This window comes from Cyrtonyx montezumae, unplaced genomic scaffold, assembly GCF_038088225.1.
Source record: "Cyrtonyx montezumae isolate F1298 unplaced genomic scaffold, pur_monq_1.0 scaffold_8, whole genome shotgun sequence".
Lineage (NCBI taxonomy): Eukaryota > Metazoa > Chordata > Aves > Galliformes > Odontophoridae > Cyrtonyx > Cyrtonyx montezumae.
This window is the reverse complement of record NW_027072089.1, coordinates 85,187,558-85,475,915: the sequence shown is the minus strand read 5'-3', so window position 1 is coordinate 85,475,915 and position 288,358 is coordinate 85,187,558. Positions and strand designations below refer to the sequence as shown.

The 288,358-nt window shown below is 41.3% G+C and overlaps 5 protein-coding genes and 1 long non-coding RNA gene across 9 annotated transcripts; 3 read left to right on the top strand and 3 right to left on the bottom strand.

Moving 5' to 3' along the window:
• Positions 1 to 5,435: 5,435 nt before the first annotated feature.
• LOC136059284 (uncharacterized) lies at positions 5,436 to 13,605 on the bottom strand. The gene is made up of 3 exons (XR_010623207.1): positions 13,431 to 13,605; positions 8,668 to 8,734; positions 5,436 to 5,497 (listed from the first exon to the last, which is right to left on the bottom strand). It is a non-coding gene; the product is annotated as an uncharacterized LOC136059284 (long non-coding RNA).
• Positions 13,606 to 148,943: 135,338 nt separating this feature from the next.
• On the bottom strand, positions 148,944 to 233,051 carry RNF144B (ring finger protein 144B). 2 transcript variants are annotated; one of them, XM_065752440.1, is made up of 8 exons: positions 232,988 to 233,051; positions 183,457 to 183,645; positions 170,629 to 170,733; positions 158,392 to 158,452; positions 152,112 to 152,313; positions 151,558 to 151,702; positions 149,768 to 149,857; positions 148,944 to 149,581 (listed from the first exon to the last, which is right to left on the bottom strand). In XM_065752440.1, exons 2-8 carry the CDS (start codon positions 183,619 to 183,621, stop codon positions 149,441 to 149,443), a joined length of 909 nt encoding a protein of 302 aa, XP_065608512.1. In that variant the 5' UTR covers positions 183,622 to 183,645; positions 232,988 to 233,051; the 3' UTR covers positions 148,944 to 149,440. The 2 variants fall into 2 exon arrangements, with proteins under 2 accessions (XP_065608512.1, XP_065608511.1); XM_065752439.1 differs by lacking the exon at positions 232,988 to 233,051 and adding an exon at positions 197,634 to 197,920.
• An 875-nt stretch (positions 233,052 to 233,926) lies between these two features.
• On the top strand, positions 233,927 to 247,382 carry DEK (DEK proto-oncogene). The gene is made up of 11 exons (XM_065752438.1): positions 233,927 to 234,113; positions 234,786 to 234,932; positions 236,660 to 236,761; positions 237,290 to 237,399; positions 240,818 to 240,912; positions 241,387 to 241,507; positions 242,224 to 242,406; positions 244,523 to 244,655; positions 245,675 to 245,823; positions 246,454 to 246,522; positions 247,171 to 247,382. Exons 2-11 carry the CDS (start codon positions 234,797 to 234,799, stop codon positions 247,180 to 247,182), a joined length of 1,110 nt encoding a protein of 369 aa, XP_065608510.1. The 5' UTR covers positions 233,927 to 234,113; positions 234,786 to 234,796; the 3' UTR covers positions 247,183 to 247,382.
• Positions 247,383 to 253,346: 5,964 nt separating this feature from the next.
• On the bottom strand, positions 253,347 to 277,467 carry KDM1B (lysine demethylase 1B). 3 transcript variants are annotated; one of them, XM_065753681.1, is made up of 22 exons: positions 277,372 to 277,467; positions 277,076 to 277,253; positions 274,427 to 274,529; positions 273,462 to 273,586; positions 271,593 to 271,682; positions 270,760 to 270,871; positions 269,872 to 269,988; positions 268,903 to 268,941; positions 267,618 to 267,822; positions 266,297 to 266,481; positions 265,213 to 265,389; positions 264,603 to 264,677; positions 263,833 to 263,970; positions 262,238 to 262,409; positions 261,081 to 261,208; positions 259,835 to 259,966; positions 258,935 to 259,009; positions 257,925 to 258,041; positions 257,065 to 257,190; positions 255,513 to 255,635; positions 254,170 to 254,322; positions 253,347 to 253,585 (listed from the first exon to the last, which is right to left on the bottom strand). In XM_065753681.1, exons 3-22 carry the CDS (start codon positions 274,514 to 274,516, stop codon positions 253,502 to 253,504), a joined length of 2,463 nt encoding a protein of 820 aa, XP_065609753.1. In that variant the 5' UTR covers positions 274,517 to 274,529; positions 277,076 to 277,253; positions 277,372 to 277,467; the 3' UTR covers positions 253,347 to 253,501. The 3 variants fall into 3 exon arrangements, with proteins under 3 accessions (XP_065609753.1, XP_065609752.1, XP_065609754.1); XM_065753680.1 differs by having other exon boundaries at positions 277,187 to 277,253; XM_065753682.1 differs by lacking the exon at positions 277,076 to 277,253 and having other exon boundaries at positions 277,372 to 277,429.
• Positions 277,468 to 277,573: 106 nt separating this feature from the next.
• Positions 277,574 to 285,509, top strand: TPMT (thiopurine S-methyltransferase). Its single transcript, XM_065752441.1, has 8 exons — positions 277,574 to 277,692; positions 278,260 to 278,352; positions 278,558 to 278,690; positions 279,108 to 279,160; positions 283,086 to 283,160; positions 283,624 to 283,709; positions 284,638 to 284,682; positions 285,394 to 285,509. Exons 1-8 carry the CDS (start codon positions 277,574 to 277,576, stop codon positions 285,507 to 285,509), a joined length of 720 nt encoding a protein of 239 aa, XP_065608513.1.
• A 958-nt stretch (positions 285,510 to 286,467) lies between these two features.
• On the top strand, positions 286,468 to 288,036 carry NHLRC1 (NHL repeat containing E3 ubiquitin protein ligase 1). Its single transcript, XM_065751983.1, has one exon. The coding sequence runs from the start codon at positions 286,532 to 286,534 to the stop codon at positions 287,675 to 287,677; it is 1,146 nt and encodes a 381-aa protein (XP_065608055.1). The 5' UTR covers positions 286,468 to 286,531; the 3' UTR covers positions 287,678 to 288,036.
• Positions 288,037 to 288,358: the final 322 nt, after the last annotated feature.

The following is a 288,358-nucleotide window of genomic DNA, read 5'->3' as shown; positions in this document are numbered from 1 at the left end:
GAAGTTCACAATCACAAGTGTCAGTCTGAGTGGTTCAGGCCAAGACTTCGCAGGCATACAATTCCATACATTATACAGAGACAACCACCTAAACTCCCAGATTCAAAATCATAAGTATCACACCAAGACATTTATATTAAACATAAAAATTCTTTGAGCTAAGGTCTTTATAAAGCAAATGAAATTAAAGCCAAAAGAAAAGAACAGCGTCAGGAAAAAAAAAAACGTAAGAATCCCTTATGAAATATGTATCATCATCTAAAACACAGAGATTTTATTCTGATACGAACTTACGTTATTTTATTTCAGAAGGATTCTTGAAAATACAGTTTATGTAGGAAAATGAGGCTACATCTACTGCACATATAGGATATTTTTATTATAGAATAGATATTGGACTATAGAATACCGAGAAAGAAAAATCATAAGGCTACAGCAGTCTTACAGCTACTTCAAACCCGCATAAAATTGCTCACAGGATAAACACTGCTATTCATATTATTTAAATTTCTAGCTAGATAGCTAGAACAGCAGAGTACAGGAGAAAGTGAATGACCTCCGACCCTTCTTCCTCAGAAATGGTACCAAAAGACATGGGGCTTGATTCACTCTGTGGATAATGGAGTTAGTTCAATCTCTCATTCACTTACCCTCATCAACATGCAGGCTAGCTAGGTAAGCATCTTTAGGCAACAACTGATATTTTTATTCTCCTAGTTCTTTCTTCACTTTGTCGCATGGAGATACCTATGGGTTTCTCCTTGTCCAGCTCCCTAACTGGCCCAAAGATGCATATACTTCAGCATCCTTTGCTGGTATCAGCTGGCACCAACACACTAACATTGCACTTCCTTCCCCTAAGGATCAGTGCCTATACTATGGGACAGGAGTGACCCACCAGCTTATCCAAAGACCTGGCTTCTGTCCTCCTGGAGAATATTGCAGTCGTTGCCTGCTAATGCCATAGATTTTATCCCAAAGGAAGGGGCAGTGTCCCACAGCATGCCTGTAAACACTGCAATCACCCACCCCCAAGGAGAAATGCAGTTCCTTTTTACCACAAACACTATACATATAAGTTAATAATACCAAGTCAATTGGAAAGGTTTAGAACAACAACAAATTCAGAATGATTAAAAAAATACATATTCCTGTCTTTTTTTTTCATTGAAACCTAAAAACCCAGTCAGTGTAGTCAGTTTCAAACATCATTAATCTATATAAGCCATGGAAATGGAAGCAGAGTCTTAGTCTTGGCCAGAAGGTTATTAAAAGCTTTAAAAAAAACTGTTCTCTAATGTATATCCATTTTTTTCTCTTCCTTTTAGTTTATGAACTTGCATGGAAGTAGCCTCTTACTTATTTCACACTCAAATTCTAGTTGGAAAAGACTTTCCTTTTCCCACCGCATCCTTAATGCACAATTCAGTTTAGAGCAGAGCTCAGATGGTAATTTCTTTCATGTTTTTGTATATTTCCTCTACAAAATCTATTCAGTATTCATGGATAATTCATGCAGTAGAATGGTGTACTAAAACTGTCCATTACTGAAATCCAGTGGCCAAATATAGTCATAAAATAATAGAATCATGGAATGGTTTGGGTAGAAAGGGACCCTAAAGGTCATCTAGCCATGTAGTTTCCAACCCTCCTGCTATAGGCAGGGACTCCTTCCCCTAGATCAGGTTGCTCAATGCTCCATCCAGCCTGCCCTTCAATGCTTCCAGGGAGGGGGCATTCTCTGGGCAACCTGCACCAGTGTCTAACCAACAAAGAATTTCTTCCTGATATAGTCTAAATCTACCCTCTTCCAGTTTAAAACCAATTCTTTTATTCTGTTGCTACCTGTCCTCATAAAAAGTCCCTCCTCAGTCTTCCTGTAGGCTCCCTTCAGGTACTAGAAGGCTGTTTTTAAGGTCTCCTCAGAGCCTTCTCTTTCCCAGGCTGAAGAGCCCCATCTTTCTCAGCCTGTCCTTGTTGGGGGGGGGGATGCTCCAGCCCTCTGATCATCTTCATGGCTCTCCTCTGGACCCACTCCAACAATTCCATGTCCTTCTTGTGCTGGAATCTCAAGATCTGGATGCAGTATTCCAGGTGAGAGCAGAGAAGCAGAATCACCTCCCCCAACCTTCTGGTCACAGCCCTCTTGATGCAACCTAGGATTCAGTAGCGGACTGCAAGCGCATACTGATGGCTCATGTTGAATCTTTAATCAATGGATACTCCCAAATCCTTCTCTTCAGGGCTGCTCTCAAGCCATTCTCCAACCATTCTGTACCTGTACTTGAGATTGCCCTGACCCAGATGCAAGTCCTTGTACTTAGCCTTGTTGAACTTCATGAACTTGGCATGGGCCCACCTCTTAAGCCTGTCCAGGTCCCTCTGGAAGGCATCCCATCTCTCTAGCTTGTTACCTGTACCATTCAGCTTGGTGCCATCTGCAAACTTCCTTAAAGTGCACTCAATCCCACTGTCCATGTTGCCTACAAAGATGATAAATAGCACCAGTCCCAATACTGATCTCTGAGGAATGCCACTCATCATCAGCCTCCATTTGGACATTGAGCTGTTGACTGCAACTCTCTGAGTGCAACCATCCAGCCAGTTCCTTATCCAGAAAGTGATCAATCCATCAAATCCATTTTTCTCCAATTTGGATTCACGGATGTTGTGTGGGACAGTGTCAAATGCTTTGCACATGTCCAGGTAGATGATGAGAGTTGCTACGTCTATACACTGACACTGTACCTCCATCATGAAAGGCCATCAAGCTTGTCAGGCATGAATTGCCATTGGTGAATCACCTTGTCTTTGTTTTTCATGTGCCTTAGTAGGGCCTTCTGGAGGATCTGCTCCATGGTCTTGTCAGGCACTGTCCTTCAGTTTCCTGGATCTTCTTTATCCTTGAAAATGGGGTTTATGTTTTCCCTTTCCCATTCAGTGGTAACTTAACTTTGTGAATGTTCTATATCTATCAGACTGAAGAGCACAATTCCCCAAAAGCCTTCCTCTAGACATATTTCCAGTGGGAAATCAAATGTATAGACAGTTTACATTAGTCTCTTAACCAACCTACGTATGTTTGGCCATACTGTGTGGAGTGTTCACCATCACTGAGGACATACAGAAAGATCACAAATGAAAAGCTTCAAGGAATTGGCACATCTACGTTTCAGTTTGCCCAGCTGTCATAGAGCAAAGATCATATGGGAAGTTAATGATTGACCATTCTTTTTGATGCTGATAATTGAATAATAAAAAAAAAAAGGCAACAGTAAGGAATTATGAAAAATTGAAAAGTGGTGTGAACAGTTTAAAAACAAATAAATGGAGAAAATAAAAGAAGTGAAGTCAATGGAATCTTCTATGACATGACTAGTTGAATTCTATTTACAGATTGAAGACATGAGCAGCCCCAAAGGACATTCCCAAGTTTGGGCCAATCCCAACTCCTCATGGCCTTCATCCACTGCTGTCCCTGCAAATGCAGGTACTCGAGGTGTTGATACCTGGCATTTCTATTCAGCAGTTTTCCAACTCATCTTGTACATGGTGCCAAAGAACAAAATTGAGTGTGAAGTTTCCCCGAGACAGTGCAAAGGTCGTCTCTGCAGAAAGGCACCTAGGGCTTTTAAAGAATTTAATTAATCTTTTTTTACTCCATCTCCTCATTTTTGCCCAATATCTTCCATCCACTGGATAAGGTTTCCAAAGACGTCAGAAAGTATAACATGGCTGCAACGACACAGTTTACAGGATGAGTACCCATCTCCTAAAAAAGACTTATTCTTGACTAAGAATTGGTTGGCTCATGAGAAATAGTGCTGTACCTGCAGAGTGAGAAAAACAAGAGCAACGCTCCATCAGTAATACTACAGAACAAAACATTTTCAAGTGTGTGAGGCAGTTCAGAGCAGTAGGGGAGACAAAGCAAATGCTGGCCTGTGTCCCTCTAGTAACAATGGAGCACTAGGTCTTTTTTAAGGAGTAAAATCATTTCTGAAATTATTTTCCCACATAAGGTTGCAGTAACCATAAACAAAGAATCACCGCTTTTTCACCAAATTTGTTGAGCAGAAGAGGTGCTTTCCTTTCTCCTAGATGGGATGCACATATTCATACGCTGTGCTTTCTGGCTCTCAAAGCAGTAACACTAATGGTGGGATGTGCTATAAGCAGCCATGAGCAACATGCCATGAGTGCATGTCTCTGCACTCCCTCTTGTATCCCTCCAGATCCCACAGCGTCCTCTCCTTCCAGAAACTGTTTCTGCTCTACAACCCACCATTAGAGGGAGTGTTCAGTGAGAATGGGAAGGTGAAGGCAATACCAAGTAAACATCGATGGCATAGTCTGATAGATGAACCATCGTGTGTCCACAGTTATCACATTTTGTGTAGCTCTGTGTTTGATATTTCACAGATAACGAGCTGGAAAATACCTTGAAACTTCTAATCCCACGTCAAACATGGCTTAAAATCAGCAAAGTTATCAGAGACAGGGTTGCACAGACAGGTACACAAGAACACAGTGTTGCTCAAGATGGTCCTGTGCACTTACAGAAACATGAATAAAGCCAGCATAAATAGAGATCTATTGACAGGTCCTGGTCTAGGTCTTAAATTCAGCCAGGTGGCCCTAGCTCCAACTTTCTAGAAGCATTAGTGCAACAAACTGATCCATGCCAACATTTCCCATAGAGGCAGTTCAATATCCCACACAGCTCTTCCCAGCAAACTGAAAGCAAGCAGGAAACATCACAGCTTTTCCTTCAATAGACTACAGCCAAGGCAGCCTTCCCTGCCCTCCAGCTTCTTAAGGCTTTTGTGAGATGGGAGCAATCTGTAGAAGGGGGCAGAACTGAAGTCTGCAGTGCATACCTGCGTGACCGTCTGTGATAGAATCTAGCACAGAACTTTATTTAGTCTAAATAGTACACTCTGTTTTACAATCTGTGCAATGCCTGGGCTCTCTACACATACCTCCAAAGTCTTTTAAGCAAGTGTTCCTCTAAAGATACAGCTTTCTATAGGTTGTGCAATGCATGCTTCATGCAGGAGAATACATGGGAAAACAAAGATTATGTTCATGAGCACTAGAACTTGCAGGTTTTGTACAAACTACTGTCCTGAAGACATCCATGCAGCAGCTTGGTAACGTTTCTTTGGAGTGACTTTCACATTAAAGACACAATTTCCACAATGCTGGGGTGTTTTTTTTTGTGGTTTTTTTTTCCAGATTTTCTTCTTTTGAAAAAATTTTCTCACCCTATTTTATTTTTCTTTATGTAACAGATATCAGCATTAAAGACTGCTCGTTCTTGTGCCAAATGAGAATTCCTCAGATTGCTGGACTGACCTAAAGCATTCATGCTGAGGCAATTCCAGCTTAAAATGAATTGCTTTTTAGTGTCACATTACCTCCCCTGAGTCCGTGCTCTCGTGGTGCCTCTCAGCCCCCTCCTTCAGGGTGAGTATTTGCCATGGGCACTGTGTCCCTGCAGATGCATAATGAGAGATGTACTCTAGACAGGAATCAGGACCTAGTGATAAAAACAGAAGCCTGATGCTCCCATTCTTCAACGTCAGTGTACCAGGATGGGGAAAGAGGTCTGAAAGAGGTTTCAGTTTCCACAGTCACAAATACTGACATCAGATTTTTTCAGTTTATGAATTCCTTTTTTCCTGCAACTCTAATAACCTGTAATGCTTTCATGCTATCTTCCTCTACATTTTGCTTTCAGTAATTATTTATAACATTTTTTTCCCACGTAAATTATCACTAGAACATAATCCCAGCTCCTCAGATCCCACAGTAAAAGATCTGTTCTCTCCAAGCTGAGACAACAACAGGCAATTCATTGAGCACAGACAGACAGGCACACATTTTCCATGAATGTATTTAGCATCGTTACCAAAACTGGCTCACTAGGAATTTCAACTAATAAGAAAATAAAGTTAGTGCAAAGCTTCTGAAAATAAATTCTGCTGAAGACGTTTCTCTGCTTTAATAGAGATTGAATGCAGGCTGTTTCTCTTTCCCTGTGTCCCAAACAATGCATCAGAACAATGTTTAGCAAGTGAGCTACATTTCACAATGTTTTCACATCATAGATGGACGTAAAATAAGTTATTTGGCAGTGTGAATGCCCTGGAGAGAGAAAAGTTGGTGGTTTTTCTGTCCATCCTAGCTTCTCCCAGTCCTTTAGGATTGCCCAAGACTTTTCCATGACCTCACTGCATCTCTGGTGGCAGTTAACCCACTGAGCTACCAACACAGTGCAACCGTGGGAAGCGTCCCTTTGTCCCTCTGATTAATTAATACCTGGCATATCCCATGTGGTAAAACTCAGACAGAAGGAGATCACAAGCAGGAGAGAGGGAGAGAAATGCTTTAAGAGTCTCCATGTTCTCTTTAGCCAAGTGATGAGGAAGAAGCTGAGGATGTAACCCAGAACAGAATATCAATTCTGTGGTTTTCTCCAATTTTACAAGTTTGCTTAATGGTTCTTAAAACTCCTCCTTGGGTTTTCTGACTTCTCTTCCCAAGAATACTAGAAGCCTGGCACTTGAAGTCCACTTTCCCAAAATACTCAGACTGGTGCAGCTCCTTTACACAACGTATATAGCAAGCAGATGTAGCAGGGTCACAAACACTGCTGAAATGAATGCTCAGCGATACAGCAGAGGATGTGTTTGTTTTTTGTTGTTGCCTGCTAAACAACTTTGTACACTGACGGTAATTACTGTGTTTGTTGCTGTTGTTGGTTTTGGTGTTTTTTTTTGTTGTTGTTGTTTTGTTTTGTTTTGTTTTTTGCTTATGCCTTACCTGGTAGCTTTGTTTGTCACAGTAAAAATATTGAGAACAGCTTGGAAACTTTCCTTTGCTCTGACTTGAAAAAGATGTATTCAACTCCCAGGGTACACACTGAGAGCTGAATTAAGCTCTGTGGCAAAATCCTCTACCTTTACCATGCTGCCTTTGCAGCAGGTGCTAAATTTTCTTTTACCATATTACTGTTTTACCTTTCTGTGGTAGCGATTTACCAAAATCCCCTAAGCTTCTTGTATTACATGTAGAGTTTTTCTGGATTCACGTGGCAGAAGAGATCCAGAGCTTCTGTTTCTTTTTCAGTCTCTATCTCTAAAACATAGAAGAATTGTTCTACAATGCCAAGAACTGTTCTACACTATAATTGCCCTATGCCAGTCAAGATGTTCTGGAATATTTCTTACTCTTTTTCCACACGTTTTATCTCTGGACTAAGCTTATACTACTATTCTTCCTCCAGAGTATCTAACTGATTATAATTAATGTTCTGGGTAGGAACAGAAATGAGGATAGGCATGTCCTCTTACAACCCAAGTCCTCTTTCTTCAGTTTCCCATCCTTCTTTGGTACCTTTTAAACCCCTATGTCTAGTATCTAAGAAGGCCTAAAGAAGAACTGCATCTAGTTGAGAAGGAGGTAAAACTATGGGGCTTTACCCCCATTGCTTAAGCCCCACATGGGGCTTAACATCCTCATTAAATTTGCTTGTTGCCCTCAATCTTTTCAGGACATACGGATTCATTTAACTCTTGCTTGATAAATGCTGTAGTATTTACACTCAGGCATACAAACAATTCCTATCCTGTGATAGTAAGATGAGAAAAAATCATGATGTTAACACAGATTTTTAAATATATAGGTTCCTAATCATACCCAGCAGTTGTTACTGGACTGATTTTGATATATATACTCTTGATTTTCACCTATATGTTTTGGAAAAGAAAAACACAGTTTTCAGACAAACTTATCTAAAGTTTAAAGGGTTTTTTATTACCAAATCAGTTCAGTAGCAACTGCTGGGTATATTTATTAAAGTGTCAATTTTACTTTGGGCAGAGCAGTTAGAATCTGTGGTTTGTGGGGGGAGGAGGAGAGGTTATTGTTGCTCTTTAACAGTACCTTTAATAAATAGTATTTAACCACAGACAGATGTAGATTGAGTCCTGTAAATCACACTAGAAGAATTACAAGAAAAAAGGACATGTTTCCAAGTTTTTCCATTTTCCCACCACTGGAAATGGGATTTTTAAAATAAGTTTTCCATAATCTTGTGAATGCCAAAATACCACAGGGCTGGAACAGAAGCTTTAAGCAGTCACCATGCTTCACAATAAAGCAAAAATATTGCACCAAACTGGAAGGAAAAGCAAAGGCTCTTTCCTTCTGTGTTACTGTAAATTAATTTTAGAGATGGCCACAAACCATAAAATTTAGATTCAGCCATAAACCTGTGAGCATAAAGCTTGAAATAAATCTGGATCATTGTACCAGACCACCATGGCTGCTGGCAGACAAGTATTAGCTGATTAGTTGGAAAAGTCCACAACACATCTATTCCATATGCCCCATATCTCACAGTATGTCTCCCCATCCACTATGTCACTGTAAATCCTGTACTGTTACACCACGGACATTTCCAGTGTCTTAGGTCCCCATGATAGGCATTAGAAGCTTTTTAAAACAGCAGATGTTCTGAAAGAGCAGAGCTTGAATAAAAGTTTTCACCCAGATATATAAGCATAATTTGTGGAAACTCCTCCAAATCAATCTCATTTAGTGAAAAAAAATTCTTTTTTAAAATCCAGCAAGATAAGACATTAAAATAAAGCAGCGTGCCTAGAACATGACTCAAAGCTGAATCTTTACATTTATTAATTCCAGGTAATTCCTGTAGAGTCTGGGACTAGAAACAGAAACAGAAAAATACATAAAAATGCACATGTAGTGGACAGAAAGGGAGAAATGGATAAAATAAGCATGTTTTTCGTTTGAATAAGAAGTAGGTTACTACACTGTAATTGAAAAGATTATCCCTCAGCTAATCTACTGTGTTGCCAAAATTTGTTATTTGATACCGAGGAAATAAAAAAGACTTGCTAGAGCAAAGAAGATGAAGGCAAGTAATAGGTAGCTGGGTCCGAGAGACCCATATTGCTTCCTAAATCATGGAGGTTCCTACTTCGTTTAAAATATAAATTACACCAAGTGGTAAAAATCCAGCTTTAATTCTCATCTTAATGATTACATTGGTCCATTTCCAAGACTGCAGCTAAAGGCCATGAGAACTTTTAAGATATTTTCCCACCCATATACATATTGTCCCAAGCTTTCAAAAAAGAAATGGCAAAAAGGCAAGTGAGTAAGAAAAAAAATACAACCATCATACAGAAATTGCACTGGTGAAATAGAACATTCAGCATGGAGCTACTAATCTGCAAGGGAGCTTTGAAACTGCTAGGTGACAGGACAATTTTGATATAGTGGCTTGCTGAAGTCTCAGAACAGTGTTGGAAGGTGAACAGGTGAACGTATGGTGCCTTAGACCTCTTCTCACACCTCTACTACGAGTTTAAGGAGTTTGGGGTTTCCTTTTATATTTTTCCCTTTCTTTTTTTCATCTTTTTTTTTTTTTTTTTTTTTTTTTTTGCAGTAAGGTGTGTTTTTCATTTCAAGAGTTTTCCCTTCACTTTCCTGCACAGAGCTACAACAGAGTATTGTTAGCTCTGCACGCCTAGAACCCATTCATTTTGGGCCATTTTCAGAATCTGGACCTTGACTGGTAATAATTCACTAAAAATTCTGATATGTGTGTTTTATCACAGTGCTTTAAATTTCAAAATACCCCCAAATGTCTGCAAGCCTCCTCTCAGGAGAGTAGCTTTCTGGAGAAGCATGACATTCGCCATAGTGCTCTGATAAAGAAGCAGCATGACAAATACTTAGTCTGATGAAAAAGCTGAATAATATCAAAATAAAGTATGAATACAAATTTATGAGCTGTATCAGTCATAATTAACCAGTCAGGAGAAATGTCACTGTATATGGATCTGCTACATGAAGAGTACAAAAATACTGTACTGAATATCTTAGCAATTCTTTAGGAAGGTATTGAACTTTTCTTGCAATTAATTATTCATCCATAAAACTTTCCTTATTTCCTCCTCAAATTATTTCTGAACTTCCCTCCCCTTTGTGAGATCAGGAGTGCCATCACATGCTTGTATGCAGTACAAAAACACATACCCATGAAAAAACCCACAACGGATACCACCCCCAACTTTCCCCAGTTGTACATTTGATGCTTGCTGGTGCCATTAAGCAAACACAAAACAACAGCAAGTGCATTCTGTTGAAATGTTTAGCTAAATGGAACCAAAACAGTCACAGTTCACAATTTCATAAATACATTAATTAGAAGTGTCTCCAAATAGCATGTGATTTTGAATTATTAACATAAAACACTGCATTATAAATGACTGCAAATTGCATTCCTTAGTGCTCTCCATGCTTAATTTATTATGCCGTAGGAAAATTTGCAAATTACTTTACTGTTTTATATTTAATGGATAGTTTTATATGTATATTGTTTCATTAAGATAAAATTAAACCACAGTGTACGTATTATATGCCTTTCCAGTGACATAAATGTCACTAGAGACCCTCAGATTTTGTCAGGAGGGGTGTGTGCTTCTGACACTTCCTAGATTTAGTAAAGAAGCAAAGAACAGTTTCAAGTTTCTGCTCTTCTCATGTCTGGCCACAATTGCTCCTTTTGGCCAGCCTGTATGGGGAAGGGTATGCCAGGAAACTTTCTTGCTGCTTAGAAGTAGGGAGAGGGATGGCAGAGCCATGGCTGAAAGACAAAGGATCATTTCCAGCAGTGGCCACCGCTGCAAGGATAGTGCAGTTACTGTGCCACTGTGTTCTGGGGTAGAAAGAAGGAAACAAGAGGCAAGTCACCTGCCCTGAACCACACAAGCAAAGAGAGGTAAAAAAAAAACAAACCCTTCAGCCTCCTAGGAAGAGACAAAAAGGATGACATGGGCTGCTGGACTGCACTGCCAACTCTTTTGCAGCTGTGTATATTAGGATTTGGGACTGTTTACTCTGGAGGAGGCTCAGGGGAAACCTACCTGAAAGGAGATTTTAGTGAGATGGAGGTCGGCGTCTTTTCCCAGATAACTAGTGATTGGATGAGAGAGAATGGCCTTAAGCTGGGCCAGGGAAGGTTCAGGATGGATGTTAGGAAAAATGAGAGGTGAGGTATTGGAACAGGCTGCTCAGGGAGGTGGTGGAGTCACTGTTCCTGGACCTGGTAGTAAGGGACATGGTTTAGTGGGCAATATTAGAGGTAGATGGACAGTTGAGCTGGATGATATTTGAGGTCTTTTTCAACCTTAATGATTCTATGATATCCTGATGATCATAGGTCTGGAGATACATTCAGTGAGGAGGGAAAAGAATTTTGTATGCATAAGGAAAATCTATTAAAACTGTAATTGAAAAGACATTTGCCTTTGACAGCTTCTTTGTATGTTGTCTGTTCTTGGCCATTTGTCTTCACTATTTGTAAATTCCTCAGAAGAGGAATTGCCTCTAACCATGTGCTTGTAGAATGCATGTTACAGAGGAGACTGCTGAAAATCCAAAATGCAAATAGAGCATAAATAATAGATATTATTTATGATACATAAATAAATAACATTGGGCCATGAAATGGCATACTAGTTGTGTTTAAGCAAGCTGGCCAGTCCCCTAGATTTTAAGAACTAATAACGTCCCTTTGGCGAATGTGACAGATCAAATGTTTCTTCAAACTGACTTTCAGACTTTTGTATAAGATAGGAAAGGTACCAGTCACATTCAGAGCAGTTTCCACAAAGTTTTCAGATGTGGTTCTGTTTAATAAAAAAATAACAAAATAAAATGTGGCAGACAGGGGAGGAGGTGGAGAGACTGAATATTTGGGGAAAGTTTTAATTCTCCTTTAAGTTAAAATTCTGTTAATGAAAATGAAGTTACAAGAAAATGTATGCAAGAGAGAGAGATAGCCCTCTGAGCTATTCTTTTCAAGTAATAAAGATGAGACTCTGTCAGAAATTGAGGTGTCAAAACTGGAAGTGCTGGAACAAATTCACAAATTAAAGAGCAGCAAGTCACCATGACCAGATGGCATACATCTGAGAGCTCTGAAGGAACTTAAGAATTAAGTGGTTGAGCTGCTAACAGAAAAATATGCAGCCTTTCATTACAGTGCTACCATGCCAGAAGACAAGAGGTAACAAATACCTCATCTCAAAAAATCTGGAAGGTGTGTTTCTGCAAGCTTGATTAGGGCTGTAGATTGCTTTTCTCTTTTAATCATCCTGGCTTCAGAGAGAAGATCAGCATATCCAGCAAAAAGAGCCAGCCTCGCCTCATCAGGAGCCACTGGCAAAGGTAGGCGTGGGTCGTTTGCTGGCTCAGCATACTCTGATGACCACTGACCTGGAGATGAGTGGGGGTCCTTGCAAGGATTGACTTCAATGATAATTAAAAAACAACTTCCCTAATTAACCCCCGCCCTTCTTAAACCTGGTCAAGCTTTCATCGGTATCTATCCCTTGCAATACTGTTGGGGTAGGTTAACTTTTTCCTTGGCACATTTATGAGTGGGATGATAGGACAAAGCTGTTGTCCTAATAACCCAGGATTTCCTCTCAGTTTTATGCCCTATTTGCAATTCCTTATCATTCAGATAAGAAGCTGTGTGCAGTGGAGGAGAAGGAATGGAGGGGAAAACAACTAGCTGAACATCCACCCAGGCAGTACAAAACATGTACTTGCATCACTGCATAGATTTTAAGGTGCATGTTCAATCATTTAGTCCTGCGGTGCACAGCTGCTGTGCTGTTACTCAGTGTGAATGGAAACACACAGCCCAGATGACGCATGTGAAGCAGTGCAGACATCTCCCCACAGCCTCAGGTACATCCTGCATTCACAGATGCAGAGCATCAGTGGCAAGCCCCTGTACTTTCCCTACTGTTTATGAAGAAGTCCTCATAGGTAAGACTGAGGGATGAAGACATCTCTGATTCTATCTTCTGGCTATTAAAGAGCATAGGCTTGCATTATAATGTTCATAACAGGTTCACTAAAGTACCTTCTGCTGCTAGATAGTCATCCTGAGATACTTGATGCTCAGATTTAGGAAATCACGTGATTAAGGAAATCACTGGATTTACAAAGTCTAGCTCTGAAGATTTTTGCCAAACACCGGCACTATTATAGATGTCTCATTTCTAAACTGAGTACACTTGGCCTTCAAACTCAGTCACCAGTCCTTTTGACATTCCTATGGTTAATGAAAGCCCTAAGAAAACAAGTTCTTACTTGGAGAATTACAAATAGAGGTATCAAAGCAAGAGCAGTGGGAAAGCAGTTTAATCATCTCAACAAATACTTTGAAATGTTAGTAATATATACAGAAAAGAAAATAGGGTCCTTCTTCCACAGAAGAATCACCCCATGCCTTGTAAATACTCTTTTTTTTTTTGTTGACTAGAGACTCTCCTGTCACCTTGAAATTATTTACAAGTGTACTATAGAACTCTTACCTAGAATGCAAGAGGAGGGTGGGAGATGTGAACTTGAGAATAACCACTCATTTGGAGATTCAGACATGTTTGCAACATGAAAGACTGAGAATCAAGTCATTGCATGGAGCAACTAACTGCTCAAGTTCTCATTCAGGGGAAAATAAACTTCTCATTTTCTGAAGGAGAAGCTTTATTCACACTGAAAACAAAACATAAACACCTGTAAGAGGTTTGGGGTCTGAAAATATCTTTTTTTTTTCCCACAAATGAAACGATTTGTAACAGAAAAATTTTGGAAATAACACTCTTGCTTTCTTAGGGGCTTCATAGCACCCTGAAGTGATTTTCTTGAAGTAGAGCATAGCTTTAAAGCAGATGCTAAGAGCCCTTAATCTAGACACATGGTCTGGGACCAGCTCTTACTTTGCCAGCATTGATCATTATAGCATTCAGGCTGGAGATACAGATGCTCTCAGACGCCTTGCTGAGTGCAGGAGAACGCAGTATTTTGTTGTTGTTGTTGTTTTTTATTCAAAGTGCTTGGTCTAGAGAACAAACTCTTTTCTTCTGCAGCTACAACAGAGAAGTGATGATCATGTCAGTTAAACTCAGTAACAACTTTGGGACTGTGATGCTTTTCAACCCTGTGTTTTCTCTAGCGGTAGTTGACAGACTGGTGCGAAGGAGGAGGAAGACTGCTGCTATCTTCTGTGAACTGCTGATAAACCTGCATTCTCTTTCCCATGCCTACACAGTCACATTTTAAAGAAAAACATGATAGTTTCCTCAGGAAATTTAAAAAAATAAAAATAAAAAAATAAGTAATAAATTTTGCCTTCTTTTCTTGATGTTCTTAATACATATATCTGTGAGCAAGCAGCAGGGGCACAACTAGAAGTCATCACCTGAGCAGGCTTTCTGTACCAGTAACGTGCTCTTTGGGCTGGAGCAAACCACTTCTGTTTTCTCCCTTGAATGGATCTGTTGGAAAAGACACCCTACTTTTCCTGATGTCTCAAAAGTCCTCATATTAGCGAAGTGTCATTTCTATCTCATCCTCAGTTTCCACCTTTAGAATCATAAGTTCTTGTATATATATCCAGTTTCTCTGGATGGGCAAAGCTACCTGATCTTCTCCTTGAATGGGCAGTCTTAGGCTTTGGGCCATGATGGAAAATCCCATCGCTGAGTGACTTTTGTATTTTCAAAATCCACTGGAGGAACCGCAAACAGATGTTCTGGCAGAAATGTGAAAAACAGGATATGTGTGGGAGTCCTCAATGGGAAGAGTGGTGGCAGTCTTGCAGATTAAGTAATGGACGTACGATTCACACTCAGCAGAAACCAGTGGCTTAAAAATAGCTAACCCTCTCAACATATTCTCTGTGCATTCTTTTCATGGTGGTCACTTCCTTATCCTATATCAGGCAATAAATATGGACAAATTCACAACTTACTCTAATGACTTTTAACCTAGGAACACTAGTTGCTTTGATATTTTATCATAATGAATTCCACCCATAATTATGGAAACCCAAGTTTTCCCATGCTTGACTCAACTTAAGGTCCGTGCTGTTTAGGCAGCCAATATTTTTGCAGTCTCTAGGCTGAAGCTGTGCAGCCTGTTCCTCATGAAGCTATCAGCAGAAAAATCTAATAGCTGTGAAATTAGATGTCTATCTTTTAAAAGCCCTGCAGTGATCACAAGTTGCTTTTGCGCACAGCCGTGCTGCCAGAAATCTGCCTGCTTCCTCCATGGTCAAAGACCCACTTAGCAGACATACCTGTACTCCGTATGACCCATTGTAAACACTAAATTGTGCAGAGTTCTTGCAGGCTTTGAGGCTCTCTTGGTAAAGACTTCTATAGCAGAGGGACCAGCTTGCTTCTGCTTGTCATTCTGCAGCACTTATGGTAAGGTCATTTACTTTTTCTGAATGTAATTTTTTTCATTTTGATGAAGCCTCTAGTTCCAGAGCTCTGCTCAAGACCTGGAATGTTACGTCTTTGCCTGTTTTCTCCCTGACAAGTCTCTGAGATATTAAAAATCAAAAGAAGACTCTAAGGAGCAAGTAAAGCCTTGTTAAAGTACTGTTTCGGTTTTGTGATAACTCACAGAAGCTCTTTACTCTCTCTGCCTGGCCCCCGTCAGATCTTGCATGAAAGGGAAAAAATGCACTTAAAAGTGCTGTTTTCTTTCCACTTCCCCCTGTACTTCAAAATAATTAGTTTTTCTGCATTTCTTTTTTATTCCCAGCTTGGCTTGTGCCGAATCAGATTATAATACATTAAACCTTCAAGAAACACAAAGCTCTGCAAAGTGCTCTTTGGGGTCTCGGTACATGTGTTCTCCGGCTCTTTTCTGCAGTAATTACTGCCATCTCAGGGTCAGCTCCTGTGTGTAGGTCCTACTCAGACATGCTCACCCACCTCCAGATCAGTGCAAAAGGAATTCAGGGTGGGTTTGGCCTGTGCGTCACCACTGTTCCTGTGCGCAGGGGCTGGGGAACTTTTGCCAGCAAGGAGGTTGCACTGCTTTTCCAGGCCACTTCTGTAGCAAGGAGAAGCAGCTCCTTTGGAGACATGGGGACTGTGGCCTCCTTGCTAACTTCTCTGGACAAATCTTAGTACCTTGCACTAAATGTGGGACTGCTGGAGCACAACTGTAGCCACACAGAAATACACACCAAGGCTCTCCCAGTTCCAGTGAGACCAGGACACTTGTCATGTGCAGTGCTAAGTGATGACAGCTGTGCTGGGAACAGTTTACATGTATTTGTGCTTTCAGAAGGAAACTACCCTCAGCCTGGCCCTTGCCATAAGTGGGAAGATGGCTGTATAGGGCAATTAACACTGTAAAGAACACCTTCGTCCTATTGAAGACAAGGCTACTACTAAAAACATTGACTTCAGCTAGAAAGCTTACAGAAGTAATTCACAGAGAGGCACTTCCCCTAGTGTGGTTTGACTCGTTCCTCACAGGTTATAGGAGAACAGCAATGCTGATTTCCAACACTAGTCCTTCCAGCTCTCTGAATGAGGGTCTCCAGGAGGAGTCAAAGATAGCAAAGCCCTCGTTATTACCAGTATTGGCAGCGTGACTGCTAGTCAGGTCCGAATCCAGAGTGAATAATAAACAGAGAAAAATATCTGTCTTTAAGCTATGACCACAGTCCCTTCCTTTCCTCTGGAGAAGGTGAACACATTTCTTTTGATGTCAAAGAGATAGGAGTGAAGATCTAGGGGGCATATCCTTCTATTACAGCTTTATTAACAAACCTGAATTTCAGTCTGAAATGTTGGTGTTCTTCTCATCCTGGTCTCCTCATCTGTAATGAAGCCTGCTCTCACATTGTCATGATGCTTCGGTAACAGTAGAAAAATGGAATCCATGATGGAAAGAGGGAAGGCTAAAATCTATTCCTACTCTTGCCCAAAGCAGGAAATGAACAGACACCTTCCAAGCTGAAAGCCTGGTTATCTAGTCTGCTGCAATACCATGCCAATAAAGATGCCTTTTTTCTGTTTAAATAAGTAATATAATAAAATGTTGCTTCATTTCATTATAATAGCAAAGAAGGATTTGCTGGTTTCACAGCATAAATTTAGATTAATTTTTAAGATTTGACAACGTTATAAAAATTATATTGATTCTGAAATTATAATTTTAGATTGGTTCTGTCATTTTAGCCTATTAGCAGTCTTTAAATGAAGTGATCCAACGTTACAATCAATCTTATCTTCCATTATGCACTTCCTGGTGCTAAAAAGTGAGATCGATTCTAATTAACTACACTGGTTCAGTCATTTGGGTGGTTTGTTCAGGGGAAAAAAATAAGTTACTATCCTAATGTCACTAAACAATTTATTATACATTTATATACAGAATTTAAAAGCAAAATTGATGTCATTCCTATGGTAAAAACAACAGAGTAGTGGCTCTCTAAAATATTAGGATAGCAACATTAACACTATATCTTTATCCAGTGCAGCATGTGAAATCTTTTCAGGGTCTACTTGCACTATATAAGAAGCAAAGCGAGGTCAGCAAAAAATATTTCTTCTGCAGCACAGCTATAAATCTATGTGTACACTGAGAGTGGCTAGGAGCTGTTCTGAAAATGTCATTTCTGATGTGCAGCTGTGGGCTAAGAGAACAGGTTTAATACTGCTTAAGAAGCCATCATGATGAAAATAATGTTGTGAAGTGGGTGATGTGATTTAAATACGAATCAGCTCAAACTTATTTCTTTCCACACTCTCTAGCTTTAGCTTGGATTGATGTACCTAAAATCCAGGTGACTGCTGACAGAGACCTTCATACATACGTTGCCTTGCATCCATGTCACATTCTGTAGAACATTAGCCTTCAAATGAGCTAAAGACATTGGCATAGGTGCAAGGCAGTGGAGGACTAATGTGCTGTGCTCCAACCTGAAAAGTACTTGCAAGTCTGGAGAACACCAAGGGAGAGAAGAAGCTGGAAAAGTATGCACTCTATTTTATAACAAGGATAGTAAAGGATAATATAACTGATGAAAAACGTATGTTACTTATGATTTCATTCTTTAGCATCCTTAAATCAATCTTTTAAGACAGACAAATTGTATTACCTCAGTACCAGTCTTACTTTTCTCGTCAATGATTGTTATGCCTGGAATCTTTTCTAACTTATTCCTTGCTTTTCCCTGCTATGCCTTCAAAGAAATGGAGCATATATGCCCTCCATATTAATTCAATTCATATGTTAGTTATAGTCAGTGCAACACAGAAACAATCTGCAGTTTGAGCAATGCAACATTCACAGTTCCAAACAGCACCGCTGCATTTTTTCATGTAGAGTAATATGTAGGGGAATGATTCAAGAGTAAGAAATGCCAGCCTGGCATCCTGCTGCAGAGCCTTCCTTGACCTCCCTTTCTTCATACACCCTCACACATGCTTTGTCCCTATCAACCTAATGACATCACTTCATTAAGAATCCAAATTACTGAAAAAACTCTGAGAGAAGTAGCTTTAAAACCCTTTGCTTACCCTTCTTTGTTTCATGATCAAATCCTTGAACATTCAGTGGAATGAAAGAACAGAAAATTACTGTGAGCCCCTGTGCCTGTCCCTTTTGAGCTACTCCTGCTGCTCCATGAAGATGGCCTTCGTCTCTAGCCAGTCACCCAAAGCCCCTGAGGAACAAGGAGCTTGCCAAGTCCTGCACAGATAAGGAAAAATGGCAGTTAAACCAGAGCTGCACACCCTGTAATCCCTCAAATATTACTGCCTGTCCTCATGAAGCTCAATAATTCTTAGGAAAGAAAATCTTAGGAAATTTGAGAGCCACAATTGTTACATGGGTTACTTTTATTCCTCCCCTGAATGTGTCTTGGTACTGAAGATGTTCTGGCCCAAAAGAGTGACTTCCAGTTCTGAACAAAGCTGCTGCAGAAAACAACCTGGGAGCTGGTAGGAGCTGCTATGAAAATCTCCTTTTTAAACAGCTTGCCTCAAGTACTGTGTTCAGTTTGGAGCACCTCAATACAGAAAGGACACTGAGGTGCTTGAGCAGGTGCAAAGAAGGGAAACAAGGCTTGTGAAGGACCAGGAGAATGTGCCCTATGAGGAGCAACTGAAGGAACTGGGGCTGTTTAGTCTGGGGAAGAGGAGGCTGAGGGGAGACCTTATTGCTCTCTTCAAATACTTGAAAGGTGATTGCAGTGAAAGAGGGGTTGGTGTCTTCTCTCTGGTAATAGATGACAGAACAATTGGAAATGGCCTCAAGTTGCACCAGGGGAGATTCAGGTTGGATATAAGGAAAAACTTCTTTGCAGAAAGGGTTGTTAAGCACTGGAATAGGCTCCCCGTGGAGATGGTTGAGTCACCATCCCTGAATGTGTTTAAAAAACATTTTGATGTGGTGGTGCTCAGGGACATGATTTAGCAGTGGGTTGTTAAAGTTAGGGTAGCATGGTTTGGTTACAGTTGGACGATAATCTTGAAAGTCATTTCCAACCTGAGCAATTCTATGATTCTGTGATTCTATGACTGAACAACTGTTTTGCAAGGAGAACTCTTGATTTTTGACTGCTATTGCACTCACATTGCAGGTATTAATTATTTGCACCTTTCAAAAAGCCTTCAGAAGCCTGATTCTCCACTGCCTCACACCTCATGCAATCATTTACATTGGTGTAAAGTGAGTGTAAAACACTATTACAACACTGTAAGCAAAGAGGAGTTCTTATTTCACCACCTCCTGTCACCAGACTCAGCAGTGGAGAATTAGACTGAAAAGGTCCTGAGACGGGCTGAGAGCATGTATGCATTCTGCTTTTCTTTGCATGGGGACAATGTTGGGTCACTTTTCAGCTTTGATTCAAGAAGCCTGGATTCAAGGATTCATTGTTTAGCCTGGAGCAGGCTCAAGGGAGACCTCACTACTCACTACAGCTACCTGAAAGGAGGTTTGTAGCGTGGTGTGGAGTTGGCCTCTTCTGCCATGTAACTAGTGACGAAAGGTGGTGGCACAGAGTTGTGCCAGAGGAGGTTCAGATTGGATGTTAGAAAAAGTTTCTTCTCAGAAGAGTGGTGAGGTATGCACAGCTTCACAGGATGCCCGGAGTGATGGTGTGTCACCGGTTTGCGGGGCAGTTTGACCCGGTACCGTGACAATTGAGGCAGGGGACCCACGGGCCCACACCCCGGGGAAGAGGAAGGGAAAAAGGGAAAAAGGAGAAGGGAGATGGGCCTAGGAACAAACACCATCCCTAGATGTTTTCAAGGAAAGGATAGATGTGGCACTGAAGGACGTGGGTTTGTGGGGTAGTGTGATGGGTTGATAGTCAGACTAGATGATCCTAGTGATCATTCCAATTGTAATGATTCTATGATTCTATGCTTCCTGACTATCCAACTGGTATGGGAGCCATCAGGGTGTGCCAGATCCTCTCCATGCCCAAAAGGCCAGATCCTGGGGTACCTGAAGGAGCAGATGGCTATGGATGGTGAGGAAAGAGATTGTGATGCTTGGACACTGTGACCTGGAAGACAAAGGGTGTGGGAGCCGGGCAAGGCAAAATACTGCAAAAGAGAGATGACATTTGTGTGGAAAACTGCTTTTGTTTCTTTCCCATTTCACAGGCAGTATGTCTATTAAACGTGGCTTTTGCTGCCAAAGGACTTGTCATATTACATTAGGTTTAGCAACTTCTGCTGTGGCAAAGTGTGCAGTGTCTCCCTTCACATAAAGAAAATATTTTCACAAGTCTGTTCAACCTGCTAACTGTGATTACAGACAGTTGGCCCCTAACATGACATTTATTGTTCCAGCTCCAAGAAAGAGACTCACAGCACTGTCCAGCCAGCTACCTGAAGAGCACATATGTGTGTGGAGACCTTAAACAAGCTTCTGTTAATGACTTCATTTTGCACACTTTTAGTAGGTCTTTAGCAGTTTGATAGAAAAGATGTTAGAGGGAAGTGCTAAAAGCAAGAACTTAAAAAACATATACAAGCTAGACTTAATACTGTCAAACTTCTTCTTGTCATGCTTACCATAAAACATTTATTATAACATATCAGATCCCTTCTGCAGGTGTTTTTGCACACATATTTCTGCTCTGCTCAGCAATGTAAATGATAACTGAGAATTACTGAAGAAAAAAAAAATGGAGTAAAATACCATCATCTACCTTCACATAGGACACCATCACACCTGGAAGTTAAAGAGTGAGAAATCATTCCAAAATTAGGGATGTACGGTGGGGCAAATAATGCCAATGACAACCACAATGAACAGGTTGACCCAGTTCAGTCCCCACATCAAGAGGTCCATGATAAGTTTGCCCAGAGGAAATTTTGTCATGAAAAAAAAACTAAACAACACCAAAAAGCCCACAGTGTAAATAAGCAAAGCACATACTTCCCTCTTCCCTCCATGATATGCTGATTGTGGTCACATCAATTTCTTGAAACATCTGCCAAGAGACCAATCTCACTATCTATGTAACCAGTTGATGTTTAGACTACCTACTCAAGGCCTACCTACTCATTTTCCTGGCATTTGGGAAGAATGCAAAAATAATGAATGTTTTGTAAGGACAATAGCATTTGGTTATTAATGGCTTTATGTGAAAGGAGAGGTGAATAGTTTTAAACTGAATTTATTAAAAATACTTTGTGTGAGTTGCAATCATCTGAAAATTTGTTAAACAGCCTTCACTTTCCTCTCTTGCACAAGGCATTCATAGGGCCTGAATTCTTACATGACTTGGCCTATGCCGCCTTACTTTTTGGCAGGTCACTTTGCTCTATTCTTTTCCAAATAGAAATTAAGCTTTGGCCGAGGGAGAAGCAGAGCAGAATGCAGCCTGCTGCAACAGCTTGCAGTGAATTGGAAAGAACTCTGTGTTATAGATGAGAGCTGAGCAAATACCCTTTTTTTTGGTTTAATTTTACTGTCTTATTTTTAAACTTGCATGTGCATCGGCCAGCAGCACTGTGTCTCATTATAATATTCCTATTAGGCAGGTGGATGTACATCATGAGCAGAGAGAATTTAGCTCTATTTCCTTTAAAGGCATGCTCTTCAGTGATTAAGTTGCTTCTGTTAGTTTGGGAATTTAACTGATTCTGTAGTGTCACTCTGAACCATCTCTCTCACAGTTTTGTCCTCCATTGTGTCAGAAAACCAATTACAAGAAGGCCAAGCGATTTACAAAAGGGTCATAGAAGATTCAGTGGTGGACTTTCATAATTTCTTCTATTGTAGTTGTACTTCTGTCAGTAAAGAAACAACTCGCCCCCAGGAAAGATACATGAGGGCTTCTGCCTTCCTCATTTTTTCTGCTTATTTAAAAACAAACAAACACATTTGTTCTCTGCTTGTCTTGAGATCAGCTGAAGAGGGGCTGGATGAGGAAAAAGAGGTGGGCGTCAATATCCAGCAAAGAGGTACTTACACTTTTAAATGAAATTGTTTTCCTTCCTACATGTCTCCCTACAGTTCAGCCTAAAGAAATCAAAATCTCATTATGACAAGATCTTTTCCTAGAGATTTCTGATGTACTACAAAAAGCCTTTTTCCAAGACCCTCCAAAAATACCCAGGGCTTTTTCGTGGTCTAGTCCAAGTTAAATTAAAAAGCATATTCATGGGGAAACAAGTAGTCTCCTGCCTGAGTGTGGCATGGCTTTTTCAGAGTTTGTGACCTAGTACACTAACATTCTGATTTGTTTGGCCATGAGAAAATCTTTTAGGCTGGCTCGAGAAATTCACCGCTGAAGCCTCTTTTGGGGCTTATATTTTTTATTTTTCTCCCGCTTCCTCAGAACTTTCCCTTGTTTCTAAAGAGTGCCATAGTCCGTTCCTGAGCCCTCAAATCCAATTACCAAACAATGTACAAATATATGACTGAGCGTGGTCTATGGGAACAGCTGCAAAATTGCTAATATTAGGTCTAATTTAGCTACAATAAATTAGCAAGTGTGTGGAAGCAAAATGATGACAGCATAATTATAACAAAAGTCGATGTGTTGAAGTATATGGATGACAATACATACTAATTTTAGCGAAAAAACGCACCAAATGAAATGCATGCAATGAACAGACGGGACTAATAGCTCAGACACATATACTTAATGTGACCAGTCAGTGTAAAAACAAAAAGATAGATGAAGCTGTTCAGAATCTAGTGCTAACAAGCAGTGTAGTCTGAAACCATTAACTGTCAGGGGTAATAACACTCAAAGTACTGAAGTGCAGTAAAACAGCAGCACTTTTCTCGGGATGATGTGCTGATGTACAAGCACACACCTGTGAAGAGGGTACTAAATCTATCCTTGCGTTTATTACTATGGAGGGAGGAAAAACAACACTAATAATGTAAAGTATAAACGAAAATAGCAGACAGCAGAGAGTGACATTTGCATGGTCCCAGTCAGCTTGTTAGCTGAAGTGGGTTTTAATTAGCTATTTTCCAGCAAGCAAACGAGCAAATTAGTGGCAGCCATAAACAAGCAGAGACAATCAGGCCCGGAGAAAAAAAAAAGATCGGACCTTTTTCTGTGTGTTTTCCTTTTGGAAATACAATGCCTTCACGCTTCAGCTAAATATTTCTATTAACCAGAAGAATGCAGCAAACTGAAGACCTTGGCAATGGTGTGAGTTTTCAAAGTGGCTCCAGGCACAGTGTTAACAGCACAGCAAGAGCAGCAGGCACAAAAAGCCCTGCTCTGACCCAAACTCAAGGGCTAAAACTGGGGTCGCCTGCTCAAAGCCCCAGTGTATCTGCTACATGCCATACTCTGACGGACGCTTGACAATTCTCTGCTCATGGGATTGCATGAATCTAGCACCCTCCCTCGCCTGAATCAAGATCCAGGACAGCAGAAGTTTTGATTGTCAAATTACTACTGAATGAATAAAACCTACCCTGATGTTACCGTAGCGTGAACGGGGGGTAAGGAGAGTTTGGTCAAAAAAGGGCCAAAGTTAAGCACTGGATTTAATCTACCTGCAGGTAGGAAGACCTTAGAGAAAGATCAGGATAGGCTGGATCAGTGGGTTGAAACCATTTGTGTGAGCTTCAAAAAGTCCAAGAGCCAGGTCCTGAACTGTGATCCTAACAACCCCATACATGCCTACAGGCTTGGGACAGAATGGCTGGAAGACTGTGCAGAGAAAAAGTTTCTGGGGGTGTAAGTGGACAGTCAGCTGAACATGACCCAGCAGTGTGACCAGGTGGCTAAGAAGACCACTGGGGCATCCTGGCATGCATCAGAAATAGAGTAGTCAGCAGGACTAGGGAGGTGATTGTCCCTCTCTGCTCCATATTGGTGAGGCTACACCTCAAGTACTGGGTTCAATTTTGGGTCCCTCACTACAACAAAGTCACTGGGGCCCTGGAGTGTGACCAAAGAAGGACAATGAAGCTATTTAAGGGCCTGTAATGCAAGTCTTATGAGAAGTGTCTGAGGGAAGTGGGATTGTTTAGTTTGCAGAAGAGAAGGCTCAGCAGGAACCTCATCTCGCTCTACAACTACCTGAAAGAAGGTATTAGTGAGGTGGACACCGGATGAGTAGGAATGGCCTCAAGCTGTGACAGGAGAGGTTCCAGTTGGATGTTAGGAAATATTTCTTCTCAGAAGAGTGGTGAGGTATTGGAACAGGCTGCTCAGGGAGGTGGTGGAGTGGCCATCCCTGGACATTTTCAAGAAAAGGGTAGATGTAGCATTGAGGAATGTGGTGTTATGGGCATGGGTGATGGGTATGTGTTTGGACTAGGTGACCTTTGTGGTCTTTTCCAACATTAATGATTCTACAATTCTACCTCAGGCTTAAAAAACTGTAGTACTTCTGCTATTAAGCTGATTACATTAATAAGCATCCATAACGAAAAACATAGCAAGTTTATCCCTTAAGTCAGTCATGTTTCTCTTCTTTTTCCGATTGTAAGCAACGTGAATGTTACAACAGTAAGAAACTTAATACAGAAGAAAAAATGTTTCAACCATTAGATTTTATACCTGAAGGATTTAGGTAAGTTCAACATAAGATGCAGGCATGCAGACTGAGGGAGCAATAAACACACTGAAGTAGTTGCTAGGCAGGAGGGTTCTGTGGTTAGAGCGCTAATGTAGACCTTGAGAAACTTGAGTTCACGTTTCTTTCCATCAGAGACTTCTCCCATCACTATGGGCAACACACTGGTCTGTCTGGTAGTAATTCTGCTTCTGAAGTTTGCTGTAAAACATTCATTAAATACTGTGTATGGCTCAGATATTGTGGAGAAGGGACTAATTAGTGAGAAGGAAGACAAAACTCCTAATAAAAATTAATCTTATTTATGCATCACTATTGGTACACGTGACTCTACAGAAAGACATTGCAGCAGGCTTTCAGTTGGTATAAATTATCAGAGAGCTGCAGGAGAGACTCTTGCATCCCCGTCCTTGTCTTGTGCCAAGGGTATTACAATCTAATTAATACAGATAACATGAGTGCAGACGCCTACCTGTTGGGTGCAGTTGGAATACTAACACAGGCGAAGGGCTGGGGGAAGGCCCTTGAAGAAGGCTTACTTTTTACTTTGTTCATTTGTTTAGTGTTGTTCTGATGGTCACAGAAAACCCTGGCAATGAGCAGAGCCCAAGAGGCAATTAGTAATGGAGTTGAAAATGCAATGAGCCAAAAAATGAATTAGCTTGAGCAGACCAGGCACAGGCACAAGGGGATGATGCTTTTTCCTAGTTTCTAAACCCCTGTGCCTGTACTGAATTTGGAAGAGTAGAAGGAAGTGTAATTGAACACAGAAACCTTTCCTGCGGCACCCAGGGTAGCTTCTTGCCTTGTGAAGCACCAGCAGCAGGCAAGTAGCCTGGTCTTGCCAAAGATAGTGCTTGCCCCTAAAGTTTCCTGCCATTGCTACTACTATCACAGAAGGGACAGCCCTGGGACAGCCAGCAGGGAGCTAATCCCAGCTGTGGCCAGGCATGAGTTCTCAGGCCTGCCAGTGCCAGCAAAGATGGGCAGCAAAACAAGCCTGGTACAAGCAAGTCTCCTCTGCTGATTTTCTGCTCCCTTTGCCTCTTCTGAGATTTGGGCCACTGTTTTTTTTTTTGTTTTTTTTTTTTTCCTTTGATAGCTTTCAGTTTTTGCTATTAGCAAATATTCATGCTTTGAATCAGGATTGGGTCTTTTGTTCTGAGTCATGAGTTGGTATTGTTTTCAGCTCACACAAAACCATAAGCACTTTCACCACATTCAAACTGTTTACACATTTTTTTACAATGAAGTTGTTTCCCTGTCTCTGACAGCTGTACCCGAGCACCAGAGGGAAAAAATAGGTAATTGCTCTTGCAGGCAAGCATGTATGGTAACTATCTAGCATTCACATGAGGCAGCAAGAGGTAACTGTCACCCGAATTGTCACGTTAGCCATCATATTAGCCATTAGAATCAAAGATAATGATTCCTAGTTTAGAGAGCTGCTTGACTGAATTGCAGAAAAACACAACTGCCCCCAAGTGTGTGCTAGGATGATTTTCAATGCATGATGCAGTTCTGCAACATTCAGTTCTGTACGGCCCATAAGCTTGGTCCTGAGAGGGACAACTCCAGCAAAAAAAATGAAGTTGTTTTGTGGAGTTCAGGAAGGGAAACTTTGAGGAGAAAAAAAATAATTAAATTTAATGTGATCTAAATTCTCTTCTTGCATGGAGAGCTCAATGCCAGATGAGCTTTAGGGAAGGCCACAAAGCACACGTACATTTCAACACTTCTTCTTTCTTCCTGGGTCATGCCCAGTGACATTTCATCATGGCCAGGGGACTTGGGGAAAGTGGGAGCAGAATGGAAAGAAGAAAGATGATCTTTAAAAGAACAGGCTGTTGAAAATTCAGAGCAAAGAAATCAATTCAAAGCTTTATCAGCATAGAGCACGTGGAAAAGCAAGAGATTCCTCTTCAAAGAATAAAGTCCCCAAATGTATAAAGGTTAAGATAAAGGAGCAGAATTTCTGTCTGGCTCTATGCAGCTCACAGTTGCCCTGATACCGTCTGGATCTTTGGTGGGTTTTTTTTTTCAGTTGAATTATCTCTGAGCATAAGAAAGTCATGACCAGCTGCCTTAGCATCCCCATGGAAAAGAGGAAGGGGTCAAATCCAAACTCCTGACACATTATATCCACAACTGCAAACCTTTGCCTCAGTTTCTGCCAGCCTTGAAAGTTAAATGGACAGTGCTGTCCATTTCTTATGCCTGCACTGCACTGATGCTTTCAGTGAAGATGCACTGTTGTAATTGAGAGTCTGGTAAACATCCCTTTTTGCTGAGTGATGTTACTATCTTCCTTGCTAGAATTCTTTCCCTTATAATAGCTCTTTTTAAGGGATGGTCTGATCTATTTTCCAAAACCTTCTGCAGAAAACAAATTACATTCACAGCACAGGAGTAAAGTGGAAATTTGAGGCCAACTCCAGTAATATCTCACACTCCTCAGGACATGTACTGATGACTCCTCTGTACAGGAAAATGAGGAAAAGCTTTCAGCAAGGACTCCAGCTGGCCAGAGACAAGGACCTTCAGCAGCCCAGGAAAACAGAGCCACACACAAGTCCAACCTTCCTGAAGGCAGGAGCTTTGTTAGCCCAACCTGTGCACTGAAATAATTAATCCTAAAACTTGTCCTCTCTGGCTTTCCTGCCTAAACCATCCCATATAGAGAATAAATGGGAAGGGGTGCTTTGCTTAGAGTTAGACCCACTGCTGGCCTCTGGGGGCTTGTCTAAGCACAGCAAGAGAAACCCTTGAGTTTCTCTTGATAGAGAACCCTTGATAGAGTGGCTGCACCACAAATGCACCAATGACCACAGACCTCTCTTTCTTTCCTTGTCTCTCATACTCCTTCATGCGCAGTCCTCTCCTTTACCTTAATGTTAGTACTACCATCCTTATTTGTTTTGAGTGTTCATTAGTCAGTAGGCTCTCAGGAATTAATGAGAGGGCCTAGCAAAGGCAGAGGAAGAAAACACAGCAGTCATGGCGGCAAAACTGAATGCTACATGATACCTTCTCTACAACTGGATCTTGGAGACAAAAATCTATCTTCGGTTCTCATCAACTGCAGAAAACTTCAAGAAAGTAAAGCTTGTGACACTACTTTTTACCTCCAGCTTGCTATGAAAGAACTCCTGGTTGACAGGAACAAATTAAAACCTAACCAAGAGCACAATAAAACCTACAAATACATGAACTGTAGCTGTGATGGCTCTTTGCTCAAGCACCATGGTTCAAGCCATGAGCTCTCTGGTTTAGTTAAAGGAAGCTGCCATGTAGAGACTGCCACAAGGATAAAGAAGTTGCAACACCATTTTAGAATAGACAGTCACTTTAATAAGGGCTGTTCTGTACTGTATCTGCAATATTTTTAACAGTCAGTATTTTGTGGTTAATTTCCCTTATAACAAGATCTATTTCTGTTGGAACTGAACTGTGGCCAGGCTGACTGGCTGGAAATGAAAGCAGCTGGCTTTCTACTTTGTTTATAGAGGGGAAGAGTTAATCCAGTCCCATATTTCCATAGGACATAGACCAGACTGAACAAGAACAAGTGTCTCTCCTTTCCCTTCCCGGTAGCTCCCCTTATGAGAAAAAAGGGAAAAGAGCCAGACTTCTAAATACAAATGTTTTCCACTGGGTAATGGAAAGAAACCAAACATCTCCACCCTTATCTTTTCCTCCTCTCTGCCTCTTTTCCGTCTTGAAATAAAAAGGGGAGTCATTGTAGATGTCTTTCAGGAAAGCAGGGAAGATGCCTCAGGCTGCTCTTTTGCAAATGAATGATGAAGCCCAGATATGAACTCCTGATCAGACTGTACTTGTAATAGAACTACTCCTTCCATATGTGATTATTGGTAGCAGTGGGAATATGAGAAATTCATAGGCTGAGACACAATGAGCTCCCTCAAAGTCTCAGCATTCTTCTGTAATTTAAATAGATTAAGGGTACAAAGCCCTCAGGACATAATCTCACAAGTATATTTTCCTGGCACTTTATACTTAGCCAAGAAGTGCTTCACAGAGATGTTTTTTTTTTTCCTCCCACTATTTCCATCCTCCTGCATCTAGTTCTAGCAGCAAGCAAGAAACACTACAAGAACTGGGCAAAACCAGAGACCCTCTTAATTTGAAACTAAATGGATCTTCTTCGAATCTCAAACATTGGGTCTAGCTCAACGCTGGAGAGACTTCTTACATGTCCTTTAAATCAAATGATAAAAATAATAAGTTACTAAAATGACTTTCTTGGTATTACCTCATAATCAGAAATGGACAAATAGAGAATAAAACATCGTTTTAATTCTTATCTTCAGTTAAGAATGCCTAAATACTTTTGATTTGCAAAGCTATGTTGTTATCTTGTGAATTCACACTTGCATAGAGTCAGGTGAGTACATTCGCTGAACTTCTGGCATTAATATTTTTCCTCTTGGTGAAATCTAAAGGGTGATGAGAAAAATAAATAAATAAATAAATGTACAAAAGCACCACACACTGATAAAAATTCAGTGGCGTTTCTGCATGTTGAATTATTGGAAAAGTATTTTCTTACCAGTTCTCCTGCTGCAGTCTGGTCTTCATCATGGCTTTGGCTTTGCCTTCTCCCTTTACTGCCACACTGATGTAGACCACCAGCAGTAATGCTTCTGGTGCTAAGCACAGCTCAAACCAGTATAAACACCACTGGAGTACATTGCTGGTTGCTTTTTTGTCTCCTTTTATTATTTATTTTTTCCTTACACATTCTTTGTCTTTCCTGTGACTTTGCTATTGTTGTGCATATCAGACAAAAGTATCAGAGTAAAACAAGGCATGAGGTTTTATAAAAAAACATTTTCACAAAAATCATACAGTCTTCTGCTATAGTTAATATATGGTGCATTGATGACTATTAACACAGGACTAGAAATCAAAACATACAAGCTGTAGGAATGGTATTCGTCATCCTTCTCTCAGTATATATTCCTCTAAGCTATTTCCAGATTAGAAAATAAATTGTTTTTCAGAACTTAGGTGTTTCCAGTTATGAAATCAAAGATGATATGAACAGAATTATTGAGAAACACTGACAACAATCTCTGAACATAAGAGAATTTTCAAGCTACGACGAAAATGGAAGAGACAGTTGTATGCTTAACAACCACTTCTCTTGAAGGATAGTGTGAAAATTCAGACAAATTTCCATGCTGCTCCAACTCAGTGTAAAAAAGTGGACTACATACTCAGGATTTTCTAATGTTTCAGGAAAAAGAATCATCATTCTAGAGTAATGCTGACTGGCTTTTTTAAGCGGTCAAAAGGACAGAGATTGATCCAGCTCCCAAGGCATATTGCCTGAACAAATGTCATTTCCTGGATGTTCACAATTAATAATTCCATGACTAGTATGGTAGCAGCAGACCACATCTGACCGTATCTAAGTACTTGTAAGACAGAAGTGATATGCTTTCTGAGTAAAACCTTTGACTGATATTGTATTATCTGGAAGTAAGAGATCCTGTAAAGCAAAAGGCCTTTCCCACTGGAAAACAATCTGATGAAAATAGGAGCACTATCTGAACTATCACCTCCAAACACCTGGCCACCTCCAGGCATCTTGAGACCTACAAAGGGTTTTGTTACCAGTTTACTTCTCTTTACATTGTTTTGATCTCTTCTCTTTTTTTTTTTTTTTTTAATGATCCTGCGATTTGTGCTCCAAAATAGGGCAGATTTCTTGCCCAGAGCACTCAGCCAAAGGCAACACCCAAAATAATAGCCACAAGACATCAATGTCACTGAGGGAGATGGAACATAGGGACAAAGGTTACACCCACCTATTTCCCTGTTTGAACAGCTGAAGGAATGACAGTTAACATAATTAAGCCAGAAGGAACATGGAATGTTATGTGGTCTGTCTTTTCATATAACATAGGCCAAATAGAAGCATTTGATGGTTATTATCTGCACCAGTAACCTGTTTTGAAGAAACGTCTAGCACAGGAGTAGCCAATTTCTCTATACTGACAGAGAAGAGTCATTTTCCAGAGAGCTGAAAAAAACATTCAGACTATCCAAACTCCAAGTTCTTGCCTTCAGCAAGTCATCCTTTCCTCTGCCACTTTCTACTACCCTCTCCCTCTTCCCAAGTCTTGTCCCCAAAGCAGGACAGCTTTAAACAGTTTCATCTAAGTCTTAAAATCAGCTTCTGCTGGAAAGTTATACTAGATTCAGTGGGAAAGCAGTTGTGCTTTCCAGAAGCCCTTGTTCCTTTTGTTCAAGTTGCTTTACAGCTCATGAGATGTCCTCTGAAGACACTTAAGAGGACATCTCACCCAACACTCCAGGAAAGCCATCTTGTCAGATGGCACTCTGCATGTCGATCCAGGCTTCCCTACCTCCACATACACACTGAAAGGACAGGAACAAAACACTATTTCAAGTGACTGATTATAATGTTCTTAACACAAACACTCCTGTGAGACACAATTATTCCCAAGTACTTTCATTTTAGGTGAAATATTTTCATCCTTAGAAACTTCCTGTCTTTTAATTATGGAATACTACAAATTCCCACAATGTGGAGAGTTTGGAAAATACTTGATCCCTCTCACCAAAGACTACAGTCACGTAACAATCATGTTACACTTTCTGCTTGCATATAATCCCTCCTCACACCACCTTTTCCAATGGTTGAAAGAAGAAACTCTTGTCCCATTGTGCTACTGGTTTCAACAGCATTAAGCTGAGCTTCTCATTTCAAGAACAAATGATCCATGAATCCAACTCACTTGCCTTCAGATTGGATAGAAGCATCTCTCTTTCCCCAGCAAGAGAGAAATGGTCACTGCCCTCATTTTCTACCACCTCCATTATTGATTACCTTCTTGCTGGAAAAAAAAAAAAGAGATAGATTCTCTTCTGCAAAACAAGAAATGTCCCAGCATTGCAAAGAGCTAACCCAAGGATGAAATCTTAATTCCTAGAGTTTCCTTAATCACAACTTTTCTCACGTAATGCTCCTTCAAATAGGTTCCCTCACAGCTGGAATGTGAATCTGAGACCATTGGGTACAAATGCACAAGCTCTACATGTTGCATTAATGTAGGATTCCTACCAGCTGCCACTTAGAGTAGCCTTCATGTGCTCCTCTGAGCTCATGGTCAGAGGCTGCTGTGGCCCTGCACAGCGGGAGCATGCTTTATTGATCGCAGGATGCACTTAGGAAACGCTTTTTTTTCCCAAAAACATTTATTTTACAATTGCTTTCACAACCCAGCACAAAGGTGGCAGCTTGCTCTCCGGTTCCTGAACGGAGAAGCATCCTGACATGACAGAAAGGACACAGTACTGAGGACGGGATGAACAGCTCATTTGTGTGCTAGGGGTGGCTGGAAGCCCAGGGGTTTCCACAGCACCAGAGCAAGTGCTGGGTGGACGAGAGATCAGGAGCATTCCATGTACCTGTTGATCACCTAAGAGGTAGCTGAGAGAGCTTGTCAGACTGGGAAGTGTCAATACCTCAGGCTTACCCTAGTAGAAAGCTTCTGCTCCTCTACCTCTGTAGCTGGACTGCAGCCATCACAGATGCACTTTGTTTCAGCAGTTTTTTCAAACATCCTTAACAAGAATGCTGCTATAAATTGTTGGAAAGTTGGAGTTACTTTGTTCCCCAGACAATCCTTTGGTTTCCCTATAATCACAGATAAATGAAGAAATATTCTAGTAATTATGCCAGCAAAGAGCAGTTGCTTTCAGAGACAGATATTATTAAAAGATCCTAAGAAAGAACAGGTAGAGGGAGAAGCTGGGTTCGGTTTATCTCCCCACTCCCCGCTCAGGAGAGGATTGCAGCCACCCCATCTTCCCCAGGAAGGGCACCATGGGGATCGGGATCTCCCCTTGCCCTTGGCAGACCCAGAGCAAGATTTGGGTCTCCCACACCACAGCAAGGAGCAGAATCTTCCTCGAGGGAGCCCCTCTGCAGGTGCTGCTTTGCATACCTGGAAGCTTGAACCTTTTCCTCCCAGATGTAGCCAAGACAAATGCTGTCTGTCTCACAAGCCATGAGATCTTAGATCCTCAGCTCTTCAACAGTGTGACCTTTACTATCTGCACTACGAGGCAATACGGTCTCCTTTAGTCCTGGGCCCAGATTCACCCCATTTTATGCCCACAAACAAGCTGCAGAATGGAAGCATTTGTACACACATCTTTTGATGATGAAGATGGGAGGGGAAAGGAGCAGCAAATCCAGGCTCCAGCAAGGTCTTCTTCCAAGCAGAGGGCTCCCAGGACAAGGAGGCTGCTGGCTGTCTCTTGGAAAAGCCACAGGATCTGCTAACAATGCTCTAAAATGCTGTGTTTGCTAATTTGAAGAGGGGGAGGCAGAAGTGTTTCTGTCAGCTTCCTCTGTCTTTGCTGAGACCATCTGTACCAAAGGAGTGACAAAAGGAGGACATGCAAGCTGCAGTCCGGTGCAGCATGAGATAATGATGCATCTCCCGGAGGCAGCGCTGCCTTCAGATGAGACATTTCCCCAAGAATGCTGTCACTCATGGCTTGCTGCAGGTGTCAGGTGCTCCAACCATTGCTATTATTGTTATTCGATGTTTGCTGAGTGCCAGCGGTGCACCTGGTGCTCATCATCAGCTCAAACAAGCTGCCAATTTTTAACAGTGGGCCAACTGCATTTTCACTTGTGAAAATTTGCCTATTTGCTTCTTCAGGCACTGTCATCTCCAAGGGGAAATGTACAATATAGTTCTGTTTCCTTCCTCCAGGACTTTCAGTACCTGCTTTTTTTCTCCAAAGCACAGCAGCCCAGCTCCTCACCACAGTGAGCCCATCTTCTTTATCCATCATATCTCCAGGATCAGGCCACTAATTCATGTACAGGATAAGACAACTGCCAAATTATTATACTACAAAGAGAAGATTTTCAGACACCTGTCATCCTGATGAAAGCAGCACCATCAAATGACCTTTGCCAGTTCAAGGTCGATAATGAGACAAGTCAGGCAGGAAGAGCAGCGTGTGCTGACTCCATTAACGCTGGCTGTGTGCACACTCAGTAGCGCTGCGTCTCCTGTCAATTAGTGTGGGTAAACCAGGGACTGCTGATTGCCAGAGACATGGCATAGCGAGCTGCTGCTACCTTTACTTCTACACCCTGCTGCATTTTAATTAGCTCCAGTCCCCTGACTATTTCTTCAGAGCTTCATTACTGCCATCTTCAAGAAACTCAAGGCGAGCCTTTTACATTGCACATCGCTAATGAGAAGAAATGTGAACATCCACACAATGGAGTTTGATAATGCCGGACTGTCTGCATGCGTGGCTGAAAGCCTATGAAGATTTAAGGGGCTTCTCGCTGCAACATGGTGTAAACTTTGCCCAGAGATAGCAAAAATTAGAATGCATCAGACTGGTGAGGGGAGGTATTCCCAAAACAACCCACAGTGCAGAATGAAAAAATGGTGCACGGGCCATGATGGACACAGGTGAATGTGCATGCCTGCACAGGGTGCTATTTCAATAATGGTTATTGCAGACTGCATTCATACATTACAGCTCAATAGCATGAGATCCCTCCAAGGGACACTGCTCTGCACCACACAGCCCACACAAAATGGATGTGTCCCAGGGTGGCAGCCATGCAAGGCTGCAGATGAAGGACCCCAAGCATCTCCCATTCATTCTCCAGGTGGAGCACCACAGCTTCACAACAGAAAGACAGTTTGTTTGTTACTGTCTTTTTAACCTTTCTGCTGTCATGTTGATAGTATCAGCATAGTCACACTCATTTGCCTTGAGTTTCAATTATATCTGAAGCAAATTGTGATAGATAATTGCTGTCATTACTGCAGAGCTCTGACCAGATCAGTCCCAAATAGCTTCAGGTTAAAACACTGCAGCCTGTGCAGCTCTCTTCTCACAATGCACAGATGTGCTTGGGCAGGTCAGCTCGGCCGAGAGCACCAGTGAGGGATTTATGCTGTTTTGAGGCAAATTCTTGGTCTCATTCTGTTCTTCTGGCTTTACCAGCTGACAAATCCCTCAACATATGGGAGGGCCTGTTGCTAATGCTTGGCTTGGGCATCTAAAGATCCCTGTTATAGCTCAATATTAACACTGCCTGAGTCCCACTCCCACCCTATATGACCACCAGCATTCATTCACTTCTCTCAGCAATGGCTGTTTTAATTAACTTCTCTCGTATGTCACTTATGCCCTTACAGATATGCAGCTAATGAGCCAGCAAAGCTACTTTAGGATTGTTTTCCATGGTTAACACTGTTATGCATCTTGTATAGGCAACAAAAAGTTGTGATGCCTGTGTGCTTGCTGCAGATGAGTCAGAGAAGTCATGGCCTGCTCTGAAGAAATTGCAACAAGCTAGTGCTCCAGGAGGGGATGCTCCCATGACTGTGAAGAGGGAGGAAATCAAACACAGAGAAGCTGGCTGGCTGCGAGGGAAAGCTCGCATCAGCCATGATCCTGCAAGGAAGTGGTCTGGGACTGCACCTCCCTAGGGAGCCTGTGGCCTTTGCAAACTGACCTCCAGGGCTATGTGGCTCCATCCTGCTGCTTGTCACAGAACTGTTCTGTAACAGCATGCTCCAACTTCAACGCATTTCCCTTACCCAGAAAAAACACAACAAACAGTCCCTTGCCCCCATGCCTTATGCCCTCTTTATACTTGCTTTCGATTACTAAGAAAACAATCCTCCGCACCCAGGCATAAAATGTGGCTTGTACAAGAATATGCAATCAAAATTGAGGTTGTTCTTCTAAAGTGACTCTACCCAGCAAGGTTTTTGCTTTCCCTGAAACAAGAGTCAGAGGTCAGCTGTCAGACAGGCAAGTGCACTGCCCAAAGCTAACTAGAAAAAAAAACAGTCTTTTCTTAAGGCCAGTAGGCCATATCTAGAAAAGATGGGATATCTAGCACTCCTTCTCTACTGCTCTTCACCCACGAGCAGATTGCTTTGGTGCTCACGCTGTGCCTTCTAACAAACGCTTGCTGGCCACCTGTGTGGTTATTTTTAAAACAGTAACTTTAAAAAACACCCACCAGCATTCAAACATATGGATATATGCCTGCGGGCTGAATACATTCAGTGTGTACAGCTATTCCTCTGCCCAATGCAGCCTGATACTTTGCAGGGGCACCTCCTTATGTACTCCTACAGGCATGCACAGAGTGCTTTGGGATCAGGCAGTGGGTATCAATCTTGTAGCCACAATCTAAATTCACCTCATTGTTTCACTGCTAAAGCATAACATAACAAATATGTAATTCTTTTGAAATGCACAAACACTATACCAATGACAGCAAGAACAGCAGTGCTGCAGCTTCCACAGGAGAGCTCTGCTTCACAAATCTTTGTGCAGAGAAGGTGAGGGCACTTCTACTAACTCAGGATATTTTATGAGAAATCTTTTTCTATTCATTTTTCATAACATTCCTGCTGTGTGTGTCTTGAGAAGTTTGAAAACATAATCTTTAAGGCTCAAAACCAGAAAGAGCTCCAGCTCCCAAAAAAGTGATGTGGGGTTTCTTGTAGATTCACAGTTTGGGTGAGTGCATTCTGTTCTCTAGGGTAGAGGACAATCCACTATTTTTTAATGACCGTGGAAGCAGTTTTCACACTTGAAAATGAAGCAGCAGGTCTGGAATTCAGACGTCCCTTCACTCTGTCCTCTCAACAGAGAAAAGTGCTTTTTTTCCATACTAATTTACATTTTTCCATGAAGTTGAACTGATTTCTTGACAGAAAACTGTGTCACCAAGACCACTAAGCATATTCCTTCCCCCTACAGAGCTGATGTATCTTGTAAGAGGAAAGAACATTCAAAACCAGAATATTTTTTTTTGTCACACACTTCATTGAAACACGGAAAGAAAATACTTCTGAGGTATTTCAGTGAAAATCAAAATGTTTTAGCTGTAAATATTGCTGAAGTGTCCCAAGAGAAGTTGTAATGCACAGAGGCTCTTTCCCCATAGCATGGGGATCACTATTGTGCAGCATCTCAGCCCCTGGAGGATGGCTGTTTCCTAGGGGAAGACCTGATGGGACAAGATAACTTGGGCTACAGAAAGAACACAGATTCCTCATGCACTGAAGTGCAGCAGCAGCCTCTCAGATCCTACATACTTTCTCTCAAGGCTCAGTTGATTGATCCAATTCTGGGCATTATTCAAAATTATAATTTTGCTTACAGTTTTAAACAAAATGATTGCGGGAAAAAAACACGTTTACACAAACTCCGTATTATTTGCTATTCCCACATTTCCTCAGACCAGTTGCTGGCAAGCCAGGTAGCTGGCACAGAATGTCCCTTCTCATTCCTGAAGCAAACAGCAGTGATGCACATGATGCAAGGTCTCACAATGACATTTCATCTGAAAGATCAAGAAGAATTCAAGGGAAATTCTCCCATGACAACCTCCAGACTGGGCTGTATTGGCTTTAGCAGCATCTCCTTCCTTGCAGCACCAGCCAGAGGGAGCCCAGCATGCAGGCTGCCCCTCTCCAGCTAATTTTCCCAACGAGAGGTGTCCCACAGTACCAGTGTAGGTTATCACGCTGGATGTCTGTCACACATCATGACTCACTCTGGGGCTCTGGCACATCCCGAAGTCTGCTCAGAAATGCCTGTCACTCTGTGTCTCCTCTGTTCAGCTGACAGCTTGGTAAGGGGCTGGGCTCTGATAAATAGGAGATAGCACACAGACAGCAGCATCCAACCATGGGTACCTACCGTGCCTCTACAGACAGACATGCATAAAGGGTTTCCTTCTTCATCATTATTAGGGTCTATTTTTTATCTCAAAACACATGGCAAATGAGATAAAACTTTGCTGTGGTATGCAGATGTCTAAAAAAGAAAAGTAATGCAATTTTTGTAAGCACACTGGTACCTACTGCTCTTTGGAAATAAGCTGACAAGAAAACCATAAGAAAAACAAAACAATACTGATGAAAATAAAGAAAAAGAAGGATTTAGGGATTTATGTTTGCTCAATAGTCAGCTACATAAATTGCCTCTGGAACTTTTAAAACATTTTAAGCCCTTATTCACAGGCATATCACGGCTTGCTTATTTGTCAGGGAATAATATTTGTGCCTTTCTATCTGTCCTGTTCTAAATCACTCAAAACAGACTAATGCTGCCAGTAAAGCCATGTGAATCCAAAAGAGTAGGACCAGAAGAAAACATTCCTGGCAAGGAAAAAAAAAAGTAAGAGACCTCTATGGGTTCTGCAGCTGAGAGCAGTTCCTGCAAAACATCAAATCACAGAATGCAAACCAAAGGAGTAGGAGGGAGAAAACATGCAGTGTGGGAACTGCTGTTTGTCCATAAGAGATTTATATCAGGAGTTCCTCAAGCATCTGTATTATCTGTCTTCTAGGAGCATGGAAACAGGAACTCTTGGTATGGTCTCTCCATACAAAGACCTGAAGACTAGAGAGATGTGCATGATTTTCTGTTTCTCCTAAAATTTACCAAATTTCCCTAGGGACAGTGCCAAGAAAGAAGCAAGTATGGCAGCACTTTTGAGGGGAAAAAAAGAAAAATGGAAAGGGAAGGAACGGGAGGTGGAGGTGGAGGTGGAGGGGGAGGGGGAGGGGGAGGGGGAGGAAAAGGGAAAGGGAAAGGGAAAGGGAAAGGGAAAGGGAAAGGGAAAGGGAAAGGGAAAGGGAAAGGGAAAGGGAAAGGGAAAGGGAAAGGGAAAGGGAAAGGGAAAGGGAAAGGGAAAGGGAAAGGGAAAGGGAAAGGGAAAGGGAAAGGGAAAGGGAAAGGGAAAGGGAAAGGGAAAGGGAAAGGGAAAGGGAAAGGGAAAGGGAAAGGGAAAGGGAAAGGGAAAGGGAAAGGGAAAGGGAAAGGGAAAGGGAAAGGGAAAGGAAAGGAAAGGAAAGGAAAGAAAAGAAAAGAAAAGAAAAGAAAAGAAAAGAAAAGAAAAGAAAAGAAAAGAAAAGAAAAGAAAAGAAAAGAAAAGAAAAGAAAAGAAAAGAAAAGAAAAGAAAAGAAAAGAAGCTGATAGAAACATAAAACTGAGAGATTCAGGGGCAGGTTATGACCATCAATTTGCAGCTTGATGCTGCACCACTCAGGTTCATCCTGGGCTCCTGGCTTCGCACGTGGCTCTTGGCTGCTCCTTCCCCCTGCATCCCAAAGCAGGCACAGCTTGGAGGAGGAGCTTTGCCTGAGCAGGCTTTCACAGGTCAGGCTGTAAGTAAACGAGCAGCATTGCCACCCATCAGATTTCCTCCATCTGCCCTCAGCAGTGGTGAAGGTGAGAAGTAGGCCCAAAAATATAAAAGTGTTAAAAATAAAATGTGTTAGAAATATAAGGAGTATTTCAGAATACTTACTTCCTTGCCTCAGTCACTGAAATGAAAGTAATTTCTGCCAAGCATGCACTGCAAACATCAGTTCCTTGCTGTAAGGTTAAAAGCAGCTTCGAATGTTTTGTTCAAGACATACTGGTGAAGGAAAAGATATATTTGTATTATAAGGAATGCAATATAAGAAAATGGAAAACACTGGTCAAATTATCGGTTGGACTTTATGATCTTGAAGGTCTTTTCCAACCTAAATAATCCTATGATTCTATGAATACGAATTTTGCTGGAAGAAGGGCCAAATATAAACCAGGTTCTGTTTTTTTCTAAACTCACATAGATTGGCATGGAGAATGTCCCTTGGCTTCAACCTCTGCCCACACTGGTGTGCTAGAGAAGGATCTGGCTCCACAGCTTTAAAGCAGCAGTGGGAACTAACATGCTAAAGCAACCTTAAGCAGTGTATGTGAAAAAAATCTCCACAGCTCCTCTCTTTCTCAGCTATAAAGTAGAAACCTTTGCAGATTGCTGTCTTCCCAGAAATTAAATAAAGATGAAAATGTTGAAAGCTATATTAAAAAAATTTTTAAAGTATATATCACAGCAGGAAATGTGAGGAAAAAAAAACGTCTCAAGACCCCAACAGCTCTTACTAGGAAAAGTGAGAATGGAATAAGTCTCCATCTTCTACTCCCCATTAAAGTGTGCTTGTTTTCTGCTACTGAACATCTAATTTGGTTCATATTTTTGTTGGATGGGTTTCCATTATAATCTCTGAGAAATCAAGAATAAAAGTCCACTTGGTCTCCTGGGCCTTGGCAGAATTATTTTAAATTCAGCAGAGCATGGAAGAAGGAGGAAAGGTTTTCATTTTCTGTTTCAGTCTTGGATCTTCCTTTAGTATATGGCAACCCTGCATGGTTTCAAACATGCTCATTAGGTACAGAGCTAAAGGTAGCTATAATTAAATGCAATTTTCCATCTACTGCCAAGGTGCATAGGTTTCCAGGGAGCCAGCTCCTTGTCACCTTTTCTGTGTACTTGTGGCTAAATATGAATATTAATGAACTCTCAGTTCTCCTCACCCTCCCCTTTCCTAATTTATTCACAACTATTCTGTCTTTCTGCAATGAAAGAAAAAAAAAAAGCAAAATATAATTAGCTTCTCTATGAGCCTTCAGTCTGCTCTGGCATCACTGACTGAGCCTCCCACTTTTCCAGTAGACAACGTACTGACGAAGAGAAGGATCTTTAATAAGATGAGGTTTTGATTATCTTCAGCATCCCTCACAAGCTTCAAAGAGCCCTGGAATGAAAATAAGATTTATTGCTCCTGTTTCTAGCCACGTCATTTAGAGAAGATGTTTCTTGTCCAAAAATAAACATTTCACCCAACTTGGGTCACAACATTTCTTAATTGAAAATCAGCAAACTCTCAGGGGGAGTGAGGACAGAGGATTTGGTCTAAAACTACCAGTGCTAATAAGAATAATGAAATTTCTCCTCTAAAGCTTACAAATTAGCTTCAATACTGGGTTGTGAATCCATCCTTAGCACAGCCTTCTGACACTACATAGGTTGGCTCTTGGGGCGCACTTTCCTCTTGACAGTCTCTGTCTCTGCCTGGCCCACTGAAGGCTGATTCCTGCTCAGGAGATGGCATCAGGGAACAGGACTCACAACAGCCTGTCATCTTCTCCCCAGGTTAAACCATCTCCAAAGAGTTACAGCATTGCAGCACTTCTCCCACCACAGAGGAAAGGAGAACTCTCAGTGAAATACCATTTGTAGAACCAGGTGCCCCAGCACCACATAGGAGATGGCTGCAAAGTAGTGTGTGGGTGAAGGACACAAGGAGGCATCCCCAAGCATGCATGGTTGCTCTCACTAGCTTGGCTGGGTGCTGTCACCTGACCAGGAAAGAGATCTATCGTCTTCTTCCTCAGACTGCCTGCCTCGCTTGGGCCATGCTACATCAGGAACAGGCCATGTCCCACCAGCTCTTTCTTGCTCAATGCTGCACTACCTCTTCCAGGGCTGCTACAAGATCTCACATTTTCTACCTCTTTCTCCCCTAAAAACAGCCGTATCACAAAGTCTGTTGTACAGACCCTCATAACATAATTCATTGCTAGTGCCTGGCCACGTTAAATGGGGTGGTTGATGCCACACACAGAGACACTGCCAGGTTGTCTAAGCATGTGCTCACATCACTGCATCCTGTACTCTAAAAACCACGCTACACTTTTCACACCCCCAAAGGTGCAGGCTTGCACAGAGCATGCCCAGGTTTGAACTGAAGTGCATTCCCTGAAATACAAGACAGAAAGATGACTTTGGCCTTCTCCAATTTATTTTATATTAGCCATTATTTCATTTCAACTGCATTCACACTTCTGCGGTATTTACTGACTGAAAACATGCTGGCAAATGTGTTTACTGAAGAAACATTCCCTACACAGGCAAATTTCAGGCAAATATTTGTGGTAAGTAATTTTCAAAACTGCAAACCCAAATATTTATCCCAGAAGAAGGATGCTAAAAGTCCAGTCAAAGAACAGAAACATACCATGTAACCTCTGTCTCCAGTCAGTTGGACAGGATTCCAGCATATTTACAGACAAAGAGCCCTTCAGAGACATGCTGGATGCGCTTGATAAAATGCAGATGTATTTACGGGCAAAGCAAGACCCAAAGGGGAAAAAGGACAAAGTTTACAGAGCAAGTAACTCATTGCAATAATTTGCTCAGAGTGCCCATGACATTTGCTGGGCTAGGGAGCATATTCTGGGCCTGAGATAGATCCAGAGAGGTCCAGGTAAAATGCAGTCCACTTCTTCTTGAAGATTTGGCAATGGAAAAGGGATACTTACTTTGGATTGCAGTTTGTAGACTGTACCTTTAGAAGCAGAGGCAGCTGGTGGTGGCCACCAGACCTCAATTAGATATGAGTATATCACATAGACGGAAAGTATGTTTCTGCAGAAAAACACGCCGTAAATCCAAAGAAGAAAAAAAACTAGCTTGAGGCAAATCTTATACTAAATCCAAGCCAAGCACCTATAATATACATTTTGTTAGATATTTATACAGAACTGATTTGTAAATGAAGGTACATTTAGTTGCCAAGGGTAGTAGATATTTTTTTTCCTGGAACCTACAGCCAAAAAGCAAGTTAAAGGAGAGGGAAGTTCAGCTCCTTCAGCAGAGAGATCTTGGTGTCCAAAGATGCTGTCAACCTACTCACAAAAAAAAATTTAAAACATTTAACTCAAATGTCAGAAGCTGCAGCTGGCTATTTTTAATCTCACTGAGAACACAGCAACTGTCCATGAGGCTCAGGGTTAAGCCTTCCTGACACAGATATTTGCCCATCACCTACAAACAACTTGCCAGAATACCAGCCCCAGGGAATAGTCTGTGAAACTGCAAGGGCAGGATTGGCTTTGGAGACTTCTCCACTGCCTCCTCCAAGGAACCCAACTTGACTTGATGCACCCAAATTTCTCTGGACACCCATCTGGGTCCTACAGGCTGTCTCCAGTTTCCTTTTTCCTACAGAGGCCGGAGCCCTGGCCCAAACTCCAAACAGTGCATAGCTTCCAATTCAGCACCTTGTTCAAACCATGAGAGGACTGTATGGCCATTGGCCCAGTACAAGAGCCGTGCTGCTCTCTTAAACAGAGGATTTTGTTTTTCTGAATTCTCAGCCTTTCCATTTTTCATGACCTAAAATATCATTCTCTCAGCACTTCTTTGAAGATGTTTTAGGAAGAACTACACATTAAAAGCCCAAATGGCCTATAAAAGATCAGTAGTGTTTTCCCTATTGAGACCTGTGAAAACTGCATTTGTACTTTCAGCCTCTTTCTGACTCCTCATCTCAGTGAGGACTGCATAACATATGGTTCAGCAGTCAGGAGAATTAAATATCTAAGAAGATAATGAAGTAGTAAAACCTAGTCTGAAGTTTAAAGTCTTCAGAAACCTGTCAGCAGAAAAGGCTTAGAACGGTGCTTCACCGAAAACAGGAAAAGAAACAGAAAACACTTCCATTTTAGAGCAACTGAGAATCTGAAGAGACTGACATTTTAGGAGAATTTTTCATTTGTTAGGCAGAGTTTATAAACTTGGGAAGGCTCAGCAACCCTTGGAAAGGGAACAGAAGGTGATGGGTACCAACAGGTCACAGTCTGCTGGGGAAGGGAGTTCTCAGGGTGCATGAGAGTTTGCCAAACCAAGAAAGGGCACAAAGTCCATGCAGTCATCCATGGTGCTGTTTCAACTGCAGGGACTGCAGCACAGCAGAGATATGTGAGCCTCTCTGGGGCCCACCCATTAATACACTAATTAATGCAATTGCTGGTCACTATTGCTGCAACTATGTTACCTGCTGAGATACATATTGCAGAATCTGCGGCAAATACAGATGGCAGTGCTGGCAGCATCTCTGATTGTTCCTGGTTTTCTCTTGCAGAAGTTGGCATGCACGTGGGCATAACCCAGAGAAAAACTGCCCTCCTGCTCAAGAGCTGAAAAGTGTTGCTCCATTCAGTAATGTGCTGTACTGAAAGAACAGAAAACCATACTGACTAGCCTTACAAGCTAGTGCAGAAAGGTGGACTCTCAGAGGCCAGTTACAAGAATGAAAGAGATCATTTATATTCCCCAATTCTCAACAAGGAGTGAAGACTATTCTAAAAAGAAGCAGTCTATAACAGAAGTAGCAATAGACAACACTTTCTGGGATAGCAATATTTGCAGAAAACTGCACAGTGGTTCAACTTCTGCAAATTGCAGAGCCCTTCCTTTAGCAGGATTACAAATGTTCCCCTCAGCCTCACCAAAGGTAATTGAATTGGGCAGCACAAACTATCCAAGAAGCTCTTATTTTCAGATAAAGAAAAATGACAAGAGAAACATTTATAACAGTACAATTATTTTTTGAGTCATTTGCCCTTTTTCTTCTAACCTCAGTTACTAAATAAATCACCCTAGCTAGGAAGTTCTTGCAAATCCCTTACCTACACACCAATGCTGACTGGTTGATTATGCTGTCAGCTTTCCAATGCCACAATGTTCTTTCAGAAAAAAATATGTTTCTTTTTTTTTTCAGATGACATACTATTTAACAAAAGACAACAAACAACAAACCTCCAACTTCAGATACTGCAGAAAACCATAATCCTGTGACCAAAAACTGTAGAATGCCTGAGGTAAGAAAATACTATTTATTCTTGTAATGGATTTTATGAAGAAATCAAATGAGGTGAGATGTTTCTGAAAATTTGATCATTCATCACCAAAGCTTTTTCTCATCTTGTACTCATCAGTTCTATTACCTGCTGCTGCTGGAAATATGCCTTGTTCATTGAAATAGATATCACACACACAGACACACACTTACTCATAGGCACACACTTCAAGTAAGTGCCTGGCCTTCTTTGGCATGCAGCAGATTTACAAAGATGCAAGGAACATCTAATCAGTCATTTTTATTTGCTTTTCTTTTAATAAAATAACCTACTCCAAATACGGAATGTGAACTATTACCTACTTCTTCAACGTTGTACTTCACTCTTCTCTCCTCTTGCTTTTCCTCTCTCTCAGAAATAGTTTTAATATCGCTGCACAGGATATGCACGGTATTTTTAAAGTTACTGTTTAATTTTGTCTTTCAAAATGGTAATGATTGTACAGTGCCAGAAATATAAAAAAATCTCAAACATTTGAGAAAACTGATACTTTAGTTATCAGTGAAGTCATAACCTAACCTTCAAGCATTTTCTTGAGTTTTTGGGAAATATGTGGTTGCAAAAAGGGAGCTTCAATCCTGGCAAATTTTTGCTTATGTATATACATGTTTTGTATGTTAGTCTTAATGTCATAAAATACCAGAGAGAAGTTTTGGGGTTTGTGGGAATAAATTTTTGGCGTTTTTGCTAACTTAAGGGAGGCCAGCCAAAAAATGTCTATTCACAGAAGCTTGGCATCAATCCCTCATAGAGACAAATAAGTACATTACAAGATAGTGCTGTTCCCTTTCCACTGTGTAGCAACGTAGGATTTCACACACTGTTCACATTGCAGAAGACTGAATGAAATTTATCAGTGCTTGAAGGGATCGTTAAAAAAAAGAGCAAAAGCCAATCCTCACCCTGTAGATACTTGTGGGTAGAATCTGCTTGTATGGAGGTAGTGTGATGAGTTCAAAGGACAGAAGGTATATCTGCTGGGGCCATACCACCCATGATTTCTTTGCAGGCTGATTTGTCTTTACTGCCCATAGGCAGTGCAGTCAGTCCTGGAGTCACTCACGGCATTTCCTTGCAAGCCTTCTCTCAATTTTTAAGACTGGGGACAGATGGTTTTCTGCTGTTTCTGGCTCCTGTAAGACAAAAAAAAAAAAAAAAAAAAGTGCAATTTCACTCATTTTCTTTTCACCTACTCTGGTGGTTGGTAAGCAAGCAAGCAGTTGATACTAACTGTCGTTGGCTACTGTCTTTGGCTACTATCCACCACATTCAAACTGAATGATGCTTTGCTCAGAGGAGGCAACGTTGTGACAATAAGCAATTCAAAACAACACACTTAAAATACCTTGATGCTTTGGCTCCAAAACTGTTGTCCAAAACTAAAAAATAAAACCGCAGAGGTTATTTTTTCCTCTTCCCTTACCCTATCACCTCTTTTTTCCTCCTGCTCTGGAAAAATGTTCCCATGTAATTCATCTCTCCTCTAATCAGCTGTTTTTACCTCCCTGATGTATAAGAACTTTTCCTGACATCAGCTTAAAATTTTTCTTTTCCCTCTGCCTCACATCAGACTTAAAAGAAACTCTTTCAGTTTCCCTTCCTGGACCATCTTCAGCTACCTTGCCCCTCCAGAGCTCTCCAGAATTTGTGGCACTTAGAGGATGCACTGAAAAGCATTGCATCTTTCTGATAGCCAGGGAAGCCCTGCAACCTCAGAGGGAGGTAATAAGCAAACTGCAAAATCTGAGAGTGAGAGCAAGCTGGAAGGACACCAAAATTGATATATTTAGTATTATTCTTCACATGTAATAAAACTGCCTTTGCTGGAAGCATCACCAGCTCCTCCCCATCTTTCTGACCTAAATTTTCATGCAATTGAGACACACGAAGATTTAACTGAGAAAGCGTTCAGGTTTGACCTCAAAATTGGTCAGATATTTGCAGTGGTAGAACACTATGCAATAATACAAGTGAGAAAATCGTTTCAACAAATGAGATAGATAAAAAAAATGCATTGGGAAACAAACATATACATGTAGGGCTTATCACATTAGAGTGGTTTTAAGAAAATGAACCATAATGCTTTTCTGGCAAGAGATTTGGCTGTGAAAATACTTCTGTTGCTTCCCTCATACTGTAACAGTAACAGGCTGATCTGTTCAGAGAGAAAAATCAAGTAGGATTTTTTTCTTTTCTTTAAACATAGTTCTGAAGTGGTTTCACAAACATACTTGAATATTATCTTACCAAATGAAAGACAAATTTCTTAAACGTACATTCTCCTTCCTTCCACACATATAGATTTGCAAAGGCACTTCACATCCTTCCTCTGCCACACAGATGGAGAGTTGACCTCACAATTTCACATTATATTCACAGCTCATACCAAGTAGGTTTAACATCAGCCAAGGGACAGGACTTTCAATTAATGAACAGGTAGGATACTTTCGTTAGCACCTCACAACAAAGGTTATGGCCACAGTTTAAGAAAGTTTCTAATTTAGTTTCTTCTATAAAAGATAGCAACATGCTTCACCCTGGTGATTCTAAGAGCTTATTTTTCTTTGCTAAAGGTTTCCACCAGTGAGTCTTGCTATTATTTCATGAAGTAACAACAGATTATTTAAGAGCATAAAGCTTTATGCATCTATACATCACAAGAATGCCTGAATGCTAACTTACTGCACTTCTGATAAAAGCTGGGGTGCTGTACCTGCTGGTGCACGGACCTAAATGCAGACACATATAGAATCACATAGCCTGTTTACCATCTAACGGTACCATGCTACCTGTAGGCATGGTATTGTTCCTGTAGGCTTCAACACAGATCACTGGAGGCAGAAAAGGAAAGCACCTTGAGATATCCCATGTCAAGAGAAGTTGTATCTCATTACCACTCCCATTGGATTCTTGTTTTCCCTGCACTAGAAGGCAGTTCTACAAGGATAGCTCCCCAGCCTCACATTTTTGTCATGTTCCTTGCTATCCTAATATGATTTCTTGATTCCTAATTTCCTCAGCAATTTACAACCAATACTTCATGTTTTGTTCACCAGATCATTGCTTTCTCTTTCCACTTGAAACTGTTATCCTTTCCCACAAATCTGCTCTCTTTTACCTTCTTAGACTATCTCCTTAGTCCACATTTTCTACATTTCACACTCATAGAAAAGCTTAGGTTGGAAGGGACCTTAAAGACTGCCTAGACCCAACCATTCCACAGACATTAGATCAGGCCGCTCAGGAACTCATCCTAGGATACTGCATCCTCTCCAAGTAATCTACAGCTTTCTTGAAGTTCAGTGCCTGATACTGGACATGAAATTGCTTTATCAGGAGCGGGATTACTTAATGTCTTTCTTGCTTACACATTCAGCTCAGGATGGACTTTCTCCTTTTTCACAAGCTGACATTGCTCACATACACTTAGCTCATGATCCAACATAGATCCTAGATCCTTTCTGAAAGAAATCAGTTTCTCACCCTATATTTAATAAATGATTTTTTCTCACTACTTTGCATGGAATTTCATACTATTTTTATGAAATTTCTTCAATTTGTAGAAATTATTTTTAATTCTAGCTCTTTCCCCTGTTGTGCTTGCAGTCTCAGAGTTCTTTTATCTTCAGTTTTAATAAACTTCCCATGAACCATCTCATCAATGAGAGTATAAGGTGAAACTGCATAGAGAACAGACACTCGTGTTCATAGGCGGAGATTTTCTTATCATAACTTAATATTTTGAAATTCCTCTCCCCCTTTTGATATCAACAACCACCTTTCTGAGCTGTGAGCTTCAAATTCAGCCACACAAAGGCTGTAATAAGATCCTAGAAAGCATTTCCTAATTCATACCTCTGAGCTTCAGCCAGGTATATGAATCTGAGATCTTAAATTATCTTAATTCGTATCTGTGTGGATTCATACTTCACGTTAATAATAGAGAATTTGCATCCATTCTGGATAACAAAAAATGTTTGAAATGCCAGAGGCTTCCTTTCCGGTGCTCTGCATCTCCTTTCTGTAGGTAACTATTGCACACATGGTACATTTATGGTATATTATTTATCTTTCACTTATCTGACTGGTAAAGGCTTGTTTTTTTCTCTGATGAACTCCTTAAAATTCAAATCCCTTCCTTCAACACAGGAGAATTGTATGTCAGTGGTCTTCAAGGCACAGGCAGCATGCTCTGATGAGCTGGGAGCCAGAAACTCTCTAATTCCAACCCCAACTTCACCATACAGACAATTGCACAGATCCAGACAGGTGTTTTACCTCCCTCCCTTGCCTTCCCACCAGCCAGCAGTAGATCACAGAACAATGACGTTTAACATGTTTTCAATCGAAGTGCAAAATTAATACCTTTATTGACTTGTACCCAGCTAAAATCTCTTAACTACAATTCCTTTCTCATTTTCAAGCACATTTGCAAACAGCACCTTAGAAATAGGTTTCCAGCTCTTCAGTTGGTGTAACTGTGAGGCTCCACAGATGGCGAGAAGAGTTTGTGAAGGCATTATGTTATTAAACTATCTGGTTCTATAAATCCAATTTGACAAGATCTGTCATAAAACCAGTTTCTGTGCCCTTGAACTTTACTGCAAAATACCTACATTTAGCCTTTTTTTCTTCTACTGAGGGTACAAATATTTTAGAAGCTCAATCTCTTAATTGAACTGATATATCAGGGAAGAGCAAGAAAATTTCTTAAATAAATAAATAAATAAATAAACATATGGAAGGAAAGCACAGTTTCTCTACAGAGTCTGTGTAATAAAATACTAAAGAAATACTGTGAGAAATCAACTGCAGGAAAATTAGGAGCTACAAAACTGGAGATAAAGCAGAATTGGAAGTAAAAGAAGCAGAGCAGGAATACAATCTGGAAGGTCAATTGATAAAATATGTAGAAAGCACTGAACCAACACCAATCAATACCACTCAGTATGAGCCGAATAACAGCCTAATAACCACATCACATCCACTTTATGGTACTATCTATCACAGAAACAGCAGGAGGCTGTGGCAATTCCACTTTCTGCACACTCGGATGGACTGGCCTCGCCCAGAACTCCCAATGTTGCTTCATGCCACCATGAAGGCAGCAGTGCTGTGCTGCAGCAAGTGACACCATCCTTCAGCTGAGCTCAACAAATGCTTGGGACAGCAAATCCATGGTGTGTGATAGGCAGAGTGGTGAGGAGCTGAGTGTGCAACCCGACATCAAATCAAACGGGTTGGGGATTGACCTGTTGGAGACCAGTGTAGGGGAAAGGGAGACAAGAGTTCTGGTGGACAGCAGGATGACCATGAGCCACCACTATGCCCTTGTGTCTAAGAAAGCCAATGGCATCCTGGGATGTATTAGAAGGGGAGTGGTTAGTAGGTCAAGAGAGGTTCTCCTTCCCCTCTACTCTGCCCTGGTGAGACAGCTTCTGAAATATTGTGCCCAGTCCTGGGCCCCTCAGTTCAAGAAGGAAAGGGAACTGCTTGGGAAAGTCCAGTGCAGAGCCATGAAGATAATCAAGCGAGTGGAGCATCTCCCTTAAGAGGAAAGGCTTGAAGGAGCTCGGTCACTTTAGCTTGGAGGAGACTGAGAGGTGACCTCATTAATATTTATAAATATGTAAAGGGTGAGTGTTAGGAAGATGGAGCTAGGCTCTTTTCAGTGACATCCAATGATAGGACAAGGGACTATGGGTGCAAGCTAGAACATAGGAAGTTCCACATAAATATGAGAGAAAACTTCTTCATAGTAAGGGTAACAGAACACTGGAACAGACTGCCCAAAGAAGTTGTGGGATCTCCTCTGGAGACATCCAAAACCTGCCTGGCTGCATTCCTGGGTGACCTGGTCTGCACATTCCTGCTCTGGCAGGAGAATTGGGCTAGACAGTCTTTTGAAGTCTCTTCCAATCCCTGACATTTTGTGATTCTGTGACTCGGTTAAAGGGGACAAACTAACAGAGAGGTCTGGACTGATATGAGACTGGGCTCCACACTAGATTATGAGAAAAGTCAAGCCTGACTCATTTTTTATAACATATGATGATGGATTATTGGCCCCTTTCAAATCAATTAAAAAAAATCCTCCAAACAGTTCCAAAAAGCCTGAGAATTCATCCCTCATTTTGATCTAATATTAAAAAACTTGATACACTCCATAAACTATTGTATCTTTCCTAAAACACTGGTGCATCTTCTTCAAGGTTTTAATAAAGAAGGATAACCAACAACGCATATGAGCCAAAAAAATGATAGAGCCATAGAATATTCCAAGTTGAAATGGACCCACAAGGATAATCAAGTCCAACTCCCGGCTCCACACAGGGCCACCCAAAGTTCAAACCCTGTGTCTGAGAGCCTCATCCAAACACTTCTGAAGCTCCAACAATTTACAGCCGTGACCACTGTCCTGAGATACTAGTTCCATGCCCAACACCCTCTGGTGAAGAACCTCTTCCTAACATCCAGCCTGACATGGCCTTATACTGTTCCCTCAGGTCCTCTTGCTGTCTCCATAGCACAGAGATCAGCCTTGTCTCTCCAATCACCTCATGAGAAAGTTTTAGGCTACCAGGAGGCACCACCTCAGCCTCCTCTTCTGCATTAATGCAGAGATACAGTAGTATATATAACATAGGTTGTGGTTACTACTTGGTGCCCAAAAAAAAGAATGATGAAAGAAAATAATCCACTTTATCTCCAGTTATCCTCATTCCAGACAATTACAAGGTGCTAATTTATTTATTTATTTATTTATTTTTTGCAAAGCCTCAGAAAATCAACTATTCAGCCTAAGCCCTTCCTTGGGCCTGGAGTCTCCTCAGCCTCCCACCATCAACGTATGCCAAGAGCAAGAGTGAATGAGAGCCACCATCACCCACCACAGTGCCTATGGCATGGCCAGGCAGGGCACAAAGATTCTTGGTTGTACTGAGTGCCTTGAACCTTCTCCTATTGATAAGGTAAGTACCTACACAAGGTGTAGATCAGAAGTGGGTGATCTTTTACAAGCAGCCAACTTGCAAGAAACAGTTAAAAGGTTTCATAATACTGAATTTGCTCAGAGACAGATAGGTTTTTTAATAATCATATTGCAGCAGTGAGCAACTTTGAGAAGGTGGCACTTTGTTCCCCATTGGCCCACAAAAGCAGGGTTGCACTTCAGTCCCCACTCTCTAACTTCACTACCAGAAACAGATATACAGCTCTCACAGTTACAGACACCCATGTCCAAGATCTGCAAGAAGAAGTCATACCAGTAGCCTGCAGTGGCTATCATAAAATGAAATGCCGTGTGCTTGGTGGGAAACTCCCTGTTAAAAGGCACAAAGGCTCCCATCTGCTGGATTGACAGTGAGTCTCAGGAGATTTGCTGACTCCCAGGAGTCAAGACCAGGGACATTTCCAAGAGAATGACAAAGCTTGTCAAGAGCACAGACTATATGCTATCACTCTTTATGTGGGCATGAACAACACTGAAATCTGGAACATGGGCAGAAACAAATGACTATAAAGCCCTGGGAACACAAAGAAAGATCACTGGTGCCCAAGTTATCTTCTCTTCAATTTTGTCAGTTGGAAGAAAGAGGGGAGCCAGAAATAGAAGTATGATGCATACAAATTCCTGGCTATGTGGCTGGTGCCAGCATGAGGGTTTGGGTTTTTATGACAACAGGACTTTCTATGAAGTTTATAACCTGTTAAGGAGGAATGAGATCCACCTGTCTAGAAGAGGCAGGGCAGTCTTTGGAAGCAAACTGGTTGGCTGTCCTAGTGAGTTGGGTTTTAATTTGAAGGACTTAGGGAGTAAGGTCCAAAATGGCAATGCTCATGTTACTGCAAGAAACTAGGGAATATCCAGTTCAACTAGAACTGTGACAAATGTTCCTTAGCTGCCTCCTATGATGTGACTCAGAAGGCCAACCATCCCAAGGGTGTGGATAGATACAGAGGATTCTCTGGCTCGGGAACTCTGCATCCTTTGCTCTCTTTTCATATCTGAAGTGCTTATATATCAGTGCATACAGCATGGAGAATAAACAGGAAGAATTAGAGATCTGTGTGTGGTTGCTGGGCTATAATCTCATTACAATCACATAGATATGGTAGGGCAGGTCACATGACTGGAATGAGATCGTGGATGGCTAATGTACATTTTTGGAAAAGACAAGACAGCAAAGCAAGGCAGTGGAATTGCTCTTTGTGAGAGAGCAACAGGAATGTATCCAACTCCAGCTAGTGATGAACAAGCGGAGAGTTTATGGGTGAGAATTAAGGGTCAGACTAACACAGTTGACATGGTTGTGGGTATTTACTAGAGGCCACTTAATCAGGAAGAGGATGTTGATGAGAAAGTTAAAGATAGCTGAAAGTAGCCTCACAGTCACTAGCTCTCATGGAAGACTTCAACCACACTCATACTTACTGGAAAAGTAACATTGCCAGGAGCACACAGCCCATGAAGTTCCTGCAATGCGTGGAAGATAACTTTCTGTTGCAGGCAGTGGAGGAGCCAACAAAGAGAGGTGTGGTGCTAGACCTTGCTCTTACAAAGAAAGAAGGGTATGTTGGAAATATGAAAGCTGGGGGTACCCTCAGATGCAGTGAACTTGAGATAGTGGAGTTCAGGACATTACATGGAAGAAACAAAGAAATAAGTAGGATTGCAACCCTGGACATCAGGAGAGAGAAATTTAATCTCTTCAATGACCTTCCTGGAGATATCCCATGGATTAAATCATTGGAAGGTAAAAGGATTCAAGAGAGTTGGTTGACTTTCAAACACCACTTCTTTCAAGCTCAAGACAAGTGCAATGCTAAAAGCAAGAAATCAGGCAAAGGTGGCAGGAGACCCACATGGATGAGCAAGGAGCTCATAGATAAATATCTACCTAACACAGAAAAAAGATCTGAACATTTGGGAGAAAAATAGGAAAATTGTAAGGACATGCAGGGATGTGATGAGGAAAGCTAAGGCCCATCTGGAATTAAATGTGGTGAAAGTGGTCAAGAACAACAAGAAGGGCTTTTTAAAGTATGTAAGTAACAAAAAGACTAGGGAAAACGTGAGTCCACTGTCAAATGACAGGATGAGAGGGAATGGCCAGAAGTTGCGCTGGGGAAGATTTAGATTAGACCTGAGGAAACATTTTTTTTCTGAAAGAGTGGTCAGGCACTGGAATGGCCTGCCTAGGGAGGTGGTTGAGGCACCATCCCTAGCGCTGTTCAAGAAGCGTTTAGATGAGGTGCTAAGGGATTTGATTTAGTAGTTCAGTGGGTAGGGATAGTGATAGGAGGATGGTTGGACTAGATGATCTTGTAGGTCCTTTCCAACCTAATGAAGCTATGAACCTATGACATTGTCTCCCACAACACTCTCATACGTAAGCTTAGAAAGTGTGGGGCAGATGAGTAGATGATAATGCACTGGACTGAGAACTGGCTGACTGGCAGAACTCTGAGGGTTGTCATCAGTGGCACAGAGTCTAATTGGACACCTGTAGCTACTGGTGCTCCCCAGAGACTGACACTGGGTTCCAGTCTTGTTCAACATCTTCATCAATGACACAAAAGAAGGGATAGAATGCACAGTCAACAAGTTTGCTGATGAAACAAAGCTGAGAGGAGTAACTGACACTAGAAGTGAGATATGCCATTCAGTGAGACCTAGACAGACTGGAGAGTCAGGCAAAGAGAAATCTTATGAGGTTTGACAAGGGCAAGTGCAGAGTCCTACAACCAGGGAAGAATAAGTACAGGCACCAGCACAGGTTAGGGGCTGACCTGATGGAAAGGATCTCTGCAGAGAAGGACTGGGTGACCTGGTGGACCATGAGCCAGCAGTGTACCCTTGTGGCCAAGAAGGCCAATGGTATTCTGAAGTACATTTTAAAACATTGTCCAGTAGGTTGAAGGAAGTAATCCTCCCCCCCTTCTCCACCCTGGTGAGGCCACATCTGGAGTACCATGTTTAGTTTTGGGTTCAAGAAAGACAGGGTACTATTAGAGAGAGTCCAACAGAAAGCCTAAAAAATCATTAGTGATCTGGAATATCTTCTTACAAGGAAAGGCTCAGAGACCTGAGATTTTTCAGTCTGGAGAAATCTGAGAGTGATTATAAATGCTTATAAATGATGGGGCCAGGCTCTTTTCAGCAGTTCCCAGAAAGAGAACAAGAGAACTGAAACACGGGAAGTTCCATATGATCATGAGGAGAAACTTACTTTGAGGGTTACAAAGCACTGAAACAAGCTGCCCAAAGAGGTCATGAATCTCCTTCCCTAGACATATTCAAGACATCTGGTTGTTTTCCTGTGTGACCTGCCATAGGGAACTTGCTTTAGCAGGAAGGTGGGCTAGATGATCTGCTGAGGCCTCTTTCAACTCCTATGAATCTGTGATTCTGTGGTGTTCACCCAGAGCAATTTTCATGCTTATCATACCTGCAGGTCCACCTGAGACCCTTGCAGCCCTGTATCTGCCCATGTGAGGAATGAAAGTTGCTATTGAACTCACAGCCATAGAAAGGACAAGGAAAGGTTTTTCTTGATTCTCTCCACATATTTTTTCCTATTTTTCAGCTGGTCCCACCACTGGGGAAAACTCTTTTTAAAAATTAGGAGTTCTGTTTTGTGCTTTTTTGTTTGTTTGTTTATATTTTGGAATATATTTTCACTGTCTGACAGGAATGCCAGATTCACAATTTTGAAAATTCTGCATGTTAACTTAAAAAAAAAATCAAATGCATTTAACAAAGCAACAAAGAGACGAAGAAACCTCGTTTCAAGATGTTTCATCTTATCAAAAAGATGTCTTTCACAACTTTAACCTGCTTTAAGCATGATCCACCAGCAAAGCAGGTTCACTACACTTATGAGCAAGCACAGCTCTTCATTTCATAACTAAACTTTCCAAAAAGATGCTATACAATTTCTTTTCATTTATAGTAAAAATTATAGTATTTAAGCAACACATGGTATTTTCAAAATGTATTTTCAAAAAAATTTCAAAATTTCAAAATTTCAGAAAATTAAGGAAATCGCAGAATTGTAGAGGTTGGAAAGGACCTCTAGAGATCACCCAGCCCAGCCCCCAAATAATACCTCACTGCATATACTCGCAAAGCTGCAAGATTTTAAAGTCTAATTAACTGCAAGTTCTACTGAAATGAGAAAATAAAGAAATCACAGGGAGATTGAGAAGCATTGCAAGAGTGGAATTAACTCAGGAAATGAATCAAAATGTGCATAACCAATTATTTGACAGATACTATTTCTCCTAATTATAGCCAGATACTGCAGCTGACAGAGAAAGCAAGGTGGCTTTTTATATAACAGCAAAACACAGGACACCAAGATCTATTCTACAGTTATTTCTCTTAACACCTCAGTTAAAACAGTCTCTGATCAAATCTGGATACAAATAACTGCACATTTCCAGCTGAGACTGTTATCCTGACCCATGCCCAGATTACACTTGCAATATGCTTTGTGCCTATGTTATCCCCTGCTATTGGAAAATACAAAATAACTTTGTTGAGTTCCAAATGTCCACTATTTCACTACTCCACATGCTGTTAATCTGCAGTGTTGTGGGTGGCTTTGTTTTATTTCAGTCACCAAACTCAGTGTGGTCCATTGAGGTTAATTTTTCCCACTCCAGCAACACTTTCATGCTGCTCCAAATACTGCTAAAGCACAGTTCAGACATGCTTGTATTTACATTTATGCATGCCCACACACATTTCTATGCATGTGTATACAAATACATGCACACAGGCACAGAGAAACAAAACAGTTTCATCTTGTTTTTCCTTTAAAGTAATTTTAGCCACTAGCATTACAAAATTAGCCTGGCCTCTAACCAGGAGCCTGCACCTGCACAGATCCCAGTTGCAGAGCCCCTCCTGTAATTGTTAAGCAATTTGCCTATTAAGCATCACTGGCAAGAGTCTGGGAGCACTCACACTCAAAAAGCATTTGTTTGGCTCTGTTACTAAGACACTGTGTTATTCTTCTTACTTTCTAGAAAGCTGCCTGTTACCATACTGGCAAAGGGTTTTGCTTCCCCCTCCAATGGAGGAATTCTCCTTTTGTTCAAAGGAGCACAGCGCAGAAGAACCAAATCCTTCCTAAAACAATGTTCCTATCCTACACATTTCCCTATATTTTAAGGCATAGGAAGGAGCAGAGCCTGTTTTCCCCCCTGCTCACACTCCAAATTCTCTATAGAGGAGCTGGTTGTGGCTAGGAGATAAGGAGCAGTTCCGCCTCTGCCCTTGAAGAGTGCATTTATTTTCTATTGCTCTTTGCTTCACTCTTTTATCTAGTTTTATCTATCCTGCTAATGTTATTATATCCATCCTGGTCAGTGGTACTGGCACATGCAAGAACACATTATAGCATATAGATGGCAGCATTCAGATTAAAGATGACCCACAGACTATGGGACCATGATGTTTCCTACAGCTCTCTGAAATCCACATTGCTCTGTTTTCACTTCTACTGCCCTACTAAGACATGCAACTTAATGTTGAGATGTACATAAAAACACAGCAAAAAAAAAAAAGAAAATACTGCTGAACACATGGTCTGAATAAGCACTGTAAAATGGCTGCAAATAAAGGCTCTCAAAGAGGTCAGGGAAAAGTGGCTGGAGCAGGTGGGAGCTGATAAACATCTGCCATTCCTTTGGCTCTCCCAGTTCCCAAGATTAAAGAAATGTTTATTTATAAGAATGTACCCCAAAAAAAAAAGAGTTGCACTAAACACACTCAACTCTGATGCTTTTACTCTACATAATGTCCAGGGCACTAAATAACGGCTGGTTGCTCAGCTGAAGAATGAGCAACAGAAATTAATTTCTCACGTTCTCTGTTTCCTTGAATTTCTTTTTTTTTTCAATTCTCCTCCTCTAGTTTTACACAGAGCAGAGAAAAATATCAAAAATAGCAAATGCACAAATCCCTGATGAAAAAGATTGTGACTTCTGGTGATAACTGAGCCATTTATAGTAAGAATCACTAAATCTATGTGTCCAGAAAAGTGTCTAAGGTAAACCTGTTGGGATACCCTCCGAAGTCAGCAGGAAGCCACTGTCCAACAGAATCACCCTCTAGAGATACCATTCTCAGACACACTGTTTAGTGATCCTCCTCCTCCTCCTCTACTCTGCCCTGGTGAAGCCACATGTGGACAATTGTGTTCAGTTCTGGGCTCCCCAGTTCATAAAGGACAGGAATATTCTAAAAAAGAATTCAACAGAGGAGAACAAAGATGATCAGAGGCCTGGAGAATCTTCTGCACTGAGAGACCTGAGGCCCTTCAGCCTGGAGAAGAGAAGGCTAAGAGGGAAATCTTATAAAATTATAAGTACCTAAAGTGGGGGAGTCAAGCTGATGGGAGCAGACCCTTCTTGGAGGCAAGCAATAGTAGAACAAGGGGCAGAAACCAGAACCCAGGAAGTTCTATATTAACACAAGGCATAACTTCTTTATTGGCAGAGTGCTGGAACACACTGCCCAGAGATGTTGTGGAGTCTCCTTTACTGGAAATATTTAATATGGCACCTACATACATGACCTACTGTAGGGGACCCACTTGAGCAAAGTGGGTGGACTTGATGGTTTCCAGATGTCCTTTTCAAGGCCTACAATTCCATGAATCTGTGATGTAGGGTGGAAAACAAAATGAAATGGTACTGTCAGTCAAGATATACAGTAGATGGCATAATTTACGAAGATTTTCAAGATGGCAAAGAGACATTCAACAATAAAGGAAATGTTCGCCCATCTCTGAAGCTCAAGGCTCACAGGGGGAAACTCCACAAAAAAGGAATCTCCAACAAGATATCCTTCCCCATTGGTGATCAGCCTTCAAATGGAGTCTAGGAGAGATGGCACCTTCTAGGGGCAGTCAGCATGTAAATGCAGTCGAAGAGGAATGGAACCTGGCTCCACTCCTTCTGGTCACACAGACCAATTCCTTCACCTGTGCTCCCAGGGCTAACCAGGCCTTTTTCTCCAGGTGCTCAATCAGTGATTCAGGCCACGACTCAGCAGTTGCCGTACACATGGAAAACTTTGTTTTAATACCTACTTATAAAGGTAAAAATGAATGAACGATACTGAAGAGCTAAGTGAGAAGGATCCCACCTTCGATATCTTGTGGCCAACATAAAGAACACACAGAAAGCCACTTCAAGTGTGAAGCATTAATTGCTATAGAAACCACAGCAGCATTTCTGTCTTTTTCCTTTATTCTAACTTACCCTGTAGGTTCGGAGTAAGCAAAACTGTGAGCCACCAGTCCTTAATTTGGTTAATCTTTAAAACAGAACAAATTCAGTGGCCATTCCTTGCCTTTCTTTATAGACTCACCCACCAACAAATGAGAAGCTTTTTAGCCATGCCATTAATCTGCAGGTACTCAGTGAGGAGTTGACAAGTAGTTTTAACAAACTACTGAAGATCAGTACTTGAAAAATGGGAACCATTGTTATTCCAAGCCTTGCAGATTATGAACTGATATCTGTAGCCTCCATTCTTTGCTTGCACTTTCTCACTTGGAAATCTCTGCACATTTAGAGGAGCATTCAGTTAAAAAGGAAATGGATTTCTCTGTCTAATTAGTCTAAGTGCTCTCTCCTAGCCTTTGTCCTTGTCTTTCTTGGTTCTCATTTACAGTGCTATTTAAAAGGAGCCACATCTGTTACAATGAGCTGTCTGTCAACTAAACGTCCCATATCAGGCACAATTTTCTCTCACCTTTTACTTATACTTTTCAATAACAAGATGATAGATACAGATTTTAGTCAGCAGTTCTTTCAAACTGCTGAAAGGAAAGTTTGCCCTCCTCCCTATCCTCATCCAGCTTGCAATATACACTTGATTTAGAGACACCATGAACACTCAACAGAAAACTGGGATGAGTCTGGCCTCCAAGTTTGCTTTTCTTTAGACCGTTAAAAATCAACTCAGTCTCTGCATGTTTTAATTGAAAAGAGTGTTAAATACTCAGGAGCAATAGACATATGCCTCACTGTAAATTTTACATTCAACCCTAGCTGTTGCAGCTGGTGTTGATTTAGTGTTACCCCGCTAACCCTGCTGTGTGTTTTTTCACTTGATTTACATTCCCTGTGACGGGTGGAGGTAACATTTCCAAGAGCGTGAAAAACAAAGTGACCTTATAGCTAAAACCTCACTCCAACAGGCAGCAGAGCAATGTTTTCACCACCTAACCTTCAAAAGCAAAGCTGCACAGGTCACCTTGAGCAACACTGCTGCAATGAGTTTTGCTTTCATCTGCCAGCCACAAACATCCAGGGCCAGCTTTGAATTTCCCCTGAATGTGTTGAAAAAAGAAGTTAACCTTGGTCCTAGCGCAGGGATTGCTGAAGCCTGCCATACAGACAGACCTCTTTGACAGCTTCCAGTTTCAGTGTCCTCACTGCAGCGTTTACATGAGATGGCTTTTCTCCCAGCTCTATGGGGCATTTAGGCTATGAACTCTTAGGATGTTGGTTTTGCAGGTTTTAGCATATCTTCAGAGGCTTGGTCACCACACAAGCAGTGAGGAATAGTAAATTATTAATTACTACTCGTAATAAAACTTTAGTCTGAATTGCCCATGTCTTCTCTGTAATGAACAGCTGGTCAGTACTCTTTGCAAATTTAGTATCACACAACAGAAATAACAATATTTATTTTAAAGTTCAATTTTCTGTTGGTGTGTAATTAGTTACTTTCTGCACTCTTACTTAAAAATTCTGATAGGGTTGAAGTCTAAGTCTTTGGGTAACATTTTAGTCCCAGTTTAAATACATACAATAACCCTTGCTGCACAATTATCATATATAAGGGCTGCTCTGAAAGTAATACCCCCTATTTTAATATGTTGGCTCACAATATCAGAGCCAGATATCAGTGGTATGACAGTAGGGGTTAAAACTTGCCACCAATATTCCACTACATTTTGTTGTCATATGACAGATGGCAGGAGAGGAGCAAAATGGTGTCTGACATGGAAGTGCAAAGGAAGCAAAGGGCTGGAACTGAATTCCTCTATGTGGAAAACATTACACATGCACTGACACTCACTGACTTCGGCTGAACACTGATGGTAACCAAACAGTGTATGTGGGCACAGTGAGGCAGTGATAGTGTGTTTCAGCAGTGGCAACAGTGACAGTGTGTCACCTCCACTGCTGCAGGTTGTTACGAGCATGGCATGCAGGCTCTTGTTCATGGATGGTGAAAGTGCATGGCTAATGGTGGTGACTAGATTAAAAAAATAGCGTTTTGCAGCTGAGAATTTGCTCTATCAAATAGTGTTATTGTGCTCTTTGTGTCTGTTGCAGTTTCCATGGAAATAAATAGGAGGCATTATTTTGCAGAAATTTACATATAAAACCAGACTTGAAATTCCTTATGAAGACAATATAAAGAGAGATTGGAAGCAGTGCTCAGTTTTAACAAAGACCAGGGTGTGTGCCTGGCTGTACAAAATGGCTGTTATTGGAGGTGGGACCAACTCACAGCCTTGCTGACTGTCTGCTTATGCTGTTTTCCACTGTCTCCATTTTAGATGACAAAACTCTATTGACACTAAATGATATTTAACAGCTAATTATTTGAAAGTGTTTGATTTAAATGAAAACTATATCTTGATTCATCATCTTAACATACTCTTCAATACCTTTAGCTCTAGTTCACACTGTGAGTGAGGATGCTAGTAGCAACCTTTATCTAATCTGACCCATAAACAGTGCTGCATTTTATCTTACAGTATAGGTACCTTCTGAATTGTTTTTTGGCTTTGCTAAACTTTGCATGAAGCATGGTGTACAGCTATGAGCAAAATCTCTGTTTTTAAGCTACGTTCTTTAATGAGCCTGACTCAAATTAAACCAGCCTCTATTGTAACTTCAAAAACCTCCCCACGTTATAGATACACTGTGTATATCTCAGAAGCAAAGTTCACGCCAAAGGGCATCTTTTTTAGCTTAGCTGACAAATGCTGCACTAAATCACTATCTGAAATGCTGATTCATCAGACTCTGCTCATCAGAAATGCCTGTGTGCTCTCAAATTGAGAGTGCTCTCTTTCCTGTGAGTTTAGATGCCTCTTCTGTGACAAGTTTCAAGCTTTGTGGCCTCAATAAATACTTATTTGATTTTGGATTTCCCCCACAGATTCAAACCTGTCAGCTACCCTTTAAAAACCTCTCATGGAGATACAATAATTTGAATATGATCAGATGTAATTCTTTGCTGTTTTACTTACAAAAGATGGACTCTCTGTGGAAGCTGGGCCACAGATGTTGTTAACTGTCCATCTTGTGGGGGATATTTCTGTTTTCAGAGGAAACTAGCTAACACACATTGTTTCATTGAAACTGAAGAAATGCACAGTGCTAACAGCTCCCTGTATTTTCTGATTTCACTGAAATCACAGGATTTTAACTAGAAGCTGGAGGATAAGAGAAGGAAAAATTAAGACGAGCAAAAATAATGAGGGAAGGGCACAGTGATGCAGAAACTTTGGGAAACAGTATTGGTTTGGTACTTCAGGGCAAAATTCATTGCTGGACTGAGGTAGATTGTGTGGTACAGTCTCTCTAACAAATGGCAAAGTCATCTTGTTCAGTAAATTTAAGAGAGCTGACAACAGTGGTTCTCTGTCAGATGCCCACATTTGGTCAATGTAGTTTAAAGGGAAATGACTGTTTTTTATTTTTTTCTTAACCTCAAAAATGCTGCAAAATTTATGATCTGCCTTCTGAATCTTAAAGTCTGGGTGTGATTGAATCTCTTTGGGTTGCCACTATTGTTAATGAATCCAAAATAAACAATTTAGTCGAAATTCACTGCTAGGCAGACAGCAAATTGGGCAAAGAATATGACAAATTTTGTAACACTAAAATAATTTTTCTAAATTTTTTTTCCCCTTCTGATTCACCCAGATCTTGCAGCAGCTCCAACAACATTTCACTTTTGGATTCAAAGATACTTGAGTTTGGCCTGAATTTGTTCTAATCCAGCTCCTGCTGCTATTTACAATGTTATTAAATGATAGTTCTTTTTAAAAATATTATAATTCCCTTTGCACTGGTATTTTATAGGCTGAAGTCCCATGATCCCTTATGCAGCTGTCAAAACCTCCAACTTTCCCAGGACAACTGTTACAGTTTATTTAAGTGCTGTCACTGCCAAAATCCTGGGCACTCTGAAAATCTGAGGGTAGCACAAAATAAGCTGAGCATCAGAAAAAAAAAAAAAAACCAGAAGATATTGCTCACTGAATCAATATGTAAATGAATTAGATAAGGAAACCCTTCTTCAAAAGGAAGGGGTCACCACCAGAATTTTTGTTCGTACTGCAAATCTCAGTTCTGACTGGCTGCAAAAAGTTCCCTCCCTCTGCAGTGCAGAGGTCATGGCTGGACAGCAGTGATGGGATTGTCTAGGCCTCTGGTGCATCGTTAAGCTTTTCAGATGCACCACTCTTAGCAGGGGAATGGTTGGCCTGCTGGGCAGCATAGCCTTTTTGATACGAAATGTAGAACCCAAAGAAAACGCACTGATCAGTCTTAAGGTAAATGCAGGGTTACAGATTTTGTTTTCAAAGTTTCCTTTCAATTTATTTTAAAAAAAATTAAATTGGCACTACCAAATTTAATGACAAGGCTACCCTGCTGAGTTTGGAGCCCAGAAAGCTATTGTCTCCCTGGTCTATGTATCCTAGATTGTGCTAATGTTTCCTATAATGCAGCTAATAACCAACCATCAGCAATAAATGCCTTGTCATCTCATTGTCGCACACAGCAATAGCTGGAGCACTGATACTGACAAATGAACCTGCATAATCACTTTAGATTTCTTTGTTACATTTCACAGTGTGAAGACTGCTTCTGCTCAGCACGTCACAAAAAAACAAACAAGAGCTATAGCTGTCTCCTCCATCAATCTTGGCTTATTTTTGTCAGCCCTGTGCCTGTACCGCCGCAACCCCACTGCCGCTTGGCAATGGATGGGGAAGTCGATGGCTTGGTGAAGGGAAGATGGATGGTGGACAGAGCATGACGGGTGGACCTCTGGGCTTTCCCTTTGCCTTTGCAAGCAGTTTTTGCCTTGAGAGTGCAAATATTGCAGGGGGAAAGTTTTTTGTACTTTCCAAGGCTGCTTCACATAGAAAAAGAGAAAAGTGGGAAGGGGGGGCCCTCATTAAAATCCAGTTGAGTCTGACATTTTCCCTTTTACCTTTTCAATCTTTTTATAGTTTCAAATCATTAACTATCAGCGTGAAGCTCAAAGGTAGTGCTAGCCATCTATGAAACAGTGACACATTTGACAATAATGCTTTTGAAGAGCTTGTCACATCCTCTTCCCAAATCAGTCTCATTAATGCTCAGACTGTCTCTCTTTTCTCCCTGCTTCTTTTCTCCTGATTTCTCTCTAATTAGCTTTTTTTTTATTATTATTATGCTCCCTCATTCCCTGGTTCAAGCTTTAAAAAATAAAATAGAAAGAAAAAAGAATAAAGAAAAAAAAAGAAAGGAGGTGGATGTCATTTCCATGAACCCTAAGGCCAAGTTAATCAGCAGAATTAATGACTCTATTACCCATTAGACTTGGGGCTATGGTGCTTATATGGCAGCACCCAGTGTTCTCCAATCCCATGCTTCCTTGCTTTATACTGACAAATGTAAACTTTTGCTCTCTACCACAAGCCAGCTCCCCAGTCCAATTTGCAGTGGCTGCAGCTGGGACGTGCCCTCTGCAACAAGGAAGGTAGCAAAACTAACCCCTTGAAACAGTGAAGGTGGGAAAAATCAGGCTGTACTGATTTTTCTTGCTCTCACTCATCTTCCAGCAGTGCCCCAGCTATGGCAGTTCCTCACGTGGATGTTTGTGGGTATGACCTGGGGAGGTGGTGGGCAGCTCTCAGTGCTTCACAACCAGCATGAGGCCCTGCAAAGCAAGATATCCACACGATTTCTCTCACTCAAAGTGCATTACATTCCAGCCTTTACAACCTGACTGTCTGATGGGTGAAACATCACTTGTCCTTTTGTAGAACAAAAAGGAGCAAAAAGTTTGTTTTGGAGCAATGAAGGAAGGCTTTAACAAGAGGAGCCACCAAGGGCACAGAGCAGTTGTACCTGCACAGGGGTTTCTCCTGGTGTCCATGCCCATGGAGGACACACCACTGCCCACAAGGATGGCAGGGAATGTCTGGCACAGGCTGGGAGCCCCCAGGGACAGTGGTTCTCCCTCTTCATGCCAGAACAGCCCTTGGGATGGGAAGGCAGCACTTGGTGTTAGCTTATCTGCACCTCTCCTTGATCTGAAGAAATGCTACTCTACTGCAAAGTGTCCCCCAGGCCAGCTGTGGCAATGAAAATAGCAGAGCACACCTCCTGCTGCACGGGTGCAGGAGGGGATGCAGATCCTCCAGAGACACTGTGGTCTCGGTGTCATTCTCTAAGACTCATGATCCATCTCTATAATCATCAGCATGAAGATTATGGCTGATTTGTAGGATACTGTGGGCAGGCAGCCTAATGAAGAACTTTCTTACATGGATTTGGTAATGCAGCAAAAATGTTCGCCTAAAATTTTCCTGCAAAACAGGGAGAAAAGTTACATTAGCAGACACAAGGGGAGAATAATAATCAATGAAAAAATCAGGACGAAATCTACAAGCAAATGCTGAGTGGCAGCCCAGTCAGTGATTAGCATTAGAATTTCTCCCACACGGAGATATTATTTTGCCATGATATTTTTCATGCACTGTTGTTTCTGATTCACTGGACCGATGTGATGGAGGAATTGCTTCCCTCACCCAAAACTAAACTGACCTGAGAGAAAATCCTTGATTTTATTGCCTTGCTTTGAGTGCCTGTTCAGAATTCAGTGCTTCTTTAGATATAGCTTTAATATGCACTTCTCTAAAGTGCTTTAAAGAGTAGATATAGCAGACCGGGGAAAAATCTAGCCCAACACATTTAACCAGATGAAACAGACCAAAGGCACAGGGGACATCCTTGAGATCCAACTCATCTACCCCCCAAAATCCATAATAATAATATTTTTATTTTAGCACTCATACCTGAAGGCCTCTAGATACTTTAAAAAAATGTATAGAGTAGTAAAAGCAATTTAGTCCCCAGTACTTGCATATTTTAATGCATGGTAGATTATTATTCCTTTGCACACATATTGCTTTAGTCATCTACATTTTTATACCCTTCCTTTTACTGTACAACTGAGTTCTTAACTGTATTTATGAACTGCTGCATTTTCCCTGTATACCTATGCACTTTATTATTTATTCATGATCTCCCATTTTCTTGTAAGTTATTGTTTTCAATATATTTTTTAAAATCAATATCAAAGCTTAAACTCCAGCTTTTGTCCATTTAACTGAAGAAGAGACTATCAGGAGCTGCAGTGTTTGTTCAGTTGGTTTAGCATAGGAGTACAGATAGGATTTGGCCCAAGAGTGAATGAGCCCAGGTAGGTGAGGAAGCATGAACACTCACACCACATCCTGCCTTTGCTGCTCACAGACTCGAGCAGGTGAAGGTATCAGCCGACTTAATGCCTGTGTTAGGAGGATGCCTTTTGGTAGCACATACTTTCCATTATCAATCAGAATCCCTCCTCCTGTCAGGTTAACCAAAGCTGTAATGCTATGCTGTGTCATCTCCCAGAGTGTCTTCCTTCAGAAAGTAGGGGTGCCCTTGGCCAATCCTTCCCAGAACCACCACATCTCTCCAGCTATACCAACACAGGTAGGCCTGTGTGCACCTATTCAGTGCGGTGGAAATTATTTGCCTTATAATCAGCAGCACTGGATGTTTACAAACATTGCACTTCCGAGCTTGGTGTCCTTCTGTGTCTTGTTCCCTTGAAGGTCTTTCCCAAAGAAGAATACTGACTAGGGTTAATCTGAAAGAGCTGCTAAAATGGATTAGCTGAAGTGTATTAAATCTTACGTATGTAGTCAGCTTCAGAATAAAGTTGGCCTTCGTAAGTCTTATCTCACTTCACTTTAATTCTGAACAAGAAGATCTACACAGGGATTTAACACAGTTTAATCAATCCACTTTAAATTCAGTCCATTTAGCTACTTCGAATTTGTCTCCTTCTGAATCCCTGTATAGCCAAACCCTTAACAGATATTTCTGAGGGATGGTTGGTAGCCAGTACGAACTTGCACTGTTGTACCTTTTTTCCTGCAAAGTGGTGGAGGCTTCATAATTTCACATGCATATTTGTATGCAAGCATCCATGCTCCTTAGTAATTTTGATACAAAACCCCCTTGAATGAAAATTGCTTCTGAAAATTGACAGGATCCTTTTTGTCAGAACTGCATAAAGCTGCCCTTTAAGAAGTCCTCTTGGCAAAAGTGAAAACACAAAATTTGGATGTCCAAATTGAAGGAGACAGTTCTGCTATGAATTCCCTCAGAGCATCAAGCCATGAGGAGATACAAACACTATTTCTTATAACGCCTTTTATTCATGGAGCTCTTATTACTAACAGGACATGCTACAGGGTTGTGGCTATCTACCAGCTACTCCAGTAAACCAAAGCCAAGTCTCTCCCTGGGGTTCCTGGATACCAGTTAGTCCCTCATGATTTGTATTTCTGTATTTTGTACTGCTGAAATGCAGATCATGTAAGCTGCTTAAGAGGAACTACCATGCTTCCCTGACTTTTCTGCCCCAGAAAGGAGGAGGAATGAGCTGGGAATACAAAACCTTTCAGTCCGTCTTTCTCTCCTTCTCATTTATTCATACTGATATATCTAAGCCTTCATCCTCTCCATTAGGTATGTTTCTGTTCAGAAATCACAAATTTCACTCTGTTCATCTCCTAAGGGCAGCAAGAATAACACATGAAAGGAAATGGCCATTTCTCCACTATTCCTTTGGGGTTTTATCATAATTCAGAAAAGCCTGGGCAAGCCTGTAACTTGCAGGATTTTGCAGGTTACTCTGCACATTTTCTTTTCTGAAGTCATTTAAATGAAGTCCTCAACAACAGCAGACACAATATGTAAGAAAAAAACATTGCTTCTTTTCACATGGAGTGAGACAGCCCACTGAGGGTCAAGATGATGCCTCACTGTTTGAGACATAGGTCTGTGTTACCACCTTCTGACAACACAGCCACATGCTCTTAGACTGCATGGGGAAAGGAACACATCACACACATCCAGTCATTGTCATTAGAAAGAGGAAAGCTTGTCACAAGCAGTTCCACAGCTGTCAGAAATCTCCATCAGAGGTAAAAGCAGAGGAGCTCATTCTGGGTTTGATGCCATTCCCAAACTACCAGATCAATGTCTTTCCTTCCTTTATCTATACCTAAAAGGTCAGGCACCAGTTTCTCAGTGTACTTACAGCACTTCTGCGTCCCTCTGCCTACACCTGTCCTTGTCCCTTTAGCACCACCACCTTGTTGTCATCAGGCTCTGTACCTCAGTGGGCATCTGCAGTGGATTATCTTTCCTCAAGAGTCAGCTGCTACACAATTTTACAGCATTTTCATGGCAGTTGCACAGAATTTCACTGTTCCTCGTTGCCATCCTTCCCTTCTCTTAGGTTACTACATGTCTTGGGTTTGTACAGCACCAACTAAGCAACACCACTCCTGAGTCCCAGTCACTCCTCCTGACATGCAGACATTAAATGGTAGTGTCTTGTTAGACTGGAAACACCCTGGACAATAAGATTGGTGTTGCTTTTTCTCCCTCACGTCACATCACACAGTAGTCATATAGAGAACAAGTAAGAGGCACTCACTATTGAAGATATAGTTAGTGAATTGCCCTTTTACTTATGTCTTGTTGCAGTAAGAATATCTGTCATTCTCTTAGTGGTTTGCTGCTTGTAGGGTGATTTTAATTAAAACGTAAAATGTCAAACATTAGTAAGAGGGAGGATAACCCTGTGGGGAGTGAGGATGAATCAAATTTATTAGTCATTGAGCAGCAGGCTGGTAGCCCTTCACTTGGAGAAATTTTAAAAGGTACTTAATGTGAAATATAGAATCAAACTAATTCCCCATTCTAACAATTTAAATATAATATCACAAGTTTAGACCAATTCCAAAAATTAAAGGTAAATCCACTGCAGAGATTAAAACAGCCCTGTAATATCATTCCTCAGGAACCAGCAAAGACTAAGATTCATTAATGGACTGTAAAGGAAAATCTATCTCTTAGGGGTGTTTTTCCCCCTTATAAATAAATGGCTGTCCTTTGCAATGAATGCAGTGTGAAAAGGACTGGAAAGGCAACTGGCATTTGGTAGCAAGCAAGAAAACCAGCCCTTGGGTCTATTTCTTAGGGAACCATTTCCAACAGCAGAATGTGCCCATCCACACTTCTCAGGAGCAGTGAAGATCCTCAGACTGAAGCAGCAAATGTCAGGACTATAGTACATAAGCTCCACCTGTCCTCCTCAACAGCCCAGTATGTTCTGAATCCACTGGATCATTCTGTTGGTCTTGCTCATCATCTGCAGTCAGTGTCCTCATTACTTTTTAATGTTCTCCATTAAAAAGCATTTCTGGTGTGTTATTTAAAACATTCAAGCTGACCAACGTTCACATTCTCTTTCTTTTTGTTCTCAAGTTTCAAACTTGATTAACTCAAAATGAGAGTAAAATATGTGTGTATATATACTACTTCATGATATATTCTCCATAAAAATTACAGAGAAGCTTATGAGGGTGTTTGAAAGGTCTTTACCTTATGCATGCAGCTAAATACAAACAGTGATGCACACTTTATCATGCCTTGCAAAAGATTAGCTCTACGTGGTACTCTCTCATTGGATTTTCATCTCTATGAATTGATGGTGGAATTTGCTGATTCCCTCTGTGAAGGGGAAGGAGCAGATTTTAGCTGATAATTGTCTCTGCACTTCTTCCCAGTTCCTGCACACTGCTTACTTATGGTGTTGGGTGCAAGCGCTCTTTACTAGTTGCTCATGTCCCACAGACCTCACTACCTATGCCTAGTGTTGTGCTGGGTCATGGCTACACTGCCTACATGAGAGCGTTAAGCTGCCTGCAGGAATCCTAGAGGTTGACTCTAATACACGATAGGACATGAGCTCCTGTAGGAGAAATCAAGGCAGCCATCTCAACAGCAAAATGAAATAGAGAGAGTATAAGTTTCACACATCACTTCATAATGCAGTGCTATTTTATTTTTCTTTCACCTTACAACTGGCCATAAATTATGGTAAAGACTTTGAAGAATTTTAGTCTTTAGACTGTTTTAGTCAGCTTGAAATATAATTCTATATGGCAGGAAACACAGGCAGCATTTGGGAGGGGAGGGGGAGAAAAAAGAGTAGAACAACAATATAGAGCTTGCAAATTACAACCAAGTGAAGCTGTCAATAAGATCTTGCTCACCATATTGTCACAGAATTTTCCTTCTGTGTCACGTTGGTCATTACTGTAACACTATATGAGAAATCACTCCATCTGTTAAAGAAGAAAAGAAAAGCAGCTGCTAGCCTCCTGCAAAGATGGAATTAACAAATACCCAGTAACTGTATTCCTTTCAACTTCTGCCGTCACAATTTTAGTCCCACTTTATTTGTGCCATGCAAGCCTCTGAGCAGTTCTACTGCTGTAGCAATAAGATCCTCAAAAAGCCATTAATTAGCATAAAAGATGCTACCTAGAGAAGAAGAATTGCCTGTGACAGTTTCAATTTCTGCACTGATAGTTTGGAGGGTGTCAGGGTTTCTTTGTTGACGAAGAAGAAAAAGTTAACATTTCAGGGAGTGGGGGCAATTATCCCATCATCACAGTGGAATACAAGAAATCTTCATAGCATTGCAATATTATTTTTATAACCTAGCTTGGCATTTGAATCAGGGATGTTCCATTATGTCCAGCCATATAAAATAAAAGCATCTGAATGAATGAAACCAAGGGGCCTGGAGCAAGAGCAGCAGGCTGTCAGTTGAGGGACTTGGGCTCCAGAGGAAGCCTGGGTTGAGGTTTTATGACTTGACATTAACACTGAACAGTACAGGGAGCCCCTGGGAACTGCTAGGAGTGAGCTGTGGGGGACTGCACCTACACACTGTACTTTCCTGTGCCTTGGTTTAGCTGAAGGCAGCCTGCATCTCCTACAATTCAAGGGACACTGAGCCAAGTTCAGGGAAAGTACAAATCAACATCTAATAGAGACCAAATCCTAAAACAGTCAAGTTTCTGCTATGAAAGGGGAGATCATTAAACACTACTTACCAAAGAACAACTATCAAAACCATATATGATAACCAGTGCTATAATGTATTAAAAATTAAAATAGCTGTGGAAGAATGTAGACTGTCTTTTTGTGTGATCAAGCAGGACTATACTAAGGACAGCGTGTTGTAGTTAGATACATTTCAGCTCTGGAAGCTCACATCTCACCAATTGCCACCTTCATGCTTGTGTGTCCCTGCAGTATCTGTTTGTCTGGCCTACTAATTCATCCAAAGGCTTCACTATTCTAAGTGGCTAAATGGCTGCCATAGCTGGTAGGCTACCTCAAGATACTAAAAGTATTCCTCTAACTGAATATTGCTTACACAACTACAACTCAAATAAAGACCCATGTGAGATGAAATTCTGATTTTCTAGTAAAATGAAATAGTAAAAAAACAAATTCAAAGGAGTAGAGAAGCAATGGGTCAAAGGGAAAATGTGGCGCAGAGATTTGAAGTGATGCTGCAGGAGAATAGCAAAGCAAGGAATAAAATTACATCTTTCAAGTCCCACTGATGTTTTTATGAACAGGGACTTCAAGTTAAGACCAAGTTGAGATATACAAACAAGATGTAGTGTTATTAAAAAATATCAGTACATCAATATCACTGCAGCTGGTTAGGAATTTCTCAGTGAGTTTCAATCTAATGTCACCGGAGAAAGAAGCTGGATTTTTCATGAAAAAAACATCAGCTTCTATAGAGTGGATATCCAGCCTTTTATCTTCCCTGGGCCCCACTGAATGAAGAGAAATTGTCTTGGGCCACATGTATGTAGGCTGCTCCAAAAATAATGCATCATATTTCTAAAGCAGATGCAAATAGCACAATAACTCTATTTGACAGAGCAAATTCTCAGCTACAAAACACTGTTTCTCAACACAGTCACCACCATTAGCTACATATTTTCTTTAGTGATGAACAACAGCCTGCATGCCATGCTTGTAACAGTCTCCATCAGTGGAGGTAAATGTCACCACTGCTGAAACACATCATCACCACCTCACGGTGCCCACATCCACTGTTTGGTCTCCAGAAAAATTCAGCAAGTGTCAATGAAAGTCAATGGGGGCCATTTTTTCAGCATGTATGAATTCAATGACACACCTTTGCTTCACATGCACTTCCATGTCAGACACCATTTTGTCAGACTGTCCTTCTGCTGCCATCTGTCACATAACAACAAAATGCAATGGCATATTGTCTGAAGGTTCAACCCCTACTGCTATACCACCAACATCAGCCTCTGATGTTGTGGCCAACATAATAAAACTGGGGCACTACTTTCAGAGCAGCCTTCATAAAATATATAATATAGTTTATGAATATAAGTAAGAAAACTTATTTTTGCAATTAAAATTAAAAAAAAAGAAAAAGAGGGCAACAGAACCATAAAACTAGTGGGACAGTTTTTGTGAAACTAACTCATCAGGCTGGCTCAGTGGCAGCAGTAGCCATTCTTATTGAGTTCTCAGGGTGTTTGTCAGAGATTTCTGATGAAATTTTACTATTCCTGTACTTCATCCTTAAAAACAGCTTCTCACAAATGTACATAGTGCCAAAGAGCAATGACTTGAGAAAGGTGTGAAGCAAGTGATATTTCTCTTCTATGGTAAGAGAATGCTTATAGGATAGGTAAATAGATGTGATCAGATATTTGAAATGAATATCTGATTGCAACTCTATACACTCCATTTGAAAATTTGCAGATAATGCAGTTATGTTAACTGAAAATGAAATTGCAAATATACCAAAAAATCGATGATTTTATCTGCTATCTTGAAACCTGATCAGAATCAAACCATGGTGGTGTACTTTTTGCTGCTCACAGGAATGCGTTTAGGCAGTGTATCACAATGCTTACAATTATTTGCCAACACTTGAGTTCAGCAGTGGAGTGCAGCCTCGTGTCCTGGTTTCAGCCCAGAACAGTGCTGATCATACATCAATGTTTGGTTGTTGTGAGCAATGGGCGCATGCCTGGGACAGATTTGGCTGCTTGGTGGGGCATTATGGCATGGGGCAGGGGGCAGTTGCAGGATGGACTAGACTTCATGTGGGCCATGAGTTGGACATGCCTGTTCTTGAAGAAAAAAAAACAACCAACCAACCAGGAGCACTCTTCCTGGGGAACTTTTCTCCAGCCCAGGTGAAACTTCTGTCAAAGCCTCCAGAAATCCCAAGTAAGCTAAAGCCCTCTCTGAGCTGACTGAGCACAGTCTGGGCCCAAGTTTCACTCACCCTGAAGCACCTCATCATAGTACTCATTTTCTCTGCTATCTTCTTCAGAAATGAGTAAAAGCAGTTGAGTTAATGAGGGGGGATTCAGTTTCCTCTTCTTGTTCTGAAGAAACCACCTACAAGCACATGACAGAGCCACTGGCTTAGCACACATGTTGGGTTTTAAGCACAACAAACAAGCTTCAATAACCTAACAGCTTTCCAGTCCTATTGTTTTGACCAGGGACAGGCCACAGGGCTTGGATCTGTACAAGTATCTTTTATACCAGAGAGTATGCTGCTAGCATTTATGTGGCTTTGGTTCAAGCCATTACATGTTTTGACAAGACAGGAAACTGTCATTTGGAGGCAACATGACATGAAGGCATTCAGTGCACTGCCAGTCTGTCATACTGCAGTATTTAAGCATAAAGGGTCAGCAAAACCACTGTACCACACATAAACCTTTATGTAGTTGTATTTATTGTCCAAATGAAAAACTGTTTTGCACAGTGTTCCTGCCCAGGAGCTTGGCACTGCTGCAAGAGCTAGCCTATGTAGTAAACTGGGTTTTATCTCAGTCTGAAAGACTCTCAAAGTCCTTGAATACAAAAAGCTCAATTTAGGAAGAAATTGCACTGTGTAAATATAATCCACGATGAAGGCTCTCAAAGTCACATAATAGCATGACTATATCTGTGATTACGAATTTAATCAGTCACCACAAGCACTTAAGTGAAGAACCCAAACCAGACAAAAGGAGCTCCTCATTGCTTTTTTTTTAGAAAGTTGTATTTTGCGATAGAAGTGTGAGAAGAGTTCTCAGTTTGTAACTGATCCTATGTCTGTGGGGCAACGTTTACTAGAACTAAATAAGATTACACAAAAATGAATAGTGAGAATCTGCACAGACCCAATACTGTAGTGGTAAACCATTTACTCGCTGTTAAAAGGAAACAGCAGCATTCCTACAATTCAGAAACAGCTAGAGCTAGCCTTGATGACTAACATAGAAAATAAGTAAAGAAATAAAGCTAAACCAAAACATAGATGTGTAGGCTACAGGTGAAAGTCTCTTCACTGATAAAGCAGACATCCGCAGGAACATCTTGCACATGACAGGACAACCAAAAATAATGCAGCATTTACATACCTCTTGATATGTCCATGAGCAGCCCACTGCTGCTTATGAGAGTTATTTCTGTTAGCTTAATTTTCTGACAATATCTCAAAGTGATATAAAAATATCTTTATGACACATACCTTCTTCCTTTCACCCATCCACCTCCCTGCTCAGCCCTAAGCAAGCAATGGGTCAAAAAAAATCACAAAGCCACATAACGTTGAATGTCTACTTAGTGTATGTATTAATAGCTCAATCCATTTTTTGATGTAATTGCATTAATCACTCCTGTCCCAACTGGCTTTCCAGGAGAAAAAGTAACGTTCATTTAAATATTAAACACTGAAAGTGTTCAGGTTTTTGCTATGGATTTGCAAGCAGATATGAAGCAGAGTGCTAAATATCAGAACTATGCCTAGTCAAAGGCTGTTGTGTTAGCAGGAATCCTCACCTATTTGTACAAACTAGCATGTACCAGATGGCTCCATGGGAGTCAGGAGGCTTGAAATGGAGCAATCATTCAGTCTACAGATGGAATATACAGTACATTCCCAGTTAAGTAAGGGGCTCATTTATTCAGATAGATTCTGCATATATGGAGTGTATCTCAGAGGACATGCCAGTTTCTATCTCCAGATTGCTAGCAAATCTCTAAGCTAGTGTCCATCTTTTGCCATGCTACTGCTACCAGATTCCAGCAGAAAGCCACCTTACTAAAAAGGAGAAGTTTTGCTCAAGCTGTGCTGAAGCATTACATTGAATACATTTGCAATTTGAAAAAAAAAATATTTCCAATCTTTTCACACCTCAGGCAAACATTTGGGGAGAATCATCTAAATCAGTGTTCTGATCAGAGCAGAACCACATATTTATATACTAGTTACAATTATTTATCACCAGAAAATAAATAAATGACTTAATGCTAATTAAGACCTATAAAAGCAACACCCACTGTTGCTGTGCAGAGTCCCAGGAGACAGCCAGCAATGCCTGCCTTTGACATCTACAGTAAATGAAGCACATAGGCAATATGCATGCTTTAGTGGAAAGGCTAGAAGAATTATTTCTCTTGAACAGGCATCCAGAAACGTCCAAGTTTATGACGTGGAATTGGAAACTCATACATAAAACAAGCAATTAATCACATTCACGGGAGGATGACAATTCACACATATTTTCTATTTCCTTGACTGAGTTACTGCTTAGTTTGGATTCAAGTGACCAAATGAGGGGAAGGAGAGTGAGGTGAGCAGTGGCCAGTCACAGATATTCCTGGTTCATTCACAACTAGAGCCAGGGGCTGACTTTCAGGAAACATTCCATACAGAGGGAATATACCTACTCCTATATTTTGTGTTCATTTGCAAACTAGTTTAAAATATGCAGAGCCTTTCTCCACATACAGATCTTGAAAGGAGGACCTGAGAGCATTGTCAAGTCATGATCCAACCCCAACAAAATCATTTCCCACCACATAGGACACTGAGCTGCTCCAACAGTTGGAGGCTCCCCAGAGGGACCAGCAACCCCCCTGCATGAGCATTTCCATTGGTTACTGGCATCCTTCACAGAGGAGACGAATGGCTTCCAGGCTGGAAGACCATCAGATGCTTCTTCCACCTTCTCTATATGGTCCCATACACGTGGACTGCTCACTTGAACCTTTATTACTTACTATGGGCACAATCTTGGTTCATGGTACCTGACACAAGCAACATAGTATGTGCTGATGGCAGAGTTAAGAAATTTGAACATCACAGGAAGAGTACTGATTCATAATAAAAAGTCAGAGAAGCAGGAAGAGGGAATTGTTAAGGGACTATCTTCCAGTACTTTCCAAAGATGGGAGGAGCTCAATTATACCCAGAAGCCTCACCTAATATAATCATAGTTACTGGCTGTTTGCCTTTGAAGTACCTCTCCTGCAGTATGTCTTGACAGTCTATTCTGATACATCAAAAAGGGAAAGTTTTACTACCTGTGCTTTTGGAGGGCTCATTAAAAACACACCAAGTAAAGAGATGGAGCAGAAAATTGTTAGCAAATCCTCTGGGGCTTTCTGTTCTGTTTTTTGTTGGTGGTGGTTTTTTACTCCTCAGATCACAGAGAAGCCCATGCATTTTGTGGACCCTGTTACAGAGACGTTGATCACATGGACCGCTGTTAATTCATCACAGCTTTGCTAGGCTACTTGTCTTCATTTGCCATGAACACAAACAAATTCTACAGACACACCATATCAAATCTGTTCTCCTGAAGAGACACATTCACTGGTGAAACAAAGAGAAATGTAATGGGAATTAATAAACTTACATTTACTGCACTAATTAGCATCTCCTAGAGGGCTTGATTATGTGTTTACACCAGTTAGATACAGCTCAGTATGAGAAAATACCCACATTTCATACATCAAAAGACATTTATTTCATATTTCCTCTTCCATGCTTGTAGTAGTGAAATGCGAAGACAGAAGCATGAAGGAAGGTAGAATAATTCATTACCTTGTCTCCCACTGATTTGTACATTCAACTTTTTTTTTTTTTTAACAAACACAAAGTCATAAATTAGCTTGTAGCAAAATAGAATTAATTGAATGTCTTAGTAGGATCATCAAACCAAGGTTTAAAGTCAATTTATCTGCCTGGGATATTGCTAATGTAGTTTCAGCTCATTAGGGCAAGAGCTGTGGATAGGACACACATATCAGCTCTAGTTTCACTATTTAAGGACAAAAATCTCTCAGATATGTTCTGCATGAAAACAAACACATGCATAGACGCAGACGTATTCAGAAAGAAAAAATGTGAGCTACAAAACAACTCCTTTCAAGATTAGAATTTTGCATTGTCCTGGTTTTAACAGGAATAGAGTTAATTTTCTTCATAGTGGTTGATATGATGCTGTGTTTTGGATTTAGGAGTAAAGAGTATTGATAGCATGCCACTGTTATTGTTGGTGCTGGGCAGCCTTAACATTAAGACAAGAATTTTTCAGCCTTTCATGCTGACCTGCCAGTGAGAAGGCTGAGATTGACCAAGAAGCTGTGAGGGAACAGCTGACCTAAACTGTTCAAGGAGATATACCATAGGACAAGATGCAGACAAAAAACATGGGGGATTTGGCAAGGCAGGGGGGAGAAGACAGAGATGTTTGGAGAACTGACAGGGGATTGTTTGGCAGGTGGTGAGCAATTGTAATGTGCATCACATTTTTTGTATATATATGGGATACATATACCATAAATATAACATATATGTACAAATATATGCTATTAGTGCAGTTTTACCTTTAGTTTCTGTCTTATTATATGTATTTATTTCAACATCCAAGTTTTCCCTTTTTCCAATTCTTTCACTGATACTAGATAGTGAAAGGCTGTGTGTTGCCTAACACTTGATGGGTTAAAACACTGTGCCCAAGGGGCAGCCTTCCCCTCTGGCTAACAAAATGGCACAGAGGAGCTTTTCACTGGTCTTCTGACACTCCTCCTTCTTCCACATCAGGCCACAAATCACCGTCCCATGCCCTACACAAGCCAGGGTTGGACATTGCAGAGGCCTGCAGACATCACAATGGCCAGTTCTGCCATACCCCAGTACGGGAGCGCCGGCAGCTGGCCCACCACTTGCCGAGCTTCGGCCTTCTGGTGCCATGCATGCGTGGACAGGAGAGGAGCCAGAGCAGGAAGGCAGGCAGCTGCCCACCTGGGTGTGGGGCGAGAGAGGCGGTGCCAGGAGGCGCAGAGGAGGACACCGCCTGGCACGCAAGAACAGGTGCAACGGGAGCACCAGAGGCACTACTGAGTGAGAGCCACAGCCGTCGCTCTTGTGTCCCGTGGCGTGCGGCCCACCACTAGACTCCAGGAAGGAGCAAGATGAAGCACAGATGTGCAAGCAAGGTTTCTCTGCTGTGCAGCAAGAGGATGGAGATCTAGTCATGCTCCTCATGAAAGGAATATTCTGTGGGCAATGCTCAGGTGCTCAGAGGAGACCATGAGGTGCAGCATTGCCCCTTGGGGACAAAATGGCATGGGGCTACTCATCCCCTGTCCAGCAACAGATGTCAAGCAGTCCGTGGAGATGCCCCCTCCTCAACATGCCTTGAGACCAAGAAGGGTCCAGTGAGGGGCAAAGGACATGGGGTTATTGCACCCCTGTCCAGTAGTGGACACTAAGGTGCCCATGGAGATTCAGCCCATGGAGATTCACTGTCCACAGAATGACAAGAGGTTCAGGCATGCTGGACATTTACAGAATGACAGAAGCCACAGCTACCACCACCAAAGAACAACGAGAGGCACATATAGATGGTTAAACCTTTAGGTAGCCCTTTTTGGAGCCAGAAGTTGGAATTTATGATCCTTCTGAGTCCTTTCTGTGTGGAAAAATGCAGACCACAGACAACTAGCCCACAAGAATGTACTTGTGTTTGCTTAAGAACACAAGTAAACTGCCTCTACCTTTTGCATGTAGCTAGAAGAAACTTGTTTGTGAGAAACTGTTCTACAGTTATAAGTATTCTTACTTTCTGTGAATGGCTTTGTTTATTCTGATACAAAGGGCTTTATTTTCTTCTGCAGTTATATATACGGCCAAGCTACTAACAGTTTGTGTGGGCACTTTGTTAGCCAGCCACAACTGGTATCAGTTGGAGGTAATCCCAGTGCAGACATTCTACCAGCTGGTCACCACCAGTAATGAGGACTTGGAGGAGAGTCTACCAGCCATTCCAGTAATGTGAGTACTTTTCTATTAAACTGATGAATGTTAACTTGCCCCTGCGTAATTTCTTCAGGATCGGTAAACCTTACACAGAAGTCTTAGTGCTTTTGTATTACACCTTCCACCTTAGTCTGTTCTATGATTCTATGAACTTGGAGTTTTGCCATCATTGCACAGCCAATGAAGAAGGCAGGCATAGAAAATCCTTGCCCAGCAAATAAGATACATTATCACATTCAAGTGTATATCGAATGGCAAGGCGTCCATGGAGGTGGATCCACCAGAGTGTCCAAGGCATGCCTGACATCCTGAGAATGGCATGGGGCCCCAACATGCCCACCACCCAGAGAATGTCATGGGGCTCAGACAAGCCTACTGTCCAGAGAATAGTCTGGAACAAAGTAATCCCCACTGTCCATATGGCAGTGTGCACTCAAGCATGTCTACTGTAAAGAGAATAGCAAGGTGTCAATGAAGATGTAGCAACTAGAAAAGACCATGAGGCCCAGCAGCATCCATTGCAGATAAAATGGTATGGGGCTATTGTATCTCTCTCCAGCAAAGTCTGTCAAGGAATCCTTGGCAATGGATCCACTAGAAGGTGAAGAGATCCATTTGCCACATATATGACATCGCCGTACCTCAGCACTATCTATGCCATCTGATCATGGCAGTGGAGTCGCAGGAGAACCAGTTCACCTCCCTACCCACAACACTGACCTCTACATTACCTCAAAGACCTCCTAGCAATAAACTATCAGCAATTGCTATAGTGGTCTCTACTAAGTAGAAAACTAGCCAAAAAAAAAAAAATGCAGCTACACAGATCAAGTGCCTGCCCAGAAATGTGGCTGTTCATGTCTCTGGCTGCAAGGAGTGCCTGAGCGTGTTGCTGCCATCAAAGGGTGCTAGAGATACCACCTATGTAGGGTGTGAGCAGGTAGATGATCTGCTCAACCTGGTGGCAGATCTGAAAGAGGAGGCAGAGAGATTAAGGAGCATCAGGAAGAGTGAGCAGGAGACAGACTGGTAGACTACCTGCCTTAACTACAAGAAAGGCACCCAGGTGATAGACTCCAAGTAGTCGTGGATCCCCTACCCTACCACTGTCAGGAAGAGGAAGGAGACCTAAGAAATGGGGAGGAACTGAAACAGGTCCTTGCTTGAAATCACAGGCAAAGCCTCTCTCTATGTACCTCGCCTTCTCAGGTGTCCATACATACTAGATTTGGGGCTTTGGAACTCAAGGGACAGGTAAGTGAGGAAGCAGTGGAAGGAGCACCCAGGACACTGACTAGGGCAAAGCAGTCAACTTGAGCCCTCAAGACTGCCTCCACCAGGAGGAAAGTAAGTGTCACAGGTTAATACCTTCTGAAGGGAAGGGAGGGCCCCATATGTTGGCTAGAACCTACCTGTAGGGAAGTCTGCTGTTGCACTGGGGTCTGGATCAGAACATCACCAGAAAACTTCCTGGCCTGGATCACCCCTCTGATTATTATCCTTTACTGATAGTAAAGGGATACTAGAGGACCAAGAAAACGTGCTGGTCACAAGTCCGGGGGAGTGACTATTTATAAGGGCATGTAGAGACAGGACAAAGGGAAATGGCTTTACACTGAAATGGTAGATATTAGGAAGAAATTACTTACTGTGAAGGTGGTGAGACACTGGAACAGGTTGCCCAGAGAAGTTGTGGATGCACCCCCCCCCGGTGACATTCAAGGCCAGACTGGATGGAGCTTTGACCAACCTGGTCAGTGGGAGGTTGCCCTGCCTTTTCTTCATGGTATGATGCTACATTTCTATTAGGAGAAGAATAACATAGATACAAAGATAGATAAATAGATAGAAAATAAGAGTGCAGAAGGAGTAACTTAAGGCCAAACACGAAGCCTATTCCTCCAGCCCCTTCCTTAATGGCAGCAGAAATTCCTGAGCTCATCTCACAGAGGGACAGGGTGCAACAAGCGCCCAAGCTCAGACCACAGCATAAAGCCTGAGTGCTCTGTTCTCTCATGTTTTCTCCAGCAACAGACTTTCCTGGGATTACTGAACAAAAACCAGCAGGGTTCAAAAGTGGTTCGTATCTGCACCTGGCTAAAGAAAACCTCCAAGGTGACAAAAGATGAAATACAACCACCATATGTTATCTGCTGGGAGAAGGACCACACACATTTCAATTTAAACAACTTACATCATTAGGAGGAAGACATAGTGCAGCACAGCACCATAAGAAATCAATGACAGTTTCATTGAAGGGCAAACACACCTGACATACATATAGTCAGCACAAGAAATAGATAGCATTTCAAATCTTCTGCATACATGGACAGGAGGCAGTACCTCACATCTCATAAAGAGGAGGAAAGAAGCTGCAGCAATTATGAGAAATGGAATTACGAAAGCTCTCAGAAAGAGTGATAGACTGTTCAAGTCACGTCTTTACAGCAACCCTAATGGAGCAACTTGTCAGACTGTTTACATGCCTAAAGATACAGACAGCAGAATGATACAAACACCCATCTCCAAAAGCACCCATATTCAGATCCTCTCAAAATGGGCACTCAACCATTTTTGATAATGCACCTTTGAATTGTTTGCAGAACAAACTTATGTCAGAAAATTCAGGACAAAGGAGACATTCATCATTCATTAAAGCTTTAGTCATGGCCTGTAGATAAGGCATTTAATTTACCCCAGGGAGTATAACTGCTGACTACCTTCTCCTGGAGAAAAGTTGCCCCAGAAGTCTTCCAGCTTGTCATCAGTTTTGTTTATCATTCTGGCCCTGACCATTGACAAAGACTGTTAACAAAGTCTGGTGGGTTTAGCACAGCATCAATCCACCTGCACCCTCAAGCAACAGGATCCAGACAGGAGAAAACTATCCCAGGCTTGATCTCACTTAGGTGAAAGCAATGTTTCTTGGTGGGTTAAAACACATAACACACATAGCTGGTACTCAGGTGGCTCCATCGGATATGCAGGCCTGACTTTTTTACGTTACCTTTTTGACTGTCAACAGAATTCGTTATTTCCATGGCCAGATGTCATTTTTTCACCTTGAACTGGACAGAGATTGTGACTTCTCCTGCGGTGGGTGGGACTTGGATCACTTCAAAATCTCCCAAATTTCTGTCCTAAATTTCAGAGATTTCCAAATACAGCAATCCAGGCATGAAAGCATCTCTGTGCTTTAGCCTGCGCCATGCTGACATACTGTGAGCACCTGGACACCTTCACATGGACAAAAATATGTTTGCTCTCACTCCTGCTTGGCCACCTACTCTACCCTGGAGCCAGCCATACTCCCTTCCCAACATATACCTGTTTGCTAGAGACAGTGCAGCAGCATCTTAAAAGGGATATAACCAACTGGGAATGCAGAAGGCAAATAGCTGGCAGCACCACTGCCTTCCTCTAATGGTCCCAGCTTTCAGTTGTCTTCTCCCTTGCCAGCCATCTGTCCTTCAGTGAGTTGGGCTGGCTACTGACCATCTGATATGAAGACGATGTCTGGCACTTCATGCTCTAAATAGACTCTCTGATGTAGCCTCTTATCCTTGCCAAACACACCAGCACTAGGCTAGATAAGGGAGAGCCAAGGCTGAATTGTGTATACAACTGCATTACCTAGAACTAATATAAATATTTGGCCATATATTCAACAAATGTAGAACCTAGCATCGCTAGCTGTAATGAACCAGTGCCATTTCACATCAGCCCTCCTAAACAGTAGCAAGCTGTTCACAATGTGTTTAATAGCAGATACAAGAGAACTTCACAATTTTTTTTTAGGAAAGATCTATTTTCCTGTTACCTTAATCAGACCTTTTCCAGTTAAATTCTTACTTCCACTTTGTTGACGGCAACTTAAGATTAAGAAGTCTTGAAAAGTCCACAATAAGGTATAGTCAAGATTGCTCTGAAATCCAGCTCCTGAACTATATTATCAGACTCCAGAGTCTCCTGTCTTACACTGACTTCTCATATGCATCTGTGTGCCTTCACAGCAATATTTACATGTAGTTTCTCACTCTGTGCACACAAGTGACTGCCTTCCTGTCCCAGATAGTAGACATCTGCCTTTTTCCTACATCCTTCTCGTCTACAGAGGAGGTCCCTCTGGTCCATGATATATGGCAGTGCATAGGCTCTGCATACCTCTTCAGCAACTACTTTTTGTTGTCACTTTGAACAATTAGAAGAATTAAAAAATCCTGGAAATGTAACTGCTTGAAGAAAATAAACCTGTTTGTTTTCTTGCAGTAGAGATAACTGTGCTCTAGTTAATATAAAGATTGTTTATTTTTGGTAAATTTACATTCATTGGCAGCTGAATGTCACTCCAGCTCCACTGCTTCCCTGTCCCTCCTCTTCATGTGATCTGAAAGCAACTTTGGTTTGTTTCTCTAACTCACAGCAAAGCAGAGCTGCAATAACAGCAAATGGTCCTTGGAAATCACAGTCACATTAGGCTTCTGTTCAAATAGCTTTTAGGGCTGTGATAATAGGAGGCATTCCTAATAACTGGTGACTCAGTAAGACCCTGCACAGAAGGCTTCCAAATGACAGTACACAATTTAGAGTTTAATCTAGAAACAGTGGTGGTGATGAGATTCCAGCTGAGGACCTTCTGGTCTCAAGGCCGGTGCTGTACCAAATAGTCTAAAGCAACTATTTAGCCAACCAGGAAGGAGATGAACCCCTTCACTTCCCCTGAACTTCACAACAACTTTCAGGGCAGCATTTGACCCCAGAAGCAGCAAGAGCCTTCACTGCTGCCTTGACTCCTGAGACTCACCACCTTGAGCCACAGCACGTTAAACTGCTCATACGTGAAGAGTGGCCAGTCACACAGAACTAATAAAAAAGTTAGTTCCCAAATGCTGAATTTCAGCACACTTCAGTTCACAGGCCACCAATGTTGTGCTTTTGGACTGTCCTTGGTCTGCTATAAACCTAGACTGGATAGAGAACAAAGAGTTTGCTTCTTACTCTCTTGCTCTCTCAGTGCACTGCTTACACTGAATTGCAGTGTTAGCGTGCCCTATGCCTAGCAACACTTCTTACATAAATATTATTTTATTTTTAAGAGAAGGAAGTCATGGCCTCACTATGGCATCAGAAGCGTATTTTCTTTCTTAAGACAAAGCCTCAAAACCATGACAGTCTTTTCCTCCATGATGTGCAGAGAGAGAACTTCAGCACAGACCTATCTTTTCAAGAAGAGTCATGTTCCTGGATACCCACTAGAAAACAATGAACAGCAAAAGGCAAGCGCAGTGCTTGGAAATGGAAAGGATGGCTGAAGGGCTCCTGGGTACAGGCATACCTTCATGTGGCTCTACTTAACTCTCCTCTGAGGTGTGCTGGAAACATCCAGTAAGAACACCAGGGAACTTCACACACAAGCCACAGGGAAAAGGCAACTCCAAGTGGAGAGGAGAATAGATTATCCTTAGATAGTTGGGTCCCTTTTAGTGCAAAAACCTGTACAGACACTTCGTCAAAGTTTAAAAAAGCCGGGACAGCGTTTAGTGGTGGGCCGTGGGAATGAAAAACAGTGTTTTGGAAATTTTTATTTATTTCTTTTACTGTCAGTGGACTTCCAATGGGGCACAATATTTGCCAACAGAGTAATCTGAGTTATCCATAGTTCAAAAATGCAAAGAGTTCCTTGCACAGATATCTCTATTTAAAATAGATTTGCTTTTGTTCATCAGTATAAAGCACATGGCTAAGAAATGGCAAGATGCCAAAATGAAACTGCTCCTAATTTTCAGAAGAGGCCACTGGCTAATTATACAGACTGCAGGTGTGAAGAGAGAAGCTCAAAGTAATCAATAGTGGTAATTAATCTGCTAGACTGGAGCTAAAGAGCTAACAGCTGGACATCAGAAATGGACACATGCAACAAGATCAGCAATAATTACCTCTTTAAATATTGAATTTCCATAGCAACAATTAAGCATATAAATAAAGGCTTGAAATCAAGGCTCCAAGGCATGATGTTGAATTGCTAACACAACATTCTCCAAATCAACCCTTTTAATAAAATAGTAACAATATGGTTGGGCTGGGTCGACTGGTCTCTGGTGCTAGCAGAAGCTCAGCTTCTGCTGCCTCCAGATTTTTTGGCTCTTCCTCCTTGGCTGCTTCCAAACCTACACATTCTGCTGTAACTTCCTTTTATTCAACCAGCATCAAAAGAGATCAGGTGCATTATATGCCCACCTCACTCTCTCTCTTCTAAGGCTCTCTATCGTACAGCTTTGGCTTCACCACCCTTGGTAGAAGGTATCCCTTCAAAATGCTCTGTTGAAGAGCTATTTGGATTAGTCCGCTAGTACCATATTGTCCGGGCAGCTTCAAAGCACTTGATGGTGGGAGCCCTCCCCACAGCCTCTGCGGGGCTGTCAGATGGAACAAGCATCCAGCTCAGCTGGGAAAAGTTACTTTGAGCAACCTGCCACCATGGAAAGCACTGCCACTGTCTCTCCTGGGAGCTGCCAGAAACCTCTCTCCCCATGTTGCGGACCCTGGGTCCACAATGTTGTGGTCCCCTAGCGCTTTGCCAGTAACACCTACAGAAATGGATATCTGATTTTCTTTTCAGCTTAATTGCAGCTAGCCATGGAAGCCGAAGATGCCAAGAAGCCTCCAATTAAGCTCAAGTTAATCTTCCCAGTAAACATCACCTTCTGATACCTGCTGGCTAAAAAAGGCATTTGCTTACCTCAGCGCAGGTATTAAGGCAATTTTCTCCCTCCTCCAGAAAATTCAGATTAGTGAAAGAGACGCAAACCTGATTTTTGTTATTCACTCATCAGCTACAAAAAGAAGCTATATGGAACAATATCACAAGCATTATCCTCCCTATATTTCCTTCAGCACAAGGAAAACTATATCAGATTTACAGAATGACAAAGAATAAAAGAAAAAAAAAGAAATTGTAAACAACATGCTTGATTTTCATCCCTACACTTCCCAACTTAAATCTGGAATTGGATGAAGGCTTGGGGTATTATTTTTAGAATTATTTTAAATTTTCTGCATTTTTAACATTTTTTTTCTCTATCCATTAAGCATCATGTCAGAGTTTTCTGCTATCCAGGGTATATGTTTTCTTAAAATAGACAGTAGTAAGGGACGCATATCTATAACCTAATAATGGATCCAGTTAGGTAACTCAGATGAGCAGCAGAAACCCCTTGATCTTAACACTGATTTCAAAGTAAGTTTGCAAAGATCCATGTTACCTATTATGGTAGGACACGAACCTGTGACTTTTGTCTCAGAAAAACACAACATTCCGTAATTACCTTTATGCAGTGATTCTTCCAGCTGTGCTAGCAATCTTTCCGAATCTTCATGGTCTATAAGTATTTCTGTGCACTGTATTTCAAACTATTCTGTGGTACTGATTTGTGCTGTACCTTTCATGCTATGATATTTTACCAGTATAGTGCTTTTTCAGTTTTGGTACTACATTTTCTACATTTCTAACAAGCACACTGTGGTTCAACTCTCTGTGAATTACCAGTGCCAAACATCACCAATGTATCTAAACTTGGCCTATTTAAAGAAATAATAAAGCAGTGAGCTTGATAGAGTGACATATGTGATTGTATTAGGCATATACCAACTATGAGCTTAACCAAATCACTAATCCAAATTGGTATGGCAAGGCTCACTTGCTTCTCTCCCACACTGTCCTCTGGGGGAGAAACAGCTCAGCCCTCCACAGATGATGCATATGCTACTGGATAATTTTGAGAGAGGTAGAAACTTCTAGAAAGCTTCTTCCCAAGCTCTTCTTTGAGCAGCAGGTGTGATTCTGTTTGTCCTGGTACCTCAGTGGTTGGGTGCTGAGGACTGATGCCCAGGAACCACAGAGATGCCTTATCCTGGAGGAGAGGAATCATGGAATCATAGTCATAGAATGGCTTGAGTTGGAAGGGACCCCAAGGATCATCAAATTCCAACATCCCTGCTGCAGTGTTGATCTGGTACTAGACCAGGTTACGAAGGGCTCTATCCAACCTAGTCTTCAGCACCTCCAGGGATGGGGCATCTCCCTCTGGGCAGCCTGTCCAGCACCTCACCAATCTCTCTGTGAAGAACTTGCCCCTGACATCTAATCTAAACCTTCACTCTTTGAGCTTAGAACCATTCGCCCTTGTCCTATCGCTATCTGCCTGAGTAAAAAGTTGTTTCTCATCCTGTTTATAATCCCCTCCTCGCAGCCGTCTCCAGGCTGAAGAAGCCCAGCTCCCTCAGTCTGTCTTCGTAGGGGAGGTGCTCCAGACCTCTGATCAAAAGATCACAAAGACTGTGGCCTTCCTCTGGATCCTCTTCAACAGCTCCACGTCTCTCCTGTATTGGGGGCCCCAGATCTGGATGCAGTACTCCAGATGGGACCTCAAGAGGGCAGAGTAGAGAGGGACAATCACCTCCCTTTCCCTGCTGGCCAGGGAAATCTTCTGATCTGCAAGAGCACAGTGCTGTCTCATGTTCAGTTTTTCATCCACCAGGAACCCCAGGTTCTTCTATGCAGGGCTACTCTCAAGGAGCTTTTGCCAGTCTATGTACTTATCTGGTATTACCCAAGTGCAAAACCATGCACTCTGCTATGCTGAACCTCATGAGATTCACTCAGGCCCACCTTTTGAGTTTGTCAAGGTCCCTGTAGTTGGCTTCCCTTCCTTCTAGTGTATCAACTGCACCAGTCATCTTGGTGGCATCGGCAAACTTGCTGAGAGTGCACACAGGCCCATCACTGATGTCACTGATGAAGATGTTGAAAAGCACCGGCCCCAAAACTGACCCCTGGGGGACACCACTCATCCCCAGCCTCCACCTAGACATAGATCCATTCACCACAGCCTCTGTCTATGGCCTTCCAACAAATTCCTTATCCACTGAATAGTCCACCCCTCAAATCTGTCTCTCTCCAATTCAGAGATAAGTATGTGGTGGGGGACCAAGTCAAGGGCCTTGCACAAGTCCAGGTAGAATGATATAAGTTGCCTTCCCTTTGGCCATCTAACCAGGACTCATGTAGATTAGATGGCCAAAAAGTACAGCTACCCAAAAGGATGCCACTAGAAAAAAGCAGCAGATAGTGTCTCCTAACTTACACCAGACATATCCAACTCACGACCTGGCCAAGCCCACCCTAACGCGTTATTTTCATGAAGTTGCATATCCCATTAGTTTTATGGTTCTTTTGCTCTCACTTCTTATGTTTTAATAAAAATACTTAGAAATAAAATAAGCTTTGCTGCTTAAATACATTCATTACGTTATCTTGGAGGGCTGCTCCAAAATTAATGCCCCCTACACTGGCCCACAACATCAGAGGCAAATGGTGGTGGTATGGCAGGAGAGGTTGAATTTTCCTACCAATATTTTGTTTCATTTTGTTGCTGCGTGACAGAGGGCAGCAGAAAGGCAGTCTAACAAAATGGTGTCTGACATGGAAGTGCATGTGGAACAAAAGGGTGTCACTGAACTCCTTCAAGAGGAAAACATCGCAACCATTGACATTTATCAATGCTTGCTGAATGTTAATGGAGACCAGTTGATGTGAGCACAGTGAGGAGTGGATGGTGTGTTTCAATAGTGGTGACAGATATAGTGGGTAACCTCTCCAGGAGCAGATTTTCACAAGCGTGGCAGGCAGGCTCTCGTTCATTGCTGGAGAAAATGCACAGCTAATGGAGGTGACTATGTTGCAAAATAGCATTTTGTAGCTGAGAGTTTGCTCTGTCAAATAGTGTGATTGTGCTCTTCATACCATGTGTATATGTTGTGGTTTCCATGGAAATAAATGAGACACTGCTTTCAGAGTGACCTATGTATTTTATGTGTGGCACAACATAATTCCTCTTCACTCATGAGTAAATAATGTTAGCTTATTTTCCTTACCTGAGTCTCTTAGTTGGTTTACAGTACTTTCACAAGAGAGGATCTCTTTCTTACTGAAGTTTATCTAGGCAAATTAGATTGAACCTTTTCCCCCAAGCAGGGCTAACCAGACCAGGATCTTTGACAATGTCTCCCAGAATCACTGTAACATTCACTAGAACAGTGCTTACTAAGTCAGGCACTCACACTGCTCTGCTAACAGAGGATTTAGAAAACACAATATTTAACTCCAGCTCATACTCAGAGTCTTTTTTTCCAATGCTTCAATAGTCCCCTTCACATAAGGAAACAAAACTAGATAAAGCCCACGAAACACTTCCTCTCTCAAACAGTTTCACCTGGAATCCCTAATTGTGGCTCGAGTAAACAGGAAGCCATAGAGAAAGAAGTCTCAAGGCACAAACATGGCATCTCTTCACACTGCCCAGCTCAAGGCAATAAGTGCAGGTGATGTCACTGGGGAACACAACTCATCCTAGGCTGGCCATACATTTTGAGAGGAAGATAAAGCTCTGTATTTGTGTGCAGAGGACATACGTTAAAGTTCTGTTTGTCCTCTTCTAGCTGGAATAACAAACCTTCCAAAATGTTTATTACATGTTGTTCAGAGGTAGATAGGTTTTAAGTTAACATTTGCATATGCTCAAAGAGAGCATTTAAGTACTTAGATAGAATGCCAATTATTAAAATATATTGTGAAAAAATAAGTTTTTAATATCAGTACTACTAGAAAAGCAAAAGATGGGAAAGTGATCTTGCAGTTTCTTTCCTACATAGCCATCTTTTGGGGAAGAAATCACAATAAACTGTCAGGTCACTATCAGTTCATCAGAAAAAAATGCCATGGCTGCCTTTCTCAGGATATTTTGAGTGCATGTGTACTGGAAATACACAAGAATAAGAAATCTCATGGTATTTCTGCCAATTCGTGTCTGGATTGCATTATCATTTGAAAAAGAGACAGAGCTCCTCCCAGAATGGGTAGTCATTTCCATGAAGAGGAAGGAAAGAGAGCCAAAGCTTAGAGCAGACCAACTGGGAAGCAAGAGCAGAGCATCCCCAGGCCCCCTGCCCTCACTGCAGTGCCCACAGGCCATGCTGCTGGCTGGGCAGCTGATAGCCCTCTGCTCTTGCTAGCAGTCAGGTGTCTGCCTTCAAAACAGAGAGAAATTTAGAATCTTAACTTTAAAAATACTTCTCTTTTTTAAAAATGTTGACCCCTTCCAGTTCATTTATTTATGTTAAGAGTATTTACTAAGTCACACAGTGGCCTTGGCTCTTGTTATCGCCTCAGAAGGGAGACAGTAGCTCTCCCATAAATAAAATTATCAGAAAAAAATTTACTTGCTGTTCTAGTTTGCACCTGGAATGAGCTCCTGTATCTCACCCCTGACCTGAGCGACAGCACAGACATTAGCCTTACTGGCAAAAGTTAACTTATGCAAATACTTTTTGTGCAGTATGAAATCTACTAGCCCACACAAGCTTGTATGTCACTCTGTGGAATCAAACTGCCTCAGATCAGACACATAAACACAATCTGCAGGGCTATATTCCTGCATGTGTGTATACATAAAACCCATGAGTGCACAGTAAACTTTTTAATTGTTTTATTGTGAAATAATCTTTCAGATAAATATTCCTGGTCAGATTTTGTTTTGTCACTAATTACATGACTCATTAGTTCATTCCATGCTTTCCGCAAATCTTTTCTCTATCTTCTCCTGCAGCACAAAAGAGACTGTTGGTCTTCTGTCTTTGGATCCTGACAAGTGCACCCTCCAGCAGGGCTCTTGTGCTCTCCAGGCTGGCACTCATCGAGCAAATCCTGAATCAGCCTAATTGGCTGCATGTAGTGTACTGAGACATGAAGTGTATGAGGAGCCATGGTGTTGGGTACCAGTGAGCAAGGTTCTTGCCTCACAGCAGATGTTGGCTACACAAACATCTCACATCTGTTTGCCTAGCAAATGCTACTCATATGGAATAACATCGACTACAGAAAGATCTGCCAGGTACTTTTGAAGGCATCTCCAACCCAAAGAAGCCACCAAAACAATTCAGCAAATCATTAAGAGTTCTTTAGATTTATCGCTTTGACAATATGCCCTGGCCATGCTTCAGCTTCAAACAGACCCCGAGTGCTTCCTTCACTCACACTAGAGTCCCACCCTCCTACAGATTCCATTACTTGTGACCAAACATAACATGCAACTCGTCCTCTACATGTACATTCTTCGGTGACAGTCATCTCCAGAATAAATGCAGCAGAGCTTCCACAGGGTCTGCGTATCTTGGGTGGAATAAGTGCTGAAGTTCATAATCCTGCATGCCATTAAAAACCACTCACACAATGACTTTGTGACAGGACTTTCATTTTATCAGACCAATAAGGCAAACTGAAGTAACATTACACAGGCATCCATCTCCTTGGATCTATGTGCACTGTCATACCAGAAAGCTGCTTGCTGTTGAGTGAGTGTTAAGGTGAAAACGTGCATCAGCGTGACACATCACAGCCTCTAGATATTGAGAGAGACATTTCAATAAGGTCACATGTCTAACGCCATCAAACAGGCAGCTCCTTGCGACTCTTGGAAATGACCCAGTGCGTAATACAGAGCCATTTCAGGGAGGCTGACACGATACGATTATACCCTAATGTTGAAGCACAGTTCCCCAGCTAAATGTACTGCCCAGTTCATGAGGACTTGAAAATTGAACTGCTTTCTATTCCCACATATCTTCAGCTGAAGTCGTGGCATGGGCGTGTAGGTGTTTCCAGCAAAAAATAGTCAAGTCCTTTTCAAAGCTAACACATGGGTGGAAAGATACATGGGTAACTCACAAAGCGCTTAAATTGCCAAACTTGGAGATTACAGATGCAAAAAAAGAAGCATAAGAGTCATCCTGTGACCATACAAAATATCTGACCTACATAAAACAAAGTCCTCATTGCTGACTTCACTGTCCTCTTTCCAAATGTTATTAAATCTTCTCAGTCTTGAGCTGACAAACATTCTGAGAGGAGAACATTTCCTACTTTGGTCTTACAGAGCATCTACTACCATGGGACCCAAGCCCTGTGCTACTGAAACACAAGGAGAGCCTTGAACATTAATTTGGATGCATGTTTTATTGATTTTGTTCTTTCAGGCTGAAGAGTGGAACACCCAGATTAAAATAAGATGACAGCACTAAAGACATTAAGCTTTTGATTCTCTGGAACTGCAGACTTACTCCACCAAGCTGCTTTGCCCAGTGCCATTTCTGTGTAGCAAGTCACAGTGCAAAGGCAGAACCTCTCTGTTACACAACACATGGATCTACTTAGGATCACTTTTCCCTCAGGTAAACACCTTCAGTACTAAGTAAAACTACATGTGTACAATGCTTGCCATACTGCTCACACAGGAAATCAAAACTGTTTATATTTGCAGCAGGCAATTTGTGGACTAATTTATACAAATGCAGTTATTCAGAGATTCATTAACAGTAAGTATCAAGAGCCTAAATTACTGCAACATCAAACCACAAGTCGTGCCAAATTACGTTACACAGAGAAGCAGGACCCATTCCTTTCAGAACCAAAGTTTTAAAGTTGAATATTACCTTTGGTATCTGTTCTTCAGCCATATTTCTCCAGCAGGATGGATTTCTTTTGTATCTTGAAATGTAAGTGTTCCTCAGGATGAAATGGGAAAGTAAGAAGGGTCTGAGCGCTCTAAAAAGCACCTCAGTAAAATTATGCCCATAACTGATCTCTTCTTCTATAAAAAGATATAAATAAAAAAAATATATAAAAATATAAATAAAAATTATATTAGGGTTTTTTTATATATAAAAAATATAAATAAAAAAATATATCAGTGGGGTGCAAGGAAGGAAAATATTCTAGCTTGACTTAAAACATCTTTTAAAGTTTGTAATTGGCATGGCAAATGCAAGCCAATCTTTCTTCAATGCCAATTAAAAAAAGAAAAAAGTTTCTATTTAAGACACTCACAAAGAATATAATAAATAAGGATCAACTGATACACCCCACAAAAGGAGTCTGTTCTCCCTGCCTGCACTGGTCCCATGACCAGACTATTCACCCCTGCAGGAAAAAATAAAAATAAAAAATAAAAATAAAAATAAAGTTTTTTCTTCTTTCCACCTGATTAAGAGCAAGAAGCTATGGTCTCTAACCATCAGGAGGAAGCTATAATGATCATGTAGGCTGCAGGGTACTCTGAGAAGAAGAAAAAAAATTCCTTACATTTCTCCTATTGGAGCTGTTCTACTTCTCAATCAGTATGTATAAATTCATTAAAAGAGAGAGAGACCGACTAATTAGTACACTTTGCTAGGATGGCTGAGTACCTGGTCCCAGTCACTGCTCTGGTGAATATCTCATTACTCTTACAAAGGGTAGCCAGGGGCAAAAGACAAGTTATCAAACAGAGAATCCTCTGCTCAGTGGGCAGAGAAGAGGTTTCATGTGCATTGTCACATTGTGTTTGAGTACCTTGAGAATTAGACTCAGGGATAAAAGATGATGTGATACACAATGATCAGTCTAACCTGGAAAACCTTCTTCCTCACTACTCCAAAACAACACCCACTGGTTTTGTCAGGTGCTCCAAGAGTTTTAAAAGTGTAAACAATGAGTAGGTTTTGAGTGTCAGGTTTTTGTTTTCATCATCCCTTTCCCAGGGTGAATTATGCAAGCTTTAGTATAAGCATTCATTCATTGCTTGCATATAAGTTTATACACTGCACATAAAAGATTAAAACATACCTATGAAGACAACTTCTGGATCAAAATTAACGAAACCAGTTCAGTAATTAGGTGGCTGTTCTACATGTTTTTATTCTAACGCTACCCTATCAGATACTATACTATTCTGAAAGTGTTTTAATGTATTTTGTATGTGTTGTGAAATGCTTTTGTGGTCTCTTGCCACTGCACCCTGGTGAAAAACTCCCCCTGGTTAGAAGTGTTTGAATAAATTACTAAATCCAGCACAAAGGAAGAAAGCAAATACAGAAATTGGGGAGGAGGAGAAATCAGTGCAAGGAGAGAATATTCTTAGACACAATCTCCCTCGCATAATACTTTGTTCAAAAGACTATGTTTTTGTTTAGCACTGAAGGAAGAGGCTTTTTGCAGATTAGAACATTTTGAGCATTTGATGGAAGGCAGGGAAAGTTTATAAATAAACAGAACCGCAAAGGAACAATAGGCGCCAGCATCTGTAGTCACTTGTGAGTTATGTTACCAAGTGTCAGCCTAAGAATATGAATTATTTCTGCACAGACCACACATCTCCCAGTCCTGGTCAGTGAAAGTAAGAGCCCCTGAACTGACATTATTTGTCTTCAAGATTAACCTCATACAAGACAATGATTTTTTTTTTTTCTATTAATGAATGAACATATTGTATTTCTGAAGAGCTTTTAAATCACGGAGGGGAAAAAATCATTTCCTCTAACCCTTCTTTTTCTCTCTATTGAAGGTATAAAACACTGCTCCACCTGCTACCACTCAGAGACCAATAACTTAAATTTTTGGCACTTATTTATAGACTCAGTAGGTCCATCCACACCTGCTTTCCCCTTAATTAGCTGGCTATCCAAAGGATGCAGACTGGCTGCTGCCAGCTTCCTGTACTAATAGGAAGATCATTTAGGGCTAATGTAAAAGTTTGAAATAAATAAATATACAAACCTCATGCAGAAACACTAATGAGGAAAACTAACACAAAAAAAAGCCAAAAACTAAGAGAGGATGGTGAGGTTAACATATTGTTGGAGGAAGGTTGTTTGTTTGTCCAGGACTTTTTAATGTCAATTCTGAGAAATATTTAAAAATGTAAGTGTCTGTACAGTGATAAGCAAGCCAGGCAGAGCTCTGACCCAGCACCACCATGCTGCTTTCATGTAGCTTTGGATCACCACTGACAAGATGAAATCTGTAGCCTCCTCCCACTCCCCACATTATACAGAGAGCTATTGTGGTGGTAGGAGTCAAACTATTATTAGATTAGCTATTAGCCAGAGGAAGGAAAATGCTTAAGAGAGATTTACTTTCTGTAGTGCTATCAGCTGAGTTGCTGGAATAGTAGGCGTTTGAAGACTAAAATGACAGGAACATTACAAGCATCTAAACATGCAGAGAATGTTTTTAGAAGAAAACACTCAACTCTTATTTTTCCAGGCTAGCAACACAGGAGAAGTGTTGTAAAAGCAAAACAAAACAAAAATGCTATATATATTTATTGTGCTAGCCAGCATATATTCTTGGGAATAAAGAAAAAAGTCTCTTATCCACAGATAAGGACCATGTCCAAGATACACACTGCTGCAACTGAACTGAACCCATTTCAGATGCTGGGTTTAGCTTTATACAAAGGGCTAAAAGTTGTTCTGAAAATAGTGATTTTCTTCAGTGCTCTGATGATTTTACGTTCTTACCTTAAAACGTGGCACAGCACCCAGCATAAGGACATCCTGTCCATCTCACACCCTCCAGACAGAACCGTAATTACAAAGCTTGACCCTACTACTGCTCAGATATTTCAAAGTTTTATTTTTAGGAGAATAATTTCAATAAAGGACTCAAGTTTCACTGTTCACAAGGCTGAAAGAAAAAAATGTCTTGTGGTATATGTTAGGACAGGAGGAAAGGAAAACTGTGTAATTAAATACCTAATAATGAAATAGAACAAGTAGGATAGTGGGAATTAATTACTCATATGAGAATTTGCTTTGACCCACTGTTCTGTAGCCACACCTATTCCACTACTACGTTTCAATAACCCACTTGTTCTGCTCCAAGAATCAGACCTGTGGTAAGGTAACACATTAGATGAATTTCTAACATTGTTCTTCTCTGCTTTGGAAGCTGTATAATTATAGCGACTGATCTGGAGAGCAATAGTTTGAAAATGTTGCCTGAGGCATACCAAAGTCCCATGACTTATTAACTAGTCACTTCTCTCCCAGGGCATTTTGTTGTTGGTGGTAGCTTTTTTTTAGTTGCTTCTTGAAATAGCATTAACATTTCATTTCAACATTTTCCTAAAGTTAGAGATACTGAAAACTGAGGTTATGAAGTAGAATTTGGATGCATTTATTGCACTGGATGGCCAGCTTAACTCCTATGAAGCCTTTCCTGCAATCAGGAGTGTTCTGCAACTCTCACTTGGCTGAGGGCCATCCAGGAGTTTCCAGTGCACCCAGGACTGTCCAGACTCTTCTCACCTTGAGAAGACTGAGCTCCAGCAGGACTTGGAGTATGTACTCAAAGCCAAATACTCAGCTCTTTATCATGTGCTAGAGCAGCACTTCAAACTGTTACAACCACAAGGGAAAACACTGGAGACACAGACTCTCTTCCTCTTTTGCTGGCCTACAAATACTTCAAAACATGCCAGTAACCTATGTTCCATTGGAAAAAATATAAGATTATCAGTTTAAATAAAAGAGCACAGCCATTTTTTCACAAAACATCCTATTTTCTTTTTAGTGGAACAGATACCTCAAGTAACTACATGTTAACATCCACTGCTTAAGTCATCACTGTTTTCAACAACAACAAAATTCTATTACTATTTCTATTCCAATTGAACAAATCTAGGAAATTCACTGCAAATATATTTGCTATCAGAAAGCCTGGGCTATCTAGTAATATATACCATTCTGTATAAGCACTCTACTAGAAATAAAAAAATTTGGCTTTTCCACTGTCCCCTGACCTCAGTTTCCCTATAGCACACATTGTAGATGCAAGGGAAGGGAGACACTTAGGTATGCTGTAGGATAGCATCCAAAGCCTTTGTTTTACTAACAGTAGCCATGCTGCTGGTGTGCTGTACCAAATGGAAGCTGTATGCACCTGCTTAACTACATAGCCTACAGCAGCACATCACCTCAACCCAGCATTAACCCTGTTATGCCAATAGTACCTCATGCCTGGCTGCCCCATTGTTAAATTTTTGTCCCCAGCGTTTGTCAATGAGACTTGCTGCACCTCAGAGTTGAAGTGAAATTCCCAAGTTCTCCCTGGGATTAAGGTAGCATTTTTCTTTGTGCTTGCATGTAAACACCCAGGTACGTACATTCAGTATCTCCTCTCTCCCACCTCCAAATTTTTCCACATTGTAATCCAAACTCTGCCAAAGTCAATTTAATCCTCCCACTGTTCAACATGGCTCCAACTATTACAGCAACTACAGCTAGAGTGGAGGTGGGTAATTCCCAGTGAGTGTTGTCAGCTCCAGGGGAAAAGAGTTAATGTTTTATTGGCATGTACCTTGATTCTGTATTTCCTGAATTTGAATTTTCCACTTGGAAATATCTCTGCTACAACTGGGTCATCTCAACTCTGTATTAATAGGGATTTTTTTTTTCTTGCAGCTCTTGGAGTTTCTTTGTGGTAAGGTAGCTGCAATTATTTCCAAGGATTGCTTAGCATCTTACATTTCAATATCATTTATAGATTCAAACAGATTTGTAAATCCCAAAAACTAACAAGACCCTAAGCTCACACAGAATGCTATAGATGCGATAAATGCAATGAAGATGTCTGTAGAGCGAATAACCCAAAAGAATATATCTGCAGAAAATAACGAGGTGAATGGTATATTTTGTGAGGTTTATCTGGGTGGTATACAGACAACCAGTATTTATTACTGTTTATTTAAAGAAAGGCTCACCTGTTGCAGATGGTTGAGACTTGCCCGAAACACCACAGGAGAGGGATCTCCAACAACAAGAGATCCTTCCCCAGTGGTGGTCAGCCCTTAAATGGGGTCTGGGAGAGGTGGAGCCAGACTCCACCCCTTTGAGTCACACAGGTGAATTGCCTTCCACCTGTGCTCCTGCAGCTGACTCAGTGCTCACCTCAGGTGATCAATCAGTGGTTCAGGCCATGATTCAACAGTTCCCATGCGATGTCTAATACTAAAATTCAAGCACACCTACATGGCATTACATTGTGAGAAGTCCCTTTAGCAGAAATGGAAGAGAAGGCTGCTTAAGTGTTGGAACAACAGGACAGAGCCAAGAGCTTGCTGTGGTTTTTAGGCAAATGTTCAGTTTCTAGGAGGAATACACAAGTGGCCTACAGAAAGAGGGATGGTAGTGCAGCAGATGGGCTTTCAACAACCACCACCCATAGCTACACAGGATGAGCGCTACCATCATGGGCAGGCTCAATGATGCAGTCCAGTGAAAGGAATCAGTGACCTCCCCCATATAAACTAAACAGAACAAACCTGCTGGACCTAACTGACTGCCCCTTTGATCCCACATCCATCCAATGTACCCATACCTTATGCAAAATCAGAGTATTAGGAGCTTACTCCAGTGGTTTCACACAATTTCAGTGTTCTTCCTTGCTTTCTTAAGTCTTGTATAAATGTATAAATGTGGTAGGAACTTCCCTTTGTACAGGGAACAGACCTACTGGAGATCTTGCAGTAGGCCACAGGCACCATCAGCAGGTATCCACAAGGCAGGAGGCCTCTTCTCCCCATCTTTTGTGGCTGCTCTTTTCATTGCTTTTCTGCAAAGTTCATGAGCTCTCCAGCCACAAAGCAAAGCTTTCCTGTGCCCTGTTGTGCTCTCTCTCAGTCACTAGAAGAAAAGCTAACCTGACATGGCAGCAGCTTGTGGCAGCCTGGGCCGTTTGATCTCAGTGACGGACAGCCTCACCTGTGCTGTTAGCTGTGGAGCATACTTGCCCATATGAGAGCTGTCACTTGTAGGTGACTGCTTTTGGGTCAGCTGAAGAGCAATCCAAGTTTCAAGTCACCTACAGTACATAATCCAGCTTAGACTCAAAGTTTTCTTTTTATAATCACATAAGAACATGACAGCCTCCCCTAGACCAGAGACTACATGATGTGGATGGAGTAGTTCATGCTGATCTTGAGCAGAGGTTACTTATTCAGTAGTATGGGAAATGTCAGACTGGCCAAGCAGCCATTTCTGCTGGATGATCCAGTTGTTTCAACCCTGATAGCCACTGGGTGATATCATTCTTTCTCATCTCTCTCTCCCATTCTCTATCCCAACATCACTGAATTAAAAAAAAAATCCTTTATCTATTAAATAAAACAACCAATTGACTCACCCTTTTGAATAAACAGGCTCGAGCAAAGGCTATTTCTTAGGAAAATTCTCCCACGTCATCCATGTCCCACCCTATCCTATTGCAGTACACGCTGGATTTTAATTCCTCAACTGAAATGTTTGGCTTCTGCATTCCACACAAAAGTTTTTAAGCATAGACCTCTTTTTATCTATTCCTACAGCTGCTTCTTGCAATTACATTAGCTATTTATTTATTTGCCTGCTTTGGAATTAAAAAAAAAAAAATCAAGCAACTCAGTACTACGTCTCTTAAAGTATATATGCACTTTTCTATAAAGCTTCATTTCCTTCTTCTCCTAATAAGGCTCATTTTAAAGGGCACCAAAATTCCCAAGGAAGTGGTTTCTTCTACTCTTGCTACACCAGAAAATAAATTTCAAACATAAACAAGCTAGCTGCAACCATATCTTTGTTTGGCAAATGGAGTAGTCTCATCACTTCATCCTGTTCATAGCAACACACAAAGGAGTACTCTGTAGCCAGGGGTAATAGCTGATCCCATAATCTGGCACTAACACTTAGAAAGATTAATTACCCTATTAAGATCTTAGACACTACTAAGAAAATCTTTGTATAAACCTTTTAACTCACAACAAATGCAGCATATTTGGTGCCATCAGTTTGTTGCACAATAAAGGTTCTCACCCTCCCACACTTGTTCAGTTTTGTCTCTGTCTCCCATACCATATAAACACACACACACGTGCTCACACACACGGCTTTTTTTCTTTTTTTTTTTTGGCCTTTTTTTTCCTGTTTTCCCAATACAAAGGAATAAAGTACAAGTGTGTTTGGAGCAGATAAAGTAAAAACTCCTTCTGTCCTCAAATTGGCTGCCTCAGAGATTAAGCAGCAAGAGCAGACACTCGCTGATTCAAAGGCTGCTGCTGTGTCAGAAACCAGAGGCACCTAAGCAGATTCAGGTTGTAATCCCCACACAAATTATATATCCAAAAATATGAGGAGGGTTAAATTATTAAAGTGTGGTTATCAAAGACACCTTCTGAAATACATCGTTACTGATTAGCACCATCAGATGCCAATGCAAAACAGCTCGTCACCTTGGCATGGCCCCCTGCATCCACGCTATCTTGCTCTCTCACCCTGTCCTTCTCCGCCACGTTGTCACCAGCAAGAAAAGCCACAACAGTGTGGACAGACATAGATAAAGCATGTGTGAGTCATTCAGCAATGCTTCAGATCCCAATTATTGCCCCGGCTCCCAGTGAGGCTGCATGCGACTGAATTCTCACATGTGACAGAAAGGGGTGGGGGGGCGAAAAGGCGGACAAGGACATAGCGCTCTACCTGTGCCTTGCTCCCTTTATTCATGTCTGAAGCCAAGCACCAAGCTTTTGGTAAAGGCTGGGGTTACAGGACAAAGACACAGCTCAACATTTCCATCCTTCTCTGAGGAAGCATTTCTTGGAAGAGCACTCTGACACCTCTGATGCTTTTGTCCGGCAAAGGGAAGAGCAGGAACACCTCTGACCCCAGGTCCTAGCCCGAGTGGGCATCAGCAGTAACTTTTGGTTGCCAACGAACAATCCATGCTACAAAGATTACATCTATTTTGATGTATCCCCTCTGCATGCTTGTTGCCTGAGCTTACTGTTTTGATTTCAAACCGTATCTGCAGAAGCTGACTTTGGGACTGCACCAGGAATTCAAAAAAAGTAACATTCACATCCTAAAACATTATTTTCTCATGGCTCATCACAGCTTCTCTTGATAACTGCTGGGCCCAAATTCTCCTCGTTTCCATTCTTTTGCTGAGGATAATTCCATCTGCTGGCAGCGGGTGCGGGTGGGTGAGTGGCTGTCCTTACTGGCACACAGGGAACATCCGACACAGCAGCAGCCCTCCACCACATTTCCAGCACTTTGCCTACAAACACCCTCAACAGAATATCACTGAGCCTATCTGAACATTTACATTGCTCGCACAGGCATTCAATTACACTACTTGCACAGGCCAGCTTGGAGGATGACCCACTTCTTCCTCCCTGACATCTGGTAGGCTTTGTGCTACTCAGTGGCTAGGACAGAACAGCAGCCCTAATATCTTCTGCTGCTGCATCCAGGTCCCTTTCAGTGCCTTCTGGCCCACATGGCTCCTGCCGCAGTGATTATGGAGACAGCAGTTGTGCTGTAATTAGGATCCTCCTGGGCAAGCCAATCTGAGCAAGCAGCAGAGGCCAGCTGCTCTGCTGCCAGCAAGAGCTTTTTGGTGTACCATCCTCACAGGCACTCATCCCCTCCTTTGAGCCCATCCTCTCTGCCTAGCCATCAGTGATAAGTCTGAGGCCGGTTTCCCATGAAGAAGATAGCCTCCTTCTCACAAATGCCCCAGTGGGAGCAGGCTGTCCCTGAGGAGGGCTGAGCCCAAAGCATGGCCCTGCACCTCCGTGTCCCATCCCAGGGGTCCCTGTCTGCCCAGCCCTCCCTCCTGGCTTCCACAGCTTGGAGAAGCCAGATTTTGCACAAAGGGGATGTGCACACTTCTTTTACCATCAAAAGGGGGAAGGAGTCTTCAGTGCTGCTCTGCTCTGTCCTTTTCCCTTCCTAATGAAAACCCAAACATTTACAAGGGAGGTTTCCTCCAAATTCACACATTAGGAAACTCTCATTGTGGTTCCATCTTTCCAGGCTCTCCCTAGTTCTGCACCATTCTTGCCTTCTTTCATTAAAGAAGAACAAAAGATGTAGATTTCTGTTTCTCCTCCTACCGACAATATAGAACAGCTTATACTTATGAAGGTGAAACAAGCAAAAATGCATGTTCCTTCTCACTTTTGATTCACTGCTGTCTCTTTGTATTTCTTCTGTTCAAACTTGAGCAACAAACAAGCCACAGTCATGTTCATTTTTGACCAGTGTTGATTCCCTTTTGTTGAAGCTCTTTTGTAATTTGTCAAAAAAAAAAAAAAAAAAGTTTCCATATTACAATAGTCTTTTTTTTTTTCATTTAATTTTAAATATCCTTATATTTAAAAAAAAAAAATCAAAACAAGTCACTGTCAACCCTCAGGAACATCTGTGGAGAAGCAAAGAATTCCCAAGAGAGAGCAGCACTCCCTTCCTGCAATGCTATACACCATGGCCAACATACAGAACAGAGACCCGTACTTGGTTTTCTGATAGCATCAGCAGCTCACACTGACATGCCTGCTCCCTTCCACACTGGGTAGAGAGAGGCATCCTTTCAGCAGACTAAGCACAAGCTGCTGTGGTTACTCAGTGCTGTTCTAGGAAGGAAAGCTGAGTATATCTAACTGTGCAACATCAAGTCCAGGGCAGATGGTGAATAAACAGCTACTAGGTTTGATGAAATAGGTTCTGAGAGTGTGAAAGTTGTTCTCTGGTACTGCCAATGGGAGCGGGATAATTGATGATTGAATTCCTATTCCTAGGTTGGAAATGTCATCAAGTTTTTCTTAAATGCATTTCATTTACTGTGCAGAAACAGAAAGGAATGAAGTTCTCCATAAGTTAAGGTTTCAGTTACCGTTTGCTCTCAATAAAATATATTTATCCTTTCTGTTAAATGCTCTTCTTCTTTTGTAAGTGTTAAGAAGAAGAAGAAAAAAATGAAGGAAAAGAATTGGAAAGGGAAAAGGAAAGGGAAAGGGAAAGGGAAAGGGAAAGGGAAAGGGAAAAGGAAAGGGAAAGGGAAAGGGAAAGGGAAAGGGAAAGGGAAAGGGAAAGGGAAAGGGAAAGGGAAAGGGAAAGGGAAAGGGAAAGGGAAAGGGAAAGGGAAAGGGAAAGGGAAAAGGAAAGGGAAAGGGAAAGGGAAAGGGAAAGGGAAAGGGAAAAGGAATGGGGCTGAAGGCGGGTGAGTGTGCACCGTCTCCTCAGACACCCCCTCTGTGCACAGCACGGCACATTCACAGTGAGGGATGCGCTCAGCCCCGCTCGGCGATTCGGTTACCAAAGGGATGGGACGCGACTCCTAAGGCACCGCATCGCAATGTACTTCCCATGGACGTTACCCTAGAGGAGCTGCCAGAACCCCCTGGTGTCCCGGAGCCCTCCCCTCCCCCTCCCCCCGGGTCCCCCTTTCCGCAGGGCAGCGCATCTGCCAGCTTTTGCACGGACGCACACGAACTGCGATAAACAACCCACCTTGCCCATTTTTAACCAGTTTCTCATTAAAAATAACAGTGGAAGAATATGTACTGTCTTGCGTGCGGCGGAGGGGAGGACAGACAAACGAGGAGTCCTAATTCCGTGTAGTTTCCCTCCCTCCAGCGGTGGAAACAGAGATTGCGGGTCCCTTGAGCCGAGGGGACGAGAGGAGGCTGAGGGGGAATCCCGTGTGGCACTGAGAGCAGCTCCACAGCTCGGGGCAGGAGGTGTATTGGAACCAGTATGGCCCGGACAGGGGGCTCGGAAGCCGCTCAATCCCCTTTTCACCTGAGGAAGAATCCCCTCTGTCGAGAGTTTGGGGCAGAATTTTCAGCTTTGGCTCCAAGAGGTGCATCAGCACATCTCCTTGGGTAGAGGAGGACAAAACAGGATGGTGTGCAGAAATTGATCTTTTTCCTTGTGTTTTGTCCAGGCTGAGTGGTTGCAGGACTCATAAAAAAACATGTGTCTGTGCAACACTGCTTGGCAAGGCTTTTCAAATATTTACAAAATGAATTTGGTATCCCCTGCTAATAATAGCTCAATAGGTCCCCAGATAGCATGCTAGAAACTGAGGCTCTCTTGTTCTGGCTGTTATTTTGCAGCTTGCTTCACAATGCTGAAAGACTTCTCAGTTCTGGGAGACAGGGAAACAGATTGCAGAGGTTCCAGAGGCTGTTATTTTAGGAAACGCTGCTTCAGAGGTGGAACTGCACACTTTTTCCAACTGAAGATGTGTGAAGTCTCTGATCCTTACTCGCTTTTGTTCAGCTTGCCTGCTGAAACTGAGAACAAAAACCCTTAGAAGCGAACAAGCTAACTGGAAAGCTGTTTGGGGCTCACCCCTCTGTAGAGGAAAATATTTCAGTTTAGACCATATCACATTTCTGATACCAGATGCCAAAACTGAAAAACACAGTTTCAAGATAACATGGTCTAAACTAGAGCCTCACCTGTTGCCACAGGTCAGTCCTAAACAACCTGAAGCTGCTGAAGCTGGAGGAAAACGCATTTATTACTTATGGTCTGGGCTGACAAGGGAGCCAGGCAGACTTTGACTGCCTCCCAGAAAGGATCTGTAGCAAACACCCCATTTCCCATGTGCTGTCTTTGGTCCCCTGACACACACACTGAACCCCAAGGAGTGAGAAGTCCCCACTACCAGGATCAGGAAGTCAACAACATAAATACTCTGTAAAAGCTCTGTGAAAACAGGAACAACAAAAAGGTATACTCCTCTGTATTGCCCTTCCCTGCAGTAACCCAAACACCATCCTCTCCTGGGACTCCCATCCCATTCAGTATTCCCCAAAAGGCACATCTGTACCCCTCGGGCATTATGCCTGTGGGCCCAGAGCCTGCACCTCAGCTGGAATGAGGTCCTGGGGCATATGTTTGCCCTGTGCAGCTGAACAGTGATGATCAGCCCTCCATACTGGGCTCACTGCCTCACAGAGACACCAACAAAATCCAAGCTGCTGCCCTGACCAACTGGTCAGCCCCATTTTCACTCCTTGCACCCCTCAGAGTTAGAGAGGGATGAGGCCTGCCTCAGCTGCAGGCTCTTCTTGGTGTAACGGAGCAGTTACAGCCCATAAATGAAATCCAGGTCTCAGGCTGTGTGTTCCCCCACTTAAAGCATCATTCAAGTCCCACTCAATCACAGTTTGACTCCACCATGCAATTAACTGCTGTCCTAAGTAGAAACACTCTTCTGAACTGGGCTCAGAAACATGATTTTCCTGAAGTACATTGTAAGAGCAGCAGACCAAAGAGAACAGCTGCCCTCAGGCATGGCACCAAAAGTAACACCAGCAAAAACAGCCCCTCTGGTGAAGTGCAGTGGAGAGCAGGTTGGCTTCAGTCAGAGCTGGTGGGTGAAAGGTTCTCCAGTGTATGGGTACAGGAGAGAGGAAGCAGCAGGAGTCACCACCTGCAGTTGGTGCCAGAAGTGTGAGCAGCCACACAGTGGTGACGAGGCTGTTCTGTGGGGCACACCTGAGACTCCAGAACATCTGCGGCGGGGGCATCCACAAAGGATTCTCATCTCCCTTTTCCTAAAGTGCCACAGCAGGCATGCCAAGGACATAAACATACTTCACATGAAAACCTTTCACAGCAGGGCATTATAGCCCAAGCAAGAAAAGTCTGGTGCATGTGGACACACATGTGCTTCCTCTTGTGTCTCTTGTCTTAGGCTACAAACCAGTACCATTTTAATGGGCCCTGAAAACAAAATGTTGTTTCATTTCACAGAGTACCCCATGTTTCATAGGCTTCAGAAACTGCCCAGAAACCCTTTGCAATATATTTGTTCTCCCCTGCCCTGCTGTGCTGCCCTGGGCTGAGGCCAGGCTCCTGTTGGGACAAAGGTGTGTCAGCTGGAAAACCTCTACAGTGAAGCCCTCAGTAGCTGTAGGTTTGTTCAAAGTATAGAGAGCTGCATGCAGTGAAGGGGGGAGACTCCAAGCAAGCCTAAAAGCTCCCTTTAACAGCCTAAAGATATGTTAACATTGGCTCCAAGAAGAAGTGACGATGAGTCTGCCAGCTAAGGGTGAAGGAGCATGACTGCAGCAGGATTTCTAGGAATAACTTCACTGCTCCTCTCCTTCAAGACTTCATTTGCAGAACTGCAAACACAGAGAATGAAGCTAAGCATGTATAGGTGTGTCAAGGATGTATTCAGGCTTGCATCAGCAGAGGCTGTACAGGGAGGCCCAAGGCTCATACACAATACATGGATGAAGCCCTGACCATCATCACTGTAGTGCTCTTGTCAACTGAATCTCACTGAGTTTAATTCCCAAGCAATCATCTACCATAAGCCCTATTCCACTATGACAATGCTTTGGGACAGTGGCCAGTCATCCTGATGGGCAATTCCCTTTGCTAAACCTTTTTTATCCAGACTGTCAGCCTTAACCTAAGCCTTGAGCTCTGACTCCCAAAAACCACAGAGAGCCCAAAGGACCCCCAATACCTTTCAATTAGGCACAACAGATCAATAGCCCATGGACAGAAAATACATCCAAATACACATTGCACCTACCTCTGGACTATGCAAACTAAATCTCTAAGGATGTCCTGAGGGTATCACCACAAGGCATATCTGTCTGGAAACCCTCCAGGCCATGGCTAGTTACGTGCTGGACCCAAAATGGGTCTCATCCCTCTCTCCTGAACCAGTGGCAGCCTGCAGCAGCATGGGACTGTTTGTTTTCACTAAAGAAAGAGGGAAAAGACATTGGAAGAGTGCATGAAAAGCCACACACTCCATTTCAGTTCTTCTGGAGGCAACACGAATACATGTTACTGTGAGAGTGGGGAAGATGAGCTGCCAAGTAGTTACAAATGTGTGTTGGGCTTTCTATGCATTAAATTCATAGTGGTTTAAAGCTTCACCCAATAACATTATCACAGCAGCGTTTGACAAACCAAAAAGCTGCTTCTGGTTACTAGATTCAGTATTGTTCTAAACAGATACTGAGATTTGTCCTTCAGAAAACTTCACAGCCTTGTCATGAATCTCTATGATTTACAGTACCTGCTGCTAGCTGGAGCTCACAGATGGAGCGCCGGTACTCCAGACTGACAATACGCAGCCAGTAACGCTGAGTGGGGATGTGTCACCTCTATAAAGGTTGAAAATAGGACAAAAATATCAGAGAACAGAATAAACTTCAGGGAGAGGCTATTTTAGTCTTCTAATCTGAATATTCAAGGCTTAATTTGGCATTTTGCACCGGGCCAATTAGACACCCACAAAATGACACAAAACTGGTTTGCCATCAATAAGCGTTTGGGGTTTGTAACTCTTCTGTTAGTACACTTAGTCACTTGTTATTTCACCATCAGTGTATGTGCATCTTTCCAGGGAGTAGGGAGAGAGGGGACATCTTAAAGAGAAGATAATAGAAATATCATCAGGAGACCCTCTTTCCACTGACATACTCAAAAATGCTAAACTAGGTCACTTTCCATTTTTAAACATCAGAATTTCAAGTTATCTACTGATATAAAACAAATATCTTTGTATTCTGTGTAAATTGGAAGGGATAAGAGGAGAGAGGAACCCTCACACACTTTTCTGGCTTTGAGAAATAAGGATATTTATTTTTATTTGAATGAACATCAAATCAGTTAGGAAAAGAAAGAAAGTTTATTTTGGGATAAGCTACTTTTAGCTCTTCAGTGCAAAGTGCTCAGAAACAAACAGACAATTGGGTATCAGTGCAAGCCTCTGCCATCACTGCGCTGTGAGCCAGTGCTTCTCTGGAAGGCACTGCATTCCTGTCTGTCATGAGCAAGTCACTTAAAAAGTGATAAGAAACATTTCTAAAGCAATGATGAAAAATGTCAAAACATTTTAAGCAGTAAAAGTAACAAAAGATTCATTACGAATTTTCCTTCCCTGCCCAGCCAGAACTATTCTCATCAACGATGCCTGAAACTTTGCATAAGAGATTTTTTCCATCTTTTTTCCTCTACTAAATTTAAAAATAAATAAAGAAAGAATAATTCCATGAATGCTGGAAACCCAGCCCGTCGTAACAGCCAAAGGAACTTCCACTGGGCTTGCTGACACACACTGGGAGAGATGGTCACTCTTGCATTACGAATCAATGATAGGCCTTCAGTAGCCCAGCATGAGTGTCAAAGACATGAGAAGGATTCACAGGATGCTACATGCATGTTTGTATGTATGTACAGCCACTTTACACACTGCAGCACATTACAGCCCACAGAAGAGACTTAAACAAACAGAGTGTGGCTTTAACAATTTGAGCCCTGGGGAGAACATGCTGAGGTGGTTCTGATCATAATACAGGGAGGCCCCCTTTAGACCTGACAGGCCATGATCTGCTGATAGGAAACTATAGAGCTTGGTCTCCCTCACAGCATACACGTCATCATGCACTTGTACACATACAGTTCTATCTTGATCAGGAGATATTCAATCTCATGTTTGGGAGGTAGTGAAAGATGTAAGGAGAGCTCTGCCCAGGTGGAAGGCATTTCTTTTGTGACTTTTTACCAAAACATAAAAAAAAGAAGTAATCCGTGTCATCATTTACTGTTATCACAGAATCAATCACAGAATTTTTAAAGTTGGAAAAGATCTCCAAGATCATATAGTCCAACCATCAACCTACCACCAATATTACCTGGTGTAGGGAACCTGCTTTGGCAGGGGGGTTGGACTGGATGATCTCTTGAGGTCCCTTCCTTCATAGAATCTATGATTCTGATTCTATGACTGCCCACTAAGCCATGTCCCTCATAACTACATCTACCCTTTCCTAAAATACCTCCAAGCATGGTGACTCCTCCATGTTATGTCTCTCACTTCTTATTTACCTTCATACACTGATAACTCCTATCTAATTATTACTAACTACAAAAAAAATTTAAAAGGCTGTCTTGGAGCTGGTATCACATGTTTTCAAGACAGGCAGAAGCTTTTTCCAGGAGACCAACAGATCAGTCACCCACAGGACTTGTCGTTCCTCTGATTCCCAGGAGCCTTCATGCCCTGAAAAGCCTTCATTGTGCTCTCTGAAGCCACAAAACTCTGATGTCAGATGAACCCGAGAGGATCAGTGGCTGGAGGGGAAAGGGGAAGAGAAGGGTGATCTTCCTAAATAACTTTCACAAAGTGACTCATCCTTTCACTGACAGCGTTAAAACATCCCTGCTCCTGCCAGCTGGGCAGCTGCTCTGGCCCTCTGAGCAGTAAGGGAATGTTTTGTTCCAGGGATGGGAAAAGGGGAGTGCGGGGGGGAAACAACCCTTCTGTGTGCATGTGTAATTGCCATATGATTTCAGCTATTTTGACCTAATAAGAGTTGCTGCATTAGTCACCAGCCTTGGCACGAACAGATGGATTTGCAAGAATTTTAAATACTGAAGGAGGAAAGAAGAGAGATGAGAGACACTGTGGACCCCAGGGCAAAAGGGCATCTCTGCTGCCAAGGAACAGCGGGTCTGGGGCCCCACCACACACAGCATCCCAGGGCACATGGCAGGCCTACAGCATTGTGGTTTTCATGGAATGGTGGCTTTCTGCTTCTGGCACTGACGGTGCCAGAAGACCTCATCCTTCCTCCAAATAACCAGACTCTACAACTCCACTTGTGCTGGAAATGTCTATCAAGAAAGGGAAAAGCACAGGTGATGCTGTGCAAAGTTTTCTTTAAAAATCAAGCATTTCTAACACACTACAGGATCATAGCTTCCAGGTCTTTGTCATAAAGTGGCTGGTCAAGTCAGCAAGGCTTGTGTGGGGCTCAGATTACCTGTTTTCATTTAAGAATCATGTTCAGAATCTTGCTGATCAGAAAAGTCATGGCAAGGCATCAACACCTTTGCTTTCCTGTCCTCCAGATTGGCCAAATGTCAGCCTGATGTCCACAGGGCTGAGCCCACCAATGTTAGGAAAGGAGACTCATCACATCCAGAGCACCGTTCTCACAGTCAATATTTATTTTTCCAAACTGGAGCCTGCAAGCTTTGCCATCATTCATGGAAATACAGACAGTTCTCTACTAAAAATATTTCGTACCCTCTCCACTTTCCTTCTCTCTACAGCATGTCCCACTTTCTCTCCAAAAGCTGCCTTTTTGCAGAGGTCTCTGCTGAATCTTCTGCCTGCAGTGAGAAGACATCTCTTCTATACACACATCTAGCTCCAGCAACTCCTCCCAGAAGTGTACTGTCCATTCAAGAGCCCCATTCAAGCTCACAGGAAAATTCCCACTGCCTTCTACCTCTGAGAATTAATTCCCCTGAAGGCAATTTTTGTGTCCTTCTGTGTCCAGATTTCACTCTTTCCTTTAGCATCTTTTGCCCAGATGGTGCAAGCAACATATCATCTCATTTGGTATCTGCACCACAGTATTTATCAAAGCATAACCACAGCCCTTCCTATGCAGGGCTGAAGGTGGAACTGGGAAGCTCTCAGTTAAAACACAAGAAGTGTGGGGATCACGGTATCTTGTGTGGGAGCATCCTGTTTCAAAAAACACAGGAGCTGGGAGTGCCGACATCCACTCTGAATATTTATTCCAAACCTCATTCAGTGCACAGGGAAAGGGAGGAGGAAGAGCTTCATGTCTGAACCTCAGTGTCAGTATACCCACACACTGGAAACTTGCAAGGACCTGCCCAAGCACGTACATTTTCATTTTGAAATAAGAACAAATTTGGGAGCATAAAGGTTTTAAATTGTTGATTGGAAGATTTGCATGTAGTCAGAGTATTGTTTTCTTCTCCTGGCTCCCTGGGTAGCAAAACAGAAAAATTATATGTAATTAAAATGGAAACAGTATCAATTAACTGTGATTCTCTGAGCTGTGGAAAGAGTAAACCAATGAGGATAGACTGTTCTTATCCTCTGGCAGCCTCTTCACATCAAGATTATTCTGAAGATATCTTAAATCCACTTAAGCGCGGACTATGCAAACAACATTTAAAGTAAATCAGTGCAGGTGGAGGGTTATTTACTAGCCAGTGTAATACTTGATCACACGTATCCTGAGAAATTAACTTGATTGCTAGTACTTGAGCTCATTTCATTAATGTTTCATCCTCTCCCTCCTTGAATTAAGCTGCTGAAGTTTGAAGTCTAATCTAGATAGGGCCCGGGTTATCTCCTGCCTCTACTGAAAGTGTCCTTCATGTCACTGTTTTTGCACACTCCAAAAAGAAGGACAGAGGCAAGAACAGCAGAAGTCAACAAGTTACTTTAACAAATCACACACACAAATTTGAGAGAATAAAAACAACGAGGCAGATACAGCTCACAAGGACGTTGCCTACAAGTCTCACTAAGCAGAAATAATATATTTCACATTAACAACGATTGACTCTGACATAAAGGAGTGGTTTATTCTTTCTAAAGAAAACTTTCTGATACAGACTTATTTTTTTCCTATGAGATATTGCTAAGTGAGAAATTACATCAGTTGAATCTATTGAGTCACTGTAAAAACAGCTTGCTTGTCACTATTTAGGAATAGAATATTACTAAGAACATAGATCAGCAAGTGTAACATCTTTGTTTTATCTTAAGGTTCTGCATGAGGACAGACTTGGATCTGAACCAGTTGTAGACAGATATTTTCAGTATTTCTCTTTCATAAGAGGAGCTGACTACATGCTCAAAGAGAGGGAGATAATTCAATAGTTTTTGGTTTGAAGCCTACACTCTGACTCCAGAAGCCAGCCCTTTGCACAGACACCACCAGTATGTTGTTATTTCATCTTCTTCAATAGTTTTCATCTCAGAACTAAAAGGGTTGAAGTAAAAATACAGACAGAACTCTTCTGATAAATAATAATAATAAAAATCTTCTAGTTGAGTCATCTTTTGGATGCTCAGAATCCTGCAAGAGTCACTAGTGTCCAAAAATGGAGTGCCTCCTGGCCAAGTCAGTAGACTAATAACTTCAGGTATACTTTTTCACTCCAAGTTTCAAAACACAGCTCATTGTATCCATGGACTATTACAGCTTTTTCTGTATGCAGCAAGGCTGAGCCATTTCATAGCACCATGAGACTTGTGAAGTAAGGTCAACTTCTTCCTGTCACAAGGATTGTTTGTTTCCTTTTGCTGGTCATTTTGGCTTGATAGCTTAACACACCTCACAAAACTATTTCTGGTGAACAAATGAATGGCAACTTGTTTTCTCTAAACCTCAGGGCTAATTCACTGCTGCCAGGCTGGAGATTTTTGGTGGCACCAAGAGCAGAAAGGAAAAGCAACTCCACATGGCAGAGGGCAGCATGGAGGAGCCTCAGCCCTACACCAAGGTCAGCCCAACACCGCACGTCCTGCTCGTCCTCTGCCATTGCCTGGCCCTGCTGGCCTCCCTCCAGGCACCACCTCCATACCACCTGTCAGCACACTTGCAAACTATTTGCTGAGTATTTATTTGCAAATAATTCTTTTAGTGCTGACACATTTTATAAGTTGCCTGCAGATAATTAACAAATAGGGAAAAATACAATTGCATAGTAGAATAATTCATTGCTAATTATTCTCTCAGGCCTAAGAATGCTGCTGACCTTCTCGATACATTTCTTTTAGTTAAATGAGTACAGACAGATGCTGACCTTCATCAGAACAGCATCGATATATTTCCTGAGGAAACACAAGTGCAAAGGCATGACCAAACACATCACAGCCAGTCACACGTTAGTCATCAAGAGCCTTTTCCAAAGTGCATGCTGGGTTCTGATGCTCCACATTTTCGAGGGGATGAGAGGTGCATCACACCTCTCAAAATTCAAGTAGAGTGGTCTTGGAGTTGAGTAAGAAACAAACCCAAGGATGTAAAGCAAGCGGGCATTTCAGATCACTTCAGCCATTGTCTGCACAAGTTATTTGTCAGAACAGCTTCTGGACCACAGTTACTCATCATTTGCATCAAGATTTAAACTAGGAACAGCAAGCACTGTGGGTTTGAAATGTGACACCACACATCACAATTTAATGAGGCCTCTAGGGCTACGTGCAACACAGCCGCATTCCCCCTGCACGTACAAACACACACAGTGAATCAGAACCGTGAGCATCTTGCAAAGCACCCCAGGGTTTTATTTAAAGGGAAAACTGTGATTTGTCAAAGGCACCACAGCTCCCCTGGAAGGAACAAGATAGTGTTTTCTGAGTATTTCTGCTCGTGGAGACTTAGAGATCCTTGTCAGGAGTGGAAAATGGAATCACTCTGGTTTTTAATCCTGAACAGCTAGTCGTTTTAGAAGGGGAGGTTTCTACAAAATCATTTTTCTTGACCTGAAAGGGTATACACATACACCCTCTGGCAAACTGGAACAGCAGTTAAGTCAGTATAGATGCTGCATTCAAGACCCCCCCAAATAGAGCTACATAAAGATGGGTATTCATAGAATCCTCTCAGAGCAATTTCGGCAATCCAACTTGAACATTTTTCACAGCAGCTGAACTGAGAAACCCAAGTTTCCTCTGCAGTCCCTGGAGCTCGAAAGAGTGACCAAGTGCAGCTCTCCCTGCCTCTGCCAGCGAGGCAGTGTGAGACCACTGCTGGTCATCAAGCTTTTCTGGAGGAATAAGTGAGTGACCTCTATGCAACTGACCACACACCAGTAAACCAGTTTGAAGGCTTCAAGGTGGGTTTAATTCCCAGCTTACAGGATTACAAGTGCTTTAGTTAACTTTGGAAGCACAATACAGAAATAAATGGCCAAAGCATTATGCAACTTTTCCTGCATATGAAGAAAGAATTGTGGTGATAAACATTAGCTTTTAATTTTTAAGGAAGAACTGATTGAAATCTCTTGGCATTAATTCAATTCTCAGTTTCCTTATAAGGCTTATCCAGTATGTACCTACCACTCTTTTGCATCCACTCATAGGTACAGTTTGAGGGAAAGAGCTTCAAAATTCAAAAGCTGAAAAAACTCTCTGTGGGCTTCTCATGTGTGGTATTTACATACCCTACAGGAGCTGCCTGTTCTTCCCTAGATATAGGCTAACCACCGTGGGTGCTTGTAGCTCCTTGTTTTGAAAGACAGCACCCAGCTCTACAAAGTGCTCTTCACCACTTGACCCTACACATCCAAAGTGTTCCTCCTGAAATATTTGTTTCCTTTACTCATAATTTTCTGCAGAAGAGCAGAGAAAGCAATCTACTATTCCCTCTCAGTATCCCTACAGCAAAGCAAAAATTACATGGAAAACAAGCACTTACTTGGGAATTTTCCCAAAAGACTTTCCACTTTCCCTAGCCATTGAGCCCAAAGCCATCCCACTACATGCAGCTGGCAAGACTGAGACTACCATCGCAAATACCTGTCTTGTTCACTATGGATATCTATGATCCTAAAATCATTTGTTTACAACTGGAAATAGCTGCAGCAGTGAGGAAGTGGTGGAATTAACATCCATCCGCTGCTTCTTTCTCTTTGCTTTCATCTTAGCATGTGCATGCTTAGTGTGCTTTAACTCTTGATGCTGTTTACTTTTATTTTACTTTAAAAGCATATTTTTCTTCATTACCTTTTGTACTTTGTTTGCACATTCTATATCATTTACAGATCCAGCTCTAGAATCCACGGGAAAGAAGGCTACATTTCACTTTTGTCTTTCCATAAATATTTCCTTTTATCCCTGGGGAAAGCAAATTCAACTTTTCCAATAACAGCAGAAAGAACATGACAGGAAAGAGTTTTGAGAAAGCTGGGACTAATAAGTGAGGTTTGGGATTGCAGATCGGAAACAACATTTGTGGCTGTGGTTGGAGGCAAGGTCCTAGGCACCCTACTCTGAGTTTTCCTGCTTGAGCAGTGGGTCTGGACCAAATGGGCCCTGCCAACCCTTTTGTTATTCTGAGATGCAGGTGGAGAGCTGAGAGTAGCTGAAGGTCTGGGGGCTGGGCTAAGATCCAGAGATCACAAGCACAGCCTGGACACTGCTCCTGCAGCAACGATGGCTTTGCTGTGCAAGGGAGGAGGACAGGTACCAATCGGTGTGGAAATGCTTCCTGGGCGTGGCCATACAACACTGATGCTGGATTCTGCTTGCTCTATTAATAGGGCATCAGTTTCCTACGCCTGCAAGACTCGGAGATGCTTTGAAGTAAAATCGGCTTTTCCGGAGGCTGATCAAAATAGAAATCCAAGCAGCCTAAATCTGCAATGGAAATCTCAATCAACATCAAGTTTTAAAATAAAATTTGGACTCTATTCTGGCTCAAAATGAATCTATTAAAGAAATCAGAAATATAAATGAATCTTTTGGTCAACTGCTATACAGAATTCACAAGTAGAACCTTCAATTATTTTAATATGAGCATTAATTCTCAGAGATTCCAACCTCTCATTTTTTTCAAGATTACATCAAAGATACCAGCAGCAAGCAGTCCACAGAAAATGAAGAATCACTAGAAATTTGTACAGGTACTGACTCTGTTTTCCAGCTCTGGACATTTTCAATTGACAGAATCAGCCTTCCAAAGAGTTACGTTCAATCGACCAGAAAAGTGCGATGGATTCATTGATAACAGAGCACACAGGGCTGCCTTTGGGAAGGGAAGAAGCCATCTCGAGAGACAAGTGAGGCAATTGTTTGCTTTCTCTCATGTGCCCTGCGGTAACCCTCTTGCTCTGAAATACTCATATTGGTTATTTCGAAGTTGGGTGCAGAGCTGTGCTTTCCCATGGCTGCCACTAATGACTTGCAGCTGTTGCTAATCTGTGCCTCTGATTTCCTTTGATTACTATGTGTATTGATGCCTGTGGTAAATAGGCATCTGCCAGGTGCCAGCACAATCAGGAGGAAAATATAAAAAGTTCCCTGTTTCAAATTCAATGTGACATTGTGCGAGTTGAGAGGCAGCCGTTTAACTATTTAAGGGGAACAGTTTCCTGGGCTCCTCTTTGGTCTCCTGGCTATGGAGGAGGCTCATGTGCATCTTGGTGAAGACAGTTCCCCACAGACCCTCTCCCAAGCCCCAGTTGTAGGATGTAGTGATGGGGACAAGTTGGTCCCGACAGGTACATCCCAGACGTAAACCAGCCCATGAGAGATGCTGCTGGAGTATGGTTAGATCACAGGCTCCCCATGGCATTACATCCTCCTGACACAGCATCACACAACTGCTCACTCTGATCCCAGGAGAGGATTGGGGCTGGCCACATCCCTCTACTAGGAGCACACATTTCTCTTCACAAAGCTTTGCTCCTGCGTTGTATCATGTCACAGAGCATTACAGAGGCTCACAGTCCTGGGGTGAAACGAGTGGAGTGGCAGTTTCCCACAGCCCACTGGGGAAATATCTGCCTTGTGGGAAGTCAAAGCTAATATTAGATTTCCCAGAAGGAAGCATAGGGTCTTAAAACAAGGTCCCTGAAAGATTTCTCCCCACAGAACACTGCAGTGTAACCTGCTTCTAGCTCTGGCTGCTGAGCACATTGCCACAACCCCTTCAGGCACTTTCTCTGGGCATTTCTCTTACTCACCTGTACAACAGCCAGCTGAAGATGCCACACAGCTGCTCCATGCCTCCATCCATCATCCTTCTTCCTGGTAGCAGGTTATTATTTCCAGCTGTTAATTATCCAAGACTATCACACCTGACTCATAGTTTGCCTTTCATTTGCACCTCATGTGCTGAAAATAAATACATGAAACAAAACCTCAGAGACATGCTAGTTATATGCTACTGCCAGAGAAAGGAGTAAGCAGCCTGCTCAAATGCCTGTTTTTGTGGTTTGTTTCCTCAGTTTCTGGACCTGGACATTTATTTGCCAGCTTGTACTTAAGAGGCAGCAGTGAGTAGAAGGGAAATGTGAAGCAGAGCAAAGGACACAGGGCCCTTACTCAGGGCACTGCTGAAGGAGAACCCCAGATATCTAAATTTCCTGCAAGTGAGGTGTTATGGTTTAGGTTCCATATAATCACAATTAAAAAGAGAGTGGTTTAGGAGGGGCTAGTGACAATGACAGAACAGCCTGAGTTGGAAGGGACTCACAAGGGATCATTGAGTCCAACTCCTGGCTCCACACAGGACTACCTAAAAGTTCAGCCATCTGTCTGAGAGCATTGTCCAAACGCTTCTGGAACTCCGGCAGCTTGGGGCTCTGACTACTGCCCTGAGGAGCCTGTACCAGTGCCCGACCACCCAGTCCATGAAGAACCTTTCCCTAATGCCCAGGCCACATCTCTCCACATGCAGCCCCATGCCATCTACTCAGGTTCTGTTGCTGTAAAAACAGGAAAACATGTAATTATTTTTTAAAACTTTCTAGTTGTAAATGGTGTTAACGATGTAAACTCAAAGAGTTGGGGGGTTTCTTGAAAACCCACAAGTTCATAGCTGACTGTGTTTCAGATCGTGGTTGGGCTGGATGACCTCCTCAGGTCCCTTCCAATCTATCCTACCCTGTGGTCTGTGAACCTATGTTTGGCATTAGAGTGGGTACTTTAGAGCCATTGCTGGAGGAAATATCTGTGAAACCGAATTCAGCAGAAATTTGTTGTCTGCTTTTTCTTGCATAGCTGCATTTTCACAGAAAGACCCACAGGACTGTGCTCTTTTTTGGTATCAGACAGTATAGGAGATCACAGTATTGTCATTTGCTAAGCTAATTCACCTGCCAAACATTGGTCTACAGGCAAATTGTTGCTTTTACACAAGAGAGAAAAGCTCATTTCCACCTGCCTCCTATCCTCAAAAGATAAAACTGCACAAACTGTAGCAATTTTCACTGTATAATCTTATTTTCTTAAGAACAGTAACATCTTGGCTTTTTGTTGTTCTCTGCACAGTTGGAACAACTTGGTTCCATGCTTTTCTCCTATTATTGGCTGCGTCTGTGCTTCCTATAATTGTCTGATTAGTGGCTGTGCCTGTGGCTTCCATCATTTGCTAGATGTCGAGCATGTCTGGGTGGAGGCTGGTCATGACTGGTGTCCCCCAAGGGTCAGTCTTGGGACCAGTGCTCTTCAACATCTTCATCAATAACATAGGCAGTAGAATAAAGTACACCCTCAGCAAGTTTGTGGATGACACCAAGCTTAGAGGTGCAGTCGATACATTGGAGGGAAAAGAAGCCACCCAGAGGGACCTGGACAGGCTGGTGAAGTGGGCCCATGTGAACCTAATGAGATTCAACAAGGCCAAGTACAAGATGGCCAGGGAAATCCCAGATATTCATACAAACTGGGGGAAGCACTCCTGGAGAGCAACCCTGTGGAGAAGGACTTGGGGGTCCTGGTGGACAAGAAGCTGGACATGAGACAGCCATATGCACTTGCAGCCCAGAGGGCCAACTATATCCTGGGCTGTTTTAAGAAAGGAGTGGCCATCAGGGAGAGGGAGGTGACTGTCCCCTCTCTACTCAGCTCTTGTGAGGCCCCATCTGGAGTACTGTGTCCAGGCGTGGGATCCCCAGCACAAGAAAGACACAGAGCTCTTAGAACAGGTCCAAATCAGGGCCACTAAGATGATCAGAGAGCTGGAGCACCTCTCCTATGAGAAAAGGTTGAGGGAACTGGGCTTGTCTAGCTTGGAGAAGAGAAGGCTCCAGGGAGACTTCATTGTGGCCTTCCAGTACATGAAGGGAGCATATAAACAGGAGGAGAAATGACTGTATACATGGGTTGATTGTGTTAAGACATGGGGGAATGGTTTTAAACTAAGACAGGGAAGATTTAGGTTAGATGTTAGAAGAAAGTTTTTCACTCAGAGGGTGGTGATGCACTGGGACATGCTGCCCAGAGAGGTTGTGGATGCCCCATCCCTGGAGGCATTCAAGGCAAGGTTGGGTATAGCTCTGGGCAGCCTGCTCTAGTGGTTGGTGACCCTGCCCATGGCATGGGGGTTGAAACTAGATGATCTTTGAGTTCCTTTTCAACCCAGGCTGTTCTATGATTCTATGATTCTGTGACATACTAGTGGATCCAACTCCATGAGCTCCTCAATATCCACTATCAGATGGGGAATCAATAGAACCTTCCTGGAGAGAGCTTCCCTGTACCATTTTTCTAGTCAAAGAGAAAAGCCATCCCTTAAACACAGGCAGTGCCTTCCACCTGCCATACAGCCAAGGATCCAGCCTCCATCCTTGACCCATGCCTTGGGTTCCCTGCAGAAGATGAGGGCAAGAGAGTTACAGGAGGGTCAGGTGTCCTCCATCACCTTCAGTGAACCAGCACCCTGTAAGGAGCACAGCCCTCTTTGCTCAACAGAATGGAGGAGAGGGCTTTGCTATTCCTGGTCTACTGTGCCAGCACAACACAAGGTGTCTCTCAGAGGGCCTCTGGAGACCTCAGGTCCTTAAGGTAGGAGGAGAGTGTTTCCATTTGAGGTTCTTTGCTCTTTTCTCTTGAGTTAATGACAGACTTTCTCAGTTCATTGGGAGAAGCTGTTTGACTCCTAAGATGCCTGCCAGAAGACCTTGGTGAAGCACACAAGGCACAGGATGACCTCTGGAAGCGCACAGCTTCACCAAGGGCAAACTGTGCTGGGACCAACATGAGTCTTGCTTTGAGTAGATGACTGATCTAGTAGAACTGGTCTAGGTATTTTCACGTGTAAATTACCACATTTTTTCACTAAAACAATATTTACAGTAAGACTAACTCTGGCAGGTTTTAAAACCAAGATTATGAAGTTGTAGAAACATTTCAGTTTGATGCTTTCTCTCCCTTCTGTGCCCATGTCCTGTACATCATGGGCTGTATGCATGGGCACCACATTCCCATCACACATTCGTTGCACCTTTCTCCTCAAGCATCTTCCCTTGCACTTGAGTTCTCAGAGCCAAAATCTAGGTACACTGATATCAGAATGTACAGGGACTATCACAGAATCACCATACATCTCCCCTGCACTTTTCTGTAGCATTTCTGTAGCACCAGCAAGCTTCTGCCAAGCAGCATCTAGAGCACCCCCACATTAAACAACCTCAAGGAGAGTTGAATAAAAACCCTGAGCTGAATAACAAACTTCAAGATCTCCACCAAAGAAGAGATTATTTCCGTCCTTTAATTAACACTGAAACTCCTTTCTTCCTCAAGTGAGTCTCTCCACACTCCTGCCTTGGGGAAAAATTGTGGACATTTGCAGAGAGTGGCAGAGCCAAGCTGGTGGCACTTCCCTATTAGCATGTTTCAGCTCACTTCAGAAAGTCACATACCCTTTCTCAGAGGTGGCTGAGTACACAAAGGGGCAGGAAAGTTTTACATTTCACCACCGAGGCTCCCAGAGGTTTCGCCAAGTACTTAGTAAGTTATTCAGAAGGAAAACAAGAACCCAGCTGGGCTTCTCCTTTGTGTCAGCCCTGCTCTGGGCTGTGGCACCTGAGCTGGCAGCTACTTCTGTCTCTGTAATGGCACAGGGGAGAAGGGACAGTCATGCTGCCATCCTCACTGGCATATCCTGTTTCTGTAACTAGCCTAAGCTAGTCAGTACTGTTTGGTTTTTTGTTTTTTTTTTTTTTCCAGGGGAAGGAAAAGCATCTGAACTTTGGCATCAAAAGCGACTGGAAACTGGCCATTGCCTAGAACGTAACTGAGCCCTGCTGCTCAAGTTTCATTACAGCAGGGTTTCCCTAGAGAAAGCATTGTGAGGACTGAAAGCAAGGAGTTTTCTTCTATCTGGGAGACAGGGTTTCTGCAGCTCTGAAATACACATGCCATTCATACTGCTCAAAAGAAATCTGCAGCCTGACACCATCTTAGCAGGGAGAACGTTCCTGCTGCCAGCCACAGGTGCCCAAGAGCTTGAGTCCTGGAGCTGGCAATCCATCCACCCTGAGTATCCCTTCCCATGCAGAAGCAGGCAACACAGAGGAAGAACAGGACCCACACATGGTTGCACCCCACATGAGAAATGTAGGGAGCAGATTGAGTTGCAGCCCGCTCCTGTAAGTCTGCTCCTGCACGAGTTTGCACAGTTTCACTCTTTTCCCCCAGATACCACCTCACTCCCTAGGCACACTATAGCTCAGGCAGTGATGGTAGTGGCACCTTCCTAGGCTGTCCCATCCCATTATTTCATGGAGCTGGTGAGTGCCTTGTAGTGGATGGATGCGCTGCTCAGCTTGCCACTCTAATCTCTTCCCACCATATGCAGGAGCGGTTATAAAGATAAAAGAGAGGCTAGAAACTGTTGTTGTATCAAAGCAGATCTGTGGTATCCAGATTCTGTGCGGTTCTATTCAATTCTCCTGTGCTGGCTCTCTATTTTTAAAATCTAAGCTAGGAAAAATAAATTACGCTCGACCTGAGTGTGAAAAAGTTTTCTTTCATACTGGCATCTTAACTTTATCTGATAATGAGACTCAAGTAATTTCCTTGAGTTTCAGCTGTAGCAAGTAATGAAACAGTGAAATCTTTCTTCACTGATTAACAGCATCAGGCTTCCAGGGAATGCTGCCACCACCACTGATGCAATTCTCTACTCTCAGTGAACATTAGAAATTCACAGGTAATGCTAACCTTGCTGGCGTCCTCTCCCCTTCTTCATTATTATCCCTCTCCCTTAGTATTTCAGTAATCATTGGAGGAGAACGACTCCCTAAATCCTTACACTGATATAAACCTCACAAGATCTTGGAGGGAAAACAGGAGTTCAAGATTTGTGGGTTTATTTTCTGGGGTTTTGAATCTTGAAAGGTTATAATATCAAGACATTTTCTCATGTCCAGGAGAGGAGGCTTACTTATTCTCTCTTGATGTTTCCTCACTGTATCCTTGCATTACCAAGAGAGAAATACCTCATCCAAAGAAATCCAATGAAATCTATTAAATTCCAAAGGCTCTGATCAGCCTGGTAGGCTGGTGGTCAAACAGCCAGCACTAGTTTCATCCAGATAAAAGCGTATCTGCTTCCAAGGCTGAAGCTGCTGCATACAGGCTGTGTAACGAATCCACATTATTTTTAATTATGTGAATTCCACATCCTCTCTTACAAGTTTTCTGATGCCTTAACACATCAAAGCTAGCAGTGGGCAAACTGTAGAAGGTTCGGCTGTGGGTTTGTCTAAGAATTCCAAGACCCTGTGCTTGCATTTCACAGCAGATAACCACCTGCTAAGCAACTCTCAGACCCTGCAGTGACACACTGGGTTTCTTTTTTCAGCCAGAAGAACACAGATAGCCACATGCAGAAGCGATCTCATTTTGCAAAGTAGTAGTGTTGTAACTAAGACCAATTATGACAATAACCGATAGCTGTGTTACAGAAAGAACAATCTGAAGGTATTGTAGAGAAGCTTTTTTGAAAATAGCTAGCAATTTTGGTTTGCAATTGGATGTGTCTAGTTCCCAGTGAATACCTGTTTTCTGGCAACAAAACACCTTTGTTCAAATTTCACCTCCAAATTTCAGAAGCTAGGCACCAAAAAACACAGACACCCCAAAATATGCCAAACACTTGTCCACAGCAGGTCACAAACACATTTCTCTTTCATTCTTGAGAAAATGTTGTGGAATTACAAAGCTGTGGAAAGAACTTCCAGAAGATATGTTCCCTTTCCAAACATCATGTGTATCATTTTGGCTGATGCTCACAAACCTGCTGCTCGCAGTGTCTGTGCAGCCTCCAGAGACAGATTATGATGCTAACCCTGAAATCTGCAGCAACCACTTGCCTGCCTACAACAGAAGTCAGTTGCACACGCTCACGCATAAGCCTACTATTTGGGTATTAATTAAATAAGCTTTCAAAAATATTTTAAGCAAATTAGTTCCTGACACATTGCACATCTTGAGCTTTCCATTTGTGGCCTTTCATTCGTAAGTGATCATCCACAGTGTGAAAAGAAGCACACTTCACTCTAATTAGGGAGGAGCTAATTATCCTCCATCAATTAGATCCTACAACACTTATCTGTAAACAGTTGCTGGAAAGGTACATAACAGATTAGTGACTGAAGATCTAATTAATAAGGAATAATGAACTCCTTCCTGCATGAGATTGAGGAAGTATGCTTTCACTCCTTGAAAAAGCCTCATGGTAAGAGACATAAAGCTGACCACAGTTGTGGCAGGAGACATTATACACAAAACCTTCCAAATTTTTACATCTGATCCATTCCAAGTGCTTTCCTGACTTGGCTTTGTGGCAATGCTTCACCACTGCCTGCACTACCAATGTGGTTGTGCCTTCCTGGTGTGCTCACCAGGAGAGCAAAATATCAGTAGGGACAGAAACTGTGACAGCTTTGAGGTGGACAGGGGGCATGGGCTCTGTTCTGGGTCTTCCCTGCCACTGATGCAATGAGTTTCTTCCTGTTCTGCTGATTTTCATTGTGTCCTGTGAAAATTCCATGCGTAGAAAATCCATCATGCTATCTTTCTTCCACTGGTCCCATGCTGACTGGACCTCCACCTCTTGGATCACATTTTCTGAGCAATGCCTCAGCTTCTGAGCCCTGCTATATTGCTCTCCTCTGCCTCTGTGCATCTTAAATTGTGGTCATCACTACTGCTCTATGTACACCAAAGAGGACTTGGCGCTGTCAAACAAAGAGAAATACTTCTCTCATAGTGAAAAGTGGAGTGAAAAATGCTCTTTTTCTATGACAACAGTCTTGTTACCAACTGCCTGAGGCCAGAGCAGAGCAAGTCCTATGTTATCTGAGGTCTTATCTTTCTCCATAGAAACACGATATGCTGATGCACCAGTGAATTAACGACATTACTAGATATACAGATGGAGAAGAAAAAATTTGAAGAAGTCCAGTAAGACTCCAGTAGCGTGGCACAGAAAACACAAGCCACTCCATTCTGGACAGAGATAGGTACAGACCTGAGAAGCAGTCAATCCTACTGGACCACACTTGACCAGCTGCATACATGATAGTCTCCAGAGCACTGTTCAGGCCAAGATGTGACACACTCACGGCTTTCTCCTTACTCATTTGCATGACTGTCCCATAAGATTTAGATTGGCTCAGCATGATTTGTTTGTGACAAAGCCATGCTGGTTGAGTTTTTGACAACATTTAAAATCCTGTTCATATTACAGGAAGGGCAGTTAACTTGTTGGGTCTTTCTGCAGTTCTTGAAATTAGGCAGTCTGGTGAAACATTTCCAAGCTATACTTTCTCCAGTACATATTTATTTATTTCAGACAGGAATCAACCTGGTTAATCTTCAGACCTTTAAGATCTCTGAGTTAAGCACTGAATTTCTCAGCCCTTGTGCCTCATCTGCTGTGTGCATTTCTTTTCATTAAGTTAAAGATGTTTGTTTTCCTCAGTGTACTTACAGAAAAGTGGCATTTTCAATTTCTTCCTAATTGGTTTTGTATGCTAATTTTTTTTTCTGGTTGCACCCAGCATGCCTGTGCTGCTTTCTTATAGTCACTGTCACTTTTGAATCTCTGCTTCTACCTATCACATGATTCCCTTTGATTTCAGGGTTTTGGCTTCTGGTGCAGTAGGATTCTGATCTCCTGCTCGGGTTCCTCTTTCTTTCACATCAGGATAACTTACCATTCTTCTTTTGTTCATGGCAGTTTCAGTAACTGACAGTCCATTTATCTTTCAGATTATCTTCCCAGAAGACACACATTTACTTGTTTCCCAGGCTTGTTGATGTCTGCTTTTTGAAGTTCATTACCCTTTTTCTGCTTCTTTCACTCCTTAATTTTCTCAGAACAGTGATTCCGTTGTTTCATGGTTGCTTTCACTCAAATTACCTTCTACTTCTGGTTTATCTCCATCCATTCCTGTGCAGAATCAAATCTGCAAGCAGACACTGCTCAGTGATTTTCAGTACTATGAGCCCTGTGCCTGGGTAGTATGGAATATGAGCAGACATGCATAGAAGTGTTGTTCAGGTGCACACCAAGATGCCTCTCCCTGAGGCATCTCTTGCCCTCCAGTCAATAGAGGTCACACATGCCAAGTTGAGGTAAAACCAGACACTAGGCTCCTTTAAATATTCTCAATTCTATCAGTAGTGAGTTAAAATATCAGAAAACATGCATGCTATATAACAACAATTTATTTCAACAACAGTAAGTTAACCAATAATCCTATGAATGTCCTCCAAAATTTGTTCCACACCACATCAAACAAGAGCCTCGCTCTGAAATCCTTGAGAAATTAAGAAATTATTCCCAAGGAGTTGTTGGCAGAGATTGTACAGAACAGAAAAACAGCTCAGAAGGTCAAATCTCAGAAAATACTCTGTCAGTAATGAGATCACTCCTGTTAGTTCAAGAATCTCTTTGAATGATTGCAAAGGGGCAGATGGACAAATATTTCCTAAGGGGAGCTGGGCCCAGGTTGTGTCAGGCCTTCCTGTAAGCAGAGGCACTGGTAGAAATGGGCACTCTGGTAGGGGGGTGAACAGCAGTGGGAAGGCTGGCCAGGTTCCTGAGTGCTGCTCCAGCATATGAAGTAATCACACACATAAACACCACTCACGGGACCTGCAGCTCTGCATCCCCACAGACAGGCAAAACAGGGGGAATAGTCATGATTTAATGCACACACACAAAACAAACAAACAAAAAAAAACCCAACATGGATTTATTAAAGTTTCCGTGCAGTTTTTGAGGAGAAGATCTATGAGATGATCTGTTGCTCCTGTGCATACCAATCTGTTCCTTCTGCTCAGCATGAGTAAAGCCTCAACTGGAGTACTGCCTCCAGTTTTGGGCACCACACTTCAAGGAAGTTGATGACTAATGGAAAAATACTTAGCAGGATGCCACATGAACAGAGGTCTAGAAGGGATTGCTTTGATAAACATCATGTTAAATAATGTTAGCTTATTCAGAGGGGAAGAAACAGAAGAAAGGAAAAGACTCTTTGTAAATGAAAAGATTTTTGCCTAAGAAAACCCAGTGTTCACAATGAAGAAAAGGAACAGATGTCCTGCAACACTACTGTTGGGAAGAACAGGTGAAACAACAGGGATGGGATTAGTCTGATAAAGCGCAGGTGTCTACACCATAGGCATCGTCAGCTGAAGAAGTCAACATCAGCACAATCAGGGAAGGTTAGGGGGAGACTCATGTTGTCCTGAGGACATGACTATGGATGAATTGAACACTGCTGAATGCAGAGACTAGATACCTACTGACTGTCAAGGCAGCCGAGACCCTACTAGGTCATTAGAATGAGCCAAGGGTGTAATGACATATGTTTGTCACCTTCAGCACACCAAGTACTGGTGAGGAAATGGCAGGAGGTATATATGCCCAGGAGAACAATGGAAGTCTGGCTTCGCAGAGGAGGTTTAATTCCAGCCAGCAGAGGCCAGCATAGCAGCGATCTCTGGTGTGACAATGAGATGACAAGATGCTTGGGACTCTCATTCAGCTGTGCATCAATCAAAGGTGTAATGGGACTTCCACACCGTAAAGTTTTCATAGGAATCAAGGTGCAGATGAAAGCAGTATTTCTCAAGCATCATAGTAATAAATTAAAAAGGTAAACTTAATTGATAATGAATAGTTATGTATTTATTCTGAATACATGCAATATAACTACAATATAAATAAGTAAAATAAGATTTCAGTGAGAATGGGTTTAAAATTTTAAACTCTGCAAAATGAGGAGCCTTGGAATATGAACACTTTCTACAGATATTTTTTTTTAAACAACTGACCCTGATCTACTTGCTCACATAGATCCCACAGGTATCAAATAATAAACTCTGAAAAAGCCATTCCAAGTAGGACAGAGATAACACACAATAAACTGCTACTCCCACTCTGATGAATTTGAACCAAGTCCCTGTTGCAGCCCAAATCCACAACAGTTTGTGTTAGCTCTGCATTTTCCAAGCTTTGTGCTCAGAGCACACCTGAATGGCACCATGGCAAAAAGAAGAAACGCCAGCATGGCTCCAGATCCAGCCCCCAGCACACACATGCATCATGCAGCGCTGTTTGGCCAGGGCTGCACCCACAGGTACTCACAACTTGCAAATTTGCAGATGCTGATACCTATCTTTTTTGCCAAACAAATACTCCACCAAGGACTAAATCCATCACAATGCCAGCACCCTGCACAATTAGTCTATTTTCTTTCCATATGTACCCACAACTAGAGATCATAGCGTATTTTCAACTCCAGAGAAGGCTGCCCTCAGTTAAACTCTGGTTGCTGAGTACAAAAAGAAATTATATCCTTTTAAACCAAGCTCTCTGCTTGAGGAGTTCCAACCTGAATGACTGATAAGAGACAACTGACAGAAAATTTAAGCTTGTGCTTTTTCCATTCTTAGCATCTAACATATAGCCTGGGACTTTAGGATTTATACACAAAGATGATCCCTTCAGCAATCTAGCTTAGTTTTCTTGTCCAGCTTATCTGATGTCATCTTTTCCTTTTTCTGGCTTTTGTTTTGTTTTTTAATCTATCAATTTAATTCAAGTAATTTCTGTGGGTTATAGTTTACCTGTGTACTTAAATGAACATGCCCACACACTGAAGGATACGCAGAATCTTCTGCTTGTCATACAAGTGAAGCAAAGCATTTTCTTAGTTGTTTTTGGATTCATTTAACATAGAGTTTCAAAGTCCTTGTTTTGGCCCTGACACAGCTGGCTGAGAAGCTAATCTGCATGTTTGTCATGTGTGGTTCTTAGCAGAAGGAAAAGCTGTGAGTGGAAGTTCATATGTAAATAACCATTCTTTCCTTGCTTCCTTCCAGCCTTTCTCTGCCACATACCCTTCTCTAGAGTCAGCTTTTGATTCTTTTTGGGAGAGCATTGAACCCAATTGATTTGATGTTCTTGGACATATCATTGGTGAATGAAGACTAAGACCTCTGCTAGGATCTGCTCCCCAGCCCCTATTTTAAGGAAACCTAAGAAGTAACACAGATCACCTTTGGAAATGTAAAACATCTGAATGCTTTGCTAGTAGTGAGGAAGATATAACAAAAATTGGGATTTAATATCATTGATATCTGAGATTTGTGAACCATTGGTTAGTAAGTTTGGAGCAGATACTAGTGCTCTTGCTATGCACTAACTCTAACTACTTATGGCTTAGTTACACTATGATTCCAGGCATCTCCTCTCAATTTGGTGACTCCAGGTGCTGGAGGATTCATCACGTTCTCCAGCTGGACAGCCGCAGCAGGGTGGAAAAGCCATTCAACTCTGCATATGTGCACTGCTTATTGGACAGAGCCTGCTAATACTGATGGCTCTGCTTGTTGTGTGTCTTTGTACCACTTGAGAGTGGACTGCAAAGCTCCAGGAACTTCTTGACTTTGCCTCCCTGATTTTGCACTTCCCCAGTGTTTAAAAATGCTACAATCCTATGATAAAAACCATACTCCCCTTCCAAGTGAAGAATTACAACACCACCTTCTCATCAGGCTGTCTGTCACAAAGTCCTTGCTCCATCACACACACTTGGGGCATCAGCTCCCCTTGGTTCCACACAGTCACCAGTGTTGAACAGACCTCCAGGCTCCAATGAAGGGGACTGTGATTGCTGTTTCCAAGTCTTTAAAAGACTGCAGATGGATGAACAGATAGTCACCACCTTTTTAAGACCACTGCACCTTTGTTCTCTTTCTAAGAAGAGATCATTAACCTTGTTTGAAAAAAATGCACAGGTTGGAGGGCAGTGGTTTGAGCACTGTATTCTTGTTTGGCTGCACACGCTGCCCTTGATGCCAGCAGTTTACATCCTATCAAGGATTTAAGCTCTGCTGGGATTATGGCAAGGTTTTTATGATGGCTAAAAGCAGGGGTCACTCGAAGTAATTACAGTGGCTGCCCCCAAGGACAAGCAGCCAACGTGATTTATCACCATTGGCATCACAGCTCCCTGAGGTGCCAAGGAGCAAGGAAGGCTGAAGTAGTGCTAATGGGACACCTGCAGTATTTCTAGGCCTCCTGCTCTCAGCAGCAATAGTCCTCTTCGCAGCGTTCCCTGGGAAGCTTCAGGCTGGAGGAAGACTCAGAGAGAGGAGGAAAAAAGAGAATCATTTTGTGATACCACACTTCCATCACTGCTCTCAGAGGATGCTGTTCAGAGGCAGAGGGAAGAAGCTTGCTGCTTCTAGCAGGATGCAAAGATGTTTGTTCCTGCCAAGGGTATTTTCAAAGAGAGGAGAAAAATTGCATACCTATAACACATTCTGGGAAGAATGGATCATGGCTGCAGCACAAGTGAAAAAGCCCTGGGAAACTTTCCCAAACTTGTTTTTAAGGTAAATACATTTTCTGCATTATTTCAGAAGTAGTAAGTAGACTCCCACAGTGTTATGGCAAAGTCTTGGCCTAATCACAATCTATATATTCTTCTGTAGAAAATCCTCACCAATTTCCACCTGGAAGTGTCAAAAGAGTATACAACTTGAGAAACTAAGATGAACTACAGTCCTGTACGATTCCTGGAGTCAGTAGGGCCATGAAGTCTCACATCACAATGACAGACACATACACAATTGATCAATGCACCATTTGTTTTCACTGTTGGATCCTCTCTACGAACACACACACAAGGAATAAAAATAATCCTATGGTTTATGTTCCATTATTTTTAGATCAGCTTCAAGTACCTGGAAGTTTCAGAATAAAAAGGCCTTTTCTTTTTCTAAAGAGATAACTGGCTCACACAGTTTTTATCATGTGCTTCTCACGGGGTCTGTATGGACATTGCAAGGACACCCATAGAGGAAAGCAGCAAACAGAGGTGAAGCAAGCCCACTCTGACCTACAGCAGTATTACGACAGATGGGAAAACAGCTCTAGTTTTGTCCCTAATATAGGAATAACGTTTTTCTGTACAAAAATGCTTCACGACTAATTACCCATTGAAGTTTTCCTTAGAGTGCCAAAGCTTCCCATCGATGTTTTGCAGGAGACAAAGAACACAAAGACGGCGATATTTCAGGATTATTCCCCCACTACTGCAAATAGAGCAGCTTTGTGTAGTCTGTAGACTTTGTAGTTACCCCTTCATGTCACTAGATGGCAGCAAGAACCCATATTTCAAAGCCTGCTTGCCACCTCTAACCTCGGACCCTTAGATTTCGCACCATCCCTTCTTGTTTGGGGAAGGAATTCACCCAGATGCTGGGGAGTAGGGCTCTGCTGGAAGAGCTTCCAGTCCATCTCAAATCAGTTGCTCTTGCAGGAAATACCTTCTCAGATCATCTTTGCACTATTAGCCCACGCTTTCTTTAGCAACTGATTTTCCCAGCTGCAAGTAGAACAGCAGAGGTCACACAGAGCTTGGCATAAGATAGCAGAGCACTCTGGCTTGTGCTCTGCAAACTGTTCACAGTTACCAACCACAGCTTTGCTGCCTCCTCAGCCCAGACCCTTCCCAAGGCTTCCAGCCTCCCCTCAGCCCCAACCATGAACCACTTTCTCAATCTCTTCCATCTAGACTACCTTCTCCCAGCGCTAATCACAGGAAGCCTTTCTGGGGGACTACCCTCATGTACTTGTCTCTCCATCAGTTCAGAGGCTTCTATTTTTTCCAGTAGCCTTTATTTATTTACTTTCTGTAGGGAGAATACCCCAAAAGAAGAGTATCCAGACAAAATAATGATGGTGGACAGTATATTTTTGTATGGATTATCCAGTTGTTATAAAGACAACTGGTAAATCAGGAAAGGCTCACCTGCCACTGATGGTTGAGGCTCACCTAGAACTCCACAGGGGAGGGATCTCCAACAAGAGATCCTTTCCCACTGGGGATCAGCCCTTAAACTGGTTCTGGGAAAGGCAGAGCCAGACTCCACTCCTTCTGGTCACACAGGTGAATTGCCTTCACCTGTGCTCCTGCAGCTGACTCAGTGCTTGCCTCAGGTGATCAATCAGTGGTTCAGGCTGAGATTCAACAGTTCCCATACACTTACCTATTTTTATAAGCACCTCTTTCCCCATAGATACATACATTGATTTGCATACAGAGCTGCCTCCTACTAAGCTCCATCTTGACCTGCATATGGAGAAGATACTCATCTGAATGACTGCTGGACAGTGGAATGCCAAAGTAGAAAGCACAGACAGTTTCTTTTGTTTCACTTTGTTTTCAGTATTTGCTTACAGGCCACAGATGCCCTTTGTCACCCAATGGGCCATGCATTATGCAGTATTTCCCCATCTGATATCCCATGACAGATCGCTTGCCAGGAGGGTGACCACAACACAGCAAGCCCTGCCGCATGTCCCGCTGATGATGGTTAATTTGGTGCATACTCTCCAGGGGCAGCAGCAAGGATTAGGGTGTTTAAAATTTATGGCAACAGGTTGAACAAAACCTCTTGTAGCACAAGTGTGAGGTGCAATTAGGCTGCTCACAGGTTTGCTTTCCCCACCCCTGTTCTCAGCATACAACCTGTGTTGCCCACATCAAACCTTACACCCTTCACGAGTCTCAACTAATGACAACATATCAGCTACCTGGAGAGATTATCTGTGGCTCTCAAGTTCTCTGTGAGGGAAGCCAAGTCACTTATACTGGGGTACAGCAACATTTGTCTTAGTATCATAGAACGACTTGGGTTGGAACAGATGTTAAAGGCTCACACAGTTCCAACTCCCTGCCATGGACAGGCTGCCAGCCACCTGCTGCCCAGGGCCCCATCCAACCTGGCCTTGAGTGCCTCCAGGGATGGGACACCTACAGCTTCTCTGGACAGCCTGTGCCTCACTGCCATGAGTAAAGGACTTCCTTCTAACACCTAATCTAAATCTCTCCTCTTAATGGTTGAAAACCACTTCCCCTTGTCCTAACACTATCAGATTGTGTAAAAAATTGATCTCTCTCTTGTTTGTAAAGGTCTTAAAGGTCTTCTGAGAGCCTTCCCTCTTACAGGCTGAACAAGCCCAACTCCCTCAGCCTTTCTTTATAGGAGAGGTGCTCCAGCCCTTTGGTCATCTTGTGACCCTTCTTTCTGTCACTCTCCATTTCTGCCTTTAAGTAATCATGACAGGACAAGACTGAGGTGAACCCTTGCCCTACAGCAACACAGTTAATTTATTCATACCATAAAATACAAAACATCAGTTCCCTCTAATCATCTTTTCAAGCTGCCTGCCACCTCCCTATCATTCCTTTGTGCCTATAAAAGCTAGGGCAGAGAGGCCAAGCAAGAATTGAGAGGAAACATGCACAGGAGTGGCATAGTTACACCTTGCACGCACAGAGCACTCATGGGGAAGGAATAAGACAGGAGGCTGCGTAAATGAGCAGGGATTTGCATGACACATGGCTGATGTGTAATGTCAATATTGATAGTGATAGGGAAGGAGAGGCAAAAAATTTGTCGGTGCTTAGAGAAGGGAGGACAAAATATGTATATGCAGAAGGAAGAATATGTGAGGTGCCGTACACAGACCAATGGTGCTTACTCCATACACGCAGATGGCTCAGGGTAAGGCTCCCCTTGGCAAGGAGACTGGCTTTGCACTCCTGGAATTTTCAGAAGTGTTTCCTCACCTTTATGGTTTTTTATGTTTTTGAGTCAAATTATACTACTGCATGTAGTAAACTAAAATTACACTGTTTTCCCCCTAACTGAAGACATCTTATGCAACTGCATACCTCCAAGCCGAGACTTTACGAAAACTAATCATCATGTACTGTAACACTTAAAGCTATCAGCCATATGAAAACACAAACCCTTCTCCTTGCAGCCTGCGCCCAACCTATGGCCAAGCACAGCTCCAGTTCAGGCTCTGCACCCTATTGCAATCTGGGAAGGTATCTTAACACAGCTTCATTGACAGCTTGAGGGAGCCAAGAGCACTTCTGCTTTAAACCACTGCAGAACAACCTCTTGTTTGTCTGGGAGTGGCAGTCTGAAATTGCTTGCCCCAGTTTTACTGCATTTATGTGTGCCATCAGCAGACCAGATCCTGGCTTGGTAAAATCAGACTGTTTTGGTCCTACATGCTCATTAGGATATCTGTAACAGTGTAAACCACTGCCATCCAAGATTACCGCTACCCATCATCCTTGCCGTTTCCAAATCCCTCTCCAAATCTTAGGATGCTCTCTGTCCTTGATCCATTTTACCACCAAGCCATCTCTATGAGAGCTCTCCTACATCTCCAAAGCTCCACCAACGTTGCTCAACACCTGAAAAGATATGTTCTCCACAACATGAGCTCCAGGTGCCCTACCAGGCCCACCTCACCACCTTGCTGTCACCTCCCATGAGGCAGAGAGCTGTTATCAGCTCCAGAAAAGCTGATTATCCTTTTCCCCACCAGCCTTGGCTCAGACAACTGCACAGGGCCTGGAACCTGCCAGCACTGACCTCAAATCCTTACTGCTCTCAGCCATGGAAAGTGAAGATAAATGCACAAATGCTATTTTCTCTGTCTTGTGACTGTAGTGGCCACTTCCCAAATCCCTCACCAATAGCAGAAGAGGCTAAAACATTTAGAGGTCACTTATCCAGACCCATATTTTGTGCTGTAAAGCTGCACAGCCATGTCTGGATGGAGCTCTCTTCTCCCTTATTTGTTCAGACTTCCCAGCTCCTTTTCATCATTGCATTTCTAGGAGCAGATGAGGGAAAATATTATGTATTTAAGTCAAAATGAGCAGTCCTTTCATGCAGTTGACATGTGCTTCTTCTTCACCATTAAGGTTGCTTTCTCTCTGGTAAAGACTCTCCTACAAAACATGCCCTGGTGCTGATTCTGGTTCCTTCAGCCCAGGCTGGCCTGTTGTTCGTACTCATATCTGATATTATCAGATGATCTTGTTCAGGGAGTTTCATTTCTTTCAGGGTCCATGATTTTACTCATCTGACCTCTTCCTAGCATTTAATCCCAACTGCCCCAGCACAACTGTACCAATGTTCTCATGTTGGCTGCTAACAAGCAGCTTTTCCCCACAAACAAGCTGTCCAGGTCTGTCCAATGGCAGCCACAGGGCTGTAGGAGGAAGTCATCAACATTTCCAGACCCTTCACAGCCTGCAGCAAAGTTATTCATGCTTACAGAAAGAAAGGTGTAACTTCAGTTTTTTGAGGTCTTGCCAGAGATGAATTGGTAATACTTCTCTGAAAGTGCCATTTGCCTCCATCAGTTCTGCTCAGCAGCTTCAGGAACATCATTCCCCAGCCCTAGCCACTCCTCCAGCTACAGGACACAGATGAGGCTTTGGTTTAACATGGTTCTTGGCTGAAATCCCCTGCCCTGCATGGAAGGTATTTGCCTGGCAGAGGGGAGTAACATCAGCATTCTCCCAGCTTTCCCCTCTCCCTGGACTGTGCCTGCAGAAAGAGGAAAGGAGCAGAGGAAAGTCCCTGCAAAGCCCCTGAGTGTGCAAAGGACAGCAAGGTTATTTCCAAACTTGTAAAGGTTCTGTTTCTGCAACTAATAGTGAAAGTGCCCACGTAGCAATGTCTGAAATATTTCAGACTTCCTTTATCTTCAGTGAAAAAGAATGAACCCTGCTTTGCTCCCACAAAACTTCATACACCAGCAATCTGTGGCAAAACCGCTTTTATTTCAGCTAATGCAATGTTGCATCACCCCAGCAACCTGAGCCACGTTTGAATGCATCAAGAGGTAAGGCATCTGAAGAATGTAACCTACCTGTACCCAACTGCTTTGCTGCCAGGGCTGCACCTGCATGCCTCGGTCCCCTGTGCACTCACTGCAGATGGTTTCCAGAGATTATCAACTGCACGATACAAGGCATCACATCACTGAAGATGGGAATCCTACATTCTGGGGAAGGGACTTTGCTCCAGCTGATAGCTCAGTGTCACCATCCCTCGAGGCCACATCCAAGAGGATTTGGCGAGTGGAGGATGTGAACAGGGAGGGACAAGGACAGCTTCTCACAATCCCTCCAAGAATCACAAGTGATGCCCAACTCAGTTGTTCAGCCACCAGGACCCTTCTCTACAGGGTCAGCTGAGGGAAGCTGCATCCACCTGACATTTTGACTTGGATTCCAAAATTCTCCCAAAGATGCTGGAGAAGGGAGAAAAGGTTGGACACTGACATCTGGGGTATCAGAACAGGATTCTTCATCCAACCCTTGTGCGGGAACCACAGGGCAGGAGGGAGAGGCCTGCCTGGCACAGGCCACCTGTGGCAAGGGGAACAATGGGCACACCTGGCACATGCAGGAGTGGTGTCTGTCTCATGCCTGTGCTCATCCCACATGGCAACAAGTGGGGGTAATGCTGTGGTGAACACAGTCTGCCAGACCCCGATGTGAGGCACTAACACCCACCTCCAATATCCAGAAATTCCTCCAGGCCCTCTAGGAGCAGAGGCAGAGTCCATTAACGAGCAGAGGCTGGGCTACATCACTTTGTGAAATCAGCTGGCCGCTATTCCATGTTTTATTTATTTATTTATTTTTCTTTTATGAATCAGGCAGTTACAATAATCTGCTCTTGGATTCCCGGTCCCTGCTCTGTCTGTCTACCCATGGAATCCTTCCTGTAGAAGCAGAGCAGTGAGCCAAGCCAGCAGCCAAATATCTCATTGCTCAGAAAGTCAGATGATTTCATCGCTTCAGGGAAGCAGAAGCAATGGAGCACCACTTGCATTGCAGTACACTGTTGAGGCCTGAGACAGACTGACAGACTTATTAGAGGCGCAAGTGAAATCTCTGACATTGTTTTTTATGCTCTCCACAAGCTATACATGTGTCTTTGCACCAGCAGTGGGACCCCTGCACAAGAAGTCCCCAGACAGAGCACCACTGTGCCCTGGTCCCAGAGCTACTTAACAAAATGGCAGCCTTCATCTTCCCCAACCAAAGCAATGCACTCTGCAGCCCAGCACCTCACTATCACTTCACTTCTCTACACCATGATGGTTGCTCTGTATTTTAGTCTGGCATGTGCTGAAACATAATCATTTCTCGGAAGAAACTGGTCATCTCATCTGGACACTTTCCTGTACAAACTTCTGTAGGGAACCTGTTTAAGCAGGCTGGACTTGATGGCCTCCAAGTTCCTTTTCAACTCCTAAGATTCTACGATCTCAGGTGCTTTTAGGTCATAATGTGCACATAAATAAATAGATAGATAATACAGTATCATTTATATAACAGTCATTATCTGTGATTGCATAATGATAGCTTGTGAATAATGGGTTTTATAATAATACCTCAGTGCCAAAGCTAAGTAGTTCTGACCGCCCCTGGCGCCAACACTTCCCATGTGACATTAGCTTAATAAAAAACACACATAAACATCCATACAAATCCCTTAGCCTCGGACAGTTGCCTTCTCAGAGGAGATAAAGTGGGATCTCAGGGCATAGAAATGGCAAAGCCACCATCAACATTTTCTTTAGACCATAAGGCTAGGCCTGGGTATTGTTTGAAAACAGCAGAGATAGCCAAAATATTCCAGCATGGCACCAGGAGGAGACACATAGTACATGGGAAGGGAGGGGCACCACCAGCGCACTGCCTTGGGTGTCATTAGCTGCTAGAAGGAGGAGACTGCCTAGTCTCAGTGCTCACCACCAGACAGAGCTTATCTCCTGCAGAGTAACCAGCCTATGCAGGGGTACAGGTCTGTCCCAGTGCACACTGGTCTCCTTGGGAAGCACGTGAACATGTAGCACAAAGCATGGCCAAAGGCTCTGGTCTGAGGCTGCCCAAACCTAGGCCTCAGTTAGGAAGTGATGAAAATGATTGTGAGGACTGTGGGCCACCAGAAACTTAAAATTAGGGTCTTGCTGACACATGGTCATTTCTTGATTAATTACCCCGTGTTTTTTATATACACAGAATCATAGAATGGCTTATGTTGTGGGGGATCTTAAAGATTATCTTGTTCCAACACCCTTGCCATGGGCAGGGCTGCCAACCACTAGATCAGGCTGCTCAGAGCCCCAACTAACTTGGCCTTGAGCACCTCCAGGGATGGGGTATCCACAGCTTCTCTGGACAGTCTGTTCCAGTGCCTCACCATCCTCAGAATAAATTTCTTCTTAACATCTAACCTAAATCTCCCCTCTTAATGGTTTAAAACCACTCCCCCTTGTCCCATCACTGTCAGACCATGTAAAAAGTCAGTCCTCCCCCTCCTTGTGAGTTCCACTCAAGCACTGGAAGGTCTCAATGAGGTCTCCCCAGTGCCTTCTCCAAATTAAACAAGCCCAGCTCTTCGGAGGAGAGGTGCTCCAGCCCTTTGATCATATTGTGGCCCTCCTTTGGACCTGCTCCAACAATTCCACATCCTTCCTGTAGTGAGGACCCTAGGCTTTAACACAGTTCTCCAGAAAGGGCCTTATCAGGGCAGAATACCTCTCAGAGAGACTTCCCTCTCCCTGTTGCTCTCCCTTTTTTGATGCAGCCCAGGACACTGTTGGCTTTCCGGGCTGCAAGAACACTGCTGGCTCACATCCAGCTTATCATCCACCAGGAACCCCAAGTCCTCCGCAGAGCTGCTGTCAGTGAATTCTTCTCCCAGTCTGTACCCATATTTGGGTTTATTTTGACTCAAGTGCAATATTTGCACTTGGCCTTGTTAAACCTCTTTAGGTTCTTTGCCCACTTTTTGAGTTTGTCCAGGTCCCTCTGGATGGTGTCTCTCCCCCTTCTATTGTGTCAACTGCATCGCTCAGGTTGGTGTCATCAGCAAACTTGCTGAAGGTACACGTGATCCCACCGTCTATGTCACTGATAAAGATGCTGAAGAGCACTGGTCCCAAGATTGGGCAACTGGGAGACACCCAATCTCCACCAGGACATAGAGCCTCTGACAACAACACTCTGGCTACAACATTCCAAATAATCCAAACAATTCTTTATCTGCCTGATAGTCCAGCCTTCAAATCCAACTCTCTCCAATTTAGAGATGAGGATGTGGTGCGGGATTATGTCAGAGGCCTTGCACAAGTCCAGGTAGATGACATAATTGCCCTTCCTTAGTCCACTGAAGCTGTCACTCTATCAGAGAAGGCCACCAGATTGGTCAGACATGATCTGTCCTTGGTAGAGCTATGCTGGCTGCCTTAGATCACCACCTTGTCTCCACATGTGCCTTAATATGTTTTCCAGAAGGAACTGCTATATGATCTTCCCAGGCATAGACTTGAGGCTCACCAGTCTGTAGTTTTCCAAGCCTTCCTTTCTTAAAAATGGAAATGATGTTTCCCTTTTTCCAGTCACTGGGGACTTTGCCAGACAGCCACAATTTTTCAAATATATATGGAGACTGACCTGGCAACCACTTCAGCCAGTTCTTTCAAAACTCTGGGATGCATGTCATCGGGCCCCATAGACTTGGACACATTCAGCCTCATGAGGTAATCTTGGACTTGCTCTGCACTTACACTGGGAGTGATTTTGCTTCCCTGGCCCCTGCTTAGAATTTTCAGTCATGCTAGTTTCCTGCCTTGTCTGCCTGATTTCTTATTCTGAGGGATGGAAAGCTCCTCTGCTCTCAGAAAGGTGCCCTTAAAATGCTTCCAGTTCTCTTCTGTCCCTAAGGACAGTTTCCCAGTGGATCTCATCCAACAGCACTTCAAGCAGCCTGAAGTTTGCTCTCCTGAAGTTCAGGGTCCTGACTCCACTCTTTACCAGGCTCATATTCCTCAAGATCATGAACATGACCAGAGCATGGCTGCTTCAGCCCAGGCTGCCTCTGACCTCCTTCTCTTTTATGATCTCTTCCATGTTGGTGAGCACCAGGTTCAGCAACGCTTCACCTCTTGTGGGTCTGTCCAGACTGAACCAGAAACTGAACCAGAAAGTTATTGTCAGTGGACTCCAGGAGTCTCCTGGATTGCTTACAGGTCACTATTGTTTTCCCAGTGATGTCCAGATGGTTGAAACCCCCTGCCAGGATGACAGCTTGCAAGCATGATGCTTCTTGCAGCTACAGCAAGAAAGCTTCAACAGGCTTCCCTTTATCAGATGGTCTGCAGAAGACCCTGGCCACCAGGTTTCCTTTATTGATTTGGCCCCTAATTTTAAACCACAATCTCTCAATCCATTCATGACTTTTTCTTGGAGACAGCTCTTCACAGTCGACCCATTTCTTAATATGAGAGACACACCTCCACCCCTTTTACCTTGCCTATCCCTTCTGAAAAGCTCATAGCTCTCAATCATGGTATTCCAGTTATGTGAATCATCCCAGCATGTTTCTGTGACAGCAGTAAGATCATACTTTTCCCAATTGCACCAGCTCCTCCTGCTTATTTCTCTTGCTGCATGCATTGGTATAGAGGCACATCAGCTGGGCTTTCAGACACTCTTTGGAGGAGCCCACCCAAAAACATCTGTGACAAATTTGAGGTTTTCCCTCACTGCTTCCTAAAGTGACAAGTGCTCCCTGACTCCTTCCCCTACTCCTCAGCAGTACATCCCCTTCACCCATCAAATCTAGTTTGAAGTCCTAATAACGAGCCCCACCAGCTCGCTGCCTAGTATGTTCCCCATAAGATGCTGCAGGCTGAGAGCCCCCACTAGCACCTTGTTGCTCTGATTTAGCTGTACTATCCCACACCTTGTCATCAGCAGCCTCGCTATCACCCTGTCCCCTCTTCAAACCTACCTCAAAGCCCTGTCAATGAGCCCAGACAGATCCAGAGACAGAATTCCTTCTTTTCTTCCTAAGTCCCAGATGAACCACATCAGCAGCCATCAGGGCAGGTGCCAAGCAAACCTCCCCACAATCAAAAAAGCTAAAATTCCTGCAGTGGCACCAGCTCTTTCCCTTTGACTCTTTTATTGATCCCATATGCATCCACTCTGGCAGCAGAATTGAGTCATCTTGTCAGAATTAACATTAAAAACATATTATTAAATATTATTTTCATCACTTCTTCCCCCCACACAATTTACCTTTCCCTGCTTTTGAAGTCTTTCTTCCTCTCCTCGGAGCCAAGTTTCCATTTTCTCTGCAACATCCATCCTTCCAGGGCTGCTGGGAACCCTACTTCAGACCACACACCAAGAAGACATGGGATGATGGTGGGCCACCACAACAACATCATTATCTGCTGCCCTTCCCTGCTCAGGTCCTGCTGTGCCTTGAAGCATCTCTACCTTCACTATTCCAGCAATGCTCCCAGGGAAACTATGCAAATACTCTTAAAATAGGAAAAGGTAATGTTAAAAAACAATTTGTTCCCAGAAGACATTTAGCTGAGTAAGGTAACATTTAGCTGAGTAAGGTCTTGACATAACCTTCTCCCATATGTATGACTTCCACTGCGCACCTTCACAGGATGCTCCCCAAAGCCTTCTTCTAGGGGCCCACCTGCAGACCCAGCCAAGCAGCAAGATGCTCACACACACTTCCACAGTGAAAGCCAGTGCTCTCAAAATGGCTTCACACCAGCAGCTGCTGCTGCTGCTGCTTCTAGGACAGCCTGCAGCAAGCTCTCCAGTAACAGGCTGTAGACACAGCCACTCACCTGGGCTTCAATTCAGTTCATTAACCAGGACACAGGAAATTTAATCATTCACTAATTGACCAGACCTTAAGGTTTTCTCAAAGTCTATTTTGACACTGACAACGCTTTTAGTGAGGCAAGATTGTACCCACTCATGCTAACAGGAGCTCAGTATCAGGAATGAATTTTTGTTTCTTTAGTACATGATCATACTATGGATAAGGAAACAAGCCATTTTCAAAAGACAACTAGGGTTTCTCCTGCTTGGAGGCCTCACTACTACCCTTCTTGGAAAAATTTCTGCAGCCTCACTTTGAGAAGCCAATGTTCTGGCAATTTTCCCTTTTTTATAAAACCCAGGCACATTTGTAAACACCAGGCTGTTCCTCAGAAGCTGTATCACCCAGCAACTATTAAAGCATTCCCACTTAACTTTAAAGCACAGCTGCTCTAATTGCAAGGCTGCTGAAGATCAATTTAGGAAAAAGGATGGCAAAGAAGAATTTTGTTGTTGAACCTCAGAGTACAGACTTGCTGCCTTGACCCCTGCAAGACTCAAGTGTGTCTCCCCACACAGACCACAGTTGACTGAAGCATCACTGGGAGATGGGAAACAGGAGTAGACACTTGGGGAGTCCTCTGTGTAAGGTAGGGAGGAGGAGGCACCTTTAAAGGACCTGTCACCTCTGGGTCACCACTGAGGGGTGGGCAACTCAACACAGAGTTGAGCTTGGTCACCACACAGTGAAACCACTGAAAGTATCTCCTGGATGTAGCCCTGGAGGCCTTCTTGGAGGCCATTGGCATCTGCTGAGGAGGAAACATCCATATGAAGGCCATGAGACATGCAAAGCATGACAGATCTAAGTAGGGTGTGTAGGTGTGGCCCATGGATTCACACGAGCAAAACATCAACTTGCTCACTGGGAGATCAGAGGAAGTGTTTTACAAGGATGACGTGGGTGACATTTGTCACAGCAGAGGGAAGAATGAAGCTGAAGGTAGTGCTGAAGTCAGCACTCACTCCTGTGAAGAAGTGAGTGTGGTAGTAGACAGCTGCTACATACAGACAAGTTAAGAAGACGACATTGGAACCTTAACAAACATAAAGAGTTTAAAATCCAGGGGTTTAGTCATAAATAACCTTGAAATAAATGTCTGTTTGCTGAAGAATACCAGCCTTCATAATAAGTAAATGAACTGGGGGAGAATTGCATGTTAAAACTGGGAGCAAACCAAGCTTGAAGACGTAAACTTGCTTTCGGGGTGGCAGGAGTAACGGTAAGTGCCAGTTCCCTGAGCACGTGGTAAGTGAATGAATTGAGGTGTGACCACATCGAGGCCTCTGTAATTTCTTCTCAGCTGCAAATTGCTCACGCTGTTTCGATCTGGAATTTACACAATAGGAGAAAAATTCGGAAACGTTGAATTTCTCTTGGAAAACATTTTTTGCCCGAAGCTGCCAGGTGAGGAGCCAGCAGCTCACTTGTCCACCAGGTAGGGAGCCAGGAAGCTTGCCCACCATTGGCAGCTGGTAGCTGGCAGGACTCCAGGCACACAGCCTGCCAACAGCTGGTTTATACCCTGAGTTTGATGGAATTTATACATTCCCACCACAATATTGGTTCTTCTAGCATCAGCAGGCTTCTCTGATGGAAAACTGCTGTGCTGGAAGTATTGGCTCTGCTGCAACATGTCAGGTATGTTACTGTATGGACTGACGTGTTGCCACTGCATCATTACACACTAACAGAACAAAACTAGAGCATGCCCTGCAAAAATAAGTCAATAAAAATGGGTGCATTTAAATATAATAATATTGGTGCTGAATTTACTCTGAGCAAACTGGTGGGAAAATATGCCTGGGCGTGACTGAAACTTCAAGCAGTAGGTGACAATGGTGACATGATTACAAAGGCAATGACAGGTGAAAACAGGCTTCTCCATCATTCCCTCAACACTCATCCCCCCAAAAATGTGTCGTCAAAGCCCAGACTCTCCATATTGATCAGATAATCTGCTGAGGTGAAAAGCTCCCCACATGGCAAGTTGGGTTTTCAAGGGTGTGTCACTCAGATGGAAAATCCTGTCTCTGAGTGCTGAGTAATTTTAGCTAAGCTAGAAATACTTAGTAGTAAACATCACTTTAATATTTGATGCTCAAGAACATAGCTGTGATTGTCCCTTATAAACACAGAGGGATATGGGTGTGTGAGAAAACTGAGGAGTGTGTTTATCTGGAATTACACGGCTATGTAATGCCTCATTACATCCTTTGGCAACACAAACCACAAAACCTAGATATGACACAAGGACAGGCTGGACTCTGAGTGTACAAGGATGAGGAAGGGGCTTGGAAGCAGAAGACTTGGCCTCCTGTATGTCCCAAAGCCTGGTACACTCCACATCGTGGTCCTCACCCCATCTGCAGAGGGAAAACAACAGTAGAATGTGGGAGCTAAGCCAGAACTCAGCCCACTCTCTGTAAATGGATTAGCATTAAATCTCAAAGGTTGTTAAGGAACTCAGGGGAGGCAGTGCATGCAGTTTGATTTCATTCATTTTTTAGAAAGTAGGTAAGATTCGAGATTCTAGTTCCAAATAATCTAGCCCCTTTTATCCTGTACCTTTACAGTAAACACACCGGACATGTCTGAATTGTTCCCATAATTTTTTAACCAACTGTTCATCTTTTTAAAGACAGTTTAATCGAGAATTACAACAAAATGTGAGAACTGTTTTTCACTATTTTTTTAATGTTGCACATACTGCATTTTGTAACATTAGAAGAAAAAAAAAAAAGTAAACCTCAAAGACAGAAAATAAATATATACTTTCATGAATGTATGCAGAGAGAGTGCAAAAAATTGCATCTTTAAATGTTTAAATGCTGAATCATACAACCAAAATTTTACAAAAGCGCTTATCTCTTTATACGTCAGTTTTCTCATAAACACAAAAATATTTTAACAAATCTTACAAAGATCAAACCCTTTTGCCCTTCACCAGGATAAGAGCGGTGAAGAAAGTGTATTACCTGGAAGAAAGGAAGAAACCCAGATAAATAAAGTGTAAGCTTAACCAAGTACCAGGTAAGCGACATCTGGACACTGAAGAGGATTTCACCCTTGTGCAGCACAGTGCAAGAGTCAGGTCCCTCTGAACAGCAGGGGCTGGCCCCTCTGAAGAGGGACTCGCTTCCTCCTGTTGCAAGGAAATCATTCCCTTCCACACCATCCACCCAGCACAGCAGTAAATGCCTTGTGTCCTGCTCCTGCCTGCAAGAGCCGGAGACCATGGCCAGGCTGAGCCCAAAGCTGCCACCCCCAGTGAGCAGGCCCCGGTCGCAGGATGAGGTCTGTGATTGCTGCCAGTCCTGGCTGCACTCAGGATGATGACTTGGTGCTGGGCTCAGACACCTCAAATCAGACTTTTAAAACAACAACAAAAAAAAGCTCTTTTTTTTTCTTTCTTTCCCTCAAAAATATGCAACACTGTGGCAGTTGAAGAGATCTCAAAAGGTGACATGTTGGTATCAGCAGGGTATACAGCAATTCACTTTTCTTTTCTAGACATTAGGCAAAATGAACTCTTAGAGCAGAGCAGCCCCAAATAACTCATCTGAACTGAGGCTTCCCTGAAACAGAAAGAGGCAAGTAGCAGATACTGGAAAACTGAAGGAATAGAGGTTTTGCTGTGAAATATGGAGAGTTTAGGGTTAGGTAGAGATGATAGTGGCCCTGGCAACACTCCAGGAGACACACACATATGGTGACATGGCCCAGCATCACAGCTGCAGCGTTGCCGTGGCTCAGCACCACGTGTGTCCTACATCTGGTCATCCTACAGCTGGTGGCACTCATGAAGCCACTTGGACAAAGTCCCCGTGCCACCAACCACATCTGCTGCACGTGTCTCAGCAAGCTGCAAGACGCAGGCACCTTCCTGAAATGTAAGAAACTCACTGCACGTGCACTGCAGCATCACACATTCAACCTGTCTGGGATCTCCAAGCACGTAGCCACCAGAAGCAGCTGCTCCAGCTTGGACACTCAAAAGGCACAGACTAATGACAGAAGTCCCTGATTTTCAGCTAGAAAAAGAGAAACCTCCTTGGGAAGAAGGGATGAGAGAAGGGGAAAGAATGAGATCACGTCTTCTAAAAAGCTGGTAGACCCTGTCAACCACTGACACCTTGTATAGTACAAATTGCAGCAGTCACTAAAGGTCACGTAGTGTTTGCTTGATACAGATCAGTAAGTTCACCTTTTGGCAGACAGCAGAAGAACCAATTCTCATTATTCCAGGAAAGGTAAATTTTCATGTTCTTATTGCAACCCACAAAAATGAGGGCCTGACCCTACATGTGAGGGAGATACCTTACAGGTGCTGTACGGCTAGAACACTGTTAATCTATTCTATTATAGATTTTAAATTATCTTATTGTACAAGTTTACCCTACGGGGTAGACTCTAGATTCTAGGGGGATGGGGAGGGGTGTTGGATGCCTACAAGAGAATCTTTTTTCATGTATATAATAAAAACATGTATATAGGCTGTGTGTTTTTTCCACAGCCTATTTCCTAAGAATGTGAGGCTCAAAAGCTGTAGGGCTCCAACAAAGCAGCCCTTATTTAGGTATTCCAAGACAACCTCTCAAGTTCAAATGAGTTTTTCTAAACAAGCCAAGCTGGAATTCTCTATCTTTGGTCATTATCTCAGCATCAAATTTCTTAATAAAATCTGTGAGAAAATCATTAGAAGGCTTTTATCCTCACATAAAGAAATCTACTAATTTCACTCCAAAAATCTTTGGCCTGAGACAGGGGATGAAAAATATCATCTTAAAGGGAATTCATCTGATGAAGAAACAAGTGATTGTGAAAAGGAAAATACAGTGCAAAACACATTTCAGACCTTTAAAGTGGCAGGCACTGCAATGCAACCGCCTGCTGTGGTACCACGGAACGGAGCAGCTAACAATTCGTTTTGTTGATTTGTGGAAACCGAGTTGATTACTGCCCACTTGCACATCTCCAAGCACATACAAAGATAGTATGCAGTTTCTCTTAGTTTATTCAAGTAAAAATTATGTCTATTTTAAACTTTTCTTTGGACTTAAACTTTGTGCTATGTTACTGGACAGGTAACAGTACCTAGTATTTAGCATCATAAAAACACTGTAAAAAGACCAGTTACTGTAAGCTCTTATGTCCTTCCTTAAGTTAGTTAAGTTGGTAGTTACTATTCACCATTTTTGCAATAAGCTTCTTATAAAGTGATAATTGTTCCTAATTATTTTTTTTTCTGACCTCCTCAGACATGGAGAAGGCTGATGTACTTAATGAGTTCTTTGCCTCAGTCTTCACATTCAGTCAAGCTCCTTGGACCTCTTGTGTCCCAAAACTTCTAAGCAACAGACTGAGGGAGCAAATTCATTCCCAGTGTAAGAGCAGATCAAGTCTGAGACCTCCTCATGAAGCTGAATGTGTACAAGTCTATGTGGCCCAATGACATGCATCCCGGGGTCCTAAGGAGGTGGCTGATGTGGTTTCCAAGTCGACCTCCATATATATTTGAAAAATCATGGCTGTCAGGCAAAGTCCCTGGTGACCAGAAAAGGGGAAACATCACAAAGGTGGACATGAGACAGCAGTGTGCTCTTACAGCCTGGGAGGCCAGCTACATCCTGGGTTGCATCAAAAGAGTGGTGGAAGCAGGGAGAGGGAGATGACTGTCGCCCCTCTACTTGGCCCTTGTGAGGGCCATATGGAGTACTGTGTCTAATTCTGAGGCTCCCAGCACAAGGATGTAGAGCTGTTGGAGCAAACCCAGAGGAAGGCCTTGAGAATGATCAGAAGGCTGGAGCACCTCTCCTATGAAGAAAGGTTGTGGGAGTTGGGCTTGTCTAGCTTGGAGATGGCTCCAGGGAGACCTCACAGCAGCTTTCCAGTACTTGAAGGGAGATTACAAACAGGAGTGTAACTGACTTTTTTACATGGTTTAGTACTGAGAAAAGTACAAGGAGAAATGGCTTTAAACTAAAAGAGGGGAGATTTAGGTTAGATGTTAGGAAGAAATTCTTTAATCAGAGGGTGGTGAGGCACTGGCACACACTGCCCAGAGAAGCATTCAAGGCCAGATTGAATGGGTCCTGGGCAGCCTGAGCTGGTCGTTGATAACCCTGCCTGTGGAGGGTAGTTGGAACTAGATTATCTTTAAGGTCCTCTCCAACATAAACCATTTTATGATTCTATAATTTCTCATATAATTTTTGTGGGTTTTTTTTTTTGAAAGAAAGAAAGAAAGAAACACAATAAAAAGTCTCTTGCTAATATAGTTCTTGGGAAACCTTGAGAGGAGTGTAATGAGTTGGTGCAAAATATATATCTACTGGAAAACAAGGGAAAGGGCCCTACTGCGCCCAGAACTTCTGCACAGCTGAGTTAGTACATCCTTGTGAGCTAGCAAGGTCCCAGTCTACTTAAAGCATATACTCAGGTACCCTATGCAAGGAAAAATGAGGATACACAGTGCACTGTGCAAAGCCTTTTAAGTAAAATAATCCTCTAAAGATTTCTAGCTTAAGCTCTGAAGTATTTTCTAGAGCTTCATTCTTTGTAAATTTGTTCCATCTACACTGACAGTGTAGAAGGAAGGCGCACCTGGAGTTTGTGTTTCTTTACCCAGTTTTTGTGTAATGAAAAAGTCTGGTCATTGTATCAATCTGCTCCTTTGGTGCCAGGATTTGCATTCTGACTCTCAGGTTGCCCTAACACCTGGATACTGAATTTCTTTTCGTACCCCCCCAAGACATCTGAACTGACACAAGCAATAAAAACTGAAATGTGGAAAAGGCACATTTTACCTCTGCTCTTTAGTATGAATCTCTGAAAGAAGTTACCCTGCACTCAGATTGAGAAGTTAATAAACAGAACAGTCTTGCTTTCCTAAACTTTATAGCTATGCACGTGTGTACTGCTTTTATAAAATACTGTCCTATAAATCATTTAAACAAAATTGCCACTCTATGGACAGAGCTGCATTATCTTTTAAAGAGATAAAAGAGGTGGAACCTGTAAGTTGCCAACTTATGTCTGTATAATAGCATATTCCAGGCAAGATAATGCCTTCTGTTGCATTCCTTTAACAGAGGGAAGAACTTAGTAACTTCATTAATGCAGCAGTATCAACAAAAAATCAGGAGAAGCATTCATTCTATTGGACATTTTAGCAAAATCTGCAAGGGAAAGAGGAAGAGGGCAAAGAAAGAAACTGGCTAGCAGAAATATGATCACAAAACATGAAAAAACAACAAAGTTCAACGTGCAAAGGTTATCAGTCCTTTACAATGCTGGTCATGGTCAGTGAGACTGTAGAGCTCACACTCTTATTCTTGAGTCTTCCTTATAGTAAGACTCTTAACTGCAAGTTCATAAATAAGCTGAAAATGACAGCAGTGCCATAAAAACATCGGTAGAAAAATAGTGCAAAGCCAAGGGCTGGATACTTTAATATGCCATAACTGCCCCCAAGCACAACCATTACTATTCTTAAAAAAACAAAACAAAACAAAAAAAAAACACATACAGAAAACATTCTCTACTTATTATAAATTGTAGTTGCCTGCATTGCACTTTACATTTAAAATATACTATCTGTCTTTCTGCTTCCTTCAGAGGCATTGGATGGAGAATAAATACAGCCTTTCCAACTGGCGAGCACTGCCACTGCTAACAAAATCAGACAGCACTTACAAAATCAATGTAACAGTAAAACAGACGATATCGTTTAAGGTCTTTGTCCATGCCCGTCTGCTCAACAGACTGCACTTTCTCAAAGTAAGAACATCTACCACTTCTGTTACAGGAACCAGAGGGCAACGTTAAACAAAGAAAGGTCACATTTATGACTGCCAAGAAGGCAAAGATCCTGAGGTTCAGCCAAACGCAACAGAAGAGATGCTCTTGGCAACATTCTTCTGGTGCCTTGCACCTTGTGCATGCAGGAGGAGGAAGAGCCTGAGACAATGCTCAGGCCAAGCATCTCATTTAAATATTGCAGCCCTTATCTCAAGGGGTTTGGAATTACAACTGATTACATAGTGCAAACTTGTATCAATTCCCACAGATGTAAAATGCACTGGGAGCCCAGAACAAAAGCCACCGCTGGCCAGGGTTATGAGGAGCACCAGCCATTAAGGAAATAAACTTTGGGGAGCAGAGTCTGATCTCAGCTACTCCTGAGTGAGCGTGACGTAACTTCAGCGCTTCAGGGAGGCTTCAGTGAATTCATAGGGTGTAACTGATACTAGGGTCTGAATCAGTTTGATGGTGAGGCACCAAATGAAAATGAAGGCTGTATTAAACAACAGATTCAGAATAACAAAAAATGATATGTAACAGTTTGTTAACCTTGAGTAGAACAGAAGAAATATCCACCTATGGATTGATAGTTACACGGCGTTTCTCAAGTATTTACATCAGCAGGTCCAGAAGGTCCAAGAGAGGGTTTTGCTTATCCTGTTCTGAGTAACCTTACAGGGTTCTTGCTGATACCCCATGTAAACTGTTGAAAAAATATTCTGACTACCTAGAAAACAAATTGTGCATACTCAGTATATCCACAGACATGAGGTCACTGTATACACACACAACCAATATCCCAGTACTGCACATAGGAGGAGCTATATCACTGCCTTTCTTAAAATATTAGGTTCATAGTGAGTTTATACCCATGTTACTGACAAAAGGTATGCCCAAATGGAAGGGAAATACGCATACTCCTAATAATTCAAAGTAGATATGGCATGTCTGATCTGAAAAATCATTAGCTTTCTCAAGCTAACCCAGTCTTTGTCTTAGAAATAGCTGTGTTGATTTTTAATTGTCATTGGAATCAGTAATATAAAACCCACTGATTTCAATTCTGAAAGAAATGCCATGGTCACCAGTTGACAGAAAACTTGAATAATTTTTTAACAGTTTGTTACCTCTAATGGGATAAGTTAGTATGCAGAACAAGAAGCCTCCCCTGTTCCCCTTTTAAAAGGTACCCAAAAATTATGGAGTAATCTGACTTTCAACAAGAATCAACAGAAGGCATGACAGTAACAACTGGGCCTGGAAAATCAGATTAATACTGCAGAGTTGACTCATGTTTAGCTGACAGGAGATGGTAAAGTTCTAGCGTCCCAAGAGGTGGCTCATACTTGAGGGTATGAACTACTGAATTGTGTTTTTCTTTTTGAAAGCAAAAACTGATACTGTATGTACATACAGTTATCTAGACTTTTTCCACTCTGTGACTTGTTACCAATAAAGCAGCCTGTAGAAAATAGGCACTTATCCCAAGAATTGGCAAAAAATAAAAATAAAAATAAAAAAATTAAAAGAGAGCATTATCTTATAGGTATGGCACCAAAATCCAACCATTGTGCTATCTCACAAATGTATGCTGTACAGATACAGGCTCAAAGAGACACAGACTTTCAGATTGTAGGTAGACTGTGCTTTTTCTTTTTGCTTCGGCAAGATTTGCAAATGCAGCAGATGATGCATGGAGATGCCACAAGTAGCAAGGGAGAGGTCACCAGTGCTATGATACCTAGTCCAACGAGGATCCCTACAACCTGCAAGACATAGTGGGAAAAAAGACATATTTAGCTAACGTGAAAAGTAAAATGCATGTGCATGCATAAGCATGGAATTGGATAAAAAATGAGAGCATGAAAAATAAACTTGGTTCTTTGCTGAAGGGTAAAATAGTTTTGCTTCACACATGCATGATTGTTCTGCTTAGCTGACTAGGAACACACCTGCGTCCTGTTCCACATCACCGAAGCACGCGAGTGGCCTAGCTTGTTTCTGCAAGGGCCTTTGTCGTAATGCCTTAAGAAGATGTCATTCTAAAAAAAAAAGAAGAAGCTGTAAGAGGAGGCTACAGTCTGGGGACTGGACTGGAAATACAACTTTCCTGACACTGCTGTAAAACTACCAGCTGGTGACAGGCAAATTCATCTGTCTTCCAAATATTTATCTAGAGAATCTTCTTGTAGTTCCAAAAAGTGTAGTGTATTTAGAACTCAAGCTATTGTACAGCATCTTCCATCACAAGCTTTCAAAAAAGGCTCTGTATGTTTGTCGCACTTATTGCACAGCTACCTAGTCTGCTATTTGGTGATGCTACAGGGGCCTCTAAAAAAGACATTTCAAGAAGTTTGCAACCTCAGGTATTATCTTCCAAGGTACTTCTACCTTCTGTTCTGCTAACCCTGCACTTTCTGGATATTTCCTTCCATAGGCTTAACAGGAAAATAATTATAAAAAGGAAAAAAAGGAAATCATTGTTTCTTTTTTCTTTTCCCAGCAATACTGGATTTTACATTTTTTTTTAAATTCAGAATGTGACAAATGCTCCACATTACTCTCCTCCTGCCAGCTGCACTGTAACATGATGCTTCCTCCTCTTTTATTCTTCAGCCTTACTCTTCAGCTCTGCAGCTGTTACCTACATTGAAACGTGGCACTTCTGTGACCTTGCTCGTCTAGAAAAACTGTATTTGAGCCACACAGCTAATGTTTATTTTTTTCCTTTTCCTCTAGAACAGGCTAAGACTGTAAGAACATGGCTACTGAAACTAAGAATCTCGTGGTCTTCCAGCTCAGCATGGTGTTAAGCAATCACTGTGTACTGTATGTACTCTGAGGAGAGCCAGAAGACAGATGTTGAAAAAGTACACTCCCACATCCCAAAATAGGGCACAATGTTAAGTTAAACTTGCATTCTGAGAAAACAAAGATTAAAGAATGAGGAAGTCTCATTGTTTGCTGGCTGTGGAGTACAAAACAGAAGAAGAAAAGAGGGGCATTTTTCAAAATTTTATTTCAAGTGCTTGAAAAGTTATTTTCCCACTCCCACATTTGTTACAAATACCTGTGCAAGAAAGGGAAATTCATGTACCAGAGTTCATTACTTCTTTTATTCATAATCCTTTTAGAAAGATCAAGGTCTGCAAAAATTGAAACTAGCTGGTGTCATTTGAGAAACAACTAGCTACCTGCATTTCATAATCCACATCCAAAATCCAACAGCTCTATTGTCAAGTCAACTAACCAATCATTCCTTTCAACAAACACAGCACTAGAGTTGGACTTGTAAAGAAGACCTACTTTATATGAGCTCTTTACAGACCCTCCCATGAAAATGCCTTTACCTAGTACCATATCCTTTTGGGCCAGGCTGTGATCCACATCGTTGGAGACAGCAGAATAACTTCTCTCTCTTAATCTCAACCAAACCATTTGTAGGTTGAGACATTAAAGAAAGGTAACACTGTAATCAGCTTCAAAAAAGTAACCAGTATGTCTCATTTCCTTTAAAGAACTACCATGGGACCTCTGGACGCAGCTATAATACTTCATGAAAAAAAGAATGCTGAAACAAATAAAAGCACTAGATGAAGAAAGGAATGAAATGAACAGCTGAAACTAGCTAAGTTATTCCTAGAACATCAATAGGTTGGTGGAGAGCTTTACATGGAGCTTCAGGCTAACCTCAGCCCCCAGTGACACTTCATCTAGATTTTTTTTTCTCAGCAACACTTACATCCAAGTTCTGTAGACAGTACCAGCAAAAAGTGTGCTTGCAGTTCTTGCACATCATCTGAGCACAGCCCTCATTTCGCTCAATATAGATCCGACAAACTGGGCACTGCTTAATCGGTGCTTCTGTCTCTGTTCCAATAAGTGATCTAGAAGAGTAAGGAAACATTAAAGTAAAACATAATTACAGTTGATATGCAGCTCCTAATGTGGATTGTGCTTATTTTCTGGAGCATCTAATGTTACTGGCTTAACATACTTGATGTGCAAAGCCTATTATATTCAGTAGAATACATCAAAGTATACCCACTACTAGATGTAGGATTTTATATCATATAAAAGTACAACTCCATTTTCATGGTCTTTCATGCTACATAAATCTAATGTGTGTAATTTAAAATAGAAATTAGACTAGAACTATATTTAGGAAACACCAGCAGTGACAGACAGTATCAGAGATGCCCTTAAGAAAACAGTTCCATGAAACTGAAGTGAGACATAGAGCAAGTACCCTATGCCAAAAATAACCAGCTCAGCCATTGTGGGTTCCACTCTTACCCCTGCTCTGTTGTTCCCAGAGCTTGGTTTTCTGGGCACAGGCGTTGTGGGTGCCATGCCTCCTTACAAGAGGAGCAGAACATCATGTGGCAGGCTGGGCACTCCACTGGCACCGGCACTCCTGACTCATTTGGACCAATGCAGCACACCGTTTGGCAGTCTGCTGCAGGACACCATGTTCTCTGAGGGTCCAAATGGACTTCTGAAATAAAGGAGACAGAAATAAAACTACTTATATGGTCCCCTTCTCATTCTGGTGGCATGTCGAGGTATGCAAGACCCAGTTCTGAATGTGCATGAGGAAGCTGAAGCCTTCTGAATCTGTGCCTGTGGATGTTGAGTGTACTTCTCTTCCTCAAGAAGGTGTGGAACTGACTTCTTCAATAACTACTGCACTGGAAGCATCACAACAATGGCAACAGACTACACAGAACACATCCTTTGCTTTTATAGAGAGACAAAAATGATGATGGTAACTACCGCTTTCTGAAAAGCACATCTTTTGTAATGTTAGGACATTTTTTGTTTCACACGTGCCAGCCATGCCATGCCTCTCATGTTAATAGGAGAAGGACTGAATGTTGGGTCCCTTACTGTGACTTACTTCCCCCACCATCTAGAAAATGATTAATATGATCATTATTGGTCAGCTCTCAGATTACAACAATTGTCAAAGTAAGATGGTGGAAATTATGAGTTACAAACAGTGGCACATGGCAGCAAATAATAAATGTCAACTATTACTCTCACTTCCCAACCTTTACTAAAGGAATTTGGGCTTGCAAGAGAAACAAACACAAATCAAATTCACTGTTACAGTTGTCTTCTGTTTGTATACACTGCTCAAATCCCTACAGTGAAGCCAAATGCTCCCACCCCACAAAGCCTCCCTAGAAAAGGACTGTCATGCTGTAAAGAGCTACCTGCATCCCTTCCTGCCCTGGGAACTCTCTAGTACCACCCCTGAAAACAGCCAGAGGGGATGACTCAGCAATGCGTGGAAAACTCTGACTGTGAGATGTCAATAGCCATTACAGAATTATTCTTTATTTTCAGCTAAATAATAAAATATTGTTCCATTTGTAACAAAAGGCTATACAAGTGCCTCTGAAATATGTTCTTTGGCAAAAATTTTGCTGAAACAGTTGAAGACATTTCCTTCTATGCACACCCCTTTCTGCACTGCTCCTCTGCAGGAGGTTGCTGGTAGCTCACATTGAAAGGGGCTGGTGGATGGATATCTAGCATGCGCTACACTTGGCATGATAAACAGTGATATCAATTCAGATCCAGATATCCACAAAGTAGAAACTGTACAACTAGAAATGTGTTCAAAGAAGTAAAACATTAGATAAATGAACAGTATCTAGATAAAACATAAATAGTAGATAGAGAAAAGTAGATAAATGTGCACAAACACCTAGGGAGGACATCCCACAGCCTTCATAACCCAATGTGCATCAGAAAATGAATTATCTTCTAGTATGCCAAACATCAGTGACCTGCTTGAAAACTCCCAAAACAAAAACCAACACTCAGTCTCCCATATTTAAAGTTGGCACATGAGTCCCTGTGGATAATACAGCTTTGCTGTGCTCACTTATCTTCCATCTCTCCTGCCCAGTTCTGTATGACAGTTATAGTGAGGAACCAAGTAAGGATAACCATCTGATCTGCTGGCTGAAGGGCATACAGGAACTTATTGCAACTGAAGGTAATATTTTAGTCTGTCCTCTGACAGGTGTGGAGACTTCACATATCCACAGCAAAGGCCGTAACATATAATTTAGAATGTTGCCAGCAAAAACACCCATACTACCTTATTCTTAAGCTACTTCATGAATTGAGTTCTCTTCTTTCTCCTTATTCTCTTACGCACGCTTCCTCTACTCTCAAAAGCAAACAAATATTTTGCCAAAAACAGCTTGTACTTTCATTTGCGGGGAGAAAAGAGAGACAGTGATGGGCAAGCCATCCAAGCTTCCTTCAGAGATGATGCTCTGAAATGGGTAAGACCACACCCTCCTACTGACTATTGCATTTCAGTCTTCACACAGTACCTTCCACACAATTTCTGTTAACAAACAGCAGTTAAAGGAAGAAAACTGCAGTTCCGGCAGATAGTATGCATGACTTTGGAAACAAAAATTCACCTATCATGTTTTTGGATGAAAGACAGGATGTCTTTTGATGATTTTGACATTCATTAGAAGAAGGGTTGTAAATCTTACTGGTTTTTACAAATTAATTGCAGCAAGATGTGATGCATGAAATGAAATTCCCTCCTCTACCACTTCCTCCATTTTCACAAAGAACCTACAGATGGTATTTTGCAATCCATGCTGTCTCATGCTGTTTGCTTTACCACGGAGTACAAATGAAACCAGAAAAATAAAATAAATAAAATAAAATAAAAACTAAAAAAACCTAAAAAGGAGCAGTCAAAATAAGGTAAGAAATTACTATTTTACTCTGATGAGATTATGTTCAATCTTTTGGTTAGGGCTATTTCTCTCTTAAGCATTTTCCCTGTCTCCCCACCATCCAGTTCAGCCATACTCACTCCACTTTCAGGACAGTGCCCATAACAGGCAAGGATCTAGACAGTTTTCACAAAACGTACAAGCAAGCAAGTAAGATGTGGAAGGCAGAGGTGGAAATGTAGCATCCTGAAGAAGGCAGAATATCTGGCTTTCAAGAGGTGCATTCTGAAAAGATGAGCCCATACCTTTCACAAAAGATTATTTCCTTTTAATTGACCTTTTTCCCATTAAGCATAAAGTGGAGTTTCATATCATCTTTCATTAGGCCTATTGAGCAACTGTCATAGAAACAGAAATACAATGCATATGTTCTAACCACACCCTATTCTTCTATTTCATTATTTCTGATGGTCACATCATCTCTATCATAAACATACATGCAGTAATTCCTGGGTTTTTGTTTTTTGTTTTTTTTTCTATTAAAATAAATCACATGGAAGCCCTGTAGCTAGGTCATGCCTAGGGCTGCATGTAAGTTTAAGATATGTAAGAAAGCTTGGTTTAAACCTGAAAACATCTATGTTCTAAGAACACAACACAAGAAGACTGGATACTTGCAGTACATCCATTATCAGGTGAAGAAAGAGCATATAGATATAAAATTGTACACCGATTACTTACCACAAACTTTTAACCCAGTACTATAAATATCAGCTCAAATATAAAATATCGCTGAAGGAGATCAGGTTGGACAAGCAGGACCTGCCTTTCACGAACCCATTCTGGCTAGGCCTGATCTCCTGTTTGTCCTGCACATGCTGTGTAACCTCACTCAAGATGACCTGTTCCGTAACCTTCCCTGGCACCAAGGTCAGGCTGACAGGCCTGTGTTCCTGGGATCCTCCTTACAACCCTTCTTGTAGATGGGAGTCACCAATCTCCAATCCTCTGGGACCTCTCCAGATGACCTGGAATGCTGATTAACATTCACCCCCACTAGTTCTCTCAGCACCCTCAAATGGATCCCACCCAGAGGCATGGACTTGTGGCAGTCTGTGTGGAGTAGTAGGTCTCTGACAGTTTCCACCTGAATAGTGGGGTTTTACTCTGCTCCCCATCCCAGGTCAGGGGGTAGAATAACCCAAGGATAATTGCTCTGACTTTTAAAGACAGAAGTAAAGAAGGCATTGAGAATCTCAGCATTTTGCTTATCCTCAGTGGTCAAGTTCCCTGTTGTATCCCATAGAGGATGGAGATTCTCCTTAGCCCTCCTGATACTGCTAATATATTTGTAAAAAAGCTTTTCATTCTCTTTTACTACAGTGGGCAGGGGGAATTCAAGCTGGGATTTTGCCTTTCTAATTTTCTCCCTGCATATCCTAACAACTCATTTGTACTCTCTGCCTATCCCTTTTTCCAAAGGAGGTAGACTCTCCTTTTCTCCTGGAGCCTCACAAAATATTTCCCTGCTCATCAATCCCAGTTTTCTTCCCCACTGGCTCATCTTATAGCACAGGGGAACAGCCTGCTCCTGCACCTCTAAGACTTCCTTCTCGAAGAGCATCCAGACTTCCTGGATCCTTTTACCCTTCATGACTGAGTCCCAAGGAACCCTCCCTTACCAGTGTTCTGAATATTTCAAAGTACGACCTCCAGAAGCCCAAGGTAACGGTTTTACTGACCTCTCTCCTGCCTTCACCTATAATTTTGTTATTTCTAACACTTCCAGTAAAGCAAAGGGGGTGCTGAAGCAAGATGGAGCACAGAAAGACCTTACCTCAAGAGAAGCTGAGAGATGAAGTTGACAGTAGAAGAGGCTATATATACAGGAACTTGAAAGGTTTGAATACAGGGTTTTGTTGATCAAAACAAAATTAATGAAGGACAGTCTAGTACCTGTCTATTCTAAGAATGAGAATTTGCCCTACTGTATTTTAGAGAGCAACGTCTGGAAAACATATTGCTTTCTATTTCTTTCCCTTACCATACTGATTTCTCAGAAGAAAAAAAGAAAAAAGGGAAGAAATAAAGAAAAAAAGAAAGAGAGGGAGATAGAGAGAGATAAAGAAATAGCCCTAGCTAACTCAAGCTAGCTGTTTTCTGGGCTGAAAAAAAAACCTGAAAGCCAGGAAGAAAAGGGGGCTCGAAATATTTCACATGTAAATTTTCTCTTTATTTAAGTTAACCCCAAAAGGCTGATTAGAGCAATTACAGCTACTATTACACCACCTTACAGTTCTTTGAAATGTCCTCTGTCATTAGACAATTCCAATGAATTAATGGTCCTCTGATGATATGCATGGCTTGGCTTCTGGCTGACATCAGCTCTGGCCATATGGCCGCATCCTGACTGAAGTTCATGAAAGGCCCATGGCTGAACACAAATACCTTGGGACTACTTTTGCTGTCAGTTTAAGGAGCTGCACTGAGTTTGCCTTAGGGCTGGCGTCAGAATGGCTTACAAAGGTACAGAGTGGTTGAGGTTGGCAAGAGACCATGAGAGAGACAAAGGCTAGGCAGTAGTGACCCAGCTTTTGCATATCATGAAATTTGAAAATGGCTAGGTTGTACAAACCCTGGTGAAAACACACGCCACACATCAGATCTCAACTGTCAGGAGTCCCAGAGTCAGAAATTGGTGCCAGCACTGCCATCAACAAGGCTTATTGCTAGATTCAGAAAAGGACAATCAGGCCAGCATTGCTGAGCTAGGGTCAGGTCTGAGAAGGCAGCATCAGGCCAGCAGAAGCTAACCAGCCACGTTCAACTGATGACTCTAGACAGGCCAGCCCTAGGGCCAGTGCTGAACCTGGAACACACAAAAGGACCTTGCTGGGGTGGCATTAATGCTGGTGTCCAGGTTACAGTTTAAGTTAGCAGTAAGCTGGCTTTATTGCTAAGAGCACACTAGGCCAAAAGGTTCAGTTTAAACCTTCTGATGAGTCTTACTCAACATAGAGGAGAGAGGACAGATCTTAGAAACATCATGAAGAGAGGAAGTAGAGGTGTGGAGGAGATTTGTAAAGACTTAGGCAAGAAAGAAAAGGGAAGAAGGATTAAAAAAATAGACAAGTTTCAGGTTTCTATGAGTGGGAGGCAGTGAAAAAAAAACAAACAAAAAAGAGACATAACAGGGAGTTGGACAAAAGATCATGAGTTCAGCTTTGGCTGGTTGTAGAGGAAGAGATACCAGGAAATCCTTAGTTTCACAGTCTTTAGTTAAAACAAAAGATTTTATATAAAACAGATTAATGCATTTCAAGAACGCCTCTCCTTTAATACATTGATATAAGAAGCTCTGAATTCTACTGTCTAGGTCTGTAGGCAACCACTGTTTGGCTTATGAACTGAAAGGTCTTTCTAAGGAATTAAGAGTAAAAAAGAAGGTGGTAGAATTAGAGACAGAATTCAAAAATGAAAGCTGTTCTCTGAATCAGAATGCTGACTTCTAGCATACCTCTAATCACTGCCTCAAGGAACCAGGATAAACACACTGCAGGAAGGGTGACAGAGTTTTAGGCACAAAGTCTATGAGTGTTACCCACAAGTCTAAGTAAAAGCATGATATTTCACTAAGGAGCCACTCTGTTGATTTTGCTTCACCAAAATCACTTCAGATTGGTCTGTGGAGGACAGTCAGACTCTATGATTGCAGTTAAACAATTCAAAATAATATTTTCTCCACCTCTTCCTTAATTTACCCAGTGGGCTTTGTTTTAAGGCTTTACATTTTGTAATATTGCCACTTCCAATGACATTTTAAAAATCAAGGTAACAGAAACTGAAAAAGTTCATACCACGTTCAAATTTCAGCCTCTTGAATAGCTGAAACTGGTCAACTGGTACCAAATAGGCGATCTGAAATAAGAAACAAAGAAAAAGCATTAGAAACAATTAGAGACTTGAGAAAAATTAATATGCACCCTGTTCTACTCTTCTGCTTTCCTCAGCCAGCTCTCAAATTCACCTTTTTTTCCTTCTTGCTTTTCGTGACCACACTCATCCATATCCAGATTTCCTTCTCCAAAGTGTGAAGGAGTTCTTGATCTCTCTCACTTCAGCCACGCAGCCCAGTAGTTCACCCATGTCCTTCTAACCATGCACAGGAAACCCTTCTTTGTGGGTGGATTGTGTATTTACTTTGAAGTTTTATTTCATGCTCCTTTAATGTATTTAAAGGCAACAATAAGCCAGCCTTGGAAACTGAAAACCATTGCTCATGGACAAGAACACAGGCCAAATAAATGGCTGCTCACAACTGTCTCTCAGACTTTATGGCAGGGATAAGACCAGTCTCAGCAACAGAAAAAAACAAACAAACACCAGACTGGTTTTCATTTCTTATTAAATTCATGGGTTTTAGACTGAGACGGTTATTGCCACTGCTGTTAGAATTTGCTTTAGACATGCATCAGCCAACTGGGAATTAGACTGAATGTCACAAGTTTAGGTGGCATAGATGAACAGTCTTTGCCAATACACTTTATTCATTAACGTAAACAAATTTAGCCTAATCAGCTAAAGCTCTGATCCTCAATTAACAGTCTATGTAAGATAATCAAGTATTTAAAACTAATAATCAAATACGCATACAGTATAAGGAAGAGTTCAAGCAAAACTTAGCAGACACATCCAGTGCCAAATGTTTGTTGGATTCAAAATATGAGATAATTCTTATTTGATCCATTTGTAACACAGTAGATTTTCTACCAGCAGTGAAAAATTTTCTGAAGCTACTTCAATCATTTGCCATTTCCCAAAAATAAACCCAGACTAAAACCAGCACAAGACATGATCATACAAACCACCTAGAAAAAACACAGCTTCAAAATGGAGAGCTCGCAACCCTCATATCTAGTGTCCTCCACAGACCTTCAGGTTACTGTTGAGGCAAAATTTGGCCTTCAGGGAAGTGGAAACTGGCCATTGCTACCTTTCTTGGTTGCTCTGCAAGGCGCTCGTGGGAAGAAATACAAAGACCAAAAAAAATCTATTCAATCTCAGGCTGGTAATACATTTACTTTTGAAAACAGGAAAAAAAAAAAAAGCAGAGAGCACGTCACCTTATTAAGATCTCAAATCAACTGGAATTAAAATTGCATTTTGAAGATGTTTGGACAATTCATTTGACCAAAATCAACGTCATGCAAAAATAATCTCATGTCAAGACAGAAGTGTCAAAAGGTGCTCAAAAGATTTAAAACTGAAGAAATCAAAAGATTTTACAGCAAACTGGGAAGCACTAACAAATCTTTAAAAACATACTCAGTCCCAACAAACATGGTCAAAGTTTAGTTTCTATGGTTCTCGGTTTGTTTCTGAATTCAGAGTGCAAAATATTTTTAATATGAAGTATTTGTATGTGATAAGCAATAATACTTTAATATGACTGTAAGACACAGAGATTTTCCTGGAAAATTCTACTTGTTCACTGGAAGTTAGCTGAAAAACTTGGAAAGGGGAGATACTTGCTTCCCTCTAGCTGAGTAAGCATTAGCAACTACTTGAAATTTTACTTCCTTACAACTAAATTAAAACACCAAAACTCAATGTTGTAAGAGTAAAAGCCACTTGAGTGAACTGTGTAGTTGTCTGAGGCTTTTTTGTTTTGTTTTGTGCTTGTTCTTGCTTCCAATAAACTGAACCCAGGATTTCCCATGTACTAAAAACTGGCTTTTTTTATTACTGTGGGAGAAGTTATGAGATCCAATGTAGATTTCAACAGATAGCAGAATCAGTGTTGAAAGCATTCCTTTTTCCTACTGAAAATCTGACCTCACCATGCCAACCTTCCTCACTGGCTTGGTGAGCTCCTAATCTCATTTACACTGTATCAAGAACATGCAATTCTCACAGCTGGAAGATTAGGCGCTTCTCCTACTTGGCATGAGAGAGTCAGAATGCTCATCTGCACACTGATTTTCCAGCCTTACCCAGGAGTACATTCCAAACAACCCCTTCTCTGCCCTGCCTCACATACTCATGGCTTCGACAGAGGATGGGGAGCTTGATAAAAAGTAAACTGCTGCCACAGGAGGTGGCAAAGTGCTGAAAGAACACGAGCACATCAGAAAGCAAGACGTCTCCTCTTCCAGGCTAAGAAATAAATCATCCAGTGCAGCAAGAAATGCTACTTGACAAGTTTTACAACAATCTTTTCTTAAAGTTAAGGTTACAATAAAAACATACGAAGAAAATGAGAGGCTAGGACTCTCCTCTACCAAAAAGTCTCATGTGAGACTTATCAGACTGGCAGAAGTTTAAATAAGTTGCCTTGTTTTTCTATATTTTGTAAGCAACAGATAAAATACTCTTGTCAGAGCACCAGAATACTGACAGTTCTCACTAGGAACGACAGCTCCCACTTGAAATAAGAACATCCACTGTAAAAAGCAAAACTTTGAAGGCTCACACCACAAAAGGCTCCAGCTGGACCCCTGCCAAGTGTCCCAAAAGACTGCCCACTACAGTACAATAACCAGGGGTGCTATTACTATGTAAGACAAAAGAGCAAAGGAAGGAAAATAAAAGCATTGAAAATGAGTTCAGTTTACACAGGGGCAGACTGTTCCTTGTATCTTGGGCAGTGCAGTAAGCAAGGCAGAATAACCCCCCTGCTTCTGAACACTGGCTACCACAGTGGAAAGCAGAATTCCCTGCTCCACCTACTCTCAGGCTTTCAAGACACAAGGCAGCAAAGAAGAGAACTGAATAGATCCTACTTCCTTTCACATCCATATTGATACTGCCACAACAGGAGAGTTCATCAGGACAAGTGCTTCTCCCTTTTCTGCATTAGCAGATGCACGGCAAGGAAAGATCCTGCACAGACAGCACCAAGGGCTACCTGCAAGGGGTTGCAGTTTTAGTCCGATTAGATTACATACACACGGATCATTGGCATCAGCCCTATGAGCTGTAAAACAACACAGGCATCTGAAACAGCAAAGTACAATCCACTAGGAATTATCCAAGTGAGTACTACACTGGAAATCGTTGTATGCACTTGAGACCTGATATGTCCTTCATAGTACCCTGATTTACAGCTTACATTGGTGATTGCATTTGTACCAAGTAAAACCATTTCAAATCGTGATAAATAATACTTTATTTAGATTAGGGATATGAACTGTTCCAATTTAATTAATTAATAAAATCAACTGAGTGGATTCCCAAGCGAGGCAGTATTCTAGATCGAAGTCTAGTCTACACAGTTGAAAGGAACTGCATTAGTATTACATGCTCCTTCTACCTTCTACTTCTGGGAACAAATCTGAAGTAGGACAAATGTCTTGTCCAACAAGATTACTTTTAAGCTTTCCTTCTTTGTGTAACTAGCTATCTGGAAGAGTCTGTAGCCAAAACCATTGCCTTCCCACCATCAACACCCATTTACTTCTACTTAAAAACAAGCTATACTACAAGCAGCTGCTATATCAATGCAATAGGCCAAGATACAATCTAAGATTAGACTTGATTTCAAGCACTCCCATGGAACAGTTCTTTCTATTTGAATGCGCTGTTTCACAGAATAAAAACCTGGAGGAAACATACCAGTTTCAGCTAGATTTTGTTCTTAGAAACACAAAACAAATCATGGGGTTCAGGAACCTATCATTAAAGTACCTAAAGATACAATTTTCTAGTTCAAATGACTTGAGTCTTTTAATTATAAAAAACCTGAAATGTTTTCTTCTTAAGTCCAGAGACACAATGCTCTAGTTCACCAAAAGCTGAGCCTTAACTCCCAGTTATCTCCCATATTCTGTGAATGAGTAGTTTACTCTCTAAACACTGATAAAGTATTTAGCTGTTTTACAAGTCACATTCTGGTTATTCAGACTTGCTAATTTTTTCATGACAAATATGAAAAGAAATTGTATTACACATTTAAAATGGGAATCAGAGTTTTTTTGCCCTCACCTGCCAAAAGCAACACAAGAAGCACGTTTGTCAGAATCAAGTCCAGAGCAGTCAAAAGGCTCAAATCATTTAGTACTGAACAACAGAAATGGAAGAATTTTGCTCAGAAGACAAAACATACCTAATTCACAGTGAAGGCATTTAAGTAGGTTGTTGGAAATCATTAAAGAAATGTTACACACCATGGATAAAAACCTTGACAGAAAGGTACATAACTATTACATGTTGCTTATAAGCTTTATTATTAATTGTTCAGATTCTTTACTGGAGAGGACTCAACCCAAAATGCATTAATGTCAATGGAAAGGCTTTTCCTCACTTAAAATTATGCCTAAGTTCACCTTATCTCCGTTATGCAGGATAGGGCAAAAGGCATTTGAAAAACAAACAAGGTAACTGTGTTGACTAACGTAATTAGACACATTTTAGACCATAAGACAGAACCAAATTAAAAGCATGTCTGTGAAAAGGATAATGTGAACTGCTATTTTTTTCTCATTCCGTAGGAGCACCTGCTAAACATCAGCCAGAACACAGTCTGAAATGGACATGATCAGAAAAATGCATTTTTCACAATCCTGATGCTAACAAAGGAGAAAAGGACCTTTTTTTTTATTTTTTCTCCCAGTACAGACAACAGTACAATATTTCCAGAAGAAGCTATAATGCCTACTTGCATACACTAGCTTAGTTTATTGAACATTTATCAAAAGCGAAACTTTGAAATGCACAAATATAAGTAGCTTTAAAGTGTATGCTACTGAACAGTTGAGAAAGTGGTTGCCCGAGTTATGTCATTTCTCATGGCACCATCCTGCTGAGCAACTTTTACCTGCCAGAGACCAAACATCCAGACCTTCTGGAGACAAGGAGGCTGTTCCCTTCATGTCTGAAGCTTGAGAATGTGACTGGATTCTGCACTTCCATGACAAAAAAATAGCCATATTTAAAGACACTCTGTGCCATCTGAATGAGATTCTACTTTTTTTTTTTTTTAAATAACAGCTTTTAAAGGCACATTTTCACATGGAACAGCCCTTATAGAAAAGAAAAAAGGAACACAGAATGCTCATACATAATTTGCAGTCTTATCATGCAGATTATTTATAAACTATCATTTATAAGTTCATAAGTTCATAAGTTCATAAGGTTGGAAAGGACCTATAAGATCATCTAGTCCAACCATCCTCCTATCACTATCCCTACCCAACTACTAAATCAAATCCCTTAGCTCCTCATCTAAACGCTTCTTGAACAGCGCTAGGGATGGTGCCTCAACCACCTCCCTAGGCAGGCCATTCCAGTGCTTGACCACTCTTTCAGAGAAAAAATGTTTCCTCAGGTCTAATCTAAATCTTCCCCGGCGCAACTTGTGGCCATTCCCTCTCGTCCTGTCGTTATTTATCAGAGAGAAGAGGCCCAACCCCTCCTCACCACAACCCCCCTTCAGGAAGTGGTAGAGTGCAATAAGGTCTCCTCTGAGCCTCCTCTTCTCCAGACTAAACAATCCCAGCTCCCTCAGCCGCTCCTCATAAGACTTGTGCTCCAGACCCCTCACCAGTTTTGTTGCCCTTCTCTGAACACGCTCCAGGGCCTCAATGTCCTTCTTGTAGTGAGGGGCCCAAAACTGAACACAGTACTCGAGGTGCGGCCGTACCAGAGCTGAGTACAGGGGGATGATCACCTCCCTGCTCCTGCTGGCTATACTATTTCTAATACATGCCAGGATGCTGTTGGCCTTCTTGGCCACCTGGGCACACTGCCGGCTCATGTTGAGCCGAGCATCAACCAACACCCCCAGGTCCTTTTCCTCTCTACATTCTTCAAGCCATTCTGCCCCAAGCCTATAGCATTGCATGGGGTTATTGTGGCCAAAGTGCAGGACCCGGCACTTGGTCTTATTGAATCTCATCCCATTGAGCTCAGCCCAGCTGTTCAGCCTATCCAAATCCCTCTGAAGGGCCTCCCTACCCTCAGGCAGTTTGACACATCCTCCCAACTTGGTGTCATCTGCAAACTTACTGAGGGTACACTCAATTCCCTCGTCTAGGTCATCAATAAAGATATTAAACAAGATGGGCCCCAAAACTGACCCTTGGGGGACACCACTCGTAACAGGACGCCAGCTGGACTTAACTCCATTAACCACTACCCTCTGGGCACGGCCCTCCAGCCAGTTCTCCACCCAGAGAAGAGTGAACCTGTCCACACCACGGGCTGCCAGTTTCCTTAGGAGAATACTGTGGGAGACCGTGTCAAAGGCCTTGCTGAAGTCCAGGTAGACTACATCAACAGCCTTTCCCTCATCTACCTGTCTGGTCACCCAGTCATAGAAGGAGATGAGGTTGGACAAGCATGACCTGCCCCTGGTGAACCCGTGCTGGCTGGGTCTGATCCCTTTATTGCCATGCACATGTCGTGTGATTTCCCTCAAGATCATCTGTTCCATAACTTTCCCTGATACCGAGGTCAGGCTGACAGGCCTGTAGTTCCCTGGGTCTTCCTTACGGCCTTTCTTGTAGATGGGAGTCACATCATCAAGCCTCCAATCTTGTGGGACCTCTCCAGATAACCAGGAATTCTGATAGATGGCAGAAAGTGGCTCAGCAATCACCTCTGCTAGCTCCCTCAGCACCCTTGGGTGGATCCCATCTGGCCCCATGGACTTGTGGCAGTTCAGATGGAAGAGAAGATCTCTGACTGTCTCTGCTTGGATCACAGGGGGTGCATTATGCGCCCCGTCCCGGACTTCCAGGTCAGGGCAAGTACTGTGTGGACAACTGTTCTGTCTATTAAAGACAGATGTGAAGAAGGCATTGAGAACCTCAGCCTTTTCCTTATCATCTGTGGTTACATTGCCTGCCTCGTTGAGTAAAGGAGGGAAATTTTCCTTAGTTTTTCTCTTACTGTTAATATATTTGTAAAAGGGTTTCCTATTCTTTACAGCAGTAGCCAGTCTAAGTTCAAGCTGGGCTTTAGCATTTCTAATTTTCTGCCTGCAGATCTTGGCCAGTTCTCTGTAGTCACCCCAAGTAGCCTGACCCATCTTCCAGAGGACATAGACTCTCTTTTTCTCTTGGAGTCTCAACAAAAGATCCCGGTTTATCCACACTGGTCTTTTTCTCCTCCGGCTTGACTTACGGGACACCGGGACTGCCTGCTCCTGTGCCTTTAAGATTTCCATCTTGAGGAGCATCCAGGCTTCCTGGACCCCTTTACCCCTCAGGAGCAAGTCCCAAGGGACCCTTGCAACAAGTGTCCTGAACAGGTCAAAGTCTGCCCTCCGGAAGTCCAAGGTAATAGTTTTGCTAGTCACCCTCTTGACGTCACCCAGAATAGCAAACTCCACCATTTCATGGTCACTCTGGCCAAGACAATCTCCAACCTTCACATCCCCTACTAGTCCTTCCCTGTTAGTGAAGAGTAGGTCTAGCAAGGCATCTCCCCTGGTAGGCTCTTGCACCAGCTGTGTCAGGAAGCAATCATCCACACATTCTAGAAATCTCAAGGACGGCTTCCTCTGCGCAGTATTGTATTTCCAGCATATATCAGGGAAGTTGAAGTCCCCCATGAGAACGAGTGCTGGCCATCGTGCAACATCTACGAGTTGTTTATAGAACACCTCATCTATTTCTTCATCCTGACTAGGTGGTCTATAACAGACCCCCACCACGATGTCACTCCTAAAGACTATCCCCCTGATCCTTATCCATAGACACTCTACTTTGTCATTTCCAACCTCTAGCTCTTCAACATCAAAACACTCTCTGATATAGAGAGCTATGCCACCACCCTTTCTTCCCTGTCTATCCCTTCTGAAGAGCTTGTAGCCATCAATCCCAGTATTCCAGTCATGGGAGAGGTCCCACCATGTTTCTGTAATAGCCACAAGGTCATAGTTAGCCTGCCTCACAATGGCTTCAAGCTCTTCTTGTTTGTTGCCCATGCTGCGTGCATTGGTATAGATGCACTTCAGCTGAGATATCTGCCTCACCCCTTTCTCCAGCACAGCCTCCTTAGGCTCTTTACTGGTAAGCCCTGTTTTATCCCCTTCCCCCATTACAATGATTTATCACAGCTAGTTTAAAGCTCTCTCAATGAGTCCAGCTAGCTCCTGTGCTTTCCTGTATTCATTTCCCCCTTTGAGATAGGTGCATCCCATCAACAGATAACAGGCCAGGAGCCGAGTAAACTGTCCCATGGTCAAAAAACCCAAAGTGTCTATCTCTACACCAACCTCTCAGCCAATTATTCATCACCTGTGTTTTCCTAGCCCATTCTGTGTCCTTCACCAGCCCAGAAGGTATGGAAGCAAACACCACTTGTGCTCCCACCCCTTGAACTAATCGCCCTAATCCCCTGAAATCTCTTTTCATAGTTCGCAGGCTTCTCTGAGATATTTCATTGCAGTCTGCCTGAACTACGAGTAATGGGTAGTAGTCGGTGGGGCGTATCAAGTCCGGGAGTCTTCTAGTAATGTCCCTGATCCGAGCCCCAGGGAGACAGCACACTTCCCTGTGGTTTGGGTCTGGTCTGCAAATGGGGCCCTCAGTTCCCTTTAGAAGGGAGCCACCCACTACGATCACCTTCCTTTCTTTCTTAGTAGCAGCAGTCTCAATGCACGGAGGTGACTGCCTTGCCATTGGTGACCTCCTGCGGGAATCTTCCTGCACTTCACCCCTTATCACCTCTTCAACTTCCAATGCTGCAAATCTATTGCTTAGGAGTATCTGGGGACACTGGGGAGGCAGAGGGGGAGATTGCCCACGGTACCGAGCAGGGACTCTCTGCCAGCCCTCCCTATCCCTCAGATATCCCCCTTCTGCCCTACGGGGACAGGTCAGGGAGTCCACCACCAACTGTGGGGGATCTCCCTGGTACCTTTCTCTCTGGCACTCTAGGGAGTTACTCCACCAGTCAATCTCCCGCTCACAGTCCCTGATGGCCCTCAGTCTCTCAACCTCCTCTTTCAGTTCAACCACCATGCTAAGCAGATCTTCCACCTGCTCACACCTTGCACAGGAAAACTGCTTAGCACCCTCATCTAGTAGTAGCAGGCTCTGACACTCCTTGCAACCAGAGACCTGTGTAGCCACACTTCTAGGCAGACCTTCTGTCTGGGTTGCCACAGCCTTCTTAAGGCAAGCCCTCTGTCTAGTAGAGACCATGGCACAAAAAAAAAAAATAAAAACAAAGAAATGAAAAAATTGAAAGTAAATAAATAAATAATAGTTTATAATAATATATAGATAGATATGAATTGTAATGTGGTACTTCGCTGCCCTCCCTGAGCCCTTCAGGGATATACCCCTTCAGCCCTATTCAGCTGAGGGGTGTGGGCGAGGGTGCTGAAACCCTGGCAATGCCTATGCCTCCTTGATGCCTACGCCTCGTTAACGCCTACCTCGTTAACGCCTGTGCCTCGTTAACGCTTCGTTAACCTCTCGTGAGAACAGCCGTTGGGACTAGCTGTTCTCACTCGGTTCCCCAGAGACTGGAACCTCCCGAAAGCCCGCCCTGTACCTCAATCAGCCACTGCAGCTCCGGCTGTGCCGACTTCAAAGCAGTTGATCACGAGGACAATATATAAACTATTATATTATAGTTATTTATTTTTATTTATTTTTTATTATTTATTATTATAAATTATAAACTATTATTTCAACTGTTCTTGCTTTATTGGTTTTCTTCTATTCTTCTATTTTTTATGGTTTTATTCTATTTCTTCTATTGATTTCCTTTATTAAAGTACTTAGTAAAAAAAGTAAGTCACACCAAAAATAATGCCTTTTGTTTATTTCCATGGAAACTACAACAACTACAATGAGCACAGTAACACTATTTGATAGAGCAAATTCTCACAGTCACCATCATTAGCGATGCATTTTCACCATGCTCATAAAAATCTGCATCAATAGAGGTGACTCACTGTCACTGTCCCCACTGCTGAAATGTATCACCACCACCTCCCCGTGCTTGCATCCACTGTTTGGTCTCCAGAAACATTCAGCAAGCATCAATGAATGACAATAGGTGCCATTCTTTCCACATGGAGGAAATGACACACCTTTGCTTTGGAGGCACTTCCATGTCAAATACCATTTTGTCACATAAGACAACGAAATGCATCACAGTATTTGTGGACAGGTTCAACCTCTATTTGCCATGCCACCAACATTCACCTTTGATGTCATGGGGTAATGTAATAAAACAGGAGGTATTACTTTCGGGCCCTCATACATAAGCTGTTTGCTTTAACCACGTTGGGGACTTGTTTGCTTTTCAAGCAGAGAGTTTGTGTTTCAAGAACAATGCCAAGACAGTATTATAATATTAATTCATCTACCAGACACTAATGCACATCTTGGATGGTTTGGTCATTCTGCCTTAGCCCCCGAAAGCACTCAAGGATTAAGCTATCAGTCCATTAATACAGACCCTGGTGTGCCCTTCTGCTTATTAATGGGAAATATATTTGTATAATTCCTATAGCATCATAACCCCAGTTTAACAGTGCCAAATATTTCCTAACATTTGTTAATTTTCTTTAAAAACAACATTTTCAATAAACACTAGTTGCCTTCAGTCTGTTGCAACAGGTAGAAGAGACATTGCTATGCCCTCACTACATCTACAGAGAAAAAAAAAAAGAGGAATGGAAGTAGCTGATTTCTTTCCACAGTAGCTGGGTTTGGCCCAAGGAAATTTCCCATCCCACAATGAATGAAATTGTGCTCCTTCCTATCACATTCCCATCAGAAAATAACTACAACTCAAATATTTGTGAGAAATGGCTTAGTACTACAATATGATCTTGCAGCTTTTGCTGCAGAGCACAAAAATTTTTGAAAGAAAAGACCATAGGTCACATTTATCAAGGAACTGTGCTGTCAATGATTGCATTTCAACAGAATTATACATCTCCAACACAGTTCTGCCACTTGTATAAACAGAGCTTAAGGGAAGACAGAAGATAATAAACTGCTTTTCTTTAGTTTGGAGATGGAGGCCTGATTCTCCTCGGTTTTGTTCCTGTACTCAATTGCAGAGAGAATGCACCAATCAAGCCAAAAGCCTTTAGTCTTTTTTTCTGCTTGTATTCCTCTGCCCAGCAGGGATTTACCAGGCTCACAGAGCAAGCAAGAATAGCTGCAGGGCAGCATCAGATTTGCCCACAGTTTTATACTGCTTTCTTGATGAGCAGAATGGCTGGCATGCAGGAAGGTTCTGGCCCCACAGCCAAGCAGCTCCTCCCCATGTTAGGGGTTTGGCACTAAGCTCAATTCAGAAACTTTACACTAGCACAAAGTCAGTCAGGAGGCTGTTTAAGTGCTGCTGGGAGGCTATTAGGAAGCCTTGTAGGGGCCATTTACAGCCCCTTGAATCCCTTTGCCCCAAGGAGTGTAAGGTCTAAAGCTATATTTTCCCTTCATTTCTGTCTCCAACTTTCACACTGAAACTTCACGTCACTCTGGGGACTGTGCACGTGCCAGATGTGCAAACAGCTGTGCCCAAATCTCATTTAGTTTCTGATCTCTCAATTTCTCCCATCTCTGCCCTGGGAAATAAGACACTTTTCTCTTAAGACCTACTTCCACCTAGTGCTGTGCAGATACCTTCCTTTCAATACAGTTTTACAGTCCTGTGTATTTATACTGGGCCACAAATTGGTTGTTGCTGCCCAATATGATCACAAAGAAAATGTTCCGGCTTTGCATGTAATCAGCTTGTGTTCTTGTTCTTGAGTTTAAAGAGGTGCTGGAATTGTGGTGTCTGTAATCATATAAAATCTGATTTAACTGACAGTACTAATGGAGGCTCAGCAATTCTGGGATACAGGGTATTTTAGTTAAGTCACCTGCATGGATAATTCAGAGGTTGTCTGGATGTCAAATAAGACTTTCCTCAAGACACAGAGGAGGGAAAAAGGAGCAAAACCCTTGAAAAACATCTGCTTATTTCTAGTAGTTCTAGTTAGTCAGGCTTCTTGCCAAAAGCTCATTAAAGGTAATTAAAGGGAGGAAAAAAGTACATGATCATATTTATTATGTAGATGAAGAAAAGAAATTTTGAGTATTTATGATTAAAAAAGGAGAAAGAAGTGTTGATACCTCGGCTTCTTGTAGGGTCCCATGGTTCACACACAGCATGTCTGGACAAGTGATAGGAGAACCACAACCTTCTTGAATAGCCAGCTGCATATACTGTTTCAGGCACTAGAAATAATAACAGAGAAAAAAGTTAGAGCCCACATGTTGGTAGCATAGCAATGCTAGAACTTCCACACAGCTACCACTTTCACTGCCTTAATTGGCTGTCCTGAAGCTCCAGCACACAGAAAACATCAATTATTATAAGTGTGAATACTACAAGTCATTACATTGGAAAGAATGCAACATGAAACAATTAATAATGTGTGACTTCATCTGCTGAGCATTGCGTTTATCCAGATCAGCAAGTCAGTGCTAACTCGTACACTCTGCTCAATCAAGTTTAGTAGATTATATGGGGGGATCCTTCATACTAATTAAAGAGGCTTCATTCTTTTGTCTTTCCTCCTGCATTCTTAATTCAGACTCTCAGTCAGCAGTCTCCATTGTAGGAGACCTCGTTTACAAGAAAGAGGCTACCGTCCCCAGCTCCATAAAAGGGGGAGGCTTAGAAAGTTACAGGAGGTTATAATCTGCTCAACACGGTGTGCAACTACCAGTTCTCTCCTCCCTCTCAAGGCTCCACTGAGATCAGGTAACTTCCACGATTTACAATGATTTATCATCAGCTTCTGGTCTATTCAGAAAGAGTTCAAAGTCTATTTTCAGCATGGACACCTTCTTAGGAATGTTTCAGACTGTTTAATAACACAAAAATGGCAGGATTCTCCATTCCAAGAAAAATAAGCCATCTGCTCCCCCACCTTTTATTTGGCATGCCAGTTTCAGAAAGATGTAATTTGGACCTTAGGGATCCACAAATCTTTTGTCTATTTAATGCATATGAGACCACCTCCAGTGAAGTCATGAAACAAAAACTGGGGCAATGGACTGACGCACAGTGCACTAATTTTATCTCCAAAGTACACAGGCAAGTAAGTGAACCTCCTTGAACAAAATCAAAGAGCATACAGTAAATTGCAAATCACCACTAACAAAATAACAACATGTGGATTTCTGGCTCTGGAAATTTCATTTCCATTTCCATGTTTTTATTCCATCTCTTCAATGAAATGTCCCTTTTAACGCCTTTTTGGTTAATCCAAATGAACTACACACAGGCAGTAGTTCAAGCAAGTAGAAGCAGATTAAATTAGTGGCATTCAAAATGAGTTTACTTTTTATTTATAAACATTTGAAGTGTATACATATTGGGTATGCTCCTTAGGTACCAGGGTTCCTCATGTCTCACTCCCTCTCCTCACAGGAGACTTGATTACCTTCTGCACCAAGTCCTTTTGCAACATTTGGGGAAGGGGAAAAGTTCCCCTTCTGCCAAAGCATTTAGTCTGCCTTAGTTCCTTAGCAAGCATGAGAGAACAGCCTTTTACTTTCAGTGAGATCCTGCCTTCTGTCTCCTCTGTGGTGCTGCCTGATATTGAGTAATTTGTTTTGACAGCATGGTGCAGTGCATTTGTATTTTGGGGGCAGCTCAGGTCAGCTGGGTACAGAGCAGGGACAAAGGCTGAGAAGTTCCTGCAGGCCTAGCAGCAGCCCAGGGGCTTGTTCTCAATTTAGACTTCCAGGACAGAAGCTCAGCACACTGACATTTAACCTGCTCTCATCATGGGCAGGAAGTGCTTAAGGAGCTTCCAACAACAGCATGGGGTTTGAATTCAGCTTCTGTATCCACTATATGAGCCACCAGGGACACTAAGCGAGGATAACAGTTTTTGGGGGACTGTTAATGCACAGGAATTCTTCTCACTCATCATTTGACTGTAGGTGAGAATACCAAGTTTTAAGCCTCCTTGCAATACTTTTAGAGGGTGCTGTGCTTATAGAGGGTGATTTGGACAGATTTTACAACAGATCTGTGCAGTGCCAAGGATCTTAACATGTTTCACCAAAAACCTCCATGCTAAATAGTTTTATAGCTATTATATCTTTTGCCTTGATTTTCTGAGCTTGGAGAATGTATTCTGGAAGCCATTCAAAAAGGTGATGAAAGGACTTAGAGGAAGCTTTTAACATTTATCATAGAAGGATTAAGCTTTATACCTAAGTCTATACTCGAACGAAGATTCGAACTTCTTGTTCCCTCCTTCACAAGTTAGCAGTAAAAAAAGGTGGTAGAAAATAGCTAACATTTTAAAATACATCTCCACAATAACAGCAAGACTGTTTTTTTAGGGAAGTTTTACTTTATTTACAGTCCAGCAACTAATTTAGCTACTTAGTTGAAAAATGGCAAAGTATCTGAATTGACATACAAACTGCATATGTGATGAAAAGAGTTTATACAATGAACCAGGATTCATTTTTCAGCAGTATGTTCTACACTATGAAGAACTCATTACACAGATGCAAAATAAGATTATTTTTTCATGCTTTTTGTCTAAAAAGGCAAACAATATCCCAATCAGAAAAAAAAAACTGTACATATTACATATACTATTTAATCGCTCTACAAAATGAAGGTAAGATGAAGGTACGTGTGATACCAGAGTTCCATGAAGAGAGTTTCATCCTAGGTCACCTCAAGGACCCCAAGGCCTCAACATCCTTGGGCTTACACCCTCACCAACTTATCACTGTGTAGTGATGCACAAGCATAGAGAGCAGTCAGTGGCTGAGAAGCTGCACTACAAAACCTGTGGTTTTTGGTGAGAATTTTAGACATGGAGAGCCATGCTCTTTGTGGCCCAATCAAGTCACGTTCAGCAACCTTCCCACTAGCAAATGAGGTTTCCACAAATGCCTCAAGTAGTTAAGGCAGAATGGTCAAGGCAACAGTATTAAAAACCCACTGAGGTCTTACAGGTTTACAGCCTGCTGCCTGCAGATGAAATCTTGAGGTTTGGCTCCATTGCATTTGCTCCATCAAATAAATGGTAGACAGCAAGCAAAGGAATTTTAACTCCCATACTTGCAACCATACCCTGATTGGTTTATGCTCATCTTTACTGAGATTTTGCCCACCCAAGCACCTATGTCATGTAGAATGTATTTTTGTTCTGGGAAACATAATAAAAAATCCTGATGTAAAGAGCAATTGATTTTTAAATGTAACAACAGCACTCCACTAGTAGAAACTGGTACATCCAATCAGAAGGTTTTGATAATGATCTAACTTTGCCAATCAAGTTTTGCTCCTGCTGGACTAGTGTCAACTTCAGTGAAAATAGTTCTACAAATCATTTTATTTCTGCCTAATATTCATAATGTATAATGTTATCTTTTTCAAATAATTTGCTCTCTAAGCATTTGAAGCAAACATTTGTTTTTGACATTAAGATATTTTTGTCTTTCAGGCCTTCTGTCACTTAATAAAATAAGGTCAATGTCTATTTACCTACCTCAAAAAAGTGATTCTCATGAGTATCTGGTAGGTTAGGGCCTGTAAATCATTTAGATCAAATTATGGTACATGTAACATACATGCATTTGTTTTTATAACCGTTCTTCATTTTAAATCAAGAATGAGTTGAAAGTGTAATTTCAGAATTACATTGTTAGGTAATGATGTGACAAAGACATTATATCCCTCTCACTGCAAAATGTTATGTTTCTATTCAAAGCCATTTTCTGATAATCTATCAGAGACAAAAGACAGATCTCAGTCATTTCTACATACTACATTTTCAAGTACACCGATATATCCTATTACCTTGCTCTTCTCCTTTCTCATCACAGCAATTCACCTGCCTAAATGCAGCATCGTTTTGGATGTTAAAACATAAAAGAAAACTATGTATGTAATATGGCAAAATTGAACAGGTAGCATTAGGAAAGTTGGAGGGATGGCTAGTAAGAAGAAAAACTGAATCAGAAAATCACATTAAGTTTAACTTGGAAGATGACCTTTTAAGGTCATCTAATTCAACTTCCCATAAATGAACAGGGATATCCACAGCAGAACATGAGGTGCAATTTCCCCTTGTTCTATCAAACCCTGATAAAAAAATCTATCCCTTTCTTTCTTATAGTCCCCATTTAGATACTGAAAGGCCACTATCAGATCTCCCCAGAGCCTTCTTTTCTCCAGGCTGAACAGCCCCAGCTCTCTCAGCCTGTTCTCACCAGGGAAGTGTTCCATCCCCTGGATCATTTTTGTGGCCATCGTTTGGACAGGTCTACACTCTAACAGGTCCATGTCTCTCCTGTAGTGAGTACTCCACACCCAGACACAGTATTCCAGAGTGAGACCTCACCAGCGCAGAGAAGAGTAGCAGGATCACCTCCCTGAACCTGCAAGCCATGCTTCTTTGCATGCAGCCCAGGACAAGGTTGGTTGCCTGGGCTGGGAGTGCACACTGCTGGCTCATGTCCAGCCTGTCATCCACCAGTACCCCCAAGCCTTTTTCAGCAAGACTGTGCTCAATCCTTTCACTCCCTGGCTTGAACTGATAGCATGGGTTACTATGACCCAGGCGCACGACCTTGCACTTGTTTTTGTTAAATCTCATGAGGTTCTCCTTGGCTTACTGCTTGAGCTTATTTAGGTCTCTCTGGATGGCATCCCATCCCTCAGGCTTGCTGACTATTCCCCACAGCTTGGTGCCATCAGCAATTTTTCTGCTGGTGCACTCAATCCCCCTGTTGATATCAGTGATGAAGATACAAAAGAGCACTGATCCCAGTACAGACCCCTGAGGGACTCGACTCACCATTAATCTCCATCTGGACATTGAGCTATTGACCACTACTGTCAGGGTATAATCTTGCAACCAGTTCCTGATCCATTGAACAGCCCACTGGCATATTTCCTGTCAAGTGCTCCAAATACTGCCACTGATCACCATGCAGCAGTTGATACAGACTAAGTAAGGGTGTTTTTATTTAATTAAACACTGCAATAACAGTAGAAATGGGGGGAGGGGGGAAGCAGGACTAGAGTGTTTCTTACTCTCTCCTAGAGTATGAGCTACATTAAACATGAACGTGAAAGAAATCATTTAAAATATTCTGCCAAAAGAAGAAAGTCTTTCCGACTAATGTATAACAGGAAGATGATTTCAATTACAGAAAAAACAAGAAAATTTCAGGTTCCCATCCACAAAACTGATCTAAAACGTTAAATCTCCTTCCTAGATTTCAGTTCTCAAAACCGTATTGAGTTTGGGTTTTTTAACCTGGGTATTCTTTCACACACTCAAAATTGGAAGGGTGAAATAAAAGACTGTATGTGGAGAGAGGACATAACTTTTTGATTGGCATTCCAGAGGCCACGAATACCTTTGTCTTACGATAGCAGTCACTTCAGTTCTATGCAGTGTTCATGCACAAGACATAGCTCTCATTTCTTTCTTTTTTATAAACGTTACCTATTTTTCAGAGCATACACATGGCAATGCAGTAGTCTCGTTATTTATATGTGTTACTGACTTGTTAGAATTCTAACAAATTAACAGGACATTCATAATTGTCATAAAATGCACCTCTGCACATTCAATCTGTAAGATGGACCACTCACTTCCAATGTGTAGTAATCAAACTCCTGAAATCTGTCAAGCACTTCTAAACAGGTCTTAAAACCAGATGAATTTGTCCTGTTGTCAATTAGCTTGGATGCATCTGCACTTCACTGGGCAGGGCTTTTCCAAACTAAAAGAGTTTGTTAAAAGCATAATGAAAGTTCATCAATAAAACAAGTACTTTTATTGCCCAATCTGTATTTTAGCTAAGGACCACAGGCAGCAATAAATGAAGTTACCTTTAAATGGACATAATCAAATGGATAAGTCAGGCCACAGAAAAGCTTTATGGAGAAAGATGCTTGAAAGGAAGTTAAAAAAAATCCCTTTCAGCCTGTAATGGCATATTATCTTGTGGCTAAGAGGAGGCAGAAGAAAAATAGGATTTGACAAGCATCTTATTTCTTCATAACTAAGTCAAAACATCAACAAGGAAAGATGACAATGGACCAGAACATAATGTCCTCCTGCTGCTCCGCAAACCTGTTTTTTCAGGGGATCTTCCACGTTTGTCTGAGGGATTTTCTGTAGTCTAATGCCAATGGTGCTAGATTCTGCTCAGATATGCAGCCTAAAACAAAATTTACACATGACCTTCCACAATATGGAAGCATTTCACAAAAATCAAGATATCTTCCTGGTAATCTTTGCCATAAAGCATCACCACAAAACAAAAAATGACCCAAGAACATGACTAAAAAACTCACTGCCATAAACCTCAACCAGCTGTGAACACCATTTGCAAACAAATCTGTATCAAATTAAACATTATCTTACTAACAGCTACAAAACAGATGTGACCATGAAGCTGATGTCACAAGCTGGTTCAGCTACTGCAATGTTCTAAAGCACTGACAGCTTACTTCACATCTATTTCTTTATTTCTTAAACAGAGGTAACCAACTTCACTGATACAGTGCTGTGATGAAACATTTTGGTTCTCTCTTCCTCACCTGTTCTCCCCAGTCTCCTGTTGGTTACTACTGAGCTGCTACCATCCCTGCAGACTTCAGGAACATGTAGCCCATCTTTCTGAATGGTAGCATCCATCAAGAGGCAGTGCGTACATTTGTGCCTTTCTGATACTCAATACAGAAATACATGCAAGAAGTTCTTAAACCACCTAAATTATGATGAAAATGCTAAGTGTTCAGTGCCAATATTGGCAGGCGTGGGAATTTTCTTTATTTTAACTTTTAAAAAAGCTATTCTGAAACATTTCAAGTGTAAAGCTGGGGAAAAAAAAAAAGTCTGCAATGTCAAAATTAGGCATTTACCTGTGGGTGGAAACAGAAAACAATCTGAGGTGAGTATTATATAAAGTAAGTGGGGCACTGCAGTACAAGGGCTATTTAGGAACAGGAGAACACAGTGTTCTAGTGCAGCCATGAGCACATGCAGATGTCTCCTAGGATGAGGAAAAGTGGAAGAAGAGGGAGTCAAGAAGTTCCCTCTTGAAAGTTAGCATAGAGAAAGAGAAGAGATAATATAACCCACTGTTTTCTAGATTAAGGCAACTCAAATTTTCCCTTACTCATAAATTTTACTAAGTCCTTCACTGGAATATTTACATATATTGCTTCATTTAGTAGACATCCTGTGCTATTTGTCATCTGCTTCCCCCTCATCTTTGGTCAACTCAACCTCCTCTGCTCCAAAGCTTTTTTTCCTGTGCTTTTTGCTGTTCATGCTGATCCTTCACATCAGTTTGTCTATAGCTCACCAGTCCTTCCCTAGAAGAGCAGTCTAAGGCTTGCAGTACCAAGTACGAAAGGTCAGTATTAGGCCACCTGAAGCAGAAGACGGCAGGGCAGCACATAGCTGCTCCTAGAAGGCACAAGAAGAGTGTCCTGCTGTTGAAGCACAATGGAGAAAATTCTCTTTCTGGAATTGTTTTCCCTTCCCCCTCTAGAAAAAGTAGCTGGCAGGATCATGACAGCTCATCTCACAGACTGCAAAATCCCAAGGCCTTGACTCACCAGGCAGGCAGACAGCTGCCCAGGGCACCAGGCTATCAATAGCAGTAAAGGAGCCTTTTTTACCACTGCTAAGCCCTGGCCTTGCTGTCACATAGCAGAAAATCAGGTTATCCCAAACACTACCAGATCACCTACTTCGTGGAATATTCAAGATAGAAGTTACCTGTGCTTCTATTCAACACTGCATGTTGACTTCTCCTTTTAATGTTGCAGGAAGTTTAATCTTGGATTAGATTGAATTGTGTGCACCAAAACATCAAACAGATGATCACCATGGCATTTATTTTGCATATTTTGTAATTCAGTTATCTCATAAACTTCACAGAAATACAAGACCTAACAAAGAATTTGCTTGAATGAGAAAGAATGATGAATCATACTAGTCCTGCAGAACATGGACTGTCAACACCTAAGACTATCTTTTGCTTTCAGTGTCTGTTATACACTGCTTTATGCATCTCAAAACCTGATCCAGTAAATAACACACAAGATGGATATAAGTTGCTGCTTGACATAAATAGCAGCTAAGCTATAGTGTGCAGTTGCTCACCTGGCTCATATAAGAAGCCTAGAGTTTTCAGAGAGGGGAAAAAGAGGAAAGGCAAAACCATACAGAATCAAGGAGGGCAGAAGCTGACACATTAACAGACTGTATCAAAACCACATTCTCCCTAACAGCAATGCTGTTAAGAGCAACAAAATGGCAAGAATTCTTTTGAGGCTTGTCCAAGTAAGACAACATATAGTTTTGTAAGTTAATCAGGATATAAAAAAATATTATTTTGCTTTGGATTCACGCAGAAGTACAGTAAAATGCTGTATTTCATAACAGTCTGATGGCAGAGCCTAGCACAGTGAATAATCCTTTTATGTACATATGAGAGCAGTGGGACCAAAGGGGCAAAGACCTATGTAGCTGGTTGCTTCTGAGAAATGAAGACAAGACAAGGCAAGCAAGCACAAGGTGCTGGAGATAGGGAGGATATCCTGCCAAACAAGCAAGAAGAACGACTGATAAGATTAAACAGGATAAGCAGTACTGAGAACAGATAAGACACGCCCCCTTTTCTGAATGGGACATGTAGTATAAACCTATGTGACATAAGCAATATGTTTATTGCAAAATACAATTATATATATGTATATTCGTTTACAATAATGTGTGCCTACAGTATGGCACTCCACAAAGGTTTAATGGGTATAGGAAATTATACGAATAACATAAAAGATGTCAAAAGCTTTGCAGAGAATAATATAACTTGTTGCTTCCTTGCCAAGCCCTCCGCAGAGATCAGTCCTTCATTCAAAATTAATACAGCCCAAACACAATGAAACTAACCCATGATGTACACTATAGCTGTTTCCAAAACTTGGGATGCGTATACATGTGCTTTATCTTGCGTTTCAGTGGAGTCTCACACCAACTGCAACAGTATTGCACGTAAGAAAGACATGGAGCTGTTGGAGGGCCTCCAGAGGAGGGCCATGTAGATAACTGAAGGCCTGGAGAACCTCTCCCAGGAAGAAAGGATGAGGAAACTGGGCTTGTTCAGACTGGAGAAGGCTCTGTGGAGAACTCACTGCATCCCTCCAATAATGAAGAGAGCTGATAAACAGCAGGGATACTGACTTTTCACATGAGCAGATAGTGATAAGAGGTTTTAAACTGAAAGGGCTGAGATTTAGGTTAAATGTCAAGAAGAAACAAATATAAACAAGAGGCAGACCAACTTTTCACAAAATCCAGTAATGACAGAACAAAGGGAAATGGTTTTAAACCATTAAGAGGGAGGACTGAGATTATATATTTGTAGGAAATTATTTACTCAGAGTGGCACAGGCTGCCCAGAGAAGCTGGGGACACCCTATCCCTGGAGATGTTCAAGGCTTTGGGATGGATGGGGCCTTGGGCAGCCTGATCTGGTGCCTGATTTAGTGGGTGGTAACCCTGCCCACAGCAGCAGGGTTGGAACTGAATGATCTTTAAGTTCCCTTCCAACCCAGGACATTCTATGAAATGATAAGAAATCCAAAGCTGATGTCTTCTCAGACCTGATTGGGCTACCAAATGAGACAGCAACTGTATTGTACAAAGCCATCTCATTTATCTGAACAGACAGAGTAAAAATGTTTATGAGTAGGTGAAAAGTTCCTGTCTTAATTGCAATCTTCCTCCAAAATGCAAATACACACCTCCTTAAACAAAGCTTACTTACTTTGGCAAGAACACTGCTTCTATGAGATCTAATGTTTATTACAAGAGTAGCTAAGCTAAAAAAATAGCTGTACACAAAACCTAATGAAAAGGAGATATAATCTCTCCCCTGCAGATGCTTATATATTAACAATTTCCAATTACTCCTAAGGTCAAAAGTGCTATAGTAGAAAATTATCACAGACAGAGAACTATCATTACACTTGGAAAAATAAAATAAAATAAAATAAGGCCTCACATATATAAAAGTTAACCAAACCAGTGTTTTCATTTTAGTAGAACTATGTTCATGTCAAGTACTCTTCTATTAAATTTCAAATTTAATACAGTCATAGAACTACATGGATCTAGAGAATTAACCTTAGTGATAAAAAATAAGAATAAGCTACTCAAACAGGAAGCATTGCTAGCTCAAAAACTAATATGGGCTTGAAACTAAAGCTCAAGGTTACCATTCTTAATGCAGTGTCTGTCTTAAAGGCAGTGCAAATGTATCTAAAAGCCTTGTCATGGACAGGAGGGAAGTTATGACACTGCATACCAAAGCAGCCACTGTGAGTTGTACCCAGTGCAATGTTTCATGCAAATCCTGACATGAAGATGAAGTTCGTACACTGAGGCACGTAGCGAAGTGCAGATTCTGCCACTGCTCTTTGAATGCTGCCTAAAGGTATCACTGCAACTTAAACAGCCAGAAAGTGCTGAGTTCAAGATGGAAAAGCATACCGAATGGTTAAAAGCCTTCAGAGTCCCCTTTATTAAAGGATGCAAGATCTATATGTCTCTCTTGCATCAATACAAACACATTCATTGGGAAGTGTACAGACACAGATTATCAACTAGGTCTGTGCTATAGGTATCAAACTCTGTTTCTCTGTTACATATCTTGCTTCTAAATAAGTGCCTTATAACTTCCTTTCTCCTTTTAGCCACAACAAAATCTTTCAGTGCTCTTTGAGACCCTTGATCTCTAGAGAAACCTTCCTGAACTCAGGTTCAGTGTGCCTCCTTGCATTACGTAGCATAGGACTTCTTTGTGAGCACACAAGAACCTCTGGGAGCAAAGATATGTTGATATTTGCTCATTTTTGTTTCCATCTCGTGGTGAGTAACAGGAAAGTCAGTAGAAAAGCACAGAGCACTCTGCAGGCAGTGACACAAGCCCTGTCCAATCCCTGCCAGCTGCAGAAATAAGGAGAGAGAAGCAACTCATCACAGACTGCCTGAGCACAAAGGAGTTCTTCCTTTTCTACCTGTCCCTGGTATCACAGCCAGACAAGGCGATTACAGGACAAGTGAGAAGTGACTGTGAAAGACAGAGGTGAAGAGGTAACAACAGCCAAAGGGTAGACACAGCACATAAGTGCACAACCAAGACATATTAAGCCAAACCAAATAAACAGAGCTTGTCTAAAGGCTTCACCCAGCTGCATACAAAATTAACCCAAGGCTGATTCCAGCCTTACACAAAGTCAGTACAGGTGCAAAACAACCATGATAGCACTCCATAATGGTAGTACTAAAGCCAAGTTCAGAGCAGACACCGTTTATGCTACCATCCAGGTTTAAGAGGTACACATGCAAGGTGGCAGGTTCAGCAGTAACAAAGGACAGGTAGGAACAGCAACCCTACCCAGCAGTCACTTATCTCTCCCTGAAGCCCAGATGCTAAAAGAGTGGAGAACTCAGGTCTGCTCAGCTCATCCTCCCTTTCTTAGGGCCAGGGGATTACTCTGCCCAGCTAATACTCAGGTTAGAGTCATCTACATGTTAGTAACTTAGTCACTGAATTCACAGAAAAGACTGGGACTGCTTTAAAATATCAACACAAGTTTAAATCTAAAGTCATATCTCCCTTCATATCTACCTGTTAGGCATGTACTCTTAAAACTTATGTTATAAACTAAAGAATAGAAATGGTTGGATGGTTGTAGGCAGAGGGTTATTCTTGACAGTTCTATGTCCAGGTGGAGTCTGGTAGGAGGATGGTGAGGCACTGGCACAGGCAGCCCAGGGTGCCCCATCCCTGGAGATGTTCAAGGCTAGGCTGGATGGGGCCCTAGGCAGCTTGATCTGATGGGTGGCTACCCTGCCCATGGCACGGTGATTGGAGCTAGAGATCTTTAAGGTCCCCTCCAACATAAGCCATTCATAACTCACTTCCTGCTTCAGCTGGCCTTACTTCAGTGTAAATGAAGATGTCCTGACTCAAGCAGGCTTGACAAATATCACATTTCTTCCCTGAGTTAAAACAAATAAGTGTAAAATTTAAAAGTACTTGTTTGAGGCTTACCTGCAGTTTGTTGTTAAAAAATAAACAAACTTTTGTTCTGAAGATATAAAAACAAACAAACAAAAAACTTTCCATACTGTGACTACTGACATTAGCCAGGTATATCAAAGTCACTACTGACAGAGAAACTGAGTTCATTTTCCCATGCTGACAAAGAAACCAAAAGAGCACTAATATCAGTAGGGCTTTTATGAGCTCACTCAACCTCAGCCCTTATCAATTCCACCAGCTTTATTTGATCTGAATTTGCAGGATGCAAAATCCTCTCTGACAACTATAGGCAACACATGACCTCAGTAATTTCTCTGCAGTATAGACTGCAGAGGCAAAGGTTCAATAGGCCAAGGTTAATTTTTGTTCAGGTTTTCTGATTGCCCTTAAAAAATACATTCTGGATTTAAAGGAAAAAAAGGCCTAAGACTACCCAGAAAATAACAGGGAAACAAAACCACAATTATCCTATGACTTTTGCTTCAGAAGAAATAAATACTCACTGCATGTAGATGGTGTTTGTTCTCTGATAGTCATAAAATGCATCTTTTTCACATTTACTACTGGGTTTCATTATTATTATTATTGTTATTGTTATTGTTGTTGTTATTATTATATGCTATGGGAACATCTGTTAGAGCTACATATTATTAAAAACAGAATAACAGAAATCTTCTAGATAAAGCAATACAGACTAATAGCAAATGGTCTTTAGGAAAACATCCCCTACCAGCAGAGATAACACTTCTAGCAGGATATAAGCAACCCATCATGCAGTTCTGTTTATCTTCCATTACTCTGCTCTTGAAACTTAAAAGTGCTGCTAGATCTTACCGATGTACAAAAGATGCAGCGGCATTCTTGAAGAGTGGTCATCTTATCCAAGGAATATTCACAGAGACATAGCTTGCACGTGAGCAGGGGCTCCAGAGCTAAGTCTCCAGCTTCTGACTTGTCAGGTGTCATGGTATCAGGGCTAGGCTTCCCTGCAGAGCCCATTCTCTCATCAGTCGTCCTCTCTGCCTGAAAAGAGAAATCAACAGCTGAAGCACCCACAGGCCACAGTTACTTCCCACTGATCGGAGAACTGACAGCTTATGAAAGCCCCTGCACACCTAGATGTACTATTGTCATCTTGGTGCCTCTTTCATGCTTCAAGACATTCAAAATTTAACAAGAAGGTGCCTGTAAGCCCAGGTCCCCAAAAGACCTGAACTCACAGACCTGCGTTCTCACAGAAGATTTACCTTGCTGACATGAAACATATTAGTCAGGGCACTTACCATCAAATTCAAAAACAAATCACATAGTTCAGATGTTACTGTTGCATGCAGCAGTATTTTTGTATCCAATTCACTACCATTCAACTGACTCAGCTCCTAGGAATCTAAATGAGGTTTGTGAACGTTAAAATAAGTGCACTTTCACATGGAGATGCTCAGAATAACCATGTCCCCAGAGCTTGGGGAAGAAATTTCTGTCCTTAGAGAAGCACCAATGGAATGGTGCTCCTCACAGAAATACTATGCATATATATAATGGAATTTGTTTCATAAGGATGGTATTTCTGTGAGGAGCACTTAACTGCCATCTCCAAGAAACATGGCCTGAATTGTACAGACTTACCTCTGAATACACTTAACTGATGGCAAGAAGACCTTCACACACATTTGTGACAAGCAGAGGCCTGGCGGCCAGCTGCACAAAGCCACTTGCACCAGCACAAAGTGAAAATGCAGCACCACCAAATCTCAGAGGTCACTTTACAAACAGAGGCTACGTGAACATGAAAACAACAGGGGACCAAGACTCATCCATGTTTCTGTCAGCTCTGACATCTCACAAGGCAAAGAGGAGACTCGAGCCCTGTGGTCCACTTGTGCTTCCCTCCCCTGCAGCCCCATGTGTCCCCATGGCAGGGCTGTCAAGTCACATTTGGCAGCATGTCACTGCTGCTGTGCTGCTGCTCCTCAAGCAGTCACACCAGCTGCAGCCAGTCCATGTCTATACAGTGCATCAGCTTGCAATATCCGCCAGTCTTTTCCCCAGAAGGAGAAATGATGGTGCTCATGGAGCTAGAAAGGGCAACACATGTGAAACCCTGCCCCACAGCTCCTATCCCACAGTATGACACGTTTGAGATCTGTCCCCATGTCAGTCCAGTGTCATATGGGTCTGCAGGAAGACCATTTCCCTTCAAAACCTATGAAACCACAACAGATCTGGGTGGAGCACACTTTTTCACTTTGTAGTTTCCTAGTTCAGCCTGGTACTTTCCTGTATGTAGCAAGTCTGAGAGACACAAGAGTCACAGCCAAGATTCTGACAACCAAGTTTCTGCCTGTTGATCCAAAGCAAATCTTCCTTTTAATGTCTTGCTATCGCTGTTCAAGATGTATGCTGATTCTGCATTATTTTTGGCTCAGTCTCCACCTGCTACCACACAGTCCCTGAAACTCGCTTCATACGGTTGCAGAGCTGGAACCCCAGCATGGCCAGAAGCCTTGGAATGAAGCCTCCCTCTGAGTCAGAAACTGCAACACTCTTCTGTAATTACTGCAACAGGAGGAAAAAAAGAAGCAGTGAGTCACTGCAAATGCTACAGCAGATCAAGAACTACCTGTTATTTAGAACTACATGTTAGATGTTATCTCAGTGTTTGGGAGAATTGTAACATATTTACTCAGCTGCATCCATATAGGTAAGCTACCCATCTCCACACAGAGCACCCTGTGGAAATCTCCAGTAAATGACAGAAATCAAACCTGGAGAATCAGAGCATCTAGCCCCAAGCACAGCCCTGGCTCATCTCACCACAGCCTCATTAACCTCAGCATGGTTTAGCAAATGAAGCAAGCAGAACTGGAGCCATGGGCACATCCATGCAGCCTGCCTACAAGGCATTTGGGGAAGGCACAACAGCCACCAACAGCTGCTCTCCCTCCATGCTGGCCTGTCCATAAGCAATTGTCCAGGTCAGGCTGGCACAGACAAAGCTACCCTGTTAGTATCTGAAAACATGTCCAGGAAAGTGAGAGCACAATGCACAACCTGCTCCTCTTCCCTGAGAAACCTAACTAATCGGTTTGCTTCTCCTCACTGGAACTGCTGCTTTCGCTATTGCTGCCACAATGGTATGCAGAGAGAAAGGTCACAAAGAATGGCAGCCCCTGCAGTGCCAACTGGGCTCTGAAGAGAAACCAGGCCTGGTGAGAAAGTTCATTCCCATGATCAGAATAGTCGGTGGAAATGATAGGGTGAGAAAATCACTTGTCTTCCTCTGGTTCTCACCCTCTACTCTTTTCCAACACTTCAGGATGCATCGTCCTCTCCCAAGCTCTCAAACCACCTCCTCAGTTTTAGCACCACTGTCAGAACTGTCTTTTCCATCCACTGTGGAGAAGCTCTGAAGTTCTGTCTCAGTTCCATCTCAATTCCTCCAAAATTTTATTGCTTTTACTTTGCTAGGCCCAGTTCTATAGACCGTCATTAGTTATCGTCATTATACATCCATTAGCACTCCTTATAGTGGATTAAAATTCCTACTGTAATTACAAGTTGCAAAGAATTTAGATTGAAAACAAAACATCTCGGATGTACATGTCCTTCAAAGGAAGAGGGAGTCAACTGGGGACAAAGTTGAAAAACAGCATTCCATATTTGGTTATACTAATACAAATTTATAATTATGTATTATGTTATATTAATAAAAATGACTAGAAATAAAAGTGGAAAGGCTCTGAAAAAAAAAATTGACCTTTACCTTCATATAGACACCATGTATTTATAAGTATTAAGGTCTTCCCTTTCATGTTCACACATGCAGATAACCCACTTAGGATATAATCCAAAATAAAGCAACAGATATAACACTGAAACCCAAACACAGCACATTATTTCTCCACCCTCCCCCCCCAAAAAAAACCAAAAAAACCCTCCACTGAACAACAACAAAGGCTGCATGAGATCCTGTGGAGCAAAGAAAAACACATCTCATGGATGGACTACAACAGAGAAACATATTAGACTACATTCTGCACCAGCACAAATCAGTCAAACTGACTCAGACTGGAGGCGCAGAGAAGAGCTGTTACAGATCACCATAAAAATGACCTCAGCCCCTGTGCCACTTGTTGGGGGGAGGCATAAAAGCTGGGGATGAAGAGGCAAAAGCAAGCGTGGGATAAAGGGAAGGTAGGGAGGAAGTGGTGTGTTAAGTTTTGGGCTTGTTTCTCTCTCAAATCTACTTTAATTGGCAATAAACTAATTTTCCCCGAGTACAGTCTACAACCCCTAGGTTGAAAGTTTCCCTGTGAGCATGCCCTGTAAGGTAATGTTCCTTTGACAAAGGCACACGTAAATCTGCCCAGGTGCCTCAAAGCAAGATGACCAGTCTGGAAAACAAAAGTTGCTCTGCGTAAGTGATAGTGTCAGCAAGCCAGGCAGTCTCCTAAACTGCAGCATTAGGACATAATCTGTGTGCCCACAGCCAAGTCCCTATTTAGCTGAAAAAATTAGTATGGGTGTGACTTCTGCTACTTAGAAACACCACGCAAAATCATGAAAGGCTTCCGCACTGGTGCTCTAGGAGAATGAATAGATTATATTCAGTGCCATAAACCATCCTTTCATTTTTCACATGCTGTATCCAGTAACAACAAGAGTTCTTAGAGAAGGTCCTTCAAGCCTCGTGTTTACAAACAATTCTGCTGAAGTTAGCAGAGCTCTATGCTTTTAGCTCAATACTGAGTTTAAAGGAAGCCAAGGAAAGTACAAAAATGAACAAGCTGCTGCAGGAAAAATTCACAGGACAAAAAGGGCCCTTTATATGTTTTTCAGGATGCTGTGTGCCCAAAGCCCATTCGATGAGACAGGACAAGAGCCCTGACATCCTATCTACTCCAGGCTTTGCCCCCAGTCTTGCCATAAGCCAGTTCCCAAGGGTGGACTTGCATGTACATGGTGGGAACATGAAGTGGTTTGGGGTCAGGCTTCAGTTCAGGTGCAGACCTAGAACATAACAACACTTTCCCATTTTACAAAAAATCAGTATCATAATGAAAAAACTTGACAGCACCTGTGCAAAATTCCTATTTAGTGTTTCAGGTATTTATCAAGCTTTCTTTGAGAAACATTTGCAAGCGCTGCATTCCTCAGGCCCTGGAGATTTTTGAAGTACTCCACCCACTACAAAGTGTCTTCAATGCCATATAAAAGTCCATTTTGACACTGTTCAACACAGCATTCAGTTGTTTCCCGTAACTAGGGTTTCTGCTTTAAAAATAAAGTAACTGCCTAAAGAATGCAAGTGTCCAAAACCATCAGAAACAGGTCCTCTGGGAAAAGGAATAAATTCAAAAAAAGATTTCAAAAATATAACAGTGGTATTAAGACAATGGAGTCAGATCACAGAAGACATAAACTAGTCTGTGAAATTAGGACATGTGAAGACAGATGTCAGAAACTGCGTTCATAGGATCAACTTCAAAGAAGTTCAATCATCTTGATCAGTTTTGGTTACGTGTCCTTAGCTGTCCCAGCTCTCTCAAGACAGTGTTACTCAAAATCTGCATTTAAGATAGTTGTTTTTTGTGTGTTTTTTTTTTTAACTCAATGATTCTGCATGAAAGTTGGTCTGAATCAAGCACACTACTATTTCTGTGGTCTAATAGACCAGACGCTAAACCACTGTGCAATCATCTCCCCTTTTGGTATGCACTGCCTACACAGAGCTACCAATCTAGTCCACACAGCATTACTTATCAGGTACTAGTTCAGGAAGGCTATAAAACATGTGATTAAAGCTCCACTTGAAGAAAGCCATCATCTTTAAGGAGAACACTTCATCATCTGCTTAAGTGTTTTTTTATAAAAAAAAATATCTGAGCATTTGCCTTATTAAAATGTGATTACTAACAGGTCAAACAAGTGTTTAAATTTTCTGAAACTGTCCTGTCAAAAATAAAGCAACCATATCCATGAATATAAGGTCTAACTTAAAATACATTTTTCATACCTCTGTTATTTCCTGTAATACATCCGTGCCTTAATACAAGCAAGCAAACCAGTGACTTGATTACATCCATGTACAAGGAGAACCCATTTTGGATAACATCGTGTGCTGCTTAGTTGAAGTATCAGAGAGAATAAAAGCATTTCAATCTCTGATCTCTTTGAGAAGAGCATGAGAGAAGTCAGATGTTTAATATTTCAGACACTTTAAAATTTTTATTTTAAAATCAGATTGTTTAAAGAACAAGCAACCTAAGTAAACTTGCTATATGTTAAATGAGAACACACTGAAGGCAATTTCACTTGTTTGTGTTGGGAAATCAAGGAATAAACAAGCCATTGAGCTGCTGTTCAAGAAGCACTGGCTGTATAGAGTGTCATCATACCAAGCTAGCAACCAGAACATAAATATATAAAATATTTTGTAAAGGATATGCTGAGTGGGACGCCTCTTGCACACACACACAAAAGTAAGGGATAGAATGCACTAACTCAGAATATCATCCCGCTTCCTGTAAGGTATTTTTATACTAGTACATATTGGGCAGCTTCCCAAAGCCCACACAAACCCAATAGTTTCAAATTATTCTAGTAAGTCAAAGTATCATTAGAGCACATGTAAATCATTACACTCCACAGCCCTTTGAAGGCACAGTTGTTCAGTAACACTATCTCTGCTGTAATACTGCACTGTAATACTGTCATACTTTCCGATCATTTATAAAGACTGAAAAAGAAATAATGCATAATGCTGATCTTCATCTCTCTTCATTATAGTAAGCAGCTGTGCAGCAACAAAATTCGACAACCCCTTCCTGGGTAAGCCAGGAAGGGTAAGCCTTCCTGGGGGGATGATGTCAGATCACTGCATCATAAGAAGCCACCAACTTCACCCTGTTATTCTGGAACTAGGATGGTACTGATGCAGAGGAGACAGCTCCATCAACACTACCAGGCTGAGAAGCAAGCTCCCCACATCACATTTAATGGATTAAGCCATCAGGGGAGGCTCATCCTGGCTATTAGAAAAAGGCTCTTCACCAGGGGGTGGTCAGGCCCTGGAACAGGCTCCCCAGGACATACTCTAAAACACAGTTTGAATTTTGGGTGGTTTTATGTGGAGTCAGGACTTGGACTTGGTAGTTCTTGTGCATCTCTCCCAACTCATGATATTTTGTGATTATATGACTTAGGTGCTGGAAGCCTGTGGGCAAGCTATTTAGGGAGACCCAGATGAACTGAGCTTCCTCTGTCTGAGCAGTGTGATGGTTCAGGATGCCCACAGAAAGCCATGGCAATATATCTGGTCCTGCAGCTTGTTTCATGCTCACCCTAGATGTTGTGAAGCTATAGGAAGTCTACCAACACAAACTGCATTGGAATAGGCAAACTGTAGCTAGACAACAGCACTTGTAAATTTGGCATCAAACATTTCAAGTACTTCCAAAACACATCAGAACAACAAAATTGTGCCAACCAGAGTTTCAAGTATTAGCTACCAATGCAAGATTAGACTCCATAGCTTATCTAAGTGACACTCCCTATTATTAATGATACTATGCAATGTCTGCCAATGCTAAGCTACAAGGAATTTCCATTCTAACTACTTTGGTGTATTTTATTTTTAATTTCCTGTTGACAAGAAGTAATATACCACTATGAAAGAAATTCCCACTCTTCATGACATTAATGTCAAAAGCAAATGACAGGTCTTCCTTTTTGACCACATGAGGATTTTTGGTAACCACAACATAGTTAGTAAAAAGGAATTAAACCCTTGGGATGTCAAGTGGTTTGATAACTTGGCTAGCTGTTTGGCACAGCCAAAACAGGAATAGGAAGTCAAATGCAGCAGTTTGCCTTTGACACAGAAAAAAAAAAAGTTTATTTTTGTTAACTTGATAACAAAACCTTAGGATACATTAACTCCTTGAACTGGAATGTTTACAGTTCAGATAGGATGTTTTCAGAAGATATTTGTGACATTGGCCTTTTCTAAAGTCAAGGATTTTCAGAAGGTATTTGTAAATTCACGACATTAGAGCAGTGGAACTGTATTTGACAGAGGGGCCGACTACATCATACATGTTTGGTCATAGCAAATTCTCTTCTAAGAAGACACTCAGTGCTGTTGGGCTCCTTTGGCTGGAGACTGCTCCTTCAGACCAAGGCTGCGTGCAGGGAGTAGTGTCCCAACTGCAAAGCAGGCGATCTAAGGCATGTAGGGACATGACCCACAGCCAGGCCTTGAAGGTGACAGCAAAACACTTCTTAGTGCCAAGGCAAGCATGCAGAATTTTCCAGTAGGCTAAAAACAACTGAGCTGAGCAAAACAACAAAAGAGATCTTCCGCAGAGCTCTGCATGAATGCTTCATACTAAAGAAATCAACTGAACACGATATATTGAGAAAATAGCATCTATTTACTTATTTATTTTTAGAAGAGATGATCTGAGTAATGGTTTTTTTTTCAGAGCCTGCAATAAGATGATAGCTTTAACATCTCAGTCATTTCATTCTGTGAGGCCAAGAAACCTGCAAACTTGATAGATTATGGTTCTGCCACCTTGTTTACAGTGAGCACCAAAAAGTACTTTCACATAATTTTGGCTTTACATCAAAAGGAATCAAAGAACAAGTTTGTTTTCCTTTTTCATTTTTTTGTGACTGCTTAGTGAGTAAAACTGAAAACAACAAAGGTTTAGTTTGCCTTCTATCTAATCTTTCAGTCAAATATGCTGTGTATTATTATAAATAAAACATGCTGTTCAAGATAATTAAGATAAAAATGATAAAAGATTGAAAACTACCTTCAACCAAATAATGTCTTGATGACTTAGAACATTGGGAAGGGCAACAGGCATCAAAGACTGAGAGTCTAGTCTGAAGATTAGACCTTGAGGAAGTCACAATAGTTAATACAACACTTTGCATTAAGAAAATAACATGAGAAAGTACTCACTGTGCTGCAGTTTGATAAGAAATAATATACAGTCATTAAGAAGTAATAGAGGAGGTTTGGGAACCTGATATGAGAGCAGCTTGTTTTGCAACTAACACTTGATTTACTGAAGTAACTGACACCTCTTCTTACAACTGGTTATTAATCTCATTGGAGTGTATCCTGAAATCTCTGCCAGGTCCTCAACGATCCAACCCTACCAAAGTCAGCTGCAACAGGAGGTAAGGGAAGGACAAAGAGCAGCACAGGTCCCAGCTCCAGCTAGATCTGCAGAAGGCAAGAAAGGGAAAGAAGTTTCTGCAGGAATCTGTCTGATCTCTCTCCTACTTCTCTCAATGCCCACATTTGCTTTTCCTCTTTTCCAGCCTGCTTGTTGCATTCCCTCAAATTTCAAATTTCATCTTTAATTACAGAAATAATTTCAAAGGAGAACAGAAAGCTTTAAACACAGATCTCAGCCTTAAGCACCTTAGTATCTGACTGGCTGGTCCCTACATTATTTTATCCAGAAAGTTAAAGCCCTGACAGTGAAAATGCTTCCAATGGCTCCAGTAGGCCCGTTCATTTATGCACGGTTAAACAACCAGTGACAATTAAAAGCTGCCCTTCCAAAACAGCCCAAACACTTCGAACAATGAACATCTTGTAACACAGCACTGAAAGATCTCATAGCCTTGCTATACTATATAGCATGACAATCTTCTAAAAATCTTTGAAAATATACCTTTCTGGTGGATGGCCTCTTAATTATGACCATGCCCCTCAAAAAGGCCTTATGTCATCTCTGTTAAATAATTAAGTAAAAGAGATATGGGACAACATCTCAACTCCTTCTTTACTCCTCTCCCCATAGGTGCTTGTTTCTTTCATTTGTTGGCCCAATACACCAAAAAAGAGGGAAGCTATGTCAACAAGGGGTTTGAAACTAGTCAAACCATGTTGACTACTTGAATGTTTGCCATAAAAACAGTGGCCAGTATAAAAAAACACATCCTTCAAGTAGCATTAGCTAAATGTTATATATATATTTACACCAGTCTAGGAAAAGGGCATGATTTTCTTTCCCACAAACCCTCTCTGGAGAGTGTGACAGAGACTCCTCACCATTGAACCCATCAGCACAAATGGGAAGAGGTGTGAAGGGCTCAAGATTGCATTCTCTCCATTGTGCAAAACTTCACCGGGCAAGTTACTGCTGGCCCTCTGTATGTTATCTTAGTCCTAAACTGAGGAAACTCCACCGGGAAAGGTTCCAGGATCGGGAGTTAGCTGAGATTCTGCTGCTTGAGAAATTCTAAGTGCACTGGTAGGGAGCCCACAAGATCAGCTTTTTGTTTGCTAATGACAACATCTCTGCAATCTTCCTTCTCTGGGGGGGATTAGGGAGGAGGGGCAGGGGATATCAGCTTGTTTTCCTTCATTTTCTCCCCACATCCACCCATCTGAATGCTTCCAAAATTAAGCAGAGCCAGAACACATGAACGTTCCCATACACAGTTCAAACATAACCAGCGTCAGCCTGCATATCACAGCTTCTAGTTAATCTTGGATTCTTCTTTGCATGCAAATGATTAGCCTATATGCTACCTGTTATAAAATGTGTTTTTCCTTCTACATACATGAGACTTTTAAAGCATTCGGTTTTGAGTGATCTCTAGCTATATATTCATGAGCAAGTAAATCACCCCTAAGCCACACTGATATGTAGCACGTAGAAGTGCAAGTATAGGTAGCCATCAGAGACCTGTTTAATCCCCTGAACATAGGAAGACAGCTCTTCTGTTGCAATATATATTTTTCCTTTTTGCAAACAGAGCATATAAAGGTTTTCAGATCTGCACACTTACTCACTGACAGTTTGAGGACACAGTACTTTGTGTAAGCAAGCATGAATATCAAAGCTTCTGTTGGAAACCCAGACAGTGTCCATGCTTTGAATGACTCATGTCTTATGTTCTTCCTTCTCTGCTCATTATTAGAGCAAAGTGAAAGGCAGAAAAGCTTGCAAGAGACACAGACAAATAACAACATTCTCAATTAAAGAGGAAGAACATAAGCATGACAGTAAAATGATATTTTTTCCCTTCTAGTAAAAAGTAATTTTGTACTATTTGCCTCCTAATCAGCACCCCTTGTATCTCCATCAGAAAAAAAGTATGTAGGACAACTCCCCATGACTACTGTGTCTACAACAACCTCTAATGCAGAATAAGAAACTCCATACAAGAGATGTGTTCTATCATGTATAAAACCACACACGCCAGCTGAAGTCTTTCACATATGCTGACTATGGTTTCCATGACCAGCATATCCAGACCAAAACCTAAACATATCAAATCAGTTCTGGAGTTCCATCCCACTCCGACTCACTCAACTGCCCTTATTTATGGCCTTTGAACTCTGTCAGAAGAGTACAAAATTTCTCATCAGGTTTTACACAACATAATTTAAAGAGTCTTTTGAATAAAGCATGTCTGAGACTACCTCACTTCAGAGGAGCTAAGCATTCTGTCAAGCCTGACTTCCATGGCTCAAATTCCTGTGCCTAGCACAAGTCTGGGCAATAGAGGTGCTGACCCACTCAGAAAGGAGAGGCACAAGCATGCGCACAGAACGGCCCAGCAAAGTCAAAACTGTACTTGCAGGCACATTCTAACAGGTACCAAGAACATTCGAAGAATCAGGTTACTTGATAGCATTTCTAACTAAAACACCATGCTTAAACAGTGGATTTTCCCTTGGAGGATGAGCAGATTCCCCTAGAAATACAGTAAAAAAGCCCAAATAGATCTGGGCAATCCATGATCTTATTTCTTTACTAAAATGGAATAAAAGGAACCAGATATGGGGAACAAACATCATTCTGTGCAAGTATATACACATACCAAGATATCTAGAAAACAGCATCAACAAAATATTTTTATGTATCGCTACCTTTATTTGAAAGTGTGTTTACAATGCAGTTAAACCAAGTTACAATTTCAAGTACTGAAATTTCCAGTCAGCACCTTTGCTGCTCCCTGGAAGACTAGGAGTTGGAGGAGCCCAACTTAAGTGGGGAGTATAATTTAAGATAGTATCTTTTAATTTTTTACTGTTTTAAGAACTGCTAGCAACAATCTACTTTGGTAATGTAATGCCTACTCCATTCCCACTGAGTTGAAACCATTTACAAGAGACACAGAAAGATTACTGAACACTAATTTTTTACCGATCAGCACAATGTTATTTGGCACAAGCACCTCTGTAAATATTTGTTGAGGACTAGGTAAATTTGCTGTGTACAACGGCCCTCAGACCCATACTTCTCTCTGTCAAGTTAGAAGGCTCATAGTTGAACTCTGGAGCTCAGCTGTGCTTCAGCAGAAATATAAAATGATAGAGGCTGAGCTGACTAATATTACTATCTTTTCCTTATGATCTTTTTTGGTTTTGTTCTATGTTACCCTTCACAAACAAAAAGATGATTAATTTTGAGACGGAATGAATATAAGGTTATTCCTGGCTGCTGGATCATGCAGGGAATTTGTGAAGTGCATTACACAGGGCTGGGCTTTGGCACGGGGAAGCCAAGGGGAGAGAAGGAAACTGTAGTCACCTTTCAGCAGGCAGAGGAAAAGGACTCACAAATCTGAAGGCAGTGTATGCTTGTGTACATGCAAGGAGGTCCAATGGACCCAGTTAAGAGCGACGCTGGCAGCTTGCCACGGCATTTTGTACACATATGCTGGTGATCCATGGGCTTAGAGATGTAATTACAGTCTCAGATTTCACAATACTACCAGTCTGGGAGATATTTATGGGTCTGATATATGCAATCTATCAGCATTGCATAGTTTCAGATATATTCAAGAAAACTCCCTCACTCATAAAGACGGACAGCAAGTCTGTTGCCATTTTTTTAAAAACCACACATCAAAGCAAAACAGGTCACTGGGTCTCAGTACTAAAAGTCCCTGAATGGTCTGGACAGAGCAGATTACAAGCACAAGACACAGACTCACACAACAAATGCTTTCAGCAGTATACCAATGAACTGGGGACCTGGTTAAGTATTAATGCTGCTTGTTTTTCTGTAAAGTCACTTGCTCCTTTCCTTAGTTGCATTTTAAACTTAAGATGTTATTAAGGTCAAGCACATGCTTTCTTCCTCTAACAGAAAAGAAAGGTCAAATAACCATTTCTATGTTGTTTATTTGTTTTTAGAAAGCTTCTGAAGCTTTTAGAGAATACAGAGTAATGCAAAAAACCCAGCTAGAGAGGAACATTTCCATAGCATTGGCTATTTATATTACTGACTTTTGATTTTATTCACTTGAACACAATCACCGAAGTATCTCTATCTGCAGGAAAGAAGAGTGACTGCCAGCAAGGAGCACACAGGATATAGTACAACACGGTGAAATGAAACTCTATGAAGTTGCCAAATGCCGTTCCTTCATGAAGTATAGGGAGGTTTCCATGTTCTTCTAGGAGCAGACAGCACTGTTTTAAATATCCCCATTGCACAGTAAGATGCACGGGAAAAAACAAATCTGATTCTTGTCATACTGACTTGGTTCTGGGATTGCTTCATTTATTCAGAAGGAATACCTCCCACTTTACCATACCTTTAGATGCTCTGCAAACACATTCATCCTAATCCATAATGTAAAGCTTTGATGATGCTTTCAGTGTCATAACTACAGCCATCACCTTATCAGTGATTTTTCAAAAAAGCAGCTCACGTTCACCGTGAGAAGGGCTTCCACCACTTTCATGCTATGACAACAACCCATACACCCACTCATTTTCAGGCACAGACAAGTCCTAATCGGCAGGAGAATCCAGCCAACTTATTTGTTTTGGAAAATATTTAAGGACAGAATTTTGAAACTTCTGTTTCTAGAAATATTGGTATTCCAAATGCGGTGCTTGTCCTTAACCAAGACCACTTGCCCTTGAGGCTGAGGGCAGCCAAACATATCACGTTACTGTGCCTGCTCACAGCCGGCTGGAAAGCTGCACAGGGGCATTTCAGTCACAGCCTCTCTATCTGCTAAAATGCACTTCTTAAAAGCATTCACTGTCTATTTACCAAGGGGGTGGGAGTCAGCCTGCAATGTTTCCTTAACTATCATCATCCTAAATATTTTACTACTTATACTGCACTCTGAAGGAGGATACTTGATATTGCCATATACAGTTAGGAAGCAGAGTGCCTTCTTACCACAGAAAATACAGAGCCTCATTATAAGTCAGAGTGAAACATCATCGTTACTGAAGAAGCTCTGCACTGAGAAAGCTTTACAAAGAGAAAGAGAAAGCAGTGACATACCAGTAAATGCTATTTTCTGTTCTTAGTGGAGAAAAAAAGAAAAACAAATAATGCCTACCAACGTATTGCATATTTGCTATGTGCTTACCTAAAAAGCTACGTAATCCTAGACCCTAAGCAGATCAGAAGTGTACATCAACACTTAGAATATAGATAAGTACATTTTTCCTTCACGACACCAGCTGCACAATACTGTGACATAAGAAACAGCTTTAAACCAGAAGGAAATCTGAATTTTAAATTCAGGCTCCCTCTAGCCCAAGCTGTTATGTCTTCAGTACGAAGTGAGTTCTTGTGTTCAAGCTACAACAGATATATGACATAGTATGCCATCTTAGCAATTGCTTCCCACACAGCTGTATGTTCTAATACTGCAGCATTTGCAACCCCCTCTTACAGATATTCCTTTAAAAGTTACACTGACAGAAGTAATTTTACCCTTCTGGCAAATACTTCATGTCTATTTAATTTTTTGTACCTTTAATCATCCAGACTCCAAGATTTCCCTTTTGCCTCAGTTCTAAGTACCACACGGTTAGATTTTAACCAAACCACAAGTAACATTTATTGTAACCCTTTAATCGTTCTGTTTCTTACTCTGTCTATTAATGAAGGCTTTTCTGTTTTCTTCCATTATAAGCAATCCTTGGCTTACTGATATTTAAATTATCTTTTGCTTTTAAGAAAAAAAAATAGGCAGAAAGCTGCATTCCAACATACCTTGGAAGGAGAGCAGTATTCAGTCCCAGCTGTTTGACTTTTCAATAGCTTCACTCACACTCCAGCGCTCCCAAGAATCATGTCACAACCACTGCAGCTTGCAATCAGAAGCAGAGGCAGATTCCTCTCGCACACCCTTTCTCTTCTCCGTGTATCTGACAGCTGTGCACTTCGTAGGACTGCAGTAGGACTTGCCTCTCAGTTTCTTCGCCACTCTGATAAATAATCCCCTCCCTGCTATTAAAAGCATGCTGCCATTATATCTTAAAAGCACGTCACAGCTTGTATGCAGTAGCTGTGGGAAAGCTGCATTTATTTATACAGGAAGCTTGAGCACAGCACTTCCTACTTCCCATCTGAGTCTCAATTCAGCGGCAGGTGATTACTTCAACCCTGTCAAATTCCAGCCAATGCATATCCTATGTTCTTATCTGGATATCCGTGCTGCCTTTAATTTCCATCTGTGCCCCAGCGAGATAAAACTGAAAGAGATAATGAAATAGATGCAACACCCCAGTTGCTATTTAACCTGTTTCAGGATAGCAGTCTGAACAGTTTGTACCTACTACCGGAAGATGATGCCTTCAACACTGCAACTTCTGCTTATCTCCTCATGTGAAAAACATGGTCTAAAAGCAATTTCTTCACGAGCAAAAATCTAAACTCAGAAGTACCAGAGTGATTTCAAACCCGGGTACTTAGCAATTATGCTTCTGCTCAGTTTATCCTCTCAAGACTACATTTTGACACTTTAAAATGGGTTTGTGTGCAAGAAGGGTGGGAAATACTGCAGTTCTGTCCTCTAATCCTGTGGGTGCAAAGAAGCAGAAGGAGGTATTGTGCCATGGCACCAAATTCCCAAAACCTTTTCCTGCTGTAGGAAATGTACCACACCCACAAATACAAAGTACAGACACATAAGAGTGCAGCAGGTGCAGAAAAACAGGGGGAGAAGCAAGCAGAGATGCTAATCTATAATTTTCTTTAAATTACGAAATAAGTTTACTTCATATTTCATGCAATGCTTGCTGGCATTTTGACTTCAGTACTATGCTGTGAAAACAGATGCACAAATACTTCTTCAGGGGTTTTCAGAAGCTCACAGCTGAGCTTTTACCTATTTTCAGATAATTATACTGCTTCAGATGAATTTAAGGAGAAGGCAGAAAGACTGCATAACTTAAATTCAGCTTTCTTGCACCTCCATATTACAGCTTTGTCTGAATTAACATTCACTCTTTCCCCTTTGGAATAAGCACAAACTTTCTCCATTTGACACTGGTATAATTCTTTTCTCAGTACAGGAAGGGAACAGTATCCAGACATTGCAGCATGAGGGACCACGCTGATCTTACAGTATTTATCAGCTTGATCAGGCAGCCTAGAGCCATATCACAAACCTCACCACTAAGCGAGTAGAGCATTTTATAGAAGCAATAACTTATCCTCAGCAGTCACCAGTCCCAGAGAGTACTCAAGAAAACACTTGGGATTCAGACCTACTTTTTAGGCAGCAGTCAAGAAAATATGGAATTCTGTGTCTAAGTTTGTAATTGGAAAGGATTGCCCTACAGTGGTTAGTTTTTTATCCTCCATCTTCTGTTCCAGTATGAAATAGCTTAATCCCCTACCACTTTTTCACTACCTTCTTTCTCTTCTCCCTCCCTCCATTCCAGTTCCTGTATTTATTTTTCCTGCAGCTGCTGCCTTGGATACTGTGCCTCCATCACACAGGTATTCCTTAGGCAACAGATACAGGGCAGCAAGAAAAATCTTACTCAGCTCCTGTGCCCAGCATTACAGCATATCAAAGCAAAAGGACAATTATCTCAAGGAGAAAACTGGTGATAAAGGGAGAATTAAGAAGTCAAGTCGTTCTTGCAGGTGTAGGGAAAATGGTAGGGTGGTGGGTCCAGAAGTAAAGTGGGGGGAGCAGACCACAATGGCATTGGGTTGGTACTTTTTGTTGGCACAACAAAACTAACCATGCTTCACTACAGTAGCCTCCACCAACCAAAGAAAACAACTGCAAATGAAGGCTAATAATCTTTACAGATATATGGCTAGTCCTGCTTGTATCTGGGTAGCTGTTCTTCTGAGTTAAGAAAACTAAATTAGTCCATTAATATGCTGATAAATTCTGGAAACTTCAGTTGCAAAAAATGTGATATTTTCATTCAGTTTCCTACTTATGCATATCTGTGCATCAGTTGCAAAAAATGTGATATTTTCATCCAGTTTCCTACTTATGCATATCTGTGCATGACAGTTTCAATGTGACTGCACAAACATGCAAAACTGCTAACTATAAATTTCCCTTAAACATCACAAAATTGGTGAGAAACATAAGGAAAATTCATCAAGACACTTAATTTTCTGGAAAATGTTCAGATGCTCTCATTCCAAGCATGCCTCTCTGAGATAGTAAATCCTAAACTGGTCCCCATGCAGGGGACAATCACTTCCTGAAGCTCGGTGGGCAGCTGGTATTTCCAAGCTTCCATCTTCAGTTCTGTGTCTGCTTCTGTGCCTATCCAGGATCTTCACAGGAAAGAGGAGCCAAAGGTAACACGGCACTGTGCCAGAACTAAAACTATAAGGGCTTGGGATGATCAATGCTAATGATTCGTTCCATCACCACCACCTAAAGTCCTCAGCTGGACTGTTATGAGCTCTTCTATCAAAATGATTTCTCTTCCAGCTGCACTTCAAGCCCAAGTGCTTCACAGTCTTAGAGAAGCACATTTTCTTGGCAAGTTAATTGCGTAAAGCGTTATGAGTCATGCTAAAATTTCTATCCAGCTGAAATGCCTACATCTCTTAATTCAGATTGACTGATTTCCTTTTTGAGCCAACGAGTAAGAAACACAAGTAGGGAATGTCTCACAATGCCAGTCATGGCAGATACTAAACCCTCACACTGTTTGCTTTCTCTTTCAATGAACAGTAGCACACAGTACAAAAGAGAGTGTCTGATTAATTTTTTTGATGCTTTTAACTAACACTTTAATAGCAGAGAGGTAGGGGAATCTGTGAACCTCTGCAACGATACATGCCAAATCACAACATCACAGTGAATTTTCATTTAACAGCCAGAGGAAGAATAAAGGGGGGCATAGTTAATTACTAACGTTGCTGTGTCATCCTTGCAACTACTTGAAATACTTACAAAATGAAATACTTACAAAATGACTAAGCCAGGCTAGCATTAACAAAATTACTAACTAATTCATGAGGTAGCTGGGTAAAAAAGTAATAGTTTGACCCCTGAAATCCTCTCCCATAAGCCACAAACAGAATACGATTAACAGCAAATGAAAATACTGAATTGATATAAAACCAACAAACAGTGTCATTATATGAAGGCTGCTCCAAACTAATGCCTCCTGTTTTATTACGTTGGCCCCGTAATGCCAGAGGTGGATGTTGGTGGTATAGCAGTAAAGGTTGAACCTCCTTGCCAATATCCTGTTACATTTTGTTACTACATGACAGATGACAGCAGAGGGGCAGTCTGACAAATGACATCTGATATGGAAGAGTAGATGAAGCAAAGGTGTTGTCATTGAATTCCTCCAAATGGAAAAAATGGCATCCATTGACATTCATTGGTGTTTGCTGATTGCTAATGTAGACCAAACAGTGGATGTGAGCACAGTGAGGTGGTGGGCAGAGCATTTCAGTAGTGAGGACAGTGACTAGCACAGCATGCAGGTTCTTGTTAATCACTGGTGAAAACACACAGATAATGGTGGTGATTATGCTGAAAAAGAGTGCTCTGTAGCTGAGAATTTGCTCTATCAAATAGTGTTACTGCACTCTTCACAGCCGTAGGATCTTCCATGGAAATAAATAGGAGGCATTAGTTTCAGAGTGACCTACATAATTCAAGATAAGGAATCAAAATTAGACTGAGAGGAAAAAAAAAGGAAACTGTCACTACCCTCATTCACAAACTTTTTCAACTAATAAGAAAGAAATATCCTGAGAAATAATTGTTATCCATAGATGCAAACTAAAAACAGGTTGTGTAAGAAACTTCCTCATTCACTTTACTTCCTGTGCATGCCAATTATCTGTTTTTTCTACACACACACAAAAAGGATTTGTATATGTCTATGCAAAAGATACATTTTCACAAGAAAAATAGATACTGATGTGTAATGCAACCGATGCTGAAAACAAAACAGGACTTTTTTTGCACAGTAGGTACATATATTATCTGGAGTTTACAAGTATGACACCCTGATGTAATGGGCTAAGGACAGTTTTTTTCAGTGGGAACTATCATAAAGGGGCATTCTGCCCTCAAAAGTCATTTGTACTAGCTTCATGAAATTTATACTTGAAAAAAAGAATCTCTATTCAATGCATACATATATATAAAATCACAGAAACAATGCTCGAAATTAAACATCAGTGAAAAGCACCAGAACTATGTAATGTTTTGTTTGAAAATGAGATTTTCTCAGAGTAGGTGCAAGAAAACAAGGATCACATCTTTTGTTGCTCAAATAACCCTACTGATCTACAGAGCTGACTTGGTATGCAAGTCACAGTCTGACAAACTAGGCTTGAAATCTTCATGAGTCCCCTCAGCTAAAAGATATCAAAACTTTATTATATGGCATTTTGTAGTGGAGTGAAATAAGCCAAGTTAAGTTATTTTAAAATAATAGTAAGTATAAATTGGAAGAGTTTTTTATTTTCCAGTAAAAAAAGTGTGATGCTGCACTCTCTACTGAACATTTACAATCATTATGATCTGAAAGCAGATGGATCTGTCTCAGTCACAAAAGAAAGTGGTAAGGTGACTTACGGTCATCTTGCTCTCTGAATAAAGCCAAATGCAAATCATTAAAATATGCTGGCACAGGAGATCACCTCCAAACAAAATACAATAATATAGCTTTCACAAAGTTGAGTGCTGGATGAAAGAAACAGCCTCAGCAGAAAACAGCACAAAGATAGCCTGCTTTACCCAGCTGGGACTGATGTGGTTGGGGTGCTCCAAAATCTTGGTTGACATGTCAAGGCTGATGGCTTTGACAGCACATTTCTGGATTGTTAGTGCAACCTGTTCTCTTGGGACTGACAAGTATTAAGAGTAAGTGTATTTTCCCCATAGACCAGCATCATCCTTCCCCTTGACCTCCTCCCGTGGCAAGAGACATGCCAGTCATTGGCTCGTGAAGCAGTATGTGAAGATACCAGCCCTCCATATGACAAGAAGAGCTGTTGCACTACCTCAGGAGCTGGTGGGATAAAAATATATAAAACCAAACAGTCTGCTGTGCTCTTGAGCTCATGGATAACACATACAGGAACAGGGTTGCCTCAGTCTTCTGAGGATCAGGTAACAGGTGAGAATTTATGCTGCAAAAAGAATCATTCATAAGGTAGCACAGAGGGGACCATACTGCATATACACAAGGAAGACAGTGAAGTTGTCTTGTTCTTTCATAAAGTAAGCAGACATTTTCAAGAATATATGAAGACTACATGGGAAAATTCAAGGCTTGGTTAAATGACTTTACTTTCTATCATATGATATATATGACATATATATGCTCACAAGCAGCTTCAGAGCACAGCAGAGACAAGCACAGACATATTTTTTTTCTTTCTGACTATCTGCCCAAGGTGACACATTTTGTTGACTTTTAACCAAGCATTTTGGTAACGTACCTAGAACTGTTTAAAAACTGAGAGGGAAAAACCATACTGACAGCTAACACTGTAAAAGTTTCTCTGTAACAAAGGTCACCAACCTGTCCTTGTCATGAGAAAAAAATGTGCCTGCTGTTCTCACTCCTCAGTTTCTAGTGCTTTTTCTGCTCTCCCTCAACCTCTTAGCTCCCCTATTTTGGAAATATTAGGAGACAGCTTTCCTTCCAACTCCAATCAGTCTCCTGGTGAAAGCTTTGTCTGCAGTTGTTCAATCTCCGGTGAGAGGCAAAAGTGGGGTGGGGGACGTTTAATAATACATTTCAGCCCAGACCTTACTGCTTTAACTGTAACTTCTGGAGTCATAGACGGTAAAGTCAGAGATGAGATACGACTGAGGCACCTACTTTGATGGTTGTTACAGACAATGACAGAGCTTCCCCAGACACCCAACAGGCAGGACTAAAACATGAATCTAGAGCATACCATTGATTTGTACCTTCTTTAGTACTTAGGCATGACATTAACTTGTCCTTCACTAAAATTAGAGTGAGAATAATTTCCAAGTTGAGAGGGGTTACTCCAATGGACCGAATATGCAGGGAAATCCTGGAACTGAAACACACCTACGAAAGGGAAATCAAGAACACGTCCCTCTCTCCCAGCATCCCTCCTCTTACTCTACTTCCAGGGAGGGCTGCACATTCAATTCCCCTCATATTTGTAGTCTCCCTTTGCTACCCTAACTTAAAGCTCATCTATTTATGGTGACACCAGATGAGAAAAGGTTTGTCCGAGATACAATTTTCAATCTAGGAGAGTTTTTAATGATTTCAGTCTCAGTGCTCCGCAGTAGGGCTGACTGAGTGAGTCAGTCTTCTTCCCTGCTTTTCTTAGGCTAGCCACCTTTTCAGTTGTAGCATCTCATAAGAGTGCTTTCTGACAGTCATCTTACCATGTCACAGCGGTAGCAACAAAATCCAGGATTGCTCCACATTCAGGTCCCATGTTAAGACAGTGATAAAACTTATTTTCTGCTCAAAGCAGAGAAGAGAGCAGTTACATCGATCTCCTTGAAAGGATATCTTCAACATGTGCCACTATGCAAGAGGTTAAGTTCAGCAATCCCATAGTTAGGATATAGTGGGAACTCAAGAACAACCACATTGTTTACTTGATGCAAATGACATAAGAATTTTTTTTTACGTGTTCTGGAATTATTCAGGAGTTTTTAACTCTACGCTTTTGTTACTTCCAAGAGCTAAATCAGTTTATTAAAAATACATGCTTTTAACCTGCTATTAAAGGAAAAGAAAAAAAAAAGTCTCATAAAACTATACCTATCCTTTTGGGAAGAAAAAATCTCTAGTAAAAGAAAGGCAACTTTTATGAGACAGCAGGGGCTGAAGGGCAAGAGACATACCAAAAGCTTTGCTTTTCTAAACACTACTGAAATCCAAGCAAATAGTGTTTTCTCTGCTACCTATGGACACTGAAGAAATCCCAAGGGAACTCATCTTTTTGTTAAGCATGACTTCCCTGTGAAAATCCATTGGCTCTGCTGCTTCCCCTACACTCCTAAGGAAGAAATTTAAGTGGAATTTAGCTATAACCTCCAACTCATTTTTTTACACATAAATACACATTTCCTATGATATGACAAAATAAACTAGTCAGGAGCAAAAATTGTCAATACATGTCTTCCCACAGAGAATCACTTTGCACTGTAAGCTATAAACAAAGCTTTCAAGTATTGAATCTACATAGACTCAAAGTTTATGAGTTTTAACATTCTTCGACCAGGATATATGAATTTAAGATGATGAATATACACTCAGCAAACTCTATCTACTAGTAACTAACTTTTCTCCTTTCATTATCCTTAGGGCAACTCTCTACACACCTGCAATTTGCAGGTCTGGAGAAAAGGCAATTTCACAGATAATAAAACAGTCACAGGTGTGGGGATCCTGTCTTGTGGAAGAAAGAAAAGAGGCTTTAGACAAGTATAAATAACTGGCCTACTTGTGTGGAAGAAGTCCTGAGACCCACTCATGGCAGGGGTGCTAGAAATAGATAATCTTTAAGGCCTCTTCTAAGTCAAGCCATTCTTTGAGCTTTCTCTCACTTCCCATACGACCAAAGCTAGCTAGGTCAGCTCCCACTCCCTCTGCAGAAGGTAGACAGAAAGAAAATTCCAGGATCTTGAAGTGTTCCAAGGAAGTATAATAGAACATGAAATTTAAGGAGAAACAGGGGCCAAAGGGAAATCAGTTGACTTCCCTGAATTAGAAGCATGAAAAAAGAAAGATCATAATACTCTCCTTCCCTCCCTGCTTTTGGTCCCTGCATAGGATACATTTGCTATATTGGAGGGGAAAAAAATAAAGCAAATGAAAAGAAGCAAAAAATATACAGACTTTCAGAATATTTCTAACATTGCATAGGAAAAAAAAAAAGCAAAGCAAAGAAAAGCAAAGAAAAGCAAAGAAAAGAAAAGAGAGGAAAAAGCTACTTCAGTATAATATTTTTTGCTGATTTTTTTTTTCCTAAGACCAGCTCTTAAAATAACTGCACAGGTTATTGCCTAGTGTCTCAGCTTTTTGAACAACATAACCTAAATGCTGACAAACAATTTCCAGTAGACTTCCACAAACCAAAGGCAGTGGCAGACCCCAGATGTGCAGAATCACCAACATCCTTGCTGGTATATCTGGGTATCCTGGGGGACAAGTTGCCATGGGCTTTAGCTACAAAAATGATAGGAGTGTCACACTGGGCTGATAAGAGCTAGAGCAAATATGCTGCTTCCTGCTGAGCAAACCTTAAAGAAATTAACCAGCAAAATTCAGGAAGAGCCAAGGCTCCATCTGACATCCTTTTGTAATATAGTAATTACCAGAATATGTCATAGAAAGTATTAATAATAATGAATTCTTCTCTTTAGATTTAAAAAGTATAAATAAATAAAGTGTGATATGTAGAATTCAAACTTTGTACATGAGAACAGAATTTGGAGAGCAAGGGTTGATTTAATTTTCACTATAGTTCTATTCTTGATTGTACTGGTTTAAGCATTCAGAGTTTTTAGCAGTTTCACTGGGGTTTTTTAGAAAATTTATTTCTCCACCCTTAAGCCAAATGACAGGAAACATGAATCAAGACTGTTTAAAAAGTAACATAACAACGTCCTTTGTCCTCATTGATAACATTTTTGTTTTGGTGACCTGAGTGGATATTTACGTGCATGTTCACTGCCAGAAATCTTTTTCCAGTGACTCACCATTTTGATGAAATATTTTACATAAAGCCAACAGTTGATCTTTTGTGTCATTTCTTCTGTTGTCAATGGGATTAGGAGAAAGAGGAGGGACTGAAAAACATGTGGGAAGAACAAATGAAATTAATGTTTTACAGGAATTTGGATGGATGCTTTGCTGCAGTTAATTTCCAGTAAACAAAACAGAGTATAGAATGAATGGAGATAGTGATGGTGAAGGAAATACTGCAGGAATCAGCTTTAGCTCTCTGACTGTCCTTTCAGGAAACAATGAGATCATTTTAGCTTTCTTCAGCTGGCCAGAAGTACCCAAGAAATCTTGTGTCATTTAGTGAAAATCAGAACATGCAACACCCCAGGCACCAGGAAGTCTTGAGCTGGATACCACTTGGGCCAAGAGGCCTATCCATCTCTCTGTACTGATCCAGACCACACAATGTTTGTTACTGGCACTGTGTCAGGGTTTAAGATTCCCTTCTATTACAGAGTTCCCAGACTGATGACCAACAAATTCTTTGCTGTCTCAGTACCATCAATTGCCCAACAAATTTATCTTTGCAATTGAAAATTCCATTTTAAGTCAAAATAATGATGGATTTGGTTGATTTGCATTTCCAGGCATGTTGATAAAAAATCAATGTGAAAACTAATTCTCTCATTTGGAGGATATCACAAACCATGCTCTTCTCTCAGAAACAACTATCTAATAATCAGGCAGATTTTAGGCTCTAAAATTGAATAGAAAAACTGGAGGGCAGCGAATCTATTGAAGCACAGTTTCTCTGGATTTGCATGGCTTAACCACTACTAAGCTTTAACAATAAAACAGTAAGACCCAGTTTTCAGGTATCACTTCTGATCTGCCACTGGATCCAAAGCAATATACGTTATGACTTGCACCAGCCCCCACACATGCTGATTAGTGCATATGACATAACTTTTCTAACTGGATGCTACCCCAAAATGAATACCAACAACGAGCACTCCCTGCCCTTTCACATCATTGACTTGAAAAGTTGTCAAGTGTACTGGCAAAGGAATAGCACAATCCACACAGTCTGTTTCCCTAAGACACGAGGATAAGCACAACACTTAACTCAGTTTCAGACCTCCAACGATTTTACAGAAACATGGCAAAAGTCACTTACTCTGCAGTCACAAGTCTTAAAAGTGTTCCCTAAGAACAAACCTTCTGTTTTTTGACTACCTCACTGTTTCATTACAGACAGTGAGAAGCAAAGAGGAAAAGTTTTTATTTGACTATCTAGTTCAGACCATGGAAAGCATATTTCAGGACCTCCGTAACAGGCTTTCTACATACTCAACAAACAAATACCTACACATTTTATTCCAGGCTTTGATAGAAAAATACTCTGGCCTTGTAGAAGTAACCAAATCTCAACATGCACCTAATGTCATCATTTTTAATTCCCCATAAAACTTACTTATTCCCCAGGCTTTTTTGTATTCTCTGTTACAGACTGCAAAGTTTTCTGCATTTCCAGGCCACCAGCTTCAAGTAGAAAGCAAAATAACATAAATATTCAACAGGGAAATCAGAAGTGAATGAACAGAATGAGAAGACAGTCATGACCAAAAAAAAAAGCTTTTTTTGATTGCATCAGTGATCTGATGAAATAGATTTTGGAAGATAATACAAATGATCATTCAAAGAGTACAAAGTGTGTGCATAGCCTATTTCAATCAATCTTGCCTAGCTAAGAAAGATCAGTAGAACAAATAGACACCATAAACTCTCCAAATGCTTGAATACTAAATGCTAAAACAAAATGAATACTGAATGCCTGCAGAGGAGCCATGAGACGACGGGAGGCCTCTGTACTTCGCATTTCTGAATAATTTCCTGATTTCTTCCTTCTGACTTCCCACATTCTTCCCTTTGACTCTTCAGCACATGTGGTGTAAGTCTTACAATCTCAGATACACAAAAAGTTTTGCAGGCGATTCCTAAAACATCCTGGCTGATCAACCCTGTTACTTGTCTGAAACATGCCTATGTCTACTCCAGAAATGTAAATCTTTTCACCTTTTCTTTAGAATAGTTATTTTACTCACTCAGCAAGACTCCAAATATCCCCCTGTGAATATGGCAGTAGTTTACAATTTTTGTATCTATAGAGAAATACAGCACACATTAATGCCTTTGATATCCTGTCTGCCTTAAAGGCTTTCTCTGTGAAATGTGTTGAACCAACAGTTTTTCAGTTAGTATATACATCTGAGTTCCTGTTTTACTGGAAACGTAATATGCATGACCTCAAATCTGTATGCTTGTCATTAACACGTGTATAGGTTCATCAGAAGGTAACTTCTTTAGGTAACACCTATTTGACAGTTCCTAATCTACCAATAAAATACAAAAAAAAATGCTAATAGGCTGTATTTTCTGAGACTGAGTTAAATTAACTAAGTAACCTGGTATAATTACATTTTCTCACATAGATCTCTGTATCCCACTCCAAACTGGTTCTCTTGTAAGGGAACACACAGGAATATGCACTGTCCCAAAGAGGTCAGTCTGAGATGCAATGAGAAGCAACAAGGAAGAGTTGTAAAACAAGAAAAGTAAGGGAGGAAAGGTGTGACTGGAAGAGGACATAAGCTACTTTAGTATACAGTGAAATTATTCAGGGTATTTGACATGTCTTCTTTAGTTTTCTTTACTCTTCCTTAAGAAAATAAATAACTGAAATTCTTGACTGATAGCTGACTAGTCACCACTGTTGGCTGACCACAGACAGAAGTCATGGAGGAAGTGAAGAAGCAGAAGGAAGAGAAGATATTTACCTTATGAATAACAAGGCAAGGTTCTTTTTCTAAACAGAGGGGGGCACATAAAAAAGCAGGGAAGTATGAACAAGCCTGACACTGGCAGAAAACAATGGAGCAACAGTATGTTACGGAGAAGCAGAAAGCAGCAGCAGTCCTCCCAGCTGTAGGACTACAGGAGATGGCAAAAGGGCACTCTTTCCCGGAGGGCAGCCATCATGGAGTGGCCAATGGTTAACATCTAATGCACACAAAACACTAGCATCTCAGGCCACACCTTTCCTTGCAGTATTTCCAGAATTGCTCATTTTGTCTCTGTAAAAACACATTTTCAAACAGATTTTAGAAACTGAGGCAGAACAGTTTTTCGGACCCTAAGCACCACAAGAAACACTGCAGTATTAGTTGATCTCAAACATCATTCAGCCACCTGATTTCCTTACAAAGATGAAAGCCTCTGAGTGAGATCAATTGAAGCACGATTGCTAGGAGATTTTTTCCTCTTTGCACCTTTTCTCAGTTCAGCCACAGATCCCTTCCCCACCTGTCCTCCCTCCAAAAAAACCTCTCTGTTTCAGACAGATTTGTGAAGAACCTGTTTTAGTAATCATTTGGGTGCTCTGATTGCTTCATCATGACACAGATACTGTCACCACCTCACTGTGGAGGTGTTCCTGGCAGGGTTTGTATTTTGCTTTGTAGCCTTCCTCCACAACATGAGACTTCTCTTAACAAAGAAGCCATTTTATTGACACACACAACTGAGAGGAACTTTCCCTGGCACTTGTAATTAGAGCTTTGGTAACTGATTGTCCTGAAAAATGATATGAAGAAATTATTCTAGAAGGGATTAGCTCTCTTTTAGTGCTGGTTAGAAGCTAGAAACAAAGCAGAATGTTGCAACACCACAAATCAAGCTATGCTCCAAAGACCACTCTGGACGCTTCCTGAAGGGGGGTTGTGGTGAGGAGGGGGTGGGCCTCTTCTCCCTGATAAATAACGACAGGACGAGAGGGAATGGCCACAAGTTGCGCCGGGGAAGATTTAGATTAGACCTGAGGAAACATTTTTTCTCTGAAAGAGTGGTCAGGCACTGGAATGGCCTGCCTAGGAAGGTGGTTGAGGCACCATCCCTAGCGCTGTTCAAGAAGCGTTTAGATGAGGTACTAAGGGATTTGATTTAGTGGTTGGGTAGGGATAGTGATAGTGATAGGAGGATGGTTGGACTAGATGATCTTGTAGGTCCTTTCCAACCTTATGAACCTATGAACCTATGGACAACAACCAGTGACATGAGACATAGATGCAGAAGGATGCAGAGGCCAGCCTCAAGAAACTCTGTCTGTCAATCTCTCTCCTGTGGGTTAGCACAGCTCTGTAGAGGAGTTAACAGGAGCGCAACATCCCCAGGAGCGCAGACACACAGTGCACTACCCTTCAACAGATTCAAGGACCCAAATTCTGCTAACACAATCAGCAAGGGATCAAACGACCCCAGCCTTTGGGTACAAATTTCTACATTCTAAAGTCTATTTGAGTCATTTAATCAACACAGTGTTGCCTTTATCAAGCCTACCTTCATTCAAGTAGATTTCCAATAGTGCCTGGCAACCAATGCCCAATATCCACAGAGGGAACTTGGCTCACTGTATCCTCACACCTTGAGAAGATCTTCAGCATTGACTTGCTGTAGCTTTCCATTATCTAGGAAAACCTTTTATTATGTTTGTGAAGTGTCAATGGCTTCCGAGCACCTTCTTTCCAAGTAAGAACAATTTGCCTTTTTCTCAGCCAGCCCCAAACAGATCAGGTTTTGTTTGTTTTTTCAGCCTCTTCCATCCTGACACATGCAAGAAAATGCAGGATCAGTCCACCTGAGATCCTGGCAGCTCTTCAGCCTTTTCTGTCTACAGTTGCAGACATCCTTACAGGAAAACTGCTACACACCAGATAAAACTACACTGGGGTTAGCAACAGATGACAGCAGTGTCTAGCCTGAATGTTTAAAAGATCACACAGCATGTTGTCAACTGGAGAGTTAGCTAATTACATATGCTATGTACTGTGATCATGCAGTTGCATTATTTATTTTAATATATGATCAAAACAAAACTGATGGCTGCTAATGAGCTTTTCAACTTCTGCTAAGGCAAAATCACTCATGCACCTAGCACTGTCTGGGAAGCTGCAAGGAAGCTTGGAACTAGGTTTTCCTCTGCTCCTGCACCCCATCTCATTTACAAAGCTGCTGAGCAAAGTGTTCAACTAACATGCTAAGATTACCTGATAACCACCTCTTCAATGGCTTCTCAAGAAAAAAGATGAATACTGAATACTTTCAAACAATGTTTATATTTAATATTTACCTTAACACAAAAAGGGATTAGTGAAGAAAATGAGACTTTCTAGTCAAAGTTACCACAATTAAGAACCAGCAAACATTAAAAACAGAGGGAAAAATAAAAGTCTTTGTGATAATTGAATAGCGTCTGGCATCAGAATACTGAAGAAAAGTACTGCTGTGTAAAAAAGGCGTAATGCCTGAAAAAGATGGACCAGCTGTCACAGGGCTTCAGCACATTGTATCTTCAGCCTCCACCAAATTGCTTAAAGAGAAACTTTAAGTGAATTCAGAGACACATAGCTGGAGGAGGAAGTCGCTGGCATTCCTAACTGCTCACTTGTAGAAATAAATGCCTTTGAGACGCTGAGTACTATATAATGCACCAAAATGCAGTTTGCAATTTTTTCCATATTGATTGTAGCTTGATTCCTATTCTACCTTCCTTTTGCTTACTTCTTTTCTTCTGTATTACAATGTGCAGCAGAATATTCTTAACTACATTAGCAAAAGTAAGAAAAAGTACTTTTTAAAATTCATTCTGGAAGAGAAGAGTTGCATGTAAGGATCAGTGATGATTCTTGACATTTGCTCTGAACTGTGGCTATTCACAGGTACATTCCAGGCTTGATTTTGAAACTCCCTTTTGACGCAACTCCATACTAGCCTGGATTTTGAAGTTCCCTTTAGTAAAACTACTGCCTATGCTTCCTCTCTTTAACTACCGTGAAGAAATATGAACATAGAAAGCAACACTTTTATTTGAGTAGTATAGATGCACATAAAAGGGAATATAGCTTTGCCTTCATGATTTATATTGTCGGTAGAAACCTTTAACTAAGTTACAGTAATATCATTCAGTTGAATTTAGTTTTCTAGCAAACATAGGTGAGCTATAAATCTCAAGAAACAAAAGATCTATTTAGCTGCAAGCACTTTTACATCACCAGTGGGCTGAGGCATGCTTTCAGCATTTTGTCTATTGAATGGCAGTGTCAGTCGATTAGGCAGATTAGACATGCCTACCAGTGCCGTTCCCCAACAAATTACAGGCTTTCTACCCACAGCAAGCCTTCAATAGTTCCATTTTCTGTGGAGATTAAAATGTATCTTTGGAACAAAAAAAAAAAAGCACTCTACTGTCAAAACACTCACTGAAAGTTTTGATAGTATCTTAAGAATACAAACACATCTAAGAAGTGAACCTACCACTCTCCAAGTCACCCTGGGAGCAGCAGACTGAATGAAGCCTGGTCGTCTGTGGCATTATGGCCTACATTTAGTCCCCACAGCATAACACAGCTGCTGAGCCCCAGCCCTCCCTCTTCCACCCAGCTCTTGCCAGCCCAGTGCAATGTATACCAATAAGCAATCAGCAGCAGCCACACAGAATGAATTAGACATTAGCTGCACTTCATCCAGCTTTGCAAGAACTGCTGGAGTTTGGGGAAGGAGTCCCAGAATCATCACAGGGAAGATGGGCAGACAAAGTAATAGATAGGGTGACTGCACACACTCTGTTTTCCTCAGAAGCTAAAACTCTACCTGCTTCTTTAAGATACCAGGATGCTGCTTGGTGCTCCTTTTCAGGGCACACATCAGAATGACAAAGTTATCAGAAGATCTATCTTTCAAAAATATCCTAGTATAATTATTTTTCATTAGGCCACATCTGCTTTTGGAAGCTTACTCACACATTTAACTCAAGAGAGAGAGTAAACAGCCTGGAAACATGTTGCATTTGATTACAGCTTTTAGAAAGAGACCTAAAAACATTAGTGCTGCTGCCTCAGACTTTGGTCCTCAAGTCTCTACTTCCAGAAAGCCTCAGAGGAGCAGAACAGCTTAGTTTCAGGATGCACTACACAATTCCTCAAAAAAGGAGGGGCTTATGGTATGTTTTTGTTCCTCCTAACTGCAAGAGACCAGAGTGATGTCAGCGTGAGATTTAACAAGGTTTTAGCTTCTGTGTTACGACGGAGATGTCAACAGCAGTCAAATTATTTTTTGCCTTTGTATTTTTAAACTGTTCTCATAGAGACTAAAACAAGATTTGCTCTATGGAAAAAAACCCACAATCCAAAGAAGTTTCTGGATGCTTGGAAGTAAGTCTACAGGATCCAGCATTAGTTGGGAATCTTTGGTCAGGCTGTGCCTTGAAAAAATAAATAAATAAATAAATAAATAAATAAATAAATAAATAAATAAAAGGCAGAAGAGGAAAAATAGAGACACAACCATGGGTGCATTGCATTTTGAAAGCATGCTTGTATGCTTTGCTCTGAAGTAAAATTTTTTTTTCACCCCAGCCCACATAAAATTTTCCACTTCCAGCTGAACTACACAGCAGAAAATCTGGAGCCATCACCTTCAGATAGTAAGGATTAGATAAGAGATAATCTTATCTATGTATACATGTACCACAAAAAAGTATCTAGCAGCAAATACAGATTATCAATACACTGCATTTCTATATAAAGGGATTAGGACTAATTACTGTTGTTTATATGGCTTCTAGATATCAATGAGTTTGATACACTAAAACAAAACCACAGACAAATCCAGTATTTCCACCCTTTCTGGTATAAAAAAGTAACAGTAATTGATTCTGGATCATTACCACCAGATTTTACTGACAAAAGTCAGGGTCTAATGCTAATACCCTGCCTGCACACTGTCTTCCCTTTTCTTTATTCCTCTCTCTATAATCCAGGAACACACTACCTTTTCCTCTAGAAAAAGCTATGCCTTTGAAGAACAGGAGGTGTCCTAAATGAAAAGACATGTTAAAGCAAATGGAATTTACTATACATGAAAGAGGACTCCCTATGTTTGTGAGACAGTCAGTTGGATTTCTTTAATCAGAATGAACAAGCTCTGAATGTGCTTTCAACTCTTGGTTAATAGCTGTTGATTAAGCATGGCGTAATACTTTCATTATTTACAAACTGCCAAAGTGAGACATTTATTTTCTGAAAATGTTTTTAGCAGAAACATTGTCTGATGTTCCTTGTCTAGAAGCAGTTTTTGTTTTAAAATTTGTGAAATGCAGAATAAAAATACCCTCCTTCAGAGAGTTCTGGATCCTCAGACAAGATTACATTTTAGAAATATTGGACTCTTCTAAACAGAAGCCTTCATCTTCTAACAACTCAAAAAGCCTTAATCTTTCCTGACTACATGGCACAATTTAGCTTCCTACTGAAGTACTCAGCATTATTTGAATCTTGCTCTGAGACATAGAATCAAAAAAGCTAAAAATATTTACATTTGCTATTTCAAGTCAGAAGCATAGATATTAATTCACAGTAACAGGACCTTAGCAGTCAACAAGTGAGCTTGAGTCTTACGAAATTGCTTTACTTTGTATTCCATTTTGCATTCAAACAAATTTTAGACAAATATAACTAACGATGACACAGAAAACTAAGATCATTTTATATCTATTGTGTACTCAGCATCCAAGATTAGTGCCAACACCAGCTCTACTTAAATTCACGGCTGCGTTTATGGGATGAACTGCCAGTTATACCAAAGGAACCTTCTCCTTGACGATGTATTTGATACCTGGCTGGCATTTTCATTAGCCAAATCTGTTTTGCAAGCTTTATGAATTGTGCTGCAGCCTATGCTATTTTGGTTCTGTGATAGCTAGAAGCACCAGCTGAAACAGATTCAAGCCTGTCCTTTTTTAATCTAAGTCACCTTATACATCATGCTTTATCATTGATGAAAAGCAGAAATATCACAGTTGTCCATACCTTAGTGTCTTCAGCCACATAGTGTCCAGAAGACATTATTTTAATAATATCCTGCATCTGTAGCTCTAATTCATTTTGTGTGAAGCAAACTGAACTACAAAAACATACTCAAGGCAGACCATGCATTCATCCTGAAAGAAAATGAAAGCACTTTGATTCTGGTAATTGACTGATAATGACATCAACAATGTTTGGGGTAAAACAGTTGTGCTATCCTCCATGGAACTACTTCAATGCTCCTCAGCAAGACAGGCAAAACTGAATGCTACTGCCCTGCGGATGAGAAGAAATTATCTAATTTTGTCTTCATATCTGGGCCAGAAACATGCAACTTGGTAATGGGAGCAGCACAGGGATAAAGTCAAGAAGGAAGAACTGGGAGGTGGGTCACAGTGGGTGGTGAGGAGGAAGCATCAATACCTAGAAGTCTGATGGGATTCCCAAATCTCCCGAAGGAGTGGGTGCTAGCAAGGAATAAGAGTTATGTGTGGGAAGAAGGTTTAGAAGGTAATTTGTGTCTGTGGCAGATTTCCTTCTCCTTCAATATCCCTTCTTTATTCCTGCTCGTAAATTCATAGCCCTGTCTCATATAACAGATATTCTGAGTCATCAAGTTCAAGGAATCTGAAAGAAAAAACCCAATGGATGTCTGCCTGAGATTCTGGAGTAGTTCAAATCCATCTTCTAATTGCATGCTTGCTACACCACAACCTTTATTTAATTCCAAAATTTCCACTTTGAGGCTGAACATTTGCTAAAAACAACCACATCAACAGCTAAAAGTAGGTCATTTTTACCTGTAGCAACAAATTCTATAGTATCAGGATAATCCAAGACAATGGGGTACTCAACAGACAAAGAAAGCCTCTTGTAAAATTACTCTGCTATTCTCAATACCATTTAACACACAAAAATCTCCATTGGTTTCTAGGACATCACTCCCACAGAACAATTATCTCACAACCTATCTTTCAAGTCTCGTTTGCTTCTTGGATGATTGACTTGCCATAGGGAAAAAATACCCTTCATTTTTCTGAACATGCAATCTATGCATTGTTCTCCAAACAATACTCCAAATACTTCTTGACACAAGTGTGTACATTTGTCTGTATGTAAAAGCTTACCATTTCAAATCAGTATTGTATTAATTTTGGTGTATAATTTCAAGCTTCCTTCTGACAATATGCTGCCTAGAGTAATGCAAATTGCATTCCATAATAATAAATTCAATTTGTATTGTTTCCCCCTCTCTCTAATATCAATTATTTTCTACATCACCACAGCATCATCGAAAAATACTAGAACAAATTATGCACTAGAACCACTTCACAAGGAAAAATCAAAAGGACGTACGAAATATACATATATCTGATTACAAAGACTATGTAAATCAAGACAAAAAGATTACTGTTCCCATGCAGCTTTATAAAGCAGTGCTATTTTATGCTTTTTCCCCATCAACATGTAGCAGATTTTTCAGCCTTTTTTTTCTGCCCCACAAAACAGTATCAGTTACCATTGGAATAAACACAATAGGTCTGTGTTTCAGTCACTATAAGATGATGAAGGCTTTCCAGGCTGCACTGGAAATTCATACTAGCTAAAAATCATTCTTCACATCCAAGAACTATATGAAATTTGACCTTTTTTTTTTTTAAATCAATTGAAAACATCTTCCAAACAAGTGCAGCAACATTATACGCTCACTTCTTCATACAGTGTTCATGTTCAGTACAATGCAATGCAGACCTGGGCTTCACCAGTACACAAGCTACTATGAATTAACTACCAGGTAAGGAAAGAAATTTGAAAGTGAGGAGGACAGGCAAACAGAAAGAACCATAAACCAGCTAGTTATCTTACAATTAATCACTCAGAAGAGGAACATTTAAGAAAAAAACTTGAATGCTCATCAGAAAAAATGTATAAAAATTTGAGCCAATTAGTCTATATCATAGAACCGTCTCACCTCTCAAAAGCTTAAATACTTGCTATATAACAACAGGCTATATTTATCTTCTTTCAAAGACAGTGACTTTAGTTTTTCTTGAAAAGGAAAGCTGCGTTACGTTCTAATGAAAATAATATTTTTCATTTTTTAATTCAGGCTAAATTCAGACTTGTCTTAAATCACAAACATGACACTATACTATTTTGCATCAGTCTAAAAGAGCCCTCTAGTGTTCACCTGCTGCATGCCAAACAAACCTGTAAATGGTGATGGAGCTTCCTTGCAAATTTCTACCTACCAGCTCCGCCTACCAGGCCTAAACAGCAGAAGAAAAGCAAACTTTAGGTACTGCGTGATACTCCTGTGAGAACAAAAAAATTTAAATTTCACAGTTAAAACTGTCCATCAGTTGATCAGGAGACTATTTCTATACTACTTTCACATTTTAAAGGATTAATGGGGCTTTCAGCCAACCATTGTTAGTAACACTCATTGATATATATTTATGTCAAGAGGGTCGTCAGCTTTAAAATGAACTAATTATCTCATTTGGTCATCAGTATTGAAAGTCTGCGACTAATAGGTAATGCTGCTAGCACCACCAAAAAGTTATTCTTCCATTGGTATTCTGTTCACTTCTTAAAGAGATATCCCATTCCAGTTTAAAAAGTTAAAATCAGCTTAAAATTTCTTACTTTCTCAGCTGGACCAACAGAATTGCCTGATGAAATAAGCTATAAAGGACAACATGACGGGCCACAGAGCCACAGACTGCAGAAAAAGCATCTGAGGAGACTATATCTTTAGGTTCCCCATCTGCCAGCCTCCCCCCAAAAAAACATTTCAACCCATTCTCCCACCAAAAAAGGCTGCAATGCAGAGTTGTGTGCATTTTGTCTTACAATTTGTCCTCCAGAAGTCTACAGATAGACATATCAGTAGACTTGTGTACCTATGGTGTGCTACATATATTCTGGACACAAACAAAAGGCAATCTCAGTACCTTAACTTCAAGTCTGGTAATAATAAACATAATTTAGTCTTCTGTGTATATGTACCACATTGACACAGCATACCTCCTGAAGTATGGTGTTATTGGTCACCCAGACGTCCTAAAGTATACCGAGCTTCTCAACATGGGCTATGTGGCCCATGGTAGGTCCCACTCTGGTGGGCCTTCTATCTTAGTGAACAAATGTCTGGATCCCTTTGTTCTCACCTAGGCTGCCAGAGCCACTGTCATTAGGGCAGCAGGATCAGGGAATTTTCCAGCTGAAAACAAACCACCTGTCACATCAGGTGGGTTTAATCTGGCAGGTGGCTCAGCACCCTGCAGTCCTTCACCCACTCCCCTCCTCTTCAGTGGGATTAAGAAGAGAATAGGAAAAAAAAATAGAATATCAACATTGTTTTTTTCCTAGAACAAAACATAGCATACCAGACACTCTGAAGAAAACAATTTGTCCCAGCTAAAATGAAGATATGGGCCCACAGTTTCTCTATCACATGGCCACAAATGCCTGCACAAAGCAGAAACCAATATTTATGGGTAAGAAGAAAGGGCACAATAACCTCACTCGGTGGCAAACAGTCCCACAGCCTTCACCACTCCTTTTCTGACACATGATCACAGCTTCTGTACAACATTTGTCCTCAGCAAGAGAGGCAATTCTTTATGTACCGCAGAAGTTTTCTCTTTAGGGAAATAATACAATTTAAACCTTTCTTTTTTGTTGGTTTTTTGTTTGTTTGTTTGCTTGCTTGTTTGTTTTGGTTTGGGTTATTTGGGCTTTTATTTGACCATTTTATTCCTGCCTTTCATAATTCATAGTAGTTTCTTATATCTATTTCACAGTTAATAGTCAAGACAGAACAAGACATGAAACACTGCAGTGAAAAAAAAAACATAAACTGAAAAATACATTAAAAATTGTATGAAGAATAACATATACTTCTGTAATATGTTCCTGGTTTTTAGAAAGCATGTGCAGAAGTTTCAAGAACAAAGTATGATGGCTAAGATGTCCCCTCTAAAAAGACTGATAATCATGCTCAAAATGTGCCAGACTGCCATCCCATAGTCATAGAATGATTTGGGTAGGAAGGGAGATTTAAGACAGTCTACTTCCAACCCCCTGCTATAGGCAGGGACACCTCCCTCTAGACCAGGTTGCTCAAAACCCCATCCAGCCTGGCCTTGAATGCATCCAGAGAGGGGGTATTCACAACTTCACTGGACAACCTGTTCCAGTGTCTCACCACCCTCAAAGTAAAGAATTTCTTCCTGATGACTAGTCTAAAACTACCCTCTTCCAGTTCTAGAGACCCTTAGATGCACAGCTGTAATCTAATGGCAGAATCTTGCTAAAACAATTAGATTCAGAAGTATAACATCAACCTCCACCTTAACACTATTAAGCATGTAAGATACATGAAAATTTATGTAGAAACTACTTTCCTATCCTTCCATTAAGGAGAGTATGGAGTAATTAGTTCAGCCTAAAATCTCACAAAGTAACTGCAGTATAAAAATGTAAGTTCAAAGGGTGAGGGACTTTCTTTTTTGTTTTGTTTTACTTTGTGTGTGTATTTTTTTAATATGCACTGAACACTTCACTGATCTCAGCTTTACAGCACTTGTACAAAGGGTTTAGAACTATTTCTAGCTTACTAGCAATAGCACAATTTTCTTATCTAAATGTAAATGAAATTTATGTTTCCCATCAGTAATAACAAAATTATCGAGGGATAACAAGCAAAAGGAAAATACATAAAATCCAGTAGTGATTTAACTGTAAGTATGATGTGACTCTATTGAGGTCATTAACCACAAGGTCACAGCACATACAATTTTATGAAGAACAGCAGTACCGAAGAAGAAAACCTTGTTTTCCCAGAGGAAATTCAGTGCTACTTTACAATTATTACATTTTTCCATTGAAATTAGTTACATTCTCTGTGTCCTGTTATGATTTCCTTCTTCCTCAGCCCCAGTTAGAAAATGAAAAAGCAGCATGAAAGAAAGCAGACTGGCACCAGAACAAATTAATTGCAATGCTCTGAAATGGGGGTATTGGATTATTTTTTTTCTTATATTAATGATAATATTCTTTATTTTAAAGAACCCTACCAGTCCTACTTCACCGAGACTGTGGAGGTGGAAAGAATATTTTGTTAAAACATTCAGTAATTTCCAGGGTCGGGAAAGAACTGTGTATGCCATCATATGATAGAAGAATTTTCAAGTAATTCCCCTGGTATGACATCATGTTTGACAGCTTCTATCAAATCAGTTGGCACAAAAACAAGGTTTTATCTTCACCCTAATATAACCAAAAACTAGCCCATAGTCTGTCCCCTTAGAAAAATAGTGTTATGTATCCAATTTATTCCAATATTCTCCTCAACCCCCAAAAAAGTCAAGCAAAGGAAAAAATATATGCAGAAGAAATCTCTAAACAGAGGTGACTCTGCAGAAGGAATTCAAATAAGCTTCTTCATGTGAAAAGTGAAAAAGGTAACACAAATGTGCATGCTCTGCAGACGTTGAAGAGAGCTGCAATTCTGTAGTTAAAAAAGGTTACAAGTACTCCTGCCTTCATAATTTAAAAGTACACTGAATAGAAATAGTAGGCAGGAGATAAAAAGCAGGAAAGTTATAAAAGGCTTGGCCCTTTCTATACTGATAATGGTATGTTGTACAACTATTAACCCTAAACCCAAAATAATACTAGCGAACAAACAATTCACTACTTTCTCAGAAAACTTTCCCTGGTTATTATGCTATCAGGTTATCTGAGTCGAGCTTGAAGTAATAGCTTCACTTGTCAGATCTGCCAGAGGGCCAAGATTCTCCAGATTGTTTAGTCTGGAGAAGAGGAGGCTCAGAGGAGACCTTATTGCACTCTACCACTTCCTGAAGGGAGGTTGTGGTGAGGAGGGGGTGGGCCTCTTCTCTCTGATAAATAATGACAGGACGAGAGGGAATGGCCACAAGTTGCGCCGGGGAAGATTTAGATTAGACCTGAGGAAACATTTTTTCTCTGAAAGAGTGGTCAGGCACTGGAATGGCCTGCCTAGGAAGGTGGTTGAGGCACCATCCCTAGCGCTGTTCAAGAAGCGTTCAGATGAGGAGCTAAGGGATTTGATTTAGTAGTTGGGTAGGGATAGTGATAGGGGGATGGTTGGACTAGATGATCTTGTAGGTCCTTTCCAACCTAATGTACCTATGAACCTATGAACCAAGGCAAAGGAAAATGGCCAATGAATTGAAATAAGTCACTGCTCAGTGGCACTTACCAAGGGGTGAACACAGAGAGACAGTAGCTCATTAAATCCACAGACATCAGTGTTCTGGCTGAGGGGACCCCTTAAGGCCTCCAATTCCGTTCTGGCAAGCCTATCATCACATATGCACTCTCAGCCAGTATACATTGCTGCAACCTAGCTTCTGTCTTCAGCATATGTTTTAATTCACTCTGTGTACCATCATATACTAGTGGGACCTCATGAACACTGGGAAGTCAGGAAGACAATCAGAGCTCCATTAATCCCTAGGCAGCAGCTCAAAGCAAAGTAGTGCACGCACATGTCTTTTGAGGACAAGGAACTAGGATGTAAACCTAATGAGGGGACCGGGAGATAATGAGCATGTAATCAGTGCTAAAGGGCACACTGCACAGTCTATGACTTTTTTAATGCCTGCACTTTATAGTGCTTGCAAATTAACACACATCAGGCTGGTGGGAATCTGAGTCATCCAAGGAGTAAAATTAATGCATTCAAATGTCAAAACAACTAAGCAAGAGTTCTAGCTTTTAAGAGCCATACTTTCAATGGCAAAATAAAGGAAACTCCAATTCTAACATGTCCCACTTTGACCCTGTTAAAATCTAATGTTTTATTCAATAAATAACATGTAGAGTTACTGTTCATGCTACTTTAAATTTGGTTTTAATGCCCCATACATTATGGTCACAGTAATACAATCTATATACGTTCTAAACCCATTATATGTAGACGGACATCCACTTTTAGTCCCCATTCATCCCACCGTACAGCCCAATGCATGCTCTAGGATTCACCCAACTAACCACCATGCCCTTTACCTTTCCCCCCCAAGAGATACTAACTATGAATGCTTACCGGACATAACTTTACATATTCATGTAGTCTCCACATTTGGTTATGCTAGGCGTACCAGATGGATTTATTGATCGTACCCCTCACGAGAGATCAGCAACCCCTGCCCGTAATGTTTATCATGACTAGCTTCAGGCCCATTCTTTCCCCCTACACCCCTCGCCCCTCTTGCTCTTTTGCGCCTCTGGTTCCTCGGTCAGGGCCATCACCCGCTTTACTCCTGATTTCCTCACTTTTCACGAAGTCATCTGTGGATGGTTTTCCCCTCTTTAGTCCGTGATCGCGGCATCTTATTGATCTCACCTCTGCAGAAACTTTAGAATCTTATCATTAATTGAATTTATATACAATAAAAAACAATATTTAATAACAGCTAGGAAATAAGTATTCAAAGGATTCAAAAGAATAAAATATTCAAATGCAGGTTTTTGTTAATGAAAAAAATTCTCCTGATTTTTACTGCATTTCCCTCTGACGTGAAAGAAAACCTGCTGATACAAAAGTGAGTACTGGAACTGTGAGGGAAGAAAACACTGAAACTTTACTCACGCTGTTACTTAGTATTTCAAGCATTTAGATGTGAGACACTATGCCTCCAGTATTTTCCAGTATGGTGCAATAGCAGGCTTCCCCTGGAAGAAGAGCCCCATATTGCCTCCCATCCTCATTCTTTAGTAACTGAGCACAAAGTAGAACAGTTCAGCAAAATCCTCTGACAGAAAACTCAGTCTTCTGCCAGCCTCCAAACAAGAAAGACAAGTTTTCCACTTGACCAGTTTACTGGACTTCTCTTGTCCCAAGAAACATAGAAAGTGCATGAATGCGTACAGAAACGTATTTGTCACTTGTGCCAGAACAGCACAGAACAGCATGGTGTCAGCAGACAATCTACAAGGCTTAGGAGCTGCTCAGAGCCTTAATTTTATGGTACAAAAAATTACTTGCTTCCTTTTCAACTAGACCACTTCTATTATCCACCTAATGATTATGCCGAATCCGAGCAGTATCGTAACGTGATGTCGGGGTGGAAGGTAAGAAGCCAGGGTCGCTCCTTCCGGCAGAAGGACAAGACTTAAACCGACTGGAACATCAAGGGACACAATCGAGGAGGACAGCGATGTCTCTGACTGCCCGAGATGAGGTAAGCAAGGCGAGGAGCTCCATCTAGTGAGAGTACCAGGCACAGACCGGCGTACTTGCATTCAGAACCTTCACCAACTCTATTGCCAGCAGCCAGGCTGATGTGAAAGTTCCCCGTGTTTTATTAAAGTTCACTGTTTCAGTACCCTTCCAACTCCGAGCAGATGCAAATCATTGCGTATTATTCTTATGCCCTAAACTGCTGGAAGGAAAATCTAGCAGAACTGCCCAACGAGGAAGCACCACTTCTGCTGTAAAGAAATACGAGTTCTCTTCTCAGGTCCGGTATTATTGCCTAAATAAAAGCAATTGCTTTATTTCTGTTTTCCTCTTCCCAGTCTCACCACGTTGTTCACTGAATGCATCTGGAAATGTATTGCCACTTGAACATATAGTAACATGCAACATTTCACCCCACTCCTCATAAGTTATAAATAAGCATCAGTTCATTAATTTTTAAAACAAACAATACATTTGCATTTTAGAATATCCCGAAACACTTGAGTTTTGTTGGATTTCTTCAAATGCATATGAAAATGTCAACTGATATAAGCTTAAATGTCCTAATACTCTAGACTATTTCCCAGAATAAAATGCAACATAAAAAGTCGAAACAGGACAGTTGTCAGTTTTTGAAGGGTACAAGTAGGAAACAGTGCACAAATATGAAAAAAAAGAGAGTTTATACTGTGAAGATTAAACATTTCATAAGCAAAAGACAGAACAGAGTGATGATAGGTCTATGAGCAATACTTACAGTAGCCTCGATGAAAGAACACCAGGCAGAAAATGAGGTAACCTCAGAAGTAGAACCCAATATCCAGCAGCATTTAAAAAAAAAAAAAAAGCTGTTTCCAACTGCTCTGAACTGTTTGAATTCATTTTCAAGACTGTTTTTCTGAGGACGGGAGCAGAAGCCATGCCAAAGAATGCGATCTGTTTGGTTACTCAAAAAGGAGCATTTAGTTTGGGAAGCACCAGGAACATTTAAGGGGACATTTTTTCTGGCTCTTTCCAAGTTATTACCAGGACAAATTCCAGATTATTTGGACTAAGATGGGGGAGAAATAAAGCGATGGGTAACTATAAAAAGGCATTTAGTATCTATCATTGAACACTAGCTTTGTAAAGTAGTCAGTTTTCCCAGCCAGAGCTACACAGACTCAAAAGATTCCGTACATTCATCCAAATTAACCTATGCAGGAATTAATTGTAATTCCAGAGAAGAAAGAGTGCCTCATCCGAGTACTAACTGCAGTCAGAATTTCCTCTTGCCCAGTTTCTGCAGGATGGCCTCACGGCGTGAGTATCTTTGGCATCAGGGATTTTCACAACGCGAGCAACAGACTTCAGCACTGCTTAGAGAACATGGAAAGACAGCCAAGGAAGCATGCGTCTCAGTGAACGAAAGAAGACTCTCACAGAACATCTACACCAGGCACATCCCACCCACAGCCCAGGTGTGGCCTTGGACAGTGAGTAATGTGGTCCTAGAAGACAGTGATTTTCTACCATAATAATGTAATTTTCATCAGTATTTTCCATGAGTTGATCGCATAAAACCCTTGTGTGTTACATACTACATGCACTTGTGCCACTTGAGTAAAATGCAGTGATTGCTGCTAATAATATTTCAACCTACCTACATGCAGGTATGTTTGTGAAGACAAGTTTTTTCGTTATTAAGCAGACATGGAAGTTTTCTTCTTAAATTTGGGCTTGTGTTATTTTGTAAAATATTTTAATAACAAGTTAGCTGTGGAGGACATCCAGAATACTTATGTAGTGCTGACAAATTTTGTAATTTTCAGCATCTCAAAAATATCCCAAAAATTATAAAATAATTTGAAATTTGTTTCTTTGGTGGATTTGATTGCTCATCTAAATGAGTTAAAAACACCTTCAAGGTGAAAATCAACTTATTTGTGCTATGTTTCAAATCGCAATAGCATTCAAATGAAACTTAAACTATGACAGCTTCAAGTTACAGCAACTATGTGGCTAAACACAGTCCTGTGCAGCAATGGTTCCAATCTTGATGAAGAAATCTGAGAATAGCTTTCAAGATTTTGGAAGAAATATACTCCATTTTCAGTCAACATACATATATCACCTGTGAATTTTCAAATTGAATGTACTTTGTTACAATCAGCAAAGAAAAAAATGTGGTCACAGCTCTTAACTAGTTTTTTATAAGACCTATCTTGACAGAAAGAAATAGCTCTGACTTCATAATCATGCCTTATTCATGTCATCACTTTCTGACAGCGTGTACATTTGTGAGCAACTATTTTCAAGAATGAAGCACAAGAAGAGTACAATTCCTTCAAAAATCTCCAAGGAGCACCTTGATAACTCGCTAAGAATTAAATCACTTCCACTGAACCAGACTGATGCATTAATTTCACAAAAATAAGGTCAAATATCCAATTTCTTTTATGGTTTTGTTGCTCACTTGTTGGTTTTTTTTTAATCTTTTAATGATTTTTTTTAAATAAGTTTTGTTACTTATATATATTAATTACATTTATGTTTTATATGGGGACAAAGACAATTCCTCTTCACTCAATGCAACCCAGGCAAACCAGAAGGTTAGACACCCTTGTTCTGCATAGAAAAGCTATTTTCATTAACCAGTGGTATGAATTTACAACACAAATTCAACTGCTCAATACCTCCTGCTGTGTGCAAGGAATTTAATATACCACAATAGGCAGCTACTTCACAAAGAAGTAAATGTACAAAACAGAAGCTGGCGTGAAAGAATAGATATTGTGTACATCCTACCTTATTCCATGGTAGTAACATCTTTAGGAAGACACATCTTCAATATCAGGAAAACAACTTGAAAAAAAAAAGAATACATCTAACCAATGTCTTAAAATGTCTTCACTTTTTGCAGATTTCCAGGAAAAAGCACACTCCCACATCACAGTTTATAGAAAGAAAGCTTGTTTACACAGAGATGCAGGCTCACTGACACAAGTCTTGCCAAATCCTGTAACTAAAGACACTGACGATGTTACCACTTTCTGCTGCCTGCTTTAACCTTCTACCAAAGAGGGCCATTGCTGCAGCACAGCAAGCAATCTGTTCCTGCCTTGTGATGACCCACTTCACAGTTGACTGTACTTGCTTTCTTAGAATGTAAGTTTGTGCTATATCCCATTTGTAAACTACTCCAGCTGTACAGCAACCATACGTGCTTTTCTGACAATCTTTGTCCAGCAGCCTAAGGAGAAGAGCAGTACAGAAAACTAGGCACCGAAACCCCATTAGTCACCTTACCAAAACTTAGCAGGGTTTGTTAGCCAGAACCTTCAGGAAGATTAATTTGAACTAGCTTTTAAAAGTTATTAATTAAGCCATAAATAGAATTTTTAGATGACCGTAGAACACTTCTGTTTAATTTACTTTCAAAGTTAGCTAAACAAACAAAAAACACTGCCAAATAAAAGTAACCATAACAGATTTCAATGTGAGTTAACTAGGACACTTCAGAAGTTCGTTCATGTTAACATTTCAGAATGTCCATGCTGTTAATTTGGAATATTTTTTTCTGAATGTTCCTATGTATTCAAGTGCAGCAACTGCTACTCATTTTTCCTGAAACACCAAAATGCAGCAAAGACAGAGGGCTGTGTTCAGCACTGGGTAGGAAGGCAGCAGTGACGAAGTGTGAAGTGAAAGCATTCCAAGCAATAATTTTGTAAGGTATTCAGAAAAATGACAAAAATGGCTCTGTTGCTTAGCTCATTCTTCATTGAATTACTTAACCAGATGGAAAGCCAAGATGAGTGACCTTCTCTGCCAAGTTAAGTCACTTTTTTTGTTGTTGTTGTTCCTTAGTGAAGTTTAAAGGTAGAAACAACTCTGAAAAGACAAGGAAAACTTATAATGAAAACTCAAGGTGAACACTATCTAAAGGGTGACTGCAGTTAGACACACAAAACAGCTCTCAGATTTCTGAGAAAATACATATACATATCCATATACCATCCTCATAACACTGATCATTCTGATGTTGGAAGCAGACATTGCAGGCCAAATTCTTCTTCAGAAACTCATGTCTTAAGTACGCCAGAAATAAAAGATTTTAGATACCTATAGTTTTTAAAGGACAAAATAAATACCGTAGTTAAACCCTAGCTCTGATGAGAACCACGGCATTTGTTTTCAGTCTCAACTTCCACAGTTAATGTTGTGTTCTGCTTTACTTCTCAGTGCCTGTTTTCCCTCACAGCAAAGCTCACCCTGCCTATTTCCCTGGTTGGCTTAAATAGCAGCATACACCAGCTCCCATTCTACTGTGGGCAAAAACACCTTTCCCTGAGTATAGTCTAACCACAGGAAAGACTCCAGTAGGCTTTGGGACATGACAGATCCCACATACAATTTTAATAAAATTAAGCAAATTTGTAATGTTAAGTACATTTTTACTTTTCAAGAGCAAAAAAGAAAATATGACTAACAGATCTAATAATAGTAAACAGTAATTTTCTCTAAAGCTATGAAATGTTTTACAGAGATATCAGCTATGTTACATTATTAATTAAGTCTACACACCTGCACATATCTGTACAAACCTTCAGCTATGTGAACATTCTATCTGTACTTGGCCAGGCAAATTAAGCATCTACTCTCATAGATATTTATAGCACTGGGATTTTAGGACCTATTTCTGAGAGGTGACAGGCAACTACTTCTGAACAGAACGTTCAGGTTACAGACCTCATGTTTGATCAAGGATCTTGTAACCAATGCTGCAAACCACCACCAAAAAGTCTAATTCTCATCAATTATAAAAGCTGCTTTACATAGTGGGTATAACTATATCCCTTGAAGCATAACTAAGCATCCAAGGAGGCTTATGTCACCAAAGGCAGTAGCAAAGCAGCATGTGTTTAATCACGTGAATGTACAGCCGTTTGAAAGCAGGGCAGTACAAGCCTTACCACAAAGTATCAATCAGGATACAAGAGAAAAATTAGCATAAAGTTCCTAAGAATAAGTTACAGATGGATAAGGGGTTTATTTATTTTTAATATTTGTTCAATCCTTTATCCCCAAAGTGATTAAATCCTCAAAGAAAAACAAGATGAAAATGTCAAGTCTTACACTTATGGTTTGTGTAACACTAACTGCTTTCTCCTACTCTACAAGGATTCTGTAACCAAAGCTGAAGCATCTTGTGAAACTGTATTTATAAAAGATGGAAAGAGCACTATCTGGAGCACTCTGACAGCTTTTATAAAACATGAGCAGAACCAAAATCCATTTAATGAATTCTGAAGTCCTTTAAAAAGTATTGGGATAGGCAAACATTTCCATGCATACTGGATCATTCAGAACGTTTACAAGAGACACAGGTACAAGGTAGGCTACCTTATGGAGCATATACCCACAGAATTTATGTTTACTTTCCTGTCCAACAGCTGTCTCTCACAGATTATAGTCTGTTATATCATGGAAAACAGAACTGGTGCTGTTCCACCTTTACATGTCAAGCACAGCTAAGGTGTAGCTCCATTTACAGCAAAGCCATTTAGGGAACTGGAATGGGCATCATATGCATTGTTCCAGATAAGCTGTCCCTGTTAGTGATTAAATGTCTTTGGAACTGTACGGTTTGACCAGTTTACTTTGCCCTTCACTACTGACCTATCAGGAAGATATTGTACATTTCTGTTTTTTCAGCATTCAGGCAGCGTGAAACGGAATCAGCAAACTTGCAGCATAATCCCCACCTCTGCTATTAAATGGCAATTAGATGAGCAAATAACATTGTCTGAATAGCTCAAAATATCAACAACTGACTTCACCTGAGCAGATATTCCAAATTTGGGGCCTTTGAGGTTGTTTCACTTAAGAAAACAAATTGGTTAAGTCCAGTATTTCAAGAGGAACAATTTGTTTACTTACAACAAATGCACATGGGGCAGAAGAGGTCAGAGTGGGGGGTAAGAGGGGGAAAAGATGAGATAGAAAAAAAATCCAAGCTCTCCAAGAGATTTATGATCTACCTACCCCGTGATTCAGATCATGCAGTGATGTTACTCCTAGAAAGTCTATTTGTAAGGTCCACATTTCAGAAGCGGCGTCACTCGTCCTCACACAAGTAAATGTTGCCTCATTTAAGAAAATAATAAATATTGTATCCTTGCAATAATTTTGACTTGTATCGGGACCACTTTAAGTAAAACATTTTACAGAGCAGTCTTATTTTTGGAATTAGTGTTGTGATACTGCCTGAAAACACAAGCAGAATGACTAATGTACTGACTTGCATTTAAGAAAAGGTTACTTTTGCCTTTGGGTATTTTTGCTAAGGAAACTTAGTCCAACTTCATGGAAATTGCTTTTAAAAAAATACCATTTAACTTAACACTGTAAGTACTTATAGCTGCCATTCACTAAGTACTACACAGTGTTTCATTTTCTGAGCAAGCTTCAGAATATTCTTGTAGATATTTTCTCCATATTCTACCTGAAAAACCCAGTTATAGAAACCTTCACTAATTTTTATTCAGTGCTACAGAAAGCGACTGTTAGATTCATATGCACAAGACAGAAAACCTGTCTTCTAGACCCATGCTCTGAAAGATTTACTACTTTTCCTTTTCAAAGATGAAAATTTAAGCAATGTACAGCACTTTCCCATACCACATTTAAATCTTGAGTAATTATTTTCAGAAATCCATCAGCATCAGTAAACATACTGTTTTGTGCTAGATTTCAGAATCAATTTCTGTTATGGTCAGGAGAAAAGGACTGAAACATGAAAAAGACTTTCTGTTTAAAGAAGCAATAAACATCTGCAAAGGCTACAAGTTTCTCTTCTGCATGGAAAGTTAAAAAAAGGTAGAGCAGCTTGTTGAAGATCAGTGAGTTTAAATCAGTGTCTTCCTCCATAAGGAATAGCTAAAGTGCTAGAAATAAAACTACGGAGAAGTCTAATTGTGTATTACTGACTACAGCCTTCCCAGCAAATATCCAGCCACCCTTCCATTAGCATCACAGTATCTCTCATCACTCTTATGCCAGCATCCTTGTTCCTTTTTACCATAATAAGTACTAAATGCCCTTGAATTTCCTATGGGCTTGCTGTGAGCAAAACCTTCCTCATGTTAAAACATCAGGTATACTCTTCACTTATGTACCATAAATCCTGTAAGTCAGATTGCTTTATCTGGTAATTAAAAAGCTGCAGTCTTTATTTTAACCTCAGTCAAGGAAGACAGCTTTATCAGCATATCCACAGCTCCTAGTCAGGAATGATAAGTTTCACAGCCTTCAAACCTTTCCACATCAGTTGCATGTACTATACATCAGCACTTTTCAAAACAATGAGCTTCAGCCAACTAAATCCATTACAGAAAGCAGGAACAATTCAGTCCTCACAGCCTGAACGCACTCTTCCTTATATGCTTGTTCTTAATCATTATTGCACATGGATGCTTCTTGCAACTACATCATGAACGCGTGTCAAAGTGATTCTACCATGCTCCAAATGCTGGAAACATGCTAAAACAAAAAGAAACACAAAGAAATGTAGTGAGAGAAGTCACAATTAAAGATTTTATACCTTTGATTAACATTTTGTTTAAGGTTGCAGCTCAACGGAGTCTTCAGAGTATTTACTTTTACTGTTCCCTTTGCACAACAGATGTTTGGTTCTCACAGCTGTAGCTAGGCCTTCAAGCATACCTCTTCTCCAAAACACGAATACTGCTATCAAAAGTGGTACTTCAAATAAGAATCATCAAACCGGTTTCCACTTAACGAAATGTGACAATATTTAACTAAGATTTTACCAATTTATCTCTAACATCCCATACTTCTCCACTGTGTGCATACAAAAGAAAAAGGACATTTTCCCTCCGCAGACTTAACAGTGTTAACATGTCTTTCTAGCTTCTTATGCTGCAGACATGCTTTACCCAGATACTCACTAAAAATGCCTTCACACTGAACAGGATCAAACCCAGAACCTGAATGACAAAACTATAAACCTTTCGGTCCATGCTGGACCCCTGAAGCTCCTTGTGGGCCCCTTAAAAACTTTTCTTGGTGGAGTGGAACCCACCTCACACAAAGAGGAAGCTAGACAAAGAAATCTGCAAAGCCTTTGAGGTTCAGCCACCAAAGAGTAAAACATGAGCTTCCTATATTTAAGTTGTGTCTATTTCAGAATCTCATTATTGGAATTCTTCAAGACTTTCCTTATAACTTTTAAAAGTCCTTCTCGTTGTGACTTTGCAAGGCTATTTCTGCACATACACATAAAATAGTTTCCTAAAAATTTTACTTTTGACATACTAGAATTTTCACTAAAAAGGTCACCAAAACTGAATGCTTATAGCTTTTAGCCACAAAAAAAACCCAAAAAACGAAAAAAACCCACCACTGTGGTTTCTTGCCTCTACTAAGAATGCGTTACACCTATACTTTCAATTCTGCAAGTTCTATTGAAGAGTTACTTAAACTGCATATTGTTCATTTTTACAAATGAATCCTGTCCTAAAGCTTGACCCAAGCAGACTAAATTCACAAAATATGAGAAAAGTTATTGAATAAATTCAGTGTAAATCAATCTGAAGAGACTGAGAGCAAAATTTATCCACCTGGCATTTAAACTTCAAGTCCTGGAAGGGCCAGACGACCAATAACGACATACTTTGTGAGAACTGTCTAGAAATCCAGAACACTGAGGTGAAATGAGGATAAATGCTTTCCCTCCATGCTGAATTTTCTGCATTTTGTTAGCTTACGCCAGGCCACTGATATTCCTTTAATATGCCATGACTGTTTCCAGTGTGGAATTCCACTGATTTAAAAATAAGACATGATTCATGCAAAATTCACACGGCAGGCCCTGGAATTTTAAAGCAGCTCACACGTAACGTTGCACACACGCAAACCTACAAACAACTTCAGTTAGGATTTCGTTTTCTAGAGGGTAAATATAGAAGTTTCAACTATGGACTCACAGATCTGGTATTTTTTTCCGCATTCAGCTTATGGACTTTGAAATAAATGCGCTAAGCGCTCTGCTCTGAGAGGGGAGGAGGCTTTCTTTACATGGCAGCAGCAGCTTCAAGCACCTGGCGTGCAGCAAAGCGCGCTTTAACGATGGCCAACACTCATCAAACTCCAGCCTGCCAAAACTACAGCAAGCCCGCGTTCAGCAGCGCTTCCCAAAGTTCTCAGAGCCGAGAGGAACCACTCGAAAACCCCAAAACTCCCGCACGAGAGCGCCCGCCGCACGCGTGCTGCCCTCACCTCGGCTCCTCGCGGCGGGGCGGCAAAGTTCGGAGCACGGCGGCGCTTTCCTCCCGCGCGTCCGCCTTCCCTCCCCACCCGAGCGGGACGCTGGGACCGGTGCCCTGCTGCGAGCGCCGGGGGCGGGGGGAGCCCCGCGGCCGTGACAGCGGCTCCTTGTCATCGCCGCGAGCGCTGCCAGGGGAGGACGTGCGGCACCGCGCGCCGAGGGCGCACCGCGGCGGCTCCGAGCCAGCTCCGCTTCTGCTCCCTGCGGCATTCCCACAGGGGTTTGGCGAGGCCTGCTGAACGCGGCCATTCACCGTCGCAACGTGAAGCGGGTGCCCGCCGGGCACTTTTCGCGTCCTGATCGCGTGCGAGCTTCAGGCTCAGCTACGCGCTGCCGGCAAATGACGCTCGTTTCTCCGGCTATCACGGCGTGTGTTCGCACCAGGTTTAAACGCATCGGGAACGGAAACCGGAGCTGTTGCAGAAACAGAGGGGAAGACGCGCTCCCGCGGCCCGCCTTAGCACAGCGCGTGAGCTGGAGCATCTTCTATTACACTGCCACATTTACACTGCTGTGGTGAAAGAATTGCACTCAACCACAACGCGACTTCTTCAGTTCTGCCCCCCCGACCTCCCCAGGTCCGAGCCAGCGCAGCTCCCTACACCCTACAGGCGGCGGATCGTCCCCACGCGATGGGACCGCTGCGGAGGAGCGGCATAGGAACGAGAAGCGCAAATCCACCCCACGCTCCCTCAGCGCCGCTCCCCTTCGTGCGGCCGTGACGTCACCGCAGCCAGCCGGGCGCAGCCAGCAGAGCGCCCCCTTGCGGCGCGCGGCCGCAACACGCCTCTCTCGCCCCACCCTCGCTCTGCGCGCGCAGCCCGCCCGCCCCGCCCACCTCCACGCCCGCCCTCCCCGCGCCGCCGCTGATTGGCCGCCGTCTTCCCGCTTCCTTCTCCCCGGCTGAGAACCCGCCATTTTGAAAACCTTGTTGATTCCGGGTGAGGGAGAGAGAGAGAGGTGAGAGAGGAACAGCGCGCGGGGCGCGCGTCTCAGTGTGGCAGCGCCCCGCCCCCTCCGCGCCCCCTCCCCGCCGCCACAGCCGCGCCCGCCGCGGGAGCCGGGGCTCGAGACGAGGTGGGTCTGCCCGCCATGGCCGCAGTGGGCCCTGCCGAGCGGCCGCGTTCTCCCCTCCGGGGGCGCGGAGTGGGGGTTGGGCCGTTCTGGGCGCCGCGCTGCCCGGCGCCATCGCGTCCTTCGGGTTGCGGGCCGGGGTTACGTCGGAGGCGGGAGTGGCCCCTCCTTTCTCCCGTCCGAAAATATCCGCGATGTAACTGTGAGAAGCGGATCTCGGCACCCTTTACCCTCTTGAGTCCTCCTCACTGGGCTGGGCGCTGCTAAGGCGGAAAGTTCCCAACTTGTTGTTCTTCCTCCATCCCCTCCGAGAGGCGTTGGTTTCTCCTCCTTTTCCTCTCCCGTTTTCCCACCTGGATCCCTGGCTTGCGCAGTTTATTGGAGAAGTTGGGATGTCTTAAAGCTTTACGGCTCTTGGCAGCTCAGTTGCTTTGGGTGGGTGTTCCTGGACGTTTCGCAAAGCTTGACGAATAATGCTTGCACAGTGCTGATAAGGTCTCAAGCAGTTCGCAACCAGGCTGAATGAGAGACAGTTTCTGAGAAACGTTGTATATTGTGTGTATCCAGAGAGTTCTAGTTCCTATTCAGGCGTGTGAGCAATTGCTTGTGGAGCACTGTGGCGTGACTTCTGCGAGAGTGCTATATTCTTACGGTTTTACCCGCTGCTTTCTGCAGAACCATACCCCATGTCTTCTGTTGCGTCCTCTAAAGAAGATACAATGTCGTCTGAAAAAGCAGACGAGAAGCAACCTGAGGCTGAAAGCAAAGCTGAGGAAAGTGAGGAAGATGAGGAGGAGGAAGAAGAGGAAGAAGAAGAAAAGGGTACCTGTCTTAATTTGTCTTGAAAAAATGCTAAGCTTATTGAATGCAGTCAGTCTTACGTGGTGGCAGCCAGTTGTACAACTGCTGTTAGATTCTGCAGTACATCCGTCTCATGGGTCATAAATCATTTCCCAGTAGACTAAAACAGAAAAGGCTACAAACTATGACACCATTCCTCAGGAAACAGTGAAAGAATTACTAACATTTTTGGTTCATACACTAGGGATTTTTTTGTTGTTGGAGAAACTTTTAGTAGACTTCAAGGTGTATCATCCTGTATCACATCATTTGTATAAAAACATATGTGAGTATTGAGCTTTCTAAATTTATTTTTTTCCTAGTAACACTTTAAAGCAATACACACTTCCAAAACAGAGACAAGTGGAAATAACTGGTGTAGCTTTGGAATAATACAGTTATAATTTGCCTAACAACTGGTAATTACTTTTTTGGGGGGTACCACAGCTTAATTGTAGTGGTGAAGGAATTCCATATGACTTATTTTACCAGTAAAAATCACGGTGATGTTATAAGGACAAGCAAGACAGGTTGCATCATGTAACTGAAGAGGGTAGTCAAGTAATAGAAGATGTGATGAAGGAACTGCTATGCAAAACTTCTGGTGTTAAATCTCCAGGCAACAATTTTGCAAATAAAAGCAACTGTGTAAATAGAGCTGTGATATGGCTAGTGAAAACCATGTCACTGATGGTCTTGAGTTCTTAAAGGAGCAGATTTTGTCTTTGGAAGAAAAAGTAGAAAGGTTATGCTGTTTTAAGAACTAGAGTAATTTGAATTAAATTTTACAAACAGCTATTTCCTATTTATTTACATACAAGTTTTGCTGTTTTCTCACCAGATATGTGTCCGTTTTAATGTTCATAAATGTTATAAAGCTGCTTTTCTACATTAAGGCCAGAGTAACGCTTGGTGCTAAGGAAAGTGTGATATGTGGTACGGGGTGAAGTATTTTACTATGAGATATTTAGGTTTGTTGAATTGTGAGATTTTTCTCTTGATGTAGTATTGGTAAAGTAGCTATACAAAATGTATCTATTTATTAAGCAAATCTAAACATATTCACAGAATGGTTTGTGTTGGAAGGTACATTTGAGATCATCTAGTTTCAACCTTCCTGCTGTGATCAGAGACTCCTGCCAAACTAAGTAGTATTAGGAATAATATTCTAAATAGTTAAGAAGGTGTTGGTGTTGTGCACAGAATGTCCCTGTGTGGTTTGGTGCAGTTCCACTGTCCTTATGGGTATGCATTTTCTAATGATAGGGTACTATTATGTGTCCTCCATTCCACTAGTGGGAAGAGAAAGAGGCTGCAAGCAAGTTGGGTTCTCCTGTAAAGAACTGGAGTAGAGCTGTACATCTGTACCTTAGAAAGGTGATGAAAGGGGAAAAGACTGAATTTCAGAAAATGCATGGAGATGCCATCTGCATTGTGAGATGAAGTTCCCTTTAGGAAATGTCCAGTCTCCCCCTTCAAGGGTAGTTTGGATGCAGAATTGTAGTTAAGAACCAGAGACTCAAATCTACAGCTCTGTTAAATCCTATTGACCTTTTAGCCAGCAGTTTGAGAGCATCGTGATACTCAGTTATTATTGTTATCATTTTTTGTTTTGTCGTTGGAATGATTCAGAGCTGTTTTGCCTATTGCTGCAGCGAAATTGCTGATATAATGAAAAGAAGTATGTTTAAAACAAATGTATTTTGCAGAAAAGAGCCTAATTGTTGAAGGCAAAAGGGAGAAAAAGAAGGTAGACCGGTTGACCATGCAAGTGTCCTCATTACAAAAGGAACCTTTTACAGTTACACCAGGTGAGTTTGTCCTTACATGTAAGAATTATGGCCATTGGAAATGAAGATGAAACCTCTCAAAAGATTGAATTGTTAACTTGCTGTAGGTGAGACCTAACCTAACAGAATCAGTGTCTGTTTCAAAACAGTAAGGCTGTTGTAATTACATGGTGAATATTTTTTATTCTAAATGGGCATGTTAAACCATGGGAATTATAATATCTAATCTTTACTCTGAATAGGCTCTTCAGTAGCTAGCTACCACTGTTGTTGGTTTATCTAAAATAAAAAGAAATGCTAAATCTTTAAGCCCTGTTACAGGTAGTGTCAAGTAAGGAAAAAAAAAATCATTATCAGTGCCTAGTTGATAAGGAAAGACCTACCTAACACTTCACCTGATACTCTGTGGAAATAACTTCTTACGCATTAAAAAATGTTATCTATCTATATAGGTAGGTGGACATTTGAAGTTGTAAACATGTGGGGTTTACTTATAAAAAATTATAAATAATGTGATTTCTTTGCTTTTTGGTGTTTTTTTTTTTTCAGGAAAAGGACAGAAACTCTGTGAAATTGAAAGGATACAGTTCTTTTTGAGTAAAAAGAAGACAGATGAACTTCGGAACCTGCACAAACTCCTCTACAACAGGCCAGGCACTGTGAGAAATTAAAATCTATTTTGCATCTCTCTTAATTCTCATTCATGGTGAAAAAGCTTATAGTATATGTTGTTTTCTTTTGCATTTTGCATGGATATCTACATAAGTATTATTTATTAAAAGCTACTGTAGAAAACTACTGTTAAAGGAATAGTTATTGAAGTCCATAGTTCTTTTAATTTCTGTAAAGTACTCTAAAAATCCTGTGGAGCTTACAGTGCTGAATCGTAAGCCTATTTGACTGTAGATTTCCTCCTCATCACTCCAAAGAGAGAGGTTAGTGATCACTTTATGCAAATGAATTGGAAATAATTTGTGGCTCACATGCTAAAACTGCTGACCTATACAGAAGATTTTGACTATAATCTGTATAGTTACTTTGAGTAAAGCTGTTTCCAGTTTATTCTGTTTGGTACCTGTACTAGTGGGTTTCACTGCATTGCTAGTCAGTTTTCCTTTAGTATGCACAAAATAATAGAAAGCAAAATTACATTAATATGTACAATCTGAGTAATTTTGTTGTATTTATCTAAAATAAAACTGAATTAAAATACTAATTAAAAAACAATGTGCTCTCTTTTATGTCCAAGGATCAAACTCGATCCGTAATAGCAAATATGTCTTAAAGCCTTTTGTATACCATTGATCGTGCCTTAAATTTCAGAGTACATTTGACCCATTTTCTTTGCTAATACGAATGAAATTGATGTAGAGAAATTAAGGCAGATTAAAATACTCTATCTTTAAGCTCTTGTTGTATTTTAGAAACTTAAACAGCTAGCACAGGAATCAGGAACTTAGTACAAGTTCAGATGCTAGTTATAACATCTGAAACCACTGCTGAAAATGCTAGGATTGTTTAAATGACACAGCAAAGATCTGTTATCTTAAGTATTCTGGAGAAAGAACAGTATGTATTCAGTATCTGTGAATTGTATTTATTTGCTGTGGCAATAAACAAATCAAGTTATTTCTGGCTCAGTGTGAAAATGTTGACAATCTGGACTGTTTTGCAGTAGAATTTTGTCCTTTGATAGGAAAGGTGGAATGACAGAACCATGTAACTTCCTGATCTAACTAGATTTTTAGTGCAAGTCATGAAAACACATCAATTTCTGAAACTAGTGATGCTCTTGTATCATCTGGTTAGAGGTACTGAGAATCCCTCTCCCACCATAACTTACAGATCTGAGGTGTAACCGATTGAGGAGGCTATAAAGTTTATTGGTTATGCAGTGCATTACTAAGGAACTAACTCAGTAATACTGTTACGACCAACTACTACGTAAATTATTTATTAACATGATCAGCAGACACGTGACTATTAGCAGTTTCATAATCATGTACAAAATGATGATTGTAGACTGATATTTAACACTTTTAAATATTATTAGTTTGATGTAAGTGCAGTTGAAATGCAACTTGGACTATTCCATCCCACGCTGTTTATTTGGGTGCAGTTCCACCCCACTTTGCTCTGTGCTCCCATTTTGGATGTAGACTTCTTGGACAATCCAGCTAGCTGTTAAAGGACATGGCTTTAGTGTTTCATTGGTCAGTGCTTAGGTCACCCTCATTAATTCCTGTAGTTGTCCACATTCCTACTGCCCAAAACATAGTGTATTACAGGAAGTCACCTGAACAGTCTGCCTTGTGCAGTATCAATATGGTTGCATAGGTTCAGATGGCTTTACCAAGTTCTGCTCGCCAGCAGGTTCCCCAAATGTGCTTGCATTTATCTGGTTTTGTTCTGATTACAAGTGGCTTACTTAAGACAAAACAGTTTACTTTAGTCTCAGTTCTGCAAATAAATACAGTACAGATAATTTTCTATCTTATACACAGGCAATCCACTTTAGAAAGCAACACTTCTCTTGCTGCTTTTGAGCTTACATAGATTCCTGTTCTCTGAGCTCTTTAATAACAAATAATTGTACTTTACATATTATTTTGGTGATCTTTGGCTTCATGTAAAGTTCTGTCTCTCCTGTGAGACCTCTTGCTTGGGGAAATTAAGTAGCATCACCTGTTAAACTGGCCGAGGTAGCTGAAAAGCATACTGAGATACAACAGGATTCTGTTCGTCTTCATTTTTTAGCATGGAGAGTTTCTCTCTTAAACTGTACCTGTTCTGTTCCTATGCCTTTTATAGTAGCACTCGTGATCTACCCTAAAACAATAATCACTAATTAGGTTAGAGGCTTACGTTAGAATCTTATCTTGCAGCACAAAGTATGCCCCATCATTGGCCAGAGTCAGTATTTTAGAAAGCTTTTAACACTGAATTCATGGTTTCTCATTAGGAGTGTTTTTATAAAAATTGCTATAAGTCCTAGAAAATTCTAATATTTGGATACTTTAAATAATGACTATATTTCTGTTAATTTTTGTGAAAGCCATGCCCCTGTGCTAAAATATATTTGCTTATAAATATGTACCATTTTGAAATATCAGTATGATTTCATCACAAACCATATTCAGTTTGAATTGTGGGGATCTCAGAATGCTATTTAAAGTCAAGGAAATCAGCTGATGTTTTGTATGCACATCCTGTATGTGCTTCAGAAGGTAGTAAACACTTTTTAATAAAACATACTGATACCATCTGTAAATTTTTTATAGTTACTGGGCAAAGATTATCATCTTGAGGACAGGAGCTTAGTATTGGTAAAACTAATGGGGAAACATCAGAAAGAAGATATGTGAGATTACTGAAAGTTATTCCAGGTCGTACCTGATAATGTTAAAAACATTTCAGAATAATTAACATTTTGGGATTCTTTTAAACTTTTTTTGTTAAGAAGGGATGAAGAAAAAACTAAGGAACTTTATTCTTGGTTGTAGATGGGAGTGATTTCTCCTCACTAGGGCTGTCTGTTATGATGAATGCTTGGTCCTGTTCACTCTGAAGGCTTAATGGTGAATCTTGTAAATAAGGTGATACGTAAATACAAAAATTGGTCATGCAGAAGAGCTTCAGAAGTGCAGTCATGATCCCATGTAAGAATTTAAAAAGCAAATAAAGCTAATCAGATCTCACAGATCGTGTACCAAAAATTTACTATTCTATAGCGAATTATATGGTATGCAGTGTGCAACAGGCTTCCCGTGATCATAATCATACAAACATATTTTCTGTGGACTGCATTATTTATAAGCACAAAGAGGCAGGTGATTTTACCATTAACTTATTAAAAGGGATTAAATTATCAAGATACCGGGAACTTAGTTGTAGTTTAGCTGTCAAGAGATAAATATAGTCATAAACTGTATGTTCATTTTTTTTAAAATAGATATAAGTTTCCTTCAACAGTAAGCTGCAAGGTAGTACAGATTTTTCTTCTATGAAAAGTTGAACGTAATTGGATGCAATCCTTTAAGCTGCATGTCCTAGAAGTTAATCTGTGTTCTATTCTAGGTTGCTTCCCTAAAGAAGAATGTGGGTCAGTTCAGCGGGTTTCCATTTGAAAAAGGAAGTGACCAATACAAAAAAAAGGAGGAAATGTTAAAAAAGTAATGATCTCCATTGCTACTTTATATAGTATTACTCATGCTGTACAGTCCTTTTGTTTTCAAAACTTTACAAAGTTTACATTATGCTCCATTTGTGGTGCAGGCTTCCATCTGTCTGTGCCTTAAAACCTTTCTCCTTCAGAATCAAAACCCAGTTTTGCTTAGTGTATGTTAAAAGTACAGCATTGTTCCTAGAATTATTGTCAAATAAATGAGATATCTGTAGCATTTAGTGTAACAAATCAATGTTTTTTGTTGGTGGTGTTTTTCTGGCTGTACTATTTCTCCCATATACATTACTTCTCTATTAACAGAAGAAGATTCTGCAGATCGGTTGTAACTGGACTGAAAGGATTTGAAAATAATATAAAGCAATAAATCTAGTCATAACAAATCAGCCAAATGTTGATCTACTGTTTATGATATGATATTAAATACTTTGTTTTTTTCTCTTCTTTTTTCTCCTCTCTTCAGATTTAGGAATGCAATGTTGAAAAGTATCTGTGAAGTTCTTGATTTGGAAAGATCAGGAGTCAACAGTGAGCTGGTAACAAGAATCTTAAACTTCTTAATGCATCCAAAATCTTCAGGCAAGGTGAGATACAGGTTATGCTTGTTTTAGGAACTCTCTTGCTGGAACATGAAGCTGTCCATATGCTTTAAAGCACCAAATGGAATTTGTGATAAATGCATGAGCTAATTAGGGATAGCTGTTCCTAAATTCCATTTAGCATCATCTGCTTTGTGGGTAAGTGGAAGAAAATAGACGTAGTAGAATCACAAAATGGCATTCAGTTTTTAATCTAAAAGTAATGCTTACTTAGTTAAACTAAGTTTCCTGAGGAATAGTCTATTTGCAGCAAATGCTGTGAAGTAGTATGAACCAAGTCAGCACGCTGCCTTCGGGATGCTGATAGTGCTGAGTGACAACAAAATGCAGTTTTGTAGGATCTTAACAGTTGTCAGCTAATTTGCTGTTGGAAGAAAAAGTTTACCTTTGCAGATAATGTAAAAGTGTTCCTTCTAAATTGACTACTTGTGCTTCCATAATCCCCAGCTGTGGAAGATATCTTTGGTTAGAGGAGTGGAAGAGATGCTTAGCTTAGAAGTGAAATTCAGTTTCGTTTTACTTTGATTTATCCCTGTGCTTTGAATTTCTTCTTACCACAAAGAGTAACGCTTACAATTGGTCTATTTTCTTGTTAGGATGATGCAGACCTCTATTTTTTCACGTTATTTGAAGGAATTTATGTTTTTTCTTTGAAATTCTCTTCTGTATTCTTTTGTGAATAACATACATCCCTGTTTCAGCCATTGCCAAAGTCCAAGAAAACACCGAGCAAAGGTGCCAAAAAAGAGCGTAGTAGCACCGGAGCAACGAGAAAAACAAAGCGCACCAAATGTCCAGAAATCTTGTCAGATGAATCCAGCAGCGAGGAAGATGAAAAGAAGGAGAAGGATGACTCTTCAGAAGAGAAGGAAAGTGAAGAGGAGGTAATGGAGGAGGGGTCTTGTGTTGTTTTTCCAACATAGGGCTGAAAATTTTTCTCTGCAATTTGTCGGCGTGGTTGTTATCAATTGGTTATTTGTGGAACGTGCAAGGTTGGAGAGGTAATGATGTTTTACTAAATTAATGGTTTAGAAAAATGTTGGATAGGGAACACATCTTAAATTTCTTGGAGAGATCTTGGTTTCTCAAACTATAAAGCACTAAGAATTGATAAGATAATGCAAAGGTTCTGATTCTTGTTCATACACTTTATGAAAGCACGTGCTGTTTGACAGTTTGGGGCAGTCGGAATTTGAAGTGTTATTGATGGGATTCTCACATTACTTTCTGAAGGTTTTATTAACATGATCTTCAGTTAAACAATAAAATCTCAGTATCTTTTCTAGTGAGGGTATGTCTGCACTTGTGTCTCTGTACGTAGGATTTGTTTGGATACCTAGGAGTTAACTCTGATGTGAGTACAGATCCCTGACTTAGCTACGTTGTTTTCAGATCTTGGTTCTAAATTTCTTTTGGATCTTTTGTTCTGATCTCTCTTCAGAGATTTTATAGGTCACAAGCAGCCTTACAAAGATCTCTGCATTTTACAAAGTGTTCTTACTATTTGCTGTTCTTCTGTATTTTCTTTGAAATTTATTTCAGTCTCCTGTAAGAGCAGAGAAATTAACTTTAAAAATCTTTCCCTGTGCATTCATTTTCAGTTCTGTACATAGTTAACGGAGTAGACACAGAATGGGGGAGATCTGGTGCAAGTGCCACTGGTTTTGTCCACGTCCAAGGTGTGAAAGAAAGAAATGTGAAGAAGCTACAGGCTCCTTCAGTGGGACTTCCTTTTTAACCATAATCAAAGCCACACAACAAACAGCAATTAGCTAAATAATTTCCTTTGACAGTGATTATGTGGTCTTCATAACCTTTGACTCCAAACACCATTATTTACTTCGGGTTGCACTCCCTCTATTGAAGTGCAAGAGTGGCAGACTGAAGTCTGAGCTATAGAGAAGCTGAAGTGTGCAACTTGAACCGTGTATGCAAACGCTGTAACTTTCAGAGGTGCTCATGTAGAAGATTGAAGGAAATTCTTTGCTTCTCCATAAAATAAACGTAGTTCTGAATTTGTATTTTTCTTTTCCCACAAATAGCGAGTCAAAAGAAGTTAATTTTATATTTCATCTCTTCAGCAGTACAGTCTTCCTGCTGTGAGGAAGGGAACATGGCTTTCAGAGCAAGGAGTCTGAATTCTTGAAAAAGTTTCTAAAAGCAGCTCTTTAAGAAGAATTAGTAAACCCTGTTTGTTCTAACTGGGTTTTCTTTGCCTTCTTTCAAAAGGTAGGAGTTAGATGACCACCAGGCAATAACTGAGTACACTGAAGTCTTTGGAAGCTGAAGGTGACTTGCATGGAGTAGAAGTATAACTATCAAAAGAACACTATTATGTCAGATTAGTTTGAATATAAGAAATAGTGAAGTAGGAAGTGTCTAACTGCAGAGCTTTTAAGGTTATACTGTTAAAAAGGAAAAAAAAAAAATAGCTAGGTTTATGATACCCTTTAATGCACTGCAGGTTGTGTTTCCCCTGCCCTTTTGGAATCTTGGACTGAAGTTATGAACGTCTCTTGACTGCAACAGTTTGTTGCTGTGTTGTTTTGTTTTTCAGTCTTACGTACCTGGATGGAGAAGATAAAGATACTTCTGTATGCTGAGGGAACATGAAGATTTTTTTTAACTGTAGCTTTGAGCAACTTGATCTAGTGGAAGGAATCTGCCCATAGCAGGGAGTCTAAAATGGTTTGGGTTCAAGGAAACCTTAAAAATCATCCCATTCTTAAGATAACTAACTACAAATGGAAGGGTGCAGTACAGCTAAATTACAAACATAATCAGAAGGTTCTAGTTTGAGTCTGTGTAGAGGGACAGTGTGAAATTCATAAGAATGTGAACCTTTTCACCCTGTGGTTTAGAGATAGGTATTGCTAATAAAATCTATTAATTTTGTTGATGTAGTTTGTCTTGACAGAAGAGATGATTTCCATTGCTGAAGAGGGGTTTGGATTTTCAGGTAGGAACCACAATTTTAATGTTCTCTTTTCTACTTTATAGCCCCCAAGAAGAGCAACTAAGAGAGAAAAATCTAAAAAGGTGACTCCCAAACCCAAGAAAACTGTGAAGGGTGCTAATGTCAAGAAAGCAGATAGCAGCACTACTAAAAAGAATCAAAACAGTTCTAGAAAAGGTAAATGGCTTTACATCTTTTATCATATGTGGTCTTGTAGCTTACTAGGGATGCTTTTTAGAAGGCAGGCTTCTTCATCTAATTGTGAAGGAAAATGGAGTTTAAATTATCGATTTGCTGTTTCTTTCCTTGCAGCGGTAATTTTTAGAAAACGTATTTTGATTTGTGTGTATTTTTATATAATTTGTGTTGTGTTCATATTCGTTTTACATCTGTATGTTTAAACAGTCAGCTTAGTTCTGTCTTCTGTTGTAAGAACATCATGAAGTTCTGTTAGACTTTACATAAGTCTTAATTGATACTGTAGTATATATTTCCAACTTTTGTCTCCTACTCAGCAGCTTGATATTCACAACACAGATACATGTTCTATGTGTATCCCGTTGCTCTTGTTTTCCTTACATCTGTCAAATATGTGAATACAGTATACAGCAACCCACTCTATGCTGACCTGGTTCTGAGAAGGAGCTTCAGCCAAACGATCTTCAGAGGTTCCTTATAGCCTTAAATTCTCCAGTGCTCTTGGAGTTAAAAAGCTGTCCCAGTTGCAGTATGTGTTGTTAATCCAGCATATATCCATGTGCTACAAGCACAGTTCATTTAATGCCAGCACCAGCATACGTGTGCTTTCACAAAGAAATCAATTCAAACTAACCACTCCACTGGGAAAAGAAATCTAAATCCTTTTTAAAGCAAATAAGTATTGCTTCAGGGCAGTAATGCCTCAGTTTTTGAATTGCTGTCGTAAATGTTGGTTTACTTTTATTTTTGTTTGGTAGGTGAATGTGATCAGACACATACCTTCTAGAGCATGTATTGATTCATAAACTGATAGGTTACAAACAGTGATGCAGATGTATAAGTTAAGTGTTATACTGACAGCATTATCTTTATTTGTAGAGCGATCATTTTAAGGGTGAACATCAGCATCAAATGTTCTGATAAGCTTTTGTTTTGAGGAAAGAATGCAAACAAGTTTAAAATCTTTTATTACAATCTGAGCTGTTCTTCATATTTAGAAAGTGAATCTGAGGACAGTTCAGATAATGAACCTTTAATTAAAAAGCTGAAGAAACCACCTACGGATGAAGAAATTAAGGAAACTGTGAAGAAATTGCTGGCCAATGCAAATTTGGAGGAAGTCACAATGAAACAAATCTGCAAGGAGGTAACCAAATGATTTTGCCATTTTTGGGGGGACAGTGAGTTGACTGTAAGTTGGCATTTGTCATCTTGTTTTGCAAACTGTGGCTTATGCTCTACATATTTCCTAAACAAAAAGATAACCTCTCCCAGAGAGGTGGTGGAGTCTCCTTCTCTGGAGACGTTCCAGACCCGCCTGGACACCTACCTGTGCAACCTGGGCTAGGGAGCTGCTTTGGCAGGGGGTTGAACTCCATGATCTCTAGAGGTCACTTATCACCAAAAAGTAAATAGGCACTGAGGTTTCATTTTTATTTATTTATATTTTTTAAGAGGGTATTTGCTTAGAGTGTAAGACAAACACTGGGGAATTCTTAATTTGTTTGACACGGCCAGTTAGGTATTCCAGTTTGTTGATGTATTGTCAGTACCAATTTAGTCCGTGTCAAAACATAAAAAATCTATAAATTTCGTGGTCAGAATAAGGACAGGAAAACAAATGTAATTTTTCACAATTAACAGAGGGAGTTCTGACAGTCTTGTAATACTAGAAGTACAACACTGCTTTTTGCTCTGATTTTATGTAAGCTTCTATTCCATATTCATGGAATGGAAGTAAATCAAGGTTGTATTTTTTCTTATTCTTCCTTTCTAGGTGTATGAGAACTATCCTAGTTATGACTTGTCTGACAGAAAAGACTTCATTAAAGAAACAGTCAAAGAGGTAAAGACTTCATATTTTCCAAGTCTATTAGAAATTGACATGGCATAGTTTTACACCAGTTGCAGTGGCCTCCTGTGTAGTGTTGGAAGCATCCCAAACCTCATTGTTTTGATAGATGTGGATACTGGCTCTTTTTTTTTTTTTTTTTGCCTTTTTCTTGTCTTCCCTTGTATGAGGTGTGCTGTGTGCTTTTCTTGGTTATCATTTTTATTTGTTTATTTTTAGGGTTTTTTTCCTGTATTCCTTTTCTTAAAGTAACCGGTAGAGACTGTTTTTTTCTTATCATGTTGTTACTTAGTTTTTTTGGTGAGCAGTACTAAAATTAGAGATCTCATAATTTTTTTTTTGAGTTTTGACTCTGGAAGCTGTATTTTCTTCCAGTTGCAGCTTTGTCTTTGTATATTATGCACTGACCATGCACACTGATAACAATGCAGAGATGTTATAAGCTTTATAAGAGCAATCTGTCTGCTGCAGGGGATGTTCTTGACAGGGCTTTCATGACAGCAAAAGTTGAGTGCATTTTCTTGATAGTAAATTAGTTATTAGTTTCTTCTCCTTCTTGCTGAAGGAGAGGCATGGATTTAGAGTAGGATTTAGGTAGGTGGATTTAGAAAAAGGGGAAAACTAATGCACTTCTCATTTCAGTTGATTTCATGATCTGATTTGACTGGGAAATTGAAGATTCCTGATTTTGTTTCCATGGATTGGAAGATCTGATAGGCACCAGCAAAAGGAATGTGTCCTTACCCTCGTGGTATTTAGCCAGAACTGATTCTGCTGATCTGATGCTAAGAGTGTTAATGTAAATTGTGTTGTGGATTTTTTATTATTTTTTTTTAAGCAAAAAAACAACAAAACATGCATTTGATGCACATTTTAGTTGAACATTCTTAAGTTTTGTGCATGGTCATAAGTGTTCCCTTTTTTACAGCTTTTTAACATCTTGGATTGCTTTGAATAATTAGAATCATTAGAACCATCACGGCATTTTAGTCTGCATTACTAGCTTGCAGGAGATGAAAAAATCAAGATGAAAGCTGTTTTTCTGTGGATATACATGCAGAGACTGGAATACTGCATAATTGATTAAAAAAAAAAAGCATATATCCATTATGAACATAACAGGAGTTAATCGCATGTTAATGTCTTTCATGGTCTGATACATTCTACAGATGCAGAATTATTCTCGATCTTCATTACTGTCTTGCATGTTTAGGCACTTGGAATTGTCAAAGCATGGTAACTAATTGGCATATAGATGTTATTTTTGTACTTTTAAAAGGCTTTCTGTTGTGTATATAAAGTTATTTCAGATTTCTTTTGTGCAAATCAGTTTTTTAATCTTATCTGAGAGGATTTATGGCATGAAATGTCGGTGCTCAGCAGTGAGGCTGTGATGGAAGGCAAGATGCTGAAGTTTCATTCAACTGCAGATGAGTTGAGGTTTTACAATGTTTTTCCCATCTTGTACAGAAATGAAACTGTAGTTTTATACTTAAGCTTTTCAGTGTTTAATTTTGTACAAAGACTACAGATACGTTTGTTTCGATGGCTTGACCTTATAAATAAAGTCCCTGTAAAGACTATAGGAATTTTTTTTTCAAATCTCGCTTTGCAAAACAAAATCTTGTAGTGTCTTGACTTGATGGCCTGACGTCTCAGAAGTGGATATCCACGTTGTACAGTTAGGAGGTTCTATAGCTCTGGAAGCCCCCAGTGGTGTTTCTGAATTGGGCTTTACTAAGTGTGTTGTTAATCTCTGCCTGGTATGGGAGCGCTCTTCTGAACGTGAGCCTTGGTGCCTCAGCGTGGGTGCTGGTACTTGTAAGTCTGCAGTCTTGAACTTTGACTCACAGCTTTTCTGATCAGAGTGAACCTTCCCGTCTGTGTTTCTGCTCTTTGGGTTTGTGTTCTCCAAACACTTGTAGCTAACATGGCTAGTCCTACACTTAACATTATGAACTAAGTGTGGGCTGCCATTAATGCCAAAAGTAAATAATCCCTCTGATTACAGTATTAATGGAAAGACAAAGCGTATTTTTACATTTTATTATTGTACAGTTGGGAAACAAGTGTTCATAAGAAATCTAAATTCTGAAAATGTTCAGCCAGTTGGACTACTTGGTCATCACACACTTTGACTTCCTTTGCGTGTAATCCTTTATAACAAGGCTGAATGTAACGGGGTTTTTTATTCAATAAATGTCTTTCACAAAAATGTGAATCAACGTTGATGGTACATTTGCTTAAATGTATAGTAAAAATGATACAGAAACAAGGCTGTTGTCTTCATCTCGTTTGGTAGAAACTACCTAAGCCTGACTCGGGAGGCTCCTCTGCTTAGGAGGTTCTTGCTGAAGGCTTTGAGACAGGATATTAGATTACATGTTCTGTGATTTAATTTTTTTCCTCCAAAACAATTGAGCATAAAGAATGCATTGTAGACTTGAATTAAATAATTACAAACTCTAGAGATTTCCACTTCTACTAGCAGTCCCACCTAAAACTGTTCTGTTACTTGTGTCAAGTTTTGTTGTGTTTCCACGTGGATTTTTAATAATAACAGTTTCAATCCTGTAACTTTCTTGTGATTGGTATGTTAGTATGGCAGACAGTTCTCATTATTTGGGTCAGGAAGTGGTTTTTAAGGCAAATGACTTCTAAGTATAAATATTTCTTACCGTGTAAATTCTTACAAAGGGATAGCATATTTCTATTTATTGTGTACGTGCATTACTTGCCATTTTGGATTTGTGATGACGGAATAGGCAAATATCAAAGATTGTGTTAAAATTTCTTAATTGCATTTTAGTGTGGTTCTCAGCTAATAAGAAACGTCTGAACTACTTCTTAGCTAATCCGTTCCAGTCTAGCTGCAGCTGATAACTCAGTTCCACTGTGTAGAAGGCAGCAAGACAGTAAGAAAAGGTGCATTAAAAAACATGTTTTTCCTGATGCTATTGGATGTGAAACACAGCTGATCAGAGCTCTAAATTCTGTACAAAACAGGCACAGATGTTAACAGAATAGTGTTAAGGTATATACCTTGAAAAAGGTTCACAAGATTATGTCCTGACCATGGTACTTTAGAAAAAACAGTCTTAACTTCTCGTTTTTCTAGTGTTGTTCCTAATGCAAATGCATTCAGTTCTTTTGTTTACTTCAGTCATTAGTATTTGGTGTTTTGGTTGGTGACGTGCAAAAACACATACGTTAACCTGAATGACCTGCATACAGATGTTTTCATGAGTGATGTTGGTGCTTGGAGTTAGCTTATTGCTGTGGGTCCTGTAGGAAAAAGAAGATGGAGGGGGCTAGGTGGGGAAGAGTAGAAATATGAGGGAGGGAGAGTGTTAAGTCTCTTTAGGCGAGAGCTGAGTTGGAGGTCTGGGGTTATCCATGGCATACTGCTCAGGCATTTCTGCCTGAATCTAGAGTAGCCACCACTAAGAAGTTTATTTTTAAGCCCTGTTTGGAGCTCAGTGCTTAATCAGAAATACTGCCCTTAGCAGTGAGCATGGCAATTCTGGAAAAGTTTATCAGATCTCTCGCTGTTTCAGAGAGCAGATATCTCATGACTGCTTGCGTAGATATAATTCTTCTTTTCAAATCAGAATGTTGTGTGGCAAATGTATCACGCAATTGCAGAATACTTCAGGTTGGAAGAGACTTCTGGAGGTTATCGGGTCCAACCCGACAGTTCAAGTTGATTATGAGCAAGTAGCTTCTACTGAGGCAGATGAAAAAGCAATCATCTCAGGAACGTTTTCACTTTTTTTCTTTCTATTACTTTCATTTTAGCTCCTATCACGTAGAGCGGTGGAAAACCTATAAGGTACCAGAATATTTTGTCTGGAACAGTACTTAGGAGCCTGCCTTGGGACTGCTGTGCCCAGCTGTGGGCTCCATGAGATAAGGAAGGTATGGACATCCTGGGCTGAGTCCAGTGGAAGGCCACCAAGATAATGGGGGTGGATCATGTGATGTAGGAAAGGATGCTGAGCTTGCTCATCCTTAAAAAGAAACAGGTAAATGGGGTCCATGTTGCAGCCTGCAAAATCTCTGATTTGTAGTACCCAATTTTAGAAGTAGCATTAGTGTTTCACTTCTGTTTTAAAGATTCTCAGTCTTAGAATGAAATTACAGGTGACAGGGATCTTGAAGAATGGTAATGAAAGTTCAAGGAAGAAAAACCACCACAACTGCCCTGAGGATACTTTCCAGTTTTATTCTGCTGCCATAACGTAGTCACACAGAAGAATGGAAGTGTAACAGATCATGCTCTGCATTCAACTAGGTTTGGTAACATTTAAACAGATCTGCTGAAATAGAACATTCCCTAGTTCTTTATTTGCAGGGAATAAATTAAACACAAAAATAAAAACGCATACATGCTTGAAATAAAATTTGACATGAGTGTTTAAAAAAGAAAACTGGAAGAACATTAATTAAGAATGAAGCCTCAGAACCAGCCTGATGTTCTTATATACTTTAAATGAACATAAGCTAAAGGGGAACATACTTATTTACTCCTCACACTTAAGTGCAGCGCAACGCCATTTAAGTGCCTTAGCACAAAAATAATATACAAATAATTAATAGACAGTCATTGATAAATTTATTTTTTTTAATGCTAAAAGAAGTGTGCAACAGCGAAAGCCAGATGTGATAGAATTCATTCTCCTCTATTCTCTGGAGTATCATTTATCTACCTGTCAAGTTGTAGAGGGATTTAAAACCCCAAGAACAAGTCCACAGGATGGAAGCATGTGTCTGAAATAAGCATGTTTGTGCAGGCTTTTCAACTATAGAAATGAAGCTGTGTTCATCTTTCTAGGCATAGATATGTGATTTGCTATGAAGCTGACTGAAGTTTTGACCAAGGTCAGCCAAAGCAGCTGTTGAGTTTAATTAATATGTTGAGCTCGTAGCATTAAGCTTGTTCAGAATCATAAAATCATTAAGGTTGGAAAAGACCACCAAGGTCCCATCATCCGAGCCCACCTAACCACATCCCTCAGTGCCACATCTACCCTTTTCTTGAATGCTTCCAGGGATGGTGACTGCCACCTCATACGTGATAAACTAGGAAAGAAACTGGGAGCTCAAATACGTACAGCTCTCAATCTTTCCTAGTTAAGCTGTAAGTGAGCCTGGCATATATGGAACTAACAAAGTGCAAATAATTACCAAAAGCAAAATTTGACGTTTGATTATCTTCTATCAAAGGACTTTGTCTTGCTTCTTATAGCCTTTAAATTACAATTTAATATTTGGAAATTCTTCCAAAACTGTACATACTAGCCTTTATGTAGAGAAAAAATATGAACAGTTACACTTTTCCTATTAATCCACATAATTCAGCTTTAAGAAGCAGAACAGAATATCTGTCTGAAAAACATCTAGTTATATAAACATCTTCAGCTTGTAAATTAGAGATTAAATAAAGATATTTAATAATATCGTTGCTACTCTAAAAACAAATTATTAGGTATTTAAAAAGAAGAATTGCATTTATTCAGTAGGATTTTTCTTAACGTTGCTTTTGTTTTTTCTAGCTTTATGGAAATGAGCACTGTAAAAGCTAAAAAAGCTTGCTGTGTCACTCTTACATGAAGAGATCAAAATAGAACAAGAAGGGGGAAGAAGAATTAAGTGCTTACTATCCTTCCAGAAAACAAGAGGCAGTAAAGTTACAGGGAAGGTATGGCAGAACGCAACTACAAGTTGGTTTTCATTTTTCTTTCCCGTGAATTCCATTTTAATGGAACAGTATTACAATATCCTGGTTGTGCCTGTCTTATTTCTACTGAAAAATACTTTGTCTTCCCCATCCCGTGGAAAAACTATTGGATGGATGCTTAGCCCTTACTGAATAACTCCCACAAGTTTTTAATAACAAAAGGAAAAAAAATAAAACTTCAAGTCAAAGTGCATGCCACCTTATTTCAGCCCTTCATAAAGTGTTAATATTTTTCCTCATTCATCTTCACTTTTTTTTTTAAATATGAAAGCTGAATGAGCTGTCAGGAACTTAGAGTTCTTTCCCCCCCCCCACACTGTGCACTCATAGCAGTAGTTAGTTCCTCTACTCAGTCCAGGTGAATTTGGAGGGTTTTTTTTTCCAAATGACCTTAGAAATAGAGTATTCTCAAGCTATCTTTTTTCTACATGATCAGAAGCACTAAGCAATTCTAAGCTTACCTACTGTAACAAGGATTTCTCTGAATTAGGTAACAGGGAGAATATTTCAAAGTTGTTTTTAAAGTAATGTAAAAGTTAATTTTTACTTTCAAGTTTTTTTAGCTACAATAACCTATGATTGCACTGTAAACTGTTCCAGCAGTCTGATTTAAAGGAATAAACTTGATATTCCAAAGCCTGGGTGGAGGAGGCTAAGAATATGAGAAATACTGTAGAAGAGGGCGTTGATTGCAAGTAGAAAGAATGACAGCTGAGTGCCTTCCTACAGTAATTCTGGAGTTTGTCTGGGTTATTCAGGCTTTTGGGAGCAAGTTTGAACTCCTCTGAGCATAATCAACCTGAGAAGCACAGTTAGTGGAAAACTCCCATTCTCCCTTTACTAACTGCCAGCATTTTTAATGCTGAATGTTAAGTTCATCTTGCTTTAACAATGACCTTCTGAAATGAAGATCTACAATATCACTACTTAAGCCACACAGAAAGGGACTTACAACAAAAGTTCCATTAGTTAAGCTGTGGCCGGAGACTCCAATGTCACTTCTGCTAGTAATATTTTGGATGAAAAAAAAATAAAACCCCAACAACAGGTATCATTAGGGGCTTAAAAGGGGAAACAAACAAAAACCAGAAAAGGAAGATGAAGATTTTCTCTTCAGGTACCATATACTATTTCAGTACCACTTGGAATAAAGGCAGCAGATAGGAAACTTTAAGATAGTTTTACCCACAAAAAACAATTTAAAACATATCTATAAGCACAAAAATTTCATAATTAAAATGCTGCTATTTTGCTGGCTTCTCGAACCCCGCTCAAGTAAGCTCCTGTAACGGTCTGAGGAAAGTGCCTATTTGTGGCCTGTGTTAGAAAACAATAATAATAATTTATTGTTTCTAGAGCTGTTAAAACAGATACAAAATGAAAAGTTCAGATCAGTTATTTTTTACATAGGCATGTACCAACATTTTAAAAGGTTATGGAGAACTTAGTTGGAAGAATTTTAGAGGAATGATGCTGTCAAATTCATAAATCTAAATCTGCAAAACTAGTCAGCTAGCAAAGTTAGTAGTGTGTTTTGCTGTAAGCACTTTGAGTACTGTTTCAATGTAGAATGCACCCAATGCTATCAGCAGCATACACTTGTCACGTTACCCAGTAACAAAAAGTTAATTTGACTAAAAATACAAATGGAACATGTGCCTCTGTCATATTCTGCTCTTGCTGCTTATGCAATTCATGCCCAGCCTGAGATACATGGTGAACTACCTATGCCCAACAGTGGGAGTAAAGACAGGTCTGTGTCAAAATGAAAACATTAGTATATTTGTGTAACAGTGTGCTTATATGCTACCTCTAAATTAATAGCTGTTGTCTAGCGAAGGATGGATCTTACATAAATACTTCCCCAAAAACCTTAAATCAACAGTAACAAAGATACTTACCTCACCAGCAAAAAAAATTGTCCCTTGTATGTCTTCAGCTATAATGTCATAAGCTTCACCACTGCCTCCTGTTTTTACAAAACTATATGCCATCTGGAGCCAAGGGTCTTTGCTCCATCGAGTAACAAAAAACTTCACTGGGTCAGGAACCTCCTGTATAATTACAGTAAAACTTACTTACATGCTACAAAGAAGAGCTCACATTTGTATAGCTTTCCATATCCTTAGGGAGTATGCAGTATTATTGTACTGCAGATTGGATTAAGTTCCAGAATTGAATCTCAGTTTTATTTATTGCAGCACTAAGCACAGAAGATGATGTGTTTGCTAGAGTTGCCTGATGTTTGAAACATTACAGTTGTTCTGTTTTTGAATGCAACAAATATGGATATTGTATTCTACCTAGAGCTACAAAGGTAAAAAAAAATTCCATCACGGTAACACATAATCTTGCAAACAGATAAAACTCCAACATCAACATAGCTGAGCACATTTGGGTGTACAACATAAGCATCTTAAAACTTAGTAAGACATAAGAGTTTGTTAATTCTAGTTCAAATCTCAAAATGTAATTTCCATTCTGCGGATGATTTTATTCCAGTGAAGAAATGACTTGTCTAAAATCAGAAAATGAGCTGGTTTGAAAGCCAGAGTTAGGGAGAAACAAAAGGAAAGTCTGTAATTAAGCTGTGATTATAATACTGTGTATTCTTTGTCCCATTGCACCATGTAAGTTCATGCTCCACTCAATAGAAAGAACCTGAATAACTCTATGAAGGCTCATGTAACTACAGCCGCGTCTTACTCTTAAGGGACTTGTGACAAGTACAAAGAAGTACCACTGATTGTCACCTGCACAGCATTTGGTATCAACAAATAGACTGTTCCATTCCAATCACCTCCAAAAAACTAAGGCTCAGCAATTGCTAGCCAAACAGATACGTATGGCAAGTTGTGAGGACATCCCAGAAGGAGGTTTTGGTACAGCCCACAAAGCTACCTTTGAAAATCCTGTGATGTTGCCAAGAGATGGCTAAAATTCACAACTGTGATAAACCATGGGGACAAAGACATGAGAATCATCCTTGTAGACAAAACTAGCACCACATGGGAGACCTCTTTGCTGCCTGTACATTCTGATGAGGTGAAAATAGCAGGTATGTGGACTTACATTGCCTGCAATTCTGGTAACTGTAAAGCTGTTACCAAAAGTATGTTTTCTAGGAAAAGAAATAGTCTAAAGTATCAAATGTTTTCCTGTACATCATGAAGTAGTGCAATCAGAAGCTTTATGTCTGTTGGCACGTTAATTCACATCTTTTAAGAGAAAAGAGTTTTCTTACCTGCTCCTTAAACAGCTCTCGAAGTACAGTCATGCACTGTTGTAGTACTTGTTTGTCATCTAAATTCTTAATGGTTGTCACTGCATCTCCGGTGACTACTGACATTAAAATGCTTTGTTTGCCCTAGAAAATAACACATTGACATAGAATATTACTTGAAATTTTTCAGTTGAATTATTTCTTAAAGAGCCCCTTTTAATTACTATTGATAAAGACATTTTTCAGCTACAGAACAATTTTATTCTAGACAAAGTCAGCTCTGATTCTTTAGAATAAAGGCTTTCTATTCTTCAGTGTTTACGCTCCAGGTACGAACGTCCTCTGACATCTTGTTAAGGGAGACCTGTATCAGGCAACAGTCAGCCCCTCTCACAACTCACAGGATTAACTGAAAACTCCCTGTATACCTATTGGAAAGGCTACACCCAAAAATTTGACCTTTGAGACAGACCTCTCAAACTCCTGTGCCAAAACTTCACATCAACTCTACTCCGGTTTCAAAAGACGGTAACAGAGATGAGCTATTTAAATACTAGCTGCATGTGTTTTGGAGTCGAGCCAAGGCTAAGTTCTTAGCAGCTGATTTTGGCCCAAGAAATGAAAGCTCAGTTCTCCTGATGCTTCCATTCACTTCAGGAAATCTGCCGTGATTCAGTAGTTTCAAAGATTAAGCAGTCACCACAGAATACTACACAGATTCTCAAATTCTTGCATGAATTCTCCCTCTTTTATCTCATGTTACTAAACTTGATAGCTATCAGAATTGCTATCAAGCAAGTTAATAATTATATCTAGTGTTTCTGACAGCATCACTGTGCTGAATGCCATATAGAATGATCTTGTAACTATTAAGGAGATGACAAGAGGTCTAAACGGAAAGTCATATACAGGTACTGATATTCTGATGACATAGCACAATATTGACAGGATAGTTTCTCACAGTAAACACAAGGTTCCAAAACAAATTATAATTGCTGTCAAGCAGCAAGCAGCAGTTGTTAACGCATGAAGAAGTAGGTTAAATGTGTAGTGTGTCTGTTTGGAAGTGTCAGGGAAGGGAAACAGAATGCCAGTACATTGGTCTGAACTGGTTTTGAGACTGACCCTGCAGACCTCATGTTCATGCAAAACCTACCGCTTGTCTTCCACAACCTCACAAGTCATGCAGGCCAGTGCAGGCCAGTAAGTACTGATAAGCCAACGTTGTCTTTTATAAGTGGTTTAAGTAAGGAATCAGAAGTCTTAAACTTGAAGTAACAGGCAGACTTTTCCATATTTTGTTCATCTGTACTCAGGTCTTGCACACTTGTTTTCAGAACAGCTTTAAGACTAAAAGTATTAACATACTTGTGTATTATGTTGTACCCAGACCTGGGAAAATATTGGCATTTCTTACAAAAAAGTATAAACCAGCTTTTTCTGGATAAATAAAAGTGATTCCACTTCATTTAAAAGGAAAAAAAAAAAAAGGGAGCCATCACTGTTCAGTAATTATTGCATTTAGATTCCAAACTGGATTTCTGAAGGGTCAGCAGGAAATAGAGTATGTTACCTCTGGATCCATGTCATAGAAAACACTGAAGAGTCCACGTTGGCTGGAATTGGGTGGAACATGACCAAAAAAATCAGCACCTTGAATTTTACTGTCCCAGAATCTATAAGGAAACTGCAATGCAATCTGGAGAGAGATAGATGGAATCAAAGTATTTCGTAGTGCATCACAAAACTCATAACTGTTCGTCTCATTCTTTTCCCTTTGTTACTCAATTTTCAACACAGTTCTCTGAGGGAGTTTCAAATAATAATATTTAAACTGAAGTCTCAGAAATTGAAAATAGAACTAAATTCACCGTGAAACTCACTATGGAAAGTGCTCAAGTTTGGCAGTTCTTACAAACCTAATGCAGAACTCATAAATTTCCTTCAACAGATGAGGATCATTGAGTCTTGCCTTTAAATTTGCACATTGTTATAGTATTGTTTTTGGCATTACTGTTTTATTCCAAGCACAGACATTATGAGGGATCTTTTCAGGAGCAGCAATCTTTTTTCCACTAGGAAAAGTTAAGGGATCTTACAAGCTGGTCAAATACACAGCTTTGAGTATTCTTCTTAAATAGTTCATGTATTTCCTAGGCCAAAAAAGGCCAGGATTAAGCGTATTATGAGAACTGTGGAATATCTAAGGTCATTGTGAAGGCTTGCTCAGCAAAATATTTTTTTCCACGCTTCCTTCCCCAACCCCTCCTTCAAAATTGCAAATAGCAGATACATCACAGAAGAGTTTTGACTTGAGGATACAAGCAAAACTGAATATGTAAGCAAACCCCAAGAAATACTCCATAAAGAACAGGGCCATAACTGCCAGTATTTCTATGAAAAGGAACTGAAAAATGATCTGAATTTGCTTACCTTCTCAATGACTCCTGCTCCCAAACTGTTAATAGCTTTAATTTTTTTTTCTGACAGTGGAGGATTGAACTGAATGGCATTTTTCTGAAGAAGGGCCAGTGGTACCGTCACTAATACCTGAGAGAAACAGTTACAGTCACAATCACAGCAGAAGCTGAACACTGTACTTAAGATTAATAGCATCCTCTAAATTATCATGGATTATTCATGTGTAATACTCACCAGATATCTCAACATTAGTGTCTGATTTTACTGCACGTCAATGGGAAACATATGAATTACATTCAGGTGAGAGCAGATCCCTAAGTTTTCTGACTTCTAAGCTGCAAACTGTTGAATTGCTTGTGTGAGTGGCAAGCCATGCTGGTAATTTTAATACCTCTCATAAACTGCAGTCAACCAGACCATCAGATTAACAAAAATTATTTTTGAAAGGGGAAAAGGTCTTTCGTTTTCCTTCACAGATTTCCTCCCTTTAAAAATGGTACAGTAACACTGGTGGTGCCAATCCTATTTTGATCATGTATAGGTATAATAATTTTTAAAATGATACCTTCAACATAATTCTTTCAGTACAAAGCAAATGAAGATGTAGGAAATAAGGGTGACTGAGAGACAGCAGGTTGTTGAGTCCTGCATCCCAAAGGGAGACATTTTAAAGGGCAGAATAGCATGTCAGATGGGGTAAAGCTGAGTAGGGAATGGAGCCAAGAAAACCATCACTTCAGAGACCTGATGAAAATCTATGTGCTTCATATTTTTAGTTCTACCTTTGTAGTCCTTAGTTCTTTAAATCAAGTGGTACTCAAAACTCAAGCACGTTCAATGACAAATAGATTCTAGAACACCCAAATACAGATCATTGGAACGTATGAGTTTTCTTTGAAGTGTGAAAAATTAGACTAAACAGTCTTCTGTGGAAGGGAAAAAAATAATCAGGGTTACACGTTCTGTGGAAAATACCATTGTTGTGTTCTCCAAAATCCATCAACTTAAAGCATTTTGGGTACCTTTTGTGTTCTCCACACAGTCCCATCTGCAGTAGCGACCTGTACTTCTTCACCAGAATAGTCAATACTCTGTACCTGTTGAAATACAAATGCAAAAGGTTATACTACAAAATCTGTATGCACAGTGTCAGTTCAGACAAGAATAGCTAATGTAGCACCAGCCTGCAAAGGAGCTGAAGAGTGCAGATTTCCAGATCAATACTTGCCGGGACTAGGGGGGAACCTCCATGAAAGAAAAATCATTATGATTCTAATCTTAGCAGCTCATCACATTATTATGTTTAAGATGGTCCTTAGTGAGAATTTCTGGAAATGGCACAGTGTTCTTTACTAGAGAGTCTGCCACTGTTCATTACAGTACTCCTTAAAATTCAGGTCAGTTAACTAAATTGATTTTTTATTAGTATGTATTAGTATGTATTAGTATATTTGAATACTGCATTAAATCAAATACTAGAATTACATTTGTATAATAGATTAGACTGCATGCCTAGAATGCAGAAATACAGCTGTGTTTTCAGTATCACAGATCCTCACAGTGAGGGTGACAGAGCACTGGCACAGGCTGCACAGAGAGCTTGTGGAGTCTCACGGAGACATTCAACACCCACCTGTGCAACCTGGGCTAGGGAGCTGCTTGGGCAGGGGGGCTGGGCTCAATGATCTCTAGAGGTCCCTTCCAACCCCTACAATTCTGTGATTTAAAATAGTTACTCAATGCTAATGGCAACATCAACAATTTCTGATCAGTCAGAAGGTTAACAAAGGAAATTCTGAACTTGTCCTTTTTTAGAGATAAGTTGGAATCATTGGAACTCCAAATTTGCCTGGTCAAAAAGAACACAATGATTATGTCAAAGTAAAGCAATGCCTATTGCATCAATGTTTTTCCAGACTTACTGGGAAATTTAACCGGATGTCCAACCCTTCAGCCAACTTATCAATGATGGTGGAATATCCCACAGTTAGGAGAGTGTGATCTCCAGCAAACTGAGCAAAGAACTCATTATGGTCCCACGAGCGTGCAGATACCTGTGGAGAGAACATAACTAGCTGTCTCTACCAGTAAGGTGATGTAGGTTCTAACAAAAGTCCCAAAAGTTGGAAGCCACCCTAATTCCCTCCATAACTTTGGAAGAAAGAGAAAAAAAGTACGTGAGAATGTATGGCATTGCTGACAAAAATAAACAGCTCTATATATTTATAGAGGCCTTTATATCCCAAGGCCTCTAACTGTCTTATAATTGCTGGATTCAGTCATAATATGACTTTGTCACCAGCTAGTAATTTTTAGCTGTGCTTGGGGTAGGAAAAAATAAAAAATAAAAGAAGGAAGTAATACAAAAAATGAGGTGAATTGCAGTGATTGCAGTGTGCTTATTTCAGTTTTCTCTCTGGCAAAGAAATCAGATTTTATAACCCTAAGATTTGGAATAAAAATGAAATATTTCCCAACATGAAGGGGGAAAGGAGATGCTAAAAAAATACCTCAATAGAATTATTCTCTATCTTCACAGATTCTTCCATGATTGCTTTCACTGCCATTCTCTCCCCCACAGACTCATAGTGCAACAGTAATATTTGTACTTGGCCGTCACCACCTGGCAGTGAAGCAATTCTCAAACTGCTATTGGAATGACAATTCCTATCAGTGCAGTTGCATTCACACCATATCATACAGTCAGCAGAATACCTAGGAGTGGTGAACTGGGGCCCACTGTCGTGGTGTTGGAACACTTCAGAAGTTAAATGCTTTTATTCTCAAGATACCTAGCAAGGTAGAGAAATACCTCAGTTTTTTTAAACACAACTGAGAAGCAGAAGTCACACATAACATCTGAGAAAGAATAACTCTCGTGTGAATCCTACCACCCAGAATCTCAGCAAAATGCCCTATTCCACTGCATCATTTACTTCTGAAAACAAAGAGAATTTTACTGCAAGTGTGTAATGCACTCCCATTAGATTGCCTAAAGAGGTGCTGGAATTTATATCACAATACTTGTGAAGAACAGGTTAAGGATTTAGAAGTAACTTAGGGACAGCTGATTGAGGCCTTGTGGGGAATCAGATGGCTTCTCAGTGTTGTTGCAACACTATTTTTCATAGAGCTCAACCATGTCAAAACACAGCTATCAAAACTCACCTGAGAGAGATTGCTGCCACAGGCGTACTCCAAATTACTGAGATGGAACTGCAGTACTTTTTCTTCCAGTTCACTGAACTGGATGCCAGACTCCCGAATAAAGGCTTTATAGATCTCTTGTATTTTCTCTGCAAAAAAAAAAAAAAAAAACGTTTCAAATGAGGATATATCACAGTTCATCAGAAGCCCTACTACATTTCAGTATTCTCTGGATCACAAGCTTTTCAAGCTTGTTTGCGCTAAGATGTTTTTCTTCTCGTAGAAAAACCACAAGATCTTTTGATGATAAAATATAACTTTGTTGCTTACTCATAGGTTTCCCTAAGAAAATATTTTTTCTTCAAAAAGAAAATGTACGTAGCATCAGGAAGATATTAAAATATATATATTGAAAAAATACTAAATGCAACAGTATAGGTGGGATAGTCAATTGAGACAGGAGAGACATTCATTTCTTCACTATAATTAATACACTGTTGAAGATATATCTTCAGGGGAAAAAAAACAACACTTTTAATATAAGAGAATCCTTGCAAATAAATCCTGGGCTTGTTTGTTTGTTTTTAAGCAAAACAAGAAGAGCTGAGGAATTTGATCCAGAGTTCACTCAAGAGCACAATGCTACTACTTTTGTCTTACTCATCCCACACCTGTTTCTGAGCAAGTGTATTTGTTGTTGGACGTGCTCACAAGCTGTAAGTGGGAGGCATTAGCAACAGAGATGGGACCATTCTTGCCATCAAAAGACTTTGATCAGGCTGATTTTTTTTAAACAGATAAGTCATAGAGAATAGAAGTTACAGCTAGCTATAGCCTGCGTCAGTGAGGAGCAGGTCTTATGAACTTCAACTGCCACTAGTAACACTGCAAAAAGCTACGTTATTAAAACAAGATACTACACTAAAAGTAATATAGTATTATTAAAGCCTTCAAATTCGTCCTCCTTAGAAGTTACACAGGACTTTTTAGTCTGCGTGTATACAAGTTGTCAATTGTCATCAATGGAGCCAGATTATCACTGTTGTATTAAAGGTTAGATGTGCAGACATATGCTTCTAAAAATGTCTGATGTAAAAGGCATTTTAATATAAACCTATAAGTTCTGATGGCTATGAGCACAGCCAACATATTCACTTTTAAGTACATCTCCCACTTACCACCAAGAGGAACATCTTGCTGTTGGGTTTTATCTTTTCTCCACTCAGAGACAACATCTAGGATGGCATTGAAATGAAAGTCCATACGTTTATCAATAGTGGGATCTGTTATCCTTCCACCTTCCTGGATCAAGTCACATTTCTCCCCTAGTTTGTGCATTTTAATGCCAAGCTTAAGAAAAAGACATTTTATTGCTTTTAAAGTATGGAAAAACTACAGTGCCTAGCAGCTCACGGTTATTTAAAGAAAGCTGAATCCCTCAGAGTTAAATTATATCAATGAGAAAACATCCATGATCTTAAATAATTAGTCATATTAACTCAGACACTTGTCCTCTCGAATACCAACAGCTCTTCAATCTCGTAGTTGTCCACAAACTGCTTTTCCCCACTCTTCCATTCTTTTCTGTATCAGATATTCCTTGAAACCTCATCTCCAACTTTCCTGTCAAGGCACGGGGTAGCACAGAGACGTGTCTGGTATCAAACATAAGGAACCACTTTCGTTCATTTTTACGTCACTGTATTTTCTAATCACCACTGAAATTAGTTCTTTTCAACAGCTTTCTGATGCTGGTGGCCTAACAGTTCCCTGCAATTCAGGCCTCAACAGGATGCATCTTGCCAGTTACTGCCTGCTTCATTAACAAGCAAGCAAAGAAAGAAACGGTTTTGAATTAAATCGAGTATTTTTCTCTGCTTGTTCAACTCAGAGCAAAGAATTCATTAAATTCTACACAGTCAGTCTTGAGATTCTCCCTAGGGCCTTGTTACTTAAGTGCACTCCAGTGTTTTTCACATGTCCTCACGTATCTGTGGAATGTTGCTCCCCACTGCAGATCTCAATATAGAGCTATACTCTGAATGAAATATGACATCAAATAACCACGTAAGGCAGGTACTCAACATGCATTCAAAAGTCATTGCTCCTCGCCTCATAACTAAAGTGTGTTTTAAAAAATAATAATAATAAAGCCCACCATTTTGATTCTTCATGACACTATAGAACACTAAGCAGTTAAAACGGTGTGGACTGGATTTACATGCCTCTCTGAATAAACTTCAGATTCCACCGGGGGAAATTCTGCTTCCTGCTCAAAAAAAATCAAACTGTGCTGTGTTTGTAGAAGTATCTGGTAAACACATTAGGCATTATTTGTTCAGAATCAAACTAGAAATGCAGAGGCCAAGCAAAGGCAAGTCTGTAATTGAGCTGTGTATTACAACAGCACAGCAATAACATACCACAGTAAAGCGTTTCTCAGCTGTAAAGTTTTGTCTGTACTAGAATGAGCAGTCTGTCAGGTGCCTCTTACATTTTTATCTCTAGAAAAGGGCAAAAAAAAGTTTCTTCCAATTTTGAAGCTGGAGCCACCTTGTTTCTTTCTAACGTAATGTGCCTAAAAAGCATTGTGCAGCCCTCCTCTGTCCCCATCTGTCACCGAAGATACGGCAGCAACACAGAGTTTACTCAAAACTGAACAGTGTTTTAATCGTGCCATGAAAGGAGACTCCCACCCTTACCCGCCCACCCACGCCTGCTTTCTAACAAGTTTTTCTGTAATGATAATGCATGACCACAGCAGGGAACCCACTTGCTCACACATTAGTGCCATTGGGTTGTTGACACATCCGTTGACGATTTGTGCACCTCTCCCAACAGTGACGCCTGTGAATGTCTTATCGTCCCACACTCGGCCACCAATTCTGTCTTTAGCTTCTAGGACAATGACCTATGACACAATGCAGTCCAGTAAGTGGGGGGGATGTGTCCAACTCCAGAGCAAAAAAAAGGAAGAGATAATGGAGCAACAGGATCGAGGGTTTCACTTATTATAAAAAAAAAAAAGGAAAAGGAAAGCAACATGCCCTTTCATTTCTTTAAGCATCAGCCCTACAAACATTTAATGTATAAAGATCGTTAGTATACTCCGATGTGTAAAGTTTTTTTAATATATTGGGATCATACTGGTAATAATAAACGGGGGAAAGGGAAATATGTGTGATTTCCCTGTTTAATAAACAAGTGGGTGCACTGAAGTCCAAAATGGAGAGAGAATCTCATTTAAACAGCAGACGGCATCTACAGTTGCATTATATATACACAAATATTGCTGTATCTCTTTATCCTCCCTGCTCAAGTCTGTGTACAATACGCAGTATTTGCTTTGTTAAAATTTAGATGAAGATAAATTCCGTCTTTAACAGAAAATTTACTCAATGAAGCCCCCGATTTTGCAAATGAATTAGGATGCTCCATGCCTGGATGTTTCTAAGAACGAGGTTATTTCTTCATTTTGAGGAAGACTGCTTTCAAAGCAGAGGAAATCTGATTTTTCGAGTAAGGCACTCTAAAGTTTCTTACCTTAATTCCAAAGTTGTGCAGCTGTCGGGCTGCTGCTAATCCTGCTGCACCAGCCCCAACTATAATGACAGATTTCTACAAAATAACATTCAGGTAAATAGAAGTAGTTAAGGGCTAAAATATAAATGATCATTGCACATTTATTCTTCTTGCTAAACCCTCCGATTTCAGAAATGCAATTTTAATTGCACATGTCTCAATTTCTTTCAACTGGAACAGTTCTCAGACAGATAACACACTTAACTTGGAACAGTTTCAGTCTCAAATTGGGTCCCATCAATAAAAGCTTTTTTATAAATTGAGAACACATGCTGATACACTCTCCACACAGAAATCAACTTTTTCTAGGAGGTATTCTATTACAGAATGCATTGATTATGTATGTATGCTGTCATGAAAATTGCTAGTCATAAGTACATATGCTTTAATCATGGCTCTTGCAAACCAGAACCTGGCTGGTGAGACTCCCATACGTGCTGTTACTGTGAGCACCACATGAAACGTGTTTGCTTTTAGAAGTAATTCCAACACAAATAGAGATAACAAGCAAAACAAAATTTCCATTTCATTTTATAGTACTAATAATACAGGGATTGTTACAGCTACTTACGTTGTGGTATTCTTTAGGAAGAAGATACTGGTCAGTACTGACTGATAAAATCCCTGTATTAATCAGCCCTTTCCTTGTCATAAAATACAGTATCCTCTCCATTTCCTGTACACAGCGAATACGCACGAGCCCTCGAACAATTATGTGATGGATGCATTTTTGGGGGGTAAGAGCCTCCTGTAGAAGAGAAAAAAAAATAAGAAGCAGCATTGATAGTTTAATATTCAATACTTTCACATGTTTGAAACGTATCTGAATCATAAAGCAGGTGATAAAGATTAATCACGAATCATAGAGGTCTCTGAGAATATTTTATAAACCATTACTGTGGAAGTTTCTTGCTGGTCTTACAGAGTAAGGTAATAATTTCTCTCTTCCAATTTCCTATGAATAAAAAGCAAAATTAACTTGGAATAAAAGCATAAGTGCAAAAGACACTCTTGCAAACTCCATGAGCACAGGAGTGGTATTGTAATCTATCCCTGACTGCAGGTGGCAATGCTTGTGATTACATTCCATTAAAATCCATTTTAAAATGACATTCCGAATAAAAGCAAGATTAATATCCAAAATCTTCACACTTATAATGCAGATATCGGGGTCTAAGAGTAGAGTACATGAAATTCTAGTTGGCTCTTGATTTTATTTATATTAAATGTGAAGAGTAGCAATTTCAATGAAGGGTAGCATTGCAGAGTTAACAAAAGGAGAAAACAACCATTTCCTTGTCCACCACTCATATGAAAATATATATATATATCGTCAGGCACACACAAACAACTGTTTAGAAATGTCCAAACATCACTTCGAAAGTAAATAGCTGGGCAGATTTGGTGCAGGTTTAATGCTTTTAAAACTTCAGCATTTTACCATACCTGAAGGTCCTAGGTATTGTAACTAGAGCTGGGGTGGAAGTCCAATCTTGGAATGAATTTTCAAAAGTATAAAAACAATTTTTCTGGTCCATAAGGCTGTATCTAGAAAGAGAGTCCAATTCCTTTGCCTTCTCCCATTGAAAAGCTCCTCATCCCATAACAGCAGCCATTATTTGGAAACAAACAAATTAACTTTTAGCATCTCCTACCTTGCAATTTGTGTACCACAGAGCCAAAATCAGGTTCCTCAAGGCCAAATACATGGTAGGATCTCGTGAATATTCTGGGAACTCATAGAGCTCATCCAGTTCCATGACATCTGGCCTCACACAAAGTGCTTTCCCACATTCATTGGGCTGGTAAAATGGTTGGAAATATTTGTTCATTCCTGCAACTGAATGAAGACACACATGCAAAAAAAAAAAAAAATGTAATATTTCTGACTTATCCTTTTCTCTTTAAGACAATTCACTGACCTGACACAGATAAAGAAGCAAGGAAGCATCCCAACCTCTAGCCACTTTTAGAATGATTTCATTTGATGTGGCTTTCTCTTTTCCTACTCTCTGGGCTGTGCAGTATTAATTACTGTTGCACTACCCAATGTGCCTTGGACCTACAAGGGTTTCTGTTTGAGTTTTGTCAGAAAAGCAGTACATGCCCTCAGATGCCGTCAGTGGTCCAACATGGAAGGGTATCTAATTCAAGTCTAAAGCCTAGCAGTGCTGTACAGGCCCACAGAGTCCTCTGAATCACTTTCATCTTCAGCTCTGAGCACCACCCAGAGTGAGCAGTGACTAAAAGTAATCATCTTCCACACGCAGCACTAGCAGCTCTGTATAATGAAACTGTTTTCCTGTTTATAAAGCAGGTAAATATCTGCTGAATAGATGAGTGGATTTCTTTTCAGCGCCTAAGGAGAACAAAGCCAGCTGGGATAACACAAATGCTGAACTTGCATTCAAGTACTCCCTCTGAGCTAGTACTGAGGTGTATCAATAAGGATGAGAATGGGAATCCTGAATTACCTTCTACCATACTGGACCTATTTTGCAGATCTCATCCCCAGGATCGTCAGTCTCAGAGCTACCATTAGCAAAAAACCTAACTGAAGCAAACTCCATGTGCCTTAAGAAATCTAATCCTTTTCTGCAAAGCCCCAAAGCTCCCCAGGATAAAAAAAGAACAGAATTAAATGTTGTTATTATAAACCTTAATTTCTTTAAGAAAAGAAATGATATTGAAGTAACGGCATGTTAACTTCCCATTTCTGTTACCAAATGGCAGGTAGTAATCAAAAAGCCTATGAGGGCTGTGCTTACACCGTAAAGAAATGCATTACCTTTATCTTACAAATGAGGAAATTATGACAGAGAAGTAGACAGGCAATCACTCAGAAAGCGTGTGTGTTAGCACTGAGAACAGAGCCAGTGTTTCTGAGTCAGGAGCGTTGTGTGCCTTATAAACTGGGTTTTAAGACAACAGTCGTCACACCTATTTAAGGAACAGAGCCCTGCAGATGGCCCTTACCAGTCAAATTAGGCACGCTCTTTAAGTGCTCTAACTTCACAAGGTTGGATTCACCAGGTAAACGATTAGTGCTGGTACAGGATGGACTCATGCCCACGCAGTCTGGATAATATGCAGCTAGAAAGGGAGCTGCCACACTGTCTTTCAGCAAAGGAGGGAGTATGAGCATGGAGTACCACCAATGGTCTGAAACTTCAGCCACTCTCTGGCCAAGCGGAGAAGTGAAGGAAAGAGGGGAGAAGAGAACACGTCAGTACTTTGAAAACGTTGTAAAATGAACCAATTCCCCCCTCCCTCCAGAACTGACACCAAAAAGCGCTAGAAGTACCAATCTCAGATTTGCATGTCATGAAGACATTTTCTCTCCCTCTTTCCCCATCCTCAGCCTGACACAGACAACTAGTAGTATTAACCTCGGAAACTGAGCTGAAACTTCACAAAGTCCACACCCATGTGGAAAACAAACAGATGAGACATGCCACAACAATACAGCTATGCCTTACCAGGCTCTTGACAAAACATGTACAGCTGCTCGTGCAACCAGAATTCTGAATTATATGTCTAAACTAACCGACTGATTTAATTTAGATTCTGCTATCCCCATCAAAGACCTTCTGAAACACTAAGAAATGCTTCTGATTCAGCCTTGTTTTACAAAGCAAACATGCATTAAGGAAACAAAACAACCAAGCTTCCACAACAGTCAACAGTAATTGTGAGCGCGTCTCCTGGGACAGAGGTACCTCAAGTACACTTGCCAGCAATGGCTTATCATATCATACTCAATCTGAAACGTGAGATTACATGATCATAAAACCATTGCGACACCAACATGCATCAAGTATCATTCGTATTAGGAGGTAGAGGAAAAGAGAGAGAAAACATGTTTTGGCACTCCTATGCTCTTCTCAGAGAGAGGAGACAAGCTTGACTAAAGATGGAAACCACCTGGAGCAGAGGGAAATTTGAGGATGGGGGTTTTATTTGAAAACCGGCAGCTGAATGCTGTTTTGCCTGATCAAAAATGAGAATTAGGAGTGAACCTTGTATCTCTGTCTGCAACTCAAAGACACCAAGAACCACCTGAAATCTAACTGGTATGGCCAGGGAAGAGAGGAAAAAAGATGAGAGAGAAGGTCCTAGGCTCTGCTGCAAATAGTGTTCTGAGCAAAATGCGTAAGTATTGCTACAGTTGGCCAAAAGACCATGAAAAGGAAAGACGTATGCCATGCTTTAGGGTTGCTTTTGTATTCTGAACAAATGAGGAGGAACAACTGCTACTCACCAAGTCCTCAGGCATGGAGCATTGGTCTGAGCTCTCCGTCTGAAAGAAAGGTCAATTGAATCAGTGCTATTCTAACATCACACAATAAAAATTAAACATAAAACAAGGTCATTTGGCTATGGCATAGTTCCTTAAACCAAATAATGCATTCACATTAGCTTTCTGTAGCACATATGTTTGTATTAGTAAAATTAAATAATAGAGAAATACATAATTCAAAACACTTCACACCAAAAAAAAAAAAAAAAAAACAACAATATCCCAGAAAATGTTTCTCATTTGTTGAATTAAATCATCTCTACTGATCAGAAATTAAAATATGTGTTGTATTCCATGAAGTGGAGTGGAATGCTAAAACAAATTGGAAGGGAAAAAAAATAATCTGGGAAGATTCTACAGTTTTCAGAGAGATTCTTCCAGTCTAGATTATAAAACCAAAATTCCTTAAATTATTTCAACAGTATCACAAAGTTCCAGGATGAAATATTATGTTTTTTACTAAAAAGATTCTGTGGCATTATAAGGACTCCTATTTAGTTTCAAGAGTTATCTTCACAACAAAGCTGAAAAATTCCCATGGTAAAACTTGATAGAAGTTACTAAAAGCTCACTGAACTTTTCCAGCATTTTCCTTCAGTAATGGGTATGGCTTGACAAAACTCAAACAAACATTGCAGTGCACATTTATTTCGTATATTCTGATAATTTTTTCAAAGTTTCAGAATGAATGATTTTATAATTGACTACAGACAGGTATTATTTTAAATTCTTCTTTCTTGATATTTTTATTTAGATTGCAGAAAAGGACAAACAGCTTGTAGGCCTTTAACCATGCAGCTCTGCAGGCCGTCAGGCAGCCATTTTTAAATTGGAAACATTAAGCAGCAAAGTAAGAAGTAAATAATTTCTGCAAATAAGAAACAGCTATTTGTTATTAGTTTCCATATGAGCAAAAGTCTTCCGTGTTACCTTGGTGGAATTGTTGAGTTTCATACCACATCTGTATGTTTTTGCTATTTGTGGTGTCAGCTGGATTTCCTTTGTCAGCTGACGCCATTTACCACACTCTGGCTTTGTACACTGCACCTACAAGTCAAAAAAACAAACATGTTTTTACTTGTTACTGACAGATTATAGATAAGGGTAATGAAGCCTAGGTAACCAACTGAAAGAAGGTAGATGTGAGGAAAGTCTTAAGTACAGTTGTTAAATTCATTCTCATGTAACGCTCAGGCATAAGACATTTTGTGTACGTAAGCCTTACACCGATGTCCTAAAAGACTGAGTTTTACCACAGAACCTAATCCAAAATTGATTCAACACCCATTTACTACTTCAGTGGCTTTTGCAAGCATTGCTGCAAAAAACGTCATACACTACTTCAATAACAACATACATATTTTTAACATTATTCCATTCCCATCCCCTTCTCTCTACTCCCTTTACCACGGAAATACAAAAATCAATGTTTTGCAAGGCTTTCACACTCACAGTTTGCTATAGCTGGTATGCCCCATTTTCCCCACTAAGTCTTACTCTATCTGAACATTGCACATCTTAGCTGCCACTTCAACAAAAAGCAATAGAAAGTTGTTCTCTGTGAGACTTGGAGGAGGTGTCCGATGATAGAGAAGCCCGTCAAAATTATTATCTTGAGCTTTTTGCTAGCCCACGTAAAAACTCAGCTGACCTGCTGCCTGATTATACAGTATCAGAAAGTTTTTCAGATCAAGAAAGGAGGAAATGGAAAAGTCAGGGCAGGGGAGCTAATCTAAACATCCCATCAAAACCACATACCTTCACAAATTAACATCCCATTGAAATACACTGTATTCCACAAAGCACTGTCCTCCTTACCCAATAAGGAAGCTGTTGATCTGCCATAAAGGCTTTTGGGCTGGGCTCACTTTTCCCATTACTTGTCCAAGTCCTTTTCCAGGCAGTGTATTTCTCATAACCATCTTTATGGCTAAAAAGAAAGAGAAAAAAAAAAGGCAAGCAGTCAGGAAAGTGAATGATCTAGTTCATTTTAAGCAACAGTGGTGATTCTAAAATTAAACATTGTATATAAGGACAGAGAAATAAGGCTGAAGAGAGTCCTGTATTTTTCCTATTAAAAACAAAGCAACTCGTGGTTCTTATGGTAGCTCTTTATTAGAGCACCCTGGCCACTATATCCTCTTGGTGATGAGCATACTTCCCAGAAGTTAAAACAGAGACTGAGTTACGGGTGGTGCCAAGTTCATAAGCACCCAAAAATCTTAGTAGAGATGGACTCAGTTCCCACAAAAACAGAAAGGAGCCCGGAGCCCAGAGCACTCCCTGACCCTGACCTGAATCTTCACAGTCACTGAAATGAAAGCAAAACCTGCTTGCTAGCTTTTCTCTTACTCTGAGCCAAGTTCTCTCTCCCGAGCTCACCTTATAAAGCGAATCTGCTATCTAAGGGAAAATATACGTACTTAAAATTAAACCTACTCACATCTTTTAAAATTTTCTGCTCTTGTTTTAGAAGAGAGGAAAGCTTTAGGATAACTGTACCTACAGAACAGCCTAGGTAAAGTAACTCATTTTGCTCACGCTACACATATATGTTGACGATTAGTCCATACAACAACCACAGTTGAAACGCAATGCCTGTCAGATTTTAATAAGCACTGAAAAGGCACAATCTGAATGGGCAAATCTACCTTCGGTAGTAGTGGTCAAAACATTCATTGCAGAAGTGCTCCCCACAGGAAAGATGATACCATCTAGACGTATACCCATTTTTAGCACATCTGAAATGCAGAAACATAGAAACAGCTTTATGATACGTTACAAAAACCCTATTAACAATAGCACATGCCAGAACATGAACCAAATATTCAGGACGAGCCAGGACACTCTGTTATGTTCATGAAGGCTGACTTGTACAAGGCACTGCAGTTATTCAAATAAAGATAACAAGAAGATCATTTCAGTTGTCTTGGACACTTCTCAAACGAAGCAACACCAGATGCAAAGGAGGCAAAGTGTACACAATAAGCAATTTTATAGTTGGTCTGGCTTCCAGCAATACCCCTCCAACAGCGATCCATGGAGCCTCCATAGAGTTGTTTTAGCAATACATATTGTGACACACAAAGCATTTTTCAAATGTGTAAGGCAAAGTCACTCTCTGTAGGAACTTATCATTTCTTTACCCTATGTCATTCTGTTCTGCTACTGATGCAGGATTGGGAAGGGGTCATCATGATGAATATGTTTTTTGTGTGAGTGATTGACTGATTCACAAATCATGACATCTAGTCCCCAGATCAGCTGACACAACTATATATGCAAATCTGAACACAATATAGATGTTGCCTATTTTTTCACGTGACCAAGTTGGCCGCAGTTTTATCCTTAAGAGGGAAAACCTTCAGGAAACCCTTACACGTTCTGGACATTTATTCCTTATTACTCTCAGAAATAAATGGCCATTAGCAAAGGTTATATTCATTAGGCAGAGCAATCACTCTTCACTTAGAAAACTCTCATTAAACTCAATGAAATGACTCAAGATAAATGTACAAGATAAAAAGCAGTGACCTAAGGTACTAACTGAAATAGACAGCAGTGAAATGATCTCATCTCAAATAAATAATGTCATAAATATGTATTCTAGTGGAAATATGTATATATAGAGAATATATAATCTATTAAAATAACATATTTAAAAAGTTTATGCAACATCTGTAGTTTCAAAAAATATATAACATCACTGTAACATGATTTCTCAGGTACTTCTTTCCCCTAAAAGTCGCTTAAACAACTGCAGAAACACTTGGCTTTCCTGTGACAACATTTAACTCCAGCTACCAAAGAATTCTCATAGATAAGTAAACGAGGCATTGGAGTATTTTACATCATTGGAGAACAAATAAAATGAGGAAAGTTTGCCCAATTAATGAGACAGGGAACAATGCCATATAATTACAGTCTGCCTACAGCATAACGAGGTCTGATGTGTTTCTTATTATAGATACTGAACACACAGTACTGACAAGATGCATCTCCAGGGTCAGAAAGCAAAGGACTTGGCGTTAGCACACTGAAAGTCACAAACAACTTAAGAACAAAGAGTTCAAAGAAGTGTGATTGTCTCCCAAGTCCTAAAATGTCAAGCTCAGAATCTCACCTCAGACTGCAAAACAGTCCAACAACAAAGTGATCGAGAATTTCTGCAGTAATTGGTTTCATTTTCCATCTTGAAAGCAAGTTTAGCTTCCTCAGGTTACACTCATACGCTCTTGGTTTCACAGAAACAAGCTGTGTTCCAGAGGACACTGTTAATGACATCAGTAGGCTTATACTAAGCTGTAGATACACTATATCAGAATTAACAACTTGTGCAGAAGGAACTTATCCTCAAAACGAACATCCTGTGACACTTTCCTGGCATCTTAAGACTGGCATTAGTGCCCTTCGTTTGTCCCTCTACAGTTGGAAATGAAGGGATTTTGTGGCTAGAATTTCAAATTGCAACGGCAAGCTTAGAAGAGTCCATGGAAAAATGCAAATAAAAATCAACAAACCTTTCGGCTGCGCTGGCAAAGCAAACAGGACACGTTGCAGTGCATCCAGCTTTTTCACATTTCCTGTATTTCTTTTCTGATGCATCATCATCATCATCTGTCGCCTCAGCTGCTTTCTTCTTCACCTAATAAAGAATAGCTGAAATCTGACCAGAAATGACACAGATGTGTTTTCTACAAAGAGGCATTCAGACAGTTCTTCAGTTTGTGACATGGCATTCAGTGGTTAAAAGGACACAAACTAAACTTTCTGAATCCACTGTGAAATAGCTGCAGCATGAAACAGCTGTCAAATTAGGCCACTTTTTCTCTCTCTCTCCCCCTCCCCCCTCCAGAAAAAAAAAAAAGAAAAAAAACAGATCAGTAAGGATGGAAATATCATTTAAAGCATACAAAAATGTCTTGCCATACTTAAACTGATACCATTGAAGAAATTATAAGCAAAGCCTCCGGTTTAAATAGTATTTTAAGCTCCATCACATGCTAATGAGTCAAGCCTCAGGCATTCATTCTATTTTGCCTTCAGAAAATGTCTCCTTCATATACCTACTGATATTTATTAGCAGTGATCTTATCAATCTGCATCTCTAACAAAATATTAGGGCTGGTTTGGTGGAATTTTTGGACTCCAGATACAAAAGTGTATACCACATGTACCACATGCCTCTTACGGGCCTCAGAGATGCTGCATAATGCATTGATTCGGGTCTTGGACAGCCTAGTTTGGCTGCGCAGAAGGCTCTGGTTGAATTTTTAATACATCAAGAATTTTCAAGACTGAGCATTTGGCTCTTCCAAATACCACTGATAAAGAAGAAGCTTTGCCTACTTCTTCACAGAATTAACTGATTTCCCCTCTTCCTGCAAATACATTCTATCACTGAAGTATCCACAGTGAAACCCTCTTTCTTAATAAACATTAACAGGAAAAAAAAAATACAAGAGTGTCAAATTGTTGTAAATACCTGTCTTCCAGAACTCCTCAGAGGAAGGCTGTCTGGAGACTGGTCTGAAGGACATGCCTTTTTCTTTGTTCGTACCCTTCCAGTTGACATTGTATTATTAGACCTGCAAAGAAAAAGTAGGGAGCAGTGAAGAAAAAGATAATAGTTGATTGAATTGGCAGAGCTGCCTGATCACCTGGATGGTACAGCCACAATTATACTGCTTCTTCAAGTCAGAGTAACCTGGACAAGAATCTGCTCAGTCTAGCTATCAACTGAGGATGGAAATGAGAAGGCGGCATTATGGGGAAATGAACAACAATCTTATTTTAAACTAAATTCAGAGTTAAGATTAGATCCTTGAGTACTTCGTGGCCGACTGTTCCAGATCAGCATAGCCTGGATTTCAGTAATCTGATTTGCATTACATGATGATCTGGACTGGAATTAGGGTCAACAAAGTGAGTAGACTTCAGTTCACAACACAAGCTCTGACATCCCAGCTTTCACGTTGCTCTTCTTGCTGATAACTGATTTATTGATAACAAGAGATCTGCATGGTACAGCACTTTTCCAAGCGGCAGAGATGTTCACCTCCAAGTGAAACACCGGTTCCAAAACTGAGCCTGTTTAGTCTGGAGGAGGCTCTGGGGAGGCCTTATCACTCTACAGCTACCTGAAAGGAGGTTGTGGCAAAGTGAGGGCCAGCCTGTTCTACATAACTAGTGATAGGCTGAGAGGCAATGGGCTCAAGTTGCATAAGCAGAGATTCAGGTTGGACAGGAGAAAGAGAGCTCAGGTGCTGGAACCGGCTGCCTGGGGAGGTGGCTGAGTCACCAACCCTGGAGGTGTTCAAGACACATTTAGATGTTGTACTGAGGGACACTGTTTAGTGGGGAAATATGGTGGTAGGTGGACAGTTGGACTAAATGATTTTGGAGGTCTTTCCCAGCTTTGGTGATTCTATGACTCACGCACCCTCCTATGAATGTGCATCAGAATTTAAGGTCTGAACAACAGCAGCTGTGCTGTAAGTGGAAGATCACAAACTTAGTTACTAAACTGCTTCAGGAGAAAAGAGAAGCTCTACACCACAAGATAGATCCATACTTGTATTTAACAACATCAGTGGGAACAGGAAGAAGGCTGCAGTTCATCATGTAATCTGGAAAGCACTGAGTATGAGAAAGTACGCTGCAGAAACGGGAAAGCACATGTAAAATGTTATTATCAAACTGTTCTTTTTGCAGGGAATAAAATACAAATAATGATAGCCTGGAGGAAGAATTAAATCTAAATGCACTCCACCACATGTAAAGGAAACAGACTACAGCACTGAATCATTAATGCCATCTTGATGTAGTAGGGATCAGATTGCATTTTTTTTTCTTATTATTTTTACTATATCTGGGATTTCTTTCTGTTGTTCCAGGCCCAGTCCTCCTCATTCCAACTGACAGGATGGAGGCTAGCAGTAGTTTCATTCACGTTTCTTGTAAGTAAAAGTAGCAGCAAGAGAGAATGGGAGTTGTTACAAAGTTTCAGGTGAAGGTGATGTAAGTCCTGCGATTGCCTGCCTTCCTCTGCTCTCCAGGTAGAAGGAAATAACTCGAGTGCAGAAGGGAAGAAAAAAAATCACAGGATTGCCACATACGTGAGAAAGTAACTGAGTTCAGGAAACCAATTCAAAAATTAACTTTTTTGTATATGAAAAAAAAAATTATTATACATAACTAGAGGGAGAAAATATATAGTTTTATGCAAAAAAAAAAAAAAAAAAAAAAACAGCAATGGTCCACCATAGATTGCCACTGTATGGAGCCAGCTGTGGCTGGAGGAGAGAAATGAAAGCCAACTACTGCTCCATAAATTACATTTCCCAAAAGTACCACATCAAGCCCCATGAAATGAAACAGCCAGGTTTGGCTCGCAGGGCTGTCCAGTAGCACAACAATTACAGAATGGCTTAGGTTGGCAGGGCCCTCAAAACCCATCCAGTTCCAACCCCCTACCATGGGTAGGGCTGCCACCCACCAGCTCAAGCTGCCCAGGGCCCCATCCAGCCTGGCCTTGAACGCCTCCAGGGATGGGGCACTCACAGCTCCTCTGGGCAGCCTGTGCCAGTGCCTCACCACAGTCTTAGTGAAAGGTCTCCCCCTGGCATCTCTCTGGTCTAACCTCCTCTCTTTTAGTTTGAAACCAATGGTGAAGATTCAAAGGGGCCTCCTGCCTTGATGGGCAGCGGGCAGACGTAGGGAAGCAAAGCACAGATGTAGTTTTTGTCGCAAATGCTGCTGGAAGGGGATGAAGCAGAAGGTGGAGAAGAGATGGGTTAGCAGAGATAACTGCATGAAGGCCATTGTTTCCAGCTGTAATCCACTTTGCCCCCGCTTCCCCTTCCAAAAGCCCAACACCTCCCACACCCACAGCTTTCTCAAGAACAGCGGGCGCTGCCTACTTCGCTATGCTGTATGCGACTCTGCACACCCTATCACAGCAGTGCCCGAGGAAAGAGACCCTTTAAAGGGGAGAAGGACGCCCATCTGTGCCACGTTCCGTGCCACTTCATCCCCGTAACGCCCAGCCCGTGCGGGCAGAGTTGACAGCAAGTTTACATTGGGAAAAAATACATTAAAAGAGAAAGAAAACAGAAACCACACACTCACGTACCCCACACCCAGGAAGCGAGAGCAACCGGTGAGCCGCGGCAGCGCGCAGTCCCAGCGCTCCGCAGCCGGCCCGGAGCCCCCGCGACCCTGACAGCGTCCCCGGGGCGCTCACCTCGGGGCCGGCTCGCCCGGGGGCCGGAGAGCGCATCCACGCGTGCCCGCGCCGCCTCCTGCTAGAGCTGCAGCGGGGAGAGAAGGGGGGAAGGATGGAGGGAGGGGCGCGGCGGTGAGCTCGGGGGGGGGCTGCACCTGCCCTGCAGCCGGGGCGGGGGTCGGCGGGCAGCTGGGCTCACTCACCGCCGCGGCCATCCCCAGCGCCATCCTCCTCCTCCTCCTCCTCCTACCGGCGCCGAGCGCTCTCAGCCCGCCTCCCGCCGCCGCCGCTTCCGCTCTCCTCGGTGCGTAGCGAGGGAGGCACCGCCCCGGTCCGGTCCCGCCGGGCCCCACCGCCGCGCAGGTGCCGCCGCACGGAGCGGTGCCCGGTCCGGCCGCGCTGGGGATGGAAGCGCCGTGGGGCTGCGGGAGCGAGGCGCAGCGGGACAGGGTGCTGTCCGTGGAGGAGTGGCTGCGGAAGTGGAGCGCGGGTGCCACCGCCTTCCATAAGGAGCACGGGCATCCGTAGGTCGCTTCGCTCTTCGGCCCGGGCTGCGTGCTGGGGGCGGGGTGAGCGGCTCTTGGTAATTAATGCAGCGCTTACTGCAGGAAAAACGATCGGCGCGGGCACAGCGTGAAACTGGAGTCGTTGGCGCCTGTGTTTGTCTAAAAAACGGCGGGGAACGTTCAGTTTGCACAGCGTTTAGGGCCTTTACTCCTTCGATCGTGTTCTCTCAAACACAGCCATCGGCCCGTGAGAACTGCCTTATAGGCATGTGTCGGCGAGTGGTACCGCAGCTAAACCATCGCTCAATTTGCTGCAGTCTAAGGGGTGGGAGGGAGGTGTCGTTGCTTTGTTACCTGGAGAGACGAGCAGAAAGGTGTCCTTCGCTAGCAGAAATCGAGGCTATTTTCTAAGGAAACAAGAGGCGAATTCACTTATTTTTGTTTCTAATGGTATTTCTGTCAACGAATATGAATTGCATCAAAAGGTTTGGCCACTGCCTGGTGTGCTGTGCGGCACCCAAGTCCTCTGCGCTGGCACCCGCACTCCCTCCCAGTGCTGAATGAAACACCTCTGTTCCCCTGCAGGCTCCTTCAGAAGCACCTGGACCTTCTGGTGAATGGCAGGAGTGGGCTGAGGATATTTTTCCCGCTTTGTGGTAAAGCAGTCGACATGAAGTGGTACGGAATGGTAGGGACTGGGATGGGAAAACCTTTAGAGGTGTGGAGAAGAGAAATTCCTGGCCCTGCAATGGCTGGTGGAAACGTGCACCAGTTCATCCTGAAGCCAGGGTGCAGGGAGCACTTCTCTAACGAGCACATTGGTGCATGGGAGGTGTTCGTGCATTGAGATGCTCACACAAGCTTGGGCCTCTGCTGTGCACAGGCTGGCGGACATGGGACACAGCATCGTCGGCGTGGATGTCAGTGAGCAAGCCCTGAAGGAGTTCTTTGCAGAGCAGAGTCTTCCTTACTGTGAGGAGCTGGTCCCTGGGATCTCAGGAGCCAAAAAGTTGCAGGTATGTCTCCTGCATTGCCAGACCACCTGGTGTGTTCAGCCATGCAATGCAGGCACGACGGAGCAAACAAGTCCTTCTGCTTTGTGCCTCTGCCTTACCAGTAGTCATTCACTTCTCCTTTTGAGGTTTGGAAGGAAACACTGGACTGAGCAGTTCTTCTTTTCAGCGTGTTACTTCAGGCTTTCGTGTAACTGTGAAAGGCCTAAATGTAAAGTTGACATGGTAACATGTTTTAAAATTGAACAGCTGCATGCCTTGACAGGCCGCAGCCTCTCTGGAAAGGGTTGGGAGAGGCACCTCAGCTACAGTAAATAAATAGATAAAATGTTTCTCACAGTTTTCCTTCATTACAGCTAAGTGTGTATTTAAAGATGTGGTTTCTGATGAGTATTTTTTTTCCCTTGCTTTTTATTTTAGAGTACCTCTGGAAACATTTGTCTGTACTGCTGCAGTATTTATGATTTGTCCAGGTAGGAATGCATAGAGCGCTCTACAATTTTCCGTAACTAAACATGGCCCAAAATCGGTGGATTTCAAGGAGTGTTTGGACAACACTCAGACATAAGGTTTGGATTTTGGATGGTGTTCTGTAAAGCTGGGAGTTGGATTTGATGATCCTTGTAGGTCCCTTCCAACTCAGGATATTCTGTGATTCCGTGATTAATACTGTCCAATCATTTTATTTGAACCAGCCCTTTGGACCAGACCCTTGAAAGAAAACTCCTTTTTAAACTTGTGTGAGAAATGTGAATAACCAGTATCTAATGAAAATTAACCGTGTCATTGACCATTAGGTAAAAGTGCCAATCGAATATATCTATGGGGGAATATTGTTTTGAGCTGTCCTCTAAAAGTTATATAAAACCATGATTGCATTTACAGTAAAAACAAATTATGTTCAACATCATAGAAAGCAAAATCCTAACACAATCCTTTACCCTGAGTAGCTTAGTAAAAGTGAAGAGAATATTACAGAGATATTGTCTCTAAATGGACTCTTCTCAGCAGTGTGTGGTGATAGGATGAGGGGAAATGGCCACAAACTGAAGCACAGGAAGTTCCACACATATGTGTGGGAACTTCTTCCCAGTACAGTGATGGAGCAGTGGCACAGCTGCACAGAGAGGTGGTGGAGTCTCCTTCTCTGGAGACGTTCCAGACCCGCCTGGACGCCTACCTGTGCAACCTGGGCTGGGGAGCTGCTTTGGCAGGGGGTTGGACTCCATGATCTCTAGAGTTCCTTCCAACCCCTATAATTCTGTGGTTATGTGAAATAGATTTTTCTTTCAACTAAGTACTAAGTATATTTTTCCCCAGAACTATGTGATTAACATATTTGTGGGTAAGCTGTACCCACTGGTTATGTGCCCCATGCTTTATTTAACATACTTCTTAAAGTGGGCTTAAAGTATTTTGCATCACTCTAGGTTTATGTTGCTGCAAAATACATTGTCCAACAGTGACTGTACAAGTGCCTTTACAAACATGGCTTATTTCTTATTTGTTCCTTATCAGTTAAAATACACAATAGAAAATGCAGAATACTTCAGTACCACCCACGCTACTGAATCCTGAACACAGCCTTTGTTCCCTGCATCCTCAGGAGTTGCTTCTCAGATCTGGTGGTGGCTTTGCACCTGGTCTTCTGCTCAGGTGTCAGTGGGTGGGGGATTTTGCAGATCACACAGCTGTGCAGGGACTCTCTCAACCTTTAGCACAGGAGGCTCTGCCTTGGGCAGTAGTAGGTCTTGCTTGTTTATTTGTCCCCAGAAGCCTCCTGGTGGTGCTCACCACAGATGTAAACCTGAACTGAAATGTCCTTCAGGCCTGCACCATTGCTTGGGATAGCCGGGGAAGGGAGACTGGGCAAGAAAGGGACGCTGATGGTTTTGCACCGTCTCGTAGGAAGATAAAGCTACCCAGCTGAAGGTCCTGCATTACAGTTGCCTCCTCCTGCATTTCTTACTCTGACACAATTTCCCCTCCATTATAAGATTTCAGTGAGGTTTTGTGCCTGTGTTTGCTTTTCCTGGAAACAACTGCCAGTAACAACCTGTTAACTGTCAGTTCAGTAAGGAGGAGGTCAAGGCTTAACCTTTACAATAGACTGTTGTGAAGTCTTTTGCTGTTGTAGCTGACTTCATTTGCTTTAATGTGTGTATAAGCAGTCTTGCAAAAATAAATACCTTGGAACAGATGGGCTGTATACGAAAGTGACTTTGTAGCTACTCCCTGGTTTCCTCCCTGCCTTTCCCCTGTGATGGAGTTATTTGCTCTGCTGACTCCTGCAAACCCTTCTAGCCATGAGCTGACAGGTTACCCAGGGATTGCTTGAGCTTCTCATATGCAATTTTTGAAAAATCCAGCTCTAGGTTTGGTAGCAAGTAGCGCAGTGAGACCCACACCACGATGCAGTGGAATAAGGCTGTGAAATTAATCAAAAATGGGTAACTAGTGACATGGTCAGTGTTAGTGGGCCCAGTATGTAGCTTTGTCACTCACAAAATAAACTGGGAGATACACATCCTGGACTCGGAGTTCTGTGCTAAGTGCTGCAATGGTGAGAATACTGACCTCGTTCCCTACAGCAGTCAGCAGGTAACTGGGACTACAAAATGCACATGCAGCTCTGGTTTTTATGTACAGACAATGTGATTAATTATCCACTAATTATGGAAATTAAACTTATTTTTCTTTTGCTGAGGCTGGCCTGCTAACAAATCCTTTTGATCTCCGTGCCTAACAATCAGTAGAGGAATTCTCAGGTGTGCTGGTGACCTTTGTCAGAACAAAGCATTTCAAAGCCTCCCAATAGTTAAAGAGTGACAGCAATTACTGCTTTTGATGGGAATTCTGGGAAGCATGTCGAACAGTTATATTGCACAATCATCATGTGCCTTAATACAATTACGCCTGCCAGGCTTGAAACAAATAAACAAAAACTGCTTCAAATGAAACTACTGAACTTATGCAGAGAGCAATTCATAACTTCATTGCCTAGATGAAGCAGGATTTCTGTGGGTATGTAAATTCCTATATCAGATGTTAATTTTTATTGATTTTTATTTATTGAGTAGTAACTAGACTACCATCTCTCGTGCTGAAGGTCTTGGGCATTGACATGTGTTCCTAACATCCGTTAGGATGGAAGTCAGCTGTGTGCCTTTTCCTCATGGCTTGGTTCTCCTCAGAAAAAAGCTGGATGCACAGAGAGGCAGGGAGCACTGCAAGTTTGTTCTGAGGTCACACAGCAGGCTTGTCACAGCCTCCAAGCCTCACATGATTGAGTTTGTTGCCTACCTCCCTCATCCGCATTGTGTACTTAACTGTCTCTTTAAAACTCTCCTTTCTTATAAAAGGCTGATTATTTAAATTAGAGGCTTAGTCTTGGCAAGCTTTGAAAGAAGTGGAGAATTTACAGTGTTATCATGCCTCATCGCAGTAGAGCAGGAAGTACAGGAGCTTCTAGGTTAGATGCCAGAAACTCAGCAATGCTGTTGCAATGAAATGAGCAGCAGGGCAGGGATATGTGAAGAAAGAGATGATGCAATGGGACTCAGGCACTCTCCCAGTGTGCAAAAAGGTATTGCCAAATTCTTCTTTTCTTTCACTTTAAGTAAATGTATTTCAGATTTCTTCTAAAATAACGCAATTCAATATTACATTACTTTTGAATTTCCAGTTTCAATAGCTACCAGAAACAGGGCTCTTCATACCCCTAATCATCTTCTATTGCTCTTATCACGCATTAACAAAGGCATTTTCCAATAGTCTTGGCTACGTGCAGGCTTTGGGTAGTCCTTGAAACCATCTGCAAGCACATCCGGGATCAAATAATGTATGTGGCAGCATTAGACCAAGCATCAGCTTAGCTTTTCTAAGATTAAACAAGTCACAGACTGCAGCTTAGCTGTCTGGGGCATGTAGCTGGGAACTGAGGTGTTTAAATTGTCTGAGAGTGTCACGTTCAATAGCCGTAATGCAGTGAGGTGCCTTCTCTAACTTGTGTTTCAAGTCGTGTGTGGGTTCTGGAATGTTCCATGAACTATTGGTGTCCCAATATACATCAGTGTTGCCTCAAAAGTCGTACTGGAGTATGATTGCCAAAAACTCAGACTTAAGTCCCCGAAATATTTAAACTACCTTCCCCCTCCCAATTGTTTCCATACCCTCTAGAGAAAAGGAAATGCCAAGCAACTCCAGCACGTCGTGCTGTCATAGCAGGACAGTGTACCAGAGACCCAGTTTGTGCTGCTGGAGTTTGGAAGATGTTGGACCATATCAGCAAATCAAGTCTGCACTGATAGCTGGACACTGTGACTTCACAGAAGTATCAGAATAATGACAGAGTAACCCTGTTGGTATATTTAATCTTTTTTTCTCATCTTTCTGTAGTGAGATTGTTGGCAAGTTTGATGGGGTTTGGGACAGAGGAGCTCTAGTGGCTGTGAATCCATGCGACAGACAACGGTTAGTACACTTGCTTGGTTGTTACTTTTCCCTAAGGTATCCAGTGATGGTCTCTCATTCAACAGAGTAACCTAAACAAGTTTCTTTTCTATGGCGAGCTGCAGCTCTGGAGCTCTGCACTCTTGGTTTGTGAGCTTCCTTCAGGAAGCCGCCCTGCCTCTTGGAGGGAAAATATGTGGTTTGCTGCAACCCAGCAGAAGCAGAGCTGCACGTCTCATCTCCATTTTATTATTTCCTTTTTGCCCCATCTGCTTCTCTCACCACTTTTTGTTTGTTTTCTCCCCACTTCCCTTTATTTTTTTCATTCTTGCTATAGCCAACCCAAGTTAAGTTTGAGCCCACCCTGCAGATGTCAGCTTGTCTCTGCACAGGAACACGTTAAATTATTTGGTGAATATTTTGAATGCTATGCTTAAATGTTTATGCTGTTCCAAAATAATGAAGTAAGAATATCTCCTTTTAGCTACGTCAGCTTGATGAGCTCCCTGATGGAGAAAAACTCTTCTTATCTCCTCATTACGGTTTTATACGACCCAAGCAAACACAATGGTGAGAACGCTGCACTGCTCATGTTTTGATTTTGAATGTATATTAATACAAATTGTGGATAAGATACCTTATGATTGCTTTTTAATCAGCATTGCTTTGTTATCTGGCCATGTCAATATGGTTGTATTAAACATTTTAGGTGTCGTGGAAGCTTGGCACTTGCCCTCTAGCACTCAGATGTGCCAAGGACAGGTGAAGGAAAGGCAAGATGTATTAACAACAAAATGAAACTGGAAGAGTGAATGCTTAGAATAACACTGTACATCCTGTCTGGCCTGGGGACCTTGAAGCACTCCTAAAAACATCAGTCATCTTAGAGCTTTGGTTTTTTTGCCCAATATGTGCAGCCCAATGTGCTGTGCATCTCACACCTTTCCCCTTACCACTACCATGGTCAGAATATGCGTGGAGGAGGTGAAACTAAACCACAAAGCATTTTTCCCTTTTATAACTTTTATTATGTGCCATGATGTCTAGGTTGTTTTGAAGTTCTCATTATGCCAATTACTGCCTTCCCAAAAGAAAGAGACATCTTGCTTTTGAGCTCCTCAGCATAATTATCCTTTGAAGGATAGGTCTTGTAATCAGTAGTCACAATAATTTGATACACTGCTCTTGCTCCCACATTATTCAGTTTTTAGCTTGAACTATACCATCACAATATACACGGATTGTTGGCTAAGTTCATATTCTGCACTGAATGGATACAGTGATTGTGTCTATGGCATGTTTGTGACCTTCCAACCTGACAACATGGCTTCCCTGCCTGCAGCCTGGAGATAACAGAGCAGCAGCACGTGGGGTTCCATCATGGTGCTTTCTGGATCCCAAAGGTGGTTGTGCACACGGAGGCTGTGGGTGCTGCAGTATGGATGGTTGTCTCCTTGCTATGTCTCCTTTCTGATTAGCTTCACCACTTTCTTTGTAGGGCCACCGTTTTACGTTCCTGAATGTGAAGTGAAAAGCTTGTTTGGTAAGTAACATTTCTGCTAACCCTTAGGACTTCTTTATTTTTTATGTTTTTGCAAAATGTGTACATGGGTTTCTGTGCTTCTACCTCTGCCACAAGGGATGGAGTCATCTGCTTGCTTCTTAGATAAGAGATTGAATCATGGAAAAGCAGTAAGGGAAATAAACGCCATGCTGTCACAAGGCTTTTACTGTTAATGCAGCTTCTCAGCTCTTGAAAAGACACGAGGAAAACCCAAGAGGCAGACACTGTCTCTTTCCTTCCCTGGCATCATTTTGCCCTCTCAGGATTCAGACTGCATGTAGTGGCCTTGTACTTTCAGTCCTGTTTGACAATTTCACCTTTCTCTGCACAAAGAAGAAAAGTAAAATGTCATGCTACAGAAATGCTAAATGTACAACTTTGTTCCATTAAATAGATGATGATATAATTCTGGCAGGTATTTAGTTGTGAACATTCTCCTGATATCCTTTGATATTGTACTTCTTTTAAAATCACATTTTTCTGAGACCTCTGAAGTGTCTGTGCACCGTGAGTCATTGTCATGGACAGCTGCGTCCCCATGCAAAAGAGACAATTATGTTTCTCTCAGTGCATTTGTGTCACCTGGATAGGGACCGGGAGGAGATCTGTGCATAAGATTTTGTTTTCTGATGGCTTACTTTCTTCAGTGACTTTCCATTCTTTGATTTGTTGTTCTTTCCTCCTTTTCAGGCAGCCAGTGTGAAATTAAGTGTGTTCAGAAAGTCAGTGACCTCTCAGACAGACACAAGCAGTGGGGACTAGATTATTTTCTGGAGGTACTGTATCTAATAAAGTTTGTAGCTTGATTAAACTCAGTTTCAGTAACATACCTTTCTTTTATCTTTATCTCACGTTTTAGATGTTTTGGGGCACGCTTAAAGCAGGCTGGTGTTCAAATGCTGCTTTTCATGGTGCTACCAAGGGCAGTGGGGGAAGAGAAGTGGGAAGCTGGCATAATCTGCTGTTCTGATCCTTGTCACAGTTACAATTGTATGATTACAGTGTGGTGTGTTGACAGTAAGACTAGCACAAGAGGAAACAGCATGTGAATTTTTAATGTTGTAGTCCAAGAGCAGTGAGTCTCTAGGACTGATGCCTGTAGGTTCTGATGTTTTCATAAAACCATTAAGGCTGGAAAAGTCCACAAAGATCATCTAGTCCAACCATCAGTCGTTCCCACTAAACCACCCTCAGTGCTGCATCTACCCTTTTCTTGAACACCTCCAAGGACAGTGACTTCACCACCTCCCCAGGCAGCCTGTCCCAGTGCTCTTCTGAGCAGGAATTCTTCCTGACTTCCAACCTGCATCTCCTCTGCACAACTTGAGCCCATTACCTCCTGTTCTGTTGCTGGTTACCCAGAAGAAGAGGTACCTCCGCCTCGCTACAACCTCTTTTCAGGTGGTTGTGGAGTGAAAAGGTCCCCACTGAGCTCCCACTTCTCCACACAGAATGGTCCCTGTTCCCTCAGCCGCTCCTGATGAGCCTTGTGCTCCAGACCCCTCACAGCCTCGTCGCCCTTCTCTGGACACGCTCAGGACCTCGCCGCCTTTCTCCCAGTGAGGAGCCCAACAGCGAGCCCAGCAGTGGGCGCGAAGACCCCATTACAATTCTCAATATTGCTCCTAGCCACCGAGAGCCACTGCGGCTTTAAGAAGCGGTGTACAGAAAAGAGACGCAATCGTCCCGCCAACTGCTGACCCGGGACATCTTCACTTCCGGGCGGTGTCGTACCTCCGCCCTGCGGCGGGAGGAGGAGGGAGCGCCGTGCTCCGTGCCGCAGCCGGCCCGCAGGGGGCAGCCGCCGGCCCGCCGAGGTCGCGGCGGGATGGCGGAGGCGGCGGACGAGGCGGAGCTGGGCCTGGTGGAGTGCCGGGTGTGCTTCGAGCGGTACGGCCCCGACGGGAGGCGGCGGCCGCGTAACCTGCCGTGCGGCCACGTCCTGTGCCGCGGCTGCGTGGAGGCGCTGGGCGGCCCCGAGCGGCGGCGCCTGGAGTGCCCCTTCTGCCGGCGGCCCTGCGGGCTCGGCGAGACCAGCGACTGCCTGCCGCTGCTGCAGCTGCTCGAGCTGCTGGGCCCCGGAGCCTGCGGCCCCTCGGCCCTCGGGAGGGCGGCCGGCGGAGCGGCCCCGCCGCGGCTGCAGCTGTCGCTGGGCGGCTGGGGGTCTCTGCTCAACCCCACGGCCGTGGCGGCGTGCCGGACCTCGGGGCGGCTGGCGGTGGCCCACGACGGCAAAAAGAGGATCCACGTCTACGGGCCGAGCGGATCCTGCCTGCGGCGCTTCGGGGAGCGGGGGGACGCGGGCAACGACATCAAGTACCCGCTGGGCGTGGCGGTCACGCCGGACGGGCACGTGGTGGTCGCTGACGGCGGGGACCGCTCGGTGAAGGCCTTCGACTTCGAGGGAAGGGGGACTTTGGCCGTGCGAGAAGGTTTCTGCCTGCCTTGGGGCCTGGACGCCACCCCCGAGTGTGATGTGATGGTGACGGACGCCGAGGCCGGTGCCCTGTACCGCCTGACCGCAGACTTTGGCAGGGGGAAGCTGAAAAAGTGCCAGCTGGTCCGCTCCAAGTTAACCAGCCCCAGGGGAGTGGCGGTCTGCCCGACCTCGGGTGCTGTCGTGGTCATAGAGCACCTGAAGACGAAAGGACCAAGCGGCTGCAGCACCCGAATGAAGATATTCAGCGCAGACATGACTCTCATTGGCCAGATGGATAGCTTTGGGTTGAACCTCGTTTTCCCCTCCAAAATATATACCACGGCTGTGGCCTTTGACAAAGACGGTTGCATTGTTGTGACCGATGTCTGTAGTCAGGCTGTGATATGCCTGGGGAAACCTGAGGAGTTTCCCATCTTTAACCCTGTAGTTAGCCATGGGCTTTCTTATCCCATAGGACTAACTTACACGGCACACAACTCCCTTGTTGTTTTAGACAGTGGTGATCATTCAGTGAAAATATATAGCTCTGCCTGAGTGGGCTTAGATGTGTACTGCTACAGGTTCAAGCTGCTTTGGCTACAAAGTGCGTGCATTAGTGGTGTTCAGAGGTCTAGAGGAAGGGAGTATTTCCTGGGCTTTACATTAGGTGAAATCACCCTCTCAGACCATTGTGGTGTACTTCTCACAAAATGTACACCAAATCCCATGCACAGCCACAGGAGACAACGTATCTCCTGCAGACTGAAGTCAGCAGTGAACTAACCAAGCAATGTGGAATTTTAGAACAGTTCCATACCTTGACAGCCAAACATTCATACTACGTTTTGTGAAGTAATAACAACGGCGTTTGGAATGAAGTAATCCAAAATTGGCACCTGGGAGATAAAAGGATCCATCTTTGCATACTGTTATTCACGTTTTATTTTTCTCAGATTTTTGCTTGACAAAGGAGACTGACGAACTGATAGGAGAAATGGCAGCTTCAGCTCAAGGCCGATTGATCCAGCCATGGTCAATTGCAATACATGAGCTATCAGCATTTAGTAAGTTATATGAAGTGAATAGACGCTCAAAGCCTTTTTGTTTTCTTCTCCATAATGGGAAAATGCACTTCTGGGTGCTCCCTCCTCTGTATGCATTTCTTACCACCTTTTCAGTGTTTTACTGAAGCACTAACACTTCCCACAGAACGCATGGATCCATATCTTCACTGAG

Bases quoted from the DNA above. Each gene is read 5' to 3' on its own strand.
- RNF144B (XM_065752440.1), bottom strand. From the start codon at position 183,621: ATGGGCTCTGCAGGGAAGCCTAGCCCTGATACCATGACACCTGACAAG. The intron at 170,734-183,456 runs GTAAGATCTAGC...TATTATTTCTAG, and splicing joins GCTGCATCTTTTGTACATCG to TGCCTGAAACAGTATATGCA. The intron at 149,582-149,767 runs GTGTGTTCCTAG...TATGTCTTGCAG, and splicing joins TGATGTGGAACAGGACGCAG to GTTGTAGGGATCCTCGTTGG.
- DEK (XM_065752438.1), top strand. From the start codon at position 234,797: ATGTCTTCTGTTGCGTCCTCTAAAGAAGATACAATGTCGTCTGAAAAA. The intron at 236,762-237,289 runs GTGAGTTTGTCC...TTTTTTTTTCAG, and splicing joins ACCTTTTACAGTTACACCAG to GAAAAGGACAGAAACTCTGT. The intron at 244,656-245,674 runs GTAAATGGCTTT...CTTCATATTTAG, and splicing joins TCAAAACAGTTCTAGAAAAG to AAAGTGAATCTGAGGACAGT.
- KDM1B (XM_065753681.1), bottom strand. From the start codon at position 274,516: ATGTCAACTGGAAGGGTACGAACAAAGAAAAAGGCATGTCCTTCAGAC. The intron at 259,967-261,080 runs GTGAGTTTTGAT...TTCTCTCCACAG, and splicing joins GTGGCAGCAATCTCTCTCAG to GTATCTGCACGCTCGTGGGA. The intron at 254,323-255,512 runs GTAAGAAAACTC...GTAATTATACAG, and splicing joins GAGAGCTGTTTAAGGAGCAG to GAGGTTCCTGACCCAGTGAA.
- TPMT (XM_065752441.1), top strand. From the start codon at position 277,574: ATGGAAGCGCCGTGGGGCTGCGGGAGCGAGGCGCAGCGGGACAGGGTG. The intron at 278,691-279,107 runs GTATGTCTCCTG...TTTTTATTTTAG, and splicing joins CAGGAGCCAAAAAGTTGCAG to AGTACCTCTGGAAACATTTG. The intron at 284,683-285,393 runs GTAAGTAACATT...CCTCCTTTTCAG, and splicing joins TGAAGTGAAAAGCTTGTTTG to GCAGCCAGTGTGAAATTAAG.
- NHLRC1 (XM_065751983.1), top strand. From the start codon at position 286,532: ATGGCGGAGGCGGCGGACGAGGCGGAGCTGGGCCTGGTGGAGTGCCGG.